At 40.9% G+C, this 260,933-nt stretch overlaps 12 protein-coding genes across 12 annotated transcripts in view; 4 read left to right on the forward strand and 8 right to left on the reverse strand.

Annotated features, from left to right (window-relative positions):
* The first annotated feature begins 14,187 nt into the window (after positions 1-14,187).
* On the forward strand, positions 14,188-17,027 carry c2h19orf67 (chromosome 2 C19orf67 homolog). The gene is given in 8 exon segments (XM_070913479.1): positions 14,188-14,301; positions 14,303-14,383; positions 14,555-14,730; positions 14,857-15,007; positions 15,724-15,824; positions 16,184-16,378; positions 16,541-16,694; positions 16,887-17,027. Coding segments are annotated over 8 exon segments (1,113 nt in total).
* A 7,177-nt stretch (positions 17,028-24,204) lies between these two features.
* prr36a (proline rich 36a) lies at positions 24,205-50,740 on the reverse strand. The gene is made up of 5 exons (XM_070925398.1): positions 50,511-50,740; positions 35,747-36,413; positions 35,452-35,545; positions 27,839-28,017; positions 24,205-27,627 (listed from the first exon to the last, which is right to left on the reverse strand). The coding sequence occupies exons 2-5, from the start codon at positions 36,303-36,305 to the stop codon at positions 24,944-24,946; spliced, it is 3,516 nt and encodes a 1,171-aa protein (XP_070781499.1). The 5' UTR covers positions 36,306-36,413; positions 50,511-50,740; the 3' UTR covers positions 24,205-24,943.
* Positions 50,741-55,919: 5,179 nt separating this feature from the next.
* mcoln1a (mucolipin TRP cation channel 1a) lies at positions 55,920-64,683 on the reverse strand. Its single transcript, XM_070913935.1, has 13 exons — positions 64,421-64,683; positions 63,808-63,975; positions 62,005-62,161; positions 60,103-60,184; positions 59,746-59,842; positions 58,924-59,023; positions 58,482-58,588; positions 58,117-58,266; positions 57,841-57,942; positions 57,531-57,653; positions 56,869-57,075; positions 56,606-56,736; positions 55,920-56,030 (listed from the first exon to the last, which is right to left on the reverse strand). Exons 1-13 carry the CDS (start codon positions 64,577-64,579, stop codon positions 55,994-55,996), a joined length of 1,620 nt encoding a protein of 539 aa, XP_070770036.1. The 5' UTR covers positions 64,580-64,683; the 3' UTR covers positions 55,920-55,993.
* A 7,903-nt stretch (positions 64,684-72,586) lies between these two features.
* Positions 72,587-74,635, reverse strand: trappc5 (trafficking protein particle complex subunit 5). Its single transcript, XM_070913946.1, has 2 exons — positions 74,272-74,635; positions 72,587-72,916 (listed from the first exon to the last, which is right to left on the reverse strand). The coding sequence occupies exons 1-2, from the start codon at positions 74,539-74,541 to the stop codon at positions 72,620-72,622; spliced, it is 567 nt and encodes a 188-aa protein (XP_070770047.1). The 5' UTR covers positions 74,542-74,635; the 3' UTR covers positions 72,587-72,619.
* A 1,381-nt stretch (positions 74,636-76,016) lies between these two features.
* Positions 76,017-79,908, forward strand: LOC139296705 (N-acetylmuramoyl-L-alanine amidase-like). The gene is made up of 4 exons (XM_070919186.1): positions 76,017-76,089; positions 77,798-78,658; positions 79,000-79,210; positions 79,605-79,908. Exons 1-4 carry the CDS (start codon positions 76,017-76,019, stop codon positions 79,906-79,908), a joined length of 1,449 nt encoding a protein of 482 aa, XP_070775287.1.
* Positions 79,909-84,541: 4,633 nt separating this feature from the next.
* Positions 84,542-85,946, forward strand: LOC139290663 (lysozyme g-like). Its single transcript, XM_070912505.1, has 5 exons — positions 84,542-84,622; positions 84,959-85,036; positions 85,174-85,388; positions 85,478-85,628; positions 85,720-85,946. Exons 1-5 carry the CDS (start codon positions 84,619-84,621, stop codon positions 85,860-85,862), a joined length of 591 nt encoding a protein of 196 aa, XP_070768606.1. The 5' UTR covers positions 84,542-84,618; the 3' UTR covers positions 85,863-85,946.
* Positions 85,947-86,298: 352 nt separating this feature from the next.
* On the reverse strand, positions 86,299-89,384 carry LOC139294738 (zinc finger protein Gfi-1b-like). The gene is made up of 5 exons (XM_070916670.1): positions 89,123-89,384; positions 88,652-88,896; positions 88,020-88,145; positions 87,716-87,881; positions 86,299-86,822 (listed from the first exon to the last, which is right to left on the reverse strand). The coding sequence occupies exons 1-5, from the start codon at positions 89,382-89,384 to the stop codon at positions 86,644-86,646; spliced, it is 978 nt and encodes a 325-aa protein (XP_070772771.1). The 3' UTR covers positions 86,299-86,643.
* Positions 89,385-99,333: 9,949 nt separating this feature from the next.
* Positions 99,334-123,254, reverse strand: evi5l (ecotropic viral integration site 5 like). Its single transcript, XM_070916666.1, has 19 exons — positions 123,013-123,254; positions 119,031-119,220; positions 117,890-118,114; positions 116,739-116,813; positions 116,351-116,476; positions 116,038-116,181; positions 115,843-115,932; positions 115,074-115,171; positions 114,801-114,861; positions 114,592-114,645; positions 114,015-114,047; positions 112,983-113,123; positions 105,527-105,643; positions 104,758-104,898; positions 104,473-104,649; positions 103,912-104,058; positions 103,387-103,482; positions 103,161-103,256; positions 99,334-99,645 (listed from the first exon to the last, which is right to left on the reverse strand). The coding sequence occupies exons 1-19, from the start codon at positions 123,252-123,254 to the stop codon at positions 99,334-99,336; spliced, it is 2,565 nt and encodes an 854-aa protein (XP_070772767.1).
* A 14,529-nt stretch (positions 123,255-137,783) lies between these two features.
* On the forward strand, positions 137,784-144,182 carry LOC139294478 (ATP-dependent RNA helicase DDX39A). Its single transcript, XM_070916390.1, has 10 exons — positions 137,784-137,866; positions 138,808-139,015; positions 139,157-139,284; positions 140,303-140,579; positions 141,022-141,140; positions 142,598-142,729; positions 142,991-143,100; positions 143,316-143,460; positions 143,685-143,832; positions 143,969-144,182. The coding sequence occupies exons 2-10, from the start codon at positions 138,808-138,810 to the stop codon at positions 143,983-143,985; spliced, it is 1,284 nt and encodes a 427-aa protein (XP_070772491.1). The 5' UTR covers positions 137,784-137,866; the 3' UTR covers positions 143,986-144,182.
* A 1,322-nt stretch (positions 144,183-145,504) lies between these two features.
* LOC139296061 (CCN family member 1-like) lies at positions 145,505-150,524 on the reverse strand. Its single transcript, XM_070918348.1, has 6 exons — positions 150,474-150,524; positions 149,310-149,523; positions 148,282-148,529; positions 147,482-147,605; positions 146,779-146,960; positions 145,505-145,810 (listed from the first exon to the last, which is right to left on the reverse strand). The coding sequence occupies exons 1-6, from the start codon at positions 150,522-150,524 to the stop codon at positions 145,505-145,507; spliced, it is 1,125 nt and encodes a 374-aa protein (XP_070774449.1).
* A 16,465-nt stretch (positions 150,525-166,989) lies between these two features.
* LOC139290213 (dromaiocalcin-1-like) lies at positions 166,990-167,307 on the reverse strand. The gene has a single exon (XM_070911918.1). The coding sequence runs from the start codon at positions 167,305-167,307 to the stop codon at positions 166,990-166,992; it is 318 nt and encodes a 105-aa protein (XP_070768019.1).
* Positions 167,308-233,237: 65,930 nt separating this feature from the next.
* Positions 233,238-260,933, reverse strand: part of LOC139290223 (alpha-1,6-mannosylglycoprotein 6-beta-N-acetylglucosaminyltransferase B-like) — a 102,133-nt gene continuing 74,437 nt past the window's right edge. Inside the window, exons 9-18 of the mRNA XM_070911930.1 lie at positions 253,144-253,275; positions 244,839-244,972; positions 243,477-243,607; positions 242,629-242,634; positions 240,148-240,306; positions 239,757-239,903; positions 239,079-239,195; positions 235,905-235,979; positions 234,675-234,961; positions 233,238-233,439 (exon numbers count right to left, since the gene is read on the reverse strand). Of these exons, the coding sequence (XP_070768031.1) occupies positions 233,238-233,439; positions 234,675-234,961; positions 235,905-235,979; positions 239,079-239,195; positions 239,757-239,903; positions 240,148-240,306; positions 242,629-242,634; positions 243,477-243,607; positions 244,839-244,972; positions 253,144-253,275 (1,390 nt within the window). The remainder of the gene's footprint in view (positions 233,440-234,674; positions 234,962-235,904; positions 235,980-239,078; positions 239,196-239,756; positions 239,904-240,147; positions 240,307-242,628; positions 242,635-243,476; positions 243,608-244,838; positions 244,973-253,143; positions 253,276-260,933) is intronic.

Below are 260,933 nucleotides of genomic sequence, written 5' to 3' on the forward strand. Positions count from 1 at the left end.
TGTATAAATCACTAGGTAGAAAAACTATGACTTCATCCTGTTGCCAGCTGTTTCTATGACAGCACAGCCTCCAGGTAACACACCAGGAAACACCTGTCTCCTCCTTGTCCTCAGCTGTTTGTCTAACACTCCCTCTGCGTTCAGGCTTGCCGACATTCAAATGAGCAGGAGCTGAACGAAGGCAGGATGTCACACTGACTGAGTGTTAAATAACTGAAGTGATCCGTCTGGCTGCTATAAGACACCTCACAGTCCAGACATACAGTAAACTGAAGGTGGCGGAAACTCAAGATAAAGGCAAAATACAAACACAGAGGAAACGTCCAAAGTCACAAGAAGTTAGTGAGTTCTTGCTATGGCTTCACTTATTCACACTGCAAGTCAGTGGGAGTGAACATAAGAAACCATAACGCAGCACTTTATTGACTCTGCAAACATGTACTGTTCAAAGAAATTTGTTTTTGCAGCACCGCCTCAACCTGGAGAGGTCTGCAAATAACATGAATTTGGCAAGAAGTTAACATACAAATAGGAAAACTAACCGGTCTGTATCTCCGATTCTGTCTGACTGATGGACCTATGTCGCCTGCCACAGTGTTTGTACACTTCCAAAACAGTAAAAAACTGGAGTGGTGTAAACACATTTCCATTCTTTAACTGCATGGTTCAGCTTTTGATTCTTGTTCTTTCTGGTAAGAGAAACTCAACACATCCAGTATAATAATGATAACAACGATGCAATACTAATGGTAAATAAATAATGAAGGCTTTTTTACATTTTGAACTGATTTAATTCAAAGTGATTTGACTGTAACTCCACCCGGCCACAAAACCATCCAACCAACCATCCATCCATCCAGGCGTGAGTTTTCAGCCCGAGCCCGGGGAGCTCCCAGTAGGCCAAATGTTATCAGTGTAACTCGATCTCCAACCCATTTTAATGAGAGAGATTGTTTGTGGGGAGACTTTAATAACTCCCATAGCCTATTTATATCTTACAAGTCACACCCTCTGTGTATGACGCACAAACACAGGCACACACAAACCCAACACACATCAACTTTGACAAAGACGGTCTATACTGCTATGGGGATCTTATTAAAATCATGAGAGCAAATGTTTGCCTACTTTACTCAGTCACAACAAATGCGAAATACACATGTATTTTTATTTACCGGTTTACTTCAGTAATCATACTGTGATCTGCTGTGTTTATTATCTGCAGATGGTGATCCAACATGTATATAAAGTTTTGCCGAGTGTGGGAATACACCAACAGTCTTCAGCAATAAATATATTCACAGACCAGATTGATGATGAGACAGACAGTACTAATAACTTAGTGTGGAGTTATTCAGTAAGGTAACCATGTTTAGCCTGCAAGTGTGTGGCAGATTTGGCTGTAGGCCAGTTAAAAACAACCTCACTTAAAAGCAAAAGTCTTTCCTTCTAATTATCCCCAGTGGAGGACAGCTCTTGAGGTTCGACCATAGTCAAATGGGAAAACGAGAGAGGGCAGGAGAGTGAGAGGGTAGGAGGAGGAGGAGAGGAAAAGAGCAGCTGGTGCGTAGCCTGGACTGGAGGGAGGGAGAGATAGCGGGAGAGGATAGAAGAGAGAGGAGGGGCAAGATAACAGAAGGGCAACATGGCAGATCACTTCACACTCACGACTGTTGCTGCTGCAGAAACATTCATCAGAGGGAATTTGGTCCGGCTGCACTACAGAGGCCAGAAAATGTGACCGTAGAAAATGTAGAGGCCTCTCACGCAGCAGTGGAAGTAAGAAAAACTACAGTACTACACTGAGACACGACTAATGAAATTTTAGGTAGTCGCAGCATCTCTAACACCGATATAACACAGTACTACAGCGTATGGCAAGTGTTGGTGTGAATGTAAAACTCCCTTCAACACATCGTCACCGTAAAGATCAGCCAGCAAAGAAGTGCCAATCACTCAGCGACGGCGGCGGACGACGACTGGTGCTACCACTACAGGGATTGACGGGAGAAATTGCCGAGTTGCCCCTGGTAACTACATTTGGGCCATTGTAATCACTTCCTTGGTGAATTGCTCCTGCTGGCAAACACTTTTCATGTCAGAAACATTCTCTGTGTGCCTCTCACTCGGTGTAAAATGTTCTGCTTGAATGAGAGTGCCTTTGTCTCACTGATTTACAGTCCTGTACCTGTAAAATGTTCCTCTCTCTGTGTAGCTTGGTCACAAGATGCGTATTCTGATCGGTATTAGCCCCTAAAATCCAGTATCGGTCGGGCTCTAGTCTTTTATTCCCTATGCCATACAGGCACTGAACACAGAGTGACTACATCAGGGAACACTTGTTATCTTTGCTCTCTTGTATTATTTCTGTAACTTATCTGCTACTACCTGACCATTCGCATGATTGTATACTTTATATTCTATATGTTTTTAATGGTGTGCTGTGTTATGTGCATTGTATGTACCTTCGTTGTACTTTGGGAGAAGACAAAGAGAAATTTCCACTGATGTGGACAATAAAGTCAATCTAATCTACTCTAATTCTGTCATTAAGATTCTGGGTATAATTGCACAGGATCACTATTAGCTTAATTCTACACTAAAAGAAAACTGGCAACCAAAGCTGAAAGACGGTTTTCAGAAGGTGACTAGCTCTATACTTACTGGCTTAACACTCCTGACTTAAGCACGCTACATATGGTGTGACTTTGATTATCCTATGTATTCACTTCATTACAGATAATATGTGACGCAGCATTGTGCTGACACACATGTATGTGTCAGCACATGTATATGTATAAATCTGCCATGTGCAAGTTTCAAACTCCTTTTCAGTTTGACATTGTTGCTGCTTGTTTTCACCATTTGTTTACATTATATGCACCAATTTGTCATTTCAATTAGTCACCAAAACCCCCCCCCCCCAAAAAAAAAGTAGAGGCCACCACATCCTGACCCTAGCCACGCTACATTGTTAGGCCGCAGGACTTCTAAAAGAGGCAGACAGTTCTTTGGAGCACACAACATGGCACTGGGAAAATCCGCCATTAGTCTGTCATCTTTTTATATGGAGTCACTCACGACTACAGACCACATGTCTATGTCAAATCATGGCAAGTTTGCCCAGTTCACCAGGGGCTTTCTGTGGTAAAATGGACAGTGAGGTTGGTTTAACCTGGGAACGGAGGGCTGGGATATCATTTGGACTACTTTTGGACACCATCCTAATACCCTGCAAGGGAAAAAAAATGTATTAAAACTCCAAGATAAACTCCCCCCCCCCACCAGCCACATGAACTGACAGGGTCTACAGGCTGTAAAGTTATTTTCAGAACAGAAAAAAACTGAAATTATGGTTTATTAACTGTTACCTCAGACAGTAAAGTAACAAAGCCCAACAACCACATGCAGAATAAACCAGCAGTTGACTGGAGTCAAATTAGGGATGCAAAGTAACCTCAATGTGGTCAGATAAGATAATTTTGATGAGCTAACCTTTTAGTTTAATATGGAGGGGTCCCCTTGACTGCCTGATGATGCTTACACATATCAGCACTTGTGCTTTCTCGCTGCAGTGTGAGCTCTGGGGAACCATGCCCAGTTTATCCCATTAAGTTGGCCGATACTGCTTTGTTCACGGGCTGTTTACCAGCTGACCCCCTGCTGTGGGGGAAATTGCCATGCTTGAATCACCATGATGCGTGCAAAAGGATGAGAACATTGTACACTTAAGGGCTGGGAGGTGGTCAAAAATGAAAAGACTAGATTTAAGGTATGAAGGGGGAAAACTGTTTGACAGTTTATTGGCCAAATCAACACCCTATCAAAGCAATAACAATATAGTACACAAATACAGATGTAAATACACATAATTAATACCAAATCCCCATCAAAACATGCCATTTCCTGATTATTTCTCCAGTAAACTTGTCACCATCGCTCTAATATTGCATCATCTTATATGTCCTTAAATATCTTCTATTAGGGGAAGAAAGCATTACCCCAAAGTGAAAACCCCTCCCAGAGATTACAACATAATGCTCTCTGTTGATTTATTTCTACTAACAAAAAAAAACAACTTTGACATTTTAATGCAAAGACTGAAAGCAAGCGACAGCTCAGTGTTGGCTTTTGCATGCACAGTATTTTGGAGGCAGACTAAACAATTTAGTTCATTTGCTGGTCAAGCTGGTTCACTGGAGTAGCATCAAATGAGCTCGTCCTGGATGAACATCAGCTTGACTTTCAACTGCCGTCACCAAAAGCAACAATCTCTTGAATAAATTCTCCATCTTGTTAAGAAGGAACAATATAATTACACTTTAAATTGCTCTCTCTGCATTTCTAAGCTGTCAATTTATGTAACAATCCTGCAGCTCCAGAGATAGTTAACTCGGCTGAGTGGCTGTTTAAACAGCACGGCAGCACTGAGTGATGGGGCTGGGATCGATATATGCGGCCTGGGGGCCTCTGCCATAATGAGGAGGGGTCAAGGGTCGAGGTATGTCAGAGTGCAAGGCTGCTGGTGTTGACAAGCCATGTGAGAGGGAAAGTGAGGAATTGCTGTTGTTATATAATGAAACTTCAAAGACTAAAACATGGGAGCATCTGTGATCATCTCAGCCTCAGAGGATGGAAAACAGAGCAGAGCAGAGTGACCCACCCTGACCTACTTGCTTCCTGTACATCCTCCTGACCACTCCTGCTTTTTCCAGCCCTCTCAGTGCTCTCACAGAGAGCTGGTGGGGTTCACTGGCCATGGGTGATAGGTGATGTCATGACAATGTGTGAGCTCAGTGTTGCTGGCCTGTGTGTGTGTGTGTGTGTGTGTGTGTGTGTGTGTGTGTGTGTGTGTGTGTGTGTGTGTGTGTGTGTGCGTGCGCGCGTCTAGGGAGAAGGAGGGGTCCATCTGAAGCTGGAATGCAGGGGTACATCGCTATGAGGTCATGAGAATTAGGGGCTGTTTGCACAGAGGGAAGGCAAGATGTGAATGAGAGATAAAGAAACAGGACAAAATCCATGAAGAGAAACATCAGCTTACAACAGCTGCTGAGGCCAACTATGAAACACAAACACGGTTTAATTACACATGGGGTTTCAGTTTTGATGTAGAAAACGAAAAGCTCAAAACACCCTCCACCAAAAACAATCCAAACACCATTAACTAACTAACCACACTTGATATATGGAGCTTTACTACGCAGCCTGTAGGCTGGGCAGATGGGTGGTTGGGTTGGTTGGTTGGTAGGTAGGTTAGGGTGTGGTCACTAACATGCACCAGCCAGGATGAGGAAAATGAACTCACAGTGAACTGAATGTGATCTGGGCCGCTGCTGTCAGACAATACAACCTATTGTACTGCTGCGGCTGTAGAGCCTCATCATCAGCATAATGCCCTTTAGACCTCCCCTTCCCTCTACCCTCCACCCTCTGGGCCCAAGCAAAGCCTTACCCACATCTGAACTGCTCCCATCAGAGCAACAACGATCCAGCTACAACAGTGCTTTTCAAAATGGCCGAGTCAAAGGGAAAGATGTTTGGTCACTGTACAGGATCAAAAGTGAGTAGCCAACTATAAACCGTGTCTACAAACGTCCCCTTAAAAACAAAAGTTATGTGGTTGGCAAATCAATCCCACCATTAAAGGTTCATTCAGAAACTGTTCAGGAGCTTTTGGCTGTATCACATGATCTTCCTCAACACATGGAGTTGCCCAAGTGTCACGGAAATATGCATGTGTCAGTGTGACAATATGAAAGGGGTTGCTTGTAGTGATGAACCTACCGAGAACCATCACCTGAATCTGCAGCTCTGCTTGGCTTTACGGAGCATTATAACGAGTTTCAGCTCATTGTTTAGCTGTCCGGCCCACAACTTCACTGTTTTGGTTCACTCTCACCGCTGTCATGGCGTCGTTTTCGGCCACAGCAGGAAGCTGTGGTCAGCAAAGAAGTATCTTATCCCTGCAGTGGAAAATGGCCACTGACTGGGACACAGATGAGCTACTATAATAGCCCATCAGAGCACAGAAGCTTGACTGTGTCCAACACTTAGATGCAACAGATTGCTCCTACAGCATTAGTTATATAGAGAGCCTTTCTGGTCATCATCACGTGAGAATTAAAAAAAAAACGTCAGATGTATTTTGAAAGAAACAATCATGCTGCCTTTCAAAATGGTAGCCAGAAGTGAGAGCATGCCTATCTTGACTATATTGAGCCTCAAACTGGTTTCAATAGCTAACTGTGCTGGTAAGCAACTGGATGGTAAAGATAATTTTAACTTTATGTTCAGTAGCTTAAAAAAAAACATTACACAGTGTTGTATAAATGCTATAATTTCACACAACATAAAGCAGACAGTAGAGCCAATGAGGTAATGAACATATGTTACAAGCCTATAAATACAGCATTATTCATGTAAGAGATTGTATCATATGATAGGAAGTACACAGTCCCGTTAGACTGCATCGTTTTATTAAACTGACATGCCTGACATAATAAAAATGAATGAGAATATTAGCTCTCTATCCCCAGTTGCTCAACTGTTCCTTATTGTGGATTCTGTCTGCCTACATGGCCGCAGGGCAGCGCTGAGAAAAGCCTACTCTGTGCACATAGCTGTCTCCTTACGTCATGGTTAGGCTTATGGGAAGTATTCCTATGCATTCCCTGGAGTGTCTGACTCTGGATGTGTGTGTGTCAGTTGTTATATCTGTGCGTTTGTGAACATGAACATTTGTGCTCAAGTACATTTTGTGAAACCACTGGGGTGTGTCTCAGTTGTCTGGGCTTCTCCAGTGAACACACACACACACACACACACACACACACACACACACACACACACACACACACACACACACACACACACACACACACACACACACACACAGTGCAAAAACATGTCACACAAGCAAAAACTGCCACAGTCGCCTCAGTTTACTGTATAGAAAAGTGACGCATCCCCCCTCTATTCCATTCTTGTCTCCCCTCTAACCTTTATGAGGAAGTGTGACGCAGTTGGGTTCAGACTTCTATTGGGGCTGTTTAACATTGTCTTCCTGTGGGGGCAAACAAATGGCACGCCATGGGAAGGGTGTACAGCTCCACTGCCTGCCTCACATCTACAATGATGGAAGCTTAAAGGGGAACTCCACTGATTTTACACATCAAAGTAAGTTTACAGGTGTTGAGGGGCACTACTGCATATGTGACAAAAGTAGTATAAAAGGCGTTTGTGACTCCAGAGGGAGCCGAGCAAAGTCTGATAAATTGCTTGAAGTAATGTCACTGAGTCAGCGTCAGTTGGGTCTGAAGAAGTTTAAAAACATTTTAAAATCTGCAGTCGTGGAATTAGAAAGAAGTGAGCTTACCAGACCTCTGTAGCCTGCTCCTCATCTCTGCATGAGGCCAGCAGCTCAGGGCTACATTAGCTGCTACTACAGTTGCATTGTGGGTAATTGAGGCGCCAAGATTTGGAAGAATAAAAAATAATGACATCTCTGGTTCTGCTGCATCGATTTTGATCCTTTATTAAAAACTCAAATTAATATCTGAGTAACAGTCCCATTGGGCAGTCTCCTTTCTATAGACTCTGCTTGAAAATGTCACAGAATGGATACTATGGCTGTTCCTGAGCACACCAATATTAAGTTTGGATGTGAAAATGCACCCTTAGTCACATACTTAAGTCTCTCACCACACTTAGCCTGCTTAAAAATGTGGACACTCTTTCGAAAGTATTAGACTTTAAGGTCTGTTGTCCTTAAAAGCTATAAAAGGAGTCTGAATTGTTGTTACTACAGAGCAGGACACATAATATTCAGGTGCATCCGCACATAGGAAAAGCAAGGTAAGACTTGACACTTCCAGGACGAAGCAAAACATCCCATACATGTCCCAGCATCATCTTAACTCAGAACATATCAAGATTCAACTCATGGTTTAAAGATATCAAATAAAAAACTGATTCTTTGCTTTTGTTTCTGGACTAGTACGAAAGGCTCTGTGGACAGAAAGGGGAATAATGGTTTCCAGTGTTCTCAACCAACAGCCACTGAAAGCACCCTCTCGCCTCTTCCCGTGTCAAAGATCAAAGGGAAACCTTAAGCTCTGTCCATCCTTCTCTGCTTTCCTTCTTTCATTGACCATTCTTCTCTATTTGTCCAAAACAAAACACAAACAGCAACCTGGAAAAAACGACATGTCAGAACTGCTTTTTAACACCTGGGTACTCCCATTTGTCTGCTGATGATCGCAGTGCAGCAGTGTTTTTAAGAAAAAGATATCACCAGTGGTTCTTTTGGACTGCAGCAAAAACAATATTAGCGGGCTTCATGGTGCGAGTAGATTAACATTGTGAAGCTCCAGCCTCATTGGTTGATTCAAATATACAACTTTCAATCAATGACACATCTCCCAAACTGGTCATTGGAGCAGGCAAACTAATGAGGCATGGCCAAATTTAGTTGTATCCGTTTAGCATTTTCCCATATGAGGATTTCTGACACAGAGCCAGTGTAAAGGCACTATTACATCTGTTTAGTAACAACGCTGTCTAGCCTGGGAACATTAAGGCACCAAAGCTAGAATTAAACCTGGTTGAAGTGGCAAACTAAGTCAGCACAAAGCTTTTTAAAAGCAGCCAGATAACATGCTGCACTTAAGTAACATAATTAAACACTGACTGTGGATCATTTTACTGCCAACACGTGCTGGAGTTCATGACTTCCTGAAGCAAATTAAAAAGAAAAAAAAGGACTGATACAAGGAACAGTCAGTGGAGACAATGTCCATGTGTACACAGACATGTCAAAGATAAACATTTTTGTAATCATTAATTAGTCTGCAGATTATTTTCTTGTTCACTTATTAAAACAGCTGCAGATTAACTTTGTCGTCTAATCCCTTAATTGACTTAATTCTTTCAGCTCTAAAATGTTGAATTTCATACTGGAGTAAAGCCATGAACAAACCTGAGTCTTAAACTGCCCACAATCACTGATTTCCACCAACAATAAAATTTTTTTGTTTTTAGTCTGTCAGAAATGGACATCACGCCTTGCTCATTTATAATGCAATGGAAAGGAAAAGGCAGAATAAGGGTGAAATGGTTGATGGGGACGAAGTGGGCAAACAAGGACTGTTAAGTGTTTAGTCAGGAACTCGAACACACAAACACTAAGAGGGACACTGGTTGTAGATGTGAAATTTTCAGTCATCTGTCATTGCAACCGGCACTTTTTAAGTCGTATGTTCTTAGTCAGCTTAAAACTCATTCCCACTATTGTCCCACTTCTGCATTTTCACAAGCACCTGTTCCTCACTTGGCTATTTCTGAAAATAAGGTATATTAATGCTAACTTGTCTCCTGTTTCACTGCCTGCACTTCCTTCTCAATTGAATTACATCAGGGTTCAAACAAAAGTGCAAACAAGAACGTATGATTGCAGAACAAACAGGTGAGGCATATACACCTGCATGACAGCACTAGCACCTGTATTTGTAAACTATACACTTGCATGTCAGCTGACACTCGACACTTGCTTAGACTTAAATGTCAGTGTGTCTAGCTCTACAGGAACAATAGCTCACTAAGTTCAGTGGTATGAATTTCATAATGCTCGTCTGCCTCTTCATTTCCCCTCATGCTCTCATTCATAAGAATTTCAAAATAAATGTCATAGACATTTTACTTGATAGTATCACTCTAAGCTTAGTGACTCTTAAGAGCAAAGTAAAGATCTATTGCCGACAATCCTACATCTGGAAAATGAGGGTGCAAAGTAAGCGATGTTCTTGCTTGCTCCTCCTTGCTTATGAAGGTGTAATGCCTAATGGGAGTTGGGAATGGTGCGTGTGTAATGTGCGTTGCTTTATAACAAACACCACTGTTGTGACTACACGCACACACACACAACACTTTGAAGGCACGAAGCAACAGTTACACCAAGGGACATCATGGCAAATACAATGCAGTCCCACACCGAGCTGACCGAGCACTGCTGGAGCTTTCTGCACGAGCCCTCTCCAAACCAGAAAGTGTCCCATCTTACATTATTAACAAGCGACAAACTATCTGTTTCCAATTCCACTGAGTGGTTGGTGGTTTCAGGTAATGGGGTCTCAGGGCCACCAAAGGTCCTTGAGAAGCCTCCAGGGAGTCCCCCCCCCCAGCAAATCAGAACCATTTGACCCACCAAAACAGGCAGCCCTGTTAATGCATCTCATGGTAGTGCTTTCCTTAAGTTGTTTAAATCTGACCACCGCACAGTAATGTAATATTATATAGAGTTATATCTATATTCAAACCTGTTCCCTGATGGATTTTTATTTTATCCACTTGTATTTTATGTGTTTGAACCAGTGGTTCCCTAATTGGGGGTCGGGACACAAAATGAACAAAACAAGCTTTTGCTTGTGAACTACTTTGATCTCTACAGCCTATAAACATCTTTCAAGTCAAATCTGAGAAGGAAAAGTCCCTCTGGTTAAAATAATCACAACTAAAGCCTTGTGATGGAGGGTCACAAGTAGATTGTTTTATTTTAAGGGGTCACAAGCACAAAAAAAATGTTGGGAACCACTGGTTTAAAGTACATTTAGAGGGGGTGTTTGACATTAGAGGATCACCCAAGATCCTGCTCAAGACAAAAAGGTTGCAAGTCAATACAGACAAGTTAAATTAATCCATGCAAGGAGGTTGCAGGACATCCAACTTCATCAACTTACTTGAATAGAGTCGTTGGCCATCGTTGTCCCTGTTGCTCTGCTTTCAGTCAGTTTGCAGTCTCATAGACAACCTGTGCACGTGTGGGATTCGTACCTCACGCCAACGTTATTGTCTCCTTTCCAAGACAATCAAATGAAATGACACTTGAAAATGTACCGGCTATTTGTCCTGCGAGTGTTATCTCAACTTTATACAAACAGTCTGTATTGACACAAAGGCAAACAGTCAGGAGGTAATCCGCATTGTTGGCTTGCCTGGCCGCGCCTGAATTGATCCTCCCTATGTGTTTAACCAACGTTAGCCTTCTGTTCACAAAGATACAAAATGCGTTCACTGTCTGCACGTTTTTTTTGTAAAAGACAAATCATTCACATAAGAGCAACCAAACAAAACTATAAAGCTCCAGAGTCATTGTTCATCTTGCCATGCAACAGCTAGCAAGAGCCCCATAAAATCCACCGGCAGCGCTCCTCCGTCGAGTCCTGCTGAACCCGGGCGGTGGTAAAGTCACATCCACGGACAACATACAATGAAAGAGAGCGCCTTCTTCCCTCTCTTCTCCTCCCGGTAACATCCGTGAAATATGAACACGCCTCAGTCTCTCGTCTGTATCACATGCCACACACAAAAAAAAGCCGCCTGTCAGTCCTCCACAAGCCGCTCACACAGCCAAAGCGAGGGACAATAGGAAGCTAATCTGTCCTTTAATTATCCCGTTAGCTGAAGTCAAAAACGCGCAAACAAAAATGAACCGTTCTTCGTTACGGTAGACGGGATGGCTGAAGACGACATCTCGTCACGTTCAAACAGCGGGTAACTGACGGGAGAGGAGCACACACACCACTTGTACACTAGACCCTGCTGCGCGCTCCCGACGCTGCTGGCGATGCCGCCCGGGCGTTCATTGGTCAACGGCTGGGCGGCGGGGGCGCGCCCGGATGTATCACGTGACCTGCACTAGCTTTCCATGTCAACTGTAACTTCTAATGAACCAACTGTTGAATGTGCCAGACACTTAATGAGAGCAACACAGCGCTGCATTCACTAGTCGAGGCAGTACTACTTCATCCAATAGTAGTAATACCAAAGTACTCAAGTGAAAGTCCTGTATTCAAAACTGTATTTGAATAATACACAAGTATGATAATCCAAATGTACTTCAATTATCAAATTGTTAGTATAGCTAATCACGGTGGCTAATCAATGACTCGGCTGCCATTTGCAAAGTTATTCTAATCAGATGCATTAATCCAGAATATGTTTGTGTTTCAGTCGTTGATAAGAAAAAGAAAGTTATTATCTGCTGTTTTTTGTTATTCTTATCTTATTTCCTGTTTTAAACTGAACCAAATGCTAAGGCAGTCTGGTCCTGCAGTGATACATTTACAAGATTTTCCTGCATGACTTGTCAGTGAGATGTGTTGAGGGGACTGAAGATGCCTTCAAGAAAAAAAGTCAAGGATTTTGAAAGCATTTCATTTTTTTCATAGGCATCAAAAACCCAACCACAGATATATTTATACTGTACTTTAATTGTATTCCGGGCTTTTTTACATTGGTGATAGCAAATCCTCTCAATGAGCATGCATAAAAAAACATTTAAGTTAACCTTGGCTATGCGAGGCCTACCTGTTGCTGTCTTGTATTTTTAATTTCATTTTTCTTTCAAGTCTCAAGTCAGATCAAGTCTCACTGCAGTTAAGTCCAAGTCGCGTCTCAAGTCCTAACTTTTGTGGCGTAATCCTTTACTTTCATGGCCTGCTACTACAATAAAAAGTCACATGAATATGAACATGTATTTTATTCTTTTCTGCATTGTGGTCAATTTAAAAAAGAATGCCTCATTGTAAAAATAATACAAGTACAAAGCAAAAGAAATTGTGTGTTGAAAGCGTTCATTCATCTGACTTGCATGTTTTGTCAATAACAGATGCCCCAAAGCACACCCCAAGTTGATCTCAGTCAACAGAAACAGCCTGTGTGTGTTGGTGTGTGAGAGAGAGTAATAGAAAAAGAGAGGTGGAGAAAGAGAGACAAACTCATAATAGGGTTGTGTCATGTTGTGGTTGTGTGAGTGGGTGTCATCTGATAAAGAAGTTGAACTGGAACATATTTGCATAGCTGATTTGCATATTGAAAATTAGCTGCCTGAAAAAAAGGAAGGACACAGAGAGAGTAACCCTGACGCTCCAGAATACAAATTACATGTCCTACATGACATGAGAATCTGTACTGTCACAACTGACAATAAAATGAAACACAAACAGTCACTTACGGTCAGCACAGAGTACAAATGTATCCACACCTATTGATTCAGTCTGTGGATGTCAAGTGTTGAGAAAGTGTCCTGTCCTGTTGTCCTGATTACAGACTACATTTAAGTTTTGAAAAATGCAATTTTTAAATGAAACTTTGTAAAAAGGATAAGATATGTTACACAAACTATCTTTCGGTGTAGAGGATATAGTTGGTATTTTTCTGCTGAGCCTGTCATAACTTTAAGATTTTTCTTAAATGGTGTTACCTTCACACGTTTTAACGTACAAAACAAATGTTATGATAGTTTACATGGCTAACTAAAGATTTTGATCTTTGATCTGGACACCAGGGTATTAACATTTTATGTTTTACTTAATAGTTTCAGCTTGGTTTGTAGGAAATGTCCAAAAAAGGATTTGTACAACTGAAAGCACATATTAAAAGCTTGCCTTTTTTGACCAACACGAAAAGATGTACAATTTACAATGATGTAAAACAAAGAAAAGCAGCAAATCCTCACATTTGAGAAAAGACTTGAGCAAGTATACTACTCCATTATCAAAACGGTTTTGATAATTTTTCTGATTAGCTAGCTAATCGAAAAGCTAATCGTTTCAACTCTAATCTAAAAATAATTTCTTTTTATATTTTTTGTATTGAAGACCTCAAACAGAAGCAAAAATTACAATAAATAAATAGCCTACGGCTTTTCATTTTTTCTTTTTTGCTGAGACAAGGTGACCTTCGACCTTTCACACATGCAAGCTTCAACCAGAGAGCGCGTTGACTTGAAAAAAAGGTAACAGTTAGCTTAACCGCTAGCTAGGTAGCTAACTTAAAGGTTATCTCATCTGTTATTACAGCGTTATAATCAACAGACTGCAGCTTGGTCGGATATTTAATCATCTTGTGGATTAATTCGGCCGAAAACCTCAAAAGCTGACTACTATACAGCTGTTATCTCAGGTTGTTACTTTGCTAGAACTGGGGTGTGTTGCTAGCATCGCGACAGTTAGCTAGTTCGCTGGCATTAACGTTAATTAGCGAGAAGTTAAGAGTTAGCTAGCTAACAGTTGACTAACAGGTCATGCAGTGTATGACAGCTTTAAAATCAGTTAAGGTGGCGTTTTATTTTGAACAGGTTTCCTAAGAAATACTACTTACTTAAATACCAACTTATCTAGAGCAGAGAGCATGACAGATATTGAAGTTCAGGTTGAGGTCCAGCTCACGTCAAACTCACCGTCGGGACAACACGCGTTTGGGGACCTGCAGGAGGACAGTGAGGAGTCAGACTGCATGGAGACTCCAAAAAAAAAACGCACACGGAGGTCATATACTAACCCCCGCATGCTTAACGTTATATTACTTATATCACCACACATTTACTGTTAGTGAGGCAGCATTTGATGTTACAGCTTTTGCTAAAACAATCAAATAACCATGATGCTCCCATGCACCGCCACTTTAAATATATTTGGTAGTTATTTGTGTTTTGAAATGGTAGTATAAAGATAATGTTTCTCAGTTACTATGATGTACATTCATTTGTGCTTCAGAGGTGGAGAAGCCTCTGTCGTTGTTGGCTGACGTTGCTCTGGCGCCACCCTGTGGTGATCATTTGAGCTGCAGCTGTCTGGAGGTCCGAGGGATGGAGAGGAGCCTTCAGTTCATGCAGCTGCAGCTCCACTTCCTCATGAGCAAAGCAGATGATTTACAGGACTGTCTTGTCAATGGGTAGGGCCCTGGCTAGTCACAATGTGAACACAACAACTATGTTAACCTGGGAATTTCTAGTATTCCCATGTTTCTAGTATTCCCCAATTTCTAGTAATTTCTAGTATTATTGTGTGTTTTTTGCAGACAGGGTCATCTCGAGAGTGAGGCTCTTGCTGCTGCAGTGCCAAGTTTCCTGTACACCTGTGAGCCTTACTTTAACCACCTGGAATCCACAACTAGGAGCACCGTGTCCCAGCTCACCCCTCTGCCCTCTGACATCTACACAAGGGTAAATGTTTTGTTAAAGGTTCACCCAACTTACTTAAAGATATATTTTCTTACCAGTGGTATGTAGCCATGCTGGTAGCTGTTTTGGTTTTATTTGGTCAGGCTTTGGAACTACTTTCTACTGAAAGAAATTGTCTCTGTGAGGTCATTGGATTATCCAGAGTAACGGTGTTGCTGTTGACTTTATTTAACTGTTCTGCTCTGTGCACCACAAGCAAAATTCCATTGACCTCCATTGTATTGGAGTACAGCAGAATCAGATATTTCAAAACCTGTGCAAATGAAACCAAAACTCCTCGGCTTGACATCTAAGTGAGTAATTTAGTAAGAGGATGTTGAATGAGCGCTTCAAATAAATCATTCCTAGGCTGTGTTTTCAGACTTTTATCATTTTAAAAAATATTCCAAAGTGACCATGCTTCGGTCAACGTTGGTGGACGATGGACATATTGTTTTATTGTGATTAATTGTGTATATGTTTTTATTAGCCAGTGGATTTGGATAGCCAAGATTGACAAATGTCAGGAAATACTAGTTGTCACTGTCAATATAGACGCAGCTTCAATTTTAGTGTCGTTTTGTAGCTAGCATTTAAAATCCAGTTGTTGGAACAAATTTGAATGAGAAGGACGTTTGTGGTCACTGTATGAAAACATCAGTTTAACAGCTTCAAGTTGAATCTTAACTTCCGCTGTGTGTGTGTGTGTGTGTGTGTGTATGCAGCTGTTGGACTTCTCTCAGCAGCTGTGTGACAGGTTGGAGCAGCTGGTGTTGACCTACGCCAGCTACCATCTCCTCTGTTTGGACGAGGCCGAGCCTAACAGGTATGGTACGACGTGCCCTTTAGTAAAATTGTCCTAACTTAATGATCCTCTAAATGCTTTAATTCTCTGAATGTTTGAGCTTGTGTAAAGCTAGCATAGCTACAAACATTGATACTTTTATATACAGCCTAATTTTATAATAAGTAATAAAGTAATTCCTTTTTAAGTCAATAAAAAATATCTGCAGAAGACATCTCATATTACAAATGTTGGTTCTGCTATTTATATTGGTATTTTCTGTCTCCTTCTATTCTACTTTCTTCTTTTTTCCACCCGCTGAATCCTGTGACTGTTGCTGCTATATTCACATTTTCATATCGTCTCACTGTCTTAACTCTCCCGTTTGTTTTCATTCCCAGTGTGTCTCACTTCTGCATCGGTCAGAGTCAGCTCGGTCGACTGAAGGTGGCCGTGTTCCTCTACTGTAAGCCGGCGCCGTACCTGGCCCGGGTCAACACCGGCCTTTACAAACGCATGCGCTGGAACGTGGACAGACTCGGAGACGAGCAGACAGATGAAGAGCAGGGTGGAGAGAGTGAGGAGGACACAGAATAGTGAGTCTGGATGACGTCTCCACCCTCCATTCTTCTTTGTCTTCCTCTGTTTCTACATTTTTCATAGTAGATGAAACAAAAAATAACGTTCTTCATCCTGCGTTCCTGTTTTTCCTATGACATCTACTAACATACAACACTGTTGTTCATCTCAACATCCAGTTACTTCCTGTGCTACGAGGATATTCCCAACGCACACGCAGAGGCTGGCGGAGATAGCCAAGGTGTCTCTCGTGGTGACGTGGTGAGGATGTGGACCATTGGTCAGTGGGTGCAGGTGAACCCTGACCCCGACACGGAGGACATCGATGACTGGTATACCGATTTACTTCTATCGCTCCTTTGTAGATGATTCTACTTAAAGATTTTTACATGTTCAGTGGTCTCTGGGGGAAGTAAAATGTGTTAGATCTAACAAAAGCAAGACATTCCCCACATTAAATAGACAATTCTTGTTGAAAGTGTTTAACAGACCATGATCCATATCTCTGGTAACTCAACAGCAGTTGTTCCCGTTTGTTTCAGGATCATGTGTGATGTTCCTCAGGCCAACTATCACAGGCTGCTGTTCCTGGGCAGCGATGAGCCGTCCAGCTGCAGCGCTACAGACTACCTGCAGCAGCTGCTGTTACACCAGACAGCAGAGTGATGCAGGAGGAGTATGTGCGTAGTGGTGCATATGTGACATCTGTGTCTCTGGGACACACCAGTCTTAATGGTTGATAGAAGGATATGCAGCATGTGGACAGAGACTGGACCAATTCAGATCTCACAGGACAGTGCAGATAAATCCTTTAAGCTACTTATTTAGCAAATATGTGCCGCTGAGTTCAACGTTGAACATCTGGTTTCGTGTGCGTCTGGATGTCACAGTAGAAACAGTCACATCACATGACAGCAAAATGTGCCACTTTCAGTCAGACTGACGTGCTGCGTTCAAGACCTGTTGGTTTTTCCCCTTTCAAAGCTGAAGAGGCTTGTTTTCATTTTTTATTGTCGGTCAGGTTATGTAAAAATAATTTTATGCTGTATACTGTGATTAGTCTGTTTAACTCTGATGTTTGTTGCACGTTATTTTGTCACTTTATTCTGTTCAGCATCTTGATGTTGTAAGTTTTAAAATATTTTTAGGAGTTTGTAAATATTTTGTTTGAAATGTGTTTTTCAACAGTTTCCAAGTTTTTAAAGAGACGTTGGTTATGTTGTAAAGAAGTCCAAAAGAGTTATTTAAAAAAACATTTTATTTACATCAAACATTGTATTGAAATAATTACACACAATCACAGATTTCTGTCTTTCAGAAAGTTCAAATAAACAAGGAAACTTTACATTTTAAAACAAGCTGCCATGATTTGGGCTTCACAAGTGAGAATGCCCGTTCACTTCATTTCAACAGGTTCATCGAGCCGTTTAAAGTTAAGAGTTCACACAGGCCTCATCTCATTTTCAATAAATGAATATCAAAACATGAGACTTAACGTTGAGTTGTAGTGACAAATGAAATGTGTTCACTCATAGTTCAGTCCTGTGTTCAGTTTGACCTTGTAACTACTCAGCTCATCAGTTCTATTGACTGGACATAAAGAAGAAGGCGACAATTTACTTACAACAAAGAATAAAATCTAGCATTTACAACCAACATCCTTCATTCTCTATTCAATAAAAATCAATATTTGACTCTTAAAGGGCTACTATACTTCTAAATCTCTAAAGTACAAAAGGAAAAGGAGTTTCCCTTCATTACAGTGAGCAGTCTTTTGAAAGCAGATACACACAAACACTACACAGACGTGTTTAAGATAGCACATTTAAAAAGTCCAGCTTTGTCAAAAATATGCAGTGAGCATAACTGTGTCTGGCCTGGAAGTACGGGAATGCAAACATACATAAGCATGGACACCTGCTTGCTTTTCAGCTGCTACACATAGGCTTTGATAAAGGGGATTTTCTTTGCTGGAATCAACAGTGAGAAAGGGCGATCTGTCTATTAATTATTACAGTCGATTAATATTAAATCACTGGATGCAGATTCTCCTCAGTTTCATTCTTGACTCACTGCTTTCAATTCAGTTATTAAACACAGTTCAGCCTAAATGCTTTTTGACAGAGAGAGGCCAACAACTGATTAAATACAAAAAATAATTAGATTCATTTGGACAAATTTCCTGATCAACATTTCTGTGCTCTCCAGTTAGATTTACAGGGACAAAACTGTCAGAACTCAACTGAATTTCTGTCTCATCTTTAAACCTGTGACATTACAGAGAGGCTCAACATGACCGTCTTTAACACACACACACACACACACACACACACACACACACACACACACACACACACACACACACACACACACACACACACACACACACACACACACACACACACACACACACACACACACACACACACACACACACACACACACACACACACACACGTCCGTACCATAGCTCATCACAGTTTCAACAATAGTCAATACTCAGAATAACCCAATATCAAACCCTCCCAGCATTCCCTCCCTTTCAATAATCTTCCTCATAGCACACAATAAAGTGACTCCTGACCTTCACAGTAGTATCGGTTCAAGACTTAAGTCGTTGTTGGGGCGCCCTGGTAGCTCACCAGGTAGAGAACGTCACATAAGGCCCGCAGCGGCCCGGTCCCTTTGCTGCATGACATCCCCCTCTCTCTTGCCAGGCTGTCACTATCAAATAAAGGCAAAAGTGCCCAAAAATATCTTTAAAAAAAAAGAATTAGTCATCTTCTAATGTAAAATCTGTATCCTGGACCAGTGTAGACGGCCTTGTCTAATAACTGGCCATAGTCTGTGACTGAAATATATCATCTAAACTGCGAACATGAGAACCTGAGGAAGACTTCACCAGTGGAAAATAAAGTTCATACGGGGCTACAGAGCAGTGATGTTGAACATAAAAGACATTTTCTGCAAATCTTCAGCAGTGTTTCTTGTACTCTCAACACAATTCTTTGCACATAAGTAAAACGTCATCAGTGCCGGACTCCAGTGTTTCAAAGGGAAATGCTGCCACGTCGTACTGCCAAACAGCTCAGACTGACATCACGTGGTGAGAGTGAGAAAAACGGAATGATCCTCATCTCTCATCAATGCTTTCATTTGACCACAGTGGGCAAATAAATCATACCAAAGGTGTAAAAAAAGGACTTAACCTACCCAGCCAGTGTCTCCGTCTCCATAGGCCTCTATAATCAACACATTTGAATTGATCCCAATTAAAAGACGTAAAAAGAAGAATTGGATTAAGTGCAATCTAATAAATTTTATCACAATTCAGTAGATGACATCTCCAGTGTGTTGTCATTTTCAATTAAGGTGATGAGGATGTGTGTGTCAACATGTAGAAACAGTTAAAGCTTCAATTGAAAAAGGGGCAACAGGTGAGGAAACACAAAGTAACAACAACCAAATCTGTCATTCAGTTTACCTTCGATTGGTTTGGCACCGTCGGTGTGTGTGTGTGTAGATGTGGCCACCCGTGGCACAGAGATTTGGCATGAAGAAAAGTGTCCAGTTCCAACCCTGTTAGTCAGTAGCAGTGATGCATCATGGGATTCTCACATGGTTTCAGGTGTATGAGTTTAAGGGACTGAAATGTAATATTATAGTCTAGCAGTCAGTGTAAAGTTTACACTGGTGTAGGATGTCGAGTGTGAGGTGACAGAGGTGCTGAGTTTCACTGTGGTGTCGTGTTGCATTTGTCTACTTGAATTTCTGTGGTAATATCCAGGTTCTTTACTGGCAGCACAGGAGACTTTCTTGCCCTGAGGAGAGACTCTTAGGCAGCGACTTAGCTACCACTGAGGACACTGAGGTCACGTCCTTAGTAATCGTCTTGTTTGTTGTGAATTTGGGAGTTTTAGCAACCTGGAGGGAGTTTACATTCTACAATTGGGAGTATGAACATATTTCATTTTCACCCTTAAACTGCTCAATGCATCAATGTTAAATAAAAAGCTGTGCTTAAAGAGTTTGAAGTTAAAGTTTGTTTTGAAATCAGGAAATATCTGATTGAAGAATAAGTGAACAGGCCTAAACTAAAGACTGTTCTTCGTTAACATACAAATATGAGTGGCTTCACTGACTTCACAACTGACTGAACTCAAACATGACCTTAATCCAATCCTCAGCTTCGTATGACCAAAATCGAACCATTTACTTTGTTGGGGTGGTAGCCTGGGGGTAAGCACTACCTAAGAGTCCTAATTCAGGGCAAGAATGTGTTTTCTAAAACCCTTTTTGCATCAATAAACAATGTATATGCTTGGACAAACAACCAACAATTGAACTGTAGCACCATCAAGCATTGTATCTGTGTTGTAAGCGCTTGTTTTAACAGTACAGTTAGAAGTCCCAGTCTCTCTCAGGTGAATCTTTAGCAGTGGTTCCCAACATGTTTACCTTATGACCCCTTAAAACAACTATTTGTGCCTCCTTGTCACAGGTTGCATGTGTCTACAGGTTGTGACCAGATCAACTAAAGATCTAAGAAGTGATTATTGCTGCATTTGAATACTGTTTAAAGCCCTAATATGTAAATGTATTCAGTAGTTTAAAAGAATTCAGTAGTTAGTAGTAGATAAAACAATTAGAGCAAAGCCTGAAAAAATAAACCTATTGTGTAGCACAAATATGTTTTTTCTGCTCTTCCATCTGAGTCATCTTGTGACAGATTTATCTTGTGACCCTTGATGGATGGAACCGCTGATCTACAGCACCACAAGTTTATGGGTCTACCTACAGGGCTGGGCAACACATCAATGTCATTTGTTGTCCCTGTTTGTGATCCTATCATGGAATATTTTTTAAAATTTATTTTTACATATTTTGAGCTGTGAAACATCGTCTAATTCAACACTAGACGTTTTGGAAAAACTTAGGAATGACAGTTTAAAACCCTTTAACCTTCACTACAATGTGATGGACATCAACCAAGCGATCTTCCATTACAGATATTGTGCTGTAGATCAATGTCGAAGAATTTCTTCTTGTTATTGCAAATTTTTCACAATCGCCCAGCCCAGATATTTACTTTAAACAGACTCTACAGCTGTTCTACAGAAGTAAATATTAATTTGTGTGTATAGTAACAGCACAGTGGGCTGCTCTGTGTATATCACCCTGTTTGTTGTGCACCTCTTCCAGTCTTGAATTCCCTGTGTGCTTGTGCGTAAATAGACAGCAATTGTGTCATCTTCCCTGTATGAGTGTTGTTGATGTTTAACAGTACTGCAGATGTTGTATTTAAAGTGTCCCTCAGTGATGCGTCTCCAGCTCTACCACGGTCCACTCTCCCTGTGGGGAGCTCCCAGTGGCCTCTGGGGAGAAACTACTGACAGAGGTGACGGTGGCAGAGGGAGGAGTAAGTGGAGGCAGCAGACTGGGCCACAGGCTGCTCTCCAGGGGGCTCAGTGTGCCTCCTGCACCCCCTGGCAGCAGCAGCAGGGAGGAGCAGCCGTCTCTGTTCAGCAGGAGGGTCTGATTGATCAGCTGCTGGACTATGTCCACTTTCTTCCCCCAGTCCAGGTCCAGGGGTGGAGGCCTCTCGGGAGACTCAGGAGGGCAAGGGGAGGAGCTGTCTCCATCCTGGGAGGGGTTGCTGGGTGTTTGAGGGGAGTCTGGGAGAGGAGGGGGGGTCTCAGTGGACAGTGAAGAGTCTCGCTGTTTGTCTTCGTCTGATGTCATTCGTTCATAGTCATCATCCACCTCTTGATTTGTCGTCTCTTGTCTGGGCTCTTTCTCGTCTTTAGTGGGGCTGAGCTCTTTTATTCCCTCTTCTTCACCATCAGCCTCCTCTTCATCACTGTTCTCCAGGCCTTCATAGATGGTGCAGAGGCCAGAGGAAGGAGACAGCAGCACTGTCTGACCTTTATTAGATTGTTGCAGCTCTTGTTGCCACTGCATGATTTGCTGTCTTTGCTTCAGTTCCTGTTGTTGCTGCTGCAGCTGCAGTTCGAGGTCTCTTCTCTGCTTGAGCTCCTCCTCCTTCTTTGTCACCTCTGCCTGCTCTCGCATCTTCCTCTCCTCCTCCTCTTTATTCCTCTTTATTTCTTCTTCAGCTTCCTCTTTCTTCCTCCTCTGCTCCTCTTCCTCCCTTGTCTTCCTCTCCTGCTCTGCCTCCTCCAGTGGTCTGCTCTGCTGCTCCCTGCGTTGCTGCAGCTCCAGCAGCTGCCTCTGGTGTTGCTCCAGCCTGCGGAGCTGGGGGCTCAGCGCCTGCTGCCCGAGGCTCCTGGGTGGGAGGTCAGCACAGGTCAGCTTTGGCGGGGCGACGGCAGCGCTGAGAGGTTTGATGAGGTCACAGTAGGTTCTGGGGTGTGCCGGGTGATCGCGCCGGTGAGGGTGCGGTAGTGCAGTGAAGCCTGTGTGTGAGAGGAAGCGGGAAGGAAGATTACAGTAGCGTGAGGTTATAAAACAGGTCACAGGCAGCAGGACAGTGACAGCAGTGCAGTGTGAGTACAAGCAGAAGGGTGTAGAGAGAAAAGGGGGTGGCCTTCAGAGGCTCATACTTGCAGAAGGAATAGTGGAAGCATTGTGAAGCCAAGCCCAAAGGTCTGCCAGTAACTGACCAGCAATTATTTGTAGTTTTGTAATTTGAACAAGTGACAGTGGGACATTGTTTGTGCAGTAGTTGTGCAGCAGATACAGCCTGCCAAGTATTCAGAGGAGTAGAGCCACAGTATCTGTGTAAAAAACAGTGAACACACCAGAAAATAGTGACCCAAGGTGAGGTGACTGGGGGTGGTGGTTGGGGCAAAGGTAGAGAATTTTGTGCAGAGAGCAAATGTGTATACTTAACGGGATTTATTCCTACATGTAATCTTTTTAAAAAAAAAAAATTTTTGTGCAAAAAAAAATAATAAAAAGCAGCCAACTTCCTGTATATGCAATCACTATCAACTATGGTGAGGCATAAACAACCACAGAAAAGCTTATTGTGAGCTTAAACAGTCATCACCCGTGAATGGAGCTTTATAGTTAGTCAACCAGTGATCCATGCAAAAGCTCTCCATGCATTTATAGACATCAAGCATTACAAGAAAACTAAAATAATAGCTTGGCTTTAGAAGGAATCAATTAAAGGCTGGACATTACTCCAACAAACAAGTACATGAAGTCCTAGAGCCAAGCTATCTGGCTGACCCTGAACAAACCAACCCAAAAGTAATGCAATGAAAGTCAAGTCATTGTGCAACAGTGACATGCATAAGCATAAGTTAACATTAATACAGTGCTGTAGAACAGTGCAGCAAGAACGCTTAAAAAAAAAAAAAAAAAGGCAGTAGAAAAGAGCTAAAACAGCAACACACACCCACAGTGGACTGGAGGGAAATTAGAGCAGCAGGAGAATGAGCAGGTTTGGGTCCCTGAGGCTGGAGGATGAGATGTCAAACTTCTTGAGATGCCGAAGTTCGATCCGTGGACGAGGAAGTCTGGTGGCGTGCATGGTCAACTCATGGCAGATTTATTCCAGTTATGTGGTGTTTTCTTTCGTGTCCAGTTTTCAAAGGAAAGGCCACAACTTATGTATGACTGTCTGTGGAGTGTGTATGGCAAGAGTAAAGCAATGATAGGCTGTAGGCTACATGGCTGACTAAGGGGAAGTGTCAGCAATATAATGAGATGTATAGAGCCACTGGTGTAAAAAAACAAAACAGAACTGGACCTTGAAATGAACGCCAGTTGTGTTGGATGATTTGTCTTGCACACAGATCCATACACCAGAAGTATGCCTTACACTCCACTCCCAAGTGCCCATTTCAATAAAACTGTACAGTGAGAGGGTACATCATGGTAAAAATCTAATCTTTATTTAAAGTTTTAAGGTTCATTACTCCAAAAAGATGGATAAACACAAGAAAAAGCTGGGGTACAATTTAAAGTGCGAGAAGAGGATGATGAGGAGTGATTGGGGGATAGGGAAGATTGCCTGTATCGTATTTAGGAGAGCGAAATCAAAAACAGGAAAATACAATCAAAACTCATTGTCAGTTATTCATTTTTGTTCAGTAAAAAGTATTAGGATAAATACACATGAAAACATGTTAAACAGTTCATTCCACGTTTTTTCTTTTGTTATGCTTCATTTTCTTGTTTTCCCTCTTTAAGAGCTGTAAACAGACAAGTCAAATCCATGCCAGTTCAGGGCAACCACAGAATTCTGTGTTAAATAAAACAGAAACCAAAACCCAGACACGCTCACACATTAGCAGTAAATAGTAGTAGCTATTGCACATACAGGAATTTAAGCCATATACTCATCATGGAAATGTTATAATCAGAGGGAAGTGCCACTGCTGTCCTCTTTTTTTTTTTTTCTTTCTCTCTTTTCTTTATTTCGTCCCTTTTTTGCTCTCTGTTTTTGTTGTTTTTTTTTTGTTAAGTTTAACTTTGGTTACATCCACCCCCAGAGACTTCAGGACAAACACTGACGACAGGAACTACAACAGTGAGATATTGTGGGGAGGCTGGAACAGGGCCAGAGGGAGTTATGGGGTAATTACTTGGGCTGTTAGGGAGATGATGAACTATACATTACCTGCAAAAGAGTTCTCAGTCTTTTCACAGATAGCAGAATAGTAGGGAGGCTGGATGTCATCTGGGTTTTCCTCTGGTTGCTGCAAAGTGGTCAGAGTTGACAAAGTATCCAGGGCTTCCTCGGGCCCCGGCACTTCCTCCCTGATGTGCTCAGCAGACTCTGCTTCCTGCTTCCCGCATTCGATGTACTGCTGCTCTGCAAGGCATGGCTGGGTGTGAGGCTGCGGGATCAGACAGGGCTCCTTGGCCTCCTCAGGCAGCTCCTCCAGGGAGAAGATGCCAGGGCTCTTGATGCAGCTCTCCCCTGTGGACTGGGCGTTGGAGTTTGAAGCTGTGGTCATGGTGTCAAAGCCGTAAGACGCCAATGATGTAGCCGAAGGTGGGGTGGTGTCTTCACCTGCACCGCTCTCGTCCTCTCCCTCTTCCACAGTGGACAGGCAGCGCTGGGCTGGAGGCTGGCTGTCAAAAGTTATGTTACTGATGGCTGGACTCTCCAAGGAGTCATCCAACTGAGCTTCTCCCTCCGTGTCGCTAGCCTCATCTTCTGTTACCGAGGATGAAGAGGGATTGGAAGTGGGGGCAGTTGCGGGGCCTCCCAGGACTTCATCTGCAGGCAGGGTCTCTGCCTCTGCCTCTGCCTCCTCCTCTCCCTCCCTGTCTCCTCTCTCCAAGTGGATGCCCAGATCCTGGTAGTCCAGGTCAGGCTGTGGGGACAGCACTGTGGCTTGTGCATCTTGAGGCTGTAGCTTCCCGTCTCGGTTGTAGTCACCGAGTTCCTCAGGTGTGCTGGTCTCACTGCTCAGGGTGCTTGACAGAGACATTCCTGGGGCAGAGAGGGGAGCTGGGGCCAGGGTCTGCATTGGGGCTGGGCTGGACGGATCCATGTACATTTGGGCCTCTAGATTTTGAAGCTCATCCTTGACAGATGAATGGTGGGGAGCATCTTGGTTTTCAGGAACAAGAGGAGCAGAGCCTAGTTCTAGCCAGGCTTGGGCTTGGGTCTGAGTTGGGGTCTCAGAGTCTGCTTGCCAGGGGTCTGCCAAAGGGCTTGCTGCATTCGCCCCAGCCACCTGTACGGACTCAGAGACATGCTCAAGAACCTGTTGTGGCTGAAGAAGTTCTGCCCAGGGATCAGCGAAAGGGTTTGGTTGGTCCCACTGAGCAGCAGGGGCAGAAGGCAGCATGGGAGGGGGCGGTGGCGGCTGGGCCACTCTGTTCAAGTTGTCCAGCCTTTCATCCTCAGCAAAGTCATCTTCATCTGCATTGCCATAGCTTTCCAGCCCACTCTCTGTCACACCCTCACTAGCCATCTCTACATCTTCATCCTCCTCCTCATCATCCACATCATTGTCATGCCTGGGTCTCTGCGGTTCATCTGCCCGCTCCGAGCCCACATCCATGTCACATACCCGATCATCGTCATCGTCATCTTCGTCCTCATCAAAGTCATTAACTGGTATGTCAGGAACCTTCTCAAAGTCCGGGGAACCTGCTGAGGCTCCTTCCATGTCGATGGCTCCTTTCAGACTGCCGTCTCCCAGATCGTCCATGCTCTCTGTGCCCTCCAGGACACCCGGGGCACTCAACTCAGACGCACCCTGCTGGCTGCCGCTTACCTCCTCAGAGTCCAGCTCAGAGAGCAAGGCGCCACCAGCCCTCCAAGCAGATCCTCCTACTGGTCCAGCCGACCCAGGACGAGACTCCTCTGTGGGTTGCGTGGTTCCGCTCATTTCAGACACAGAAACCACCTGGCTTCCCTCCCTCTCCTCTTCATCCTCCTCCTCATTTAGATTGGTGGAAGACACTATTGGAGGGATGGCATTTGCTGCTGCTGCTGCTGCTGCTGGGAGGGCTTTAGATGTGGAGGGTGTTTGGTCTGTCAACAGGTAAACAGGCTCCTCAGACAGGTCTGGAGGGGAGGCCACTGGCGGTGTAGGCTCCGCTGGGGCAGGTGTCTGCTCCTGCATTGTTAGTAAGGGAGCACTGCTTTCTAGCTGCTCCTGTGGTGGAGATGTTTGTGGTAAGGTTGTCCTGATGGGGCTTTGTAGAGGAGAAGAGGCAGCTGCCTGGCTTTGAGCAGTCTCTTGAGGTACCACCTCTGATGTGGTATCCTGGGCCAAGACTGGGGGAGGGACCTCCTCTGGTGCAGAGGCAGCAAGGGATGATCCTTGTGATAAGGACACAATAGCTTCCGTTTGTGTTTCTGCTAGCACAGTTGCTGCTGTGGCAGCTGCTACCGCTACTATCGCTGCACCAGCAGCTGCCTGTGTTTCTACAGCACGTTTGTTAGTATTTGTAACCCCCATCTTCTTGTCAGCAGTGAAAGGTGAGACAGCCTGAGTGGGTTTGGTTCCACGTTTTGTCTGCAAGGTGCTGCCATTTGCAGGTTTGTTGGCTGGAGAGGCAGGTGGGGTTCGGCCAAGAGGCGGTTTGTTAAGGGCAGGGAACCAAACAGCAGCCACAGGTTTCTTTGTGGGCGTAGATTTCGCAGGCTGTTGAGTTTTGGCCTGTGACACCTTGGGGTCGGCTGCCTTCGCTGTTGCGGACCATTTGGAGGCCGGGTTTTGCTTTACGGGGGCTGTGGGTTTAGAGGATTCAGGTTTTTTGGTAGCAGTGGATGTTGTTGCTGTTGTAGGTTTCTTAGCCAATGCAGCAGAAGGTGGGCGACTGACATCTGGTGCAAAGAGACAAACCACAAACATCAATTCACCCAATTAAAAATGACACACTGACTATTGTGTCCAGTCCACAGAATCATAGGGTAGCTAAAATCAGGGATTAACTGTTAAACATAAACATATTTTGAAACATTCACATAAGATTTAACTGGGGCTAAAGTCAACCACTTCATGCGACTTTATTACAGACAAGGTATAACTTCTAACCTTTCTTAGCAGCAACAGTTTTGGGAGGCTGTGCTGCTGTGGTCCTGCCAGTAGAGGATGCTGTGGTCACTCTTGAAGCAGCGGTTTTGGCAGTTGCAGTGGTGGAGGGCTTGGTTGTAGCTGTGGTGGGCCTGGATGTGGTGGATGCAGGTCGAGATGTGGAAGGACCTGTAGCCGGCCTGGAGACAGAAAGACATGTTCAGCTGGCATACAAACACTGAAGAAAAAAATGTAATAACAAAAATAAGTTGTAGCTTAATTTTCAGGGTCCATTCACCATGTTGGCAAAACATGAAATCTGAAACTCTGCCTCTACATGCATTTACAGGCATAAATAAATTACCTTTCCTAACGTAAACCACAAAAGCAATTTCAACAATGGGAACCCATTAACACAGCAGCATCCATCTATTACCACACTGTAATGCCTCCTTCATTTGCCAGGCGACGACGGGGTGTAATGAGAAGGAAGAGGACAGGGAAAAAATAAAAATATGGACGGAGAATGGAAAGCTTGAAGAGGGAAAGAATGACAAAGAAAATAGGTAATGCAGAGGTAGAGGAGATGAGAACTGAGGCAACCAACAGTGAAAGGAACAGAGAGGGAACAAAGAGCTGAGGGTACCGAAGGAAAAAAAAATGAATGGTGAGGAGAATGAAAAGACAACAGAAAAAAGATTGAAGGTGACCAAAGAGCGAAGGGAAGGAAATTGAGGACAGTGAAAGAATATGGTTACAACGAGGAGGAAAGGGAGAGGATAGCTAAGAACACATACAGCAGATAGAAGGAGAGAAGAAGAAAAAAAAGTCTTAAAATCAATTTTGTATTAAGCTCCTGGTCGACTGCTCAGTCTGGAGTTCTTATGTGACACTGCACTAATCCAATCAATCAGTCCAACTGCAGCTACAACAAGCAAAAACTCCTTTCCCTGCCCTCCACTCTTCTTCCATTAGGCTCCCCTCCTAGACAAGCAAAATGATCCAACATGTGCTCTGCCCTCAGAACTGTGGACTACAGCCTACAACAGCTACAGTAAACTTCACATTATGTTGGCTCAAAAAAAAAAAAAAACCCACTACACTCCTGACACTCAACCCACAAGGCTTATAAAACAGCCACACCTGACTGAAGACCTGATGGTACTGCCAAATTTGAGACCTGACCCAGACAGACTCTCTATTTTTGTTTTATTTCATTTATTACCGACTGTTCACCAGGCTAACGCAAGCACTGGCTACACTCCCTCTCTTTCCCGCTCCCTATTATTAGGTATTGCGAATGCAAAATCTATTTGTTACACATGACAGGTATCGGCTCAGTTGACTGGCGCAGTCAGGGAGAGAAAGAGAAAATTATTAGAAAATCACATTTGAAAATAACCAAGAAGAACCCACCCAAACCCAAAGCTTTATGCAATGAAAAGGACCGAAGGAAAAACTTGACACTTTTGCCGCAACAGGTTTGAGTTGTTGAGCTGGTTAGAGTAAATAAAACAATGACATTTGACTTAAAATCTATTGTTTTCTGATTGAGTGTTTGGATCTGTGGCCACATATTTTTGCTTTTGCTTTACTAAACATGCCTTGATTCTTCCAGCAGTCTTTTATTTTCTCTATCATCTGCCCATATGAGAAACTTGGAAAGATGTAGTCTGCACTGGAAGAACACTGGAGGTTGCCAACTATTAAAATTAATAACCGATTTTTTCGTAGCATTAAGCAATGTAGCACATGTAATATAGTTGTAGGGGTCTTATGTTACAGAGGAAAGACTTGTTTGTGATATTATTCAATGTATTTCGGGGTCTTACTGAGAGCCACATGAAGGTCCTAAAACTGTCCTGCTCTCAGCAGCTCAAGTGAAGCAAACAATTATCAAGTATTTCCGCATGCCAACACCCTGTTGTAGAATTACATTTGTTAATCAGTGAAAGCTACTTGTATTGAGGACTGAAATGTACAGTGACAGCCATGCATCAGATGTACATGTGCAGTGATACGAGGAGCAGTAACCCACATAGAAATCTGAATGTTGCCCATGCTGTACTATACTGGGCTCTGTGAAATCTACACATAATACATTTGCCTTATCAGGCTCCAAGAATTTGGTGTAGTGTTTGCTGCAATGCTCTGCATCATTGACTAACCTACACACAACGTCTGTTGGTTAAATGAGCGTGTCGTCAGCTGCAGACAGCACTAGCACTCATTTCTACACTTGAAACCTGGTGTGGGAAAACAATGCAAAACCTCTGCACTGTAAATAATTTGACATCTGCTTCTAATAAAACACATTCACTTTAACAACAACAAGAGCTGCATAATCAAATGTAAGTGCCTTAAGGAACTTTGTGACCCCAACACCAATTACAACAATCTCCATTATGTCTTCTTTTAGACTTGGTCTGCTGATATGGTAGATGATGTAGACATGAACTGACAAAGACACACTGACTTTTGATGGCTTCCAGTGGAGTAGCATGCCTGCACACAGATGCCGCTCCCACATTACAATAACCATTACAATGACCATTTGTTTCCCTGAGATCAGACAACCGCTGCACAGACATGGACTCATGAGGATATTGTAATTGGCTGCTATCAGACAGAAGAAAGTGTGTCAGACACGGAGTACAGGGAACAGCACTGGCCTGAACTTTTGAGCAGGAAAACAATGACAGAATGGGGGGGGGGGGGGGGTAGAAAAAGGTGCATTAATTGAGACTGTTTTCATATGCAAGCAACATATGAATTGACAGGACCACTCAATTACAGCAGGAATCAAGGCAGACAAGATTGAGTGAATGACTTTCTCTAAAGGGGAGAGTGAGCGAGACTGAAGGATGAAATTAGACTGAGAGACAGAAATGAAGATAAGAGTTAAGGGGAGGTCACAGACACAATATAACCCCAAACCCTCCCTCCATTGTTTTATGATGAGTCATAACTCAAAAGTTTGATCCAGAGGGACGGCACAGAGAAGAACAGAGAGACCCACTAATGCCTGTACTCCACTGCCTGTGGGTGGTGGCTCTGCTGTTGGTGTATTATTATTACTACATTATATTTCTTGCCAACATAGGGTTGAAATCAATACAAATCACAGTCCAAAAGGGAGGATGAGAGGCACTACACGGCCATCTACGGGATTTTAATGACCAAGCACGAGGTTTCTTAAGGGCAAAGGTCAGCACACGGTCAAGTCACTGATACACTTTATGGCTTGCTTTACAGTCAATATTCACAAATGTTTACGACAGCTGCAAACAACAAGGCCATGGTATTAAATGATAAATAATGATAAATGATCTCACTTATATAGCGCTTTTCAACCTTCACAGTTCCCAAAGCGCTTTACAGCTAAGTCTCATTCACCCATTCACTCACACATTCACACACCAATGGCGACCGAGCTGCCATGCAAGGTGCTGGTCTCCATCGGGAGCAACTTAGGGTTCAGTGTCTTGCTCAAGGACACTTCGACATGACGGGGGCAGCCGGGGATCGAACCCCCAACCCGCTCTAACCAGCTTCACCTCCCGTGCGACAGTGCTAACCACTGCGCCACCATGCCGCCCATAACTATATATTAACTACATATTAACATACTGAGTAACTGAGTAACATCTGTTTGGCCAAAAATCAAAGCGTAAATATGAGCCGGGAGTGGCGTGGGGGGTGTTGAAGCCACACCTACTCCATCCATTCATCCATGACTCCCTCTTCTTGTTCCTTCCTAAAAAAACAGCTGGGAGGCTGGACTCCCTTAGCATACCCGCTCCTGTAGATTAAATTATTCTGTTTTAATCAAGCCCAAGGGAAAGGAGAGGGCTCGGCCTGGAGGTGCACTTTATCCCTGATGCAGTAAGCTCATCCTACAAATAAAATGCAGTTACACATTCTTCTGTCCTCGTCCTCGCCCCCCCCATCACTTCAAGGGCCCCCTCCAAGACAACAAATGGAAATTGAGCACCCTAACAATACCCTGTTTGGCTTGTAGGCTTTCCAAAACCAGCTGCTTTACCTCTTCCTCGGAGACGCACACATTCTTTGGGTTTGTGTGGGCCTACAGTTATCTCCTTGACAATGGGAAGTGGAGGCCTGAATCAGGTCAGTGGAGAGTTTAGATGAAGTGTTGCAGCCTAGCAATAGCAGACAGTGTTGGCTCTTAGGCCCTAGGCACCCACTGTCAGCTGTGATAGATGCCATGGGCCTTTTCTGTTAGGACAGTAATCCTGCTCCCTGCCAAGAGTGTCGGGAAGAAATGACAGTTTTATCTCCAATGGGACGACACAGAAGTAATCGGGAGACGAAGCAGAGAGAGAGAAATGAATGAGAAGAAATTGTTGAGCAATGCCAAGCCATTCATCGAAATGCCAATGCAATGGTTTTGGGTGTTATTTTGATAAATTCTCCATTACAGCCCATTTAGTTTTTGAATAATGAGGGAATATTCTGTAGTTGAGACCAAAAATAAAATAAAAAACCATCCACCAGCAATTCTGTCCATTCCCAATGGTGACCCTTTGAATATTAATCATCTTACACAGATGGTTCAGCACTGTGAAGGCATAATCTCTGTCCTTCTCATGTTACACAACTACACTAAATGATGAATGAATTAGAAATACAGATGGAAGTTGGGCTGTAAGGAGGGCTTGAGGAGATCCTGGCCAAAAGCCCAGCGCTGTACATGCACAGACGGCAGAAAAAAGGGATGAGAGGGAAGAGAAGGGAGATTGAGAGAGGGGGGGGAGGGGGGGGACAAAGACTGATTGCTAAGTCAGTGCAAGGACACCATAACCCATCATTGGAAGGGAGCAGAGCAAAGCAGGTGCCAGATTTGAAAACATGTGGCTTCTTACTCCAGTTATCAAGGGTTCTCATCGACTACTAGGACAGAGGCATCCTCCTGTCATTCAGATTGTGCGTTCACACATGCATGTGTGTCTTAGTTACATATTGTAACTAAGAAACACAGAAATAAAACACACAGCTCAAACAGCCCTGCCACATTATACTGTGTGTGCAGCACAGATCCAGCATTTTCCTGCCTTTCTATCAAATCTTATTTCCACCTTCGCCAAGCACAAATCCTATTTCCAGGAGCTCATAGTTGAACACGAATCCCCAAATCTTATTTGCCCTTCACAAATGAAGCTCTGGTAAAAAGTAAAAATCGTTTTTTTAAAAACCGAGATGTTTTCATGCCTCCCTTTGGGCCAATTAACATTAATACTTAATGAGAGGGGCTGGTCTTTACTTTGGCCACAGGCAGTGTGTGCTACTACACTCAGCAGCATGTTGCCCTTACAGTAGGCCTTATTGTCTATGCCGTTTACCTCATTTGGACTACATGAAAGACATTTACCTGCAGGTACTTGACTTGAAAAATATTAATGTGTGTTTGGTTATCTCAGCAATATGAGAAACAATATGTCAGGGCTGGAATTACAAGGAGGAGGCTATGCCACCATTGTGATGCAGATAAATAATCTCATTAGGTAGTTTTCCAAATCCTTTAACACCATTTAATTCTGTTGCATGTCTTGTTATAGATTGTTAGTGCTATCATTCAGTATCATGACTAATGCAAGCCACCGCTTGAGCTGAGGGAAGGTCTGTTTGTGTTTCTGTCCTACTCTGCCAGAGAGCCAGCACGAACACCAATAATGACTGAAAAGCACACCACTTCTACACAAAGGATTTGACACGCTACTGACTTTGCCATCACGCGCAGGTGGCACGAAATGCAACACGCACTGTCTGTCACAAGGGCAGACACCTGCTGCTGTTTTCTGTTGTCCCCTCTGTGTCTCAAGCAGAGAGGCGGCTGCCTGGGGAACAAGCCAGGGAACGGTCACATAACGATGATGTGCTACTGTAATCAGACTCCTAACACTTGAAATGCCTCATCTGATTAATTCAGGAGGACGAGCTTCTCCATGTACACACCCTTTCTCACACACACAGACAAACACACACACGCACAGAAGGGAACATCAAGAGCAACCACTCCTCGCTTGACCCCATATGTAGTATGTAATAAATACAACATAAAACTGATTGTGGTCACTCTTGAAAAATCCGTCATAGAAAACAATCAAAATCCGTAATCTATCAAGCAAAAACTACAACCATTCTCTGGTTCCAGCTTCTCCAATGAGCAGTTTTGCTGCTTTTCTCTGTCTTATATAACTGTAAACTAGGAATGTTTTGTCCGACCAGTAGTCCAAAAAGATACGCCTTCACCTTGGACCCTAGGAGCTTGGGATGGGCATTTTAACCTTTTTTTTTATTTTATAGACTGAACAATAAGTCGTTTCATAGAATAGGGGGGAAAAACGTAACAGAAATGACTGTTAGTTTTGGCCCAAGCATTGTCTTCTGTGTAAAATAGGAAACAACTATATATACACAATAGAAAGAGTTAACTGTTTTAAACAAACAGGCGTTTATTCTATTTCGTATAGCAAAGAAAGACTGCCCCTGTGCTGCTTCAGAAAACAGAATGACGCAGCACATTATGTCTTTATTCAATAAGATCATTAAGTGGGAAGACAAGTGGACAGAGAATCTAATCAGGCCTCTCAGTACAGAACTCTACATCCGGTGGAAAGATGTTGGATTGGTTTATTATGGATATGACAGTCGACAAACTCTAGAGACAGATCACTTCATTTACACAAATGCTTATTGCTCTAATCAACTTAATTGTACAAACATTTGAAGAAAAGTGTTTTGTACTGTATTGTTTTGCTACCAGCTGATTAATTTGATAATAATCTGTTACCAAACTATTCAGCTGGTAGCAAAGCCTGTATTTCACCTGGATATCTTGAAATCTCTTTCAAGTAAAAATAGTCTTCACTAACAAAAGCTTTCTTGTGAAATGGTAGTAAATGACCGGGTCAGCTGTGAAATTCTAGCCAAAGTGATAATTTGAGGGGAGCACTTTGAGCAAGTTTAGTCCAACTAGAGCACTCTCTATCCAAACCACCAGCTCAGTATGAGAGGGATTACGCTCCGAGTCAATAGCTCTCTGCCCTGGGGAGGTGGGGCTGGTTTCTGCCAGGGGGTCTGTTTGGGACAAAGCGGTAGTTCTTCAGTATCGATGCCTCTGTTAAGGCCCTCTGTCTCAGGTTATTTCTGCTAACATGACTCACACTTTTGAAGCGAAATCTGACTCAATAACGGCCCAAAGACCACAATGGACATAGTTCTCCACTGCTCTCTTTCAGGGCATCAAGATAAACAAAGTCATCCTCTCATCCAGTTGGAAAGGGGGGTTAAAAAAAAAGGGGGGAGAGAGAGAGAGAGAGAGAGAGAGAGAGAGAGAGAGAGAGAGAGAGAGAGAGAGAGAGAGAGAGAGAGAGAGAGAGAGAGAGAGAGAGAGAGAGAGAGAGAGAGAGAGAGGAGAGAGAGAGAGAGAGAGAGAGAGAGAGAGAGAGAGAGAGAGAGAGAGAGAGAGAGAGAGAGAGAGAGAGAGAGAGAGAGATTTCTCTCCCAACCACATAACTTTACAAAATGTCTGTTTGAGTGCTCCATGGACACAGCATCATTGACTGTTTATATTACTTTATCAACCCGCTGTTCATGAGAAGCATGCTTACCTGGTGGTCTTTGAAACGGCAGCAACGCCAGCTTTTGTTGTGGTCGAAGTGCTGGGTTTTGGGGCGGTGGACGCCGCTGGTCTGCTGGCAGTAGCTGTAAAAATAAATAAATAAATAAAAATAAAATGGAAGAACATGAGACTGCATTGAAAAGAAGATGTTCTGGCATATTTTGTCAAAGGCAGCAGAAAAGCTGCATGGAATATTTTCAGACACAACATGAAATGGGTGACATAAGTATTATCATTTCATAATATCATTTCAATTCGGTTTTATGTATCGCATTCAGATGTACCTGTGGTTTTGGGTCTAACAGTCTCAGCCACTGGTCTCTTCTTAGCAATGCCATTCACGGTTGTTGGTTTAGTACCATTTGTTACAGAGGTGGTGGTCCTGGCTGCTCCAATGGGCTTCTTGTCAGGCACTCTATTTTGGTTCTTGACCGTGGAGGAAACTGCTGCTACACCCATTGGCCTTTTAGGTACAGCCCCCGCTGCTGATGCTTTTGCTGTAGTTGTTGCTGCCGTTTTCTTGACCGAAACATTGTTAGAGGATTTCACATCATTCACCGTGCGGTGAGAGGCAGTACCTGGCCGTGAGTTGGATCCGGAGGCCCCTGCAAATTTGGCTGCGGGCTGTGTTTTAGTTGCAACAGCTTTTGGTTTGACTTTGGGGTCTGCTGCCACTGGCTTTCCATTGGCCTTCAGAGCAGCCTCGGATGCTGCATCATTTGCAGCTTCCTCTGGTTGAGATGGGGCTTGCTCGGATATGTTGTCCTGCGACGACGAGGGCTCTGCTACTGCTGCAGCTTCAGTGGGCTCCGTGGTTTCCATGGTAACCCCATCCGGTTTCATTCCCTCCTCCTAAAACAAAAAAGACGTGGACGCTGATGTTGCTGCTGTTGCTTTCAAGGTCCAGGGGCTCACACTCGTCTTGGCCAGTTCCTCTCACACTTTAATATCCTGCAGAAGAAAAATACAACAATATCACAAGGATGTTGATGATTTTCTTTTACTGCACACCTCCTCCTAAAGGCAGAGTTGAACCATACTGCACTACTCATAAAGTCATATGACAAACATGTCATTTTCAGCCAAAAGGAAATGCCATCTATGGTAAGGGGCCTCCAAGGAATTTGGGGGAGACTGAAAGAGAGGAAGTGAACAGTGGGAGATGCCAATAAATCTCTAGATCTTTCTCTAAACCAGACACTCTCCTCTACAGTGACACTATCCAACAGAACTACCATGATAATAAGGCCTCATAATGCCTCCCTGCAGCACCAAAATAGACTTAAGGAATTACTATTAAAATACCACAATAAAAGGAACTGTGGATTGTTTTAACTGCACATTTTATGTGGCACAAATATAAAAAAACTGATGACTTAATGGCTCCTAATGGCTTCCAGCATCTTGAAATTGAAAGGGAAAAATCTGTGGTTTGGAGCGCTGAGAGCCAAGAGAGGTCTCACAATCTCCTGACATGACACACAGCCCACAGAAGGCGAGGGAAAACCAGCCCCAAATGGCCCATTTGTTGGCCATTGTCTTCCTCTCTGTTGAGCAGATGCAGATGGTAATCGTCGTGTCATTCTGTGATCGCTTAAGAGAGATTTGTGTGCTGGGAGATTCCTTAATTGACAACACTAGTGGAAAATTTGAGATGAATGTAGAGTATAAGAGGCTGTGGAGAAGAACTGGAGAAAAGGCAGCGGAAGGGCGCAACGTATTTAGGTCTTTAACTCATTAACCTCAGTCAAGTTTTCTCTTGCTCTGGCTGGACAGAGCTCTTCTCGGATTGGTTCTGGGTTTACCCCCCTCCCCATTCCTTTGCCCCTCTGACCACAGTTGCTTCTCCCACCCCCTCCCAAGTACTCCTCTCCTTTTCCCAATAGCCACTTGTTCCCCTCTACTCCTTGGCCACATCCTCCCCTCCTCCCACTGCTAACAGATCTGTACCAGTAAAATGCTACACAGATGGTCTAGCCAGTAGAAGCTCTGTATGACCCAGGAAACAAGCTGCGCAAGAGATGGATTGAAGAGGAAATTAAAAAAGATTGAGATGGATAGAAAAAGAGCAAAGATCTACAAGAATATGACAAAGTAATGGAACAAAACAAAAGCTTTAAAAAAGAAGAGTAAAAGATTTATAAAAAATAAAATTGAAGGAACACAAGGACTGGTAGACAAACACATGTGGACATGTTAGACATACTATAAGGGCAAGGAAGGCAGGAGTAATAATATGAACAAACCATGACAGCAATTCAGAAAGAGAGCAGACTCTGCCCTTTCTGTCCAAACTAATGAAAAGGTCATGGCCCATACACGATGCATGATATGCAAGCCATTAAGCCAGATAACTAAAAACATCTTGGAAAAGCGACAAGTTCCAATGAGCAAAATTTTCCACAGACATCAGACTACTGACTGCACTTACACAGCCTCACACTGTAGAATAATCCGCAGTGACTATAAACGTTTGACTTTAGGATGGATAAAGTATCTGTGTTCATCTCCAACTGACATTTTAAAATTAAATCTTTTGGAGAAGCAGCACTCATTGTTGCCCAAAAGGTCCGGAAACATTTGTTTCTGTGCCACACATTAACATCTGAGGTAACACGATGCTGTGGCACTTTTACTTTTGTACTCATGTTTACAAGGTAAAAAAGTTCTCTGTAAGCCTCAACGTTTTGGTATCAATGCACTGGGGGTTAGCCATCAATCAAGACAAATGCATAAATGGATCATTTGTTGCCACTTGTGGAATAACTTGTTTGGCCAGTTTAGTGCTGATAACCACTGAATACACCTCCCAGCAGACGCCACACAAAAACACTACCCTTTGGTTCAGCCATGGAAAAGTTACGAGCTGGACTCAGCAGCACGAGTGAAAACTGCTTGAAGGCAGCCACTTTCTTTCGTTCTGGTTCTCCTCTGGTCTCTGTGGTTACAAATCTCTCACAGAGAGGAAGCTTAGTAGTAAAGAGTAACCTGCCTACCAAAACAATGTTTGGAGCGTCTCTCCTTTTGGAAAATATCAAGCCTTATGTGAGGGTCAATTAGCTAATGTACAGAGCCTTTGGGACAGTGTTGTTCGAATTAAATCCATTATCACCACTCCATTTATATGAACGGGAAGGTTTTGAATCCATTAGCAAATTGGGAGCCATACGAAGAGCAAATCTGTCTCTTCACCCCACTGATGAAGTTAGACCTGGCGAGGCAGAAAAGCACCTAGAAAAGGGGTTAGTGAGGTGGCTTCTTACCAGTCATTCTAGATTTTAATCTTGATGCATGTTTGTGTAAAAAAAAATGTTTACATCAGACCAAACTTGCTCTTTGAGGAAAGGTCAATGAAAGCCACCCAGTTTATTCAGACAGGAAGAGCAGTGAGACAAGGAATTGGACATGGCATGGCATAGTTTTGCCAGTCCAGCTACTAATGCCAGGGGCTTAGCAGATAGCAGAATGAATCACATTCCTCATGTGATGACCCCCTTCTGGGCAAGTAAAGGCATCATCTCTAACCAGCTGACGCCATGTGACGCAGCACAGAGAGGAAGTGAATGGATCATTAAAATCCCATCCTCACACACATGCACGGATAAGTGATGTTTTACTAAATTACAGCGAGACTGCTCGGCAGCGCTGGTGCTTGTTTTCATATCCATTAGGACACACTTGACACCAATACTATACACAATGTTGAGACTCTTCAAGCTGTTGACACCTAGCTGGGAACATGTTGAGTCAGAGCTCCAGATTTTATGCTCAGAAAAATGACTGCACAATAATACCAGCAGCATTTTTTAAAAAGATGAGCAGCCTCATGCATTTTGATGAAATACAAAAAAACCCTGTATTGTCTGTCTGCCATTCTCAGTCCACATTTGCATAACAAATCCTAGTTCACTGAAGATTTAAAAAACATATTCAGGACGCAGCATGTCTTCTTTCTAGCCGGCTCCACATGGCTAATATCACAATTAGCTCAATGTCCCTGGTGACAATAACAATGTGTTGCAAGTATCGTGATGAAGACAAAGGCCCAAAGGCTGAAAAAACTGCAGCAATGTATGTTTAGCACAAGCAGGAGAAGAGTGTGTTTATAAATGCAGCCATCACTTTGTAAGATTTTTAGAGGGAGTCTGTCTAGACGGAGGAAGAACTCCGTGGCCTCAGTGGTATTTACATTCCACTTCGTCTAATAAAGAAATATGGCCTTGTGTGTCATTAAATCTTACTCCTGACCTCTGTCTTGAGACGGTTTAATTGCATCTGTCGTACCCCATCTCTCAGTCTCTCGCTCTGCATGTCCAGACATTAGAAGCGGTGCCTGACAAAATGGGTCACTTTTAATACTGTGTCTAATACAAGCAGAGGGGGATTTAGCTGTGTTGAGAGCATGGCAGGGGTTTGGAATGCATTGTGCAGACTGCTGGAGGTGGTGGTGGTAGGGGGGTGGGGGTGTTGATACTGATGCTGGGGCTTAATGTCATCTGTAGATTTACCCCAGACTGCTGCCACAAAGCTGCAATTACAAAACAACAGAGAGACAAAATACATTAGGAGTGTAACAGATTGATTGTGTGTCTAAACTGTGGGTAAATTAGGGACATATTTCAGCCATTTCAAGGACTAATTTCCCTTATGGACCTTTTTGTATAAAAGCTGAATCCAAAAGTTGATCGACAGAAAAATAATCTACAAGTATTATGATAATCAATTACTTTTATTCAAATTCAACCGTTAGTCAGACAAAACAAGACATTCGAATACATCACTTTAGGCTCTGAGAAATTGAGACAGTGATTTAGACCAAATGATTAATAGGTTTATCGAGAAAATAGTCAGATTAGTTGATAATGAAAATAATCTTAAATTGCAGCCTTGTTTGCAAATTAAAACTAGCCACTCCAGTTGCCTGATGTTGAGTTTCTACTTTAAGATTCCTGCCAATGCTGCATCTGCTCCGAGATGATTAATGGCAGAAAGTGCATGCCTAAAGCAGCAGCGGTATCAAGAGCACATCCAACCCATCCACATTCCAGCTCTGCAGACTTCCTCAAGACTCCTCAGGGCTACGCAGTGACAGCTGGCTGTGTGTGTGTGTGTGCTTATGTGCATGTGTGTGACCGAGTAGGGAGTGAAAGGGTCATAGGGAGTCCAATGAATGCGTGTGCACTGTGTGTCCATGCATCAAATGGAGCAGTGTGTGAATGAGCTAAGAATGTGTAGGATGTATGATGTGAAACTGCCATTTTCACAAATACAGACAAAAAAAAAGGAAGTGAAAACTGGAATTTAGTGGCCCACCACTTCCTGCATTCTTTCAATTCCACAGACACACTTTGTTCATCTCTACATTCCTACTAGAACCGCACCTTTAGACGTTTAAAAACAAACTAAAGCTGGCCTGGTGAACTTGACCGTGGGTACATGTCAGGGAGTGTTCAGCAGACTTTGTAAGTACAGTGGAGTATGACAGTGTTTACAAATGAGATATGAGGCCCCGCTGTCCATTTGTTCACTAACTTTCCTCTGGTGTGTGTGTCCATGGGAGAAGCACGTACACAGGAAGAAAACACAGGTAGTATTCAGAGGCCGAGTGTGGACACAAGTGTATGTGGAAGAGGAAGGGGGCGGTCAGTTTATGCAGCAGAATGAAGAGCAAAACAAGAAGTTTTATCGTGACTGAACTCAAGGTTAGGAAAACCCCTTCCTTTCCCAGAGGAACAGACCAGATGCAGGAAAAACTGCTAACTTCCACTCCAAACTACTAGAACTACAACTACAAAAATATTCAACATTTACAGAACCAGTCTTCAATGACCAACAATCTAAAAAGTGAGTAGGTAAACTGACTGAGAAATTGGAGGCTGTGTGTTTGTAAAGGCCTGCTGCTTCATCTGACCATACAAGGCAGTCGTGCCGTTTCTGCTGTATCACCAAGTGAGTGTTTAGTTCACACACATACAGAGTGACAGAGAGGGGGAGAGAAAGAAGAGAAATTCAATCTGCTGTTAGAGCACACACACAGTCGTCTCAAAGCATGCTGACAGGAGAGGCACAGTAAATGTGAGCCACGGGTTTGTGAATATACAGATCTATAGAGCACATTGCTGAATAGTTGCCTCCATCTCTGCAGCTCTCTCTCTCGTCTCGACACAAAAACAAAGTAGATCATAAGTCCTTTGAAGGTAATTCACAAACAAGACCAAGAAAAGGGACATTTATTAATTTCAGTGTTTCCATCTTATTCCTTTCCTGAATAAGTGTGACTTTGTGCACTGGCTTAGATCAGCCACGAAAACTACCTTGTGACTTCTCCAGTGAGGACTAATGAAGTCAGGCATGTGTTGTACAATGGAGGTACAAGCTCTTGCAAGTTAAAAGCACAGCTAAGGGCGGGGATGCATCATTAAAAGTAGAAAATGCTGAACAAGAATTCACTGTGTGCAAAAGGGATGATAATGTAGTTTTATGAAGCTATGATAACCAAAGAAGGAAACAACATTGACACGTATTAACAAAGCCAGAGATGCAGCTTGGACATAAAATTCAGTGGGAATCTCTACCAAACTTACACCTACAGTCATCTTACTGCAACGATTTCGCTGAAATGGGATTCAGATCTGCTCTCCTTGCTACAAGACCTGACAGCACTCTCTGGCCATGCCACCCTATGTTGGTTTTTATTTACATTTCTCAAACTTAGCAAACAAGAAAAAGCTTTGTCGAGGAAACTGCCACTTTAGACCTGGTTTGGCTGAATGCATTTGCAACTAGTAATGTGTCTGGCCTTCATGGCACAGACAGTGGGCAAAATAAGTCTCTGTGCTTTAGGCTGACTGTGTGTGAAATACCCATCTTCTGCCCAACAGGGTGATCTAACATCTAATTTTAAAATGATGGTGAAAGCTTGTACCATGTTAGAAACAACCAATAAACATCAAGTCAATGAAGGATGATGTAGCATGTCAGACTGTGTCCGTGCAACACAGCCATTGGATTATTGACTTTTGGCACGTGTCCTGCTGGCTGTGAAGAGCACAGATGTGTTCAAATGGAAATTCCTTGTATGTATGAAAATTCTGAGGTCGAGGTCATAGTTTATCTAGACGTAATAAGACAAAAGAGTTTATTATGGAAGATTCTTTGTTACTCATCCAAGAGGATTCATCAGTTCGGAATGGATTTTTTTGTCCTGGTTTTGAGTCCTGCCTCTGCTGTGATCTAGAAAATGATACGACATGTGCTGTGTGTTTCAGGGACAGTCTGTTTCTCTCATGTTTTACCCGACATTACTCCCCCTGTTCTACCACATAGATGAGTAAGGAGACACTAGTATTCTTTCTGCTTTAACAATGTCTCACTAAACCACTGAAACACATAATGTGTGTACACCCCATCAATCCAGTCAAGATCACACAACAGCTCTTCCCAATTCAAGCTCATGTTTCTGGTGGAGGGGCAGTAAGAGCTACAGCGGGCCCTGGATCATCAGAGCATTAATCAATCGAAAGAAAAGTAGTTTTTTGATAATCAATAAAATAGTTTCAGTAATTTATCAAGCAAAAATGTAAAACGTTTGCTGATTCCAGTTTCTTAAATGTAAGGACTTGCTGCTTTTCTTTGTTGTTTATGATTTATGTCTTTGGGTTTTGGACTGTTGGTTGGACAAAAGAAGCAATTTGAAGGTGTGACTTTGGTCTCTGGGACATTGTGATGAACATTTTTCACAATGTTGACATTTTATACACTAAAAGATTCATAGATTACTCGTGACGATTGATTGATTATGAAAATAATCGTTAGTTGCAAGCCTAGTCAAATGATATACATTGACTTTTATATTTTTAAGTAATTCACAAAAACTCAAATCGCGAAGGGCTTACTACACTTTGAATCTGCATTAAAAAGTGACCTAGCATAAGTCTTCTATGTGGTTTGACCCAATTCTCCTGCCTATGCATCCATGGTGAACCTGTGTGCTTATTTATCACCGTTAGAAACCCACACTGTCCATTAAGAGTAATGTCACAGGTGTATTATCAAAACAGATGTGAAAAAGCAGTGAAATAGCCTATCCTTTTAAGAATAACCACTAGCCAAAACACTAGACACAATATAAAAAGATATGAATGAAAAAAGAAAGCCACTGAAACACACAACTATATAACCTGCTTTCCACTGACAATCATTCAGCTTTTGTTCTGATACAACAGGAGTGATGTGTTAAGGCCATATTGTGCCAAAGAAAAGGAAGAACTCCAACATTAATCATCAGTTTCCTTTTTCTGTTGTCAACATCCTGTATAGTGGATGATGATGAACATAAAAACATCATCCAAAGCCACAGTCCTGCTTAACATGTTCCCTCCCCCATCAAACAAACTCCCTGATGGAGGGGAAGGGTTGTGGCTGGGTAGGACTACTTTTTATTCATCCAGGGGTACTTTGCAGGAAAACCATTTGTCAAATAATAAAATACATTTTATACTCCCTCATATCAATGTTTGTATTTTATAATAAACCAATTTGAGCAGCTGTGGGTGGTGTAACCACAAAAATATATTGACAAGGATAGAAAAGTATAAAAGCCATGAAAACAGATGAACCCTTAACAAAGATGCATCATCCTACAGCTTTCAGAAGAGTGAGAGAGGCTCCTCACCTCTTGCAGAAAACTATCAAGAAGATGAATGGCACTTCAGGCACCTCGTTATCTGTAGACAAAGAACCACATTAACCCTCAATGATCTTGCCGACTGAATGGCTTCTCTTCACCTGTCCAAATAACAAGACTGTGTGCAAGTGTTGACAAGCCCTACATCACCATATTTCAAGACTGCATGCGCACTGACAAATGCTTGTCCTTAACAGGCTAATCTGTTGTCTACAAATTGCATTCTATTTGTCATGAATCCCTGTGTTACTCAGGACTAAAGCTGAGCACTACCAAAGTGAAACCTAGGGAATAAATATGATCTGCTCGAGCTACTAGCCATTTGTCTTTCAGTCTTTCAGCAATAGGGACAAAACAGGCAATGCTATAAGCAGGGGGGAAAAAAAAACACTTTCATCAAGGGGGGTTGGGCTTGACATTAAGCATGCAGCTTATTCTAATCAATTCCATACGGGACACTAACATGTGCTAAGTGACTGTAAGCTACTCAATAAGGCCATTAGGAGCAGGTGGTTAAGTGTGGCTACAAGTTAAATGGACTAAGCCAGTTAGCCTTTAAGGGAGTGGCAGTCAAAACGGGATGGACTAGCGGCTACTGGCAGCAGAGTGGTCGGAAAAGGGTGCAGGGAAATGGGTTACAATCTGTTCTAAACCTGGCAGGGTTTTCAAAAAGCACGGACCAGGCCCTGCTGCCAACCAGAACAGGCTGACAGTGGAGCGAGTAAAGTCAGTAGGGTGGTATCATCAACCAGGGAGGGAGTGCATGCATTTGTGCTCATGTAATGAGATCTGGACAGAAACAACAACAACAACAACAACAACCATGATCATCTTAAGTGTTTGCGTGAATAACTGAGTACAACATTAGGGTACTATGAGGGGGAGGGCGGCTAGACAAGCCATATTGTCTGCACTGCGCACCATGTAACCCTCAGACATGATGCCTAGGGGAGTGGGGGTGGGTTTTGAGTGGATTAACTTGTGCAATGGGACAGAGGACCAGCTGGCACGGGTAACTTCACCCAAAAGTACCCAGGGATATCAAATAGGCTGCAGAGTGTAAGACAGAAGGATGGACTGAATGCAAGTTCATTAAGGACTGCTAGTCTGTCACAGGTTAATCTTTACTCTCCATTCAGAGACTTACATCTGCAGCTGTAGTCCCATACAAGTCACTGCTACATCATGCCATTATAAAGTTACACATTACGTACTGTAAATACCAAAATAAAGAGTCAGTTTCAGGTCAGGCTTGCTTTTGCTCACTCTCACTTTTAGATCGGTAATTAAACAACATTTAACTGACTTCACTAACAATTTATTATTAATCATGATACACCTAATATAAAAAGAGAACATGGGGTAGAAGCAAGCAGGAAGGCTGAAGAAGGATTGCTAGAAATGGACGGAAAATAAAGGCAGGGGGGGGTAAAATGAAACCATGGCTATAAAAAAAGATTTAGACCAGGCATACTGCAGTATAAAACTCATTACAGTTTCCCGCCAAGGACCTTTGTCCCATGTTATCTCCTTCTCTTTTTCCATATTTCCTGGTTACTTTCCACTGTCAACTAACTAATAAAAAAGTAGAGATGGGGCTGGAGACAGCAAAACTGAAACACTAACCCATGTTCACATCATGTCATCATTTTTATGTTAAAAAATGTTCAGTAACTTACATCAACAGAAAGCCCCCAAAAAAGAACCAACTTAAGCAATTCTAGCAAGCATGGTCGGCTGTAGAGATGCCCGAGCTGCCATTAGTTTTGCCATATTAAAAGCAAACCAGCAGATACCTCTCCTGTGCACCAGCCAACAACAGGCAGGCAGATAGTCAATACATTGCTGGAGAGCCCGAGGGCCAGATCATTTACTATGCCTCTGACTGGGCAGGGTCAGCTGAGGCCAGATCGACAGTGATCCCACACCTCACTTGCCTGACTCTCTGACAGCCACACCCCTGAGCTGTGTGAAACACACACACACACAAAATAAACAATTACTGGATTGACTGTCTCATGCACACAATGAGGCAGAGCAAAAGGATGATAGCAGGATATGCCCAACACAAACAAAACAAACAAACACTTGGATTCACCTCAGACAGCCTTGGATCAATAACTAAAAAGATCAAAATATATAGCATTACTTCAGTGGGGACAGCTGCTGCACATGGAAAATAGGGCCAAGTTAAGACATCATCATCCAATATCAAATGAGTGACAGCCCTTTTATCTGCAGTTCTTTCTCGTATCACCTGCAAATATAACTGCACTTTGCAATGCTGCCATATGTACCACTATAAATACATCCAGCTCTGCAAAATACATCTTCGGGATGGCATTCAAGGCTACCAAAGTGAACTAACAAACAGACTATGAAAGTGCTGAACCACTCTTTCAATAATTACAGTGCACTGAGCCCAGCCTCACAGTCCCAGACAGACTGAGAGCCTAAAAATGCAGCGCCAGCGTCCACCACTTTATCCTAATGGGCAGAAGAGCACCAGCCTCCGAACCACAGTGACGAGAGTTACAGCACCACACAGCTGGACAGCCAAGAGTAACACGGGATATACACAACAAACCTGAAGGGTGGATGATGAAATACAGTTTAACCCTGAATGTCATCCTAAAACAGATGCAGTTGGGATTGAATTTCCTTGGGTGTGGGGCTGAGATTGACATTGGTTGCAGGCTGTAAAAGCAGCTGACTCCCAAGCAGATGCAAATGCTCTGCGCTGTGCAGGGATTGTGCTTTCCATTCAGCTGTACTGATTCTTGGTGAGTTCTCAGACAAGGGACGGGCTGAAAAGTGCCAAAGTCGCTGTGGTACAGATGATAGCCTTTACAGAGTCGTGTTCAGTACCATCTCATCTCATCTCTGGTTGGTCCAACATAAAACATTTAAATGTGTCAACTAATTTTTCATTTTTTTCCCTGACATTTTATAGACGGCTTTTATAAATGATTAATCAGTTAAATCGATAATGAAAATAACTAGTAGTGATAGTTACAGCCCTGAACCAAGCATTCACAAGTAAGCTAGAACTGCAACGATTAGTCAATCAACGGAAAATTTATCTGCAACTATTTTGATAATCGTTTAGTTATTTTTCAAGTAAAAACGCGGTTCCAGGTTCTACAATGTGAAAACCATCTGCTTTTCTTTGTCTTACACTATAGTAAATTGAATATTTATTGGTCGGCAGATCAATCGATTATGAACATTTCAGGCAATTGCATGCTTGGATCTCTATTGCTTGCATACAATTAAAGAGATAGAGACAGATCAGTTCAGATAATACTGAACTGACCTTCCTTTTTAGCTTTTATTACCCTCAGAGGTGAATGATTTTAGCTTTACAATCTGTTCCATAATGGACTATAAAAATACCAAAAGACTGATGCTTGTTGATAAGGCAGAGTGTAATTGATAGTACTTTGTTTCATTCTGTGGGATCATGGTGGAAAATACATCTGAACCTTTGACCCCGACATCCATAACTATCATAACCTCACAGCTGTTGCATTGATGCACCTGAATCCACACTAAGCTGAATAAGCAGCACAAATCAGTCCTTAGATGTATTAATCCAACAGTATATCACGCCATTTAACAGGGTGAGGCTGACACTACAAACAGCAGATAACTAGTTTTTGTTCACAGGCCTGTCATCTCAGATAAAATCTACATTTTGGCAGGCTGGCTGAGGTTGCTGAAATCCAACATAGCTTTACAAGCTTGAAAAACGCCTTTCGAGTAATTGAGCAGAAAGTATTCAAGGTTTTGAAGGTATTTCAGTGAAGACAGAAAAGGCATTTCACTCACTCAGTCACAGAGCTTCAGGCTTGATGTGTGGCATCCATTTTAAACAGTCACACTACTGCAAATGTCAACCACCTGCATTTCTCTCAGACTGCCTGAAATACACAACTGCAGTCTCCCCATTAGGCGCCACAGACCTGCCTGAGTCATAAAAGTGGGCAATTTGAAGTTCAGGGGCAAGTACATACCAAGACTGAAAGAGACAATAACTTGAACTTGTAGCAACTCAGTGAACCCACAGATAAAGAAAACGTTTTGTCATTTAACAAGTACAATCTCTTCATGATTTAACAGACAATTCCATGTCACAACTTCTAACAATTGTAGATAATTTAGTTTCTATACTACTGATCATTTTATGCATGTGACACAACTGTTAAGGAGTAAAAGTATGACAACTTTCTTTGCATAATGGTTGAAGTTTCCCCTTTTTCAAACCACTTTATACAATCCCTTGAGCCTTCTGAAGGTTATAGGATGCATTTAAATTAGATAACTATTTTGAGCTCCTCTCCTGGTTTACTTTGGCCGTTAGGAAGAGGAAAGGGAAACCAAGGTGTAGACAGCAGAAGTGGCTGTTCAGTATAAAATCTGTGTCCCAATTCAGAGGCTGGATCTGGCAAAGGATGTGGGTCTTTCACAGAACCTGAAGGCCAGGCAGAACCTGTTCCCACTCCTCTGGAAATAAGACGCCGAAGCCAACTGTTCATTTGGATAGACTAAACCTTAATTTTCTGTTTCATGTTTTTTTTTTTTTTTTAAATCATGCTTATATACTTAATTACCTTTCCTTATTTTATGAGAATTGCTATTAAACATGACTTTGAACACAGCCCATACAGCATCTAAAACATGAAATACTTCCCTTATTTGGTGCAGTAACAATGCTATAGGTCATTTCTGCTTTGTATCATCTTCATCAAAGGGTACCGTTTGTGGCAAAGGGAGAGGTTTCCAATTCACAAATGTTCAGAAGAAAAGTATTTTGTAATTTTGCTGTCATTCTTATTCACTGTGGTCACGATATTTCCCAACTTTATTTATTGACATGGCTCGGCTCAATGTGACATTAGACTATTGACCAGTGCACAGTGGATTGTGGGATACTGAGGGCCGCAGACAATACACTAGTCGAGTCTAAATTCAAATTCAAGCAAAAGACGTCTGCATCTCCGCGCCCTTCGAATGGGGCAGCATCAGGGACCCTGCAATGAGCTCTTGGAGTTTAGCCAGAAAGACAGGAAAGGCATGAGGGGGGAGGGAGAGAATGACCATGTGTGTGTTGTTCACACTTGGTTTCACATCCAGGTGATGATAAACTCCTCAGCAACAACTCACACACCCTGGCAGCAGTAGCACGATGATTTTCTTTGGGAGGAGACACACTCCCCGGTGCGTGTCTACATGTCAAATACCCCTTTTGAAGCCAAGGAGTGTCACTGCTCCCACACCCTAACCCTGCCCACCACACCCAGACAGCCCAAAACACACTGATTATGTAATGCAGACTCCGAGCCAAAACAGCATCCCTCTATCACAGAGATCTGCAGACCATGCCGTCTGATAGTCTGCCTCAGAGCGCTCCTTGTCCCTCCTTTTTCTCATGTGGCTCTGCCAAGTCAAGAATGAGATCACTACATGTGCATGGATGCAAATATGAAAACAGATGATGGATATCTTGGCAAGAAACAACTGAGAAGGCTGGAAGGACTTGTGTGTGCAGGCAAGAAATCCAGGGTGCAAACAACTTCAAAATGACTTTCATATCTTAGCAATATATCAGTAATGTATGAAATGCTGCTGATACAAAGGCATCTATAAAACACATCCTCAGGTCTTTTACATATCCAGTGCATGTGCAAGAGTCCCTACAGTCTTTAAAAAAGGCATGGGACGATTTGTATTCACCCAACTATCAGTGTCTAATATTTCCAACATTATCAAACTGTTCCTCGGGTTGTTCTGGCCCCTAGGTGGTCCCAGGACCCCACTTTTGGAGTCATTGTTTTGAGAGTGTTTTTTCAAGCCTCAAGTGGAGCTTTAATAATACCATTTGTCTCAGGGAAGAAACACGTTGAATTCTCCCTTGGTTTAGCAAAAGGCCCAGTTTAGCCTCACAGAACAATAGCGGTGTACGCTGGGGCAGCGTACTGAGAGAAACACATGAGGCCAGTCAATAAATTGGACCTGATAACAACTAATACCATGCCAGCTGACTCTTGTACCACTGCACACTCCGATAAATGGCGTTTCTGAGAGTAAAACATGCAGAAAACACCGCCCAACCGTTCTGCCGTGCCATGCTAGCGTTACACTTCCATCATCACAAACAGCCACGAACTGGTCATTCCACATTACAAAGAGGGCGTCTGGCTTCAAAACAAACCCTGCTTGGTGAATTCAAAAGACACGCCAAAAAGAGGGTGAGCTTCCTTAAGCAAAATAGTCTTTTTTTTTTTTAGGTACTTTGAGGTTAAAATAATACTAAGAAACGAGAAGGTGATGTAGCGTTACTTAAATAATTTTCTTCGTACCTTTCAACCGCTGACTCTGCTATTGAAGACTCCAGGAGAAAACAAACAGTCCCTCCCTTTCGGTCCAGCACTGAGGTAAAATGCACTAAAAATGTCGACAGAGCCGTAAATTGGAACCGGACTAACAATGGTGCCGCGCAGTCAGCTGCGAGCGTCCCTCTCCGTGTCCTTCCCTCCACGTTTGAGCAGCGGCTGGCGGCGGCAGGCTGCTTCCCTTCATGAAGGATGGACCCGGGTGGTGGGGGGAGTGACAGAGGAGTCCGGCAGCAGATTGAAGGCGAAACGTGGTGGTCATGAAAGAAAATGCAGATTAAATCCCGCGTGCGGTCCAATCAAAAGCGCGAGACTGGTGGTTATGCAAAACAGGAGTGACGTCAAATTCAAACCAAACTCGAGCTCTGTCCTGTGCGGCGGCGGCGGCGGCGGGGGGGGGGTCCGGGGCCACCTAGGGGTGCAAGGAAGAGTGTTCTGGCGAGTGAGGAGCAGCTTAATTTCATTGTTTAAATTAATTGTTTAAAAACTGACGACAGCGAGCGCTTATTCTAGATGTAATACAGCTTTGTTTTTATTATACCTTTCACAGATGAATTCTGCCCCTAAATAACTTAGTTCCATAAGAATCAGCAAAATATCCTCAAGCTCAATTGTCAAACAGGAAGCAAGTGAAAAGTGGCTACTCCAGCAATTTAGTTTTGCACTTCCGTAAAGTTGGAGGACTCACAAGAGACACAGCAAAGAATGGTAAAAATTTGAGAGGCAGTGATAACCTGATTTTTGTCCCTAGTATGGATCAAACTTCAAAAACACAGGAGCTTACATTTACCATAATGCAACTAACACCATTATTTCCTTTGACCCAGTAAATGCTTATGCATTTCTGCACCCAGTTTGTAACTGGGTGCAATTTTTAGTGTCCAAGCCTAAACTGAGATAACCTGGATATGCTGTATTTCTGTCTAAAGAATATATATTATATCCTGTCTACAGAAGACAGGATAACAAGTATAACAGTTTCACTAATCTCCAGCAGGGACTATATGTTATTATATGTTATATATAAATTATGTTCAGCAATAAAAAACATCTCAAATTGGGCTCATGGTGTCTTATCAAGTAGGAGGCAGAGGCATTATGCACAATGTGCTTTTACCATTTTATATTTAAAATTTAGATTTTAATTAAAATGTTTACAATGTTATTGTCCTTGTGTTTATAATTCAATTTCAACTTTATTATTATTACTTGGCTGGTAAAATCACATGGAACAGCAGCTCTACCATGTGAAACAACTTCCTCTACAGGTTAAGTGTGTGATTCTGTCTAATTCTGTACCAAGTGACAAAAAAGGTGGAGGAGCAATGCAATCTCATCAAACAAGAGTTCCCAAGAATCTCTATCTGGGGGATCTATGCATGAAAAGTTTAGCAGCTGTAGCTCCAACAAAGCACTGATACTCCATACACCTTGTATTTTTTTTTCCACCCACATGTTTATTCTCTCTTAAAATGAAATTTGAGACACCAAGTTGAATGAGTAAAATTCTTCCTTCTTCACACACAAAGGGTTTTCTGTTCCTGTTTCCCGAGATTTGGATAGTTGAGAGTATGCCTGAATAAAACAGATTCTTCCAGAGTGAAGAAAGTTTCGATAAAATGTACATAGTTCATTTTCTGTTCTTGTATTTTAGCACAGTGTCCACTTCCCTATGGTACAAACCCACAATAGCTGCCAGTTGAATGCTTTTTTTTTTAAATGTTGAGCTGCAGCTGCAGGCGCCACAATAGAAATCAATGAAAAGGGAGAAGACAGACAAAGACTATTGCAACTCACAGAGAGAGAAAGAGTGAATGGGTCAAGACATCTGACATTAACTGTTGTTTTTTTCTCTAATAAAACTCAGAGACGAGGAGAAAGAATGGAGACATCTAACAGAAAAAGCCTTCGGCAAAGAGAAATCTAAACCTCTGTGAGTGAAGCGAGGAATGAAGGCTCACCAGAAATCATCAACCGCGGACTCGTCAGTCTACACAATCTCAACGTGAGGAGTGAGAGTGTGTGAGTCACGTCTCAGCTCGGCCTCTCCATCCCTGCTCTTTACAGGACTCTGGCAGCTGTTTCATCAGCAGCCTGTCAGCCTTTCCAGTCGGCTAGGGGCCCTGTGCCAGAGCGAGGGGGAAAACCCAACACTCTCCCTAAAGTTTCACTAATTCTTCAACTTCAAACTTGTTGTTAGCGAGCAGTTTGGGTGTTAAAACGAATTTGCTGCTGTATCATTTAAAAACAAGTTTAAAAGCAGCAGGAAGCTGGCTCTGTGGTGTAGATCCACCAGAAGTATGTCAGTAAACCAACCATTTTAGGCTCCTTCTTTTATTTGACTAACCTAGGCACTAATGGCTGAAAAAGCTACCAAATCCCCTCACATCCTGCCCGTCCATTTCAGATTGCTTCGTAATGTTGTTACACAAGGGTGTGGCTCAGCGTAGGCTCTGGGTAAAGAAAAAAACTTTAACAGAATTAGGATGGACTGCTAATCTACAGAGCTTTCATACACAGACTTGGCTTCTTTTAAACCTGTTTCTTTAGTGTGGTCTGGTCACCCATCTGCCCAAACACCTTGTGGTGAAGACAGCTGCACACACCGCCCGTGGCACAAAACACACACTGCGAGGCACACAAACGGACAGACTGACACACCAAACACAAACTCAGGCGGCCGCAGATTCAGTGACTCATTATGTAAGATATAAGACAGGAAAAGGAAACTGCTGCAGCTGCAGGCCTGCATTTTTGATCAGAGATGCTTTGTTGATATAAAAGGCCCTGAACTTCAAACAGAGCGTAACAAGTAACTGGAGCACATTTCAATTTAAGATCAAACTGGCATCAACAAAGGACCACACCTGACATCAGCACACTGAAACTACAACTGAACCATTAGCGGCTTCTGGAGCAAGACATTCCCTTTGGGCTTTCTTTGTGCATCAAAAGTAAAAGTAGTCCAGCAAATACACACACACACATCCTGTATGAAAATGAGAGAAAATGAAAGAAACATTTTTCAACTACCTTTGCTTCCCTCTCACAGTCTGACATGAACCATCAAGGCACCGTTTGAGCAGTACATAATGTATGATGGTATTAGGTTAAGTGGGTGGAAGGCAGAGATGTGCTACATCAGCTGCCAAGTCTCGCTTGGAAAGCTCAATAACCAGGAAATGAGCTCATCATATCGGACTGCTCTGAAGAAAAGATCCAGAATTGTAATTTCCCCTCTGAACGCTCTGTGCTGCAGCGTCTCAACTAAAACATGCAGAGTTTTCACAGCAGCTGTGTTTGACTATGTGTTAGATTTATTTGCAAAAAACAATAATCATAGTTTCTTTTAGATGCTCCATGTGCCTTTTTTAAAATCTGCCCACAAAGTAGAAAAATAAACTTGTAGTCCTTTGGCACAGTGTTGCATGCAATCCATATACAGACACATGAACTCGCTCCCTCTTCTGACAATCCAGAGGAACTGCACCCCAAGTCAAGATACTGTAGATGAACTAAGATCATGATACAAAATGAAATAAAACTGTTTTATTATCGAAGATGATCCGGGAAAAATTTAATCAGTAGATTTGCAATATATATTATATATGACACCAGGTAGATAACTTCAGGACAACTCATGTCCCTTGTGTTTGCAGTGGTGAGTACAATTCAAGTGCAGATCATTGTATAAAACACATACCATCAAACTATAGGAAAGGTACATCTAGGTAATACTAATAATATATACATGCATGTCATACCATTTAAAGTTAAGGCCATGATAAATTTGGCACACGTTTGCCAAAGTCGATCCAAAGTCCAATAGCATATTTAGCTTCAATGTGACGCTGCTGGCTAATTAGACTAGAATATGAGATGACTGGGAAAACCCGCTACAGCTTGGACCAGAGATCACAGATCATCTCTCCTTTACAAAAAAAAACAAAAAAACACCTTCTGGAGTCCAAACTGTGAGACTCCTTTAGCTATTGTGCGTTTGATGCGGTACAAAGAAAAAGAAACTCAAGATCCAGTCACTGGGCTGCAGACATCATTAGGAAAACAACAAATGGACTAAAAGCAACATGATTCAGTATGACAGGACATTATTACAGAGCTACAATTATGTTTCTGCCTTCATTAAGCTGTCTTCTTGTTATCTAAACTAAACCCAGCTCCACGTTGTGAGGCAATTCAAGTAATTTTCTCTTAAAACAAGTCAGATACAGTTTGCAGACTGCCATCAGTGTTGTAAAGAGATAAAGAAAGGGGGCTAACATTTCTAACTTCTAAACAATAGATGAACTGTTTTGTTTCTTGACATACTTTGGCATCATTAAAGAAACAAGCATATGGGTCCGGAGAACAGCTTTCCTTGTTGCAACTAACCACAGGCAAAGTTGAGTGCTTCATTAGCGAACTATATTGATCATTACTCAGATAAATGCAACACATCACACAATCTACTACAGCAACCAAGTGCAACAATAAAAACACAACTATAGTATCCACATCTGAAGGCAACGTGATGCTTGTGCAGTAGAAGCGCAGCCAAAGAGACTGTTAGAAACTTTATACTGGTGTTGCAGCTCATGGGAGAGTAAACTAATCAATTCCACGCCTGAAACTTCATACTGTATGTCTGTTTGTGGTCCTCTGTGCCAATATTGTAATGGAAGCCATCTCCCTGATTGTCTAAAAAACACAAGACTTCTAAAAGGTGGATTTTCCTGTATGAATTTACATTTCCCATTGTGATTTGACTCTAGTGTCCTCTGGCAGGTGGTTTCTGGAGCAAAGAATGCATTTAAAGTGTAACATTATGGTATTTCAGAATAATGAGTAAGAAAAAATGATATGTTGTTGGATGCGTTTTGTGAGATGTACAAATGCCTCAATTTAAGAGCCCTGCCCTCAAGAGGTAACTTATTTTGAAATACTATAAAAGGAAAAACACAAAAATAAAAACGGCACCATGTACGCACTACTGCAGTTGTCATCATGGCACCTGTACCCACTTAGTACCTTGACAATAGGTCCCGTTCCTGGTTCAGCATTGTGCATCATTAAATACATAAGAAAAAAACACTGTTTTGTTTTAAAAAACCAACAAGGAACAAGAGAAATGTCTGTGCATTAGTTATCCATCATGCTGCCTGAGTCCTGTTCATACAGAGGAGAGGTCCAGTCCTGCATCAGCCTGCAGTTTCTTCTTCGTGGAGTCGAGGACAGGAAAAATAAGAGGTCTGATAAGAAGACTGTTGTTACACATTCCTTCTGCAGAGTGCTGGTCCAGCTGACGGTGGCTCCTCCTTCAGAGGAGTGCTGAGGGTTGACCCAGATACGGCGTATGTTGGTACAGAGACACTGGGTGTCAGGAGTGTGCAGCGTATCCCTGTGCTCAGCAGGGGGGGATAGTGAGGCTTCTGAGGTCACCAAGGTCAGCTTCAGTTCACCAGCAGGGCGTCCTCGTATGTCGTCGTTCTGGGGGAAATCAAAGACAGATGTAACGATTTTCTATAGTCATAATATTTTACACCATAAGCATATATTCTTATTTAGGGTGACATAATGATGGTATTTATATATATTTAGTATGTATCCATAGCACTCACTCTACCTCCAAATACATTTTTGTTTTTAATTATTTTTACACAAGGTCAAAGGGACAAAATACTCATGCACATCAACGAACAGAATAACAATACCACCAGCTTTATTTATATAAAATACATTTTAAAAATCTCACAATACTTACAAACCCATGTTGTCATGTGAAAAAAACATTTTTTGGGGGTGTTTAACATGCAACAAAGGCAGAATCAAACTGGAGACATTACAGTTACATGGTATCTGCCTTAACGAGTAGGACACCTGACACATTGTAACACATTGTGACAACAACTGTGGTTTGAGTCCTTTTCCTTTGCTGCTACTGTCTGTTATTGTGTTTGCAACATGTCAACAATTATTCAGTCCTCATCAATCGATCATCTGTTGTCACCACATGGAGATGATTGTTGTTGTTGTTGTTGATCTTGCCCCCCCCCCCCCCTCACCTGTCACAGCAGCAGAAGAAGGAGCACGGCGAAGTCTCCAGACCCCTGAACTTCCCAGAGTTTGGTGCGTCCGTACACTCTGCTATGAAGGCGTGCAGGTCTGTGATGTGGATGGGTTCTTGGGTTTGATGCTGTGGAAATCAACGAGTATACATTATTATTATTATTTATTCTATTTTAATCCTCTGTATTCTCCTGTTCAGTAGCTGTACCATTCTGGCAGTCAGGAAAACAGATATGACAACCTGATTTAAGTCAAGTACCTTAATGGTCTCGTAGGCTCCCGTGATGAGAGCGATAAACAGCGACAGCACCATGTAGATGAAGAGGGAGATGAAGGTGTACAGGTACACTTGGCTGAACAGCCACACCAGAGTACTGCTCTCCTGCATCTCCGAGAACGTCACGAACATGTCGTCCCCGTTAATGAGGGAGAACAGGCACTCTGACACCATGGACAGAGATCGGAACTGAGGGAGAGAAAACAGTAATCAAACCTCTGCTAACGTTAAGAAAATGAACTTGTTTATACGGCAAGTAAAGCTTTAAGTTACAGTAAACAAGGTTCTGAAAACTGTGCATAATACACCAACTCTGGACGTCTACTAGGGGAAGAGAGAGCCGACAGCTATGAGCAAGTCCAGTTTTCTGTGGTTTAAGTTTCAGAATCAGTCTGTGGTTGGAGAAGTGTCCACAAAGAGAGTTTCATGTGGGAACAGGGATTCATCACTGAGAGAGGGGACCAGTTGAAACCTGGTTGTGTGATTCAAGATAGGACCGCTGTATTTTCATATACTTAAAAAGAGAGCCATAAGATTTGCAAACCAAAATAATTAGTAATAATTAGTTAAGTTATTGCAAATTTAAGTGGATTTAGTGCACCAAATTATCACAACCCTGTCTACAAGAGTTGAAGTTTGTTCACCTTGACGTGGTATGGTCCCAGGACGATCCAGCCACAGAAACAGTAGCCCAGATAGATGACAGCCACGCAGCAGCAGAAACGAATCACATTGGGGAACGCTGCTCGAAGAGTCACGATTAGGATCTAAGGGAGGCAATGAGACATCACACAGATCACATTACAATGTGAGAGGGAGCAGAGAGACTACATTAACAGCATTTATTACATTACATAAATTACATCAACCCATTAAGAGGAGCATTTTCTCACCTTTTGACAAGTTATTAAATCCACAGGAACCTGCAACATTTTTAGTGTTTCTGTGACTTACATTGTACTTCTGGAAGAACGTGAGGTAGCGAATTACTCCAACCCACACCAAGAGTGTGGAGGTTCCCAACAGGATGCCACACAAGTCATACGAGGACATATTCTGTCAGGAGAGAAGAAAAGATACTTAATGGATACAGGCAGCACAACTGCTATGTTGATGATTAACTGGCTCACTGGCATCAGCTAAAAGCTTGTTGAATTCTGTGCGACTAACCGCGACGAAAAGCTATAGCAGATATTGTAACTTAAGGGGGTTTCCCTAAGCAGGACACACCTTCGACTCAATGCCAATTTTGATGACACTGCCAGTGATGGTGAGGATGTCGCTGACAATGAGGAGGATATACCAGCCATTGATGAACTCCATCCTGTCGGCCCAGCACACTTTACGGTCCAGACTCTCCCTAAAGAACTGCACAAACTCCTGATAAACCACCAGAGACAGACAGAGAGGAATTAGATGTAGTGAAGGGTTTATTAACAGGACATTCATATACAGTCAATAAATACAATTTAAAAATGATTACATCTTCAGTCTACCGACTCACATTTTCCCTTGATTTAAGCCTGACCATCCCAACCATTACTCTGCATGGACGAGTGCTTGTGCTGCTCTCATTCTGTTCGAACATTTCGTACCTGTTGCAGTATGATGCCTCGCAGTATGGAGCGTCCACACAGCAGCAGTGACAGCATGCACACCAAAGCCACAGCCACATCAAACGCTACCCGTGTGTAGTTCTCAGCTGGGGGTTTAAAGGGAGAAAGAAGAGCTGTTAGCAGTGTTTTAGTTACATATAGTGGTAGTACTAGTATTGTGACTGATAAGTACTGCTGGTGGTGTATAAATAACTGAAAGCAACTTTTAACATACATTTATTTTTTTTGTTCCTCAACACCTTTGCTAGCTTGCTGCTACTTTAGTGTCATCTTTCAGTTGCTTACTGTCTTCTGTTTTTCCTGAAATTCCCACGACACTTACTACTGCTGCAGCGTTTCTATGACTGCTGCGAGTCTTATGTTACTTGCGGTTCTCTCCTCTTTTCAAGAGTCACATCCACTCCCGCATCTGGGGTCTCACCGTGTCCAGAGACGCTCGGGTCTTTACACTCCTTTATGGACGCCTGGTTTTCTAACCGGATCTTCACCTTGCCGCTGTGAGCCTTGTTGTCCAGGACTATCTAGAGGAGAGACCACAAGCAGACAGTTCATATCCTTTGCAACTGTATACTGTAACTTTTATAATGAAATACAGATAGGGGTTTCATTGTTTAATGCAGCTACCATTGAACACGGAGGTCAGAATCAGAATCAGAATCAGAAATACTTAATTGATCCCCGGGGGGAAATTATACAAGGTCATGTCTTCTCTAATATTTCTCGAAATTTGAGGGGTTTAATGTCATGAACAGGAGCTTACATTATGCGGGTCTAAAATGTGTAAAGTACCCTTGTAAAATCAGCCCCAGGTGTTACATTATGAAAACCAGACTTGACATTTAATGAGTATCCTTCACCAAGGATAAATTGGATCAGTGTTGAATGTAGAATAGTGTTGGGACCTCTGGAGTCAGTCCCTTTCAGGTGAAGTAATTTTTACTGAACTTTTGACCACACGCCCAAATAACCAGAAACCTCTGTTCTTCATTATGATGACCAGAACAAAGATTGTGAAGACATGCCTCAACCAGGACATGTAGTTTTGTAATTTTCACATAACACTTTGTTGAGCTCAGCAGTTAAATAAACCAAACTTTATCATACACATAAATATCACTGCCCCTGGATACCTCAAGTATGAGTAAGCAGTGCTGGGAACTGAACCATCAACTCCTTGAGAACAAGGCAGCCTGTCTAACCAACCTGCCATCCACCTCTGGATGTCCTTGCCCTTATGGCTCACCGTTATGTAAAAAGTGTAGCAGTCTGGGATCTCATTGTTGATGATGGTCTGTATATTGATCGCCTTCAACTGGAACTCTATGGTCACATTAATGAACCTTGAAAAAAAGAAAAAACAGATGGTAACTGAGAGGGAAACAGACACAGATTGGGAGGCAGAAACAGACATTTCATGTTGCCAAAATGAAGTGACTTTGTTTTTCTACAGAAACCTGTGTTAGTGTTACATGCTTGAGTGTGCGTGTGCAGCAGAGATAAGTGGCATGTTGAACGTCATCATCAGATACTACAGAGATAAATCTCACCAACAGAGGCCAAACGAGGAGAAGCCGAAGCCATGTGAAAAATGAAGCCTTACTTGTGGAACTTGAGTGTAAAGTTCTTGTAGCTGCTGGTGAGCGGAGCTGGAGGGACCGACAGTGGGTTCACACCTACACACTCTGAAGATAGTGGAGAAAGGACAGAGAACAGCCATGTTGGGTAAATATTGGCATATACTGAAAAACTGAAGAGTTTCCTGACATTTTGCTGTTCCTCTACATAGTGAGTACAACTTAAACAAAACAAGTATGAAATCTTATCAGAGTTATTAGAAGTAGCAGATCACAAAGACGCATTTGACATACATGTGACATGAAGTGAAGAAAGATTTTAATATGAAGTTGTTTCCACTGTTCTTACTTCCTCTTAATTTAGTCAAATTTCACTCAAAAATGCATTGATTTGAGGAAGTAAGAAACTCTGAGGGGATGCAACACCCTCTCTCATTGGAATTGTGTGTATGACATAAATAACACATGAACATGAACAAAAATGCTGGTAACAAAGAGTAATCTGTAACACTTACAATACTTTAACATTTAGCATTTATAAGCAGAATATAAACATTTAATAAATGTTTTTTAACAGTAGATGTGAGGACATTCTAAGTCTTTATTGATGTACAGTAATTTTCAACAATTATTACATCTCCTATCACAACATATGTTATATTATTACAACTTCTACTATTACTATGTTGTCATTCATTATCTGTTTATACAGCAGCCTGCCCTCATGGGTGCCCACAGGAAGAGTTATAGTTGTTTTGACATATACATTAATAAACACCTATATCTGCTTACAACTGCATTATATATCATATTATAAAAAACATTAATTAAATGCTTACATACAGGGATGCTTAAAATATCAATACATGGACCTAAAAGGTGCAATCTATGGAAGCTCATTGCAGTTACCAAAGAAAAATACTTTTGACTTATTCTGTGACTAATCAGACTCTGTGACCTGATTAGGTGCAGTGGAAAATTGCTATATTGCTACTGTAAACGTATTTAATCACATTGTATTGCATGCGTGATTCATTTCAGATGCATGACTTATGACGTATCCATGAAGCATCCCATAATGTTTTTGCTGCTCCTGAAGGAACGCTGAGCACCTTCAAGCAGGTCAGCAGGAGTGTGCATGAAAAAAATCTCATAATTACAAGATACTTTTCTCGTAATGATGAGATCCTGATCTTGTAATTATGAGGCTGCATGTTATGACCTATCACTGTGTATTTCCACCTCATAATTTAAGTAGAATGTGATTTGAAAGGCAATACAAGACTCTGGGATTGTAACTGTTTATTTCCTGGAGTTATGGTTATTTTTAATTATTTAAAAAAAGCTCTGGTAGCTACTACTGTGAGAGCCAAAGTGCAGTCCTCAATCATTTCTCCTACTCAGATGTTTCCATTTGAAGTGATGAAAGAGGTTGTGTTGCTCCCTCAGGCAACAACTGTCACCCTGGATTGTCTGCAGATAATCGTATCTCTGCTTGACCTCTGACTATTTTAAACCAAATTATATGCAAACTATGCATGAACAAACCTCTTTAGGACAATCTATTATTCATGTAGTTCACCTCTGCAACACTATTTCCACTTTTTCACGTGTTTGTTTTTGTATAAAAGGGAAGCGGGTAGTTGTGTTTTTCAGTGACCTTGACCTTGAGTTATCATCTGTTATCTGCTCTGGTTAACATGCCGTGGAACAAACGCTCACGGTGCACTTTATGTGATGTGACAATTAAACCCCATTCAATTCTGGCAAAGATTGCAAAACTAAACCCATACAATGGTACATATCTCCATATACTCATTACAGCCCCACCATTAAATGTGAACTGTTCTTTCACAAAACTTCTGTTAGCAATGTTAGTGGAAATCACAGCAATATCTCCTTCACATTGTACAGTGTAGTTCATGTACCTGTGATGACGAGCGGGTCTATACTGAAGGTGTCATTGGCTGGGTCGATGCGTCCCTTCTTATAGTACTGCTGGCAGAGGGAGAGCGCACTGCCATTCACACCAACACCATAGACGTATGCATAGTGTCCCACGGTGGTCTCTGGTAAGGCCAGATACTGGGGAGAGGATGAGAGGAGAATAACTGAGTTGGAAATGTTTCAACTTGAGCGAAAAACTGTGTGTGTATCTTTATGATTCTACTTCATAAAACGTAAAGAGACAAGAGGAAAAAGGAGCGAGGGAGAGGAGGGACCGGTGGGAAATAACAGAAAGAGTTCAGTCAGAGGCTGAGCTGAACACAAACAGGAACACTCCCACACACGGTATGCGACAGCTTTTGGATAAATTGGTACAAACCTTTGCACATGCATATATCCTAATGTATATTTGGTGAACTCATGACTTTTCCACTGGCACCACAGCCACTATGAATTTTTGGTTCAAAGTGAAATGTCTCGACAACTATTGGATGGATTACCATGACATGAAAAGATAGGTAAAGATATTCATGTCCACCTCAGAATGAATTGTAATAACCTTGGTGGACTTTTCATCTAGCACCGTCATTAGTTTACAAATCTAATTTGTCAAGTACTTTTGTTTATAATCAAATACCTGCAAATGTAATGACATTCCCATCAGTCTCAGCTGTACTTTGTGTTTAGTACTAATTGGCAAATGTTAACATGCTAACATGCTAAACTTAGTTGGTAAACATTACCCCTGCTACACATCAGCATGTTAGCATTGTCATTGCGAGCATGTCAGCAAGCTGATGTTAGCATTTCACTCAAAGCCCCCCCCGTAGATTGTTATTAGTGTTGTTGATACTCCAAACCACTTGGTTGTGACATTCAAATACATTTGGCAGTAAAGACCCAGAAACAAGAAGTGAGCTGTATTTTTGGATTGCTTTGCCTGTTCATGATAAAAATTGCTTAAAAAAGGTACAAAACAAGTCAATGTACATGCTAGCTGTTTTTAATAATCCCTCTTTCTCCAGTAGCAGCCAAAGTAGTAGTCACATTTTTGCCAATTTAGACAACATTAACAAATGTAGTCAGGTCAATTTTTTTCGATGAAAGATTCTATTTTGTGCTTAACCAAAATGGTTTTTGTCAACTCAGCAACTGATTCAGTCCTAACTATTCAAGAAGATTTTCATAATCCAAACCATTAATCCAACAGCGGTGAGGCCCTCATATCACATATAGTATTGTATGGTATATACAAAGTAGAGCACAATCTTGATTATGTCACATTATGTCCCAGCTGCAAGCCAATAGGTGAGCAGAAAATTATAAATGGACACTGCATAATTTACATAAAATCATTTTTCTCACGATATCAGTTTCTTAGTGAGTGAATAGTTTTAACATCCTTGAGTTCTGTGAGGAACACTCGGAGTACTTATTGCAAACCATTTGGCTGTGAAGGTGTACTGTCACAGGTAGTAGCAATACTTACACCCGTTGTGATGAAAACTGATCAGTAGGTAGGAATATCTTCAGTGTACCTGTGTGCAGTTTATACTGTTTAATGTGCTTTTGTTTGGCCCCTGCAAACAGCTGTATTTAGCCAACTGTATCTTTATATTGCTTTGTTCAACGAGGATGTACATCAATTCTGTATGCAAAGTTTGTATTCATAATTTGAGGTGGGGAAATAATAAAATATTGATTATTTTTTATAAAATTAGAGCACTATTCTAAAAAGTGGTTTCATATATTGAAGCAGCTCTTCCGTTTTCTTCAGGGCTCACCTGATCCACGGCGTAGAAGATGTGGTCGTAGACGTCGTTCTGTGTGTAAACAGCAAAGGAGTCGTCTAAGGACTCATCGTAGTCTTTGAGGAAGAGGTGCTTAAAGGTCATGGTGTTCTCCTCCTTGAAGGTCACCACCACCTGGTTACTGAGGCCAAACAGCACCAACTGCAGCAAAGAGGGGAGGGTCAAAAGAAAAGGAGTGAGGGGAGAGTGAGACATCTCAGGAGGAGGAGTGGGGACAAAGATGAACCCTGAGGCTGTATGTTCCAGGTGCATCTCTGCAAACTGCATGCTTGTGTTTGAGAAATATGTTATAATTTATGGCTCGTCTATCTCATAATCAGAATGTTCTCTGTGTGTTTTTGCACATAAATCACTGACAGCTCTGATCCACAAAGTATAGATGAGTTGTGCACTAACAAATACAGTAAAAAAGAATGCCTTTATACATGTCTGACTGCAGAATGTATTCGGGTTTCACACAGTATCTCATATACTGTATGTCTGTAGATGATAATTGTTCTTAAAAAAATGAATTATTAATGTTATTAGTAATTTACAATGACATACATAGATTTACAATACAGGATTTAGATGTAACGTGATGTACCTGAGCTGTGACAATAATGATCTTGAGCAGCTGGAGGATCAGCTTATAAGGCTTGCGGCCCTTGGCGTGATATTTATCACAAGGGCTCATGAAGAAGTATTTCAACTTCCTGCGAATGGCCTCCTCCTCCTGATCAGCCCCGACCCAATGACCTGCCATCGCCGTGGGAACCCGATGGTTGTGATGGTTGTTGCCATGGCTGTTACTTGGATGGTCATGCTCCCCGCTGCTGTCTGTGGAGCCGTAGTGAGTCACCGAGGAGCATAGGCCTTCTCGTTCTGAAAGGAAAGAATAAGTATAAATCCTGTATGTGTCAACACTAAAGCCTGATCAATAAATCATTGTGCAGCATGCTGATGTTAGCATTTAGCTCAAAGCACTGCACACTCACAGAGCCGCTGCCGTGGCTTTAGTCTTGTTTATTTTATGTTAGTGGAGCTGGTCTTTAATATTGTTCAGTTTATGAGGCATGAATAAATGGAGACAGGTCACAAGGCTGTTAAGCTAAAGAATGTCAGGGCGAAGATAAATCAAATGTCCGTGGCAATTCAGTGATTAGGCAAAACTAGACGCCGAGCACCAGGACAAGAGTCCCCATTGTGCAGTGCAACAGATGTGACTCTAACAACTGGCTAAGGCGTAAAGCACCAACCACATGAATTGAGCCGTCTTCCAAAGTGACTTCACCTTCTACTAAATGACACTACTTCAAGTGACTGCATCCTGTCAGCACCACATGTGTGCACGAGCCTGAACAGTCGGCCTTCAGCTTTTTACCGCTTTCACCTCAGTGTCTTTGTCTCTCAGTGTGTATGGCTTTACTCCGCTCTGTCCCCTCTGGCACTTTGAATATGTGCTCAACTCGGCTACACATGTGATTCAACCCTTTTAACTCCAAAGCTACAAGGACTAATGGAAATATATGTTGCTGAGGGTTGTCCTCCAAAGTACAGAGCATAAAAAAGTATAAAAAGTATACAATATTTGATTTTTACAGTTGTATTTAGAGTGTTAATGACTTCTGAAAACACTGCTATGCTTCTTATCTTATTACATTTTGAGAGTCATACTCGTTCCCTTTAAATACAGAAAATAAACTGATGCCAATAAGTAACTATGGGTCTTACAGTAAGTGTAGACATGTATTTCAACCAGTGACAGTCAAAAGGAGAAATCTATTGTCCAAAAGAGTCTGTAACATGGCTGCTAGTTACTGCTGACATCAGTGTAGCAGATGACCAGCAGTAGGAGAAGTCAATCAGATTCCTGGGAAGATTAGGTAAGAGCGGACTAATCTTAGAAGTCTTAGAAGAGTTAGAACAGAAATTTAGGAGAGTATGTACGAGGTTACACGGAATATAAATCCACCACATGAATGCTTCTTGTTCTCAGGCCTCTGTTGAAGAAGAGATCTCAGTCTCAATGAGACTACCTGATTCAATAAAGTTTACGACGTGTGTTACTTAAGTGAAAGTAGCAACACCGCTCCATTAAAATAATTCTACATTCAAGATTTCACTTAAAATTACAAAAGTATTAACAGCAAAATGTATATAAAGTATTAAAATAAAAGTTTCTTGTTGGGCAGAATGGTCCATTTCAGAGGGTTTTATATATATATATCTATATATATATCTATATATATATATATAGATATATATATTAATGGAATACTATTACTGCATTTTAATGTTACAGCTGGTGGAGGTGGAGCACATTTTAATAATAATTTAACTTTATATACTGTTGGATAGTTTAATATATAGCACAGTATCATATGTTTTGTTGTTAAATATGAATCTGTAAAGTAGCTAGTAACTCCAGCTGTTATATAAATGTAGCGGAGTAAAAACTACAATATTTCCCACTGAAATGTCGCAGAGTTGCATTAAGTAGCATAAAATCGAAATACTCAAGTAAAAGTACCTGAAAATTGTACTTAAGTACAGTACTTTAGTAAATGTAATTAGTTACTTTCCACCACTGAACTTGTCATATCTTTGTAGGAAACGACCATTAAAGCCACAAATGGCAAAGTAGGCTAATCATGCTTAATACTTGTCACATGTTTTGTTGGGTTGGCACTAAACTCAAACTAGTCATGCTGGTTATAGGTGTCCATTCTGTATAAACATGTGATTGTAGGGCATTTGATTTCTATTCTTTACTTGACAGACATGAGAATACTTTTACTTTTTACCATGTCAAAGTCAATAAGTGCAAGGTCAGATGAACTGCTGAGTCAGGGTGAATCCAAACAGACACAATAAGTCAGCAGAGCAAACCACCAGCTTAGCAGAGTTTTCTAATGGAATGAGAAGTGAAACAGGGCAAAATACAGAACACCAGTGCTCATATTAGTCAGCACTAACTGTGTAAACAAGATGAAAGTTCAACAGAATGACACAGAAATTACACAGAAAGGGACTGGCATAACTCCAAATAATTCTTGTCACGCGTTGTTCTGTGGCACTGCAATCAAACAATGGTTTATTACTCAGTTTTATCTCTTGTCCTGTGTGTATTAAGACCAGTCTACCAATCTATTTGGGAGTGACTGCTGGTTCCAATCCTATGTTTTGAATTTGTTCATTTTTTCAAAGAACAAACAGAGGCTTATATTTAGAATATGATTAGTTGACAAAATGCTAATTTTCCATCTCTAAACTCCTCAACCATGTATCTGGATATGGCATTTAGCATTGCACTCCTATAACATTGTCAGACTCACTATGGACAGTTTTTAAGAAAGATCTTTGTCAAAACCTGGCACCTACAACACCACTCAATCAATCAATTGGTCGGACATTCGGTGAGTCATGCGAGTAGCGGCTAATGTAGCCTCGAGCCGCTTGCCTCAAGCAGAGATGAAGAGTAGGCTACAGAGGTCTGGTAAGATCACGTCTTTCTAATTCATCATCAGATTTTTTTCACTTTCAAGAGTCACAAAAGGCTTTATACAACTTAGTTCACGTGTGCAGTAGAACTCTCCAGCACCTGTAAACAGACTTTGAAGTGTAAAATGGGTGAAGTTCCCCTTTAAGTTTTATTCATGTGGAAAAAATAAAAATACAGTTGGGCCTTGAATAAAGCACAACATTAACTGTCCAGCTACACGTTTTACAGATCTTATCTTATGAGGCAATTGATTTATTAGTTTTACATGTTTAGCTGGTCACACCCTTTTATGGTTTAAGTCTCAAATTGAGTCTCAAGTCTTTACTTTGTTTTTTGTTCAATGCCTGTTAGCTTAGTCTACTGTGCAAGACTCACCTTCGGAAATAAGCTGCAACCTGAGGTTTTATGATAACCACAGGTGGTTGCCTATAGTAAACCAATATTACCATATTCATAGGGATCACTTTTCACATTATCCAACACCTGTTTCTAACCTGTGAGGGTGATATGAATAACATCCAAGTGAGCACTTGGCTTCAACAAAATTTGCAGAGACTGACAGTATCTCAATTAACTCTGCGACAAACGAGGAAGACGAGGTGCCCTGGCTTTGACAGGGGTTGCGTGCCTCGGTGAGAAGAATGAAAAACAGCAGAAAGAATCCAACCACTTCACATTTCATGCAGACAATAGGCTGGAGACCGAGTGCACACATATCTTTGATCAGAAGAGTGTGTCGATCGTCACGGCAGATAGCAATCAGACAAACAAAAGTGGGTGCAGGCCATTGACCGTGCCATCAGATTTGACACAAAGTGAATGAATCTGTGAAAGTATCTGGCTCTTCCGGTTCACGACCGCCTGTTGAGTCCTGGCACAAACACTAATGTAGCTACATGTCTGTCGATCAAAATCCTTACTGTAACTGGAAATCTGTCAACAACTTGGTATCTGTGCTTACATCAAGTCTGGCAGTCCACAGCAAGAGGCCACCCACGGGGTGAGCGTCCAAAACCTCCACTTTAATGGAGTTAGAGGAAATATCTTGAACAAAAAAAGATGACAGACTGATAACCATGTTCTGGGTTATTTGTCAGTGGGAGGTGATACTTTTTATGAACTGAAATGTATCCTTCTTTTGCAGCAATGTGTTAAACTTCACTTTACCATGAGCATTTGGTTCAGTTTTAACATAGGAGTTATTATCAGAGGAAGAAAAAAAGGCCTGATAATATGGCTTTAAATGATCAGTTTGCCCAAATTACTTATTACCCCTAATGTTAGTAGTTAGTGGAGATAGTTTTGGTTTTATGTACCGAGGTTTTGAGATATGCATCCTGCTGCCACCACAATACCATGGAGGTAAGCAAGGAGAAGAGTTCATAATTCTTAGTTACAAAGTAGTTCCAGTGCTCACAGTGAGGTCTGGGGATTGTGGCAGAAAAAAAAAGAAAAACAGATACCTCAAAAGCTCTGCATACAGCTCGATACCACTAGGGGTGGGGCAGAAAACAATCTTTTTATAATTTGGGCAAACTGATCCTTTAACTTACTGAACACATACTGTGTGTGATGCTACATAAAGCGGGCCTTAATCTGTATGTGTGGCTCATAGCTCCTGAAAGCAGACAAAATAATTGTTACTCAAAGTCTACTACTATCTTTTTTCAGAGCTCACAATCGCATCTTACAGTCTTAAAAGCTCTGGAAAAGGCTACCTGAATTAAGATCTTTCTCATGAAAATACTGTTTTCAAGGTCAAGAATGAACTTTCCGACTCAATTCAAAACTCACTCACAGTACAGAGGAACACTATGATCAGTGGAGCCATACAATCTGTCAAAAAACTGCTGAGTCAACCAAGCATTAGAGGAGCTTATGAAACGGTGTTGGAACCATTATTATGCATGACAGAGTCAGGCCATTTAGATGTGCTTGATTTAGTAGATTTGCTGAAAGGGGGGCTGGTGCAGCACCTGAGTCTTAACAGTCTCTTTTAGGCCAAAAAACCCCAAAGTCACTGCAACCTCTAAACTGGGGCAAGATGTAGTAGTTCCACAATCAGTACTAATGTTAAGTCAGCTGATTTAAAACTATCAATTAGTGTCATTAAAAAAATTCCATTTAAGAAGCTAGAAAAAGTGAAACTTTGGCATTGTCAAATGAAAAAAAAAATACTATTAATAATAATACATGTTCTGTCAATCAACTAATTAATTAGTCAACTAATCAGCTCAGCACTAATGTAGTCGCTTTCTATTCTGCCCCATTAATACAGAATAATTAATACAATATCTGTAGTTGAGCATAAACCTAACTACAGGTACTGTACTTTTGTAAACTCTTTGCAGGCTGACAAAGTCTTTAGAGGTACAATGATTTTTAGGAGAAAACAATAATTTAATAACTATCTCTAACTGTTATTTATTAGTTTGTACTGCTGTATGATAATCAAAAGGAGGCCATGTCTGACAGCCTTCATGTTATTGTATTCCAGTCACATCACTGCCTGAATGGTGCTGCCAAAGTTTCTGTATTAAGACGTGACTGGTGGAGAAGTGGAGATCAAAATACAGAGTCACAGCGAAAAAAACAGGATGGGAAAAACACACATGATGATGATGATGATGATGATGATGACTACCTCAGCTGCCCAGAAGATGACAGGGCCGAAATACAGTAACGGCTGGCTGTAATGTTGTGGATATTTCAACAACACAACTAAATTTTAGATACCAAGAGGTAGCTCTACAACTAGCTAAATCCCGGAGAGAAACAACAAAACAGTATATTAATAAGCAAAACAATCTCGAAAAATTAGTAACGGCCAAGTTAGCCAACGTTACACGTTAAACTTAAAAGTTAACGTTAACTAAATGTCGGCACTAGCTAACGTTACATTACCTGAATCCTGGGGTCCTGTCGCCGCCATGTAGTTAACCGTTTAAATAACAATAAATATGTAAATCATACAGCTAACGCTCAGAGTATCCAACTGTTTTTACTGTCCTAGTAACTGATTATAACTCTCACGGCACACAGCTGTCCAGGAACAGCAGCCGGACAGAGCTGCTCTGCTGATGCTAGTTCAGCTCCGACGCTCTTCCTGTCCCTCAGGTCACGTGCCTGACACCACGTGATCACGTTACTCACAGCTCTATGCTCAAGTGCCAGCGGATACACCACACGGACTTGAAGCAGATTTATAAATTGATCCCGTGCAAGGCATGACTTACAGCTGAACAACATTATTTTGTAAAAGTATCTTGTGTGGCCTGATATGTAAGCCTGCCCCAGCTGGCTTGTTCATTACTAATAAAAACTAATAATAATATTTCTGTTACACTGTGACAGAATCAGAATCAGAATCAGAAATACTTTATTGATCCCAGGGGTGATTCAAGTTTTCCCATGGTTTTGAGCTTTTTTCACAACTGCTCCAAAAAGAATTTAAATTTGGCCAAATCTGGTACATACAGTACCCTCAAGTTTATTCAACACCATATAAATTTAAATGACCGTAACACAGGGGTCATGAGTGTGACTCACTTAAGTAGTTGTACAAGTTGCTACCAGGTTATTCTTCAAGATTGAATGATTGTCTATCTTAATGTGTATTTACTGTATTCAATACAGATCCAAATGCAAATTAAAAACGTCTGGATATGTACTATTATTAAAATAACAAACCTAGAGAAAGCAACCTTGACAGAAGTGTAAACTGATCTATTATTTTTGCTTTTCCATATAAATGAGGTGCTGGAAATATTACAAACATTTTCCAACAGGCTTTAATTCAACACAGTTGCAATTTAAATTAATTTAAATTAAGTTCTATTAAGACAGCATTCACTACAGGGCTGTTGTGCTGGATTACATACAGGTCTTTGTTTTTCTGATTACTCATTGAAATACATACAAATTCATTTGACCTTTGCTACAATTACTTTCTGTCACAATCAATCAGGACAAACTGTGCAAACAAGTCTAGTGACTGTCAAATGTCAATAAAATTGTCATGATCTACTGAAGTTTAAATGGTAAAGACAAAACTAGTCCATTTCTTACAACTGACTTCAACTGTGTCATTAGTCTAATACCTTGCAATCGCAAATCTGTGGTACTCAGAAACAGGAGCAGAGTGAGAAGTCTGTATTTTTCTTCTCTTGGACAAATGACTCACCTTCCCTCCCTGCTTTCCCAACACTTAACTTTCCAGTTGCATCAGCCATTACGGTAAAACACCCATGATTTCTGAAAACATAACATTTAAATACTGTTATTCTCAGAGTTCAAGAACAAATATCTCTTCAAAATACATCCCTTCATGTATTTATTTACATTCTATCAAAGCAATGGAGAGGCATTAACATTATATTGCCCAATCACACATGCCAACCATAATGCTTTAATTTCAGGTGTAAAATGAGACTAGTAAAGCTGCCCCACCTTTGTGATTCATCCCTGTTAGACTGTGTTGTGCTGATCCCACAGTACAAACATGTGTCGACAGTCTGAGAGGGATACAGCTATTATCCCATCAGGCCTGTCAATACAGATGCAGTCACACGTTTTATCTGACTAATATGGTAACATGGGGAAATGGAAGATTTACGATCAGTTGTTTGGTTTGGAAATTGTTGGTGTCAGCCAAATACGCTGTACAAAAAAAACAAGAACCTCATCAGCAGCACAAGATTAAACAACTATTTCAGATAGCTAAACAAACACTTTAGTGTAACGTTTACATTCTGAATGTGCAAGTCGAGTCTCACTTTCCGCTGCAAAGTGCAAAGGAGTGGAATCAATAAATATGTCTGAGCAATAGATACCTTCAATACACTCAAAACAGTATACAGTATGTTCTTCTTTAGAGCTGAAATGATTAGTCCATTAATTGATTAGTTGAGTGAGGGAAAGTTAATTGACAATAATTTTGATGATTGACTACTTTTTTACGACAAAATTACAAAAAAAAGAGGTTCCAGCTTGTCAAATGTGATGATTTGCTACTTTTTTTTTTGTTTTCTATGAGAGTAAACCAAACCATTGATCAACCAATCAGGAAAATGATCTGCAAATTAATCAATAATGAAAATAATTGTTGGTTGCGGTTCTACTCTACTTTTCATTTTGCAGAGTAAGATCTCTTGAATCAGTGAATTTACAATCCACCATTCTTAAACTAAATTATTACACTTCCTTCACCAGAGTCTCCAGCTGTCTTACACACATTCCTGCAGTCAATTAACATCATACCTCCGCCCACACACCCTCTCAATCTCTCATCCAATCTCTCCCCTATCTGCCTTCCAGTGCTTTGTCTCTGGCGATCACCGCCTCATCAAACTTGATCATGAGCGTGGTGCCCTTGTGCCAGTGGACGGTGACCTTGGCGGGGAAGCCGCTGTGGGCGAGGATGGCCTCTACGATCCCTCCGGTGAAGGCTGCACAGTTCAAAGTGCTGTTCTCCTTAGGAACAGAGATGTACGTGTTGACCAGGGGCTCTTTTTCGATAATGTAGTAGGTCTTGTCATCGTCGTTGGCCTGCTCCAGCTTGTCTGCCTCCTTGCCGAACAAGGCTCTCCACACAGATACCTGTGGGGAACAAAGCAAATGACTGAGGAGGATGTAGGCAGCGGTGCACACTGGGATTATACTAACTAACTGTCATGTACTTATGTTTAATTTAATTCCCATTATTCAAATGTATTGAGATCACAGCTCTTCATTGATTGTATTATTGCACACTTAACTCTCATTTGACACTTGACTTAGGGCTATATTTTAATCAGTGCAAAGTCATAGGTCTTGTTTGCAAAATCTGCAGCTGGGGCCGAGTGTGTTTCTCTTTTTACAGTTAATTAGTATAATGGTGATAAAAAAAAGTAGATTAAACTGTTCATATGACCGAAATAATATGATTTGACTGCAGTTTTACTACTATTTGATGTTATAAATAAAAAATAAAGTTGTAAATGATGCATAGGATTGACGAGCCCCAGTAAAAAAGGTGGAATACAGACCTTATCATCATTATCTTTTAACAGCAGGGATCACATTTATCTCACAGCTTTATAGATTGTGTGCTGGATCTGTTTGCGTTTTTACTTCCATCTAACTTCACTTCCATTGGCGGGAATCATTGTTTCATCTTGTATGAAATACTCCGCTCCTGATACGATGGTGTTGCATGAATGACTCGCAATTCAGAACTCTGCCTCTTTCACATGAACAAGGTCATAGCTGTATTGATATACTTGTGAGACCAGTTATCCAGGATCACCAGTGTTAGGTTTAGTGCATCTTCCTGTTCATTGTTCTTGGAACTCTTCACATTTACAGAGGGAAGTACTGGAAACCAGAGACAAATTCCTTGTATGTGTCTGCTTTATGCTACTTTCTACTTCTACTCCAATACTGGTTTGAAGCAAATACTGTACACTTACTGTATACTTTTAGTACAATATTTATTTGACAACTTTAGTTACAAGTGACTTTACAGATTTAGATTATTAATACAAATACAAATCAAATAATAAAATATGATGTATTATTATGTGTTAAAATACCAGTATATCGAGTAATTAAAATGAACCCCACCAGCTGCAACATCAAAGTGATGTACACATTAATGCATCAATAATGACAATTCAATAATATAATATATATGATTCTAAAACGGGCCATTCTGCAAAATGAGTACTTTTACTTTTGGTACTTTAAGTACTTTTAAGAGTTTGAATGCAGGACTTTTATGTTTAAATACACTGTTGTAATTCTACTTTTACGTTAGTGAAGGATCTGAATACTTCTTCCACTACTGCCCCTCAAATGTTAGAATGGGAACCTGACCTAGTGCATGGTAGTGGCACTTCTCACACCACATCCACAAAACCCCACTGCAGTCTGCACGCACACACACGCACACACAGACTGAGGTGAGGGTGTACCTTGATGAACAGCAGTATGTTCAGTACTTTGGTCTCCCTCTTGCCGCTCTTCTCTCTCAGCACCAGCACGTCCAGCAGGCTGCCTCCCACCCGGTGACCCAGCGCGGCCAGACGAGCCTGCAGCTCGGACACAGAGTACACGCGGCTCTGGCAGTACTGCACCACCTCCGAAAACAGCAGGGCGAAGGCGCTCACACTCACCTCGGTTTTGGGTCGGCTCAGGGGCCGCTCCAAAATAGTAGACTTGCCTCGGGTGAAGCGAGCCTCCATTATAATTTAATTAACAGCTGCAGCGGTCCAAAGAGAGAGAGAGGTGACATTAGAGGCTGCTGTACTTCAGGCTAATAGGCTAATGCTAACCAGACCAAACTGCTGCAGCGAACAAGAACATAAAGCTTGTCAGGAATGTTTTTCATTTCAGCTTTCACAACAAGACAAACTACTATCACAATTCACATGCTGACGTACTGCACCTGCTTTTGTTGTCGTTTTGATTACTTCCTGTTCCGAGTGTAAACGTCACTTTGTCACGTGACACCGCAGATTTCTTGACATGCATTTCTCCACACCATGAATGTAATATAGGAACTACATACACATATCATGTATCTATGCACTCATTGGTTTGACTTAGTAAATTATGAAACACCAAGTCAAAATGTTTGACACGTAACTTTGACATGAGGAATAATTTAAAAAAAGACCTTTTCCCATTGTTGCATTGTTATAAAAATGTATTCATCGTTTTATCTTTGTGGGTTCATATAATCTTAACACAAATTCGCATTTAATGTTTTGTTTTTAAATTCTCTAATGACTTAAAATCTTCAGATTTATTAACCTTTATGTTGCCACAACCTATATGTATAAAGGCAATCATATCCAGAAATTGGGTTTTGAAATTAAAATCACTTGTAGTCTAGTGTCTCTATGAAAAGTGCGTGTGATCATTCATAAAACTGTGATCAGTGCATAAAATCACTAAGAAGGGAATACTGTTTTGATTCTGTGACAAACTATTGAATGAATGTATGTTTATGTATCCTGTTGGTGATAGTTTAACACCAGTTTTGTCGTGCCAGATTCACGGTTTAACAACACCTCGAATGATATAATACACCTCAAATCAGGACAACTCTTTTCCATATTTCCCCTGCATTACAAGTTCATGTAGTTGACTGCTGATGTGATCACCAGTGACTAAAATGTTTCCTGACCCTGGTGAGTACACAACAGTTGCACACACCACATGAGAAGGTAAAAATTAACCATAAATCAGCTTTATCTTTCACTTCACTTGTGTTTATTGAATGACACACTGTAAACAAAGGAAACTGAACATGGCTGTATAACATATGAGGAAAGAGTGACACCACCCGATATAATTAGAGAAAAGCACTTTTTTTGTAATCTGTGTAACAAACATTACGGGGCGCAGAGTTTGTTTTGCTCATGACACACTTTAACTTAATGTAGGCTGAATCAATATTTGGAGCCATGAGCGTACAAAGAGTACTCTTCCATATTGGGACACAACACTGCAGTCGTGCACATGCACAAATACACCTACACAACTTGTCTCAGAAGTTGTGGGGAGCACAACTGTGCTTTACTTTTGTGGAAAGCCTGCATGTTGAGAGTTATTGTAAAGTCTTTTGTTCATTTATCCTGGAGAAAGTCTAATTCTGTTTTTATTAGTTTAATATAAAATTGCTATTTTAGAGGCAACAAGCACGAGATGCAACATGACTTTGTTGGGACTGTCGTCTTTTGTTCTGGCTTCATCCTACTTCTTTACTGTTTACAGCAGGCCGGCAGGTAAGTTCAGTCATTCAAAATATGTAAACATTTGTGTTACCTTGAGTTAAATACTTCATTAGGCCACGTAGTTTCGTTTTGGTATGCTGATAAGGAATATTTTCTTTCTAGGCGACCTGTCATGTTGTAGTTCACTAATTCCCTGAAGTCTGTCATCTTTGAATATTGGTTTTTCTGAATATAAATAGACAAACAAACCGAACGGGACAAAGAGACAAAAAGACAAAAAATACAGGAGGGAGAAGATACCTGTTACATTATACACATTTATGGAGCTTTGTTCAGTTTTGAACATGAGACAGAAAAGGTTGAGTTCTTGAGCTATTTGAATGTTTTTCCATTACCTCCTCCGACAAGCATGGATGAGATGTTGGTAAAGTCATTTTCCATCAGAACAGAATCAGCTGTCACAAAAGCAGAGTAGAGATTGCCACAACTGCCTGCCATACAGGTGAAGGGACTGTATGAAAATAATTTGGAAGGTGGGGGTAGGGTTTGGGTTCAAAGAAGGAAGAAGGTTTTGACTTTTTGAGACCGTCTTTCAGCGACAAATGACAGTCGCCCAACATTTGTTTATATTCAATATATATATATATGACCAAACCCTCTGGCAGCCGTAGGAATTATGACTATTGTCTGACGGGACTAAAGGAGGAAACAGTGTGACGTTGTTACAGAGCGACAAAGTCTGCGTACAGAGGAGGTCGGCGTGGGTGGATGGATCAACAAAACTTCGGACTTTAACACGGGAGGCTGCTGTTTGTTTCCTGTTTCATACCAACAGTCAATGTTGGTTTCTTTTAACCATGACGATCGTTCCATAACCTCGCGTTTATTATTGTAACGACAATGTTGGTCCCCTAACCTTAACGAAGTAGTCATTTTATCCCAAACTACGATGTTTTCCTAACCTTAACCAGAAGTTATTTCAAACCAAATCATGATCTTTCCTTAAACCAAACTATAACACAATGGCGATACACTTATATGAGTTGTTCTCGAGGGCATGGACAAGTGACGTATTTTGTTGTTTAATTTGGAGGCCTCTTTGGGAAGGGCGTCATTAGCCTTCCCCTGTAAGATTCATCACGTAATCCTTTAGTTACGATTGACAGTCAAGCATCTGATGTCACGCATATCAGGTCACAGCATCGTATGATATAGTTAATATTTACTTTTTTATTATAATATGTGGGTATCAATGTTTAAACTTGGACACATAAACGTAAATGTTTATGCTTTACTTCAAAACAAATTGTAAAAACTTGTTTGTTCATTTTGAGATATTAGAAGGAGTTTTTTCAAAGTCAAAGGGAGGGTCCAAAGAGATATTAAAGACTATGGGGAGGGAATTGCTTTATTAAAAATCCAAACATAAGGTTCATTCCCTTTCTCCACCCAAATCATTTTCATACAGTCCCTAAATTAGCTGCAATCTGAATTTGGCCATCAAGGGGTCACTATCATTAACTGAGCCGCAGACATTTGGTCGGGTATTAAAACCATTAAAACCCTGTTTTACCGTCTTTTATGCTCCTCTCCCTTCTTTCTAAGATGACAGTTTTTGGTAAATTGTCTTGAATAATGAATAATGCCATTCAGGAGGGGCCACAGTACATTTGAAGTGAAAGAGTTCATTCACTGACTCATTATTGCACTACAATGTTCTTCCTTCACTTGTTTTGTTCCTTATTTGCGTTGTTGTCAGGTGTCCACCTGCGTAACATGGACAGCTTCATCCGAGCCGTGCAGCAGGTGGAAGACTCCAACCCCGGTCTGTCCCCCCTGGCCCTGGTCAGGGCCCTGAGGAGGACCGCCGGCCACGACGATGGGATGACCATCCATTTCTTGGGTGCATCATATAACCTCAGTGATGCTGAGGTCCTAGAGACAGCTATTCTCAATGCCTCATCCTTTAGCTTTTTTGACAAGGCCATCCACCACATTGTGACAGATTACGGAGAGGAACGAGGGGTGGTTCTTGCTCCAGATGGCACCACGGTAGCCCTAGCACCCTTACTGCTAGGAATCGAATCTGGACTGAAAGCCAAGATTGAGGGGACACCAGCTGTTGGGATCTTCCCTCTCACTTTAGGCAGGACACTGGGCCTGTCCTTCCTCAGCCTCCAGGACTTCCCAGCATCTTTTCGCATGGGGCCCAACGGGTGCTGGGACAATGTGGACCACCCTAAGGTGTTTAAGCTCATTCGGCCTGCCACTCTGGCCACTAATACTGTTATTAATGGGGGCATGGATGGAGCTATACTGGGCATGGACATCACCAAACTACCTGCATCAGAACAGCCGCCGGCCCTCAGTGAGATTTTGAAAGGCTACTATAGTTTTATTCTGCATGAGGGGCAGGGTCTTGATGCTGTGACCAGCCACATTAGCCCGAGGCGAAGGGAGATCTCTAGATCCATTCTTGAGCCACTTGATCTTCACAGCCAGGTGATGGAGACACTAGCACTAGTCTGGAAGTTGGAGAAGACACAATGGATTGCTTTGGACACTGGAGTGGGAAAGGCGGTGAAGGATGGATTGCAGGCATTTGTGCACAAGTACTGGGGTGAGCTATGAAATTATAAAAAAAGTGCACTTAAAAAATAGGGCTACAAATTATTTTCATCATCAGTTGAACTAATTGTCTTTTATTAACTGATTAATCATTTGGTCTGTAAAATGTTAGCAAAATGTCCATCACAAGTACCCAAAACCCATGGTGACTTTTTGAAATGTCTTGTTCTGTCTGACCAGTGGTCGAAAAACCAAAGATATTCAGTTTACTTTCATAGAAAATTGTGAAAACTGAAAGATATTCACATTTGAGAAGCTGGAACCTGTACATTTTTGCTGGAAAAAAAGGGTTATTTTCTGTCAATCAACCAATCAATCTCCTCCTCTCCTCAGACTGCCCTCAAATCATCCCTCGTTGTCAGTGGGGGGCAAGAGCCCACCGGGGTACACCTATCCCACTGTCCCTGCCCCTCCAATTTCTCTATGTTCACCACACCTATGAGCCTTCCTCACCCTGTTTATCCTTCCCAAACTGCTCTCGCAACATGAGATCCATGCAGCATTTCCACCAGGAAGATCGTGGTTGGAGTGACATCGGATACAGGTAACCAACCTTTAAAGGACTAGTTCTACATCATGGGAAATACGCTTATTTGCTTTCTTAGAGCTGTTTTTTTACAAACAGGCTAGCTGTTAGCCCCAGCTTCCAGTCTTTATGCTGAGCTAGGCTAATCACCTCTTGTCTCCAGCTCCAAGTCAAACTGTTGCTGTAAGGGAAGGTCATTCATATCCTGCTACTGTCAGTGGGAGTATTTCTAAGGATGTTGCTGATGCCCTTACATGTCTTTTAAGCATGTAAACATATACTGTTGAAAGTGTATCACACAAAACTAATTTGGCATTAATTCAGAATATCCAAGACATTATTTGTGTCTTAGCATCACCCTGCAAGTTTACTTCAGACCAGTTACTGTGCACTTCTATCTTTGTGCCCTCAGCTTTGTGGTGGGCTCTGACGGCTATGTCTATGAAGGCAGAGGTTGGACTCACCTCGGCACACACACCAGAGGGCACAATGACATCGGGTATGGCGTGTCAATCATTGGTAACTATACTGCCACCCTGCCATCTCGCTATGCCATGGACCTGTTGCGCCATCGTCTGGCTCAATGTGCAGTGGATGGAGGACGACTGGCTGCCAACTTCACCATCCACGGCCACAGACAGGCAGTGAACTACACTGCCTGCCCTGGAGACGCCTTCTTTTCAGAAATAAAGAGCTGGGAACACTTCAGGGAATGACAGGACCACCACTGCCAGTTTTGGATTCTTTAACATCATTAATGGATCTTCAGGGTATGATAACTGTCACTGCTGGCTGTTTCTTGATCTTACTTTTTGAAACAGTTTCACTGTATGAAATGGCTCTTGAGTGAATCCTCCAGACTCTGGACTAGTTTATCATTTTAATGTAGATGACTCAGTTCAAACCCACATCTTCCAGTGCAGGACTTGTTTAATTAATGTTGCTTTTAAAGATGGCCAACCAAAAGGATCTATGTGGTCATCATCACCTGTGGGGCACCAGTGGGTTTATTACTGAGACTTTAGAGCTCATTCAGGTTTGGGTCTCCTGAAAGGATCTTACGACTAAGATGAGTTTAGATCCAGTCTACATCGAAGGTACAAAGATCCTCAGGATGCCATGTACAGTGAGCCATCTCGATTTACCAACTGTTTAAAATCTGGAGTAACCCTTTTTCAGCAGAATTTTTAATCATGGTAAGCAGTATGAAACCTTTGTTATAGATAATGATAAACAAAAATAAGGAAATGTATTTCTGATCATGTTAATGGATTATGTATGTATATTGTCAGACATGTGTGGATATAAATACTAAGGGAGCTTCCCTATAGGAGTAAGACAAACTTTGCCAAGTCAGTGGGACAGAGATTAAAACACACAACAAAAACACTTCCAATTTTACGTTATTTTTATTTAACTGGAAACTGACTCTCCAAAAACAAAAGAATAAAGAGACTGGCCAACTGTAATAAATGTGTTCATATACAGCTGAAACAAACACACACAGATCTTTTTCTGCATTTGACAAACATTTTGCAACATTGGTGTTGATTCAAACTGTGCAGTGATTACTTTACTATTAACTTTACAAAGAAATTATGAACCTTATTGGCATCCTACATTTGTGATGTTTTTGTGAATGAATAACATTACATTCACAGAAGTCCAACTTGACCCCAAATGTTTCCTCGAATGTGTCAGCAGTCGTTCATAAGGTAAAATGTCTGACTTGTTAATTGCTAATTTTGTCATGACTTGACTATTTATCCAAACTACATTAATAAAAGGGAGTCTTTTAATGTTTTATATTCTAAACATACAATTATATATTGTTGTGCTGTAGAATACCACCATTTCTTGACAAAGGCTAAAGGCATTTTAGTGGCATTTTAGTAGTATTACTGTGAACCGTTGAGTAGAATCAATGCAGCTAATAAGGAAAGTAACATTAACCTGCAAATGAATGTGGTGGTAGACACCTGTCTGTGCGATATTAGTGTCCTCATTGAGGTAATTTGAAGACCATTAAATAACAACAAAAACATACAATCTAAAAGTATAAAACTCCAAACAAGTTGGTGCATAATTTCATTACAGAGTCTGCTATGTCTCCTCATAAATAGGAAAGACGGCAAGGCTTCAGTCAAAGCACACAGTAAACACTAGACTAAGTAAATAGGGCCCTTAAAACTACACACACACAACAAATAACATGGCAGAGCGGTAACATTCTTCAGAGATATCTGATGTAGCCAAAACCTCCTACCACAGCACTGCAGGATAGGGCCACAACTGAGTATCATTTTCTTAATTAATCAATTCATTGTTTGGTCAACAAAACTTAAATAGTTGGGTTTTGTCAGACCAAAACCCAAAGATATTCAGCTTATAATGATCTTCACACTTGATATGCTGGAACTGGGGAATAGTGGGCAGTTTTTAGTAGAAAAAAATTACAATTAATCAAATATCAAAATATTCCAAGTAGTATTTTTGTCCATCCACAAATTCATAGATTGCTTCAGCTCTAATAAAGGGGTGCAAGGTACTGGGAAAGCCAGAGAGTATGGAAGCAGCATTTAGATTTGTAGTTCCACTGATCAAAAATCACTGTTATAACAACCCATCAGACCACTCACCTTTTCCCATAATTTTGCACCTTAACGTGATCCACTTTCCCTCACACACTGACACTAAATGACCTGACCCGTGCTGCTATACCCAACAGACTGTTTACTTTGTAGAGTTCATCGTACGATAGGAAGACGCAGCAGATGAAGTGCAGGTATGAACTGAAACACACTTTGGACAAACAGTGAAACCTTCACGGTGAGGATGCTGAACCAGAGAACCTGCATGTGTGAGACATGAAGCCACATGAACACTAGTGGGGGGGGGGGGGGCATGTGGCTTCATAGGATGGACATTTGAGACATTCATGGTTTGATTACATATGATAGCATGGCGCAAAATAGAAAGTTGAAAAACCTTAATCAAATTACACAGCCCTTAACCCATCAAGTCTTTAGTTTTCAAGTAGTTTTACAGTTTTCATTAAGCCATTAAAGAGTTGGTTGGTTTTTCACTCATAAAATAAACCATCAAGCCTGCAGAAACACCAGCACAGACTGTCATTTTTAACCCCTGCTTCAGATGTGCATGGTAAGCCTTTACAGTGATTTCATTGACATCAGCGCCATCTGCAGGTCCCCAGTGATCAGTGTTTCACAACCAACCCGAGCTACCACAGAGGGTCATGTTGTCTTAAATTTGGATAAAATTTGATGACATGGAAAGGAGATCACACACATATTACACGTGTTGGTTTTTTAAGGCAGATTCTTATTATCTTTAGACTAAATACTTGAAACGAATAAAACTATTCACCATCAGAATTACATATGTGGAAGAACATGGACCTCATAGACCACAATGTATGAAGAATTTACAGAGAATATAAGTGAACAGTTAAATGTATGGCTGGATCAGATTAACCTGTTAGGGGTTTTGTTGTTGGGTCCCCATTGACCCCCCACCTATTGCCAAGTTCCCATTAAGTCTAGTGCACACAGCAGACTACACGTGGCAGCTTAGTCACCTTCCCAGAGACCAACCAGTGTACCTGTGCTGGAATAATATTAACTGGCCTCAGATTTTGTGTGTGTCAATTAATACATGAAATGGGACATTTTCTGAATGACTGTGTGGTAATTTGATTAAACGCATGAACATAAAGCTCTTCTAAAACACATGGCCACAACATTAGTTAATGATGCCTGAGTTGCAGTGGTGGAAAGTACATTTACTTAAGTACAAATTCGAGGAAGTAGTACTTTCATTGAATATTTAAATATCTTCCAAACTTTATAATTCTTCTACAAACATCTCAGAGGCAAATATTGTACTTTTTACTCCACTGCATTTGTCTGACAGTTTTAATTACTAGTTGCTTTTCAGTTTACAACCATTTTCTGCAGAATGAGTACTTTCTGACTTTTGATACATAAAGTACATTTTGCTGATAATACTTAAATACTTTTACTTCAGTAAGTTCTGAATGCAGGACTTTTACTTGTAGTGGAGTATTTTCACTGTGTGGTATTGCTACTTTTACTTAATAAAAGGATCAAAATACTTCCACCACTGCGTAGTTGACATTGTACCTTTAAACATTCACAATAAAACCAAATGATGTGCAACTAATTGAAACAGTGAACTTGGGGCCTCTAGAGGTCTGTGAATTAACACATAAAATGTGAAATCTTCACAGTATATGTCACAGGGTTTGGTTGGTGGCTGGTCAAACTTTTCTTAGGGCGGAGTTCTGTTTGGGGAATTTGGAGAAGGCAGAATCAGAAAGTGAAAACTGCGAAGGATGACACAAGCTTACATCACACAGATGAGGTGAAGGCTACTGATGTTTGTGCTGCATAGGGAAAGTAGAAGTTTGGCTGCGAGTTCAACTGCGGTCACAGATGTGCAGAACAAATGAGTCATGTGTGAGAGAGATAACAGCAGCTAATGGAAAACATCCGTTGCTTGTAAACTGTACCCAAAATATCTCCTGTTGTTGCCGCCTCGCTGTCTTTTTCTATGAATAAAGAGTCATGTGATGTGAAATATATGGAATATGTTTTTAAGCTTGTATAAACAGGCTTTGTATTTATTAATTTTTTGTCATTATCTATACCACTCAAGAATCAGGAGCTTCAGGAGTTAAAGGACCAAAACCAATTTGAAGTCTATTTATTGCTAACATTAGCTAATTAGCAGCTCAGTTTGTCTAAAACAGCTTGTTTCAGACAGAACGTGAACTGAGGGGCTGCATGAAGGGCCAGTATGAGATAAATACAGACTTTTTTAAAACTGTGATCATGCAGAGCTACTCTAGTGGAGTCCCAGAATAAAAAATATAGAGCTGAAATGAGCATAATATTGGACCTTTAAACCAAAGTATTGTATATATCAGACTGACAGCGGTCGCGCTCAAAACGTCTCCTTGGTGCAATAAATAAGTGAACACTGGAGCCCTGCAGCGTGTGAGCTGTTTATTTGTTTATTTTGTGATTTGCTAAATTTTGGCTCAACACCTCTCCTCTTTGGTTTGGATGTGCGTTGCATATAACAAGATGTAGACTTGTGTGCATTTTTATTTCAAAGTCTCAACAGTCCTGAAATGAAAGGGAATGAGTGAGCTGCTGACTGAGCGGAGCAGAATGAACGAGCGATCCCTGCACCTGTTACAGTCAACGAGGGCTATTTCTTGTAAATCAGCTGCTTTCACTGTGACAGTGAAACAGAAAGGAAACATGCCGATATAAATACGGCCATCCTGTACGCTTGCCCAAAGCGTGTACAGAGGGACACTGTGTTGCAGCTCTCGCATTCCAGTTTCAAAGAGACCAGCAGAAGTGGAAACAGGAAAGATGAGTGGGTGCTTGTGTTATTTTGCTGTTGATACAACTTAACTTTTCAGCTTTATATTTTTAAGGTCACCTGTAAACCTGTAATATTGTAACACAAGCCTAGACTGCATCTGTCTTTTAACCTTATTCTGTTTTAATTTGTATATTTGTAATAGTAGTATTCTGTAACTCCTGTAGTGCCACACATGCTATGTATGCGCACACACTTTACTGTGGCTCTTGTTTGTCAGGATGTGTGGGTTATGTAACTGTAAAGTCCCTTCGAGTCCTCGTGCCATGTTCTCATGTTGACGTGTATGTGTGTTGATGAAAGATAATCTCATAACCTGAACATTTGCAGGTTATGGAAACATCATGGGAGTTAAAACTACTGGTGCTTCACACCAAACAGCTCAGCAGGACAAGCTGGGATACTCAGGTAAACACTGTAGAAAAAGTAATCACGAAGCCTTCATCGTCTGCCTCCACAGTGTTTCTATATCTATAGACTGACAGGGAAATAGATGCACTTGTTGCACTGAGGCCGTGTTCCTGTTCTCTGATTTCTCTCTTAAGATGTGAGGGCATCACACACCATGGCACAGACAGATGCGGGCCGAATGGACAAATACAAGACTAAAATCAACAAAGTGGGAGATAAATATGACATTGATCCAGCTCTCATTGCTGCCATCATCTCCAGAGAGTCCAGGGCTGGAAATGCACTAAGTAATGGCTGGGGAGACTATGACTCAAGGAGAGGAGCGTATAACGCGTGGGGACTGATGCAGGTTGGAACAAATACTACTGTTTCACTCACGCCCTCTTAGCAGAGCCTCACATTACAATTCCAGCAGTGTTCATTTACTTTTTTCTGTAGGTTGATGTTAATCCAAATGGAGGTGGACACACTGCACAGGGCGCATGGGACAGTGAGGAACACCTCTGCCAAGGCACCAAGATCTTGGTTTATTTCATCAAACGGATCCAGAAAAAATTTCCTGGCTGGAGCAAAGACCAGCAGCTGAAAGGTTTGTTTTACTGAACCAGTAGACTCACACACGCACCAGCTCTACTCATATTTCAGTTTAGCTTCGTTCTCATTTATTTTTGTCTCTGCAGGAGGGATAGCAGCCTACAATATGGGGGATGGAAACGTCAATTCCTATGATAACGTGGATGAACACACAACAGGTGGAGACTACTCCAATGACGTTGTTGCCAGAGCTCAGTGGTACCAAAACGAAGGAGGTTTTAAAAGCTGAGGAATCTCTGAAAAAGGAAAACAATAAAAACATGTGTGCCCTGTGCCAAACTGTAAGCTAAATAAACATAATGCTAAGCAAAACCACAAATGACATCTCTGTTCATTGGGCTCGGCGGGAACTCTCGCTCTGATAATTTGCAGAAAAGTAAGGAGGGAAGTAATATTTACTGTAGCCTTGTGTACTTAACTGCTGTTGCGGCAGCGCCTGGATTTAGATCATTTACTTAACACTGATGCTGCATCACAATAACTCTAGCAAGTGAGAGATGTAATGAAGTCGTGTAGTGTCACCAGTCTGTGCCAAAGCTACAGTACATTCCTACAAAATGAAATCTGTGTACTGTAGAGTGAACATACATATTCAGCTGCACATAAACCTTCAAGTTCTGCCCTCACAGACTATGAAAAATCACAAATAATGATACACCGTCTTGTATATAAATATAAAACACTGTATTTAACATGAGGGCAACTCAGAATAGTAAATACTATTTGGATTTTTACAGCTGAACGGGTACAGATTCAAGTTAAACATGACTTCCAAGTTTTGCAAAGGGTCCTGAAATGATTACATTACTGCGTTGGAAAGCTGTGAGCAGGGTAAGAACAGCATCTTTCTTCCCCCAGTGTCCTAAAAGACAGTTAAATCTAAAATATAAACTACTACAGCTTTTTGGATGTAAGATTTGACAACAACACAGTCAGTAGCTTTCTGTCCTGAATGTGATTTCTGCTGGTTATTGGAAAAGGCTGAAGATGTTGGCTCGGTCGTGTCAGAGTCAGCGGTAGGTGCAGTGGTGCTCCTGGTGCTGCCGCAGGTCCACTTTGTGCTGGAAGCTGTAGAGGCAGCGGGGACAGCGGTAGGGCCGGTCGTCCATGTGTTTACGGCTGTGGGTAATGAGGTTGGAGCTCTGGCTGAATGCCTTCCCACATATCTGACAGACATGGGGCTTCTCCCCTGGCACACAAACACAGCACAAGGCATGTGAATACACAGGATGTTTAAACTGTATAGGTCTAACAGACACCGCTCTGACGGTTTGAAAGCCAATTATCCAATTTCTGACAAGAGGAATAGCACTTGAATGATTAAATCTACTGTATCACATTATCAAATTCAGTTACATATCATTCATACATCTTGAAATCACTTGTTTTGTCCAAACATTTCAAAACATGAGAACAAGATTGATATCACTCTTATATCTGCATGCTAAGTATGAAGTTACAGCCCGCAGCTGTCTGTACATCACATCTGTAATGCAGTGAAACGTTAAGACAAGAAATAGTTCAACACAAAATGTTTTTACACCTCGGTTTTTGTACAGATTAAACAAACAAGATTTAGCATTTCAAGCAAACTGATACATTGTAGGAGACATATATTTATGTATACCTTATGTATATACATACATATACAGTATATATGTATTCATACGTATGTATATACATACTGCATTCATACTGTATACGACTGTGGTGTCCCTATGTTCATAATGGCAGTAATGATCAATTTTTTAAATAACACAGAAAAATGGATTCCAGTATCTTTTTCACGTACTATGTGCACGAGTGAACGGCAGACGGTATGTGTTGAACAGTGCTGCTGACTAGGGTTATGAATGTCATGAAGATGTACTAAGAGTACTATAGAGGGACTGCTGTAGTGACAACATACAGTATAGTACAGTAGTACAGTACATGAAGTATTGTGGAGCAGATAATTCTGTGAATTTGAGTTTACATGCAAGGCTGGGATAGAAATTAGTGTTAGCAATTAGCACAAGTGATGAAGCTAGAAAATGAAACTGCCAAAACTAAAAACAGCCAAAGGGGGACACATAAACCCACCGGTGTGTATGAAAGTGTGTTTCTTCATGTCGGACTTCTGGTGGAACCGTTTGCCACAGTACTGGCAGGGGTAGGGCCGGGTGTCTGAATGTATGAGCAGATGAGTGGAGAGGGTGGAGGAGCGCTTGAACACTTTTCCACACACTGGACAGCCAAACGTCCTCTCCTACAACAACAGGCACTGGGGTTATGGATTCAGGAGTGTTCCACCTCAAATGTGCATGAAATTGATTATTTCAGTGCAAATTTTGTCCAAAGGCACAACAAGTTAATTCCACATAAAAAAAAGAAATGTGATGCTGACCTTGCCCCTGCATGGTGTCCGCTCAGTACCTGTCCTGCTGGACTTGATGTGTGCTGGTGACAGAGGCGCTCCTCTTCCATGACTCTTGCATATGTGAGTCCTCAAACTGGACACACATGAAAATATCTGCAAAGGCATGATGAACACAGTTTAAGTAATTTTAGACTTCAGGAGGAAGGAAAGTGGGAAATTCCCTGTACAAATAGCTGGGAAACCAATTAAAGATGTGAAAAAGTTTACATTAATTTCAATGTGTGCATGTTAGCATGCAGATGGTAGCACAGCCTCACAGTGTTGCTTAGTCTTGTTAGCTAACGGTTTACTTCATAATTTCTGTGGTATTTTAAGTAAGTGTTTTAAGTGCGGCATATGTTATTAAGTGGGTATAGCTAATGGATGGATGGATAATATAATATTAAATCTAAAATTGTTAGAACACGTTATATTGGGAACCACTGTTGTGCTACACTACGAGCTCATGAGTTAATAGAACTCGACTTGCTTCCCTTTTCACTTAAGCAAATTGCTTCAGAGCAAAAATAAATCATAATGTGGGACTGTGTCTTATTCCTTCAGAGTTGTTGTTGGTCTTTAAGACAAACGTAATTTAATGTAATGGAGGGATGCCATACTTTGCAACAGAGAGGACACTCTTGTCTCGGAGCACTGATCTTCGTGCTGCCACTGCTCCTGGTCTCCCTCAGGATCCGAGGGTGATGAGTAAAGTCTCCCAGTCCCACAGACGGTTTGTCTGGATATCCTGAGCTCACATAAGGTCCGGACCATACCGCTGGTGTGGGAGGGCGAGACTCCACTTGCTCAACGGGGCTGCAAGTATTTGAGTTGACAGGACTGCAGGGCTCAGCAGATCTCAAGTCTGAATACAAAGACAGACAGGTAAGGTTTTATTTTGACTGGCTTATATCATCAGAATAATTTTAATAGTTGTATAATGCCTCACAAAATTGTCAAACAACAAATAAACAAAAAAAATCTAATCTGTGTCTAATCTGTCTTCTCTCTTCTGTAAAGTCTTGCTTGACATAATGCTTATGATAAAGACCTATCCAAATAAACAAACTTGAAATAGATCTGTAACCCACCATAAACTCTGGGACTGAATGCCTGAAGGCGCCCACTTTCATCAGAGTGGTTGGCAGCCTGAAGGTCCTGCTGCAGTAATGTGACGGGCACTGCGTTATTATCTGGCGTTTCTGCTGTGGAGCACTTCAGGGGTGTATCCCAGGACCCCGTCTTTTGTCCTAGCTGGCTAAACGTTATCGGGGTCGATCCAGGGCTGGGGTTTCTTGCTGCGGGCCGAAGGTGGTGCAGCCCTCCTCGCTTCACCAAGAAAGAACGAGGCATCATTCACTCAGGAGGAAGATCTGCTCTACTCCCGAAATCAAAGTCATCTTGAGGATTAAAAAAATAAAATGAATGCCAGTGTTAGTGACTACACTCAAATGTACAGTTAGTTTTAATTTATTATTGATTGAACACAGTTTGGCATCTTCCTTATCTGAATCTTACTGGCTACATGTTTGTATAAGTTATGAAAACTTAACCAGTGGAAATGAGTCTTTCTCTGCAGCAGTCGTTTGTATATTCACTACATACCTGATGCACTGTAACCAAAGGCAAATACCAAAATGATGGACCAAAGGGTTACACAAGATATCTGTGTTGCCCAAAAGAGGGCAGCAGAACTGTACATTCAATAGTTTGTTTCCTGCTTGACTCGGTGTAAATACTGCATTATTATACACTCTATTTGTTGACACTGTTAAGCAGAGAAATAGTGGAATCATTCAAAACCTTTTGTGTTAACATGTTGATTACTGCAGCTAGTTCACATTTTGTTGTCACAGATGATTTAAGATTGCTTTCTTTGTGCCACCAAATAACATGTAAAGATATATAAAGACAATAAAAAAAAAAAGAGTTAAATAAAGAAACCCTTAAATATCTGATATACTTAAGTATTTGGGCCTTTTATTCAGACTGCATGTCAAGTTGAATCTTTGCCCTGTAAGACATTGTGTGCTCTAGACAAGGTTTTCTTCATGGATCTCTATGTGTTTTGCTCTGATCATTGTTGCAGAGGATCACTTGGCATTTAAGTCAGAGAGTTCACTTTTTGTCACATTCGACTCTTTTAGACTCAGATGCCTTTTTTTTGGCAGTGGCTTACTTGACACTGAAGGCCTGATTACTGCAGGCTCTCCCACCTTGGAAGCTTCTGTGAAGCTACATTCACACTGCAGGTGAAAGTCTGATCGAAACTGACATTTGGGATCTAAACCTGGTTTGTGACAGGTGTGACACAAAGAGTCATATCAGAATAGCAGCTATATCACTTAACAGCAACACATTTCATTACTCAGTGCTGGCATTAGAGCAGTGGAGGAGTTCAGTGGAGGACATTAAGGTGTTACACCACATAGCAAAAATACTAAAAGTGTTTAAAAGTATTTTAAAATGATAATGGTAAAACGATAGATAAAGAATCTGAAGACTTGATTAAAACAAGCTGCAGTAAGGTTTAGAAAAATAAATGAATTAGAGGCTTCATATTGCAGACACATCCCTATCTTCACCTACTTTCAGTAGAAACGATAGCATTAAAGCATCTCTCCATGAGAGGACAGATTGCTCACTTTTACAATATAACGGTGGACAGTTCCCTGGTCTCTTCTTCAGAAAATAAAAGGCTTACATGATGTGAGGACATCTGTTCAAACAATCAATAAACACTTGTTTTAAATGACACCAATACAAACGGATTATGAGATTGTATATAACACCAACCTTGTTAAATCGATTTAATGCCTGCACTCCAGTATCAAATGTGGAACAACGGCAGGCACGTTATGTCATCGTATACGGGACGGCCCGAGGTTTCTGAACAGAAGATATCCTGATGTTACAGATGTGAGGTTGTTGTACAGTGGTGGAAGAAGTACTGATGTTTTAAGTTAAGTAAAAGTACCAATACAACAATGTAAAAATGCTCCATTAAGTAGTCCTGCATTCAAAATTCTCGTGTGATAAATTATGGGATAGGAAAGAAGAAAAACAAAGCTCTGCTGCACAAATCTGCATCAGTATTTTGGGCTTTTCTCTAATATTTGCTTTCTTTGTGAAATAATGGACACTTTTACCTCTTTGAGCATCAAACAGTAATTTGAGGCAAACAACCCATGCACATGTGAAACGTGGCGCAGTGGTTAGCACTGTCGCATGGGAGGTAGAGTGGGTTGGGGATCCAATACGGCTCTCCCCGTCATGTCAAAGTGTCCTTAAGCAAGACACTGAACCCTGAGTTTCTCCCGATGGAGACCAGCACCTTGCATGGCAGCTCGGTCGCCATCGGTGTGTGAATGTGTGAGTGACACTTAACTGTAAAGCGCTTTGGGAACCGTGAAGGTTGACAGGCGCTATATAAGTGAGACCATTTAACTAGACACTGCTCTTTTGTAACGGATCACGAACCAAAAAGGTTGGAACCCATTGGTTTAATCTTTGACAATGCAGTGTATTTTTCATCATATGTTTTTTTTAATATAAAATCTTAATCTGAAAAGTAATTATTAATTACAGCTGTCGGATAAATGTAGTGGAGTGAAAAGAACAACATTTCTATGAATTGTAGTGGAGTAAAGTTGCATTACATGGAACTGCTCAAATACAGTACAATTACCTCAAAACTGTACTTAAGTACAGTACTTGAGTAAATGTACTTTGTTATTTTCCACCACTAGTATCCTGCATCCCCATAAGCTATGTATCCTTGAAATCTCAGAATGAAACCTAAGCAACACAGATAAGAAAATGACTACCATCTCTTTAATACAAGCAAAACACACCATAGCCCAGTTTTGGAAATCTGTTCACAGACCACCTCTGGCTCGATGGCCTGTTGCTCTCTCTCTCTTTAAAAACGTACATTTATGATGAAGGGACAACGCTTTTTTGTTTGTTTTCTTATATGCAATTTTTTTTTCATTATTTTTTCTATACTGATGTGGACGTAAAAAAAAGGTGCTATATAAAGTTTGACCTACTTTACCTTTGAGAAAACATTAAGATCTATTATGGACTTTTTTGAGGTGGAGAAATAAGCTTATTTTTCAGATCTCTTTTTTTGGTGTTGCAGTGTTGCTCTCTTTTTGCTTTATTTTTCTTCTGAACTGCTTTGTTAATAGCTCATAAAAAAAAATGTGTTTATGAACTCTGATATTCACTATAAGACAATGTGATAACTGAATGGTAAGTGTTATTTATAGCTATTTGTGCATTTGCTTGCTTTTCCCTCTTTATAATAACTGAAACAATCCACATGGCCACATAAAGACAAAAATAGGTGATTATCATCTGAATTCATAAAAAGTAGATTTGTTGAATATAGATAATTACTTCAACACAACTTGTTTTAGCCCACTCTTAATGTACCTAAAGGAAAACTCTACATTGGTCAAACAGCCCATGTTAAATCATGTTAAAAGGAATAAAATAAACTTACTAACACATTAAACAAACCAAACCAAAACTGTAGTAGCTCTCATTTAACCAGAAATATGGAGATAGTCCTCAGAAATAAATGTGCAAATACTCACCAGATTTTTACGAGATAAAAGTTTTAGTTGGATAAGACAATGTGCAGTCAGTGTGTCACATGTGAGGTCAGTCTGCTCTGAGAGTTGTTCGCTGCAGGTCTGCGTGATGAGAGTAAATAAGGACAAGGAAGTGTTTCAGCTCTGAGCTGACACTCCGACCACACTGCTTCCTCACACACAAACCCAAACACTGCACACTCGCAGCAGCACTAAATCTGTCCAGTTCTACTTTTTTAAAAGCCGTTTTTGGGGACGTTACAGTGGTGCACAAACTAAACCCAGCATCAGATTAATCTGGGGAAGACAGATAAAGCCGATGCGAGAGGAAGAGGGTGGACGATTGTGCTGAAAATTCTTCAGAAAGTGTTGACACATTCTGTTGACACAGTTGTGTTACATCATAGACCATTGAGGTCAAATTTAAAAGAAGCTGGCTGATGCAACAGCAGATTCCTTTCTATATTGAATGAAAATATACCTTACATTAATGAGAAAGAGACACAGCAAGAGGAAATGTAAATACATTTGTATGAGCGTGTAATAAATGTGAGAAACCTATGGAGGGATGGCAATGATGGGAAACTCGTTTCTGTCATTTCTTTTTAATCTAGTCAAATTTTGTTGCTTCTGTTGTGTGTTTTATTTCATATTCATCTTCTTCCTTAAAAAATGAGACCAGAAATATTGTAATATTTTCTTATTGTCAACAAATATCATAAAAAACATAAAATTAATTGATTCTACCAACAAGTAGTTCCTTATGAGCCAAAACCTGATGAAGCTTCTTCCTTTCTGCCGTAGAGCTCCACTGTTGTCCAACATCAACATGTTCCTTCAATACGATGAACAAGGGCACTGCAGCTTATTTTGAGTCAATCCCAAATACAAATTCAAATTACACAATTTCCCCCCGGGGATCAAAAAACTATTTCTGATTCTGATTCTGAAAATAGGTCACTAAATGTGTATCAATCTGCTGCTGAAAATAGTCCCCAACAAACACACTCTATACTTCTTTTTGAGTAATTTTTGCTACAAACTACACTGACCAACTGTTTTTCGACATTACTGAGCCTTTTAAAAGAATTACTATATAGACTATATATACAAACTACATATTCATGACATGATTGTTAGAAAAGCTTAAAACAAACAAATGGGCTGAGTTAGGGAGTCAGAAATCACGGAGAGATAGACTAACAGTTTGTTGGTTTTGAGCTTTTAATGGGATTTGTTTGACAATTAATAAAAATGCTCAATAAGGTCAATGAAATCTTCATTTTAAAGGTATTTTAGTGACATTAAAGCTTTGAAGGAAGACGTGACACTGGTTAATATTTGACATAATGGAGGACTTATTCATACTAAAGATTCAGTGACATCAAGAAATAACGATGGACTCATTCTAAAACTGCTGCTGTCTACAAACATCAACAACTTATTATTTCAAATGTGTTAACGCTTGAAAGAGGGAGAAGTGTAGAGAGCTGTCGAATTTGGGTGCTACGTATTAATCTAAAAATCAGAACATTTATTTTGATTTTTGATTCAATTATGCGAATCTAACCAATGCTTTGTAATTTGAGGTATATTGTGTAATAATTAAAAACCCCCATCACTCTGAAACAGCATTTTGATCCTGTCAGATGTGTCGACCCTACTTGATGTCACGTCTTTTACTTATCAGTCTAAGCAGTCATTTATTAGCAAGCTAACATTAGCTTTGTCAGTTGGTTCAGTTAGCTACACAACAATTACACCTGGCAGTTACTGGGTCCCACCTGTTTTAATGTAGTAATGCGTAGATCTCAATTTAGTAGCAGACCAATGCTATAAACCAAGCTAAATTTGAACTTATGAGGACCTGGTTACTGTAATCCATAAAATGCATGAACAAGTGTATCTGAAAAGCTTTGAGTAAAAACAATATTTAACACAATAAGACCTTTGCAAAGGTGCAATGTCAAAGTTTATTTTGTATCATTCATAGGATACAGAACACTGAAATGTATTTTTTCCCCATCATATTGGAATTTATATAATCTTTACTGTCATTTAATATATTTGATAACAACATCAGTTGAATTGCAAGACAGAAAGAGAGAGGATGGACAAGGTACCTGGGTATGATACAGCACATCAATCTGAGAAACCCTACACCAGACTAACCAGGATGAACACTGTCAGTTTTTTCTTACCGTCTGTGAGGAAAACTCACATAACACTTATTTCCCGCTTTAAATCAGGGAAAACGTGTGGATGTTCCAGTTTCAAGTTCAATCAAGATTCAAGTGAATCTGGAGGAACACAATGTGATCGTATTTCAATCCACACTTTATATTACATGGCTGTTAAATGAAGGGCTGTAGTGGCTGACTTGTCGATGAAACCCTCGTTAAACATACATGAAGTCTTTTAGCATAGTGTGTAAATCTACCTACTTTTATGGCACATTATGATGTTTAATCATTATCATCTCATGTAACGCTGTTAGCAGGAGAAACCAAAGTACTAATTATAAAAATAACATTAAGGATGAGCGCTAGTACCATATTCAAAAGTAATTTACAAACATATCAAAATGTTTCGTCACAGTAGATAGAGTTGTATTTAGACAGTGGTGAGAACAGAGCACCATCACTGAACAGCAGTGTACAGAAGTGTTGTGATGTGTTGAAGGACACTGAGCACTGATCTGGGTCCAGATTAGGGTTCACTTTGGAACAGAATATGAAACTCAGGCCTGAAATATTAGAGATATAATCCTTAAGATTTGCGTTGTGGTAGATCTGGCAACACCTATGGTTAGTGGAGGTGATGGCGAACGTGTTTTAAAATTACAGCTCCCAGAGATCAGTTTGAAACATGCTTTGAGTGGTTACTCTGTCACAAATGAAACAGTAGAAGAAGAAGAGCGACTTGTCCGTATGTTTGCAGCTCAGCCAAACAAATCATGATCTGAGAGGATTTATCGCTTCACAATGCTTTAATAAAGAAGACTAATGTTCAGGTTACCAGGTTACGCTCAAAAAGAAGTTGTTTGTACATGTGTTGTCCAACCACGTCTTAAGGAAAGCGTTTATAGCTGTTACTAACGGCCACACTTGGTGAAATACCATCATAAAGGGCGGAGACACGATATTGTTTAAATTATGTACGCATCAAAAGTGACAGAAATATAGGTGTGTCAAGAATGAATTTCAAAGGCAGCTTATTTTCTCACCTCTGCACAGCTGGCCAATCACGGCATGAGGTGGCTGTGAATGTCGGATTGTCGGTTTTAAAAAGTTACAGAAGTTGTTGGACACAGGCCCACAGGACGGTGTGGTGGTTTCCAAAAGCTATGCGTCAACCAATCCTAAGTATACTGGCACCTTAAAGTAGGCAGACAATGTTTTCAGACACTAATACTTAACTCATGATCCAGTGTTTCCTAAACCAATTTATGTCTTATAATAATCTTTTCCTGTAAATCATTTGAATCCCACATGGGAAAGACGGACACCACCAGTAACAATGAAAACTACAATATAGAGAGACAATAACAGACTGTAAATGCATTGAATAGCTATTGCCAGCCATGAATATGATCAAAAAGAAGGTTTTATGGGATGAAAATCTTAAGGATTATAACATTAAGTGAGAATTTCAGCCAGTTATGACCCAAAGTAAATGAATCTGAGGGTACAAATCTCATGCTCAACAGTGCCGATGCCAGTCTACACTCTGTATGTCCGAAGAACTAGAAGGAATTCAACTGAAACCATTTGTACAACACTCACTTGGTCTGACGATATCCAAACACTGATTTCAGTGTAGAGATTTCAGTTGTTACACCAAACAATGACCACTAAAAGGCTGTTATGTGCAACAGTATGGTGGGCAAACCAACATCCTCTTTAGCTCTTTGATGGCCATTACTGGATGATCCAATTTCCTTATTTCTGAGAAAACGTAATGATCTCCTTTACCATTCCTTCTCTTGTATTGCACTAAATAAAAATGTTAGTTAGTCGTGAAGCAGAAAGTGGGCCTTTAGAGAATTTGGAGAAAATATTCCAACATCAGTTTTAAGAATAATGAAGCACAATACAAAGACCAGATGGATAGCAAACGTCAAGGTCCCTCTGAAGAGCTGAATATAATAAGAAATGATCTCACCATGAGTCCAGTAAACACACAGCATATCTCGCTGCTTAATGTCATGAGCAGAAAGTTCCTCTTTCTCCATAGTGCAAAAAGCGGATCCCTGCTCTACATACGACACCCTGTTTGATAAACTATACACACTCACCATCTTCAGTAAGACTCGACTGACAGTGATACAACTTTAAATCTTATCTATATACCTTTGTTCCTCTTACACTGTATATTTCATATTTCTCCATACATTTTACACCCTTTTTTTTTCCCTACACAGAATATATTAATGTTTGATATGTAAAATATTTTCCATCCACACGCTCTCCAGTCATGACGACAGCCTTTTTGTTTGCATCCTTACAATATGAATTACTCCCTCCACCTTCATTGGCCCACATGCTGCAGTTCTAGCTGTCAAAAAGTGATATGAGCACATGAACCGGTGACTCCAGATCAGCGCTGTTACCTGGATTCCCTTTAGCTTGTATGTGACACTGATGATTAAAGGGATAGTTTGACATTTTGGGAAATGCACTTATTCCCTTGAGAGGACTGTTAAATGTGAAGCTACAGCGAAGAGATGGTTAGCTTAGCTTAGCATTAAGACTAGAAACGGGGCAAAACAGGTGGCCTAGCTCTGTCCAAAGGTTAAAAAACCTGCCTCTAAAACTCACTAATTAACATGTGTCTTGTTTTGGTTAAAGCAACAAAAAAACCCCGTAACTTTTGAAAGAGTAAATAACATTCCTACATAACATAACATAACAATTCTTCCTTTTACAAGTTAAAAGTTTAATAAATAAGCAATAAAATGCACCCTGTGGTCAATTCAACTCATTTGGTCTGGTATGACCAGTAGCTTATAATGTTAGCTCATGTTTGCAAACCTTAGCTAGATATTGCATTGTATCTGTATTTGTAATTGAGATTACGGAGTCGGTTCACAGACTTTATAACTCTTTTCTACTTCTTTTAGCATTTTAAATGTACTTAGTCCCGTTCAAAAACAGTGTAAAAACAGGTTTTCTTGACTGTACGCATGGAATAATCCAGCACATAACCCCCCCCCCCCCCAAGCTAAGGTAACAATCTCCTGCCTGTAGCTTCATATTTAATAGAGTGGTGAATGACGAATAAATGTATTTTCTAAAATGTTAAACTATTCCTTTAACTCACACATACTCAATGATAATGCTTGGCTTTGAAGGAAACCAAATTGTTCCCATCGTTGCTAAATGTTGAGAAGCTCCAGGGAGGAATCGAGTTAAACTGCTCAGTTTTCAGATTTGATCGGTCTGCACAGTAGTTGTCAACCTAATCTATGGCAGAGTTTACAGGAGGTGTTGTTGATGTTCACCTCACAAAGATAAAAAACAAACAAAAACAAAACAAAACAGAAAGAACAAAATGGAAGACGTAAATCAAAAATCATAGCAGCACATTTTCCGTCTCTGAAACACTCAGCGTCACAGTAAACCTGTAACAGACGACTAGTTGGCACAAAGGACGGTGTAGAAAGTTTGGCCTCTGTCGGTATCTCTACACTCCTATAGTTTCATATAGATATATAAAAAATTCAAAAAAATATCAAAATAAATTAAAACATATAAATAATTTAAAAACAAAACAAAAGATTTGGCAACATCGAGTTTCTCCCTTCCTTTTTTGTGGGTGATGGTGAATGTGTTTTGACATGAGCTGTTGTATTAACTCGCTTGCCTTCTTGTCGTCTGCAAGCCGCACACCCAGACAACACACATATTTAGTATGTTAAAATATTCATGATTGGTTTATGAATGCCGTCTTGTGATATCCCTAAAGTCTGCTGTGTACATTTGCCTATACTGCACCTTCTCATACTCATCACCTTTTATATTAACACTTGGTCTACTGAGAGGTAAATGGATGGCTGATACAGGTTTCTTTGTTTCTTGAGAGGCATAAAAAGGGATAAAGATGTATTTAACTGTGAACCAATCAGGAAGGAGAGTTATATAAGGATAGACAGAGCATAGAGTGTGTCAAGTGTCTATTACTCAGTTTATAGGGAGAGGGAAGAGTTGTTTTCTGTCTGTCTAGCGATGTTTCACTCCTCGTCGCAGTCACAGATTCAGGTCCAGTGGTCGATCTCGAGCAGCGAGCAGCAACAACAGTCTTGCTGGTCCAGTTTCAGTCCACTTTGTTTGTTTGTGTGTCATATGTTTTTGTTTGTGGATGGATATGTATTTTGGCGGACAGTTTCTGGCGCAGTTACACAAGGAGCAAGGAGAGAGGCTTTACATTACCTCTTGGTCAGGGAACACAGGATCGGACAGTGTGGGGAACAAGGTGATGGAGACGGTGACGGGAGCGGAGGGACGACGGGTAGTGATGATCAGAGGAGGTCCAATCAATGCCACTATGTCTGCATCAAGTTAAAGGTAAACACTGGAAAAGCCGAGGAGGACTGGATTGTATAATACAGTCCCAAATTCAGTAGCAGTCCTGTCCTGTTGAGCTCCAGTGTCTCTTTAGGTCAAAGAAATCCAATGAAACCTTCACACCTCCTGCAGGTCTCAGTTATCCAGCGCCTCGGCGCACACCATGCTGCCGTACAGCTGCTGTGGGTCCGGATGTGTCCGCACCCGCTCCTCTGCCTCGCTGTCCGTGCTGCCCTCGCTGTCGAGACGGGCAGACGGGTGACACGAGCCGGTCAGGGTGGGGTAAAGGGCATTGGCTGGCAGCGGGCTGGGGAGGAGGTCCTCGTCTGAGCTCAGGTAGTCGCCCTCGGCGGAGGCGGGGCTGGCCAGACAGAGATCCTGGTAGTTGGTACTTCCGCCTCCACCGCTGACCCTGGGGGCCGCCTTCTGCCCTCGCAACTGCCTGATCTGAATACAGAGAAGAAGGTTTTACTTAAATCGGCCCTACAGGAAAGTTTTGCATATATTTCAGAGGTATTTACAGTATTTCATCCTACTGAAAGCAGGAGGGCTGAGATTTTAAAGGCTGACGTTATTGTGTTAATTCTTGTCAGTAAATCCCAAGAAAAGACCCACCAACAATAAGATGGTCCGCCTCTGAATACTTTCTTCTTCCCCACCTGTCCTAGCCCATTCATTCCTACTGGAGATGTAAGTCCTTCAAAATGGATCACAAATATACAGCTCCAGTTTCTAAAACAGCTGGGCACTGCAGTTTTTTTAGCAAATGTTACTCAAACAGAAGCAAGCAGAGTATCTATTGGGGACTATTTTAAATGGTGGATAAATACACAGTTGGTGCTCTAACATGCGTGATCAACTCAAAATAAACTACAGTTCATTGTCATGTAACATGTCACCCAGTGCAACAGTGCGGCTAATTAATGCGTTTTTAATAGTCTTTGGACAACAATGGAGCTCTATGGCACAGAGGAATACGCTTTATCAGGATTTTTATTATGAATGTCATCATAATAAATACATGTTAAAATTGCAGACACAATCAAAAGTGTAAACCGATTTGATATCAATGAGGGAGAAATGGGCAGCTGAAGGCTTGTTAAAAATATTGATCCGGTGGTTTTATATCATTTCTGTTTTCTTCAAGTTGTCTATCATAAAGTTAACAAGAGGGAAAAGAAGGCCTTTAAGTGATGTAGTCTATAGTATTCATATTTCCAGCAAAACATCTGCACGGATGACGATGATATGATGACTGCAGACGCCATGTTTCCATAGAAACTCAAGAGTACAGCTGCATGCAGTGTACAGATCTTTGTGTTTGTTATCTTAAAAGTGCACTCCTTCCTCCCAGATCACAGCTGATGTTTTGAAACTCAACTAAAGTTCTCAGCTGAGTTTCAAAACATCATCAGTGAAATGCAAGAATTTCTGATATAATAGTACATACTTAAATAATAATAGACTATGGTTTAATAGTCTATAAATTGGTTTAAATCTGTTACAGGAGCCTTTGCAAAAGCATTAAATGTCAGGTGCTGGGAATTTCTTTTAGGTTTTTGGGTGTGAAAAAAAAAAAAAACCCCTGTGAAACCCACTGATCTGTATCCTGCTTACCATTTTAAGGTTGAGTAAATAGGGCAGTGGGGTCTTTACAGCTAAATCTGAGCACCAGAAGTCTCAAAAAATCGAACAAATTAGACAATAAATGTGTTTCCGTTCCATAGCTGCTGTCCAGCTCTCACATTACGTGGTTGCTCTTTGCCTGACAGAAAAGCTACCGCTACATATGCATGCTTTTGTCGTGTTAACCTTGCATGTACCACAGTGACTCATGACAAATCACAGAGGTTTTTGTTTCCCCCTGTCATCTCTGTCTCAACTCTATAGGACTGGGGGGAGGGGGAAACCAGTGGTTAACCAATGGAAATGTTTTGACTGTCTGACTGCTCTTCAAGCTGCAGCAAAATAAAGAACTTTCGTCAGGCTTTTTTGGATTCATTTTCTATCATTTAGTTTTTGCAATATAAACAGGATGAATAGCCATGTCGAGCTGAATCACAATAAGTAATGTGTATAAATATGTGTGCAAGATCCTCTCAGATGCATTACGTAGAGTTTGTCATTATTCTACATCTGACTCAATCATGAGATCATCGACTATACTGAGATTTTTCTAAATTGTTCACTGCTTCCTCATTTGTACTCACGCAAGTTTCGGTCTCATTTATCAAACCACTGCTTTGATAAAAAAAGGTGGGGAGAGGACAAGAAAAAATGAGGAGAGGAGCGGTAAAGGGCAGGGCAGTCTCATCACACCCCCTCACTTTAAAGTTGAAACACTTGCCTCCTAGTCACGCACTGCCACTCTCTGAATGAACAACTGTTGGGTTTGGGTTTGGTGAGAACTTTGTGTCTCCAAAACAGGGCTGGAAAGATCTTCATAAACCTGAGAGGTCATTGAATTTTCTCAACCCACGAGTCCCCCTCCCCCCAGGTGAAATGAAAACATGAGTGAGTGAACAACTGTGTACAGAAGCTGCACAGCTGTGGGTTCAACTAAAATAGAAAAAAACCCAAAAAAAAACGTTCTGACTGTCACACACTTATTGCTTTGAAACTCACACAGTTTTAATAGAGTTAAAGCCAACTGAGAATAGAGCTGCTGGGGAGCAGCAGTGGTCTCTTATTACAAGAAAGACACAACTGTGAGTGAGTCAGAGTGTAAGCGGTGTGTCTGTTGTGAGGCTGCATGTAGATGAAAAGCTTCTTCTGTGGTGGTTAGCAAATGCAGGATATCTACCTTCAGTATCTACACTATACATGCACTGTGTGTCTGCGTAACCCGCCATTTAAAAGCACAACTCATCTGACGAAATCATACAGTAAGCAATATTATTAACTATACATTTGTCAGCTTTATTACTGCGAACGTAAGAAATCATAGGCACATAGATTATAAAATGTCATTAATCAGTGAAAGCAAACAAGAAACAATTGAAGGCTCTGAACTCCATTTTAAATAATCTGTCACTGGGTCAGATTTCACAAGAATCTGCAGGTGCTTTATGGCACGAAGGACCAGTTCCAGGCCACTAAATCTCTGCAAGCTGAAAGGTTTCATATAGAAGATTCAAATAGGTCTGGTGTTGTGCCTATTAACGTCTGTTTCCGCCGGTTGGAGAAACAAGCAAACAATCAGAGCTTAGAAAGTGGGATTAAGAACTACATAGCTAGCCAGCTACACTGATAATAAACTGTGACAGAAAGTGTGGATGAGATTGATGCTGCTCTTCAAGTTGTTTCCACTTCCAGACATGAAAAAATGACGTTAGCAGGAGAATACATCCCTTGCTACCGAACAAAAAAAACCCAAAACACCCTTCCCAACAAGACAACAGTTAACATGAACACAACGACTGGATGAATGATGTGAAATAAAATAATTTTGTTCCATTTATTGATTTGTCACTTGGCCTAAAAAATATCAGCCAATTGTGAAAAATCATCACAGTGTCCCAGAGTCAAATGTGACGTCTTCAAACTGCTTGTTTTGCCCAACCAACGGTCTTACATATTGAATTTACAAAATATATAAAACAAAGCAAATACATTTGAGAAGCTGGAATTGGGGAATACTGAAAAAATTAATTCTCTGTTGATCAGTATCAGTAAATCCACTTATCATTTCAGCTCTAGGAGGAACAGCGAAAGACTGATGGAAGACACACTGCTGACGTTTATTTTGTCTTCAGTAAAGAAAACAAACGTGCAGTGATGTCAGAGGGGGACATGAGGAGTAGTCCGACTGCTTCCTGTGCTGCAGCAGTGAAGTTGACACTCCCAAGTGGCGTTGTCATGGTGTCATGGAGTATCACAGTTCACAGTGTAATATTTATCTTTAAAATGCTACATGTGGTGCAGGTTTATTGCGTGTATGTATGTGTGCATGTGTGTCCAACCTCGTTCTTGAGTTCAGCAATCTGGTCCCGGAGCTGGTTGATGTACTGTCTGGAGTCTGAGTGGTTCAGCTGGCCCTGGATCAGCCCTTCCTCCTTCTGAAAAAACACATTTTGAGGCTACAGTCTCTTTATTGTTATGATACTGTTAAATAAATCATCTGCACACAGATGTAAACACACACACACACACACACACACACACACACACACACACACACACACACACCTGTATCTCGAGTTCAGCGATCTTCTGCCTGAGTTCAGCCACAGCAGCCATACTGTCTGCTTCTCTCAGTCGCACCGCCATCACCTCCTCTTTACTCTGCATGTGAGAGGGGAGAGGGAGGGGGTCCAAAGACAGACAGAGAGAGAGAGAGAGGAGAAGATATTTCCTGCTTAATAGCTGAACACTGTGGATGACAATGATATACTGGATTTCAATGATGGATAATGACGATGCATCATGAACGGTTTACGTCCTGCTCTGTCCTCCATCACTACATCTGTCCTTCTTTTCTGAATATGAATCCCAGAATTTATCGTCAGACTCATTTCATTTACTCCTCCCTTCTTCTTCCTTCACTGTCGTTCCCTCCCTCTTTTTATGCTCTTCCTTCCTCGTTGTTTTTTCCATCCAGTTATTGGTGTCTCTACTGTATATTCACATCTTTTATGTTTGCCTGTCTCCCTGTTATTTCTCTCCCCTCTCGCTGACTCCTTTTCTTTTTCTCTCTCTTCTCTCCTTCCAGACCTTGCAGTCGGACTCGGATTGCTTCCTTTTCATCTCGTTGAGTTGGGCCTGGAGAGCTTTGTTCTGATTGGCCAGCATCTGGAGCCGGTCCTGCAGGGCGGAGCGTTCCTGCTCGTTGCGACCGATCAGCTTGCTGTGGATCTGGTTCTAGAGTGAATGAAGTCCAATTTGAGAGGGTGAGTAGGGCTCCAACAAATTATAATTTTCATCATTAATAAATAGATTTTGTTTTTTATGAATCATTTAGCCTGTGAAATGGAAATAATGAAAACTCCCAGAGAGTAAGGTGACATCTTGAACAGTCCAATTGACAATGATACAGTGAATGTTTGGCATTATTGTTGTCAATTACTTTTCTGTTCATTTTCTTAGTGATTATTTGACAAATCGTTTAAGTACTAGAGAGGAGAAGGTTTTTCTCTCCATGTCATATCTATAAAATGCTTGAAAAAAATCAAACTACGCTGACCTTTATATCTATATCTGTGCATGTAAGAGAGGGACAGTGTGTATACCCTGTATAACTGACTGACAGTGTGTGCGTTGTAAGGTATGTCTGACCTGGCTCTCCAGCTGCAGGGCTTTGAGTTTGACCTCTCGGAGCTCAGCCTGAGCCTGGGCCTCCCTCAGTCTGACCGTCATCAGTTTGTCCTGCAGCTCGTTCATGGCGTTCTTCTTTGGGGATTCCTTCCAGTGGCCGCCTCCACCACCTGTGCTGCTGCCACGGGACATGTGATGCTGCAGAAACACAGAGTGCACACAGGTGAACTCACCTGCCGCCGCACAGATGGAGCACATGAACATGCACACACACAGACGCAGCAGCTGTTTGTGTGTATGTGTTACCTGCCAGCGCTGGTTGAGCTCAGTGACGGTGTCCTGCATCTCTCTGAATGAGCGCAGCGTCTCCAGCTCCCTCAACTTCATCTGCTTCACCTCCTCCTGAAGAGCTGCCATGTTGTTCTCATCAGGCAGGCAGGTGCTCCTCTGGAGGGACAAACATGCCATTTATACAGTTAAAAAAGACAAACTAGTCTACAGCCATGCTAGCGGCTCAGTGAGGCTGTACTTAGGCACAGGAGTGCTTTAAGCTAAATGCTAACATGCTAATGTTATGCAGGTATGACACCTGCCAAACACTGCCATGTTCAATCACCTTAATTTAGCGTCTTAGCATGCTAACATTTGCACTAAACACAACGTTCAGCTGAGGCTGATAATGTCATTAGTTTTGGACGTATTCGGTCATAAACCAAAGTATTGAACAAAATGTTGTTGTTGTTTTTTTAATTGAACCTGATGATGGAACTAGATGAAAAGTTAAGGAGTCAACAAAGTTATTACAATTCATCTAGAAGGTGAAAGTTTGTTGAGATATTTCAGCTTTAGCGTTCAGTTTTCTGTTCCAGTAAAATCATCATCAGGAGGTGTTGTGTCTCAACACCTTATGAAGTGAAACTGAAAGCTTGAAACCTCAAATATGCTTTCTTTCATTGTTTGGAATAACTTTACAGTACAATCATCAGCAAACAGATCATCTTTAACACATCGACAGTTTCACACGCCTGCTGTCTCTGTTCATCTTTCACACTTCAATGTGAGTCTGCTAGTTCACCTTCTCCAGGTCGAGGACCTTGTCTTGCATTTCCTTCATCGCTCCCAGCAGTTCGGCCTCGCGCAGTCTGGACTGCTCCAGCTGGGTCTGCAGATTGCTCACAAACGGCTCTGTGTACTGGAACAAACATCACTGGTGTTACACAGGTATATTGTATAACAGGGCAGTGGGGCTTGATACCAACTTGATCATTTGTTGATCAGCGCTCTTGAGATTGTGTTGGTATACGCACACCGGAGATATTAGTTGAACAGAGGAGCCTACGTGATGGAGTTAGTCATGACTAGGACTTCAGCTCAGCTAGGATTACCACAGTGCTGCACTGGGTGTGAATTCTGCCACAAGCTGCCGTTATAGTGTGGTCAGTGGTTAGGTTAGTGCACATGCGCAGACCGTGCATGCAGCCTGTTACAGTCGCTCCTGTCTGTTTTCTTTTTTTTTTCTTACTTTTTTCCTTTACCATAACTTCATAGTTGTGTAATTTACCCCCGGGGATGAATAAAGTGTTTCTGATTCTGATTTCTGTTATATGGCTTTCTCTTTCTGTTTCTTTTGTCTCTTCTGCTGAGAAATCTAACAGCAAACTGAGTGTTCACACACTGCATCCTGGCATGTCCAGTGTTTGTCCTTTTCTGAGGGCTAACATTGTCATCAAGAAGGAGAGAAAGTTTTCTGCACATCTTTACATTTGGGGAAGCCACAAAGGAAACAAGAGTTATTGCGTTATTATTCCTCATTTCTGCAACAAATAAATCAAGAGCATCAATTACAACATGGCGCTTTAACCCTTGATCATGATCATCTACAGCGAGTCTGAAAACTGTTCAAGGCTTTTAAACGATGTCAGTTGATTTTTATCATCTGTGACTGATGTTCCCAGTACTTAGTAAATGTCTGTATAGTAACTTCAAAGTAGCTGATCAACAAAGTGAAGTTGGTATCAAGCTTCACTCCTGCCCCACTGACTCAGAGTGTCAGAAAAGAGAAACTACTGTACATTTTTATGTCACCACGTCAAAGTAAAACGGGGCGTGAGAGCAGCAGAAAAACAGAGAGGGCTGAGTGGAAAAATACAAAAGCTTGAAATTGGTCAAGTACATAGCGTGCATAAAAGAGTCTCGATTTGTCATTTCAGGCTTCTCAGTCTTGGTTATCAAAGAGGACTGTGAGTGTCTGGAGGTGTGTGAACTCTGGTAGGTGATGGGTACAAGTAATCTGAGCTGGAATAAAAATCACTCGTCACAATGGCATCATTTAGAGCGCTCAGATCCCACATTTAAAAACCCAAATAATGAATCAGTGACGTGCAAGTAACATTTGCTTGATTCACATCTTTTGCTTGGTCTTCATTCCATGTGAAGGTTGAAAAGACAGAAGTACGATTTTTGTCACACATTGTATTCTCTCAGATGAGTGTGATTTGCTGATGTGAACCGTGTGAATTTTAACTGTGAATTTATTTTTGTCTAGGTTAGCAAAGTGCTATTTCTCTGAACCTCTTCTATATTACTAACATATTCAAACAGCTGCTAGTGTCTGTAGAAAAGTAACTTTTTGCTCTTCACATATTAGAAAAGGTGTGGTCTTATATTCCTAATTAATTTGTCCTCCAACAGCATCATATGTAGTGGCACCACAAGTTACATATAGGCAGAGAAGACTACTTTACATACCTCCATGTAAAAATACTCCATTACAAGTAAAAGTCCTGCATTCAAGTGTTACACAAGTATTATGTGTAAAATGTCATTTAAGTATCAACAATAAAAGTACTCAATGCATAATAACTGACCCCGTGAGTGTTATTAAATATTACAATTTTAGATTATCATTGCTGATGCATTCATATATAAGTACTATTTTACTGTTGTAGTTGGTCGAGGTAGAGCTATAGATTACATTATATACTGTTGGGTAGTTTAACCTATAACAATGCATCATATTTTATACATTTATTATAAAATATGTCTTGAATGTAAAATCTAAAGTTTGTTAAGTAATTAGTAACTCTGGATGTCAAAATAAAGGGTGTGGAGTGAAAAGTAAAATATTTCCCTCTGAATTGCAGTGGCGTAGAAGTACAAAATACATACTTGAGTAAATGTACTTATTTACATTCCACCACTGTAGGATGGATTATGGTTTATGAAACCAGCGACGGAAATTTAAAACATTGGTGATCAAATATTAAAAACAGTATAATGCAGTGTTTTCAACCTTTAAGGTCCATATGTATTTAGACAGCTGTAAGTTTCATATTGTTTCAGGTGACTATGGTGTTAAAGGGTGTTTTCTGGATGTAAACATCCTATAAATGAAGTGAGAGTAAGTACTATAACTTAATATTAAACCTAACAGATTGCAATGTATCAGTCTCGGGGTGCTGAGCTTTGCAGGGTTGGTTCATGAATAAATTACTCATTTCCTCTGAGCTTCATATGGAAACATGACTGTGTGAGTCGCCTCTTTGTTATCAAAAGAAACACAAATTAAAATGCAGGAAAGAAAAGATCAAAACCAAACTCAAACCAAATAAAAAATTAAATCTCTTATAGTTTGATTACAGTTTGGAGCAATAATTACCCAGAGCTGATTCTCACACACGCATGAATAAAATGTCCCGTTAGTGCTGGGGCTGCACAGCACTGAGCTGTCAGCCTGCATGTGTTGTTCCTGATGTGGGTGTGTTTAAATAATGACGGTGTGATTGTTTGACTAGTATGGAGGAAGCACAGAGTGGGTGAAATAAAATGCAGTAAAAGCAGGATGATAGGTGAGATTACACCATCAGTTACTGTAGAAATATATCAATATATTACACAGATGATATCAAACACTGAACATTGAAAGGTTCCCTGTGGAGTTTTGACCTCTAGTAACGCTACAGAGCAATACTTTTATGTGTGGGAACTTGTTTTGTTTGTTTTCGTGCACATTAATGCTGGTGACACAATGTAAATGGTGGATTTGATTTGATTTGATTCGATTATATGGATATGCAGGTGGTGATAATGCACCATGTAACACAGCGATGCGCCAAAAAAGGCAGAGAGGAAGAAGAACAACGCTGGTTAGTAAACATGGACGTAAACAATGCAGTTTTCAAACTTGAAAAATCAGCTTTGAGGACAGAAATGCATTCAACACTTTTGTTAAACGTGGTGGATTCACACACTATGTTTTGATGAGTAATGAACTTTGTTTATTTACAAGAAAACGCATTAAAGGTCAATGTAAAGTCACTGCACGCAAACTGAAACAAGCTCCGACAAAAATATTATAGGAAAATTTGAGGGGTCAAAGCAGTGCTCCTAAAATACATTATTTTATTCATTAATCACTTTCTTTACATATACTAACTTGTCCCTTAAACACAAACTGAAACAGCAGACTACAAAATGCACCCTTTTTATATTTCTCTAGTATTGGCTTCTCTGCACTGGCTCCCTGTAAAATCCAGAATAGAGTGTAAAATCCTTCTCCTGACCTACAAAGCTCTTACTGGTCAGGCACCATCATATCTTAAAGAGCTCATAGTACCCTATTACCCCACTAGAGCACTGCGCTCCCAGAATGCAGGGTTGCTTGTGGTTCCTAGAGTCTCCAAAAGCAGAACAGGAGCCAGAGCCTTCAGCTATCAAGCTCCTCTCCTGTGGAACCGGCTCCCAGTTTGGGTCCGGGAGGCAGACACACTCTCTACTTTTAAGAGGAGGCTTAAAACTTTGCTTTTTGATAACGCTTATAGTTAGGGCTGGCTCGGGCCTGCCTGGACCAGCCCCTAGTTATGCTGCTATAGGCCTAGACTGCTGGGGGACTTCCCATGATGCACTGAGCTTTCCTCCTCTCCCTCTCCATCTTTACACATTCATGTCCCTCCAATGTTACTAACTTTATATCTTCCCCGGAGCTTCTTTGTGCTTTGTCGTCTCGCAGGTTCCTGTGGATCGTGGTCCTGGTACACCTTGCTGCTGCCACCATGGGCCCGCTTGACTCTCATCACTACAGTTATTATGTTCAGTTGTAGTTCTGTTACTATTAAAGCTGTTATTGCTATTATTAATCTCAGCTATTATTACAGCTGTAACTACTATTATCAGTCATATTTCCATTATTATTTTTATAATTACAGCTGCTATGGCTACTGCTGGTGCTGCCATACATCTCTGTCTGTCTGTCTGTCTGTCTGTCTATACTCTCTGTCTGTCTGTCTGTCTGTCTCCCTCTCTCTCTCTCTCTCTCTCCAATCCAACCGGTCAAAGCAGATGGCCGCCCACCTAGAGTCTGGTTCTGCTCGAGGTTTCTGCCTCTTAAAAGGAAGTTTTTCCTTGCCACTGTCGCCAAAGTGCTTGCTCATGGTGGGAACTGTTGGGTCTCTGTAATAACATTATAAAGAGTTGGTCTACACCTGCTCTATTTGAGAAGTGTCATGAGATGACTTTTGTTGTGATTTGGCGCTATATAAATAAAACTGAATTGAAATGAATTTATTTTGTTTTTCTTTTAAACCCTCAAAGCAGAATCTTTGAAGACCACAGGTTGCTAATGGAGTCAGTTTCTCAAATCTACAAATCTGTGACAAACTGCATCCTAAATCATCTTACAACTCACTTGTTTAGCATTTTCTTGACGTGAAAACTTTGTGGTTTGTGCAGTTTGAGTCCATGTTGTGATCATCCTGTCAATCATCTCTTCTATTTTCTCATTGTTTTATATCCCTCTGTAAAGTGTATATAATACAATAATACATTTTATTTATAGAGCACTTTTAGAACACTCTTTACATGCTGTGTCTCAAACCTGATAAACCTGACCGGTCAGGGGAATCAAGAAGCTTTGATACAATCTGCATATTGAGCATTTCTGGTGTTCCTTGTAGGGTTGCAAAACGGATCTTATGTTTTGGAGGCTTGTGTTGCATACATTTCAACTTCTACAAAAGTTTCTCAAGACAGCCTGTGTTGTAATTAGTTCATTCAAGTCAAACACTGGCTGCTCTAAATCTGATAAGACTGACTGTGTGTTGTAAGATGACTTGACATCTTTAAGAAAAGGCAGAACCTTTCTTGGGCAAATGTGCAGATAATCTGTCAACATTATGTTTATTATTAAATGAATATCTCAACATTTTGGGAGAAGAATGACACCACTCTCATGTTTGTTTGTTAAATATGAACTTAGAGCCGACTAATTGTTAGCTGAGCTTAGCATAAAGGCTGGAAGGAGGGGGAAACAGCTAGCCTGGAACTGTCTGTTTGTTCACAGCAATTTGTACGGGGTTTATGTTTTATATAGATTAAACAAATAACATACAACGCGCTTGAAGGCTGCTTTTGTTACCTTTGGGCAGAGCCAGGCTAGCTGTTTCCACCTGTTTCCCGTCTCTATGCTAAGCTAAGTGGCTCTAGCTTTACATCTAGCAAACAGATATATCTAACAAAGCAAATAAGAGTATTTCCAAAAAAGTCAAAGTAGTCCTATAAGTTATTAAGACGGGTTTTGAAAATGGGTTTTGCCCTATTTTCTCTATTTTTACAAACACTTTCACACCATTAGTACTTTTTGGTTGTGTCTCTTTTACAACTTGGTATCAATTGAATCAGGAACTACATTTAAGATTTTGCACATAAAAGCAGCGTTTGAGTTTGAAAGCAGTTAACTATCTCTTGAAGTAATGAACCATTCGACGATTCAGCAGAGAAATGCAGATCAACTGCTTCTTCCCTGAGAGGAAATCTTACAACATGAATCCCTTGTTCAACATACAGTGCATCCGGAAAGTATTCACAGCGCTTCACTTTTTCCACATTTTGTTATGTTGCAGCCTTATACCAAAATGGATTAAATTCATTTTTTTCCTCAAAATTCTACACACAACACCCCATAATGACAACGTGAAAAAAGTTTTTTTGAGATTTTTGCAAATTTATTAAAAATAAAAAACCTGAGAAATCACATGTACATAAGTATTCACAGCCTTTGCTCAATACTTTGTTGATGCACCTTTGGCAGCAATTACAGCCTCAAGTCTTTTTGAATATGATGCCACAAGCTTGGCACACCTATCTTTGGGCAGTTTCACCCATTCCTCTTTGCAGCACCTTTCAAGCTCCATCAGGTTGGATGGGAAGCGTCGGTGCACAGCCATTTTCAGATCTCTCCAGAGATGTTCAATCGGATTCAAGTCTGGGCTCTGGCTGGGCCACTCAAGGACATTCACAGAGTTGTCCTGAAGCCACTCCTTTGATATCTTGGCTGTGTGCTTAGGGTCGTTGTCCTGCTGAAAGATAAACCGTCGCCCCAGTCTGAGGTCAAGAGCGCTCTGGAGCAGGTTTTCATCCGGGATGTCTCTGTACTTTGCTGCATTCATCTTTCCCTCTATCCTGACTAGTCTCCCAGTTCCTGCCGCTGAAAAACATCCCCACAGCATGATGCTGCCACCACCATGCTTCACTGTAGGGATGGTATTGGCCTGGTGATGAGCGGTGCCTGGTTTCCTCCAAACGTGACGCCTGGCATTCACACCAAAGAGTTCAATCTTTGTCTCATCAGACCAGAGAATTTTGTTTCTCATGGTCTGAGAGTCCTTCAGGTGCCTTTTGGCAAACTCCAGGCGGGCTGCTATGTGCCTTTTACTAAGGAGTGGCTTCCGTCTGGCCACTCTACCATACAGGCCTGATTGGTGGATTGCTGCAGAGATGGTTGTCCTTCTGGAAGGTTCTCCTCTCTCCACAGAGGAACTCTGGAGCTCTGACAGAGTGACCATCGGGTTCTTGGTCACCTCCCTGACTAAGGCCCTTCTCCCCCGATTACTCAGTTTAGATGGCCGGCCAGCTCTAGGAAGAGTCCTGGTGGTTCCGAACTTCTTCCACTTACGGATGATGGAGGCCACTGTGCTCATTGGGACCTTCAAAGCAGCAGAAATTTTTCTGTAACCTTCCCCAGATTTGTGCCTCGAGACAATCCTGTCTCGGAGGTCTACAGACAATTCCTTTGACTTCATGCTTGGTTTGTGCTCTGACATGCACTGTCAACTGTGGGACCTTATATAGACAGGTGTGTGCCTTTCCAAATCATGTCCAATCAACTGAATTTACCACAGGTGGACTCCAATTAAGCGGCAGAAACATCTCAAGGATGATCAGTGGAAACAGGATGCACCTGAGCTCAATTTTGAGCTTCATGGCAAAGGCTGAATACTTATGTACATGTGATTTCTTAGTTTTTTATTTTTAATAAATTTGCAAAAATTTCAAAAAAACTTTTTTCACATTGTCATTATGGGGTGTTGTGTGTAGAATTTTGAGGAAAAAAATTAATTTAATCCATTTTGGAATAAGGGTGTAACATAACAAAATGTGGAAAAAGTGAAGCGCCGTGAATACTTTCCGGATGCACTGTACATGTGGGAAAATGACATTGGAATTGGTTTGAGCACAGATTGTGGGTTGGTGTTTACCCTCTGTTGCTGCAGCTCTCTGATGGTGTCCTGTGCCTTCTCGAGGCTCTCGCTGGCTGTGTTGCACTGCTGCCTCACCACCGCCAGCTCCCGCTTGATCACGTAGTTCTCCTCTGCTTCCTGCGCCCTCGTCACCTGACCCTGGATCAGCAAGCCAAAGCAAAACGAGGGTGAAGATCAGCTGTGGAGTTTAAACTTTAAAATGCAGACTACATACCAATGTAGGGAAAAGGTTAATTCTGGGCATTGAGGGAATGCAACATTATTATGCTACATGGTGCATAGCAGATCTTTTTGGCCTTAAAGGAATCGTTTGGGAAATAGGCTTATTTGCTTTCTTGCAGAGGGCTGGCTGAGAAGATCATATCTTATATCTGTCCATTAAATACTAAAGCTACAGCCAGCAGCTGGTTAGCTTAGCTTAGCATAAAGATGGAAAACAAGGGAAACAGCTAGCCTGGCTCTGTCTGTTATTTGTGAACTTTAGAAGTGCTGCTATGTGAAATTTGTCACTGTTGAACAGAGCTGTTTCTCCCTCGTTTCCAGTCTATATGCTAAGCTAAGCTAAGCTAAGCGTCTCCTGGCGGTAGCCTCATATTTAGTGTACCGACATGAGAGTCTTCTTTTCTAACTCCCTGCAAGAAAGCAAATAAGTGCATTTCCCAAAATGTTGAACTGTATGGGATATTTCATTCACATTTTGGTAAACTACAAGTATTTATAATAATAAATTGTAATAGTTATATTAGTGATAATAATAAACGTTTACATGCCACATGCAAAGATTGTACAACTTCATATTATAATTTCCCTCGTGGATGAACCGCACATGCAATTAGGGATTAAAGAACAGTCTTGTGGACTGAACAGATATACAACATAAACAAAATTCTTTCATGCACTTTTGGCAGGTTACTGTTAAGAAGAGGAAGAGAAGCAGTGCAGGAGAGCAGAAAGAGGAGGAGGAGGAGGGAGGTGTGAGTAGGGCAGAGGACAGCGAGGTCAGTGGGAAAGTGGTTTCCAGTACTCTACCTGTATCAGTCTGTCTGCCAGAGCAGCACTCTCCTACAGTGCAGCAGTGAAGGAGAGGAACAACAGGATGAAAAAAAAAAAGAGATGAAGAGAGAGAAAGACAATGGGACACCAGGGAGGATAAACCACAGCAAAACCCAAGAGGAAATTCAAGGAAAAGAAAGAAACGGGATCACAGGTTGGGGAGTCAATCATTGGAAACAAATGTAAAGATGTTTGTGAAGAAGAAAGAGGCAGCAGTGAGATCACTCACAAGAAAAGTGTTTCAGAGAGGAAGATTAAAAACTGCAGTGTGTCTTAATATCAGAGTGTTGGAGCAGGGCAACCAACCGCAAGCATCCACATCCAACACACATACACACAGGACCAATAACAACAAGCTCCTCAGGAGAAGAAAAGCAACAACAGAGAATGAGCTCACAAATTGAAACTCACTGCATTGTCTCGTTACAGTGTTTAACCAGCTCTGATCAAAAAGTCCTGCGCTGAGCAATCTGGCTGTTTCGTCTCAATGATGCTGCACAAACTTGATTTATTTTAGCATTTAGATAAACTGGAATCAAAGCCCATCTCTTACCTTCTCCAGCGTCTCAATCCTCTGCTTCAGCAGCCTGTTTTCTGTGCGTAACCTCTGTGCAGATGAAGAGAGGGGAGAGAGGTACAGGACAGTTATCCTCCTAAACCCTGCTAAAAGTGTTTTTGTAATATTCACATCATGCACAAATTAATTGAATACACACACACACACACACACACACACACACACACACACACACACACACACACCTTGATCTCAATTTGTTCCTCCATTTCTTTGTTCTTGATTGTGGTATATTCTTTCTCAAGTCTGATAAAAAAAATAACACAGGATTATGCAATGTTAAATTAAATCATTTTTTAAGAACTTAATCTCGTGGTTGCTTCGTTGATTGGTTTTAACTATAACACTTAAAAAGCAAAAACCTCAGCATTAGTAAGACAGAATTACAAATCCTACTGGGTTACGTGAAGCCCGCCCAGAGTCTCATTAGTCGTTAGTGGAGTAAAAAGCGCTCTTACTTCTTCATCCTCTTGGGGTTGTATTTGACCTGGTAGGCCCTGAGGATCAGCTTGTCTGGGCAGCTGTCAAACTGGTGGGGGATCACCTTCTGGAAATGCTGGCAGAGCCGGAGGGAAACACACACAAGATTAGAGAGCTCAAGACAGACAAAGATGCTCATTCATATTCTATGAAGATGCAGGCAGACACATTTTAGAAGAGTGAAGAGGAGTGGCTAAGGCCCAACGCTGGCCTTGTTTCTGTAACAACGATGATTCTGATACACTTTGATTCATAGACGATAAAGTTTATATATTAATATATCAATACATTGAAAATTAAGTTACAGATATATTTATTTTGAGTTAAAACATCATCATTTCAGTAATTATATGTAGTTACTGCCCTATTTTATACTGCATATTACCCAATAGCAAGAGAGGAAAGAAACTGTAAAATGATGTATAAGTGAAAGAAATTCAACAACCTGAGCTACAACCTTTGATTATTTTCTTATTTTGTCTCTAATTAGAGATCAGAAACAATAAATATGAATCAACATCTAATTCACCGGTTTGGTGGGTTTCTACTGCATTACTGTGAACACCATCACATTTCATCGAATGTGCCCGTTTCTGTTTTGCATTAATGTGAGTGATGTAGATCAGTCATTCAGATCAGTAGTTCAGGAAGCTTGCGTGCAAAAGGGAAAGTGTGACGTGGAGCTTTCGACTCGTGTACATGAAACAAATTTTTGCAGCAAGCGGCAATAAAGCTGCCGCTGCTTACCTGCGACATGCCCTCCATGTCCAGCTGAATGAGGTCAGTCTGGTTGTACTGCAGGATGGCCAGGCCCACACGGAAGATAATCTCTAGGCCCTACACACAGGTCATATATTTCATTATGTGTGTTGAGCTGAAATGACAGATTAGTAGACCACATATACACAGTCTTAAAAACACATAACTCAAAATATTTCCTACCTCATACATGAAAATATCAAAGATGCGTGTGGCGACAGGCAGAGGGAGGAAGGTGAGGAAAAGGGTGAGGAACCAGGACGAAGCATACATGGATGTGTGGAAACTCTGGGACCGAAAATGGACGTTCAGCTCTGGAAGTTGCTCCTAAGATTAAAAAAAAAACAAGAGCATGTCTCTAAATTATAGTCAAAAGGACATATAAAGAGAACGTGATGTGCTGGAGATATGAATGAATGATTTGCTGCCCCTTTGTGGAGGAGTGTTACACTGCAAGCCTTGTGTTTGTTGATGGACTCTCCTGCTTCCTCTGTACCTGTAGCAGATACTCAAACTGGTAGATGCAGAGGCCCAGCTCGGCCATGCTGGGTTTGAACAGCTCCCTCAGACGGTACTCCTGCATCAGACGCACAAAAACACAAAAGGCCTCCTCTTCGGGCATCTGGGAGGAGGTGAGAAGGGGTGAGTAAAGTTCCCACATTAGGTATAAATTAGACATTTCTTATGTTGAACAGTTTATTATGCAGTGACTCCCATATCTCACTAATAACCTCTAGAGACAACTGCAATTTCTCAAAAACATAATTAACTGTTTTTGGTAGCAGTACTCAGAGGAATCTAGTGGGACTGATTACAGTGAACCTCAGGTGCTGTACTGGGACTTCCTCCTTATGGATCATTCTCTTGAAATATTTCACCATTACCTGCATAAGCAGTAGACCAACGATGAATGCGCTGCCTTGGCAGTAGCCCACCTCTCGATCCACCAGCGAGTACGCCTAAAAAACACACACACACACACACACACACACACACACACACACACACACACACACAGTATTTATAGAAAGCAGCAGAGATGACACCTGTAATCCTGACCGAACATTCAGACTGTGAGCAACAGCATCAACAAATCACCGGAGGTCCCTTCATTTCCTGCGCAGCTGAGCTACCAGGGAACTCGACTGATGTCTAGACGGCCAACAAGCTTGTTTCCATGGCTCTCATGAACAAAATCACATTAAGGAGGTGACACTACAAGTTCATTACAATTCAAATCTTTCCAGTTTGTTGCATCTTTTTCTGAAAGACTCCTGGAAGAAACGTTTCAAAATGGCAGTTGATTATTGTTACTTTTTGTCAGTAGTACTACAAAACACTTCTGGTTCCAGTTTCTCAAATGTGAAGATTTGCTGCTTTTCTTTGTTTTATATCACTGACTGTTGATCAGACAAAACAAGCATCACCTTGGACTAATAATTTCAGAAATTATTAACTTAGAAGATAACCAGTGGAGTTTAGTGCTATGGATACATTTATGAGGGGGTCCCGTTTGTTTTGTAATGTGCAGGTACGTGAACATGCGGGCAGAGTGATCCACATTCGTTGCTGATCGATAGTTGGTGGCGTCAACGCACAAAGAAACAAAGGCAGTGAAGAAGAAGACTGCAACATTTTTTTTTAAATACATCTTCAAGGCTTTATCTTTGCCTTTATTAGATAAGAAACAGTCAAGAGTTGACAGGAAATTAAGGAAAGACAAATTTCCATGGCAACATTGCCAGTATTTTGAAGGCCGCCAGGCCGCCTGATTGTTAACAATGTTAAGACACACCATCTCTACATCCAGTACAAGAGGAGCAGAACAATAACAGATTCACCTGATTACTCACAGTGTGAATGCATGCCAAATGACTATATAACATTTAACACTCTGTATCCACGGTCAAACACACATAACGTGCAAACAAAGACATTTACTCCAAAAGACACAAGTGTCACCTTTTCATAGAGGCTAAATATCAAGCCTGAGAAGTTCAGACCTTAAGGTGGTGTGAGATGCTGCAGTGCTCACCTTCATGACGTTGAAGAGGACTTCCTGCCCCAGGCTGTCCTGGCCTTTGAAGAACTCGTGCTCGGGGTAGGTGCGGGCGATGTCTCTGCGGATGAGCTTCTCGCAGGGGGACGACATCTTCAGCAGCTCAGAGTACTGGTTCTTCACCGGCATGTCAGTGGCGTTGCCCAGCAGCTGCCAGACGATGGCCCGGAAATGATGAGGGATGCCCTTTCTGATCAACTCCTGGAGGGCAGAGAGGGAGAGAGACATTAAAGAGGGTTAATATCTCGCTCCTTTATGCAGAGAGGGATGCAATTTTAAGCATCTCTAACTATCTCTTTAAGAGTAAAGAGCGGGTAGATGAGAGAGGAGGAATCCATTATGAAATGATGAATAGATATATTTACAAGGACAATTTAATATCATTTCATAATTAAAGCCACTCAGTACATTATGATGTATCAATTCTTCACCCACTCATATTTTTCATTAAAGCCAAACTCCACGTCATTTTTCTGTAGAGTTTGCAGGCAGCCAGTGCCATTTTGCTTGGTTTGTCTGCTCTCCCATTTCGCCCCTGACTCATTTTGCTGTCCCCTCTCTCATCCATCTTCTCTTCCCCTGGGTTTTCTCTTTTTGTCACAGAGGACGCAGACAGACTCGGAGAGAAAGAGGATGTAGAGACAGGGGTATTGGTGCAGTGCAACTAAAAGGTGTTTGGTGTCATTGTATAAAAACAAAAATAAAAATAAAAATTATATAAACACATGGCATCAGATCATGAAGGTTTTCTTCCACAAACTCTGTTCAGTTGTAGGGGAACGTCAACAAAAATAAACCCAGGGCTCTATGACACACACACATGCACACAGCTAAAAAGGACACACACTGTGACCTTGTGAATAAAAACAGACCAGTGACAAGTGAGTGTGGATATAGACGGCTTCTGAATGAAAGGTGCAATGAGTCAGGGATTTATGGGGACCTCTTTCTGTTTTGTCCCGTAAAGCGATCCAGTAAACTTCCTGTGAAACCAACAGTTGTATCCTCTAATCCTCTTACTGTTGTTCTTATTGTTAATTGCATTCAATGACTCATTCTTAGGAAACCGCTGCATTATAATCTTTAATTTTCCATCTCCAGGTCCCTGATCCCCCACCTTCAGGAGTTTGTCCTTCTTGCGTCTCCATTCCTCCCACTCGTTGACGATGCGGCCCCACAGGATCCAAGTGTCCTCCTCCAGGTGTGACAGGTTGGAGGAGGCCGAGGAGCTGGACACCAGTGAGGAGCCGCTGTTGCGCCGTGAACCGCTCATCGACCGCATGGACTTGGAATCAGCCTCCAGTAACCTGCAGGAAGAGACAGATTCCCAAATTATAATTGATTATTTCTGATGGAAAAGGTCCATGATTCCATGGCACAGCATGTTTGTCTTATACAGGATGGGACACACAGTGGAGAGTGACAGGGAAGCTAAGATGAGCATTAGGAGTCATCGGCAGGCAGATGTGACATTGAGGCAGACTGTGACATTGCGAGGATCAGAACAGTTTGTGGACAACCTTGCAGAGGCACCAGAAGCCTCAGGGCCGGTTACCTTAAACTACAGAATCAGAGGCCCATGAGGATATTACACACAGGGCTGACTGGCTGCGAACATTTTAAATAGACAAAAAAGAAACACTATGCCTTTTTTTGGGTGGAAGTTGACCAGTGAGTCAAACTGATAGAAAGCAATAAGATAATCTATCTTTTATATATTTCAAATGCCAAGCAGCCAAGCTATCTCAACCTAATAAATTACTATGCTGCCTTTATGAGCACAGAGTTGGATGTTGAGCATGCATAAACAATATAAACAAAAAGGTACTGTAAACCGAGGATAGTCTGTTGTTTTTTAGTTCATTGAAAATGTTGTAGAAAATGGACCATATCTCATATGCAGTAATACTTTGTTTTACATACAGTACAATAATCTGTGCATATTGTAAACAAGGAGGCTGGCAGAGTATCTGTGGGTCATATTTCCAGCAACACATCTTTATCCCAGTACGCCACATGTTTACATGTCTACATGACCGTGCAAAATTTTGGTTTGTATAGGAATAATAATAAAGTGTGTTTATCACTTTGGTCTTGAGATGAAAACATTAAAAAGTCTTGTGTTTCGTCACATATTCATGGATTGCTGTTATTTACAAAGTCAAAGGGTTTGGCTGGTTTATCTGAGTCAGAAAACCTTATGCTGTGTTTCACACAAATAATCAGTTAAAGAAATAGTTTGGCATTTTGGGAAAAAGCTAATTAAATTTTCTTTGCTGAGAGTTAGATGAAAAGATCAATACCACTTTCATGTCTGCATGGTAAATATGAAACTGCAGCCTATTAACTTAGCAAGTGAGTCACTGCTCCCAGACAAGAAGTAGTCCAGCAAATAACCCCTTGTAAAACCACAACTTGTTTTTACACCTCAGTTTTTGCATGGATTGAACAAACAAGATAAAATAAGTTAACTACTGAGCTGTACAGGTGCTCGTAGGCTGATTTTGTTACCTTTGGACAGAGCCCAACTTTCTGTTTTCCCCTGTTTCCAGTCTTCATGCTAAGCTAAGCTAACCAGCTGCTGGCTGTAGCTTCATATGTCATGTGCAGACATGAGAGAAGTTTCAATCTTCTCACCTAACTCTCGACAAGAAAGCAATATTTTTCCAAAATGTTGAACTATTTCTTTGGATGTTTTTTTTTTTATGTATTCCTCTGAGTCAGGGGCAGCAGGACAGCTGGAAGCAGAGATGATGTGATTAAAGAGGCTGCTGTTTGCCCCGAGGGTGTTGGGTTCAGTCCCACTTTGACCCAGAGTGTCTGATTCTTTTAAGTCACTTGACTTCTACGTCCTACACTTTGACTCCTCTGATGAAACATGTGATGGCTGGAGGAAGAACTGTACAGTATGTGGCTCCTTAAATATCACAGTGCTACTCCTTTTTCTTTTAAAAGTGGCTTACTGTCTGATGAGTCCCCGCTGAGGTTAATAAAGTCTAATAAAAACTAAATGTAGTTTAGTTTCTGCACTGGTGGGTCATGTCAGGTGAACATTTCCCACGGAGAATCTGTTGTGCTTAGTTGTGTGGGATTAAACCTTACCTAACACAGGGATTAAACCTCACCCATGAATGGAAAAGTCACTTTCTAAAACATGACTGTGAAACCAGGTGATGACATTTTCAGACATTATCACTGAAGAACAGATCCTGAACTGATTAAATAATGAGCTTCCTGAAAGAACAGACAGTAGCATCCAGGGTACATGTATGTGTTTTACATTCCAGTGAGAATTAAAGGTTATTTGGTTTAATGGCCGAGGCACTACTCTGATGGAGAGACACTGACAGCAGGAACAGATGACAGGAAGTCATGCTGGTAATGTGAATTTCAGAGTGTGTCAGATAACATTCTGAGATAAAGTGAAATCTTTGTAGTGTTGATTAAAAATACAATTGTACTTCACAGTTAACAATGTTTCCTGCAATATCACTGTAATGATATTGCAATGATAAATAGTGTATGATAAACACTGGATGAAATGGGATTGCTACTCTCAGGACACATTAATGCTCTTTTTTTTTAACCACTCCTTTTTGTTTTCAATACTAAGCGGCGACAGTGGCTAAATCCCTGTGTGATGAACTGTGTATCTGTCTGTGTTCATTTGGTGACCTAATCCTAGTCCTTCTGTTCGTCTTCTTCTTGAAATTTAAATGTTATAAAAAGAAACATTTTCCACAGACAAATACTATATACTGCCCAGCGTCCACTTTTTTTAAAACACTAACCTACATAGTCATTTTTTGTTATGAGCCCGTGTGTTTCTTGCAGATGTAGGGCATGCAGATTCGTGATTCTAGGTCAAATTGACATTGGCTTGTGGTAATTTTACACACATCCCTTTGCTCTGGACTGGGTGTTACACACCTTGAACAATGACAATGTTTCAACTCTCTGTGGACTTGAAAGGTGACTGTAAAACATTTGGTTTCATTGTTTAATCGAGCACAGCTGCTGCAGTCTGCTTGGATTCATGACGGTTATGTTGAAAAAAGTATCAAAACATCCATAGAAACTTTTTAAACCACTCCTGTTGCATAATTCACTTCTCTGCTATCCATCTGAAAGCTTGTTTCAAGTAGTTGTAGGGCTGACCACACTTCTTCAGTCTCAAAGTGATACTTGAACCCAAGTCGAACTTTTGAGTTTGAGAAGGTTAAGCCTCACAAATATACAGCAAGTTCTGATATTTTCATGCACTCTTGAAAATCAGGGAAATATTAATTTAGTTTGGCTTGCTTTGCTTTGCATGGCCAGTGAAGGAAAAAGACTTTCTTCAGCTCAGCATACTTCTGGGTGTTCGGCAATATTCTGTTTATTGATCAAGGTAATTTATTGAGGACGGTGATATCAGTGGTTGCTATGTACTGCACAACACTAAATGTTGTCTGTGTGGGATCACAACTCACACACTGTAACACTGTACAATTTCAGGAAGAAGAATAGCTACCTAGTTTGCTGATAACCGTTACCACTATCATCTTTTTACAAACGGCCCCTACAGATCTTATTTTTATCCCCTATCATGAAGTTATAATCATCTCCCATATTAGACCATCTCATTAATTACTTGCTGTTTTAACTCTACCTTCAACCCTAATTATTAGTTTTGTTCACGTAACATCTAACGTAGCTAGCGTAGTTAGTTAATGATGTGCTCCTTGGCCTTGTAAGTAACAATTGATTACTGTATGTATTGAGCTAATTAGCTAAACATGCTAACAACATCATATTCCGTTAAAGCTTATTTAGCTGATTGCTTGTGTTCTTGGATTTGGAAAAAGACATGACCCTCCAAACTCTTCAAATGGTTTCATCACGTGGAGAAACCAGAGCTGACAGGCCTGCTGCGTCTAGCTTCGGTTGCTAAGCTATGAATGGACAAGGGCAGGGGTTTAGCTAACAGTCAATTATTAGGGAGTATAAAACTTTACACACATCCAATCCCTCAGTTTTAATTGGTTAAACCTGCTCCTGTACAACTGTAACAACGTTAAGTTTTCACTCCAATAGTTACGATGAGCTACTGATCTCACCTGTTCTGCTCCTCCAGTTTGGCCAGCAGCTCCAGTTCATCAGGACTCAGGTTCTCGGAGTCTGCCGGGGATGCCGCTGGTGCTGACAGCACTGCATCATGGGAAGAGGAGTCTGGGCTGAGCACTGGGCTGCCTGTTGACGGGGGGTCTGGGTCCATGCCGGGAGGTGAAGAAGGGCACTCTAGCAGAGGGAGAGCCCCACTAGAGCCCTCTCTTTCTGGGCTGCCGCTGGGTATAGACATGACGGTGACGATGGAGTGGGATAGCTGAAGCAGTGTGGGTGTGGAAAAAGGGTCTTCCAGTCTCCCTCCTCAGTGAAACTGGCTGTCGCCTGATTGGCCACCTGGCTGGCCGTGGAGCCAATATGATCAGAGGTCTTCAAACCTGTCACGGATGCAGAAAAAGCTGAATGAATACGACTGACCAAAAAGAAGCAGCAGTTAACACGTCATCACCAAAACTACCGTACAAAATCTGTGGCTACACAGCATGATATGTCCGGCCTGGTATCTTTGGACTGTGACAAACAACAGTTGTCCTTATTGATTAATCAGTAGATTATTTATATTTTATTAATTGTTTAGTCTTTATAATCTCTAAAAATAGCTTTAGGTGGTGTGTTCAAATCTCTTATTTTGTCTGACCAGTTGTCTAAACCCAAAGATATTACATTTACAATGATGTAAAACAGAGAAACGTATCTGTGCTTGATCAATGACTTTAACAATGTATTGATTATTAAAAAAACTATTTTAATAATCTTTTCTTTAAAAATTAAAAGACTGGAGGTGGTCAGGGTTATTAAGCTAATTTTAACTAAAATCTGTAACTGCTGGACATCCAAAATACTTGACCACATACACATATTATTGAAAATTATAAGATTTTGTAATGGTTGAAAACTCCCTTTAATTCAATGGGATGAACTCGGTTTAACTTTGATTTGTGATTTTTAATAAATAATAGAACATATTGGTATCAAGATTACGCAGTGATGATTGTAGCAGTATTGTTTTGGTGAATGGCGCCCCACCACCAACAGACAAACATTAAACTAGTCAAACAAATGAAGGAGACATGTACAAACATCACAATCATTTTCAGTTTGAGCACTTATTTGAAAATTAGGAGGCGCAAAGACGTGAGATGTCATGTTTGGCTCAATGGACTGAACACAAGTAAACTGGTCATACTGGTCCGATCCAGCCCCTCCACACCCTGGCTCAAATAACTACTTTGAAGGAGTGGCCCTTAGTCACTGTAATGACATGAGCATCATGCCTCGTCACTGCAGACAGACTCTGCTGTCAGAGAGCTGTTTTTCTTCACACCGAGATGTCTCACACACAAACAATGTTGTTGATGTGACATAAAACTGTTGTGATCAATAGATTTGAAGGAACTGAGATATGAAAGAACAAACCTGTCAGTAGTGTTACACACATAATGACTTTATACACCATTCAATTAATACCAGGCTTTCAGAAGGACTCAGGTCAAACCGCGCGAGCGATTAATGTGCTTTAAGAAATAATAAATCAGTCAGATCATAAATAAATCAGATGAATGATTGAGTGAGTTCAGAGATAAGATAGGTGTCACAGTGCTTATAAAAAGCTGAAGCCACTGGCTAGAGACAGGACGGTTTGGGGAGCTTTTAATTGTCTCCCTTCTCATGTAAAAAAGTTTTTTCAGTCAGTGGAAAATGGATGCAACAGTACTGTTTGGGCTGAAGGCATCCTTATTCAATTGGTTTTTTTTTTATAAATGATAAAATAGTTGTGTGTGTGTGCTTGTGTCTTCCACATTTAATTAGTTAAGGGCATACAAGGGACAGGCATTTGTGTCTTGAGTGCAACATTTAACTTTCTAATATTAGACAGCACACCTAGACCCTGCCCTTTGTTTTCCCCTCATCATATTCATCTGTACAAGCACACGCAGAAGATAGGGTTAGAGCTGGATATTAAGAGACGGTGTGAAGATTTCACACATGCCAGAGGAAAACAAACATCCCAGAGCTTGGCTGCTGTGCTGCCGCTAAGTTACCAGAGAAGAAGAAAGGACAAAGATTCAACACACACACACACACACACACACACACACACACACACACACACTGTATACATATACAAACTCTGCTTATTTCCCTCTCAGAGGGGCAGCTGAGGAGGAGCTGCAATTGGTCAGTGGAGAAAATTAGGCAAAAAGGCCAAACTGCTGCTCTGTAACAGGGAGCGAAATGCGGAGACACAGCCCACTCCCCTGACTCTCCCTCCTTTGCATTATGGATGGCAGCTCTTTTACTGGGGGAGCCCAGTGGAAATGGACACACACACACACACACACACACACACACACACACACTGGAGTGATGGTCAGCTAATAATAACAACTCAGGAATAATACCTACAATATAATAAATACAGGGGCAGAAGACAGAAATCCCAGATAGAAAATACACAACATACACAGTAGCGTAGTCACAGTCAGCATACTCAACAACAACAAGAACAATATGGTGAATTGATCATCAAATACCGTATCAAATACAGTAGCCTGTGCAATAGTGTTTGAAGCATATGATGCAGACATATAACACAAGGGGCAGAAAAATAGCCTGCAGCAGAAGAGGATAGGAGAGGAGCATAATAACAGTCTGAAGAGGGAAAACACTGCATGGGAGAGAGACAAGGAGCACATTCATGCGCAGAAACCAGCCCAATCAAAAGAGCCATTAACAAGCCAATGAGACCAATCACATTTGTCATAGGGCTCGGTCAAAAGCCAAATCTGGAAGAACGTCCTTTTCATATCACAGTAACTGCACCAACATAAGCTAATTAATGAACAGATTTTTCCCAGATACAGTAGTTATTTACTCAAGTTAATCAGATAAAGCTAAACTGAATTTACTGCAACAATCACAGAGCCGACAATGACAGTCTGCCTTTCCTTGTAAGACTAAAATCATCTGACAGATGGGGGAGCCTCAGGCAGCGATGCATCTGCCTCGTCAGTCACATATTCACCCCAAATCCCAGCAGTGAGACTGAGGTGAAGCTCTATTATTGACAAAATGTAAAACTGTACTCAACATTTGTGGTGATGTTTTCACCTTCATCTCAATACTCAGAAACTCTTCCATGAGTGGATAGTAAAGCTGAATACAGCAGGCTCATGTTCACCAGGCTGGCCAGTCTGTGATACTTTAAAACAAAAGGCTCAAGAGAGAGAATCAATATAATGTTGATGAGACCGGCTCTCTCTGGACAGAGCCCTCAGGCACTGCTGCTTCATGACATCAAGAGTTTGGGCTTCAGAAAACTGTACAAATCTCCACCTGATTTTCATTTGGTCCGATCTGCTGAGTTTAAGTTTATGTTGAGGGGACTCCCTACTGTAGATCCACATTTGGATTTAGGCTGATTTTTGTCACAATCCATTCAGGAATTTGTGGTATTAATTTAAAAGAATTAATGCAAATTCTACCAATCTCTGCAATGGTTGAAAGAGCTGGCAAATTTGTCTCATCCTTGCAATATTTTGCAAAACAAAGGATCAAACTGCGTACATTAGATTACACTAATCATAGCACTTTAATCCAGATTAAATAAAATCAAACCTCTTTTCAGGCAACTGCCAAGCTGTGCATCACTCCCAACAAGTTGCCAAATCTGAGAAAACATTTTATCTCAGCTTACACCTTAACTTTAAAATCAATAACAGCCTCCCTCTAGCTGGTCACTTTATTTATGGAGCTTGTTGAAGATGGTACTACTTGAGCTGGGAGAAAAAAAAACAACCTGAGAGTTTGGATTTATGCCAAATTAAATAATAAGCCTGCCCACTTCTAGGCTAGCTACCTGCACGGACCACTGACTATTACAGGAATTCCCACCCAAGAGCTTGCAGCCATATTAAACCATTAACTGCTTATTAGCAAAATAGCCAATTGTATTTCAACTTTTTAGGCCACCACTAAAACGGAGATTCTGTTGGGATGGGAATCTGGATTTGTTAGTAAGGATGTCACCAGATTAAACTGATACCTGGTTGATGGGCACAAGTGCAATAAAAACATCTAAAGCATCAGTCTGTTAGCGACGACGGTACAAAAGAAGAGACACTTCGGAGACACTTCAGTGCTACAGATTCAGCTGTGTCACGGTGGTCAGACCACACTGTAAAAGGTGTGAGTCATGCAGGACTACAGCAGAGTGGGACTAAAGTCTCTCTCTCTCTCTCTCTCACACTCACACTCACACACACACACACACACACACACACACACACACACACACACACACACACACACACAGGTTAATGGAAGGACATTGTGAAGGTCTCTGACAAAGCAAAACAAGCCAGATTTCCTGAGCTTGGCTGTTGCTCTGTATATGACAGCAGGCTCGCTCTAATGTCATTGTGTACTTGGGAGAGAAACTGCAGAGGACTGAGAAATAAAGGTTTCACTGTCACCTAAGTATATGTGTGTGTGTTGTCATGTATGGGCACAGTTAGTGTGTATACACAGTTTTGTTTACGTTTAATCTCTTGTTGACTGATATTGCCATGCACAGCTATGGGATTGTGTGAAGTCTACGCCTGAACGCATCCTATCCGAGCTCTCACTGTCTACAGAAACAGACAGCGCCATTGTTTTGTTCCCTTCTCACACACACTCACACACACACACACACACACACACACACACACACACACACACACACACACACACACACACACACCACACACACACACACACACACACACTCCAGTTATTCAACATGAACCCACGTCCCCTTTGCCCCTCCATGCTTTTAATGTTGCGTCCTTGGTTTGCATGCAAACATTATGGTAGGATGTGTCTGATTTACAAAATACTTTTCATTGGTGCAAATAAGCTTTTCGCGGTCACCATCTGGGCTTGGTGATGTTGAGCCTGCCTGGGGCAATTAAAATAAGGAGGGTAAAAAGAAAGAAAGAAAGAGGCAAATATCCCCTTTGATCTCTTCACAACACCAACCAAGAACAGATGCATCCATATTTTCCTGTCTGCAACATAAGCAGAGACACATTACATGCTATCACAGACATTCTGAGGCGTGAATTATTTCCCCAGAGGCCCAAAAAACATTAGAAACACAAAAACGGGGAAACCCTGACCAGCATTTTATGAAAGAAACACACAAATCAGCAAATTTTTATAGGAATCCCGTCCTCGCTGATGTGTTACCCTCGTCTCCTCCCCCCTCAGCCTACATGTGTGTGTTGCCCTCAGGGCCTTCCAGCCCAGACATTACAGGCGACCTCTTCGTTAATCTGTAGCTGCTAACCTCGCTGTTGTTCCAACTCATGATCTCATGTTTGGTTACTGACACGTGGACTGTTCATTTCCACGCTATTCATCTACTGGACCAACTGTCCTTGTGACTGCTGTTGGGCACTATGTTGCTCAAAGCATCCCATTGTAAAAGAGAGATGTGTTTTTTTTCTGATATTGCTGCTCAAAGCTCTCTCCCTCGATCTTTTTAAAAGCCATGGTTGCAATCAGTATGACTCGATTAGCTAAAACCGATGGAATTAGTCCTCACTGCACTGATGCAGACATATTGACAAGTCTCCACATGTAGTGCGCAAGGGCAATGGTGTGGAAAGTAGATACAAATCAATTTGTGTATGATGAAAGCAGGCTTTTAAATGACCTAACAGCATCTGCCTGACTGTGGTGGAAAAATAACCAAGAACATCTACTCAAGTACTGCATTTACAATAAGTACAATTTTTAAATACTTTACATGAGTATTTCCATTTTAGGCGACTTTGTACTTCTACTTCACTACATTTCAGAGGGAAAGCAGGATGCGCTAGGCTTGGAGAATCATTAAGGATCCAAACCACCCGGATAACGGCCTTATTCTTTCTGCTGCGGTTGGCAAGAAGGTACCGGATACACCAGGCCAGCCCTGAGAGGCTCAGGAAGAGCTTCTACCCTCAGACCACGAGGATCCTAAATGAAGTCACAGCGTTAGACTTAGAGCATTTAAAAGACTATTTTACATTGTACTCCTGTAGCATTGTTGGACTCACGATGGACAATTTAAGAAAAAAAAAAGCTCTAAATTGATGCAGCAGAACCAAAGATATTCTCATTTTTATTCCTTTCTTCTTCCTTGTCAAAACCTAGTGCCTACATTACTCACAATGCAACTCGACCACTGACCAGTCGGGGATTCAGGTGTGTTATGCTAGTAGTAGCTAATGTAGCCTTGAACTGTTAGCCTCAAGCCGAGGCAAGGAGCTACAGAGGTCTGGTAAGCCCACTTCTTTCTGACTCCACACCTCCAGATTATTTTCATGTTCAAAGTTGTAGTCTTCAGACCCAACTGAAGATGACTCAAGTGACATCACCTGAGGTAATTTATCAGACACAAAATGCTTTATACAACTTTGTTCGCATATGCAGTAGTACTCCACAACAGCTGTAAACCAGCTTTGATGTGTAAAATCGGTGGAGTTCCCTTTAAGTTAAATTTTATATGCAGGACTTTTACTTGTTATGGAGTATTTTTCTATTGTTTTATATTGTACTTTTACTTTTTAAAATGATCAGAGTACTTCTTCCTCCATTGCTGCCAGTAATTCTACAGTGAATGTGACTGTGTGCTGATGGCACAGTGGTTGATGTTCATGGCTCTGTGTACTGGGAACAGCTACCTATTAACCCTGAGAACATCAGCCTTCCAGCGTCATCATTACAGTAACGACAGCAGCCTGTTCTTCAAACAGCCCTCATGCACCAACAGCACTGTATAGATTATTGAGATGTAATTGGTAACTCTCTTACGTTCCTGCCATGCAGCATGTTTTCCGGGATTTGTCCAATAGGAACTTAGTGTGACATTGAGCCTGAATGAGGAGGAGACATTGACGACAAATGTTTTTCCCCAAATCCACTGACCACATTCACTTTATATGACTAATGTTTTCCTGCTCTAAATTTAGTTAGTATGCCTCTCCAGATGATTTGGCTCCCATGAGAGCCACTGTGAGAGGAAATTGTCTAGAACTAGCCATCCCCGCAACCCATCAATTACTTGACTATTTTGCTCTTTTCTACCACTTAACGGTCAGTGCGTTAGTGCTTGTATTGCTCAGATTATTTAATATCTTATAGCTAAAAAATGCATGTCAAAACAGGCTGCAACATCTACTAATCACTCACTAATCTCAAAACTGGATTACATGAGCGTGCCATGGAGGGTAGCTGCTACAGACTGGGTGCTACCACAGGCACATAGCCACGGCTTAATGTGACGCTAAAGCAATGACTGACATTAGTTTTCCCGCTGCATTCATTTTTATTAACTTTTTGTTTCATACTTTCCCAGCGGCGCTGTCACAAACACTGATCACTAGCCGAGCTGCTGCTTAATCACCCGTTCTGATTACAAACATCTGTTGTTCGCCGTAGAAATGGAAGGAAACAGTCAAACACTACGAATCCACTTCTTAAAAATCTGATTCATTCGATGATTTTATTTTTTTTTGCAAGCTTGTTTTCAAAACAACCTTAAGTCTCCTGGGGAAATGAGGAAGCTAATCAAACTGTCCTGTTTGTGAGATGATCTGGGCATGTGTTCACAGAGAGCTTGGATCAGTTTGAATTTGAAACCAGAAAAATCTAAAGATGTAAAACACAATTTATGGTCTTCATTCATTCTGGCATCTATGAGTAGGAAAGCAATCCTCCTCTGTAAATAAACCAATCTGAAGACATTTCGGAGCCACCTAAAAAGCTTTTAATTTTCTTGCTGTTTACTCCAAAGCACCGGCGCGCACTGACGTCCCATTAGCTGACAGGACACATCATGTTACAGATTGATACAAAAGAACCATCATCAACAGCCCGATGTTACGACACGTTTCAAAACGCCTCGGTCTCTCACTCAGTGACACGTCTGTGTTGTTAATCATACTCCCACAGATTCACCCTGCAGTAAATCATTCCCTCGTGTTCATTTTTAAACAATAACAATGCCTTGACTTAGCAGATGAAATGCTCGCTACAGAGCGGCCGCACGTTTGTATCTGACTGCTTCAGAAATCATAGTAATTAAAGACATAAGCATGTTAGCAATGCTTATGAAACATTTGTCGTCACTGTTAAGTAATAGCCACTCAGTTTACCAAAGGACAGTGGTGGATTGTAACTTCGTACGTTTACTTAAGTAGTATATCCATTTCACGCCATTTCAGAAGGAAATATTGTATATTTACATTTATCTGATAGCTGCAGTTACTGGTTACTTTTCAGATTAAGATTATAAATAAAAAAAAACATTTGGTAATCTTATAAAATACAATGCATTGTTAAAGTTTAAACCAGTGGTTCCAAACCTTTTACATTGTGACCCCTTTAAAATTCAGTGTCTAGTTGGGGCTCGTTGTCACGTTTCAGATGTAAGGAGTACTTCTTCCTCCGCTGCCTAAAGAAACAAGGTTGGCAAGGACACCGATCAAATAACTATCGAAAGAGGTGAACGAACAGAAAAGAGGGAAATATTCATAGTTCCTCTGCAGCATTTATAATGCTGTGCATATTTCTGCCTCATTATCATAATTTGCATGTTGGTATAAATCCAACATGCAGCAGTCTGAAAACGAGATCACAATTCAGTCGGTGTAAAATCTGCAGGGCGACACAGATCCAGTTAAAAATCTGCGGCCTACCAGAACAATAGAGCAGAGAGAGGAGAGCTGTGCAGGAGCTGCAGTTGTAGTGAGCCTGAACCGCGGCAGCCAGGTCATCAAGCTGCTCTCTGTTTCCATGTGTCAGCAGAGGAGATGAAGTGCAGTGCCGAGCACACAGGCCAGGCCGGCTCCGAGACAGCCAACCAGCATGCCAGCCAGTGAGACGAGCATAAGCCGGGACACATGATACTGATATTTTCGTTTTAAAAATCAAACCTTTTAAACAGTAAAAACTTTACTTTGACCACCGTTTGTGTGGATGGGGCTGCTATTTAGCAAACACTGACACATTTGACGCAGATGAGAAAGAAAAGGCATGACCCTCCAACTGAGACGCTCAGTATTTTAGAGCTGAAAGTTGATTAATTGATCAAAAGAAAATTAATTGGCAACTATGTTGATTGAACTGGTTCCAGCTTCTCAAATGTGAATATTTTCTGGTATTCTGTGATAGTAAATTGGATATGATTGGGTTTTGGACCGCACAAAACAAGACATTTGAAGATGTCACGTTGGGCTTGACACGCTTAACTGAGAAAATAATTAGCAGATTAATCGATAGTTGTTTATCAAGGGACCAATCTAATGATTCATAGACTGTACCCAATTCAAACAGCCAGCCACCACTAGGAAAAACATCTCCATTTACCTCATCACTTCACAAAGATTACATTTAACACTATGAGGAAAAGTTTCAGTAACAATATGAGACTGAATCTTTTATCTTTGAGATACAGTAGCTGATGTGTTCAACATTGCCTTGAAGCTGTAAAAACCGAGTTGCATACAAATAAGATGTTGAGCATATGTAATAACAGCTCTCCCTGTGATAATGATTGCCTTCTGCAGTTACAAATGCAAGTCATAATGCTCTTCTTTGATTATTCATCTCAGGTTTTCTTGCTATATTAAGCCACCAGTGGAGTGGATCTGTTAGATCTCAGGAAAAAGGCATAGCTTCACCCTAATTTGCACAATCTATAAAAGGCTAATCTTGTTTTAGGCATGAGGGAAATCAATCGGTCCATCCTCGTTATGACCTGGACATGTGGCTCCTGTTTGTCCTCTTCTACAACCAAACACAGGAGCAGACAATAATAAACCTGGACAGCAGCAGGTAGGGACAGTACAGGGAAAAGGATGCAAGATGATATCCCTCCTCCTGTTCTTGCTGGAGGCTACACACACACAAGTGTACGCACAACTCACAGACTGTTTATCCTGACGATACTGTCCAGAGCCTATTAGCTTACCACTCTCTCACACGGAGGAATAATGTGGCAGCAGCAATGAGTGCAGAGGAAAAGGTTAGCTGGGATAAGCTGGGGTGTGCTCGCGTGTCACAAATGTTGTATGCAATCTTTTGTGTGCGCACATGTGATAGTGGGATCAGATAAAGAAGAAGTTTCGAGGCTGGGGCACTTAAAAACAAGGTCACCGGGATGTGAGAATCAAGATACCTGTTTCCTTCACGGTGAAATGTGTGAGATGCCTTTTGCATGGTGAGTGGATTTCGCAGATAAGCCCAAGAGTAATCTCACTGTATCTCATGCGATGATATGGTGAACCCATTACTCAGTGGTACATGTCCTTAGTCATGGGGCATTGAAGCCATAATTACAATCAACAGAGTAGGATAATTAATTCCTTGAATAGTCCCCCCCCTCCTGAAATAAAAGATAAGTGGCTGAGGGAGCTCTTCCATTTTGTGACTAGTCAGCGGTATCCTTAATTCTTCAACATCATATCCCAAAAACTATATCAGTTCTCTACTTTTTATTCCACTTGGGAGGTAAACATGATATGTGCCTGGCCTCGATTTAAAGCTTAGAGTCATTTAACTTAGTGGTTTCCAGTCCTGGCCCTCATGGTTTGGAGTAGTGCTGGTTTTCTCTCTTACAAGTCTATTTACCTATGAATCAACAGCCGGATTAACAGTCAAGACAGCACTGAAAACCGTTGATTTAAGTGACAATTTTAGCTAAGGGGACTATTGAATGGGCAGGTGTGGACTCAGTGTCTATGGTGTTCATCAAGGACAGTTCAACAAACATCTGGATGGAGACACACACAGGTGGACATAATAGCCACTTTGCCATCCATCCACTGTTGTTCCAGAAGAAAACAGCTCTTCATTAAAGACGACAATGACTCCTTCAATCCTTTGTCCTGCAGTTTCATACTTGAAGAGCCAGTAATCCTATTGACCGGGTTGTTTGGACATGACAGCTCATTATCCCGGCCTGCTGCTGCTGCTTGAAGATGTCTGAACAACAGGCCTACATGCTCTGCAGTCGACTCATGGATAAACATCTGTGGCCAAAATGACACATCACCCCCCCCTCTCTCTCTCTTTTCGGCACCAAATGTCCCGGCTACCCCACAACAACGCGATTGTGTAACGACGTTAAAAATGAGGACGGGACGCTGAGGAGAGACAATATTGTGGACATGGCACAGAGCAACATGCTATGCTTTAGCAATAAAAATGGTTTATAGGCTAATGAATGGGCCGTGTCTCCGCTGGCATGCTGTACAGTGGAATTTTACACTGAGATAAACGGAGCAGACGGATGAAGCTGCTGTTGACGGGACCAGGACCGACAGTGTTTTGCTATGTGGGCCTATGTTGCTATGTCAGTGTTCACGTTGAATTTATACAAACTAATAAGGTCGTGGGCCCGTCAATAGGCTCCTCGCGATAACATTGATATTCCATTTAAAAATAAACACCTTAAATACACGAATAAAAAAACCCCAAATGCTTACCTGGTCTTCTTTTCCATAATCAGAGCGGTGCGTTTATCGTCGCTCCCACACCAGTCCGTCGTAAATGTCAAACGTGTGTTATCGGCTAATTAAAATCTTAATAGACCACCGAGGACAAATACAGAGAGACCGTCCAACGCAGTGCCATCCTCCTGCCGCTGTTCAACCGGGAGGCAGCGCCGCGTCGCACAGCTGGTCGCGAGCCTCTGCACGCGGAGAGGCTCGTGTGTGTGCACTGAATTAGAGGAGAAAAACCTTTCCGTAGAGATCCGCTAAAATAACCATGACAGCCGCGCGATGTAGCCGATGGTTCAACAGGGATGTGATGTAAACGACAGCATCAATCATTACGAGTAAAGTCACACAGAATGGCTGGCGTCCTGTGCCTTCTGGTGAGCACGAGGAGGGGCGCACCAATGAGGTTGCAGAATGGCAGACGATTGGCATGTCACGAACCAATGGCCTGCCCAGACTGCGGGATCCCTTTGGAAGGACAACAAAGAGAGCCAATCACTGTAGAGTTTTATTCTGCGGGAAGGCGGGACCCGCAGGTGTCATACAGCGGTGTCGGCATAAACGGATTTATAGGAGTTTATCTGTGTATAGCAACTAAATTATTAATTATGTGACAAAGCATGTTATATGTAATAGTTAATAGTCAATCTCTGGTTATGTGATTGATTATACCAAAGCAACCAAATGTAATATTATCATAACTTCAAGCGCTTGTATTCGGCATTGCTATTTTCGGCTTTATTTCTTTTTTAAACAATGAAAGTCCTATTCTAACTGCATGCTAATTTTTATAGTCATGGATTTTGCCAACAGCCTAAATTAGAAGTACCTGTACTGTGTAAACTGACAGAATATGGACAGTCACTGGACAGTGGTGAAGGAAGGGAATGCTCTAATCCTTTAGTTAATACATTGTTGCTATACCACACTGAAAAAATACCTGCATGGAACATGTTACTGAAGTAAAACTACTAGTAGTATTATCAGCAAAATGTACTTTAAGTGTCAAAAGAAAAAATATATTACATATTAGATTAGATTGCATATTATTGCTGATTCATTGATATAAATAGTATATAGCGTTGGGAAGTTAAATCCATACAAATGCATCGTCATTTGTAAGATGATGTTTTGAATGTAAATCTTAATTTGAAAAGTAACTAGTAACTATATCTGTCAAATAAATGTAGTGGAGTAAAAAGAACGTTATATTAACGTACATCACCCCTGTCCCCCCTGCATTACATTAACGCGCCCACCCCCTACTGGACACTTTACCTGGACACTTTACTTTATTCTGGTCACTGCACTGTTTGTTATTTCACTTATTTTTATTTTTATTCTTATTTTACCTTTTATATTCTACTTATTTGTTATCGAAACAATAGCACCTTCAGACCATGGCAAATTCCTTGTAATGTATGTTACTTGGCAATAAACAGTTTCTGATTCTGATTCTGAGAACAATGTTTCTCTCTAAGTTGTAGTGAAGTAAAAGTGGTATGAAATAAAGTACAAGTAAAAATGTACATAGTTACATGAACAAGGTTGTCACACGTACCGTAATAATTGTCAAGATAACGCTGCAGATAACGTGCTGCTGTGGAAAAGCCAGAACTGCTCTCAAACTGAGATACAACAACAGGAGGCTGTAAAAGAGGAGGAACATGGTGGCCACAGAGCAGAAAGAGTGGACAGAACCCATCAATTGAGAAATGTTATCACTTAAGCAAACATACATGATGTTATGAAAATGTATTCAATAATAATCATGCCATTTTAGGAAGGTCACTTAGTTGTACTTAACAAGAGATACTCAATCAGCAACAGACAATAGAAAATATCTGGCTAGTAGTGAAACACTGATTTTGTATACTCTCTGCTTGGCCTTATATACAGTAGGCAATCAATGTGAACTGTCTTCTGTGATAAGTGAAACCCTCTCTGAGCTCTAAGGGAAGGGTTGTATGTAAAACCTCTGTGTAATGGCTGGTAACTCAAAAACTGTTAAATAAAATGTGTTGGACAAAATGATGAATGCTCGTCAGACTTAATACTGTTTGTACTTTGTGGCAAAGGGGTAGTGTGTTGCATCAGTGTTCCAAGGTTTAAAGCTCAGACTGGACATGGGTTTCAAATATCCCTTTTCATTTAGTGTCTTTTTCTCCAAACACATGTCAGGAATTGTTATAGAGCAGAAGAAACCCATGTATGTACCCATGTTGTCTTGTATTCCACAAGTATCCCAACATGTAGCAGTTTGGAAAGTCATTCTCATCTCCACTTTTTTAGAATTTGCCTGTATTTGAATTGTAAATGGGGGTTTGATCATTTGTCATTTGGTAAGCAAACATATTTTAATCCAGTTCCCAATGCTGATGCTTTTTACCATAGGCAGACCTTGAGGGATGTTCTCAGCCTTTGTACTGAGGCCCCATAGAACAAAACATGATCACATTTTCAATCAACACATTTAATGCCATCTGTCATCTGGCCAAATGTATTTACTTTATTGCCATCAAGTGGACAGATTGGATACTACAGCTCCCCAGACTCTTGGGCTATTGTGACAATCAAATGCTGCAAATGCTCAATGCTGTATGGAGGATATCAAACAGATACTTATAGATTGACAATTTCATATCTTACATGGCCATGGCACAATAATTATGATTCCTCTGTATAATACAGCCCACCATAAGACAAAAGGATCAAATAAATTACCTCAGACGAGAATGTTGTTTGTACTGTATCATAAAAACTGCAGGAACAATTTGGTTACTATAAACGTATTAAGATATAAAATATCTGCAGTAATAATAAGGCATAATAATATTTCATTAAATGACAGGCCTGACCCCTTTCCCTGACCTCTATGATTCTGACCAATCACAGCCTTGGAAAAGTGGACTGCGTTCCTTCTGAACAGGCGCTGATGTCGGAGGAATGATGCCTTCAGGTGTCATCACAAATAACGTAAATATGAATTACAGGCCCTTTCATCGATCGTGTTGTCAATTATGTATACATTTTATTTGCTGGAATACGTGACAGCATTACAACTCAAAGCACTGCCCCGCATGATAAGATGTATGAAATAAAACAACAGCATCCATTTTGTTGCTTTCGAGCAAAAACATCTTAGGACGTTCCAATCACAGCCATTGGTTCACGCCGCATCTAAAGGCTTAGGTTTTTGGAGGTGTTCTTGAACATATCATACGTGTGTGCTTCACTCACTGTGCCGTGAATATTTGCTAGCTCGCTTGTATTGCGCACATTGATATCGGCGGAACATAAATATCACCTCAAGGTAATGTTGCAGTGCCTTCGTACTTTTCACGCAATCCTTGCCAGCATGTAGATATATTTCGTTGTTATTAATGGTGAAATATTTTGAATACTTTGTCGCAGTTGCTAAAGTTGTGGCGGATTTGCTTCTGTAGCTAGCATGCTAGACGCATTAACATTAGCTTCGTATTGACTTACCAATTACCTTTAGCTGTCTAGTTATAGTGAGTAATTTTGTTTTTTTGACCATTAGCCCATTAAACAATGCTACATATATACAGGTTTGATGTTAGAGGAGTTAATAGCGTAGTTGTAGTGTTTGTTTAAAGTAATTTGTGAGTCCTGTTCAACTGTTAGCTGCTAGCTTGGTAACTAGCCGGTTTGGATGAATGAGAAGGAAGAGCCCATTGTTTGTGGGTATGCTGTCTCTGCCGGGTCACATCAGACGGCTATCAGTTGAGTCAGCGTAGTTGTAATGGCTTAACGGATCTCATTTATCATGTTGGTCGTTCAAGACTGTAAACACATAGGTCAGATTCTAGCTTCCCCCTCTCAAGAATTAATTCATCTTGATGTGAACCGCGGCTGCGGCCTGCTAACGTTAGCCAAATGATCATTGAACCGTGCTCCTAATTTATTTAATTTTCGATTTTCGGTTTCCGATGATTGTACCATCAAGCAAGTGTTAACATATTCTTCTGTTCATTCCCATAACACACAGGTAATTCCAATAATATCTTATTTATAGTGTTAGTCAAGTATGAATATATGTAACAACGACAACATGGCATTACTAGATATTAGAATGTTTCGGTTTACATTTATTTATCCAACAGTTATTACTTGAATTGTAAGCCCACCTGGCCTTCAGCTCAAACATGAGCTTGCACATTAAAGGGGGCTTTGACACAGTCTGTTGTTGTGAAAAATTATAAGACATAGATTTCCTGATTGTCCATACAGATGGCTGAGAACGACGTTGATAATGAACTTCTGGACTATGAGGAAGATGAGGAGCCACAGGGAGCCCCTGAAAGTGGGACTCCAGCAAACAAGAAGGAGGTGAAGGGATCCTATGTATCCATCCACAGCTCGGGCTTCAGAGACTTTCTCCTCAAACCAGAGCTGCTCCGTGCCATTGTCGACTGTGGTTTTGAGCATCCCTCAGAAGGTGAATAGCAGTTTTGGGTGTTTACAGCTCCACACAAACTGCTATTTGTTATGTTTTTATCATATCCTGATTTTATGAATTCATCATCAGGCCTCCTTGAAGTTTTCACTCACTCATAATTGCCATTTGTTTTATTTTCAGTGCAACATGAGTGTATTCCCCAAGCTATCCTGGGCATGGACATCCTGTGTCAGGCCAAGTCTGGTATGGGAAAGACAGCAGTGTTTGTACTGGCCACCCTGCAGCAGATAGAACCTGTGGATGGTCAGGTGAGTTGCTCAATATTTGTTTTTGCTTGTCTTTCATGTTTAAGAGTCATTATTCCTCTCCTATAGTTTTGTACACTGACTAGGTGGTGTTTACACTTATAGATAGGTAGATATCCATTCTGTGCTTAGTTCTCAGACCTAAGGCCTTGTGCATATTCACTCAACATAGCATAGAAACATTGAATTGGTGTAAAGAAATGCATATGCCATGTCCCTACACGAATCTGGTATTTGGGCACACAAACTTGATAGGAGTATGTGCTGCTCAAGTTTATGGAACCACGAGTACAGACATTTGAGAGAGACAGACTGAGTGGAGAGCAAAGCTTCAATACAACTGATTCACATTATTTCAATTTTTCTTTAGTTGGATTAGAAGATATTTAACCTATGAGTGTGCTGGATGGCAACGGCCTGTTTATCTGGTTCAAAAGTAGTAGCAGCAGCAGCAGCTTTTATTCATTCTGTGTCTGCCTCATTGTGTTGAAAACACATCTGACAGGTCTGTCTACAATAACAGAAGCCAAGTGCTCATAAGTAGGCTTGGTGGTATAGAATTTGATATATGCCCATTTAGTAATACCTCTCAATTTGTTTTGTTAGTGGAATTTTATTTTCTATTTTAATTTTTCCTTGTTTTATGCCCAACAGTAGATGGATGACAGGAAATGTGGAGAGGGAGAGAGATAGGCATGACATTCAACAAAGGTCCCTGGCTAAACGCAAAACTCGGCACCCTAATCCTAATAACAGGGTGCCCCTGAGATCTCCGTTTTAGTAACGAAGTATTAGTTAGTTAATTAAGTATTTAATTTTGTATAATTTAAATGATCATCAGGTATTATGAAGGACCTGTATGATATTATGATACATTTCTGGAATGTTCACAAGGTCCTGTTGAAAATCAGTGAAATCAAGGAGCAGTAAAACATGTTAGCTGGCTTTACAGAAGCACAAGATGCACTACATAAGGACCCTGCAGTTATTGAGACAAATGTCCTCATTCCCTGTATGCCAGGTGTCTGTCCTTGTAATGTGCCACACACGAGAGTTGGCCTTCCAGATCAGCAAGGAGTACGAGCGCTTCTCCAAGTACATGCCCACTGTCAAGGTGTCTGTGTTCTTCGGTGGCCTGGCCATCAAGAAGGATGAAGAAGTCCTGAAGAAGAACTGCCCTCACATTGTCGTAGGAACTCCAGGACGTACCCTGGCCCTCATCAACAACAAGACCCTCAACTTGAAGAACATAAAACACTTTGTGCTTGACGAGTGCGATAAGATGCTGGAGCAGCTGGGTGAGTAAGGGGAACAGTGTTTTATAGTGGACTGTTAAGAAATGAGTAGCTTTGGTGAAAGACTGTGGTCACTATGAAAGACAGGGGAGGCTTCCACTTGACTCAGGTATTGTTCTGTGAATTCATATCTCACTTATAATAGTGTCATGTCATCTTCTGTCACTGCTCATATCTTTACATTCTTCATAGCATTCTCCCTAATAAGCTGAAATACTGAATCCAAGTTAAAGAGCAGTCAGTGTGCATTTAATGTGAAAATGGGTTGTGAGTGATATAATTCCACAGTGCTCCAATAGTGAATGAAGTAATCTGCCATTTTGTTCTTAAAAAAACAAACCAAAAAAAATGATAACGAGCGAGGGTAAGTTTCACATTTTTTAAATATCAAATATAAAAAGACAATTCATGTCATTTTGGTGGTACTGTTATTTTTTCCCAACAGACATGCGACGTGATGTCCAGGAAATCTTTAGGCTGACACCCCATGAGAAGCAGGTTATGATGTTCAGTGCAACACTAAGCAAGGAGATCCGCCCTGTCTGCCGCAAGTTCATGCAGGATGTGAGTTATCATCAGGATTTACTGATGTTTCAAATTTAACTTAATGTGCTTCATTCAGTTTGTCTTGTTTGTTGTTGTTTTTTTTTAGATATTAAATGCAAACTGAGATTCTTTGACAATATGAATTTAATCCTATATATAAGCAATCTTTATGTTAATGAAAATTGATGCATCACCATGATATGGCCGAATAGATCTGTTTTCATTTGAAGAAATGGTTAAAGGCCTTGTTAGCCTTTCTACAACAGGAATATGGATTCATTCGCTAGCTGTTTTGCATAAGTTGACATTTTAATGTGTGAGGTAGCTGTAAATGGTAAATGATCTCACTTATATAGCGCTTTTCAACCTTCACGGTTCCCAAAGCGCTTTACAGCTAAGTCTCATTCACCCATTCACTCACACATTCACACACCAATGTCGACCGAGCTGCCATGCAAGGTGCTGGTCTCCATCGGGAGCAACTTAGGGTTCAGTGTCTTGCTCAAGGACACTTCGACATGATTGAACCCCCAACCCGCTCTAACCAGCTTCACCTCCCGTGCGACAGTGCTAACCACTGCGCCACCATGCCGCCCTAAATGTTAATTGGTTTCTCCTTATTTATGTATGTACACACTACTATAAACATTAGTTATGGTCAGTGGTTGCCTAAAAGTTAGAGAAGCGAGCTTGTGACCGGAAGGTTGCTGGTTTGATCCCTGTGAAGTGAATGAGCAAATTACCTTTCTCTCATTACCGCTGCTGAGGTGCCCTTGAACAAGGCCCTTAAGTCCCGTGGAGTTGATCAGCAAAGTAATCCTGGATAGATAAAGGTTAAAGAAATGGTTGTAGAAACATATTCACTGAGGTTACAGCCGTTTTAGCACATAATACTAGATGTCTTTTAATTAATTAATATATGTATTATTTTATCAATGTCCTATCCATAATTGCAGTTATTAAGAGTCACACGGCTATTCTTATGCATAATAATCAAATGAGGTAGTTCAGTGTTTGTTGTGATGCCCCTCTTAGCTTTGCCCACTTGTGGCTGTCAGTGTCATAAGTGGCCATATCAGAGGGGAAAAGTGATCCTCCCTGGCAGATTTGGCTTGGTCAGGACACTCAGTCCTCCTGGCTCTGCTGCAGTCCAGGAGAACAGATTCAATAAGACACCGTGCACAGTTCATTTGTCAAAACGTGGTGCAAGTTCAGAATTGTATGGAGTCGTATACCTGTCACATGTAGAGCTCAGAAAAACATGAACCACAGGGAACTTCAGATTCGATGACTTCTCTGACCAATTGGTTTTCTCATCAGTTTCAGTTATCAGTTCATTTGTGTTTTTTTTATGGTTCTTACCACACTGTTTGTGTGTATGCAACAGTTCTTGTTTTTATTTAATTTCTGATGTGGTCTGCAGAGGTGTGTTTGTGAGAGAGACTAATGTTTGGCTCCTCTCTCTTGCTGCGTAGCCCATGGAAGTGTTTGTGGATGACGAGACCAAGCTGACACTCCATGGTTTACAGCAATATTACTGCAAGTTGAAGGACAGTGAGAAGAACCGAAAGCTCTTTGACCTGCTCGATGTGCTCGAGTTCAACCAGGTATAGCTGGCCTTTATAAGATACTGAATCAGAATAAGTCATGTGCATAATTATTGTAGTATTTTAAATCTTTGTGAAAGGGTTTAATACTAAGAGATATACATTTGCAGCCTTGTTCTTCTGCTAGTCATTTTACTTTTTTTTCTCTCACTTGTCCTCTAGAGGGAGATATTTATGTTGATTTCAGCCTGTCTGTATCTCATTGATGTCTTTGCCATTCCCAGTGAAAATATGCAAGGCTTTTCTTTTGGTTCCTGTTAGGTGGTGATCTTTGTTAAGTCCGTGAATCGCTGTGTGGCTCTGTCCCACCTGCTGGTGGAGCAGAATTTCCCTGCCATCGCCATCCACAGGGGCATGGCGCAGGAGGAGCGGTAGGTTTCCTAATTTCACTGTACTGTAATTTGTTTTTAGGCTGAGTCACTACTTTAAGTTTTAACATTAAAATGAAAGTATTAAGTCTAATTAAAAGGTGAGAAATTCCCAGCCATATTTGTGTGGAAAATGAGATTGTTTGTTTGAGAGGGTTATGTGCTTAGTCTCCCTCACTTGGGAATGCCATCTTACTTATTCTCATCTGTCCCCCCAGGTTATCCCGGTACCAGCAGTTTAAAGACTTTCAGCGGCGGATCCTGGTTGCAACCAATCTGTTTGGTCGAGGCATGGACATTGAGCGAGTCAACATCGTCTTTAATTACGACATGCCGGAGGATTCTGACACATACCTTCACAGAGTCAGTCCAGCTATTATATAACTATGTTATCTTTGTTGGAGAGCTGCTTATTTTCATTTGCAAAACAAACAAACAAATCACATACAGGGGGCTGTAGCTTGTACCAACTTCACCAAAACACTGTCTGTAAAAAGGCACAGGAACCTGCCGTGTGAGTGTTTTATAATCAGTTAATTGTAATTAAAAATGCCAATAGAAATAAATAGTAATCGTTTTGACTTCAGGTGGCCCGTGCTGGCAGGTTTGGGACCAAAGGCCTGGCTGTCACCTTTGTGTCAGACGAGACAGACGCTAAGATCCTGAATGACGTCCAAGACCGCTTCGAGGTCAACGTAGCAGAGCTCCCAGAGGAGATAGATATCTCCTCCTACAGTAAGTTCTGTTGTTACTCACAAGCTGTCTCGCACTTGGCCAGATGATGGTTTGTGTATATGTATAAATATCACATCTTTCATTTGCCCCTCCTGTAATCTCACACCGTTTTTAATGTTCCTATTTGTCTTTGCAGTTGAACAGGCCAGATGATTCTGAAGCGTCTTTCCAGTGAAGATTGTGTTTCCCTTGGTGTTGCTGTATTTTGGTGGAGGGAAAAAAAACCCCTCACATTTATTAAGTCCCCCCTGCCACCATAAATAATGATAAAACTTTTTTTTATTTTATCAGGTCTTTGCGGGGTGCTTGTTTTAGTGTTTTCCTTGTTAAACATGGATATATTGTTTTGGTTGAAGAAATAAAGTTTTTATACCTTATTTAATGGTATTGAATTTAATTTTGCACATGTTTTTAAACATTTAAGTTTGTCGGATGTTACATTAAACATACAGTTACAGTACAACAGTAACCTATGAAGCAAACTACATTGTAATTTTACTTGTAGTTAATTATCCTCACAAGCAGATGGTGCTATAATCATAATTTGAAGACAGCCACTGTTTTCGCAAACACTTGGCAACTTTGAACTGCCAAGTTTGAAATTTTACAAGTTGAGTTAAAATAAAACCTTGCATGAAACTTGAGCTCAGCAGCCAGTTTTATCACATAGATGGACCAACAAACACTTGTGACAGCTACACTGTAGTGTCTTAATCCAGGAAAGTGTATAAATGTGACAATAATACAAACTTGGATCCAAATAAAATAACTAAATAAAATATTTACAGAATACAGTGTGATCCAAAATAAATTCTCAAATACAGGTTTGTGTAAGACATTTCTTGAAGCTGCATTAAATGCACAAAAAAGAAATCAGTTGGCATTGGTCCATATCTCGCTGAACGCTTGTCAGTTCCAGATAGCGTTCCTTATCATTTAACAGCCTGTCACATACAGGGGAACAGTGTCATTCATCGCTGTGTGTAAAGTTTTTTTTGTGTAAAAAACTTTAACATGGCTTGTCCTGTCAGCATGCCAAAAAAAACAATTAATAGTGTTTTTGTTCGTAACATGCTGTGCTGATTTGATATATTTTGAATTAAAAAAAGTCTTAATTTTCTACAAAGCCGCAAAAGCTCTTTTGCTTGTTGTCACGGAGTAGTCACAGTGCATTGTGGGATATGGAGTCGTCCACCATCATAGCATGTGCGGCTATTGTTGCAGGGGAGGTGATTCTTGTGCACTGCCGTCAGAGTTACAGTTCCTCAGTTTCAGTGCTAAACAAAGTGCTTTGTTGCTCGTTCTCCTCTCAGGCTGATCGCAGGGGGAAAAAAATCCTCCAAACCTGAACCAGCAATCAGTCCAGAGTGGCGGAAGTCCAGGGGCACTTCAGGGCTCTAATTTAGGTCCCACGTCTGTTTGAACAGGAGCAGGAGAGTGTACAATCCACTCCGGTCACACAATAATATTACAATAAGGGTTGCCTTTATGATTGTGTTTAAATCCGAGGCGGCCCTCCCTGCCTGCTGTTTGGCAGGTGGGTGCCTGTGGTCTTCACTCACTGGGAGCCAGATGAGAAAAAATGGCCCCTAGTCTTGAAGTGTCTTCCTTAAATCAAGAAAGTTGACCTCATCACATTAAAATAAAAAAATAAAAAACATCCTCCTCAGTACTAGTCTATGAACTTGTGTGTATCTCCATACATCCAGTGCTGCGGAGGGAGGGCCACTTCATTGAGGTGGCCGCAGTCATCGCTGCATTTACACGACTGGATGAACATGGCTGACCTCTGGAAACGCTCGCCATCCGGGCAGACAAAGGTCACGGGTACAGTGCGCGTGCGGCGTGGCGAGCAGCACCGGCCGTCTGAACACACGCCGCAGTAGTTTGGCCGGTAGAGGCGGACACTCACACATTCTCCGTAGGACAGGCGGGTGGGCTCTGGGGCTTTCTGGGCTGGGGAGCACTTCTTCCCTCTCTGTGGTTGGATGATAAAAGTAAACAGAGGAGTGTCATAGTCTGGATGAGAATGAGTGTTGTTCCTGACTTCAGTAGCAAAATTCACCAAAACAAGTGAAAAAGAAATCTAATAAGCTTTGACTTTTATCTACCCTGTCCTTTTACATAACAGCAGATTTAAGCGGTTTTGCACTCAAACTCATTAGCTTCACATTAAGAGGGCCACACTTCATCTTGTTATGCCAAAACAGAGATTGAGAGAGAGGGATTAGTTTTAGATTTAAGTGATTAATCTTAAAATAAAACATTTATTTTACATTTGAGTGTTAAACACACAGACACCTGTGATCATTCTTGGCCCTAGAACTTTTAACTCAGTGGAGCAGAGAAAAGAGCTCTTAGTGTGTGTCCAACATGGAGGATTAATATAGACACACCACTTCCCTGGACTCTGGGTACACAGACGGGGCCTAGCTATGGACAGTTGCTTGGCAGGAATGCCGGGGGTGGGGGACTATATTTAAAAAGGCGCCTGCCTGCCACCAAAACACCGCTGAGTAAATCAGCACTGCCCAGTTCCCACTAGATGTATGCAGAGCTTCCCGAAAGTACCGCTAAAATAATCTCTGTTCTTAAACTCGGGATAAAGATGGCTTTAGCACTAAGAGCCTATTTACTCAGGGCCAAAACATCTAATTTTTCATTCTTTGCAGCACAGATCGTTTTCAGCCTCTGCTTGTAAGTTCAAAGAGGGGAACAAGGAAGCAGAGCAAAAATGAGCAGGTATTGTTTTTCCCTGCGTTGTCAGACACAGACAGATAAGAGGTGACAAAATTCTTATTGATAAGTGTTATCACAAGGCGTTTAGGTTTCACTGTGCACAGATAAATTGGTGTGATAAGACGTTATCTTGGCAGTAATGTGGATATTCGACCTATGCTCTCCGTCTGTCGCCTTCTCCTTCAGTTCAAGTCAAGTTCACTTCACCTTGGCTAGGACACTCAGGCTGTGACATGGCCGTATGGTGCAGATTCTCGTCTCTCTCTCCAGCTTGCACTGAGGGTTCCTGTTGGTGATTCGAGACGAAACGCCCATCCCACAGCTGCGGGAGCACTGTGACCAGTCAGTAGTCTGGACTGGACACTTCCTGTCCTTCAGATGGTTCCACACTGAGGAGCGTTGGAGACATGACAGAGGGTGGAAGGCAGAAAAACAGAAAAATCACACATCAATTAGGCCAGTGGTTCCCAACCTGGGGGTCGGGACCCCATCAAGAGGTCACAAGATAAGAGGACGCATGCTGGCGTTAGCATTTAGCTCAAAGCACCGCCGTGCCTAAGTACAACCTCATAGAGCCACTCTGTTTGGGAACCACTAAATTAGACTATATAATGTGATTTTGCACATTAGCATTACCTGTTTCTATATATCAGTTTTAATAATTTCTTATGATTACTGTTACATCAATTACATTGGAAAATCCTACAATAAAATGTTTTAAAACAACAAAACTCATGCATGTTCAAATAAGACTGCATTCCGCATGGAACTTAGTGAAAATGTACCATTTGCATTTCATTTCAGGGTCAGAAAAATTCAGCACACAATTTAAAACGACTAACAAAACAAGAATGTGAGTCAGTTACTGATAATAAATAAATATTCCCCTCTCAGACTCTCTTTCCCTCACCAGGCAGGTGTTTGTAGCCATGTTCACTCTCCCAGCCGCTGGACTTGACGTCTGTAAGCTCATTGTCCGGCTCATTTTCAGGCTGGTGCTGAGGTCTGGGCAGGTGTTGTTGTGGTGGAGGCACCTGCGATAAGAGGATGAGATGAGACAGGGCTGTTTGCTGGGGATCATCTGTGCCGCAGCCATGTCTGTCTTTTGTGTGTTTTCCAGTGTTGCTCACACCATGACGCCCTGATTATCAGGAGGTTACGTCACGGCAATTGGTCAGGGGAGAGACACTTTACTGCTCTCTACCTGCATGGATCTTTGTCATGATTTAAAGCACTTCTTGAACAGTATCTAGTCTGTGTGCGCAGGTACAGCCTCATCTATCACAAGGTGTAAGATTTACAATGAATTTTCAAAACTTTACGCACATTTTCACACAACTTCCAAAACCCTTCATTCAGAAACGGCTCTCATTTTTTTGTTGTGTTCATCATTAAATTGTTTTTGTTATTTTGTAAAGCAAAAATTCCATATTCTCTGGTTCTTCAAATAATAAGTGGAAATGCCATTTTAATTGGGGTACTGCTATTTATTTGATTAAAGAAATACATTTTAATGTTTTGTAATATTTTGTAGAAATTACATCCCAGTCACCTTTGTTTTCTATATCAAGAGAATACCACAGAGGCAGATGATGCATTTCACCTCCACCATTTGGTATTGCTAAACAAATTCCATAAAAATGTGTTTCCAATTTGTGCCTTTTTGTGAGTCACTGAGCGCGTCCTTTGTCATCACATGAAAAAACTAACCTGATGCTTAGGAGGGAGCCGCCAGGTGCCCTTATGGCAGTCCACACTGAAGCAGCACTGCCTGGGTATCCTGACCAGCCGTGGGTAGGGGCATGATGGAGAGGCCGGTGGCAGCTTGTTGTTACAGAGAGGAGCGCAGCCAACAGCGCCATCGATGCAGGTGCACTGGTGTTTACAGCCGGCGCGGAAGCTCTCGCCATTCTGGTAGATCCTGCCGTTGTACTCGCACGTGCGGCCCTCCGATTTTGCTGGAAAGACACATTTTGCTCAGCTGAAACAAAACATTTAATGACTCGCAAATTGAGTGTTGTTTGATGTACTACAGATTGGTCACATACACCATCTGGCTCAAGGGCAACAGGCAACACAATCCAAGGGTTAGGTATCTCAGAGATGCATCTCTCAGTTTCTACAGGACATGCTTTAAAGTCTAAAGGGATCAATTATTGATTCACCACATGGTCTTATTTCAACAGCTGGAATGAAACGAACGTTTCTCCTGACTTCACCAAAACACACACACACCAGTAGTACACAAAACTGCACAGGGGAGCACTAAGATCAAAAGGTCAGTGGAAATAAGGACACAGGAAGTGTCAGACTCCTTGTCTCCAAAGCACGGAAGAACCAGCTATTCATAGTTTGTGGGGCAGCACCGGCATGGTGCAGATGGAAAGTGTATTTTTATCTCTGAAACCCCCTGTCGCTGTCATAAAACATCTACTACTCATTAAAATACCCCCTGTCTTGTTCCCGGATATGCAAGGTTACATGTTGCTCAATCACTGAGTTGTGATGGCTTTGATTTTATGGAAAGGGTCATTTAACGTTTCTTGACATCTTTTGTACATTGCTGCACAGGTATCATGGCCTTTTGGCTTTTATAGCACATTCACAATGTTAATTCTGATATCTTGTCCATGCATAGTAATTCTCTGGGTTGAAATGAACAGGGGAGCTGTAAAAGGCAGCTATTTTCTAAGTGAGATTCCTTCCGTCCCAACATACATTGTTCCCTCCTCTCTCACCTCGACAGATGCCCCAGGCCATGGTCACATCGTTGCCGTAATTACACTCCAGCCCTTTGTGGTGGTCGCAAGGCCTCATGGGGCTGCAGTCCTGGTTAAGCTGCACAGCACACACCTTGCAGCACCCACATCCATCTGGCACAGTGCTAACTCCTGGAGGGCAAACCGGGGGCTCTACAGGGCACTCGCACACTGCTGGGCAGCTAGCTGTCACCTGGAGGGAGCAGAGAGAGAGATCACATCGTCAGACAGGAGTCAAGCAACACTTTCTACAGCTAAGAATAGAAAATTAACCCCAGAGCCTCAGAAATCTACAATGCAGTCACAATGCTAAACACAGAGAAAATTTCAGAGGAAGATTCAGACAGAAAATATCTGTATGGCAACCAGGGCCATACAAGCCATCATCAGGGGTGTTGAGTGCATTAGTTCCAGCTTTTCTTCCACCATCAAAGTGTGAGGAAGAGTTCTGGTACATTCATTTTTGATTCTGTATGATCTCTCAGGCTCCCCAGGGGTTTGTGACTGATTTTGAATTCTTCCACAGACAAAGCACTGCAGTACGCCTCCACAGTAAGTCAAGTCACTGCTGGCCAGTCAGCCCTGTGTGTCTAGACAGCTCAGAGTTTGTACCCAGTCCCCTGCTGGCTCATGGTTTGAGTCATCGCCCAGCACTAGAGCCAACTTGTTCCAGTTTTGTAGGAATTAACATGTCACTGTGCTTTAAAAAGAAGACATGAGTAGACATGCTGATTATCAGGCAACTTCAGAAAAACTGTATTCATTATTATTTGAGCAGTATTGGAGTGATAACCCCACCTAAACTCCATTCACCAAACTTTGTATTGTATCCACTTTTTATGCTGACAGAGATAAAGTCATATCAGTAATCACTGTTAATCTGATGTTGGCTTTATGAAGAATACGTCTTTGAAGATGAAACATGTCTGAAAGCTTTTCTAAAAATACCCTTGAGTTTTGTTTACACCAGGGGATGTTTATGCTGTTCATACCCTGGAGGTGAAAGTTGAATCACACTTTAACTCGCGACTACATCATCCATGACAGATAACACCTTAAACAAATTTTTAATAGATTTTCTGTAAACAGACTTTTGGCTCGCCCACAGCGACACGCGCTTCTGTCAGGAGAGAAACATCTTACCTGCGTGATGACGGCTGTTGTCAGTACAGTCAGGTAGATCAGAAATGCCATGATTAGCCTGTGACAAGTTGAAAAAAAAAAGAATACAAATAGAGATAAAATAGTATCTTCAATCTACAATCCACTGAACGATTGTTAGTCTAAAGTAGTTTGATGCTGAGTTTCAGTCTCTTTTCGGACCGTAGTCCTTATTTTTCCATCGGGTAAGTGTCTAAACTCCAATTTATACCCGCTGGTGAACCTCTGAGAGGCCCCGCCCCTCTCAATGCTTCTAACCAATCAGCGTTCTGGCAAAAGCTCATACATTCCAAATGGGCGTGGCATTCACCACGGGGGTAGTTTGCTGATTGGTGGGCGTATTTTGGAATGAAAGCAGCCATTCATAAAAATCGCAGGGCCGCTCTGTATTTATTTTATGGGTTAAAAATTAAAATGTAACAGCCGCTTTCAAGTCACACTTAGGCACATTCCTGCTTTTGTGGTCACCACTCTCCTAACACTAAGTAAATATATTCAGCTGGGCCAGACAGCATGGTAACATTAATAAGACCTCCACCTCTGGGAAAAAAAGAGGGGGGGGGGATTCCCTCTGTTTTTCCAGACCAATGTAGGTGCCAGGGCAGAAAATTAAAGTGGAGTGTATTAAGCAAACAGTAAGGTAATAGCAGTTGTCAGAGAGAGTGAACACGTTCCTCTTTGTCTGTGCTCGTCATAATCTGAGAAAATGTGTTTCCATAGTTTTAAAAGTACCTTTTGATTGTTTTGCTCTCCGAATGCTTCATCTTGAATTCAGGTGGGCTGGCTAACTCTGACTATTACTTCTAACCACATGGTGCTGACATGGGAATGATGAGGATATGATCACTGGGAAAGAATGGTCGAGTCCAGGGTGAAAGCAGGATTATTGTTTTAAGGGCAGCTCATATGAGGGTTGGTCTCCTCCCCCTCCCTCCTCTGTCTTCCTTTTCAACCACAAGTTTCAGCCACACCTGCCCTAACACAGAGGCCTCGTTTGATGAGAGGAACGTGATAGGCAGAGGTTTGAAAGTTAGATTCCTGCTATGAATGTCCATGTATTCATGCAAAGTTCTGGCTTAAAAAAGCCAAACATCTCACATGGGCTGTGGTGGCTTTAGGTGCTGGGAAATCTCTGTGCTGGTGAATTAGTTAAACCTAACTCTCATTCAGGAGGTAATGATCAATAACCCATACTGAGTTTCAGGCTTAAAAAATGTGATTCAGTTTTAAGTTTGTGTCAACCTGCACATCACTGGCGGACCCCACACAGTTGAAACTGAATTTACTTTTTAGCTATATTTGATGCAATTAATCTATGGTATTGTACATTGTCCCTGTTAGATAAACAATAAAAGTTTGCTCTATATTTCATATCCTGTTTTCCATACACACTTTTTAACTACTTATTTATACTATTTTCTGTATTGTACATACTTTGCTCTCTATTGTCCTTTGCCTACATTCGTTTTTTATAGTGTTTCTTATTTAAATAATGTCTTTTACATTATTGCTTGCATTATGCACAGTCTATGAAGATTGTCACACTGCACAAATAAATCTTTGAATGTGGAATCTAAATGAAAAAATATGATACAAAAAGTTATCACATCTTCCTTCAGAGGTGAGAGAATTCCATGACTTGTGCGACAGATGGACACCCTTCTTCTTCATCCCCCTTTTATATTGTGCCATGTGGCAAATGTTTGGTGTTCACAGTCCCTTGCCAAGCAATGCTCTTCAGTTTCAGAGTACAACTGCACGGCCCATGGCGATTTTGGCAGGTCTCATCAATGTCCTGATGCAGTTGCTACAACATGACCACTCCTAACAAGGGAGAGACAGATGAATATAAGTTACAGACGCAGTAAACATCCCCAGCTGTTTAGTCTTTCCTGTTCCTCCCCTAACTAAATCTTCACCAGCCTTTGCATATTTTGTGATTCACTTAGCTGATTTCAGTCCTCACAAACGCATGTTTCCCCTCACAAAAGCAAGGAGCCTTTAAATGTCATTCCTTAAGGTGGGATTCCTTCTTCAACCTGCCAACATACGGACAGAAAAACTTTGCCCAGGTGGAGAGGTGGTTGGGGAAGCACCTCTTAAAGGAATAGTTCAACATTTTTGGAATACATTTATTCACTTTCTTACTGAGAGTTACATGAGAAAATCAATACCACTCTCATGGTTCTGATGCTGATTCTGATTCTGATGTCTGTACAGTAATTATGAAGCTACAGCCAGCAGCTGGTTAGCTTAGCTATGACAGCAGTTGCCAGGGACTCCAGAAAGTCATTGCACCTGGCCAAAAACATCACACACCTAACTCACATAAAACCACAACTTGTTGTTTAACACTTAAGTTTTGTATGGATTAAACAAATGACATATAAAATGTTAATAAGTGAGCTTTAGAGGTGTGGGTAGATGGATTTTGTTACCTTTGGACAGAGCCAGGCTAGCTGTTTCCCGGTTTATGCTAAGCTAAGCTAATAATCTCCTGGCCCCAGCTTCATATTTAATGGACAAATATGAGAGAGGTATTGAACTTCTCATCTCAGTCTCATCAAGAAAGCAAATGAATGTAGAAAAAAGTTGAACTATTATTTTAATCACATGTAACCATACAATCTAAACTGACCTGTATCCAACCAGTATTTTCCTTTGCTGAATCTACTTTAGCTGGTTAGTCCTCTTTCACAACCAACATTCATCTCTGTTCTGCAGTTACCTGTGTGACTAGTGTTTCACTGAAAAACACATTCGAGCTTGTGGACTAGAGTCATGACTCTCAATTTAAAAAAAGGAAACCACCTCAGGAAGCTGTCAGTCATAGCTCTAATGGTGTGACCAAGGAGACAAAGTCATGGCCCATCTATTTTAATCCTCCGGTGGTCACGGTACAGGAGGAGTTCTGAAAGTCCTGTGACTGCTTCTGTTTTCAATTTCTCCACTGATGCTGAACGAGAGGGAACCAGAGGACGGAGATGTAAAACTAATCTTGTGTGATTACGTAGACCAGACCTTTTTTGTACGTGAGCAGGGAGAAGTTTTATGGTTATTTCTCTACTGTCTGCATTGTTTTAACAGGGTTTCAGACAATTATAAATTCTTACACACAGGCCAGTCTATCCTGGGAGATGTGAATAACTTTCCTCCAAGCTGAGATTCGAAGCAGAGTCTGAGTCACAGTCGGGGCAAATTTTCCCCTAATTTAATCAGGAAGTGTGCTATAGTTTTGCCAAAATAAGGTTCTTACAAATAATCATAGTTTTCAGCAATGGTAGAAGTATTCAGTTCCTTTACTTAAAGAAATACTAGACATTTTGGGAAATATGCATATTCGCTTTCTTGCTGAGAGTTAGATGAGAAGATCGATACCACTCATACATTATCTGTTATCAGCATGAAGATACAGCCAGCAGTTGGTTAGCTTAGCTTAGCATAAACACTTGAAACAGGGGAAACAGCTTGCCTGGCTCTGTCCAAAGGTAAGAACCTTTTAATCTTCACAAAAACAGTGTGAAATGTGGCGGTTTCCCCTGTTTCAAGTCTTTGTGCTAAACTAAGCTAAGCTAAGCCTTATATTTAACTGATAGATATGAGAGTGGAATAAATCTCCATCTAAGCTTATTTCCTATTCAAACTATTTCTTCAAGTTAAAGCATCAATCCTGCAATGATACTTATTAAATACTTAATTACAAGTAAAGGTTTTGCTATATGTGAAGTTGAAAAATAAAAACACTCGTCACCTTTTCAGAATGTTTTATTACTATATTAGATTATTATTACTGATTTATCAATATGTAAGTAATGTTGTAGTTTGGGCTAATTGTAATTACTTTATATACTGTTGGATAGTTTGATCATCATCATATTTCATAAGATGATGTTTTGTATGTAAAATCTTAATTGAAGTAACTAGTACAGCTGTCGAATAAATGTAGTTGAGCAAAAAGAACAATATTTCTCTCAGAAATATAGTGGAGAAGAAGTGTAGGAGGAAAATGGAAATACTTAAGTTAAGTACAGGTATCTCAAAATTGCTTGTATGTTATTGAGTACTTGAGTACATTATAAATAATTTATATTTTTTAAGTTTTGAATTAGGTGAACTGAGTGTGAATTAACCCCAGCCTTTGTGTAACTGACAATAACGAGATGCACTGAAGTATATGTGGATAGGATATGAAGATAGTAATCCAATACATAGACTAGAAAACAAAGTGATGTCAGAGGGACGAATGGTCTGATTTTGTGCTGTTTCTCTCACATGGCCTGTCACCTGAGAGGTGCACACTGGATGCAACACAATGCATCAGCATCAAGGGAGACAGCTTTATGAGAAAGGGCTGATGTAGGAAAACAGGAAACGTCCAGAGGAGAGAACGGTGAATAAAAGTAGGTAAGGGGGTAGTGAGAGCAAGAGAAGAAAGAAGAAAAGGCGGGGGGGAGACAGGTGTTTCATGGTAAGAGAGTTTATTTTTTCAAGGGGAGGAGTGAGCAAGTGCCCCGCTGCCTGGTCTGGTCTGCCCCGCTGGTGTTATGGCAGTCTGGCAGTATGGTATTTCACACAAAAACAGACTGCTGGTATTTCAGCCCATACCACTTTTAAGGTCACACGAACAAAATTACATGATACTAAGGTCACATGCTTTAAAATACATAAATACATATGGAGAGATGTAAAGAAATACATGTTACATAACATAATTCCAATGTAATTATCCAAATGGGAGCATGAAATCGAGACTTGTGGAGAAAAGTCATGTCCTGAAAGAAAAGGGAGGAGGAAAGACTGCAAGTGGTGGTGACAGGGTGATTAAACTGGAATCTCTGCTGCTACAGTGGAAAAAGTTAAGTGTGTGGGAACCTCTTTTATGTGTGTGTTGACCAAAAGGAGAAGGTGTGTGTGTGTGTGTGTGTGTGTGTGTGTGTTATTTAAAAAAAATAACAGACCAGAGGCCTGAGTATTGACTATACTTGACAGAGTGACAGAGTGAGTTTGTGTGCATGCGCCACACTCTGCACACCTCATATGATATCATAATGTGTAAAGGGATATGTGCTAAATCTGGCATTGACATATGGTTCCTGTGTTAATGAACTTTGCAGCTCAAACTCACAGAGCATCGTAAAGTTACATAAGAGAGCAGGACTCAGCTTTCTGGCCTGGCAAAGACTGAACTCAAATATGAGACAACTTCCATGGAGCAATATCTCCCCCTAGTGGAAGTTTCAGAAGAAAATAATGGATAAAACAAACCACATATACTTGTGCTATGAATAAGGTTAGAATAAGAATACACGAGCTGAAAACTGTTGCGATTAAGATGGAATCCTTTAATTTTGAGATTGAATCGTGTTGCTTTTCAAGACACAAAGTGTGCTTTTCCCTGGCAGAACATCAATCAGCCGCTTCACAGTAGCCTGTATAATCCAGACCTTCAGTGCACATTACATCACATACCTCTATTGTACTGTAAGGTGTCTGAAATGCATGGTATTACTTTACCATATTACGTACAGTTAATTTGGAGGTACTGTATACTCCTATTTTGTAAAATGGATGCTTTACTGTAATCACATCAGGATTTTTGCGGAACAGAGAGACGACCACCTAATGGAGGCAGAAGAAGGCTTTTCAGTAGAGCAAGAGATGGAAATCAACAGCCAACAATATCATTTGCTTGCGTGAGAGAGGAGGAGAGTCATTGAGGGTCAGGGAATATTCCAAGGCATTGATGCAGTCAGCATCTCAACAACTGACTGCATTCTTCAACTGAACAGGTCGAGGATGAAACAGGCCAGTCGTGTTCTCTGATAGAGTCACAGACCAGCACTTGGAATATGTGCAAGTATGGTTTTTCTTACTGTATCAAGTATTTGAGTATAGTTATGCATTACAGCAGTATATACTGTAGAACAGGATATATGATGGCCTACTTTTGTGTTTCAGAGTAGTCATTTACTGTACTGTGTTTCATCTCTTTTGTGGAGAATCTTTGATATTGATGCCAGAGACACTCCTCATGAACTCATCTCTGTTGATGGTGCAGGATTTTGTCAAAAGGAGGAGAAAGGGGAGGAACATAATTGGCCAGCGAGGAGGGAATGTGACCATGTGTGCCGCCATCAGCCACTGAGGGGTCCTCCACTGCCATGGTCCATACAACACCAAGCATCTGCTGGTTTTCCTCAATGGTCTGCAAGATAATGCATACTGACTAGACTAGAGGGAGCCAGCACAACCACAGCAGCCATGTCATTTGGGACAATGTCAGTTTCCACCGGGCTGCTCTAGTTTGTGAATTGTTCACAAACAACTCAAGCAACTCCAGCATCATCTTTCTACCTGCATATTCTCCCTTCCTAACCCTGTAGGGGAGTTTTTTTTAGCATGGTGGTGGATGGTCTATAACTGAGACCCCTACATCTGTGTTCAACATTTTGAAATTGTGTACATGTTGTATCTTTATATTGTGTTCATGATGTAAAGATGTTGTTGGAAGCGCCATTATTCATTGCAGTAATAGGTTTTTACGGTTGTGTTTTGAATTGATCTCACCAGTGTGTGTGTGTGTAATGGCTTTTTTGTAGTGTATTTAATGGCTTTTGTGTGATGTCTGAAGGCAAAGTTTGGTTTAGATGTAAGATTACATGGTTTTGAGTGGAGAGTTTGGTTTTGACATGGAAGTTTCTAAAGATGAGTGTGCAGTTGGCAATAAAAAAAACACTATCTTGCCGCACAGTGAAGGCTGTGATCTTTTCTTTAACCTCCACAAGATGGACCCAAACACTGCGATATAGAAAAAGGTACATGGCTCCAGGGCAGGATTTGATCCAATGTTTAGCACAAAGGTACTGAGCTGCGAAGTCAATATTGGCAGTTCAGAAACACAAAAGGCCAGAGGAGCACCATGAAACTTGCTGACAACTCACCACTGCTCAGTTTGCCTTTTTCCATGGCTCTGGTGTTAGAGACGGGAGCTTAGACCAGCGGTGGGCAACAATGAGCCACTGAAAGACCACAAGTTTTCACCCACATTTGAGAACCTGCCGAATATCATCCCTAGCCATTCTCGGGTTACAGGTCTACATGATTATGGTCATATCAGATGATGACTGCTGCACCACTTAAATGTCTTGTTGCTTTCATCTTTCACTTGTCCACCCTCACTGATATTTAATTAAACTCTTCTCAACAGACTGTGAGTAGGTGTTGGAGCTGAGGGATACTCTCTGCCTCTCTTTCTCCTCATCTTCGCTATTTCTATCAATCTTTTTCTCTCCCCCATTCCTAATTAATTTCTTTCACTAAACCTCTCTGACTCTGATCCCCTCCCTATTTTCCTCTTCTTTCTCCCTCTCTCTCCTGTCTTTCTCCAGATTGTGACAGCAGAGCGCAGCCACATTTGAACCTGGTTTTATTCGGTGCACGCTCTTGTCTCCCATCACCCATGGTCTCCTGATTAGACTGAACCCCCCTTAGCAGTCACTGGGGCTCACAGCAGCCGACTGACAGGGAAGGAAAAAGCTTTTCCCAGGCAGAGTAGCAGCACTGCCTGAAGACTTGTAAGCCAAATATCCTGCTCATATGGGAGGTGGGGATTACCCTTTGGCTAGCTGCTAGATCCTTCGTTTCCCATATGGGAGTATTGGATTTAAAAAGCACAAATGTGGAAGCTTGTTCCACACAAGGGCAGATGTATAGAGTATGTCAGAATTTTCGCCCTTGGTGCGTAATTTCTAGTAACATGAACATTTATAAAATTACACTGAAAAACAAATAATTTCATGTTGGTTGGAGACATACTGTATACTGACCTGCTGGCAATTGTGCTGCTCAGGCTGTTCAAGAAATGTTGTGCAGCCCCTCAGGTACCTTAAAGCTATGATTAGCCATTAACTTACCTGCCTCAAATATACAGTATGTAATGTATATAGGCTGTTTGGAATGTATTGTAACAAGAACAACAATTTTGAGTGGATCTTTAGACCACATGCTTTCAGTTTGCGCTCAAGTAGAGAATGTACTGTAAGCTGGTGGGAGTAGAAAATGTAGTGTAATATATAAACAGCTGAGGACCATCATTTATTCTCTTCACACATGACTGTGCGCCTGTTCTCCAACCTAACACCATCATTATGTTTTCAGATGACACAAAGTCGGCCTACAGGGAGGTTGTAAAGCACCTGTCAGAGTGGATTTCTAGTTACAACCTCTACATCAACAAGACCAAAGAGCTCCGTTATCTACATGAGTAACATCAAAGTCGACCTCGTCTCCAGCTTTAAGTTCCTAGGTGTTTACATCTTGTAGGACCTCACTTGCACGGTCCCTTAATACTCCTCTCTGCAGCAAAGTCACCAACGTCCTAAATACAGCCCCCCCCCTCGACTTTTGTTAGGGTTCTCTCTGCCATGCAGTGGGTTGTTAAGGCTGCCCAGCACACCATCAGTGCCAGGTATCAGCCATTCATGACAGCTACCGTAAACGTTGTCTAAGAAAAACGGTTTGACATTACAAACTGTTCACTGCTCTGCCCTCAGAGAGGCGATACACGTGTCTAATAGCCTGAACATCAGGGCTCAGAAACAACGTTTTTCATAAGGCTGCTGTTTGAACTCCTCCATCCTGAGAGCCAATGTAGGTCTGTTCGGTCCATCACTTTGGTCCAGACTGAAATAGCTCAACAACTAATTTTCATCTAGCGCCACCAGCAGGTTGACATGTTTGGATTAGAGTAAACTGTAATTTGTTATAGTAACTGTAATAACTTTAGTGCCATCACCAGGTGCAGTTTTCAATTTGTTTAGTACTTTGGTTTATGGATACCTGCAAAACTAATTTTCATCAACTTCAGCTTTGTGTGTTAATTAGCAAATATTAACATGCTAACATGGGAACATCCTGAACTAAGATGGTGAACATGGTAAATATTATACCTGTTAAAAATCAGTTATTGTGAGAATGTTAGCATTTAGCTCAAAGCTGCTGTGCAGCCTCACAGAGTCGCTACCATGGCTGTAGACTACTACATACTTGCACTACTCTGTATATGCAGTATGTCTGCAGTGCAAACAAATGTGCACTTTAATTGTCCTGCTCTTGAAATAATTCACTTTATCAACTTAACTAACTTTAACGTCATTCATTGTATTGTTTTTAAATTAGATTTAGCAAGTTGCACCATCTTGGAATGACATTATCTGTCCTTGTATGCATGTTAAATTTATTGACAGTAAAGTTGAATTGAATTAAATTCCAAGCTTCTTCTCCTTAGTCATCTTCTTTTCCTCATTCCTGTACCCCCTTCTCTTTCTCCATTTGTCCCCAGTTATGCATCCCACCCTCCCCTGCTACTTCCCTCCTTTTCCCCTTTCTCATCCATCTCTTCCTTTCCACCTATTTTTCACATGCACACATCCTTTTCTCCCCACGGAGATGCACTACAAGCTGACAACGAATGCAACCTTCCATCAGCAGCGGATATCAACAACAGATATCTCAGTCTGCAACATTTACAGATAACCCACATCTTTCTCTGCCCCCCTACCTCCATCCTTTATTTCCCTCTCCTCTGTTTCCTCTTCCTCTGCTTGCTCCGACCCCGACGGAATGAGGGTCTTATGAAGATGAATGACGCCTCTCAGCTCCCTTACCCTTCTCCCATCTGCTTCCTTCACGGCTGCAGTTAGGAATTCCCTTGGAATTCTCCCATTCCTGAGAGTGTCTTGCCTGACAGATTCACAGCATCATTTTTTTGTCCACAAGGAACAGTGAAAAAAGGCCTACACATGGTTGGCTGGAGTACCTGAAGACATAAGGCAGCCATGATAGTGATTCAGAGGCTTGAAGCTAATCAGATTTCAATTACGGAGGAAATGAAGTGAAAATCTGAAGAGGCTATTTGATAATCAAGGTTATTGAATGTTTTTCTGGCTCTGCACCTCCGATATGACTTGGCATCTGAAGAGACAATCCAGTTCAAATCAGATATAACACGTTACTCTTTGATATTAGATAGGGTGCTTATTTTCTTTTTTTTAAGGGAATGATATGAGAAGATTGACACCATTCTCACATCTGTATGGTACATATTAGACTACAGCCAGCAGCCGGTTAGTTTAGCTTAGCACAAACCCTGGAAATAGGGTAAAAAAACAGCTTGCCTGGCTCAGTCCAAACCAGCACCTTTTAAGTTCATTAATAAACATGTCATATCTTGTTTGTTTAATCCTTACAAAGGCCAGTAACTTCCTGGAGTCTCCGCTGGTTGCCTGGCAGCTCAGTGAATTGCCATTTTTTACACTTCAGTTTCTGTAAGGAACAAATAAGATATAATGCGTTAACTAGTGAGCTTTAGAGGTGAAACAGCAAGGACCCTGGGAAAAAGACTGAACGACCACCTGAAACAGACAACATCAGCTGTCTGTGAACGCCAGAACAAAACCGGTCACAGCATCAGCTGGGAAGAGATCAAAGGTCATTGACCAGGAGTCGGAGACAGATCAATGAGGACATTCACATATTTGAACAGAAAGAGGGGTTACCGTCTCCACTTCATATACAGTTCAGGCACCTGTTATCACGTGATGGAAGTTCCATACCTAGGTTTCGGGATGAAACCTAAGCAAGCTCCCTTCACTGAAGAAGACCATGGTCAAAAGTTCCAAGAATAGCTAAGTAAGTAAACCTTGTGATTAGAACAGATGAATGATGGATAGATATGTTCTTTCATCTTCCATATATACAAACTGAATTATATAAGACCATGCACCATGTGTGTGTGAGTTCAGTTTAATGCTCAATTTGATACTTGAATGAATGGATAAAACAAAAAAAATGCCATGTTGTCAGTTCCCCTTTCCACATATTGAGCAGAAGGGCATGAATAAATCAAAGAATGAGCAAACTCCTTACAAGTCTGCAGTCATGAGCACTCGTGTGCATGTGAGGGTACGTAAGCAAATTTATGAGACAGAGAGGGAATGTTTAATTTAACATGAAGACAGAAAACAGCCTCAGAGGAAAAAACTCTACTTCACGCATCCGGGCACCTTGAGCTACTTACAGAGGCAGCAACCCTGAAGCCAAAAAATGTATCAAGGACACAGTGCAGCCTTTTTTTTGCTCACCAAAAAGTGATATTACATTCAGAGTCTCCACTTTTCATAATGAGGCAATACCTCATGGATAGCCTCTGTTACAACCAACGTGTCACACAGTGATGATCCAGCAGTCACTGGCGGGACAGTGTGATCAGTGGACATTAGGTTTAACTGACTTGAAGAATGCAAAGCTTTTCATTGTGTACAGATAAAGATAGATGCAAAAACAGAGAGACAGGTGTGGGTTTATCACTAGGTTCAACAAACAAAACACCCTCTTCTTTGTCTTTCTTCTAATCATCAGTGTAATATAGTAAAATGTTTTAATGGGAGCATTCTACAGTGTTGAAAGACCTTGGGAATAACACGCACACCTATAAACACACACAATGGCAGGTTCAGGCCTTGCACCAGCTATGGTGCAGAAGTGAAAGCCTGCAGATGACATAGGAATTGGAGAGGTAGCGTTGGGAATGAAGGCTAAGCTGGCCACCTTGGCACATTGAAATGTAAAATATTTTTCTTTTCCTTTTACTGAAATTGAAATGTGATAGGAATGAGGACATTTGTGAATAGATTCCTTTGATTTCCTTTGATGTGAAGAGCTGATGCTTAAAAGTAGTTCATAAAGTGACGATGTGCTTGGAGCAAAGTGTTTGATGAATACTTTTGTGCTTTTTGCAAAAAAAAAAAAAAACGTTTATAGGGAGAGAGAGAGTGTGTGTGTGTGTGCGATTATTGGGATGACAATGGGCTGAAAAGCACATTTTCTGTATGTCTCTAAGTGTAATAGAATTCAACACCATGAAATGTCTGAGAGGTGCATTTGATACAGCAGTTTGAGCTTGCAAAAAGCAAAAAAAGAACCAGTGCTGCACTGTTTGATCCCTATGTCAGGACCAGGTAGAGAGAGAGGAAAGAAATGTAAAACTCCTGGCAGCTCTTTTCTTTCTTTTGCTCCATGAAACGTAGATCTGTAGGAGGTAGACCAGAGGTGAATGCACACAAAAACTAAAGTAATAGCTGGGTGTTGACACAGAGAAGAAGAGCAGTGTGAGAAGCCCCCCCCCCCATTAGTTTTCTGTGAGGGCAGATGTTTCATCTGATTTCACATGTCTGAAATCAATGAAGATACTGCAGCACAGCATTGTCTGACAAATGCGGCCTTTCATGTTACCTTTTCTGTAATTTAATGGCAACCATAAAGACGCCATTTATTCAATTCAATTTTGTATGTGAAATACCATAGGTATTTTCCCTCAGTTACACACATTCACAGTTAAAAGCAACCCAGTACAACCACCGTCTGATTTGTTGCCCACAGAGTTATGGGTTAAGGGCCTTGCTCAAGGGCACCTCAGAGGTGGTAATGGACCAACCTGCCTGTTGATGAATGATGATTATCTTCTTTTAAGAACAAACTCATTATCTTAGCTTACATATTAGCCTTTTAATGTCATTATCACTGTAATCCTTACTGTTTTATCTTTAGGCTTTTGCCTGAGAGTGTGCTGCTGAGACTAAGAACAGGGGCCCCTGGCTATGCTGTCTGTGGTTTCAGAGGTGTTGACATGTGACCTGTGCATGGTCAAACATCTCTGGAGACTTGGAGATTGGTGGTTGCCATGGATGCATGTGACTCCCACACGACTGAGACACTTATATTTGTGTGCCGTCATGCAGCCACTGTTGTTTCAGTAAGTCCGCTATACCGTGGTGTGTTGAATGGTGAACAGTAATGGCTTTCAAATCATTAGAAGGAGCTTTCAGCATGCATGTGTCTGTGTTCACACAAACATCAGAAAAATACCCAGAGGGGAGTGTAGTGATGGCATGTTTTCTGTTTTGATGCTGTAATATTGATCTGCTGATGAATTCTGATGCCATCACATTGAGTGATGAGTGACATTTCAAAAAAGATTTTAGCTATCACAACACAGGGTGCTAAAGGGTGAGTTTTCCATCATCAAACTGAGTGTTTTTGTGGGAAATTGTGTGTGCATTACTTGTTCATACAATTTCAGAGGACCTCGATTGTTTCTTACAGCGAGGAATTTTAGAATGTCAATTTGATGAATTCACAAAATCCTGTCCTTTATTTCAGAGAAGAATATTTTGAGAGTGATCATCAGCGTTGCTTTTATCTTTACAACTTTGTGAAGGAAATATTCAATTCTCAATTTGACCTGAGCCTCACATTTAGGCAGAATATATCCTTATTTGTTCTTGTGAGTTTAAAAAGTTGAACAAATGTTTCCTCTTTGCAGTAGACTTCCCCTCAGTTTTTAAAAAATGTATTGTTTTGCTTTCAGAAAGGAGAAATTAGTGTTTCTTTAATGGAGCAAAGCCTACGAGATAGTTCAGGCAGACAACTTGATGTGATGTGACTCACTGCGATGCATTATAGACCAGACAGGCATTGTGTCATCAAGCGCCAAGGCCACACCCCCTGTGGGGGGAAAGAATCATGCTTTCATATAACGCGAGGAACTACTGCGAAGCTAGAAACTGTATTAATAACCAAAGCTTTCACACTGAGATTTAAGGCACAAGATGCATAAATATTCACTGTCAGTGCGGTTAATGGCTAAATGATGCTGGTAACAGTAACTACTGATGGAAAGCTGTAGAGTCATACAGTATAGCAGCACCAGTATGCATGACCCAAATGCAGACACAGACAATGGAATTAAGTAATCTCAGAAGGGGTTTATGGTAAGGATAAAGGGGAATGAGGATGGCCGGCAAGGCAGAAGGTTGAGAGATGATGGCAGAGCTGAGCTGGACAGGCAGACAAGGGTGTGAGCATAGCTGGCGGAGGACAAACTCTGGGATTTAGTAAGCAAGCAGGCAGGCAGGGGCACTGGAGGATAGTGATCCTGGAAGCACAAGGAAAACACAGTAAGCACAGGTAATGTAAACAACACGAGGAGTAACTCTGAATAAGCTATTGCAGAGCAGGCAACAGCGAGAGAGAGTGGGTGAAGAGCCAGGGTTGACATACTGCTGGGTTGATGGGTAGATGGACAGCAGGTGGCCAGGTTCAGCAGGTGTGCATAATCAGAAGAGATCCAGAAGAGTCGGGACTGCCAAGCCCACACCACAGACACACAGACCTGGACTGTATTCAAAACCACCTACTACATACTACTGACAAATGCAGTATGCAGTGCAGTATGCAGTACATACAGAATGCAGTACGAAACAGTCAGATTTATTTTACTGTATGCCCGGCCAGGCCTAGCCGGTTTCCGTTTTGGAAAGCGGAAGTAATAGTCACGCAGGTATTATGTCCCTGCCTTATGTAAGTCAGAACAAACTTTTAAATGAGGACTTGTAGATCTAATATGAGTGAAGATTCATTACAAATTTGTTCAGAAACAGATTTTGGTGAAATAAGTGAAGGTTTCAGTAACGTTAATGGCAATCCAATGCCAGCACTGTGGGACACAGTAGGGGAGGCAGACTGGTCCGATGCATACTGGAGATTTTTTCAAAATCAGTAGAACATGTGGGTGTTTTTGACATACTGCATATTTTGCTTTTGTTTGCATACTGCATACTACATGCTACATTTTGGCCAAATCAGTATGTGCTGTTAGTATAGTAGGCGGTATTGCATACAGCCACTGAGGGAGACAGACAGGTGCACAGGAGACATTGGCTGTATGCGAAACCGCCTGCTATTCTAGAGATTAAGTCTGTCAGCTGCTAATTTCTGCTTGTTTGGTATTATCAACCTACTGTATGTGCACTATACTTGCATCAGTATTAATCATAAATTAAGTTATATCTTGTGGTTGTTGTTTACCATGCATTATGAAATGCTGTCAACTAACGTAGTGGTAAAATATGAATACCCATGTTTGAGAGTTTTGGTTTTGTCAAAATTACATTTCCCTGAAATAATGGCTTCATGGGAAACTAGCTAAGTAGTATCATTGACATTTACCCCATGCTCTTTATAGTTAGCTACTTATTAAAGAAATATTGCTCTTTTACAAACAATACTATTTCTTGTAATGTCAGTGTCGCACTTTACCTGTCTTGTTTGATTCTTGTCCTGTAAGCAGCTGGCATAATTAAAAGATGAAAGTTTAGATTTGCCGGACTTGATTTTTGGTTTCTGCTACCATATTTGGAGACAGCTGTTTCCTGGCAGGCAGCCAGGCCCAGAGTGGCTGTGGTTTCCATTGTTGCTGTGGTGCTTGTGTCAGTGTATTTTTCTGCTGACATTATACTCTTGTAAAGTCATCAAGTGTTAGCAGCTGCCTACGTAAAACCTCTCCTTTCATGTGAATGACTACAGTTTTCTTTTGCTGTGTTTATGCACTCCAAATCCTGTAGAAACTCCAGTGTGAAGTCTAGCTTCATTAAAGGACAAGCATCCATAAAAATCACATGCTATTGTTGCTGTAAATTATTAGCTTTGATACTAGATAATACTATAGTTTTACTAGTACAGTATACTAAAAACTATACTATACTTAGTCTTTTTTTTCTATTTTTTGTCAATAAAAATGAATATGTCTAAAAGAAATGCCTGACTCAACTCCACACTGACCAGGGAATCTTTTTAAAAAGATCTTCAGCTCAATCATACGCACCACCAAATAACTATAACAAGCGTTACATCCCAACTTACTTTCTGGCCAGCCACTTTAAATCATGCAATTCCAATCATTTCTTTGCATTGTAAATTCATTTTCAAATAACCATATGTGAATATTTTTGTAGAATCAAGCCATAATGCTGTTTAGGAAGCCTTTTCTCATTAGTCTCTTTCTGTGACAATTTCTTGATTTCCTCTTCTCTTTTCATGATATTATTTGAGGTTTACATAATATTTAATCAATAATATTTTCCTGAAAAGGACTCCAGGGTAAATACAGTTACATTTAATATGAATATGCACAAACACAGCACACTGCGATTCATGATTTTTTAAAGATGTCCAACCTTTGTCCAAAAATGTTGACATTACATTCAGTATTTATCAGATGAGTAGAGTGAAAACATACATTTTGTTACATGTCAAAAATACTACTTGTGTAATAACATCTGAGAAGGTGTTGAGTGATTGCACAGAATATGGAAACCAAGCTAACGGGTGGTTGTTAAGAATACAAATGACACCTGCTGAAAGACAAGGCACAGGCACACAACAGTTTATAAGCCAAAACTCAAAAATCATCGAAAATACTCTCATAGCTCAGCCAGAGACAAATGAAGACACTGATATCTATTGTTTACTGTATTGGAGCTGTAGCAGGTTAAAGACTCTATTCTATACATTGCAGTTCCTTTCTTGTGATAGAAGTCAGAAACAGTGATAGATGTCATGCCATTTTAACTAATTTACCAGATATAATGTTCTGAACCTCTCATTTGCAGATGAAGTTGAGTTTCTTCTGGCAGTCCCAGCTCTCCCACTGTCCACTTTTGGTTAAAGCTCCACAGCGTTTCCACAATGGACACTGGTGGTCCTGATCTCCTCCTTGGAGCCAGGTCTGGAACACCAGAGGTTCACCGTCCACCCACAGCCAGCGGTCCTGCAAGTAACGCAGACCGATCCACACCCGCTCAGTGATGTGGTTGTGCTGGATCTTGCTTAGGACCTGAAACCTGTCCTTTGTAGAGGCCAGGCTGATGAGGTCAGTGAGAGTCTCTCTGCAGTGCTCCAGAGCCTCCTCCCAGGACATCGTCACCTGCGGCTTGGGAATATAGATGCAGTAAAAAGGCAAAAGATTTGTGTCTTTAAAATCATTCCATTTTCCATTAGACATGACATTTACACTGTTCTCGGTGTTGACAAAGTTATCTGGTTGTCCTACACCCCAGTTTTTGTATGTCATGTTTGCCCCTCCTGACCACTTCCAGGCAGAAAGGTTTTTGGTATCTTGGTGGAGACCAATCCATCCCCAGGTAATGTTTTGACTTACATCTGGTTTGACATCTGATAGGAACTTGTCTTGATCACTCTGGCTACCAATAAAGGAAAGATCAGTGTAGTGTTGTCTACAGTAAGCCACAGCATCAACCCATGTCTTATGTTCTTCAACAAAAAAATGTTTTCTTGTATTCCCCATAACAGCTGTACAAAGAAAAAACAAAAAGATGGTTTTCTCCATGATCGTTGCTCTGTCACTTAAGCTGAGATTGTTTTCTTCTCTTCTGGTTTTTTCTCTCTGATGGTGCCACTTAAGTCTCAGGGTTGTGAAGGATCTGAATTTGCATGTGCTTTGGTTCGTTTTCACAAGCAAAGCATCTTCATGGTAGACTTAACTCCAAAAGAGACATACAAATGACATATTCAGCAGAATAGTTAGGTAGTGAAATCAGGTAGTGAGAGTGTTGAGAGTGAACCAGATGCAGTTCATTTAGGAGAGACACATCCACGATAAAGATAAGAAATGTGAAAGTCTTACTTCTTATAGGATACTCCCCCGATGGAGACTAGACACTGGTGGTTGTGGTGAAAGGATGCTTAAGATCTGGATGTAATGAGGAGTGGTCTTCTGATGAGCTCATGTGATGACTGGAGGTGAATGGGGTGGAGGAGGCTCACAGCGATTCCACACTGAAATGACAGCAAGCGAGAGGAGGACAGATTTAAGTTTTGGCAGCAGCAATATAATTGGCTGATGGAGATTGCGGCAAAATCAGGCAAAATCTCTGTGGGTTCATCATACGAGCGACACCTTTCACATGCAGTACAAGAAGTCATGTTAATATAAAAATATTGATTACTGCCAGCCTTAAAGTGATTCTCCAGCTTAAATCTTTTGAATATCCAACACTTTGCCCCTATTCATTTGACACTATCTTACTTACTATTGTTGGCCTGACAAACCTGCTTCCGACCCATTCATTTGTCTGAATTCCTCGTTAATTTATTAGCTGATCTGCTACGTTGGACATTGTTTCAGCACTCCTTGTTCACGCTTTGCTTATTGACAAACGTCAGTTATCTAGTGCAAAATTATGTAGTGAGGGCAGGGTATGAATTAAAATTTTGAGGGAACAAATTATCAAAAAAATAACCCCTTATTCCTGCCAGACCAGGGGTCAGGGACACTCCTGCAGCTTCAATCAGCACACAGACAGATACCTATCTGTGTGTGGGCGTATGTCATTAGATTAGTGTCACTGATTTGGCACGTGTCAATTCCCACACTCTCATATGCACACAGCAACAAAATAACTCTATGACTAATTGATATGATTGAGGTAATTTAGTCAACTTAGGCCATGTCTACAAAATGGACACAAGTGGCCGTACTCATGGTTGTGACACGCACACAAGCACACGCACAATATATGACTATGTAAACAATTGTGCCCAGGACTCATTTGATTCAACACTGCTTCTGCTGCAGTTGTCTATGCCTGCTCCAGCTGAAGGACAGATCATCCTTTTTGAAATAGAATACAAGACATAAGATGTCAGTTTGCTTTATATGAAGGAGTGCATAAAGTGTTAATAGTACGTTTTATTATCAGTTTCTGTGCTGGCTATAAGGGTCCACATTTATTTTGCCAGGTTGTCCCAGTGGGTCTCTAAGTTCAAATCTGCTTTCAGGTTAAGAGACACAGACTGTTGAATGCTCCTATTGAGAGACAAGACAAGCTAAATATGAAGCTGGAGGTCAATGGAAGGTCAATACTTTTCTCATATGGACATATGGACAGTATGTGGGCGGTGTATGAGTCTGTAATATGTGGGTGTATGGTAGTGGGGTTACTGGGCTGTGCAGGCCTGGCTCAGGGGAAGGTTATCCATGACTGTGGACTATTTACCTGTAAGTCCATTCAATTGAAGGAACCCTTTGGAGTTTTTGACCTCTCGTTGGACTTTTAAGGGTATAGTAAGGAACTGCTATCAGCAAATTAAACTAATGGCCAAAGTTGCTGATTTGGGAAATGAGGCTGCGTCTGTACTCACAGATTCTGAGGTATTCTGCCACATCAGCATCAGCTGGTCGGCTTGGCTGACGCAATCTGGAAGTATCCCCTCATTGGTCAGTCAGCCTCTTGTTTGTATCCAAACGTACACACACCTGGCACAAAGGCTGTATAAGAGCTTGTTTTGTAAAAATGCTCAAATGCACGCCAGAGACAATGTGCCCCTCGTTGTGCACGCAGGTAGACTGACACCAGTATTGCCACAGTATTACAATATGTCTCGCTGTTAAATCATTCCTGTCAGTGTAATATAGAATGGAGGGAATAAGTTACATATCGGCACATATGTGTAGAGTGTACTAAGATAGCAGTTTCTTTTAGTCTGACAACACGAATTACAGGAAGCCATAATCAAATTGTTCCCACTGACTATGCTTTGCTCCATGTGCCATTGATTCTTGACAATAGAGCCCCAGAGGTCAAAGCATGGTGTGTAAATTAAGCGCTCTTGAGCTCATGGATCTGAAGGTTGACTCATAAGCACTTTTCTTCCTCTGCTCCGCTCTCAGTGCTGAGAGCCATAACAATGATTTCACGATGCTAATTGGGTTTAGCAGGTGAAATGATAATTGTATTCTGCGAGGACAGAAGTAAGAAGTGAAAAGGTCACTTTAAAAAAAGTAAGAGTAAAATGAACTAAATGATCTCTCTTTACCTCCTGTTTTTGATTTCTCATCTGCCTCCTCCCAAGTGTGGCACAGAAAAGATAATCAACTGCGAGGCAGGTGAGAGTGTGTACATTCATTATGTTTATTTATGAGTGTGTGTGTGTGTGTGTGTTTTAAGAGTGAGGGGGTCTAACCACTCTCCGGTCCCTGGGCCAACTGCATTATTCAGAAAAGAGATAAGAGGCTCCACACTCTGGACCTTTCTGACACTGCTTAACCTCAGCATAGCTATACAGCAAACACACACAAAGACATTCACACACACACACTCCACTCTCTACAGCGGCCATCTGATAGCCTACTGAATAACCTCCAAAGGCAAAACATCGCATGAAGGACAGGAGAACCCACAGGGATTCAGACTCTGGATGCTTTTCTCTTAAAGCTTATTGCTAATCCTACACTCAGTAACGGCAAGCCAAAAAACATTTTACGGGACACACACTGACAACTCAATTCAGAAAAGAGTAGTAAACTGATGATACAATAATGTACTGCACTGAACTGCTGGATATTTTAAAACATCACATCTTTACAGTTAGTTTATTACTTTATTACTGTTTTTATGTAATAATATTGACTTATTATGCAATAACTCTTCAGAACAGAAATCATATTATGAGCTCACTTAATACATTTTTAATCACCATCATCTGTCACATATATGTGTTATTACATGCCTTTGAAATAATACTCTCAGGGTAAAGGTGATTTTGTGACAGAATTTATTACATTAATAGGTTTTTTTTTAAGCCACTGGGAGAATTAGAGGCTGATATTAGTTAAGCTAGATTAATGGGAACTATTTGCACAGCATTTGTGGTATTAAAAAATTAGTAGGTCTGTGAACGTTGCATTAACTGTTTTCCCATTCCACGCTTTCTCCTGGGCACACCATTTTTGTGGTTCAAGGTTTCATTATAAAACCAAAAACGTAGTTCAAAAACAAATCAAAATGTAACGTATATCAACACTGAAGCTGTCCAGCTCGAATCTGTCTCATATTATGTGAACAAAACATTTAATAAACTTGTTAAAGGATGCGTCACAGGGAATCCCAGCATTACATTGAAGACTGGGGCTGAAGATCGAGAAAACCAGAATGAGCCAGAATATTATATGTTTCATTAAAATCAAAAAACGTGCCATTTATTCCCAATGAAGGGAAGACTGTACTGTACTGGCATACCACTTTTGCTACTTTTTTGGTAACATTAAATATATTTAGCATTTACTTGCAATTTTGTAGTAGATGATGGTGTAGTGTCTACTAAAAGTCACTGCCCATGTTACCAAGAAACACATAAAGAGAGAACATCTTTAGTGATCATCTCTCTGGGAGGCTTATGTTGTTAGGTATCGACCCATGGCGACGCCGTTACTTTCGTCAGGGTCAGAATGTGTGTAATTGCAGGTCCAGTTGAAGGTCAAGTGACTTTTTCTGTCCCAAAGGCTCCCCGGAGGTCAGATAAGCCTCACCTCATTAACAGGCAACTTCACACACACACACACACACACACACACACACACACTCCAAACCTCTAAAGCAGCCCTGATGAGCATCATTAGGCCCAATCAAAGCAAGTGATTAACCTCAGTCTGAAGCCACAGAGTAAGACAGAGAGAGACTTTAAAGGGTGACTTGTACATAAATAGCACTAATGAGCACAACAAAACTGGCAAATAGCAAACACTGGAAAACCTTTGTCAGATTCAAGGTGGACCCTCGGTCTACCACCTTGCTGCACAGCACGCTAGCTTGATTACAGCTGTGTGATACAGGATGTTAAGAGGAAATAAGTGAAGAAATCAGGGGTCACCAACTAGGATCAACTTCAAATAGTACTAATAGCAATTGTATGAAAGCACAATTGCATTGACCAAAGGAAAAGAAATGCAGATGTTTTCATGTAGATGTATTTTGTATTTATGACTTAACATCTCATCTCACACTTAACATCTCACATATGTGGGACAAATATCTTATAATATTATATTCTCCACAATAAGCGTGTTTACATTCTTTCATTCTGTCCAATCACAGCTCTTGTGGTTTCTATATGGTATCTTCGTAGCCACCATAGCCCCGAAGTGTAGTTACATTTTTGAGGAAGCACGCATCAGCCTTGGCTTTAGAGCCTTGGCACAGAGCCGCAGTAGATATGATGATACCCCTTAACGCAAAACTACGAATACAGCTTTAAGGTTGATAAAGCATTTGAGCTTGTGGGACTGTTATTTATAAGCTCACTGAATGATCCTTTTCTTGTTTTGCCTTTTAATTATGAGCCATAATCATTCAGCATGTACATCTGAGACGTCCTGTGCATCATTGTAGATGTAGTAAAACAGTACTTATTGCAGTTTTAAAATATACATAAAGAGCAATTACACAGATTGGAAATAATTACAGAAAAAATGTAGTCCAGTTTTACCACATATGAACAACTCACAGAAGGCGACAACCTTGCCACACTGTGAGCTCATGGCTCACATGCAAATGACTTCATTAAGATGGCATGTTGTGCCCTGCACTCACTCACATGAAACAGGTGATTAACTTAAGTAAGGCGTGACTTCTCAATGACACAGACCATGTTAAAGGCAGCAGGCTTAAATCCCCCCTGTCCTTACTCCGAGGTAATGTGTTCAGTCAGAGGAATTATTGATGATGAGTTGATTAATGTACATGCAAGCGTGGCTCAGGATTCAGATATATATGCATACATTATATATGTGACTAACGCAGGGCTCATCTCAGTACTTCCCCCTGGCTCATTTGTAATGATTAATCACACTTTGAGGGGTTGTGGGTAATTACCTTTGAAAATATTCATTTGCAAGGTCACAAGGTGTTCACTATATACTAAAAGCAACAAGGGTAATATATACAGTCCTTCACCCAATGGGAATAGATATCATATGTGTAATACGCTACATAAGGTTTTATGCTGTGAAGAAGTCTGAAATTATCTTTGAGCTGAAGTGACATAAAGAGATACGTAAGTATGCGAGAATATGTGACTGATTAAAAAAAAACATTTCTCATTGCCACAATAATTTTTCTCTTCCAGTAATCATCCTGTGCTACAGCTTCTCCAGCTGCGTAGCAGCATCAGAAGAAAATTCAAGCTGCATTTGCACCACACTAAAGTAAAGTTACTAAAGTAAGCTTTATGATATTTTGAAGCTTTTGTGTGAATCATCCTCTGGGAGGCTGTGACACTATGTGTTCAGTGGGGGCCTTGTGAAGACAGTAGAAATAGAACAGGACATGTTCCCTATACATTCATATAATGTATGGTTCACGCCCACCATGCACCTGCACATGCACACACATACTGTATATTCACAGGCATTCACTTGCACACAAAAACACACACAAGACACACTGCGTCCCTAGCTAGTCGCAAAACCCCTGCTGAATTTGAAGGATGACTGTAGTTTTCCCTTAAGAAAGCTGTAGCTTTGCTGCTTCTCCACCACCTGCTCCTCCACGGTGCTGTGGAGCCTTGGCAGAGACAGATAGCCCATCCAGATGTGTCATGATCTGGGTTATGTACAATACCTGCAGGCAGGCCCAACAGATTGTTTGTAATTCATAACTTGCATGTTGCTCGAGGCCTGATTCATAGGTTGTAGCTTGGGGACTGTATGTTCACCCTAAGGCCAAATTAAAGATCACTTTCATTAAAGTTTAATGTATCATATAATAGGATATCACCCAACGTGTTACGTTCTGTCTTGTCTCACCTGCTATATGTCGTTATATTAACAATTAAAAATAAAAATAAAAATAATAATATTTTTTATAAAAGTTATGTATTCATAACCCATTATTTTTATTCTCTGCAATCACTGACCTTCCTCTCATTTCTTTACCATTGTTAAAGGAAAAAAGCTAGTCCATAGCCACACTAACGGCCCGAGAGGCCGTAATGCTCATTATACACCGGAAAACACAAACGTTACATGAATGAAAAATGGAGAGATAATTTTGTTTTAGAATAGAGACATAAAAAAAAATAATCAATCAATAAAAATAATGCCTGTTTTCTTCTTGTATACTTCTCATATAGCCTAGGTGAAAAAACACTTTCATTGTGGAGGTATTTCTTATTTTAGTCAGCTGGGTGAAGACAGTTTGGTCAGCCACGGTTGTTGCTGCACAGCTGCTGAGAGGACTGCTGTTACTGAGGACATTGATGGTTGTACCGGTAGTCAGAGTCCATCTGCATTGGATCCGGAGACCCACACAGATGGCTGGGAGTGTAACAGGAGCCACATAGTCCAATTTAATAAGTCCAGTGAAATAGTCCATATTTTCACAGAAATCCAAGCGGGAGCAGGTAGGATGTGGGCTGAGGGTAAAGGTGAGTGAATGTGGGAGCTTGGAGGAAAAGTGTGAAGGAGAACTGAAGTTGTTGCTGAGCAGCAGTCGCCAACGACCCGTCACACAGCCTCCTCCTGCGCTGTGGCCTTCATCCCTCTGACTTCTTGCCATTCTTTCCCATCTTCATAGAGAGGAACTGCTGTTGAACATAACTCTCTTTCTCATGACCTTGGTGAAAACACTGATACACACACATTATAGCAGCGGGCAGCGGTGGCCCTCTACAAACCGTGGATATTGGCCTCTCTGTCATAGATTGCTTCATTTGTGGGTTTAGGTCAGTCGTTTATGGTCATGTTTCCTGTTTTATTTTGTTAATTTACTCTCCTCTTGTTTCGGTGTACTTCACCTCCTGTCTTTGGGTGTTTTCCCGCCTGTGTGATTGTCTTCACCTGTCCTGATTAGTTTCAACTGCCCCTTGTTATCTCCACCTGGCTCCTGTATTTAGTCTGTGTGTTTCCCTCTCCCCAGTGCCAGTTTGTTGTATGTTTTGGCTGTATGTTGTTGCTGTGTGTTACCTGTCTTGGCTCCCTGTTTCCCAGTGTTCTCTGTGTTTTTGGATTTTTGGATTTTTGGACTTTTGGATTGTTTTTGGATGCTGATTCTTACCTGTTCTTGTTTGATCTGTTTGCCTTTTTGGACTGCTTTCCCAGTTTTGACCACTGACCACAAATCCCCTGTACTGCATCTACTCTGCCTGTGTCAGCAATTGGGTCCTATTCCTCGTGTTCCTTGCTGCCCTGTACCACCAGCCGTGACACTCTCCCCACATCCTCAGCTTGAAAAGCTCCACTATTAACTTTTATGTTGTTATCAACATTAATCATTTGAACAGTTTTGTAAAAAAGCAATATGGATACAGCCTACGAGGAACATTGTCAAAAACTGAACCGTTTGACCCCAGACTTTCTGTTTTCATGAAGGTCTAGAAAAGGTAATACACTCTACATGCACTCCTTGTGTATAAACAATACACTATAATGAATGAATAACTTCAACTAAAAAAACAAAACAGTAGTGAATATTTTGCCATATACACTGCAATAAAACTACTTACTATACCCAACTACTCCCGTTATGAACATCATGTGGAAATATTATATTTTTAAAGTTTTAAGTAAGCCTATTCCCCCAAAGGAAAACTGTGAAAACTTTTGTAATAATGAGACAAACCATCATTGTTCTTATGGTTGTCTTGATTCTACTGGAACGTCTGAGCAGCATTGTGGGGAAGTTTAAAGTGAATAATAAACACAAAAGAACAAGAACCAACAATGCAATGAGAGGTGCTCATTTCCTGATAATCATCAGAGGACGTGAAGGTCAGAAAATGCCCCCAGATTTGCATAGAGGACATGAGATTTGCCTCTAAAATATGAAATCAGTGACACCCTTCCGCATCTCCTCTGTGTGTCCTGTTTGATAACTCCTGTAACTTCTCAAGAGTGAGCTTGAATATAACAAGTCAGACTGACCTTAACCTTAGCTTCTTGTTGCTTTTGTAAGGAGATTGACCTCTCCACAAAAGCAACAGGTTCCTTCTCATCCTTCTTGTTGGGCAAAACAAACTAGTTCATGTGATGTGTTGTAGGCAAAAGTACTTGTAGCTGATCCAAATGGCCAATGGCGAGGTGAAGAGGCTGCCGCCGTAGAGAGGGGCCAGACGTGATAATAGTTCAATGGGCACATGCTTTATGTCCTCGAAGGCGTTCATTGTGTTGCACTCGTTTGTACACAGGAAAAGGGACAGAGGTTGTTTTGTGAAGATTTTAAGAAGAGAGCTTGAGAGAGAGGGGTTGTTTAGCCTTGTTGAGTATTTGTTTAAGATTGTTACAAACTGTTAATGAGGTGTCTTGATTTCCTGGCTCTATTTTTTTTGGTATTTTCTGATGTACTACCCATGCACATATAGATAGACCTGGCCTGTCTTTTCTCTCCGCTCCTCCCCTCTGTGCTCCCTCCCCCTCTATTCTGTCCTCCTCCGATAGCCCTGCTTCTGTTAATCACTTCATACAGTAGTGCAGACATGTACACACACAGAGACACACACAAGGGCCTAGGAAGGGGAGTAATGAAGCTGGCTAAATGTTTTCAGCCGGGCTCTCCATCATGTCACCAAGGCGACCTTGGCTGGAGGTCAGCCCCGCTGGAGAGTCGCACTGAACAGAGACAGGAGGCACGAGTATCTGTGTATGAAAAGTACAAGAAAGTGCGAAAGGGACAGATGGTGTGTGTGTTTGTTTGTGAAAATAAGAACCAGTCTGTGTGTCTACTTTTGTGTGAGTGTTTTAAAGGCAGAGAGAAAATGGAGAAAAAAGGAGGGACAGTGATGGGATGAGATACAAACTGAAGCCAAATGAAAAAAGCTCAGAGGAAGAATAAGCGGATAAATGAAGAGGAAGTTAGAGAAATTGAAACAGTGTTGGATGATGAAAAACAGAACACAATAAAAATGACAATAATGACAAGAGATATAAAGCCTTGCGTTGTGTTTGCAGTGTGCGTCTGAGAAAGTAGGCTGACAATAGAGGGTGAAAGAGTCCATTAGACATTCAAATGACTCCATGTGGCTCTACCTTTTCCTATACAAACCATTCTCTCTTCCTTACTTTGCTGCTGAAGGTTCAGCTAAACAGCAACAAGGCTGAAGAATTTATAGCAGGAGGTCTGCGGGGGGGCCACTGCCGTCTTTAGATACTTAATATCTGCAGCCTCACCGCACTATCTTGATGTTCAAACTGTGAAGGTCTTTGCATTGTGAGATACAGTGTACTTGATGTTTTACCATGTGAATGCACCAGTATTACATCCCTCTTCCATCTCTACCTCTTATACAGGAAAGCACAAAGAGCTTTATAGCAGCCGCATTTTAAATTCAGTGCACATTCACATACTCCTGCTTTATAATTTGAGTTTTATAGGTTATATTTATTGTGTTGTTTATTTGAGTTGTTTTAATGGGGTACAAGACTCAGGCCTTTGACATCTCCTGCACGGTGTCGGTACTCATATTTATGACTGCTTCAGCCCTAATGTGAAGAAATAAACTTCTTTCGCCTCCAGCTTCTACCTATAAAAACACATCAAAAACATAAATTCAGCAATATAACTAACACATTTTAAAATAATATGTGTGCATTTTCAGCTCCAGGCTTGTAAACTACTACTTTAAATCTTCAGTTTCAGTGTTTGTACAATTAGCCAAAATGAATCACTGACTCCCTTTCAAGTGATGTTGCCAAAGTAGATAACCTGCTTTTTCTATGCTAAATTGTTAGCCTGACATTACAGGACCAATTCACAAATGCAAATTAGTCTGGAACCTCTCAGTTCATTTTTGATTTCCAAGGGCGCAGACCAAAATACCTCTGGACGTAATTGGAAAGATCTTCGACCAATCGAAGAAACGTGTGATGTTGTGCTGAGCGACAGAAAAATGTAAATAGGCTACAGTGTGCAAAGATGAGCTGTGTAACCAGTGTTGCCGTTTTTCCCATCAGAATTTGAAAATGGAGGAAAAGGATTGAAAAGGATTAGTCACTCTACTAAAATATGTTTTTGAACTTGTTAAAAGTACTTACTATTGGATCCTTTGTGCACCGGGGCCGCCGTACTGTACCAGCTCCACAGGGGCAGGATCTTGGACAGATGGAGGCACTGGATCAGGTTTCTGCCTGTCCTTTGAACCAAAGGACCAGTGCAGGGGAAGCACTTTGCTCAGGGTGTCCTTGGTCTTGCTGGGGGCTCACATGCTCACGCTGCGTCCCTGAAGACCCCTGATAAATGGCCTGTTCTCAAAACCCGATGACAGTTATGTAGAGAGGAACATTTAAATGCATACAATCAATAAGTAAATCAACCCAAATCCTGGGTGTGGCCTTTACTTTCAATCAAACAGGATTTATCAGTTTAGCAGCAGATAAAAGGAATCGGGAGCCGCCTTCTTCAACTGTTCTTATTAGCATCCAGTCTGTAGACTTCCAGCAGCGCTCCTCTGCACAATGCGCCCTACATTAGATAAATGGTTGTGATTGGCCCGACCCGGCCCAGGTCGGCTGGAAATCTGTCTGACGGGCGGGGGGGTTGGGGCAGGCACATCTGCCAGAGCAAATAAAACATAAGCTCGCAGATTCATCTGGTTCCAAGGCTACTAAATTGTTACTCTTTCCCCAGATAGAAAAAAAATCTACATATGAATGTTACACAATATAACTGAATAGTTTTATCTTCCGGAGATAGAAATTTCCTTCCTTTCCTAAAGAAAAACTTTGTTCCTCAGTATGCAGGGGGCTTAACATCCACCTCTCACCAAACACCAATAAAGCCTGTATACCAGCAGCAGCTTCAGCCCCAAGCCTAAATAAATTTCCCTTGATAGCCTCTGTCTCTCCCTAAACCAATAAATGTCCATCACTTTAAAGTTTCACTTCTTTCTCCCACTTTGTGTTTACGTTTGGACACATTCAAAAAGGAGGATGTTTAGTATCCACTTTGTATTAGTTTCTATAGGGAGTATATCTGTGTATCCAGCTGGGGTCGTGCTGTGTGCTTGAGCTGCAGTCTAGATTGGGAAAAGGTTATTAAAGGGAACTGCAGTTGAGAAGGTAGCTGTAGTATTTATTGTGGCTGGGGCGGGGTCATACAGAGCCTTCACTGGAAAGACTGGGACATGTTTCATAGCGGAATAAACTGTAATGACTTTGTCCTCTGAGGGGTGACCGTGAGAGAGCAGATGTGTTTAAAAGCCAGTGTGTTTGGGTGTGCAGATGCAGCGTAATACTTTTTCTGTGGGTGCGTACACACACACATATATACTGTATACCCAAACCACATAACATGCACTGTACCTTAAAACAAGACCCATGACTTTGGGTGCCATTTATCAAAAAAACTACTTAAGGCTCTTATTTTTAGACAACGTAGTTAAAAATATTCGCAGTTTTATTTGATAGAAAGTATACAATGGTATTACAGCTCAGTGTCTCAAGAAATTAAGTCCATGTCGGAGGGTTCTGCACCTCACAATTTATGTCCAATGCACTGTTCGGTGCCATTGTTGAAAGTAGCGTGCCCTTAATGTAGTGAGGATTGAAGAACTGTAAGGATGTGGAGGTCGACCTTTACTAAATCTTTTAGTTGCCTAACCTTGACCAAACCTTAACCAAAGTTTATCTTCCATAACCACAGTTATGGATGTAAAAAAAAAAAAACCCTGTACTTTATACTCAACCCCCTGTGGGTATATACATCATAATTTATTTGTTGATTATTGTTTGTATCAACTTGAATTAATCAAATGTGTTTATTTTATTTAATTTAACAAAATGTTATTTATTTGAGTAATTACTTAATTACTTAATTATTTAAATTCAGTTTATTTGATTTAATTTAATTTGCTGTAATTTAATTGACTTTAGTTAGTGTAATTAAATGTATTTGATTTAATCAATACAATTCATTTAATGTAATTTAATTTATTTGAAGTAATTTGCTTTAATTTATTTGATTAATTTTAATTAAATTGATTTAAGGCCTCCAGGACGCTTCCAGGTTTTTTATTTAGATTTTCTAACAGGATTGATAGACAAGAGCATCATAATTTTGATTCCAATTTTATTAAAAACACATGAATAATAAAGGATCTGTGTAACTCTGTGATTTAACAATAGTAATGACAACATGGTGGACGTTTTGATCTTGAAACACTCGGACTTTATCCTCCATCCTACAACAACGCAGTAAACCTCCAAGTAGAGTGTCCATGCTAAATTTGTATTTTCATGCCATTCCCCATTGTGCATTTCCTCAGCATAACTTCAGATGACATGTTGCCGTTGGCCCATCTGACCCCTGTTGTCCGTGAATTACATCATAACACATCTCTTACCTCTAATGGCTGAGCTGGCAGTGAGGGGAGAAAGTGTCATCCAGCTTGCAAAACATACTGTTAGTTCAACTTAAAATCACGCTGGCTGCTCTCAGTGTTTGAAGTCAGACAATGACAGTTTAATCCACAGTAGAGCTGACAGTGACTGCATATAAATATGGGAAAATGGGGTGGGCCGCAGTGCAATACAATAACTAATAATGTTTTATTTGATGTGATGAAATGCTTTCTACTGGATAAACCTGTGGTTTACATATGAAGAGTGTTGACATAGAAACATGAGACATACATCCATGAAGACCTGAGCACACTTATATTTAGCGAAAGAGTAGATATTAAGATACTAATCTGAGCAAAACATTTTACAGAAAAGGCCGATGTGACTTCATTATCATTATGCCTGTCACACTTGCATCACTCATTGGCCAAATTTTTTTTATGCCATCTAGGTCTTTCTTTGAAAGCAGAATTAGTTGTATTTTTGGCCACTTGGAGGCAGTGGAACAAGCTGTAAAGAAAACACTGATATATTATCATCGTATAAAGTTGTTATAGCAAGTGAAGTCTCATTTCTGGCCACATGATGAATGTAAGTTTAATATTCACTCTCCTTGTAGCTCTGTTTTCGGGCTCCACATACGCCTGAAGGAAAAATCTGTCTCTTTAGCTGCTAAATGCTCCACTATGTTCACCAGGTAGTTGCTAACTTTGTCTGTTGTTTGTTGCTTGGCAGGTATTGTACGGTGGGTTTTCAGACCTTTTTAAATGAAAAGGTCTGTGTGCTGCAGCTGGAAACAAAGTCAACCTTCCAATAACATTTGGTACCTCATTGGATGCTCCTGTTTCCCCAGACATCCGCTAAAAAGGAGTAAAAAGAGGAAAAAAGACTTTCACACTGGAGGAGCAGGTGGGCAGTACCATGGTGGCTTTATGAGTGCACCGATCACAGCTTAGCACAAACTCAGACAACCACTATCTTTCCGCTCTGATGCTTCAGCGGTACCTGTACCTACATTTACTAGCTATATGCTATTTTGAAGATGTGCCTGGGCGACATATATTACAGCAACACTAGTTAAATGTCAAGAATGGATTAAGGTGCGCGGGAGACCTCACAGTCTTTTCAACATCAGTACCACCACTGAGGACACTTAAGGACTCCTACGTCTGTTTAAAGGTAACATTAAAGGTTTACTGTGATAAGTAACTAGTATTGCAGTTAACTAACTGCCAGCAGTTAGTAATGCTAAACTGCTGTAGCTGGTAAAGTTGTCATATTATTGTCATAAGTTGTCCAGTGCCTAGGATCACCTCCAATGTCGATATTTAGGTTGTCGTGGTGGAGGAATCAATCTTCTGCTCCCAGGAACAACAGAAATGTCAAAATTTGGATCAATCATTAAAGACTATCTCCACAGCAGTGATTGGAAAATGTCAGTGTGGTGCATAGCAGAGCTCAACAGTGCCTCGCTCCTCTCTTTATTTCTGCAGAATGGTGTGGACATGACACTTGAGCACTATTACTTGGGAACAGATGGCTTTGTTGATGCATGAACTGGTCAAAGGACTGCTGCTGCATAGCAACATTATGATGAGCTAAAAGGGACCTTGGAGGCTGTGGAGTACATTGCCATAGTTTTACCCAACATCTGCCTCTCTGTCTGGCTGAGCTCATCACCCAGATGCACCGTGAGTGAAACATCCCACTGACAGAGCTCTTCAGGGAGATCTCTAAGCCTCTTGTACCTCTGCCTGCTGCTGGCACAGATTGTCATGATCTCCATAAAAGAGTAACTTATAAGTTCAGTGGTTTGTACATGTTAACGATGAATCCTTTATGTACGCCAAAGTCAGTCATGGAGTTCCACAAGGACCTGTGCTTGGACCAATACTATTCACCTTATATATACTTCCTTTAGGAGATATTATTAGAAAACACTCCATACATTTTCATTGCTATATTTATCGATCAAGCCAGAAGAACCTCATCATTTAGCCAAGCTCCAAGCATGCCTTAAGGACATCAAGACCTGGATGACCTGCAATCATCTGATGCTGAACTCGGACAAGACAGAAGTTATTGTTCTTGGCCCTGAAAACCTCAGAAACACAGTATCTAAGGATATTGTTACACTAGATGGCATTGCCCTGGCCTCCAGCACCACCGTGAGGAATCTCAGAGTCTTTGATCAGGACGTGTCCTTTAACTCTCACGTAAAACAAACTTCAAGGACCCCTTCTTTCACCTCCGTAACATTCCAAAAATCAGGAAGATCCTGTCTCAAACAGATGCAGAAAAATTAGTCCATGCATTTTGTCACGTCTAGGCTGGATTATTGCAATTCCTTATTATCAGGCTGTCCCAATAAGTCCCTGAGGACTCTCCAGCTGATCCAGAATGCTGCGGCACGTGTACTGACAGGAACCAGGGAAAGAGGTCATATTTCTCCTGTATTAGCTTCGCTGCACTGGCTCCCTGTAAAATCTAGAATAGAGTTTAAAATCCTTCTCCTGACCTACAAAGCTCTTACTGGTCAGGCACCATCATATCTTAAAGAGCTCATAGTACCCTATTACCCCACTAGAGCACTCCGCTCCCAGAATGCAGGGTTGCTTGTGGTTCCTAGAGTCTCCAAAAGCAGAACAGGAGCCAGAGCCTTCAGCTATCAAGCTCCTCTCCTGTGGAATCGGCTCCCAGTTTGGGTCCGGGAGGCAGACACACTCTCTACTTTTAAGAGTAGGCTTAAAACTTTACTTTTTGATAACGCTTATAGTTAGGGCTGGCTCAGGCCTGCCTGGACCACCCCTAGTTAGGAATGCCGCTATAGGCCTAGACTGCTGGGGGACTTACCATGATGCACCAAGCTTTCCCCCTCTCCCTCTCCATCTTTACACATTCATGTCCCTCCAATGCATGTTACTAACTTTATATCTTCCCCGGAGTTTCTTTGTGCTTTGTCGTCTTGCAGGTTCTTGTGGATCGTGGTCCTGGTACGCCTGGGTGCTGCCGCCATGGGCCTGCCTGATTCTCATCACTACAGTTATTATTTTTAGTTGTAGTTCTGTTACTATTAAAGCTGTTATTGCTATTATTAATTTCAGCTATTATTACAGCTGTAACTACTATTATCAGTCATATTTCCATTATTATTATAATTATAGCTGCTATGGCTACTGCTAGGGCTGCCATACATCTCTGCCTGTCTGCCTGTCTCTCTCTCTCTCTCAAACCCAACCAGTCAAAGCAGATGGCCGCCCACCTAGAGTCTGGTTCTGCTCGAGGTTTCTGCCTCTTAAAAGGAAGTTTTTCCTTGCCACTGTCGCCAAAGTGCTTGCTCGTGGTGGGAACTGTTGGGTCTCTGTAATAACATTATAAAGAGTCGGTCTCGACCTGCTCTATTTTTAAAGTGTCATGAGATTACATGCAGTTCAGTATGTTGACAAACTTGTTGCTGATCAGAAGGTAGAGATGGGCTAAATGTTTTTGTTTGATGGAAAGACTCATTGTAAATAATCTTCCCACCAGTTATTTCAACAGTTGTTTCTCCAATAATTTTCACAATCCTTTTCTCAATCATCTCCCTGTTTGTGGGTGGTGGTTGGTCCATAGTTGTTCACACAGTAGGTGATATTTGTATTATTTTGCTTACTAAATATTTCCATAATATTTTTGGAAATAGTTTGCAGGGATGTTTCCTCTAAAAGTTTACAATTATGTGACAGAAGAATTGGCCACCTTGAGCTGTCACCTGCTCGCTGGATATGAACATGTGTATCCATGAGGTATGTTTTTGTGTGTCTGTATACATCGTCAGGCCAGTGATATGTTTTTCATTTATGTAAATATCATCTGCAGCTCCCCCACTAAACTGTATGAAATCCCATGATTGTAGCGCCTGTGGGAAAGAAGTCCAGCCATGTTTATTGGGCTATCTGTTTTGGAAACTGAGAAAAAAAAGAAGTATGAAGTGATTATTCTGCTGAGTGAGTAGGTGGGTCAATCTGCCTGTATATATTTGTTCATGGGAAAAAAAACAAATTTTGTTTTTGTTTATTGATTTATTTGTTGCCTGTACTTAACTGGATAATGGGTTTGCAACTTGCACACTTAACAGAGCAGCCGTGCAGCAACCTGAAAATCGGAGATGTTTTTTTTTTCTTCTTAAAGGTACACAAATATTTGTTTGAATCTAATCCTTGTTCCTCATACTTCAATGTTTGACGTGTTAAAAACCATTACAATTCAGACACACAATGTTTTAGGTACTCCAGGGCCCATCTTTTTTTTTAGCAGTTACTTTTCTGTTAGTTACTTTTGTTAATGAATTAAAATGAGTCTCAATTATAAACACATTCTGATCAACTGGCTGTTTAGTAAATGCATGTTTTTGGTGTTGCTTTTAGTAATGTTACAGCATACAATGACATAAATGCAACGTAAATCCCCAATTTATAACCTTGGCTATCTCTGGGGTGACAAAACAAACGAACAAACAAATTACTAGCTAAAACTAATGCAGACTAATACAACAGTCCTGTAATAAATCCTACCTTCATGAATGTTAAGTTTTTGCTGAAACAGAGAGGTGTTGATTCAAGTGAATGATCATTTTGGAGGACGTAGTTTTTGGTGCTGTTGAATTGTATTGATTTATACTGACAGGTGTTTCTAATATTCTGTTCACCTCATTTATATCAATGAGAGGCTGTTGGTGTGTGGGCTCATACAGAATACAAATCTCTTTTTCACAGCAGACATTTTGACTTGTCATAGTAGGAAAGAGCACAGGTGTTACTAATAACATTAACGATGGCTCTGTTCCATTCAAGTGACCCAGTAAGTCATGACAGTGAGACAGTGAGGCAGCATGTACAACAGCAGGACCCTGAAACTGAAGCAGCTAAATGGAATTTATCATTACTGTTATTGTTAAAGCTGTGACATGTCAAAATGGCCCTTTAGAAATGGTATTATCAGTTATAAGTTTAATATTGGGAAACTTTTTCTTCTGTCAGCGATTCAATTGATTGGATATTTTTTGGTGGTCACAAGTGTGACCCATTGGGTCACCTTGAAATTTAAAAACTGAAACTCTTACATGTGCATTTCAACTATGTGTGTGAGTCATTTTCTTTGATTGTACTTTTTAAAATTATTACTATTGATACATTTTATCTGATCAATCCTATGTGTTTATTTTCAATCATTTTTCTTTCTTTTATTTGTTTTAACTTAATTAATTTCATTTTATTTTGATTATCCTTTTCAATTTTCCAATTATTTCAATTGTGTATTGTTGTGGTATTTTTGTTGTTTTTAGCCTCCTATATTGATTTCCACAGGCCTATTTTGCACACATGTTATCCTTTATCATATTTTTATGGGTTGAGTGTGTGGTGTCTACCACAAACACTAGTGCTTAGCTCTTTCTTATTTATTATTATTCAAATTTATATAGTTAATAAAATATATACATTATATGTTACACTGATGGGTGAAAAGAGGCATTTTAATTAATTCCTTCATCCAGATTCCAGACCAACAAAGTAAAAATCATCTGGTTTAGTGATCGTTTGTAAATAAAGTAATTAAACTTCATTATCTGCATCACTGTACTGATAAGTTACCATCAGCGCACATTTTCACCATAGAAACAGCTACTGCTACAACACACAGTAAGCTAGTTGAGTTAGTTGTAAGCTGTAAATTGTAAGTTAACTCTGAGCATAACTGCGACAAAAAGTGTCTTTTTTTTAATCCAATTTCTCAGGTGTAAGTGGTCGTGTCAGGCCGTATGACCTCCTCAGAAATGTGGAAGTTAAGATACAAACCCAGAAGAGGACCAAATGAGAAAACATAAGGTCAGTACTGTGTGGTGTGCATGTACGCATTTGCATGTGTGTGTTCAAAGATGAGAGACAGCAAAAGAGTGTTGCTTGCACGATATGATGGTGCGCTCTGTGTGTGTGTGATTCTGCTTTGTGTGTCCCCTGCCGACTTAAACTACAGAGGAAGGGAGTGTGTATGCTTAAACGTGTGTGTCTGTGTGTGTGTGTGTGTGTGTGTGTGTGTGTGTGTGTGTGTGTGTGCGCGTCTGCATGTGTGATCAGAGTTCGAAGGCTGGACAGCGTATCTGGATACGTTTCTGACTTAATCAGAGGGCCGCGTCCTGCAGAGAGCCCCGCTGCTTCATACTGAACATCAGAGGCAGTTGCTGTGGCGATCTGTCACCATGGGGACAGGTTTCTGCTCTGGGGTTCTGTAATGAAATGAATCTCTACCTCCGCCCTCCTCTCCCCCTTCTCTGGTTCTTATTCTCTCTCTTTCTTTGTTTCTCTGGAGTTCTGTAATGAAATGAATCTCTCTCTTCAGGATATGGGTCAGTCCGCCTCCTCCACCCCCCCACCCCTACCCCCTCTATACGATCTGGCTGAGATGGACTGCTCCATCACTGTCACAAGGTGCCCAGATTGGGTGCCAAAGCCACTAATAAAGACAAGAAACACATTACACTGCCTTATAAATACTTCTGCTTGGTTGAGCCTGTAGATGGACGTGTGGTTAGATGTGTGTGTGTGTGTGTGTGTGTGTGTGTGTGTGTGTATATACTGTAAATATGCTATGTACAGACTATAGCCCCAGGTAATTTAGCCCCTATAAAGGTAAAGACCTTGATGTGCTCACATGCTTACTCACACAAATATTCAACGTCCTACATTTAAGGTCTGAAAGAAAATAAAGAGAAAAAACAAACACAACTTAACACTTTCTCCTCAGGCTCAAGTCATAAATAACCATACCTTCCTTCAGTTTTTATAAACCTCAGAGTACTGCCATGAGAAAATACTGTAATAATGTTAATTGAACTAAGATGATGTTAGATTTGTGTGCTGTACTTGATAAGACTTTGTTGATCTCCAGAAAAGAAGTTCAAGTTTTACAGCAGCACAAGAGAAAGTCTAAATATGTAGAAAACAGATGAAGAATTACGCAAAATATCACAATGAAACATGAAATTACATTCAAAAGCCATACACTACATACATTACAACAGGCCAGTGGTTCTCTTTTTGGCCCCTTAATAAGAAGCTTTATCTCTCATCACAGGTTGCATGTCTAGTTGTGAGCAGTTCAGTCATTTGAATGTTTGTCTTTTCTGGCCTAAAGAGGTGAAAGTACAGTTTTACTAGGAAGAAGTTAGGTTTGGAGAAAAGTCTGAAAAATAAGCATAGTTTTGTTTAGCAGAGTGATCATCTTGTGACCCCTGAATAAATGTTTCCCATGTTCACACATCCATTATTTTTGCATTTTGTAAATAGCTCTGCAAATATACATGTGCAGAAATAATGAGTATGGTAGGGCAAACTCTAATATTGTGGCTTGTTAAGAATCATACTGTAGTGAAGTTGGGATGGGAAGGTGTCAGTGGTAGCCAAATAGTGGCCCGTGGGCCAAATCTGGCCCTCCAACAAAACTGTTTTTCCACCCAATGAAGTTTTCCCTTTCATGTATTTCATACGTTTTCACAAATCTACATGGAGCTAACAATGTAAATATCAGGCTTGTGTAAATACCAATAAACATGACAACAAATCTAATCAATGATTTGTGTCTTAAAAACAAAAAGGTAGGAGTCAACAACAACAACAACAAGAACAACATTAGGTATTTTTTCAACCATAAATCAACCATTTCTTATTTTCTATGATGTACTTTTAAAGAACTAGTATTTACGTAATGTAAAAACACCAAAGTAAAACAAAACAAAAACAATGATACTAAGTAATTGCATGTTTTTGTAATTGAGGCCCCCTGGCACACCTCAACCCATTTCTCTAAGTGACCAAAGTAAATACCGCCGTCAAAACTCTGGCTCTGACCTCTCCGCAGCACCTTAATTGCAGGTCAACGGGGGGGTTTTGACTTGACAAATTACAAGTCAACCTCTATTTACTTGATTAGTTTCTCCTACATGGGCAGGGTGCCACTTGGCTCTCTGAGGGTCCTGCTGCCACGATCCAAGTGATTACAGGAAATGGAGTTTGGGAGATGAAGTCACTCATGAACAAGTAGAGTTTAATCAGCAAACCAAGAGGAGATCACTAATTGTCGAGCTGCTTATCTATCAGAGCAGTTGTAAGTGACAGTTTTGTCTGATTGGACATCTGTGGGCTAAAGAGTTGTTACATTAACTCATTATGAGACTAACTGAAATCACAGCATGCTACTGTGTGTCTGAATAGTGGCTGTAAAAAGGCAAAAGTCTGCATCAGCTAAAATGCCTGTAACAGTATTTCTGAAAGGTCTTAAAGCTGAAAAAATACAACTTTGCAGGCACTGAGTTTATCACACATAATAAAATATACTGTCTGAGACTATCTGTGACCCTGTTAGTAAATGCCTCAAGGCCAGAATTAGAAAGCAGAGCATGTGGACTATATCAAGGCTGTCAAAGCTCTGCACACTCACTCAGGTGTTTTCAGTTATTCTGGCTGATTGCACCTCTCCTCAGTTTGAAGTTAGGTGGAGCCAGTTTACTGTCACTAAACTGCATTTACCTAAAAGTGTGAATTAGGTGCTGCAAAGCTAACAGGGGAGTCACAGCGCTGTCAATCAGTCTGTACTCACCGAAACAGTCCTGAGAAGAGGTCTAATCAGCCAAAATAGGTGGAAACGCCTGTGTGGGTGCAACATTGTGCATGGGCGTCAGCTTGTGAAGTTGTTCCTGTAGGCAGATTGGTGCCATTGTGGTGATTCCTAGTGTTTGTTTTGTGTCTCCTGGCTCTCTAGAAATATACAAGAGTGAGTCTATTTGTGACAGGGACGATGTGTCTGACTGTGGGGGTATATGCGCCTGAATGCATCAAAGAAGCTGAAGATACAGTATCCATTTCTGTGGTGGTTTTCATGAATAATTTTCACAACAGTGCAGAAAATAAACTGAGCCAAAGGCTAGACAGGCAGGGAGCAGCAAGAAAAAAGGAGAGGTGGGAGTAAATAAATTATCACTGGGAGAAAAAGGTGAGCCATCATTTGTTTACGATAGTCTCATGTCTACTCAAACGCATTAAGCTTCTTGGCTGTTTATTGTAAGATAGATGTCGATTTACATGTTGTAGCATGTAGCGAGCCTTGTCGTCTAATCAAACAAATACATTTAGTTAATGAGTGGTTACTGTTAGCCGAACCCTAACCCATGGAAACAGTTGACTTAGGTTTTTAATTTAATTAATAAGGACAAATAATAGAAAAGGCCTGATAATATGGAAAGAGTTGTTAAGATTTAACTTTGAGTGTAGACTCCCATCCGTTCTAAGCAACATTTATGTCATGCAACCTGTTTTGGAGCATTGGGTGTTGTTATCTTGTGTAACTAAGTTCAGTTATGGACTCATTGGTGAATGTTTTGTTTTTTCTGCTCCTCAAGGGTTCCTTGGCCTGGCTGAACCAGGCTTGCCAAGAGTTTTTTTTTTCATTTATTTTTTTTCTGCAGATGGGGCGCATTGACCGCCTTCCATCCTTTGTAGTGTTCAGTTACCTCATTTTCTTTTTCACGGTAGATACCTCAGCAGGTTGACAAACAGAGGTTGAAGAAAGTTCAGGACTTTGAAAAGTCAAGAGTTCAAGGGGGGTATCCGAATCTGGTTCCATTTTCCGTGTCGCAGACCTTCTGTCAAAATAGTTTATTCATCTCAACAACTCGCAGAAATTGTAGAGGGCAAGTTTTACCTGGAGTGTTTTGGCACCGCACTTGTTGTTGTCTATCAGCTGTAGCATGCTAGTTGGCTTAGCCAGGTTAGCCAAGCTCATGTACACAAATGAGAGACCAGAGCTGGAGGATCCTCCCATGACATTTAGATCCACTGTATGGGAGCATTACGGTTTCCTGGGTAGGCACAGCAAAAGATCGTGACATTTACGACAGCATCACATGAATGTGTCCATTAGTGGAACATTACATTCCAGTGTTTCTTATTTTGGTTCCTCAAATTTGTAAACAAAACTAATCAGCCTTTAAAATAATACAGTACCACTACATAAAGTACAGCCTCAAACTGTACTATAACACTGAGACAATGTACAAACAACTAAAGTAGAACATTTTAATGATGAATTTATTGCAGTGCTGCTGTATTGCATTGCATCATACAGGTGTTTCTCACTCATTGAATAAGCAGGATGAAGGATGTAATACTGTGCCAGGTGCTATATGCACACTTCTGATATCCTTTAACTCTTGTTCACGTCGTCTTTACCCTCCACTCCTTTGGCTGGCCAACGATATCACAACAGAGAGGCGGCGAGCAAATGACAAAGGGAAGCTAGCCGCCTCGGCACAGACAGGAAAGTCTATTTTTACCACGGCGACCTGCTCCCAGTGGTTGCCAAGACAACCAATGCGACATTGTTTGTTCAGATTTATAGAGACAAATTCATACCGATCCTGTAAAGGCAGAAGTATGTATGGCGTGCATTCCCACGAAGAGGGGAAAAGAAAGAAAAGAACCATTTTTCATGAATTTTATTTCTCCTGAAACACTCAAATGTTTATTTTTCCTCTCCTTCCTTTGGGCTCAAACTCCAGTATGAACATTTACTGGTAAGCAATATTGCACCTTTAAGTAACTCCTGTTTAATAAAGAACCATGTTTATCTATCTCTAAATTATTTCAATGTAAAGGTATGTGGCTTTCTATGAGTGACGTCTCCTAATTGAGCTGCACTGAATTGTTCCTGAGAACCACAGCACTGTGGTAAAAACTTCACGCTTCATGAAGATAGTTGTAGCCCTGCAGTGCAACCTGTTTCTGGTTACTGCATGGCAGTACCTCCCAGCCGGGGAGAGGCACCCTGCGTGGATCAGCACTGGAGGAGGAACTGAGTTCAGTAGTGAATTTATTTTCTAACATATCCCTTAATTTAGTCCTGCTTCCACATTGCAGATTTTACTCTTGTACAGTCTCAAGTATAGGTTATGTATCTTTACTGTGTATATATATATATATATATATATATATATATATATATATATATATGAATATGATAGGCCCTCTTGCTTTCTCTTTTATTATTATGTTTTAGTATAATTAGGCAAACTCATATTATATTAAAGTCTACTGAACTCAGTGCCCTGTCAATCTCAATTATACTACTCTGATGAGAGGAGGAGCCGATTTATTGGTAAAAAAGTAACCCAAATGATGAGAAAATGATGATCAGAAATCTGCCCAATTAAATTAAATGTAGCCCAATTGGGCGGAAACCTGATCTGGCAACACTGGCTAGACAGATGGATAAAATGTTGTTTGTCAAGAAATAGTTCCAGCACCTAAATCCCCCTAAAACCACACATGGAGCTCAAACTGCACTGCTATTCACATGTGAAACGCCTCGCTGTCCACAATCATCTACCTAACACAAACCTCCCAATTTGGTGGTCTATTTAAGCTGCTATTTCACATCTGTCCTTCTACTTGTCAGTGCCACTGCTGCCCTGCATATGTATTGCTGCCTGTTCTTTCAGCCCCACCACCACCCAGCATCCACCTGCAGGCTCCAGCTAGGGGGTTTAAGATATTTGCTCCTCACTTGGGCTTGCTGATAAGCTTTTTTCTCCTTACTTTTGGACAGAGCCAGGAAGGCTGTGTTTCCCCCGTCTCCAGTCTTTATGCTAAGCTAAGCTAATCACCTCCTGGCTCCAGCTCCATACTGAAAGGACCAAGATGAAAGTGGAATCCATCTTCTTATGCTTGAATTTGTACGGCTTGTTGTCCAACCGTGTGGAAAATCAAGTGTTTGTAGTTGTTCCGACCGGATGGCTGTCATGGAGAGATGAGAGATATTGTTTATATATGGGGACAATGGCGCACATTTTCAGACAGTCTTTTCTGGAAGCCATTCATAGTGTTGCACATGAAAAGTACAGAAATAGTTAGAATAGCAAATGAAAGAAGAGAGCCAGAGAGAGAAGTTCAAACCTGCTTACTTTCTCAGCTCAAAAAGTAAGAAGCACCGTAAGTTACAGAAATGGTGGAGGTAAAAGGGGAGCGACAGACAGTATAACGTGGGGGGGTTGTCATCAGTCTATGAGCCAGAATGTGGGTGGTGATATTGACTGGTGTTTCATTACCCTTGAATAGGCTATTGATCAGCCTGTTATGAAGCTTTGTGTACTTCTGTAAAGCACACAAACACACAAACACACTGTGCAGACAACAGGCTGTCTGTCGTAATGATTGATTGGCAGACACTTGGACATTTTTGTCTCTCTCTCCATCACTCTGACACACACACACACACACATACACAGATGCCCACACGCAAACACACAATCAAACTAGTGTACAAGATTCCTCCCACACAAACACTCCACTGCCTTTCTCTCTCAAATACACCCACACACATAAACACACACACACACACACACACACACACACACACACACACACAATACCTTCAGTCTCTCTCATCTGCAGCCTCCCATCACAATGCTATCTCTGCTCATTATGTCTCCTTTGTGTCCTTGCCCTACCGCCAAGAGCGATGGGGCCAAGGCTCCCATTGTTCCAGGCCCTGTCTATCAAGCCGCAATGCCGACTTATCAAAATGAACATTACCATAACACTGGACCTGCTGGCATCTCAGGTGCATAAAAAAAAGAGGAAATACCAAAGGTGAGCTGAGCAAAGACCACAATACAGCTCCACATAATGGTGTCTTGACATTTCCAGAGCGACAGGTAATACAGGGCTAATAGCTTTCTTTGTCTGTGAATGTGTATGTGTGTGTTTGTGTATTTGTATGTTTTTTTTTTTTTTACTGGTGTATGCTTGTGTGCACACAGAAAGGTTTGTATATGCACACATGCATATACAGATGTTCTGTCTAACTTTGTCGTACAAGGATTTACAGTAAGATAAGTCACTGGCTGATACAAGGACTCTCATTTCACTGATGCAAGAGAGGAGAATTGAAAGTATGCTAAACCCCGCCCCCAAACAGCCATTGTCCAATCATAGCTTAGCGACTGTAATTTGGCACTGCAAGTTTCTGATCCCTCCACATGTTGAAGTGGCGTTCACGGGGTTGTAGAGAGAGAGAGAGAGATACCCAGTATCCAAAGAGTTTGGATAGTATAGTGGTTTTTTTTTTGCCTTTTTTTTTTTTTAGCAAAGTGTGAGGAATCGATTAAACTGCTGTTTATTGTATTTGGGTAAATTAACATTAACAAGCCTTTTCTCCTCTAAAGTAAAATGTGAAACATACTGTTTGAAAATGCAAACATGCCAAACAAGGTTCTGAATTAAATAACATTACATTTAATCTTACATTTTTCCTTATCATGCTTATGATACCAGGACAAACAAACTTCACACTGCAATAGAAGAACAATGCTTCTTCATTTCTGTGTGATCTACGTGGATCACCAACAGGAACATGCAGCTTTAGCCACAGGCTTTTGGTTTGATATCATGTGTGTAGCCATCAAGTGCATATTTAAGAATCCTTTTACAAGATTCCCGTTTTAAAACAAGTCAGCTGGAAACATTAAAAAGTCAGTCAGAGACAGCGTTTTTCTACCAAAATTGTCATTTTAAACTGCATATGTGCCGTGAGAAAACAGAGCTACGGTAATGGAAGGGGGCGGGGCTTGCTAAACTGTCAGTTGAGGATCATCTTTAGGTTGGAGCTGGTTTTAAAACATGGCAGAGAAAAATGAGAGCTGACATGGAGGAAGTTTGCAGTGGCTGATGAAATAAGAGACACATGAGAGGGGATGGTTGCATGTCAGTGAGAGGATGCAGTGTACAGTAGATGTGTGTTCATCTATGACTTTATGTATGTGTTTGTCTGCACGGCTGTCAGTCAGCGTGTGTGTTGTTGCTGTTTTGAAATATTCATTGGTCTATTCCCCTCTATGCAAATCTGAGTGTATGCTGAATTTTTTTCCATTTCTCACACAAACTAACACTCACACAACAGTAGTGGTCACCCTACTGAGAATTCAAAGTCACTTCCATCCAGCCTTAGACAGGCCTGTGTGGTTTGCTCTGTCTCTGGCTTGACACCCCCCCTCCCCATGTCTGACTCCCATCTGGGTGTCTATCTCCTCCGTGGTGCTTCATTGTTAATCAGTCCCATTTACTCACTGCACTCAGCTCTTAGTGTTGGCTTCGTCTGTGAGGATCAGATGAAAGGGACCAGTGCAAACATGACTGAAATGATGGGGTATTTACATGCAAACAGTATACAGACATACTGTGTGAATATAACCACCTAGGGTTAGGGGTTAGGGTTACTGTGTACTGTAATACATTTAATAAATAAAATAAAAATTCCTTACACACTGTGCACACCTTTATGTCCAACTCTGTTCCCAAAATAAAGACGTGCAAAGTCATAGGAACCGACATGCAGCTTGGGCATATGCAAAACCATATGGAGGCAGAGGTGCATAAAGATAAACTGACACACACGGATGCACAAGGACCTGGACACGTACACACATACAGACGGACACTCACAAAAGTGCATCCCTGTGTGCCGGCACAGACACATGCACACACTGTGCCTGCAAAAAGGCGCAGAGGTACAAAGGCACACACAAGGGCATAGCATAACAATCCTCTTAAGTCTCCCCCTGTTGCCCTGAGCTGTGATCAGTATCCTCCACAGTCCACGGCCACCACACACATACACAGAGTCTGCAAGCGTCTCTCTCTCTCTCTCTTTAGGCAGAGCGATCACAGTGGAGGTCACACTCTCAAAATTTCAGGCTTTGCAGGGGGATGATAGTACAATTATGCACCCCTGCTTGTTGGCCAAACTCACCAGATACATACATTTCCATATTCATGCCTGTTATTTCCAGTTAAAAAGGTCATCTGCTCAGCAGCTATTTGCATAGCAGAGGGGTACACAGGGAGGTAAGCCTTAGATGAGTCACAGAAAACGTGCCAGGAGTGCTTTAGATGCCAGAAGTTTTTGTTATCCTCAAACTCTGAGGAAACTTGTCAAAATAGTTGTTGTTCCAAGAAGATGGCATTTACTGTCTTAGGTGAAGAACGTTGCAACTTTGTTTTGATATGCAGTGCAGTGAAGTTCACACTTCACAAGAGACAGTTCAGTTTGCACAGATCAAAATGAACTTGTTCACGCTCATAATTCACAATTTTGAATTTTGAACTAAGGTCACAGTCCCAAAAAATGAACTAGTTCACGTTAATTTCTTGTTTTTGTCTATTTCATTCTTTTTCAGTAGAAAAAGAATAAAATAGACCCCCATCCACCCCCAGCCCCCAATCATTGCCACTATCCACTTCCCAAACTAAATGTATTACTGTATACTACTATAGAATCAAGATTACTTTTAAAAGCCAAGAAAAAAACAATGTGAGTACATGTTTTACCACTTAAACAATGTATCATATTATGCAGAAAGTGGAAAAAAAGAGGTGCAGTAAAGGTATACAAAGGTATACTGTATACAACTCGATGTGTTGTTTCAAATTCGTTGCCGGTGTGGCTGACTCACTTGTGTCTTCAGACCCGGTGGACACAACCTGCAGCTGTGTTATTTCAGTTGCAGCCGGTTTCACTACCCAATGCCCGTAAGCAGTGCTCTCACGTTCAGTTGCAAACGGATACGTTCAGTTCACCATTTACCAACAATATAAGCGCGTTCAGTGAACGCCACTCTTTTTGTGCGTTCATGCACAACATTGTTGACATGTGCTATTTAAATAAATAACAACCATACAGTGTATACTATTATTAGTGTTATTACAACCTGACCGGTACTGTTTTTCAGGTCAACATCGAGTTCGATATAATATGATGATGATACCTTATATAAATATAAATGATGTGTCTGAGAGCATTTATTATTTTTATCTACAAAGGGGAAGTTTGGGAATCACTGCCTTAGCCAATATTTGTTTTTTAACATAAACAAACTACCACAGGATATTTTACAGCTGAAAATGGACTTTGATGGACAAACACTGTTTCTAAATTACTACAAATATGTCTTTGGCAATTCAATTTACTTATTGGCTGACATATATCAATATATTTGTGACAAGGTTATATCAGGCCTTAATTACTACATTCAAGTTATTCTAGTATTTGAGGGCAGTAGTACTATGTTTGATTCAGTTGTGACCTCTGATATGACTATCTGGAAAATCAAACTGTGATGTGTGTGCGGTCTGTCGGTGTGTAGTTCCATGAATGTAAGCATTTGTATGTATGTATGAAAGCAAACAGGAAAAAGAAATCTGGAGGCCACAAATGATAAAAGGACCACCCAGTAAATGAAAGAAGCTGAAGGAGGAAGATAAATAGAGAAAGAGAAGATAAGCGTGAAAGAGGCCTCCCACAGAGACCTCTGCAATGCCGGAGGGGAATCAGAACCCCGTTTTTGTTGAGCTGGCCTTTTCTCCTGCCTGAGACCTGCTGAATCCTTCCCAGAGCAACTCACACAGTGGCAAGCAAGCCTAAGTTAGATGCCTCACATTAAAACCCTGCAGAAAATTCCCTTTGTTTTTCACATATTCCGTTTTAATATTTCTTTCTTACAGCTGTCTTGTAAGACCTTGAAAGTACGCGCTAACATTGAAACTCCCTGATGGCTAATTTCATAACTTCAAGGATTAAAGCAAGAGTAAAAGATAAGCAAACAGTTATAATCACCTATCAGGAGACTGTGTTATTTGGATCAATAATCAAATTAATGAACCTGATTAGCATTGGCGGATTTTTTCCCCATTCAATTAATTATGCCGCTAGCAAAGTTCTCACTAGAGTAATTGGACAGCTTTAGTCAGTTTCCACACATAAATTATCATTTGAATTTAAAAGCTTGCTTTCAGGGCTCTTAAACGTTAAGTGTAGCTCCTCCATTAGACAAACTGGACTCATGCAAGACAGCAAAACTAGATTTTAGGAGCAGATTTGCTTTAATCATGAGGTCCATCAACATTACCATCCAGCCTCACGTCCTCTCACATTGCTATTTGTGCTCTTGTGTCCAACATGTTGCACAGCCAGCGATGGAAACTACTTACTGCACGATGTTCTCACAGCCAAGTTCAAAATCCACACCCCGTTTAATCACTATAGTCATTATCCAAAATGAAGACTCACCCAGCCAGCCAAAACTCCAGTCTGAGCTCCATTAGTCGGGCACCGCCAGCGCGTCCAGATGGCCATTGCCGGGCTCAGCCACCATGTGGCCAGCTTGGACTCATTGAGACAGAGTGGATCATTTCGCTATGCCTCTCTGCGGCTGTGCAAGTCAAACACAATCACACACATACAAACACACTTCATACACGGACGTGAGAACACAAACACTGTGACGAAGACAAATTGCAGATTGTATCAGGGTCACTTTTGTTTACAATCACAATTTCTGCGTCTTGCGTCCTACCAGTGAGGCAATATACAGGCGATAATAATCGCTCCGTTCAGTGATATGACAATATACAATGATGATATAAATCTGTGTATCATCTGAGATTTTGCCATACCATTTACACTGTGGTATCTATCCCTTTAATATCTTTTAATATCAGGCCATTGTGGGAAATGTTACAAGTCAATATCTTAATTTGTCAGGTATTTAATTCACTGGATTAACTAACAACATTTGTCTGACTTTGCCTGTTACTAAATAGATTTTTCCAGAAAACGTAGTCCACCATGATAAACATCCATATTGTGCTATAAGATCTGAAGTCTATACTGTGATAGATGATTTTATTCATATTGCTCACCCCAACTTCTCACCATCTAAATCACTGCTTTTTACTTATTCTTTAAGAAAAATGTTAATCAAAAAAAGGTATAAGATCCTGTAGAGTCCGACAAATACAAATATTGGTAGTTACAGTAAACCGTGAATGTGGAATAGTCCCTTTCCCTTTCAATGAAACATGTTTAAACTCAGCTATTCTTGCATCGTGGATGTTCGATTAGTTGCAAAAAATCTATTTACTTGTAGCTACTTACAAATCAAGTCCTCCAAATTAAACGACAAAATATGTTGTTTGTCCACATCCTCTGGAGCGACACATAAAAATATTGATCTGAAGTATCTGATCTGAAGCTCCTATCGGCATGACAACATAATTTGTCTGTGCCTTCCAAAACTGTCACAAAGCACTGTTGAAAAGTAAAACTGTTTATCATAGTTAAGTTTTGGTTAGGTTTAGGTACAAAAATGATGTGGTTAGGTTTATGGAAACATCGTGGTTTGGTTAGTTGATATTGAGGAAACGGGTTGGTGAATATTAGTTGCAAAATTAATTTACTAAAAATCCAGGGCATAAAATGGAGAATATATCTTCATATTTTGGTGACCCAGATGGACCTGTCTGATGTGACTCGCTGGCTGATGTAGAACCATCAGTCTTTTAACGACTTGTCCATTGAACCCATGTGGTGCGAACCACAGAGAGCTGAGTTGGAGGCTTTGATAAGCAATGAGACAGATTAAAAAGAGCTCACAGGGAGCCATTTGAAGGATGATGAGTTGTGTCAGGAATGTCGGCACTCTAAGAAATGTTCATCTCGTCCACATCCACAACCTCAAATGTGGAGGTTACTGAGTATGTAACGCCTACTAGTAAAGTCTGTGGACAGAGTGGATGAACAGAGCTGATGATTATGATGAAATCTGCAAGAATGTGATATTTTCTTTGGTTCTCTGAGCAACAATGATGGCATTTCAAAAGAAAACCCTGTATTTGCCATCACCATTAAAATGCACAGCATAAAGCCAAACTGACAACCGAATGCACAAAAGAACCACAGAAACCTCAAACATGACCGTCCAGTTCGACATTATTCCCTCTAGTTGTATTTTATGTTCCAGCAGTAAAACATATGAGCTGATTCACTTTGCAAGGTGTTTATTTGATCATATGGGGATTCTTTTATGCACTGTGTATATGTGTGTGTGTGTGTGAGTGTGTGAGTGTGTGTGAGGGCATAGACATGGATCTAATTAGGATTCAGACAGTTAATGGGCAGAGGCCTGATGGTGTGTGATTGCCTGGGTCTAATGTGCAGCAGACTCTTGGGGAACATCAGCCCTCTTGTACACACACACACTTTAGAAGAAAACTGCAGCGGCAGAGAAGCGTTCACCTTTTCCCTACTTCTACTTTTTTTCTCACACTTTTTGTTTTCCTCTACTTTTACGCAAAAACACTCACACCAACTTTTCCTCCCTTGCACACACACACACACACACACACACACACACACACACTGCCTAATGAATAATGGCTGAAGTGAGGGGCGCAGAGGTTATTCATTTACAAAGCACTTCCTATGCTTTTATCTCCCTGTAGGTGCGTCACTTTCTTGCTGAATGAATCCCAAGAGGGACAGAAAGGTAGAGATGGAGAATTTAATATGCATTATATATTGTATGCTGCTTATGTAAACACACACACACACTCTCTCTCTCTCTCTGTGCTGGTCCCCATTTGAGCTGCTCTGACAATCATCTCTGACTTAGTTTATTACATCAAGCCAGTACTTCTTTCTCCCTGTTCACTGCTACCCAGAACATAATGTAGACGAGGTCCAAAATCACTATGCGCACATGTCCAGTCCACTCACACACACATTAACATCTTTACTGTGTTAATGTGTCTGCATTAATGTGGTTGTTTATTGTTGTATGCTGTTAGCATGGAAGGATTCTATTACTGAGTTTGGTTAATGGCAGAGGTTCATAAAGACATTTAGATGCCATCTGGTTTGGCCAGAGTCCCACAATGCACTGCACTGCACAATGCCTTGTCTGCTAACTTAAAATACCGCCGACAGACTACGTAGACCACAGCTGCTGAATTTAAGGAGGATTCTTAAGCCCTGGTCACACCAGATAGAAGCACTGTGAAGTTCATTCACATGTCTGTGCAAAGTAGTTGGCAAACTGTCACTTAGCTGCTAGCTACAAGCTTGATGACATAGTGATTACTCAAAGGGGTATGTAGCTGATGAGCCAAAATGCTAGCTAGCCAGAACATACTGGTGGTGCCTACTTTTGGACAATATGTGGTACTAACTGTCTTTGAACAATGCAGCTGCCGCTGTAATTTCACAAACTGTTTTTTTTAGTCTCCTCAAGAAACGCAATTGCTGCAATGTGGACCGGGTCTGGGGATTGGAGCTAAAACCTATATTAACTACTTGTGCAGCTTAGACATTAAGGTTAATTAAGGTTGTTAATGTACAATTCCTACCTCAAGTTCAGATCTATACTTTAGGATGCTAACCCTTAAATGCTCTATTCCTATTCCTAGTCTATTCCTACAAACCTCAGGTCTTTAACATTAGACCTGACACTTTAAGAATAACAAATTCACAAAAATGAAATTCAAAATCAAATTCAATACTTCTCCGCTTAGCCTGTTATATTTCATGTTTATGTTTCATGTTCAAGACTTTTATAGCATCCATCAGCTTTTGGAAGTCGTGGCACCTCTTTCCTTTTCTCCACAACAGTTGAAGGCCAAGGTTCTGGCCTTCAACTTGTGATGCCAAGGTTGTGATGCTTGTGAGATCTTCTGGCTTCCCAAGTTTAAAATTTGGCCAGGAAAACTACTTGCTTAAGGTCGAGGCAGTCCTAACTTCTCTTGGGACCGCTGCTTGGATGGTATCTTGACCATTGTCACATTCAGAGCTCATGTTGTCCGAGCTCGCTTCATCATTCACTCCAGTTCTGCTTCTAAATGATCTGATGATTCATAAATGGCACAAAAACTAATTCCTCATCATTAGTAGCCTCAGATACATCTCCATGTTACTGTGACAGTAAGCTAATACAAACAAACTTTTTCATCATTGTGTCTGTGTTTGTTCACAGTAACAGTGAAACAACAGTGTCAGAGTCCAAACAGGAAAACCCAACATTACCCACCATTACAAGTTTTGAGTGCTAATGAAATGAATTAATTGGACAGGGTGTAATATAGTCCCAGGTTGCTAAAGACCAGAGGTATGCATATAAGGATTAAGGTTACTGATCCATTTTCATATAAATGCCAATTTGCAGCTCCATATGACTGACCACTATAAATTGAATCTTTGCATTTCACAAAAGACTCTGGCAATCGGGATGTGATGTGTTTACATTTGGGTTTGCTTGGAATGAATTCAGGAAAAAGTTAGTAGCATCAATAGCCATCATGACCGAACAGAAGAAGAAAACAGCGCCGGCGTTATTGACAAGTCGATTGACCTCTGGGAAGTACAAAAGCAGCAGCTAGAAGTTAACACCAAGAGGACTGTGGATAAATAAATGATTTATAGGATTACCAGAGTAAATGATGCAGCAGGGAAGTTTGCATCGAGGATGGGGAACAAAGAGCTTGTTAGCAGAGAGCGGAGTTGGGGTCATAACTTCCACATCTATTACAGAGTTACATGAAAGTATTAAAGGATGAACTGAGCCAGTAGAGGAGAAAACAATCTCTGCATCTCCCAAAATAAAGACAAATAAAGTTGTCAGGACACCAAATACTGACCTTCAGATGATTCGGATCACTGTGCTCTTTAATATAATAAGACACATTAATATGAATGTCTCTGCAGGTGGAGATCTTACCTGCCCTACCTTTTTGTTTTCTCATTTAAATACAATGCTGCAAAAACACTCCTGTCATTCAACTCATTAGCTTTCTCTGTGTCTAACTCTGCCAAACAAACATCATTTGCCAAGCTCTCTCTCTCTCTCTCTCTCTCTCTCTCTCTCTCTCTCTCTCTCTCACACACACACACACACCCACACACACCTTTTCCCTCCCGCGCGACCCTGCCTGCTGTGCCAATGTGTTGCTGTTCTAATTAAAGGCAAATTTCTGGTGGGGCACGGCGACTGAGGTCATAACACCGTCTGAGTGACAATAGATCTCAGATGGTGTTGTAGCACCATCAGTATGCCATGCAAAATTGCACTGCTGTTCCCCACAGAAACACAGACACCTATACTTATTAATAAAATTCCCCTGAGTGAGATGGGGGGGGGGGCGGGGGGGGGGGGGCTGTTTGTGTCTCCATAAGGTGTTTATAAGTTCACATAATTATTATATGTGTGTGTGTGTGTGTCTGGTGTTGCTACCCCCCCTACTGAGAAAATACCATTGTGCCCCCTCAGTAGAAAATATGTTGAATATGTCCTCCTTTTATGAAACCTGTCAATGGATCTGTCTCTTGTTATTTCCTATTTATTTTCAATATTTCTGTTTGTTAACAGAATAATTGTACGGGTGGAGGCGGCATTCATTGTACTACGCGTAGTGGCGTACCACAAAAGAAACAGAAGAAGATACTCCACACTCATGTGTGTATATGTGCACACACACCTTCCTGTAAAAAGCGGACTCGCCCGTCCGTCCGTGTGTTGATACGAATGTGTGAGTAGTTGTGTGTGTATGTGTCAAGAGTTATGTCACTCTCATTAACATGCTTCTCTATTAGAGCAAGATCTAACACATCAGTAACACCTGCATGGGAACTGGACAGGAAAAAAGCTAATTTGAAACTTTAACAGCCCTCCACCGTTAATTCATGTAGTGTAAGTGAGTTTAATATGGCATTTGGCAATTCTTTTCTGAGTAAAATACTTCTCCTCTGATCAGCCTGAATCAGTAAGTGCGGCTGCACCAGTGACAAGCATCCCATCCCTACTCATTTCAGATGCAGAGGATTTACCCTGTTTACTTGAAGATTAATTACACTCACTGTTTGAGCCTGTCTCCGCCTACTGCAAAATTATGAAAAATATGTCCTAGGATAAATAAGGGAGGGGTGGGATAGAAGAAATGTGTTTTCATATTAGATTTCTGCCCATTTGATATCAGTCTCTGACACTCAGCTCACAACTTGTGCCCCAGCTTGTGAAGTCACAGGGCCGATGTGAGGCTTTTGTTCCTCCCTCAGAAACGATGCAATATAAATATATAACGTTTGAATGTGCCTTGAATGTGCCATGGTCGGTGGGAAGACTGCAAGAATGATTATGCCTGACCAATGTATATAACATGAATACATCATTAGATTCATTTCTGGTGTTAGTGTGGACATTGGCAGGAAACAAGTCCAGCCAATATGTTGTCTATTAACCTCACATTGAGTGTCGCAGTCGACTTCTATCAAAAGTGCTGGCTTCAAACTCCATGCTAGTTTTTGTTTGATGTTGATAGACCAAGTAAAAACGGAGATAGGACAATATACATTTGATATAAAAATCATGCTTACGTGTATGCAAGATGGGATGGGGCCGATGTTGCATTTATTTAAATATCTTCGTCGTTTTTTTGTCACATGATGAAATGGAAAAAAATGCCAGAATCTGCTGACTATGCTCTACAGGCGGAACATTTTAGATCTGTAGCACTCTGTGTTATTGTTTACATAAACTGATTTGAAGAGCCAAATAGCTAAGAAGAAAAAAACGCCTATGGCTATACATGCTTTTTGTTGCTTTTTTTGACAGTAAAAAAACATAATTTTTCAAATCCAATGCTGATACAGTATGCCAAAGTGAAAAAATAATTGTCAGGTCATACAGGTGATGTTGTGCAGAAGAATAAGAAATCAAACATTGGCATGGCAAACATTTTTTGTGGTGCTCCAATGTTCCAATGACAGAAGATGATGGATGAGTGAAAGCGGCAGAGTGCTATGATTTGAAGCAGGAGCACTGGAAGATATAAAGTTCCTTCCATTACATGAGGACATTGTGTTGGGACACTTAGTAGGCAGACACAAACACGTCAGTACTGTCAGTACTCATGTCATATGAGACATGTGCACTGGTGCACAATGACAGTTACCTGATGTTTCCACGGACTGTTCAGCCTGTTTTAGATGTGATGGCCTGCTAACAAGCCAACATGTTGTACCGTGCTGCTTGTTATACAGCATTAAGCAGCAAAGGGCTTCACAGCAGTCTTGCTTTACAGAACAGGCTAACTCTGCTCTCTGTCTGTCCTTTGTCTCTTTCTGCCCATCTGTCTGACTAGCTGTCTTTCCACCGACCCCTTTTCTACATGAATCCTTCTAAGACCCCTATTGTTCGTGGTATAGCTGCTCCACGGTTTATGGTGTGGAATCGCAGTCATTTATAGCACTCTGGCTGTGCGTCACCTAAACTGGGACGCTTCTCAGCAGAGCTGCACAGAGAGATTAATCTGGTGGGTAGGAAAGGAAGAAGGGAGAGGAGAGTGGCTAAGTGCGGGAGGAGTGAATTGTCCCTCCAAGGACCCCAGCTGTGCACCTGTCTGCATGCTGAAGTGATTTATTTTGTGGAGGGATGATAATACTATAATATTATAGGGCAAAAAGACTCCACCATGTGACAATTCCTTGCTGAAAACAGTGAGATAGCAGCACCAGAGAGAACAACTGGTGAAGATAGCTACTGCCTTTTTACGACTAAATAGTACTTTAGATAACAAGCATTCTGCATCTTCAGTCACTTTCTGGCTCTGATTTTTTTGTAAACAAACAGAGGTGATGTTTACATTCAGTGTTTCTTCTCGTGTATCATTAAGGGCCTAAGAAACATGTTAAATGCATTAATGCATGAAACATTTGCAAAGCTGTTTTTAAAAAATACCACGTTTACTAGCTAACAGTCCTCTTCTTCACTGCCTTTGTTAACATATCACTTTGTGTCTTTGCGCATTACTTCCACCAACTGTCGATCAGCAGAATAGGATGTACCCGTGCAAACAAAATGGGGACCCACTCGTAAAAACATCGCCCCACAGCACTACTAGTGCTCCACTGGGTGCCATTAAGGGGCCAAATCCTTCAATTCTGCTTGAGTCCTTTGTTGGAGAGCAGTGGTGCTATTATCTTTCTACATGGCTAAATTGATGCTAGCTTTTGTAGTCTGCATCAGCCAATAGCAACAATTTCTATTTTTTTCTTCTGTCATGATGTACAGCGCCTCATCAGGTGTAGGACTCCACAGTTTGCGAACGCCATGTGCAGGCACAACCTTGAAATAAGTTGTGTTTACAGAGCAAAGGAAAAATAAAAGGCTTTCCTTCACTAATATTTCCTTGTGTTGACACGGGGCCACCTCGATTCAACATCAAAGCATCCTGCTTAGACACTCTGCAAAGTGCCCTTCCAGCACTGAGTCAGCGTTTGTTCTGTTAGCTATGTTTAAGTAAACTGAGGCGCTTCTGCACATTGTATAAAATACACTCATCTTACGAGGCATACATCTACGCACATACACTTTCGTCAGCATTTTGACACACGCAAACACAGAGAAACCCAAGCTGGCACAATGTTCCTCTCTCTGAAAAAAGAAGGCTACTGAGCTTTTGAACATAAGATCAGAGGACAAACTGGTGAATGCTGAAATGAAAAGATTAAAACACAACACATGCATTTTGTTCTGTAGGACAAAGATAAAACAGTTCCAGAGGATGTCTTCGTTTACAGTCGTTTATTATACACCAGAAGGCATAGAATGTATACTGTAGATGTAGTTAGTACAGTATACTTCAACCACCAAGGTCCAGGAGATCTTAAATGGACAAGAAGGAGCAGACAAGGCGGAGGGCGTCAAGGGTAGATGGAGGACAATTCTGGGCTCAAGTGATTTTTCACACTTCAGTGACTTTTGTCCTTCCCTTCATCGGGCTTCACTGCAGTTAAAAAGCTTTTTTCGTAGCTTGAGATGACATGAAATACAGCGTGTTTGTGTGTGTGTATGTGTGCGTGTCAGTGTCAGAGAGGAAAAAAGTAGCAGTACTATTTTCAGATCTCCTGGCTGTACAGATCAGTGTGTATCCAACTGTCCATAGGTATGTCAAAACACACTCAGTGCATCCCGTCACACATCTGCACCGACACACACACACACACACACACACACACACACACACACAGTGTCACTCACCTTACTCCCCCTCAATCAATCAACAGCACGCAGGTGATTGGGCGTCATCTCTTTCAGCCTGACTGTCTGTGATTTGCTCTAAGTGGACACTCAGCCTTGGTAACATCTGTGTTTACCTCGCTCACTCACAGCGGACGGACTGGCCTCTCTCTCTCCGCCTGCACTGAAAGGTCTCTTCAGAGGACGTGGCTGTAATCACTATGGAGCCCACACCTCATGGTCAGATGAAGCTGCAGGGTGCCACATGCTGTGTGTGTGTGATTGTGTGTGTGTGAATGTGGAGAGATGACACGATTGAAGCAATGCTGAAAGGGCTTTTAGTTAGGTTTTTACATGTTATACACAGCACATACCTCTTTCAACCAGTCACTAATGGAGGACACTGCTCTGTATCTGTTAGGGGATAAGAATAAAAAGCAGTATTTTTTCCACTGTATTTTGCATAGTGATGTATTATATCTTTATCAGTTGGGTCTTGGCTCCGCTTGTCTTATCATCTGGACTGTTTCTTATCACGGCGAGTGTTGCAGTATCAGTATCAGTGTGACAATGAGACTTTATTGTTTGTGTCAACTACGGGTCACCAGGAATTCAATCTGTGCCAGAGAATGATGTAATAGATGTTTAGCCAGTGTTGTTGCAGTTTTTAATGGTCCAATAGAGATCATAGATTGTTTAATATCACTTTATGTGTCCAAGGCAGACATGGAGAGTGCGACAACAACTACTGCAAGTCTTAACTGTCTTGATTGCTCCTTCCTTCAAGGCACCGCTACAGGACGCTTAAAACAAAGACAGTGAACTCTCTTTTATTTGTGTAGCTGTTGAAAGACTAAATCTTTTAATGTAACACAGAGACATCCACACCTGCACTCAGTCCTACTTTAATTAATGCTGTCGTATTGATCATGGGTCTTAATTTCACACTTTAAATCAAGATGGTTACTCTGCCACCAGCACTTATTTTTTATTGGGTGTTGTTTTCTGTTGCTAGTAGCAACCGCTACTGGCACAGTCCCATGACAGTTTCACATTAACTGACGTCCACCTTTTGTCAGGTCTGTGACCAAGTAAATATTGACAGGCATCTTTTATTACCAGCTGCGACAGCATGTGACCGTTATGTTTTCACCCTGTGTGTCATCATGGCACAATATGAATACTGTAGCGGGAACTACCACAGAAGTGGTTTTGAGTACTTTGCCAGGAGTTGTGTATGTCGTTCTGCAAACTTTGGCACAAAATTCGCAATAGCGTCACAACCGTACACCGGAAGTACAGAGGTAGGAAGGCCATTGCACCCCCCCCAACATTTGTTTTAAGTCATGGATCACTGTATCCCAGGTTCAATCATTCCCATCCTCTCTAAGACATATTTATTTCAACGCTAACACAGGTTAAAAGTTGTCCCTACGAGGGCGGTTAGGCATATAGAATAAATCTGGCGCACCTCACTTCTCTCATGTCATGTATTCCTTTGCACCAAACACTCTTTTGTTGATTTGTGATTTGTCTGTTTAGTTTTTCTGTGATTAGTGTACTGCCACTGTAAGTGCCATCACTAGCCATCTGAGGCTAATGTGTTTTTAATACAACAGCTGTTAGTTAACCGTTGAGCTACCTGTTGATGTTCCTTGGTTATTCTTTCACTGGTCATACTTATGTAACCCGCTCACTCAATTCTAATTTAGTTACAGAATTATCACAGCGTGACCCTTTACATCCGATAATCTCTTTGTATGGGAGGTGAATTGGTGAGGATGTACTAAAATTAAAAAGTAGGATGTGTCTACAGTTTTGGGCATATGACGCTCACTAGAGTGCTGAGAGGCCTCGTTAGCTTATTGTATAGCTATACTGTTATTTGTGAGCTTCAACTCACATGCATACACTTTACCAAATACTATAGCCTGTTTTATATGAATCACATTACTATGCAAACATGACTCCAATACCAAAAACCAAATAATTGAATGCCATAACACAAGAAATCTTTATTACAAGACCACCTTCAGAATGTCCTTCGGTCCAAAAAATAAAACGACCTTAATAATACCCAGGATTTTGTTATTCAGTTCATGGTACCATGTATTGTTGTCAAGCTTGTTGGAGCTCATTTGAAAATCCTCAAGGAAAATATTGTCTGTACTCACTCATTGTTCCTTGGAAACAGTTGGTAACAGTCAGCGAAGAGACCCGTCCTGAGGCTCTGTCCGTGTGCAAAAAAAGGCTTCTCTGGCAAGTTCTGAGCACCTCCGCTGAAGCGGCGTGTGTCAGCGTCCGAAGCACACTATGAATCAATAATTCATTCACAAGTGAATTTCCTTTCTTTTCAGAATCAGAATCACAAATACTTTATTGATCCCCGGGGGGACATTATACAGGTACAGGTGCTCCCTTTCAAGAGTAAAAAGTAGCATAAATTTAGAAATGAGAAGTATGTACAAAAATAAGATATAAAAAATATACACATTTACAAAATTTAAGTGAATAATAAAAGTAAAAAATATATAAAATAACAATGTATATGAATGTATTGCACTAACAATAAATGTCCACATCATTACAGTTCTCAATGTCCACACTCACTCAGAAACTTGAGGCAAAACTGGGCACTGTACTCTGTACAATGTATCTCAATAGTGACAGTGTACTTTGCAGTTTTTCCAACATCACAGGGATTTGTACAAAAATAAAACAGAAGAAACAAAAGTAACAGTAACATTGACAAGTTATAACATGTAAGTAATATATAAGGTACAAAAATAGAGTGCAAAATGATACTTAAATAAATGGATTTAAAAAGACTACCATAAATCTCCATATTAGTGCAAAAATGCTTACAACCCAGCAATAATTGAACCAGCCAATATTTTGTGATAAACTATATATTTGTTAAGTGAACTACATATCTTAGAAACAACATGTAAACACAATTAGTAAGGCACAACCCTTCCAGCGTGCTCCCTGAAACCTTGCTGCAGTGTTTTCCTGAATCCTTCACCTTTTCACTGTCATTCTCCTTAAACTTTAATATCTCCTGTGACATCGATATTCCAGCCTTGGCCACCATGGTCACAAATCCATTGACAAAGAAGGGAAATGGAAAAAGAAATTCTAAAAAAAATAAAATGTGGGGCTCCACTGAAGAGATTCTGTCTGAATGAAGGACAATCTGACAATTGAGGGGAATCAGAGAAGCACTGGCAGCCTTGAGGGAGACACAAGAGCGCCATCATACACAGTTGAGGGCTCTTAGGAGGACAAATCTGTACTTAATGGAATAACAAGAAAAAAAACCTGTATTCTTGCTGGATTTGCTGCAGAGTGAGCTCAAATTGTACTTTATTGTACAAATTGTAGTATTGTAGGAGAGAAGAGAGGAAAGGATATACGGTATGACAACTATGTTTACATAATTTAGGCCCCTTTTTTTTTAGGTTTTCCAGTCATGTTTTTGTAGTTTTATAAGGATCATATTTAATCTGTAGTTGCTAGTTTTATTTGCAACATAAAAAATAGACCTTTGATGGACGTTCAAACTATGACAGCTATGCACTCTGGTCCGTTCCCTTATATCCTATCCCTTTATACACCTGCCTCTTAGATACAGTGCCTTGTGGAAAGTAAACACACCATTAGCCTGGTTAGCAACCAAAGCCACAGAGGCAAGACAAGACAAAGTCATATCAAACCGTAGTAATTTAGACATATTCTTAAACATGCCTAGAATACATGCTGGACAATTAGTTTTTATTGCTTTTATATTTAACAGAATTTAAACAAAGTATAAAAAAAATATCCTTCAGATGATCACATTTGAAGCTCTTTGCTGAAAACAGCTGCATGCTGTGACCGGAAACGAGACTGAATCAAAAAATCAAATCAAAAAAAGTTTCTGGCTGTAAAATCAAAACAATGAACCGAAAGATGCTGAAACACTGATGCTGAGAGTTGAGGGGAATCAGGTAATAATACTCTGTGGGTTCATCACTATGAGTGGCCCCCTTTAACATTACACATAGTTATTTGACCATTTGTTAATAAAAAATATTGATTTGTGTCACTGAACCAAGTATTGCCCTTGTTTCACTTTTCCATTAACAGTTCCAATGATAATGAAGTCCTTATATAAGTGCCAAACATTTTCAACAATGGCTGCCTTACAAAGATTAATTGGTTCTGGAAATTCATATTAAGTCTGATGGTTTCATAGATCTCTTCATATGCCAATGACATTGAAATCTCTTGTGATTGAGCCATCTCATTCAAGTACCACACAATGTGAGCAAAATCTCTGAGTAGCTGTCTTTGGATGAATGTCCTCTTGTGAGGGCAGCAAGGTGCAACTATGCCTGGAGGCCTGTAACGTAGCTGTTAGCTGCAGTGCGCTGCTGTGCCACAGGGAGCTTCCTTGAAGTGCCAGGTGGTTGCCTGGATCCCAATGATCTGTTTCCACAGCTGTTACAGCAGTAAAGCTTTTCTGTAGCTGCTGGCCAACAATATCCCCTTCCCTGGAGCAGCAGAGGGGAGACAGGAGGTGTGTCCTGTAGCCAACATTTGTGATAGATGGCACTCTGATTCCTGTGTTGCTCATTGACTATCATCTCTACAGCAGCCAAAGAATTTCACCATTATTACCCATGTTATTTACAGTCATTGAGCCGCCATCACATGTGCTCTGTCAGGGCCAATTCTGAATTGGAGACCACAGCTTTGGTAATGGCCAAATACATCACACACCACACATACTAAGAGGAGAGGTTCAAATAAGCTACAGGGTGGAGGGAGGTGGGGGTGGGGGAGCACTGGGTGTTTGGAAGTGCCAGTTCAGCTTTCGGAGCAAGTCTGCCAACAGCTGTGACAGGATTTCTTCAGGATGTAGCAATTTAAGCAAACGTCAGTGTGTCAGAGGAGGACTCTGTCGATGTGTTTGTTGACTCACATGCAGACAAGTTGAATTATTTCCCCTTTTTTCTATGATTTCTAAGCAGATTTATGGACATTTATTCACAATGGATTCATGGACGTTGGAGATAATGGTATCCTCTGAATGTGTAAGCTGTACTGAATCTAAAAATATATGTATCATGGCTCTGTGTTCAGATTTGACTGAGTTATGAGTCAGAGAAGAAATAGCTTAAGTAGTTACCTTAATTGACGCTCCAATTGCTGACAGTGTTTTTAAACGGGCCAAATTAACGGGCCAAAGAACAATAACTAACTTCCAGTTGTTTCCAGAGCACCAGCATGTCCATTACACCTCATGCAGTATCTTTGCCCAATGTATCTCCCGATGTGTGGATGGGTGAATGAGAGGCAAATTGTTAAGCAATTTGTCCGTTAAAGTAGAAAAGTCCTATGTGAGTGCAGTCCATTTACCAGTCTCGGATCAGTGTAACCACACTTAGATAACAACATATGTTCCTGGTAAGGCAATAGATAAGCTACCAGACAGCCGGGTTTTGATTGACAGACAAAATGAACAGGAGTCATCTGCTGGTGAGTTAGAAATAAGTATTCAGTTCCGATTTAAGGAGCTTGTGACTTTTTGTTAAGGATTTGAAAATTGTATTCAGGGGAAACAACCCTACTGCAGGAGAAGTTAGCATGTCCAAAATAAGGACAGACGATTTAAGTAAAACTCAGTACAGCATCAAAAGAAAAACTTAAAGCAGTGAGATTTAGTCTGTGTATATGTCCAGGGGGAATGACAGTCCTCAGGCAAATGAGAAAACGAGGAGACAGTGCCAAGCATGTCAAAGACTGTGTAGTCAGTCAGAAAACTTCAGTAGAGGGAAAATACACATTGGGATTACAGCCACCACTCTGAAAAGATCAGCTAGGTGCATATAAAGGGAATCCAGGGTTCGATGTTTCTTGTGTGGCATCAGCTCTGCAGTCTTCTGATTATTTCCTGTCTCTGTCTCAGAAACCTCCAGGGACAGCAAAGTGCTGGGAGCAAAGAGTTGAGAATGTGAAGGATAATGTGATAGAAAATGAATGTCTCGGGTGGTTGCCTTTGTCTCTTAGGGAGTGACAGCATCCCAATATTGTTTTTCCACAACACCAGTCTAAACCCAAATTCTGCAAACAGAAGACAATTTTCCTCTAAATCTTGGGTGCTGTAAATGTCATCATGTTGTGATAAGTAATTCAGTGTAAATCACCTCTGCTCTTTTTTAGCTAAAAGAATTAGTAAAATTAAGTTACAGTACATTAGCTCCAAGCAGATTTGAACTGGATGTCTCATAATCATTTTGTATGCAAATAACTTCTTACAACGTTAAACAACAAGACGGAAAATGAGGCCTTTTGTTCCCTCAACAAGGCCTGTCAGGCAGCTGCCTACAAGGCTGCCAATCACAGGCCTTTTTCTAAAGAGATCTGACAGCAAGCGATGAGGAACCTGTACCACATCATAGGAACAGGCAACACCACAGATTTTCTTTTTATATTATAGTCATACTAGCAAAGCTGATAACTATACTTTTCAATTGATGTTGAAGGCAATCGATATACACATACTGAAATAAGTTTAAGTAGCAGTTAAAATGAACGTCCTGAAAACAGTTGAAATGTCAGTTGAAGTGTAAGTAATAAATTGAGATGGAAGTGTCCATTGAAGTGGAGTACCTGAAAGAAAAAACTGAAGAAAAATATATATCATGCAGTTATGTATAACCCTTAAAAAATGAATATTAAACAAAGGAGTCTGTGACTTTTGTTGGATGTATTTGAAAATGGTGTTCAGGGATTGAATACTTATTTTTCTCTAATGTGTTCAGAAAATGTTTGCTTCCCGTCATTCATGCAAATTCGACCGTTTGTGTTTATTAGCCTCAAACAGCCAATGCAGTGTACCTCACCAGAAACTCTGGTTCTCACTGGTATATCCTCTCTGACCTTTTTCCTCGCCTCTGTACATTTATGAAGCCCGGGGGAAACGCGCAAAGTTGTCACTCAAGGTGAAACATTTTCAACTCACGTGCACGTGTATTTGGATCAGTTTGCACTGCCCCGTCTTTCCATTCACTTTGTATGCAACTGCGCCACCACTAAAATTTGCTTTGTGCTCCGTCTGAACATACAGACAGAGCACAAAGACTGAGTCCTGAGTACTCCATGTCAATGTTGAACTCAGGGCCTGATAGCCATGAGTGTGTCCTTCAGTTTGTTGCTGGTTTGTTGCTGGTGATTGTGGCGTCCTCTGCGGCGTCTGTCAGCTTTTATGGGCTCATGCAGACCCTGTACATACTATCCAGGGCCATTCAACAGTTCTGACAGTGCAAGGTCACAAACATGTGTAGTGTGGCGCTGACAAAGCCATTAATTAAGATGGAGGCTGAGAGAGGGTGCCACAGAGCACAGGGTTAACAAGAAGCATCTGCCTGGAAATGGAAACATGGCCTTCTCTGTGTCACTGTTTGATGTCCTTTATCCCAAATCAACACAGTGACCAAAGCCTGCTGAGCCCAGAGGTTGTCAACTGAAACCTTGCGAGGAGAGCATAAAGGAGTGGAGGATTATCTGCGGCAGTACAGAGACACTGAGATACAAGCGAGATATCAGAAAGAGCTTCAGAAGGGAACTTTCCTGCCCTCACAGATGCTGCTCTTGTCACCTTAAAGCAAAGGCTTTCACACTCACAAAACCTCTCTGGCTCCTTTGAGATTTGAAGAAAAAAACACTGTACAGAGAGTGAAATCGGATGTGTGCTGACAAAGGTTGGAGAAAAAGAATGGATGATGTTGACGGCGAGGATCTGAACCTGCAGGTCAGGCTGCTGTTAGGAACTTCCCCCTCTGATGTCTCCACTCTCTCTGAGATACTTTTTTTTTTTTTAAAGCCTTCAGGGAAAATGTCACAGATCTGAGAGTAGTTCTGTGTCTGTTTCTCACACTCTCTGTGACAGTTGCTTCCGGTGAGAGAAGTTTTTTTATTTTTTTTATTTATCATTCTGAATCTTATTAAAACTTTCATCCAAGTCACTTGAGAGGCTGTCAGCACTGGCGTCTCCATTGAGGATAGAGTCAGAAAGCCACTGCGTATATAGAGTCTGTGATCAGATATGCAGAGGCCAAAGCTTTCAGGTTCAATTTCTGATCATCATCTTTAAACAGTCATGCAAACTATGCCAGACACAGTCTACAAACAGAAAAGACCACATAAAAGTGTTGTGGGAGCCTGAAATTTCGTAAATACACCGTTAGTGGAACTGTAAGGAATCTCTACTTGCTTTCAGGTAAATCATTTGTTGCACTGTAGGGGGTTCAGACTATCACCTGGAGTTTACACACAGTAATTATAGATGGAACAGAACAGAAACATCTCCCCATTCTGTCAATATACAAAGATGGCATCTCGATTTCATAGATATGACTGGCATTGAACACTAGGCAGCAACATGCACCATGCAAAAGGTGAAAATATTTCACACTGGGAACAAGCTATTGTTTTATGGTTTATGGAAAGCATGAAGGAAGGCTTACAGGAGGGAGGGCTGCAGTATCAATGTCCTCATTGCTTGCTCTCTGTGTGTTTGTAAATTTTACTTCGTAGTAAGTAAGTATAACTTTTAGATATATCACTTTGTTTTCCCACTTTCTCATATCATTTTGTTTAAATCTCAATAAGAAATGTATCACAAAAGAACAGAAATTGAATAAAATGAATGCTGCTTATGATGCTTAATGTTTGTTATCCTAATTGTGAATTAATGCAAATATGAGTGCACAGATGGCACACAATCTAAATAAATGAATACAAGGGATGAATATGAATCCTGCCACACACTTGTAAATACACACATAAATATATGCACATAGAAATGTAAACATGTTTCTATCTTCAGTTTGCAGGTTCAGTCCACTGCTGCTACAGACTACAGAGTGTGAAACTCAAAAAAGCATAAGATGATGAAGAAAGTATGATTTGAGCTTATGCGTTGTGGCATTATTCTCCACCATCTGTGCTGTTTGCTCGTGGTCACATTGCACTGTTTAACGTTCAGTGTTGACATTCATTACAGACATTTTTAATGAAGAAAATGCAAATTCAAAGCAACCAGCTGTCCCGCTTTTTACCGAGGCGGAGGGACTACAGTGAATATACTGTACAAATAAATAGCCTGAGGCTTTAATACATAAACTAGCTAATTAAACACTTGTGTTAATATCACCTACAATGAGTTTCATTAATGCTTGTATCAATTACAGTGATTCTGTGCCTAAAGCACTTACGAGGCAGGGTCACCTCAAAAGAATGTAAAATGTCAGCTTTGAATAAATGAAAATGAACAGGGACAGATTTTAGTCCTCAAACTGAAATAACTTGAATCAATAAAAATGTGACCTTGGGGGTTGGGCTAAAGAAATACATTTTGTTAAATGTTTTGCTTTCTTTTAAAGAGTTAGATGAGTATGTGCATTAAGTGCCAAGCTGGAGCCAGGCAGCAATTAATTTAGCTTAGCATAAAGACTGCACCTAGCTCTCTTTAAAGTTTGTAAATACGCTCACCAACACTTTAAAGGTCACTACATAGTACATACAATACATACGTGTTAATTAGTGAGCTTTAGATGTGCTGGGGGGAGTATTTTTAAAACTTTGGACAGAGCCAGGCTAGCTTTTTCCCCCTGCTTCCAGTCTTTATGCTAAGCTAAGCTAATCGCGTCCTGGCTCTAGTTCCATATTCAGCAGACATAAAAGTGGTATGAATTTCCAAAAGTTTAACTATTAAATGATTAGACAAAGACGGTGGTCATGGTTAGGTTTGGGGAAAGATTTTAACTAGATAAAAGACTGAGAGACAAGACACAAACCCTGGTCCCCGGAATCAACCTTAGACGCATTGTATGTCCAGCAATTCACTCCAACCACCTTCCTACTAGTTTTTGTGGTAATAAAAGAATGCTAATACTGTACCTTATAAACTTATATTTATATTGCACCTTTTCCACTGAACATAAACATACTGTATTTTGTTTAAACAATCAAGCAATGTTGTTTTTCTGGAGAGGACAGTCCCTCTTGGCACAAGACAATATAAACTTAGACCAGTAAGTCATCTGAGTGAATGACAAATGCTGTTGTTAGGACAGTTTCATCTTGTAGGTACAAGGAGCTGCATGTTGAAGAGAAAACATAATCTGTTTTGGGTCCAAGCGTTAACTAAACAGAGCAGAACTCAAAAGTAATAAGCAACGTTACTGCAACTTAACCACAAGGTGACCCCAAACAAATCACTGGGAAACTTTTACTAACATTGACATGAACAGTTCTGACACTTACTGTACATTATAATTTGTTTGTTCAGTTACACTGGCTATATACGTACACATACAATAATCAATATCTAAAAAGTTATCTCCTTTTGAAATGTAATAAATTATTGAATTTTGCACGATCCATTTGATATGTTGAAGTTTTTAACCATTTATTTTTTTTATTTCTTTTATAAAAACAGCTATAGAACAATAGAGCCAAACAAGATCTTAGTCCAGAATGGTGTTTAATGTTTCTGTCAGCTGGGAGAGGCATCGTCTCTCAGGACAAAGCTAATAGTAATAAAAGAACTTAATTGCTAGTTTTAACAGAGCAAAAGTGAAACACAGAAACTATAAACAACAGATTGGATTTCAGCAAAGCAAATTATCCTCAATTATCCCCTCAGAGTTTACTTACACTCAGATACTCTGAAAATGTTTCACTATTCTCCTGTATATACTTAAATGCCCTAGAGACTTTAATGCTGTACGCTAAGTAAATATATTTGGCATCATTCATATCGGCTTACTGTGTCCCCAATGGCAGTTTGTTGCCTCCAAGCAATCTCCTCACATCCATCTGTACTGTCATGTCGAGATGTATAGCTGGGCTATTTGTGGCCAATCCTGTCAACACAATCTTCAAAGTCCATCGCAGATCTCTTGGGGTTTTTTATGACCGTGCTTTTATTTTTAAGTTGAATTTACAATGCGTGTGGAAGGCAGATATGTACATTATTATGAGAGAGAGAGAGAGAGAGAGAGAGAGGGAATCAAAGAGATCCAAGAGTCCTTTTTCTGATCATAGATCATAACAAACCAAAGCTAATATATAAGTGTCTAGTGTGTGTGTTTGTTTTTCCGACCCGACTATATCTACCCTCTCCAACATAATCCACAATTTCTCTTTCCATGTTGCCGTGGGCTGATCAAAGCTACTTCGTGCTCTAGAAGAGTCCCCAGGGTCCACGCATGAATAATACCACACACACACAGACTCACACATAGCCACACACCCTCTGATTCATAATAATCCCAGCTATAATTAAAACCCACGTCTATTTTCTGAGCAGTACACACATGAAAACACGTCTCGCTGCAGTGTTTTATAAACCAGAGGTCAGCACGCAAAATAGGTCATGAACATGCTTTGAGTCTGCATGTAAAATTTCATTAAGAAGAACAAATTCTGAAACTAAAGTGTTCCCTGGGTAAGAACAAGCTGACGATTCACTTATGTTCTGAAATGTCCATTTCATGCAGTTTATAAATCCTCTTACTTTGTCAATCTGTGGTACTCACTGCACTCCAGTGATTAACTAGATGTTGGATTTTATATGTTTTTGGTAAACCCACTGTCCTGCCATGTCTACTGCAGTTAGTGATTTTCCACACTATCCCCAAGTGATTGTTACACATTAGCCCAAAATAGTGTCTCTGGAAAGAAGCCTCTGTGCTTTGATTCCAAGGGACACCAAAATTTCAACAGTTTTCATCAGTTCAAAATCTATTGTTAGCTGCAATGGGAATATCTAACACGACTAGATGTGAGAACGAAAAAAAATAATTTCTAAACAAATAATAACACTGTGTACTGTACCTGGGCACGGTTACACAGTGTTCACACTAATCAAACGAGCTGGACTTTTGGGTCAAATGTACTCTGATCCGGGACCGGGTCCCTGATGTGAAAGCCCCCTATAGCACCATGTGTCCTGACACAGGCGTGTTCAATTACATTTCTTTCAATTTAATTCAATTCAATTCAAAAGACAATGTTGCCAAAGCATGAAAATGAAATGTGTCCATATATATGGACAGTACACAATAACAGTAATATGAACATTAACAGAACATTAAGATTGATATATATTAATTATATAGTACTAATAGTAATAGTAAAGCCTGTGCATGTATTTGTGTGTGTGTGTGTGTGTGTGTGTGTGTGTGTGTGTGTGCTGATGAATGGTTTATGTTTAGGGAAGGATGAAGCAATATTGAAATGAATCCCCAGTTAACAGTAATGTTATGGATCATATGTAGGAACAGACACTCAGTAACCATCTCTCCAATTATATTTCAGCAGATCACATCATCATCATCATCATGCGTGCGTGCGTGTGCTATGTGTGTCTAGGTCATTCACTGTCCCCCAGGTTGTGGCATGAGGATACAGTATTTTTTTACTCTTTGAAATCTGAAATTACAGGGTTGAACTTGTCAAAGTACATGCTCCTTATTTCACTGAATGTTTCCCATTGTAGTAGGAAATGCATCTCTGTCTCAGCCTCACCTGTACAGTCATTCTGGCTGACATGACATCAGCAGCTGGTTTCATTTAAACATTCTGTTGCTAGTAGCAACCACTACCGGTACAGCTGTTGTTGCATCCACCATTTTGTTAGATCTGTTCAAGTAAACATTGACAAGCATCTTTTATCGACTCCCCAAATGCTCTTCTTAGAGACTTTTTTTAAAGGACAGCTGTTTTGTGATTGTTGATTTGTGATTTAGTAGAATTGCTAACTGCTAACCAAGCTAGCCACAATTCTAGCTGCCTGGAGCTAATGTGCCCCTAATACAACATTCTTAGTAACTATTGCTTTACTGTCGGATAACTTTTTACTCTTTTGGACTTAATGTGTAGGTTTACTAGATTAATTACTGAGCCTATAAAGATTTAATGTTCTGATCTGTTCTGATCTGTTACTGGTGAGACACAGCTAGTATATACTTAAGTAAATCCATTTTTTTTGTTTCTATAGGCCTTTTCATTTTTACAATAACTTTGGTTTCACTGTCATTGAATTTTCAAAACAGTTTTCACAGTTTTACAATTGCCTTTTACCTTTGTCTAAGTTGAAGATGGACAGAGCTAAGTTGGTATCAGAGACCACCAGACCACATCAACCAATAAAATAAATATGTAAGTTGTAAAGTGCAAGAACACAACCAGGAGAGTCAGGGAGGTGTCAGTCAACAACAGTGTGAAGACACCCACACCGTGAGAGGAGGTCTGATCAGGCAGATTAAGGGTGTAGGCCCTGCACACCCTCAAAGGTGTTTTCAGCTATTCTGGCTGATTAGACTTCTGCTCAGGCTGAGGTGAGATCACCAAACTCATGTACGTATGTAAAAGAGTGATAAAGATAACCCCTTCCTCGGTAGTAGATCCAGTATGATGTCAATGGGCTTTTTTTCCCCCCAGCAGACATTTTGACATGTCACAGCAGAAAAAGCACAGGCGTGAACAATAAACCGAATGATGGCTGAATTCCATTTAGCTGCTCCAGTGTCAGGGTCCCGGTATTGTGCATGCTGGCTCACTGTCACACTGTCAACCCAATACAATACAGCCATTGTTAAATGTTATTAGTAACACCTGTGGTTTTCCTACTATGACAAGTCAAAATGTCTGCTGGGAAAAAGGCCAATGAAGCTCAATCAAGGAGGTCTAATCAACCAAAAGAATTATAATCACCTGTGTAGATATACTTTTGATTTTGCAGAGCCGTTAATCTGTTTTGACTGGAATATTAGGGCAGTGAAAAAGCAAAAGGGACAAGCTCTCTGCCAATTTGCATTACGAGCGCTAATTCTCCAGGAAGTTTAAGGATAAAATAGACAAATATTTTATGCAAAAGTGGACAGAGCTGCCATTAACAGAATACAATATAAGACTCTTGATTTAAGTGAATGCAAATGCCTATTTGGGTTCCGTTGACCCTCATTAATGTTGTGTATCATTGCCTGTAGACTGTATTTGCATCAGGAAAGACAGTCTACAGTCTTTGAGAGAGGCAGCAGAGAGAGGAAGACGGAGGAATCAGAGACTATGATCTGAACAGGGTACTATTATATATATATATACATATATATAACTACAATGAATTAACTACAATGTGCTTCATGCTGGGAAGAAATAAACAATCACCAGTAACAGATCATAACAGATCAGAACGTTAAGTCTTTATGGGCTCATAAATGAATCTAGTAAACCTACACATTAAGTCCAAAAGAGTAAAAAGTTATCCGACAGTAATGCAACAGTTACTAAGAATGTTGTATTAGGGGCACATTAGCTCCAGGCAGAATGAATGAAACACAAGTTCACGTCCAGTCCTGCATGCTGAAGTCTGATCAGTACAACACAACATACGTTCTTGGTTTACTCTGGAATTTTTGGGTGAACACCTCAGTTTACTATTTTCTCCGCATGATAGCTCCCTGTAGGTAATTGCCACTTTCTGTCTTTGTGTCTTTCTTTATTGCTCACTTGCCGTCTGGCTTGTTTGCTCTCTTGTTATGTGATCTGGTCAGTGTGTGAAGTGACAGGCGTTCAGGGTTGATTCAGACCTCAGACAGGAAGCGTTGGATGAATGTTGAAAGACGCTCTCACTCCCGTCCTTTTCAAAGGGGCCTCTTCCTCCTCTCCTCAGCCCCCCCCGCTGAGCACTCTCACTGGGCAGAGAGAAGCTCAAGGCCTGCCTCTCTACCGGCTCTCAGGTCCTCCGCTGTCTTTCATCATCTTTTCTCTGTTTTTGCTTTTTTGTTTTTCTTTTAATCAGAATCAGAATCAGAATCAGAAATACTTTATTGATCCCCGGGGGGAAATTGTACAGTACCGGTGCTCCCATTCCAGAGTAGAAAAATAGCATAATTTAGAACTAAAGGTATGTACAAAATATAAAAATAAGAAATAGAAAATAAAAAATAAAAAATATACACATTTACAGTATTTAAGTGAAGTGAGGTAAAAAAAAAAAAAAAATATATATATATATATATATACAGTAACAATATATATATATATGTATGGATGTGTTGCACTGTAGTGTATAACTATATATGTATTGCACTATACATGTATTGCACTTAATTGTTCCCAACCAATTGTTCCCAGCTTTAAACAACATAAGAGGAAAGAGACAATTAGCAAATGATTTGTGTTGAATCCTCACTGGTGACTGATATGACATTGCGTTTTATTTTGAAATGTATTTGTTTTGATGCTTGTCAACCTGAGAGGGCACATTTAACACGTGGCAGGCGTCCTTTTCCTCAGACTGTGTTGTAACAAACAAATTAATGCATTAGTGCCATTAGCTGCAGAGACGTTTTGTACAAGGAAAAGCTTTGTGTTGAGTGTATTGCTCCTTTACTGCAGTGAGTGTTGTTTGTATGTACCACGCATCCGTTCATCAAGGGACACAATGGGGGGTAAATCTTCTTAAACCCAGTTTAACATTTTATGTGCTGAACAGTCTCTCTTCCTTTTGACTGACACAAACCTTAAACTCTGCTCTTTCCCTGCACTTCTTTACAGTTCACCTGTAGAAAGCTGCCATATTCTCCAGTAAACATCTTGAACCAAACTACTGTCTTGTTACTACTGTTGATTTTTAGATCAGGGCCCCCTCTACCAGACTGAAATAAAGACATTCAGAAGTCCAAGCAGTCTTCAACAGTACCTTAACAACACAAATGTAGTCACTGAAACTATGTTGAAAAAAGTAGTTATACGTAACTTAGATATCTAAAGAATTTACTTTTCAATAAAATGTAGTCTGATTTCAACATAGACGACTTTTCACCTGCAAATGATCTAATCTAAACTTCTTGGGCCCTGTAAACAAGTGGAAACCAAACTTAATTTAGAATTATGTAAATCAAATTTTTACCAACTACTGATGGCAGAAATGTCTTGCTTTGGATTTTCTGTTGACTTGAGCAGGATGTGACCAACAGAAGCTGCACTGTTAACCAAAGACAACATAACACGTTGTATTTTGTCAAGGAAAAGAGACATTCCCACATGCTGTATGTCATGTTGGTTATTTTAAAGCCCCTGATAGTAAACATTAATATGAAACAGAAAAGGCACACTTGTCAAAAAAAGAAATGAAAATGTATAGTTGGATACAACTTTACAAAATGTAATTGCCTCTTGTTTACAGTGGTGGTCTCTGAAATTATTTTCTCTCGTGCAAATGAATGGGAGTGATTGAGCCTGAGAGGTTTGAGAGGCTAAAAGGATTTAAATATCTGCATTGGTGATGTCTGATCTAGAGAGGTGTTACATGAACTCCAGGATTAACATTAAATGTCCATGAGATTTTCACGACAGCAGGCCCTATTTGTGCCACTATTTATGGTCAGCTTTTTTCTGCAATATCCATCCAATGTATTTACCTTACTCTCAATATAGCAGCTTTTATTGTTTGTGGCGGAGTCAGCCATTCTTGAGCTGGATTTAAATCACCTTCACCTGCACGAGTGGTTTTTGTCTTTTTCTTTAAGAGCCGATCAGTTTTAAATATTGCAGAGAGTCGTGGAATAAGAACAAACTGCCACAGTGTGCTGCTCACCTCCACCTTCTCAGCAAGCGAACCAACTTCACTGTGTTGTGTGGGGAAACTACTTGTGCCTCGTGCAGCATGACATCAGATCGCGGTTATAATTACGTTTGCCTGATCTTTATTTAAACAATGTGAGGTTGTTTGGTTGCAGACACACCAGTTGCTCTTCTGTTCAAAGTAGCTGCTTCAGAGAGTGTTAGCTCTTAAACCTGCTGTTACCATGGTAACCACAGGTGTTGCCAAGTCAATTTATGACGCTCTCAGCTCCCTGAGTGGGCCTTTATCAGTTTTAGGCGGCCTCACCTACGCCAGTTATAAAAGAGTTTGGAGGGAAGGAGGACAGGGGTAGAGATGCAGGGACGGTGGAGGAAGAGTTGGAAAGAGGAGAGTGGAAAAGAGAGGCGTAGTTGAGGAAGAAACATGGTTAGAGAGGAGATAACAGTGTTGCTGCAGGGAGGGTGGGCACAAAAGATGGTAGAAATGCATGCAAATAAGCACACACACACACACACACACACACACAGATCCTCAGGTGCTTTCTACTCTGCTTATTGTTGCACACCGCTTTGAGCCACACGCAGCCTGCCTTGTTATTTAATGCTGAAGGAAATAAGGAAAGAAAGGATGGGGGGGGGGGGGGGGGGGGGTTCGCTCCCTCTCTCACCCACTCACCTGGGGCATCTCTCATTGATTTGCTGCTCTTTTTGAGCGGCTCTTTTATTTACACACAACTTTATTTATTCAGGCTCACGTCGGTGCTCAGGAGGAGTCAGCCAATTACCTATGCATTATTGACGAGGACGCTGTCGACCTTTTGTGGCTCCGATCCCCACCTCTCCTCCTGCTCTTCCTTTTCTTCCTCTCTCCTTCTTCTCCCCTCTTCCCCTCTCCTCCCATTACATCCTCTCTTCCGTCTCCTTCTCTTTTATGTCTTTATTTTTCTACCCACCCCTTTCCTTTTCTAATTCCCTCATACCTTATCGCCTTCTCCTCCTTTTGTTTCCCTTGTTCCTTCATCTTTCTCTCCTCTTCTCTCTTTCCTGGTAGGTCTGGAGGTATTGTACTGCAAAACAATCCTTCTGTGTTGGAGATAAACAGTGATTCACACACACACACACACACACACACTACACATTTAGATTTTCCTATTGCTGTCAACCCTCAGCATACATGCATACATACATATATAAATACAGAGTGGTGCTTCATCACTACTGTCTCCCAGGTTTGAACCCTGCTAATCCTCAGTATTGGCACATTAGGGGAGATTTCTTTCCAGAGAGAGAGAGAGACTGAGATAGCAGCACATCTGAGGCGAACAGGAAACAGGCCCACTCCACCTTGATGTGAAAAGCCCAGCAGGGATCTGACCACATGACTAAAGGCGCTGGATCCATCCTCCTCCTCCTCCTCCTCCTCCTCCTCCTCCTCAGCTTCAAAAGGATGTCGACTTCATTAAAGAGATACGCCAGGAAACATGAGAAAGTACTACAAAGGGATGAGTGTTTGTTTTCGCATCTGTAGGCGAGCTCGCACTCACACACTCTCACACACACACACACACACACACACACACACACACACACACACAGAGACACATTCACAGAAAAGCTTCCTCTTACTTCTGCACATCAGCACGGTGGGTTATACAAAATTATTCATGTACATATAAACGAAAATGTAAATGCAAACACACGTACTGTTGTATAATACGAGGCTGAACGGGGACAGTGCAGTGTGTAAAAACCAGGGGGAGAGGTAATTAGAGTCACACATACTGTAGCAGCTACACTGTACAAACAAACAAAGAAAGTGTGTGTCAGCAAGACTGTTGCGCCAAAGGTTTGGCGGGCAAATTGGACCTCTGAGAGTCCTTAGAAAAATGACACACAAAACAAGAACAGAAGAGAGAGGTAGGAAAAAATGAGAGTTTGGATTTGGGTTGAAAGCTGACTTGTTTTTGTGTGTTTAAAGTGTGTGTGTGTGTGTGTGCGGATGTGAGTCGCTAGTGAATTTTTAAAGGACACGCTGTGTTCCTCAGAGAGTTGTAATGAGTGTGTGTGTCTGTGTGTATATACTGTATGTGCATGTCCGTGTGTGCAGGCGAGCGTGACCACACGTCCTCACGTTTTGTCAATCTTAAGCCGGTCGAACGGCAGGTTCTGACAAACACATTTCCTGTGAGTTATATATTTATTATCCTCATTGGCTCCGTAATTATTCAGCTGTGTACATCAATCTGTTCCTGTACTGATTAATTATTGTTTAAACAGCATAAATAATATGCTTGGATGTGGTTCTAATTCAAATTCTTTAACAGCTGACAGACCAAATAAGACTGATAATAAGCTCATTAATGCTGCTTTGTAGATACAGTCGCCCACACAACCTGGAAACACTGAAAACAGACACAAACAAAAATAGGACGGAAACACGCATGTGGACTTGGACAGACACATGAGTACATTTACTTCAGTACTTAAGTAAAATTTTGAGGCACCTGTACTTTGAGTATTTACATTTTCTGGTACCTCTAAAATATCATATTGTATTACATTTATCTTAAAGCTTGAGTTACTGTTACTTTGTAGATTACGATTGTACATTAGAAAAGGAAGAAGCCATTTTTAGGGACATATAACTCCTATAGCCATGAAATTTCAATGAGGCACAGACAAAACAGTGTACAACAGATCCAAATGATTGAAAGGCACAAGCAGATGTCATATTTTTGGGAAAAAAGTGCACAATGGCTGTTTTTTGGTGCCCTGCCAGTCCCGCAAAGTAAAAACATATGGGCATTTCCATACTTCTAGCTAAAAATACAGATTGATGTTATACAAAATTTCAGGGGCTCTAAAATAAACAAAATCTGATATATGGCAAGTATGGCAAGCCAAGGTTGCAATTTGTTGCCTTTTTGAGACGCCAAAATGGTTGATGTGGGTCTATATATGGGCTTTTTGTACGTACAGTTAAAAGTTCCATGTTGACTTCATGTTTAAATTTAACATATATATGTTAAATGAGACTTATTATGCCCAATAAACATAATAATACATGTTTTTTCCCCCCATCTTTACACTGAGCGGTAAATATCACTGTGATAAAATGGATAACTGATCCTAGCTGCTGCTGGAAATGTCTTTTTGTCATGTTTATCCAAGACAGAGAACAAATAAAGTGGCTGGCACTGACATTTAAATTCACTCATGACATGTTGTTTATTTGTTTCTTTTGCTTTACTTGCAAAAGTGTTTGGTTTACGTCTTTGTGTCTGGACGGAGCCTTCAGTCAAAATGAAGTGTGGAAACTCACAGCTAAAAAACATCCTGCTGGAATAATAGCCTGAAGGCATTTTGAGGACTATTTAGGCTCATGCTGTGCGGCGTATCTTCTCACTATCACACACACACACACACACACTGTCTGTGTCCTTCAGAGGCAAGTCAAGAGGGTTTTTGATGGGGGTCCGACAAAAACAGGAAATGCAGTTGTTGAAAATATTCCCCATCTGGTTCCTAGGCAGCCATGTGTGAAGTTTGAAAGTCACCCTGAGAGCAGATGAAGACTTTCAGAGAGAGATGGAAAGCTCTGAGTTTATAGGCTCAAATTAATATCTGAGGGTTATAATAAAAACTAAGCTCAGCCTTCAACAGTTCAGTTTCATGTGCCCACGTCTACAGTACGTGGTCCCTCACACGGACACGACCTGCAGATACTGAGACTACCAAGACCATAAACCTTGTCTCCTCTGATCTAATTTCAATTCATAGTTTACATCTATTGCCAGGCAGGAAGTAGTGTGAGGTTGATACAGTGCAGTTAAAAATGAAGGTTTGGAGGTCAGGGAGGTGCACGGCCATGTGGTGGTCTGTGTCCTGACACTTAAAGCCAGTGTTGATATTTTTTATGTTTAACCATGGCCACACAAATATGCTTATTATCCTCCTGCTCACTCTAAGAAACGACTGCACCCGGCCAATAAATAGTTTGGCACATAACTCACGTAAATACACCCTGACAAACAAGATATAACATGTGCATTAGTGAGCTGGTAGGCAGAGTTTGTTATCAGTGGTACAGAGTCGGGCTAGCTGTTTCCCTCCGTTTCCAGTCTTTCTGCTGAGCTAAGCTACCGTCTCCTGCTCCGTCTTCATAATGAACGGACTGATATGAAAAAGGGAACAGTTTTCTCATCTACCTCCAAGCGAATTTCCCAAAATGTTGACCTATTCCTTCAATCAAAAAGTCCCTAAACATAACCACACTTAATTTGAGTAATACTAGAGGAATAAACAAAAATATATACACATAAAAAAAAGCAGATATGAACTGAAGGTCTGATATCATAAAACATAATCCAGGGTTATTGTGTTTCCATCTAAACAGATTTAGCTACTGCAATACTCAGCTCTGGTGCGCAGCTGTTGATTCATACAAATAAATGAATTATGATGTGACATCATCACACATTATGCTCATAGATTTAATATTGGAACCTCTCCATTGGCTGCAGCCCGCTCCGATGTGCCGTGTTCATGGAGAGAAAGAACTGATTTTCTGCACGGGGCCTAAGTGCTTTTTTATGATCATTGTAAATATTTCACTCAAGAAGATGGATGAATTGCTGAGATGAAAAGTATTCATTGCAATTGGAATAGCCCCTGGTGTTAAATTGAAATCACAGTGAGCTGGTGAAAGGGGTGACATTCTTTTCCCATGCTACTGCAGGTCAATGAGGATTTGATGAATCTACTTTGGCATTCACACTTGTGATTTATTATTCATTGAATTCTACTTTAGTCACTGGGATTCAGACCGAGAGCGGCTCTGTTTCTCTAACACACACACACATACACGTATAATAGGTATGACATGCAGGTCATCGTTTAATAGTTAATCAAAAAGCTGCGTATTGATTTTACTGATGGCCTTCAATACTGTTGTGGTTAATCCAATCTGGCTTGAAAAAACAAATTTGTCAAACACAACTTTCTGCAACAAATACCAAACTGAAACTACTTTGTGAAGGTTTTTAAAACTAAACTTGGGCTGAATGTTGTGAAATAGAATTAATAATTAAAAGAGAAAAAACTATAAATAACAAAAATAGTCGTAATTCACCTGTTTTCATTGTAATATAAGCTGTCTCTGTTTGCACAGGGAAGAATACAACGTACCTGGAGGTTTCTGGAACAAAAGAGACAAGGAGGACAGAGATGTCCAAGATTCGGGATACCATGGAGGGACATGGAGCCGTAAATGGGGACTGACCTGGTCAAAACAGGACATCTGGTCACTGCAGAGCCACTGAATGTCTCAGGGAAACTAGTTTGAAGGATTCTCTGGATCGTACTTTCGTAAATATGATTTATGCTGGGTTCATTGGTAGCCATATATATGACAGGGGAAATGAAAGCCATGTTTGGAGGATGAGTGCATTTCAGTCAGAGACACTTAAGTCAAGAAATTGACCATTTATTGCAAATAAATAATAGATTTAGCTGAAAAGGCTCTCAAAGGATCCGAGTGCGACAAGGAGAGCTAATCCCCCAAAACGACAGAGCGACTGTGATCTGCCATCTGAGGATGCAACTCAATATTATTCATTGATTACCTAAATTGAGTGAATCTCTAGTGATCAGTTAAATAGCATGCATAAACAAATAGAAACCCCCCAAAACAACTTAAAACCACCAGGGGAAAATATGCCCAAGACATTAAACATGTCCATACAGAGTATTCAAATTAAAACTTTGCACATTAGCAACATGAAAAGCACTTGTCAGACACACCCCAAGGAATCAGCTCAACCGCTACATGAACCTAAAGCTGGGGTAGGCAGTTTTATTTTGGCATCATTGGGCAAAAAATACATAATAAGCTTTCAGTATATTGTAATTCAAGTGGTCTGAGATGAAACTAGACTTCTGCACCTCCTCATGGCTTTTGTTTTCAGGCTTCAGAAAATCTAGCCCGTGATTTTGGCCAATTACAGGTCGTTAAGGAGGGCGTTCCAATTGGCTTTTATCCCTGCCTCTACAATGCAGATGTGCATGCACGGCTGTTCAGAAGGAGATAGTCTGATACAATGGCGGGAAATATAGCAGGAAAAGTTGCCATGGCAATTGAAGGTAACTTTGTAGTTTTGTAAAAAGCAACCGGTTGAGCACGTGGACGTGTCCGTACTCGTCTGATGGGCGGGAACAGAGAGGGGAGAGCCGTATTTTCAAATTCTTGTGTTTGTTTTGCCTTTTCCAGAAAACTGCCTACCCCATTTTTAATCTTTTGATTAATACCAACGGAAAGGAATACAGAGATTCAGTCTCATAGCAAACTGAACAGACACACAGCACAACATCACCTGCGAGCATGCAGAACCACAAAAGCCAATAATTCATTGTCATCACAATTGTATCTGAACAGCAACAGCACAGCAGCAAAGGCAGCATCAATACAGCCATAGCTAGCTTGCTGGCATTGCCAAGCAAACACAAGCTATACTAAGGCAAAGCACGCAATGTTACTCTATTGATGAATGAAAGCACAAGCGGCACAGTAGCTTAGATACTTAGCTTCGACCCCGTGTCTGGTTATAATGTCCATGCTGTAGAGCTGCATGACTGTAATTGGAAGTTACTTGCCACACAGCTGTGAATGAGCCAATCATTGTGAAGCATGAACCTGATTTCCTGACATCAAACAGCATGTTTCTGCAATATCAGTGTATTTATATTTAGTCATTTCCTGTTTATACAGTAGTTCTCCTTGTTGCTGGCGTGGAACGGCATTCCCACAGTGAATTCAAAATGCCCACCTACACATGAGGGATTCACAGGAAACGATGCATGAATGTAATCTAGCATTACTATTTTGAGCTTTATCTCATCGGCATCAGCAGAATTTCCTACTGCTGCTACTTCACAATAAAAAGCATTCAACTGATGAAACACCAGGTGGCTTTTATTGTGAAACAGTCTCAGCAAGTGCCCCAAAACAACAAATGTTTATGTTGAAGTGTCAAAGCCCTTGAGCGGCCGTAGTGATTATGACGGGAGCAAAGCGGGAAGTCAGGTGACGTCGTTATAGAACAACAAAGAGGTGAGGGTGGATGAATGGATCAACAAAATATCAGACATTGATGCAGGAGATGGCTGTTCATTTCCCTTTTCAAACTGAAAGTCAATGTTTTTTTAAAAGCGTAACTATGATTGTTCCCTTAATCATGTGTTTATTATTGTAACCATGATGGCAAAGATCCTGTAGCTTAACAAAGTACTTATTTTAACCCAAACCATGATCTTTCGCAAAACCTAACCAAACATCAAACATGGCGTTGTCACGTCATAAAATAGTTGTATAGTAAGTAATAGTAATCATAAAATTGTTTTTCAACAACATCAATTCGTAACGGTTTTGGAAGGAACAGACTATTGATGTCGACCTGCTGGTAGGGCGTCAGAGGGCGTGGATATACGTCATATTTTCTCACTTAATTTGGAGGAGTTGTTGCAGAGAAGATAATGCTGACCGCAACCATTCATCAAAAACATGTTTAAATACAAGAAAACTGTTATTTTCTGCATTCTCTGACAATAGATACGTTTTGATTATTGCAGGAAGTAATGGAAGAAGAAGGAGTGGCCACAGTGAGCTGTTGAAGATGAAGGCAACAGGCTGCTCACCTTCAGCATGGTAACGAGTCACACCATCCATAACATTAAAGTCAGATCTCAGTTGCTCATGGCATGATGATCAAAGATCAATTATTTACTTTTTGTAAAGCAAGTATGCCTGTGCTGTAACTAGATACACCAGTTGCTCTTTTGTTGCATTTCTGACAAAGTAGCTGCCCCCAGAATTCTGGGACCTGTAGTATTAAACTGCTGTCACCACCAGTAACCACGGTTGTTGCCAAAACAACCAAGACTGCAGTGTTAAACCTGCAATAACTGATTTTTTTGTTCTCTTGGAGGCTGATATGATGAACTTGTTAGCAAACAGTTGCTTATTTACACATCCAGCAGTTAGAGCAACATTATCATTCATTTAGAGTCGTGTTTCTGGCCACCTGATGACTGTAAGTCCCATATTAAATCTCTTTTAGCTCTGTCTTTGGTCTCCAACAACTCCTGGGAAATATCTGGCTCTTTAGCTGCTAAATGCTTCATTGCTCCTATGTTCACGAGCGACTTGCTAACTGTGTCTGTCTGCTGTTTGGTGCAGAGCAGGTAGTGCACAGTGGGTTTTTAGTGCTTTTTCACTGAAAAAAAACTGCTGCTATGGCCAAAAATGACACTATGAGAACGGTGAGAGTGAACCAGAAAAGTAAAGCTGTGGGCCGGACAGCTAAACAATGAGCTGAAACTATAAAGCTCGAGCTGAGCCGAGCTGGAGGTTCAGCACTACCAACGAAACCTTCCACATTGTTTTCACATTGTCATTTTCATACATTGTTATCATAAAAATGTTGTTTATAGCTAAAAGTTAAAAGTTTTTGTGCCAAATTTATAGACCTACAAAATAAAACCACATTCAAAGCTTCTATTTTCAATAAGTTCCAATTTAAAAAAAAGCTTTTAACAGTTGCTAAAAAGGCTAAATACTATGCCTTTGCACTCTTGAAATGCATTTTCACTGAACCATAATCTAAACTGTTGCAGCTGTTCTGATTTTGCAGTTCACAGATGCTTAAACTGTTTTCAAACTGATATCAGTTTTTGATGTTCAAATTATTCCAGCATTTATTCTGTAATGAAGTATTGTAATTTCGTGCTGACAGTTTCTCTAAACCCGCCTCTTTATTATTTTTTTTAGCTTTCGTTATTTCCTGTGTTTCCCAGAATGCCGCTGGACAGCCCCCAGAGTAATGGACTTAGCTGTGACTGGGGTACGTCTGTTATTGGTATTGGTAGATACTGTTTTCTATCTTTAAAAAAGCACATTGTTGATTATCAGCAAAATACTGGACATTCAGCATCTGAAATCTGATTTCTCCCTCCCCCCTCTCTCACTCGCTCCCTCACTTCTTATCGACGGCTCTGACCGATGCTGGCTGGCGACTGCATGTGAAAAAGATCCAACGTTTCTCCCGACAGTCGGACGGATTGATCGAAATCCAGATGAATGCAACGGTGGGAGGATTGTGACAGATGGGTGTAGGAGCAAGAAGAGAAGAAACACTCGAGCTTAAAAGGATAGGAAGGAACTGAGTAAAAAACAGACGCAACATAAAACTCACCTCAACACTTTGATCCAATTGGATTTTTTTATTTTATGATTTTTTCCCCATCATAAAGCCCAGAGGACTCTTTAAAAATCCAGTTGAGAGCTCTAAAGGCTTATTTATTGAAAAATAATCTTGTACCCTTTATCTTTGTCCTCTGTACTCTCCCTCCTTTCTTTTCGTGACCAGAGATGATTGAATTGACCGATGTTGCCTCGGACTTGGGGTGCAGTCTGATAAATGACTCTGTCCATCATTGGAGGAGGGGAGAAATATCGAGGGAGATAACCTGGTTGTCCATCATCCTTTGTCCAAGTGCAGAGAGGAGATTGGATATTGACCCGAGGTTGCCTTCTTCAAGCCAAGATATTTGAAGACTCTGTCAAGGAATGACACTATAGTCCAATACTGAGTTTCTCTGCCATCACACTCTTCTTCAAGTGTATATTTTCCACCTTAAAACCCCCGTCGAGAAGCAGTTCCAAAAAAATTAAATGTTGTGTGATATCACTGGCCAACATCTTGTACAAACTATTATCCTGTAGTCGGAGGGTTAATGTGAAAGTGTGTTGGTGAGTTATAAGGCCTTTGCCCCTGGTAATGGTAATGACACCTGGTATCATTGGAGCCCTGTTCTACCTTACTGCTTTTTATCTCCAGGAAGTTACAGTATAACAGCTGTTATAACAACAACAGCCAACCAAAATCCTCACTTACAACCTGGCAGCTATTCAGGCCTCTTCAAATCCATGCATGCCTGTTCCTCATCATCCTACATTTTACCGTTTTGGGGGAAAGCTGCCTCTCTGCACCATCAGGTAATTTGTCACAGCTCTACACCCGTTCTGGCCTGCGGGTGGCCTTTTCCCCTGCCAATCTGTGTCTAATTCTTTTGTGTCTGTCCTTCACGTGCACCGTCATTGTAGACAGTCTCTGCACAGCGCCACCTGGCCATGGCGGAAGTCCCTGCAGGGGCAAAGACGTCTGTATTTGGGGGAGTGCCCTGCACAGCTGAAGAGGAGGGGTTCCCGCTGGAGGCCGCACTCCCGCCGCACCACAGAGAAGGCTGGGAGGATGTGGTTGATCTCGGAGTCTACCACCTCGCACTGCACCTCCAACCTAAGGGTTGAAACAGAGGGCAAGAGGTCTGTATGTACCCTAAAATAACAGTTCACTGGGTTTCATCACAGGGAAAATGTTCTTGGCGTGTTCTTCAAAGGATAACTTAGAAACTTAGAAAATACAGCTACAAAAGTTATTTTTAATTGAGACAAGTAACAGGAAAGTGGAATAGGCATAACCTCAAAATAAATGGAACACAGGAGACAGGAAAAGAGAGAGAGATTTCATCACTTTCATCACACAACGGATGCCAATTTATAAAGAGACTGAAGAAATTTTGTGGAGAAGCGACAAGGAAGTTGGAAAAACTGTGAGGCAGGTATGAGATGCCAGTGTGAGAAAGATAACTTGTGACAGAAAACAGAACTGAACTACGAGGAAGAGTAACAGAACAGAAACAAAGGAGAGCGGCACTGTAAACCGAGACAGACAGAAGAGAAGTAAACACAAAAGATACTTGGAGGATGAAACATGAGCAAAGAATAAGAGCTGAAAGCAGTCAGGAGGGGGAAGTTAGGAGGAGAGTCTCAAACACCGGCAGGCTTTCAGTCTCAGAGCTCCAGTAAAGGCAGCGTCTGAAACTTCAGTTTCTGGTCCAACTGCCTGCAGCTGGTACAGTAAACTAAATAAATACCTGGTGAGATTCAGCCTCACCTGTTCTCAGTGTCAACTAATATAAGAGAAGTTATCCATCCAGGCAGTGCAGAAATACATAGTGGGTTTAGATGCTATCACTTGTGTAGATGAAGTCTAACCACCAGGAGCCTTTTAGATACAGAGCCATTGTTTTTTTTTGTGCTGAAAGAGAAAAAAAATAACCCAAAATTGCTTGTTTTTTTTCCAATTTGTATTTATATTCCATGTAGACATGATTGACAGCGTTTTCACCACAGATGTTCTTCTTGAAGAAGAGCTGAGAAAGGGAGTACACCGGTATATAGAGAGGATTTGTCGAACCATCATCGTCATTATCATGATTTTGTGGGCAGGACAAATGTCCAAAGACTGTGACTGAGGAATTCAAATGTTACTGTATGAAAACATATCAACACATGACGTATTTAATGGTAGAAATTGAATCTCTTCTTGCTTCAGGGATCTGTCTCTGTGTAAACTGAAGGAGTGGTGTACATGGGTAAAGAAAGGTCGCTTGTTGGGACTAAACTTTCCATTAAAGTTTGGTTGACAGACAGCAAGTTTGTACGTATGGACATTACTTCAGGCTGACTTACCCACGCAGGGCCTCTTTGTTGTTGATGAAGCGGAAGTGAGCAGGCTCACAGATGAAACCAGTTGAATGGCACGCCTCCACACAGGACTGCCCCTCTTGAGATACAAGCAGCCTGAGGGAGCTGAGCGGAGGCCAGGCAGGCGGAGCCGTCACATTGGACGCCCAGCCAAGGGCTGTGGAATTGGGCAGGGGCACAAACAGAGGTCCTGTAGAGGTCCTGCTACCACCAGCAGACCCCTGCCTGGAGAGGTTGGCTGGAACGAAGGGAGGCTCTGTGGCACAGAAATCCTAGAGGGGAAAGATATGGTGGCATTAGTTGTGCAATCATATTGTTGTGGCAGACTGAGAATGTGTCTTTTATTATGTTTATAGGCTGAATAGTGATGCAGGTTAGGTTTTAAGACAATTTTAGGTAATTAATAAGTCTATTCACTGCTGGGTGGGTGTGCCTGTGGTTGGTGTGGCAGCGATTTAAAAAAAGTTCAACCCTCGTCAACTAATATGGCACCGGCGTAAGGGTTATTGGCCGGTTTATGAGGGCAGCAGCAGCAACTTCTCGCTGTCTGAAGATGCTAATTTAGCCAGCCTTAGCTGCTACAGCATGCCAGTGTATCATTATTACTAATGTATATGTGCTGACAAATACGTTTCCTTTCGTACAGTAGTGAATAAATTAAATAAAAACACTATATAAAGCACAAATGATGACCGACTGTAAGCACTGGTCTCAAGCCAAGAGTATAAATGCTGCAGTAGCAAATTTCTGTGTCGAAACCAGCTGCCAGTCAGGAGCAGACACAGGTTGCTGAGAGACTCTCTGCAGTTTGTCAGACATCTACTGTGGGATTATTAAAAAAAAGTCCTCCAGTCCTCCATCATCATCGTGCCCACATTCCTGCTCTTTCTCCTGACTCATCCCTCCTCATTAGTGTCAGTAGACCTTCTGCTTTAGAGCCCGAGGGCAGATATGTGGTTTGTAATGAGAGTTAGCATGTAGATTCATCACAGTCCACATACAAGGAGTACACTGGAGACACTGACACACACACACACACATGAGCAGAGATACACTGTGTTCTGGGTTTTGAATGCACACAATGATGAAATACTGAGCAGAGTGGGGAGTTTGAGAGTGTATGTATGAGAGAGAGAGACGAGTGACTAAAACAGAGAATCTCCGCATGTGTGTGTGTTTTGTACATTTGTGGGCTGGACATGGACTGAACCTCACCTGATGCTGTATGTAGGAATGCACTCTCTCCAGCATCCCCTCACAGGTGTACTCATAAGGCAGATACGGCTCAACCTGAAAATCACACACAGAAACAGTTCTTTCCTCATTATTATTTCCATATTATTTTGCACATATTAAAGAGTACTTTATTTAGCCGTTACTCCATTGTTCACACTAATTGCAATAAATTGTCTCTTCTCCTTGTTAATTTCAGCAGGATGAATGTTTCTATTGTCAGATTTCTGTGAGGCCTAATAACAGTGTGTCATTGCTTGGAAACTCATTAGGCTTTATTTGCATACCAATAGATCATCCCCTGCTGTGATGTGCCGGTTTTATAACTAAAGAACACTTTTGATTGGCCTAATTAGAGATGAGCTGGAAACACTATATATATATATATATATATATATTCTTTTGTGTTTTCTCGCTAATACCAACATGTTCAATACACGCTGACAAACTGTCTGACACAAAACTGGATGAAAAATGGCTGCCTGGATTAATACAAATCGAATTAGCCGATATACAAAACTGCTTTATGTTGTTGATATCAGCGTAAAAATGCTAATTAAAGCTCCATGAACGACTTAAAAGAAGTTACAAAAGTGTGCGAAAGACTTTTCTCCACGTTTAAAGGCTCGCACCAGACTTCAGAGAGATCGAAGTGGCATGTCTTTAGACCTGCCTTTGCAAATGATACACGACTCACTAAATTGCATTTCCAATCTGAAATCAAAGCAGTCTAATGTTCAACCATGTGTGAAATCAGACTTGGCCCATTTCAAGTGAAAACCACTGAGAAGCAAGTATGCAGGGACGATGCAATTTAAAAAGTTACGCACACTGCAAATCTGATCAAAGCCTTATGTTAATATACTTTGTAAGCTGGAGCAGAAAGTAAACACGTGGACAGGAGGGACCGACACACAACAATCTACTGTAACAGAGTTCCTGTGTTTCTTTCTGCTGCTTTCCTCGTTCAGCTTTACTGAAGGCAGATAGTAATTTACTGTAAGCAACTGCAGCAAAGATTGTGCATAGGTCTTCCACTACAAACAACAGGTCAGAGGGAAGGAGGGAGAAAGATTGAACTGAAAAATACAGAGACAGAGAGGAGGAACAGAGGAAGTGAAGGGAATAACAATCAAGGATGAGAAAGAAAGAAGGAAAAACACAAAGAAAGGGATGAAGAAAGGATTTATTGGAACATGAGGACTTGTCAGCCAGCCAGAGATTGCTTTGTCCTGCATGACTGAACATGAGCCTCTGCCACACACACACACACACACACACACACACACACACACACACACACACACACACACACACACACACACAGAATGGCTGTAATGTGCAGGCTCTGTGTGCCTGATCTGTGCAATTTCAGTGTCTCTCCAAATCTGGTTATGTTGTGTTTGGATAAATGCAAAGAGAGGAATATTAACTGTGTGTGTTTGCTGGGACATTGTGCCTCCAGTGAAGGGTGAACGGGTCCATCAGCTCTCTGACAGTGCAGACGGAGGCAGAGCAGTCAGCCAGTGCTGCTGAACTGTAGCTTGTCTGACAACACAGACACGACGCAGAGATGAGCGCACACACACACACACACACACACACGCACACACATACGCACACACACACACACACACACACACACACACACACACACACACACACACACACCACTACAGATATCACCTTTCCTCTAATCTCCATGCACACTGCTTCTAATCTGCTAAAGGCACAAACTATTACAGAACATTTAAAGGATCATTCAGACAGCTGTCTTCGTGCTGATCTCTCAGTGCTCTTCAAGCAGATGGGGACTGATGCTTTGTTGGAGCGTTACTGTGAAAGAAATAACGCCAAAGCCATATTTCCAAATTAATTCCACTCGTGTGATGACATTTGGCAACAGCATCATATGCAATGAGCATGATTTCTTAAGATGTAAATATCAGATCTAAAAATAACTTCAACTGGACAGCCAAGGTAAACACATCTCCTGTTAGCTTTGTGTTCGCAGTGACAAAAGGCACATTTCTTTCTGCAATATCCATGTGTGGGTGAACTGCTTGAGACAATGCTTACTCTACATAGTTGTTTGTACCTTCTATGTTTTTCAGGTTACATAGCCATGTGCAGAATAGTGATGTCTCATTCAAAGTGTCCATTTCATGCACTTGATGCACCTGCAATGTTAACCATTGTAAATATTACTTTGAGTTTGAGATATAAAAGGTTTTTGCTGTACTTATTTTAGAGTGCAAATGTGCCTGGTTGGCACATCAGTCTTCCATTTTAATGAGAACAGAAAGCTTTCGTAAACCATGCGGATGTTTAGTCGATCTGGGCCTCCAGACTCCCTCTCCATCTTTCTGTTTCTCTGTCTGTATGTTCATCTCTCTCTCTCTCTCTCTCTCTCTCTCTATTCTTTTCCAATTTTCTCCCCCTTTGTCGTACTTTCCAGAAAGATTTAATCTCCCACGTTTGACTCCTTAATTAACCTCTCTCCCACTCTTGGCTGTTCCTAGCATCCTCATATTCTCTATCAGCCCACATTTCCTGTGTGGAAAAGTTCACCACTCTGCAATATCAGACTGCTACCTACATACTGGCAAAGTCACTCTGGGAAAACTCCACTGTGGCAAAGCTACTGTGTCGTTGTATGAAAGTTTAAAAAAAACCCTTTATAAAGCTCACAGTGACAACAAGAGGTCCAGAACTTTCCATGAAGGCAAAGGAAAGCAAAAACCATAAACACTAGAAAACAGAACAAGGGCATCTATAAATCAAACCTCACTGAGTAAAAGAATAGAGTGGTTTATTACCACGACTGCATACATACTTTTTATTATTGTTTAGCTTCTTATTTCATGCCACATCAGGGAACTGACAGGGTTGTATCCTTCTCATCATATGAGAAGATTCTGGTTTGTAATACTGGACACAGTGAAAGATCAAAACATTTGTGCTTTTATGTTTTTTCTGTGGATACTATCCCCCAGTATTCGTATTCAAATCAACAAGGATGATTTCATGTGGTATCAACGCAAAACATCTGAGTGATGAGTGATTTGACTGAAGGAGAAAAGCTTTTCTATTTCAATTTAATGTCATTGCCTGACGGCTTAGCTGGAGAGACACAACGTAAAAGTGTAAGAGTACCTTGGTCCTCATGATTTCCCTGATGGCAGAGTCAAACTCCTGGGAGTTGTTGTAGTCCACTGTCATAACGTGAGGTCTGCCGATGTACTGCTCTGCATACGGGTGTTGGGAGGACACCTTCCCAAAAAACATATAGGGTATACAGTAAGAGCTCTATATGTCTAAAACAAATGTCTTAAACAGCCGTAAAGGGTCATTGTGGGGAGTCAGATCATCTTGCCCATTCTTAACTTTTCTTTAAAAGGATGAGGATGCTGTCATTAAATGATTGTATTAAATGCCTTTCATCAATGATTTACAATATGATTTTAAAATAAATGAAAATATTTATTATAAAACCTGGGGAATTTCTCGCAGGCTAGCATGTCAGCTATTCGTAGCATTTTTAAGATGTTCCTCTCAGGGCTATAAAGAACGCACTGAAGAATGTATTGCAAGAAAAGTTGTGTGCACAATCATTAGCAGCATCATAGATCTTGTTATTGTAGGAACGCCATGTTCCAGCCTCTTATCAAGCACTAACATGTGCTGTCTGCACCTACAGTTTGTGCCAGTTCTTTTAAAGGATCTAATGATGAATAAAGTTACTTGGCAACTTGGCGGGTAGAGAAAACCACAGTGGCCAAAATATTCTCATCAGTGACTGACGGTGGGGAGTAATGAACATAATGAGCTTACCTCTCTAGAAGTGGGCTTGCCTCTGAAAAACTCGTGATTGAGTGAGCTGTGAGGTGGGTGGAACTTGGGCTGCAGGAAGATGCAGCCATTGGCTATTGCTTCCAGAGGAGCTGGGCCTTCGTAGGGGAAACCGAAGCCAATGAAGAGCTAGAAAAACAAAATCGGAGCGTTAATTTGTAAATATGGTAACTAACTACAATGTGTTTTTATATCACTTATTGTAATGTATTGTGCGTGTGCCAAAATCAGTATCCGGGTGAGGAGAAGTAGGTAGTGTGACCCCACGAGAAAGACCGAACTGAAGCTGCAGACGAAGAGTCTGTGTGTCCAGCAGTGAGTTCAGCAGATACATTTAGTATGTATGTCGGTAATGTTTTCTTCAGTGACTTGCCTTGGCCTTGCGCAGCAGTTGCTGCAGCTCATGCTGGGGTAGCAGGCCGTGGTTCTTCACAAAGGCCGGGACCTCCGGGGGTCTCTGGGTCTCATAGTACACTGTGCCGTGGACCTCCATGTACCTGTGGAGAATCTGCAGGAAACCTTCCTTACCCTGCTGGGAGAGGAGGGGAAAAGGAAGGGTTGGGGCGATCGAGGGCATAGGGTGAAGAGAGGAGGGTGTTTGGAAAAACAGTGTGTCAGAAAAGAACTGCATAGAGAAGAATATGATTAAAGAATTTGTGCCCAAGTACAGTGTGCTGTGTTTGTTTTGTCTGTGATCTTTGTGTGAGCTGTCTGCTGTCTGTGTGCGTAGCTGTCAGCCTTTGGTGCCAGTATGTTTGTATGTTTTATATTTTTCAGGTCTTTTCCATAAAGATTTCTGGCCACAAAAAAATGCAACAGGAAACAGGAAAACTCCTCTCTTTTCCTCTTCCTTCACTTGGAAACAAAAAAACAATTTGCAATCAAGTCATTGTTTAGTAAGAAGTGGGACAGATACAACCTGGTTACTCTCAGCAGGTTAAACTGCTGTTCTCTCATCTCCTTCTCTTCATGATTACTTGTATTTTAATATAACTGAACTCAGCATTGAGTCGTTCTTAGTGACATTTGTCTGTTTCTATTGTCAGACAAGTGAATAAATAATACATGATACCTAATTCCTGTGCTGTGCATTGAGACAGCGATCAAATCTCTTTTTTATGCTCTCTGATAACATAATCATACAGAAAAAAATGTGGCCTAAGTGTGTATGGATGTGGCCTACGTATCTTTTATGTATTATGCCATCTACTGTGAGAGTGTGTTTTTTTGGTGGGTATGAGAGTCCTACCAAAAAAACAAGTCCTGTTGAAATTCAGAGTTGACTAGACTGACACAGCAGTAGGCTTACTTCTGTCCCTAATCCCTGAACTCGCATCTGTTGCTTACTGTTTTTATTTTTATTTTCAAGACACCTACTGGATACACATTGGATATATGTACCCTTCTTAATATATTACCTAGAGAGGGGCTTCCTTCCTCACAGAATCTGGTATTAAAAGTAAAAGAAAACAAACATTTTGAACAGAAAAATAAAATGTCATTGAACTCAGTGCAGCTTTCAGCAGATCACCTTTACAAAATGACTGTGCTGGGGCTTGTGTGGGTTGTGAGAGGTGCGATTAAAGCATTACTTGCTCTTACTCGCTCTTACTCATAGCTGTGCATTCATCTCTGCTTATTTTTCTACAGAATATTAGCCAGGGGGGCACACTTTCAAAGTAAAAGTTGAACATAATGATTGGGAGAACAAAAACCAACCAGCATCAGTTAACAACCAAAACTGAATTGTGCGAATGGAGCGTAACCCTGGGCCAGAGTATTGACTGGCCGTCCGGTGTTAAGCAGCTTACTGTATCCCTGTACTGTGGTGTGGCCCCCCCCCCCAGCCGTAATTGGAGGCTGTAGCGATCGATAGCTTCCTCTGTGAGGATTTTCCCAGCCAATTAGGAGATTAGCTCAAGCGCTAAGTGCAGCAGACAACATGAATTAGCAGAAGGAGAAACACAGGCGTGGAAGAGTACAGATTCCATAACCTGCAGCTATCTCTCTCTCTCTCTCTCTCTCTCTCTCTCTCTGTGTGTGTGTGTGTGTGACCAAGATAACTCTCTCATGTTGCATTGATTTAGGACTGCTGTTTTTTTTTTATCCCTAACCTAATTTCTTGTAATGGAAATTCAAGAAACCTGTTTATAGTAAATCAACATGTAACATGTACGATGACAAATAGAAAGCATATTTGCTGAGCTTCACTGTTGCTACGCCTTTATAGCTTTCTGTTCATGCCACATATGTTGCTTGTAAAAGGAAGCAGTGGCAGATTGACCACATGATATTCTTGTTCATTTTGGACACAATGGATGCTTGATTTCAGACAGAGGCAGACAAAAGCAGGCTTCTCATTTGTAGCTCACTCTGTGACGACATAATAGCTATAAATAATGTGGGAGTCACTTGAAAAGAGCAACATCGTCACTAGTGCTGCATTGGCCACATTAGCCAAGCTTTGTTCTCAAAAGTTTCAGTTATAAGACACTGAACTGTTGTGTTAGAACACAAAACATCCTTCAAAAGACTGGCTGCCCCACCAGTCCTTGTGCCTTCTGACAAGTAAGAGGATAAAAAGATAATCACTGTTGTACATAAAACTCTGGAGGAGCGACGGCTGTCCCTATGAATGCTGTGGTGCATTTGAGTGTACTTGTGAAATTGTGACAAGTAGATTCTCATAAATCACTTTTCTGGATCCAAACCCGACAATTGTTGTGTTTGTATTAATGCTTGTGTGTATTTCTTCACATGTTAACATCTCGGAGTAATTTGTGCCTTTTTGCACATGTGTAAGTCTGTGAGATGGACATAACAGGAATACGAGGTGAAAGTAACGGGCTCTTACCTGAAGCTAATGGGCATCCAGCGAAAGAAAGAAAGAAAAAGACAGGAACATAAAATCAGATAAAAATGTAGATAAACAATACAACAATGTGGAAAACAAGGAAGAGAGAGGAGACAAAAAATACACATTACTGTACATTTTCTGCCTTTTTATCAGGCTTTTGCAGCTCATGTATTGTACTCCCCATCTCTGTTCTGTGCTTGTATCTTTCACAAGCCACAACTATAAAGAAATCCAGTGAATTGTATAGACAGCCGGTGGAAAGTAATGGCAGCAAACAACATCTTTATAATCATTTTAACAATGGAGGCACAACTGTGCCCCTCTGCAGTACACGTAGGAACAAGCAGACAGCTTTTGAGAGGAAAATTGCCCGTAAATTAAAGCTGTACAATTGTGTATATAGAGCTGCATGAAGCTGAGCTGTAATGGTGCAAACAGCGGGGTGTGCAAAATGCTTTTTCTGTTAACACTGCAGTCTATCGTGGGGGGCATTGTTTGTGTGTTTGTGTGTGTGAGTCTGCATGTGTCAACGCTGAAACACACAGCTGTATGAAAAACTCAAATTTGAACCTGAACTCATCTCCTTCTTGAATTTAACAGAGCAACACACAGTGAAACCTTTCCAGGTATGTGTGTGTTAGTGAGAGGTTTCTAAGTATATGCATGCAGGTGTAAAACATGTGCATCCATGCATTACAAGTATGCATTTGCAAGGCTGTATACCGTACACATACAAGAATATGTGCATGAGCACATGATTACATTATTTTGTACATTTGAGCGTATATTTGTTATTATAGATATTAAATGCTTTCATTTCGTGCATGCGATTTGTTTGTCGGTACCTTCCACATGCTGGCCTCTTTCCCGTACACTACAGCCATGTTGTTGACTTTGTTCTGCTGGATGCTCCTCTTCTCTGTCTCGTTCAGCTCCTCCGAAACAAAGCCCATGAATGAGTTGTCTGGTGTGTGAGCTGAATGTGTGTGTGTGTGTGTGAGTAGAAAGGAAAGGCAGGGTAGTAAGTAAAGAGGGACAGAACAAACACACAAAGAGAGAACAAGAGACGGGGAGAAAGAAAGGTTCATTGTGAGTGAGAGACGGAGAGGAAAGACGGGAAAAGAGCACACGCTTGTTTGCTTCAGTTCAAAGGCCAAGTCAGAGTGATTATTGGCTCCCTAAGTATTATAAACAGTGATTGTCATGAAGCCAGCTGCTGTTGGCTGTGTGAGGCTGAGGTGGTTACTAAGATGTACTGAAATGGATTTCCAAATGACTGACTGACTTTAAGTTTACATTATTAAAACCAACTATATTCATGATTTCACAGCTATTAACTCTCATGGAGTTATTTCTCCACACCAACTATTTACTGCATCCTCACAGTTAATGCCAACTTTTATTTTCTGCAGCATACATTCTGATATATTGAATAAAAGTAATAAATTATGGCTCCTGCGGCTCTCTGACAAGAAGCAGTTGATAATGGTTGAGTCAGCCATAACAGCTTAGGACAGTGTGGAACGTGGGCGTCTACAGCAGGCCACATATTGACGTTATGATGATCCTGCTGTTGAGCGCCAACTATAGCTGAGAGGGCACGACACTGTTGAGAACTGGATATGAGAGCAGAAGAAGACTTAAGTAGTTGATGTTTCTGTCAGGAGCAGCGAGGAGACAGACAACAACGAGGGCTTGGAGAACAGCAGATCAGACATATTGTGGAGCGTGAAACAGAAAAAGAAAAGCAAAGAAATAAAGAACAGATTCAGCTTGAAGGGACGCAAGAAGCTGTGCTGGTGCTGAAAATAGCTGCGTTAGACACATTACTCCAAATTAATGTGAACATTCAGCCAGACCTGTCAAAGAAAGTGAAAACATTGATTGGGAGTCATTTTATCATTTTTAGAATGACTCTCAAAACTGATGACAGATCTGTGTGTGTGTGTGACAGTTAAGAGTTTTGACTTTCATGTTTTGAAGTTATGAAATACAAATGCTTGAATTGTTGAGTGTTAGAAGATATGAAGATATAAAAGTTTCAAAAAATGTTTGCGCATCCTATTTATAATGTGATGTGTAAATCAATATTATCAGTTCTGTGAAGCAACCATTCCTATACTGACAGTGTGTATAGTGAGTCACACAAGACGAAAAACCAATGATATTAAGATTTTTCAGAATTAGAGAAGTGGTTTTGTTCTTACGGAACATGGTCATGTACTGCCTGGCGTTGAGGTTCCAGTAGCCCCAGTTGGTCCGGTAGCCGTGCAGCGTTGCATACTCCTCATGATTGTAAGCCGGCTCCGTCCCAAACGTGTCAATGACTCGGATATGACATCTGTAAAGACACAGAAAGCAAAACAAAATGTTTTAAACCCCCTATTCTATAAGCAGTACAGCAAAATTATTTCTAACAGAAAATAACATTCTATAATGTTGTTTTAAGGCAGCTATAAGTGTTAATTCATGTATTTGTCATCATCTATAACTTGATTGATGACACTGATGATGTAACATAACGTTAATCAATCATAATGATCTGTCATCATGACTTTTGAACACATTTATAAACAGTTTTAAACCTGCTTGTGAATGATTTGTACATGTGTAAGAAGAGTTAATAAATATGGTATAACACTGTAAATGATATGTAACTACAGTTATGTTGTACTGTGTAATCAAGCATTCAATAACTGTTTTACAAACCAGGTGTGGATGTTTCAATATGGAGAGATACAGAATGTCCTTTTATTTGCTTGAAAGTACATTATAAAGTATTAGTTAGTGTTTATATTCCTGCTAAATTGGGTTTGGTAACATTAAGTCTTTTGTGTGACTTTCTCTATCTCATTTTCCATGAAGTTAGTTAATGATTTAAATTGTATTATACACATTTTCTTAGGTGCAGCTGAATAAATGAGAAAGTGTCATTTCTTTTCCGAGCTTGGTGATCTCAGACAAATCTGAGCTCTGCCACACTTGCAGGATACAGCACACGGAGGGTCGTCCCAGGTGCTGACTGAATTACACGCTAGGTTTGCGCAGATTGTGAGCACAAACTGAATGCAAAGCACAGCATAAATTTGTCTTGCACTTTCAAGTTAGTAAATCCTGGCTCTGTGTGGTATCCAGCAGTTTGGCCTGCAAGTTGTCAAGTGCGGTGTGGGTGGTTTGACATGAAAATGAAAGGAATAAAAAAAAAAAACGTTTAATCACTTTGAGGTTTAGAGGCTGAAGTTGCGATAGGGTGCTGATAGGGTGTCCAGGTGAACGCTTAGTGGCACAGCGCTGACGCACTGAGGCTGTGCATCAGTGCACACAATACAATCATAGAGACATATACTGTGCGCACACACACACACACACACACACACACACACACACACACACACACACACAGAAAGCTTACTATGCCCTTGTCTATACCAGTGAGTGTGTTCAATCTGGCCAGTCTGTGAGCTCAGGGGGATTAACAAGAGCTAAAGGTGGCAGAGTCCACTTCCTCAGCTCAGAGACTCTTTCCTGGAAGATATTGTAAGTGTGTGTGTGTGTGTGTGAGAGTGTGTGTGTGTGTGTATGTGAGAAAGAGCGAAAGGAAAATAAATTTTCTTATCAATAAAGTCTCTTAACAGTACACCACTGGCCTTGTAGCTGCACACAGGTATCTATTTTTACATGCTAACATTCTCATATATTTAGCCATCTTGACTAAATGACGTTCAGTGTATTTCACTGTAGCCACTTTCCCCCAAACCTTGCTTGTCCTTCATTTTAGTTAGCGGTTTTCAATATTTCCTGGAATTGAAACTGCAACAACGGGCCATGAAGTTGTTGCTTTCAAATAAATATGTACAAATTGACAAACATCTAATTAGAGATGGGTACAGGAATTGTTCTTTTGAGACTCTTAAAAGGACAGGCTGTTATTACATTGATACACTGGTATGGTAAAATGGTTAGATATCATTATGAATTGATTATTACAAAATGATTTGTCTTGTCTTCTTACTACATTGTGTTTGGACTGCGTCTTCATTATTAGATGCTTCTCCATCATTCTGAACAGAGTTGGCAGAAGTCTGGACACACATTGAATAATGTAAGGGGAAAATGTGTGTGATGAACTGTAAAAAGGTAACAATATTTGCACTGCAATGCAATATTTCAAACTTTTAAGGATATCTGTATGTTCTGCCTCTCCACAGATTACATTTTTAAGGCTCAAACTTTACAGTAAAAGCAGCAAAAGGCAGCAAGGCTATAAGCCATCAGCTGTCTCAGTCCCGTGACTTTCACGTCATAACAGGTTTGCAACAAATTCCTCACTCAAATACAGCATGTTTTATTGTTATTCTCTTTTATGGTCTATTGAAGTTGCTCACAGTGGAGAAATTGGTTTCCCTGTTCGATGATAGATTTCTTACTGTATACTTGTTGGATATTGGTGCAAATGGTGGTTGCACTTTGATTCTTATAAGCTGACAGCTATAAAAAAAAATATTATTACATTCTTTTATTATAGCTGCACTGGAAATATCTGGATGTGATGCCATGTTTTCTATATTTGAGGCACTCATCCCCTTGAATGAGCAACGTTCTCAACAGTGCTGAAGTGTTAACTCTGATTTTTTTTCTTTGTAGAACCACCAGTGTATTGCAAGTCTTGTGTATCACCCACTTACAAACAAGATAAAAATTGCTGGCTCTCTAACCTTCAATCTTCACAATTTGATTTCCTAGAACATGATTTAACTTTGCATTCAGGCATCTGTTGCACTTAAAGACAGGGTCCTTGGGTGAGTGCATAGATATTTTCAGGAGCTTTCATGCAGCAAACAAAAATATTCCTCCATTACAGATCATTACAGTCTTGTTTGACACAATGTGACACCCCAATCTTGTGTGACACTTCTCTGATATTTCTGTCAATGACTGCAGTGATATATCTCGGAAAGGAGCTTATAGAAACAGTCTTATCTGCAAGAGACAGTAAAAAAACCTGCACTTATCTGTGCAACCTTGTTTTGAGGTACTAAGGATGAGATTCTATGGAAAATGTTGTGTGTCTATTTGTAAGGGTCACAGAGAGCTGACAATGAATTATTAATAACAAATGTTAGTTTCACTTGTCTCTGCCCTGTCTCCCGCTCTCCCTCTCGCCAACCTGCACTATCACATATCGCCAGCTCTGAAACGGTGAAAATGTTTCTGCCCACAGATAAGAGGTCCCGAAGGGAGGGAAAAAAGAAGGAGTGGAAGAAGAGGGGATAAACGGAGGAGTAGCTGAGCTGAATATCTATCGGGAGATCAGAGTATGGGGCTAATCTTGGTTAAACGGCTGCTCAGCAAGGCTCAACAGTCCTCCGGGGTGAGGGAGAATATGGGAGGGTGGTGTGTTGTCATCCACAGTTTCAGCTTTAGCTATGGGGAGTAAGAAAAACCTGGATTTCACTGGACAACAACAGACACTTTAAACTTTAATTTTAAGCTGTATTTTGTTATTATGCTTTAGCTGGCCCAACAAACAGTTAAAGAATAAATGCAGCCATCCATCAGCGACATGCTGAACTCAGGCAGAATCTTACTTACATGTAGAAAAGAAGTCCGCAACCTGGGTGTCATTCTGGACTCCACCCTCTCATTTCAGTCACTCAAATCCATCACCAAATCTCCTGCCTGCCACCTCAAAAACATCTCCAGACTCCGGCCATCACTCACACACTCTGTGGCTGAGACCATCGTCCACGCCTTCATCACCTCCCGTCTGGATTATTACAATTGAGTCCTGTACGGGGTACCCAGCAAAGCCCTGGACAGGCTCCAGTATGTGCAGAACTCAGTTGCCAGGGTTCTCACTCGCACCAAGCCATGGCAGCACAACCCCCCCCACCCTCATCCACCTTCACTAGCTCCTACAAAATCCTCCTCCTCACCTACAAATGCCCCCCAGTACCTATCAGACCTATACCCAGTCCCAGAAACTGTGGTCCTCAGACACGGGACTCCTCATTACCCACCACATCAGCCTGCCTCCTTATGTGTAAAGCGTCCTTGGGTCCCCTGAAGGACGCTATAAAAATGCAAGCTATTATTATTATTATCATTATTATATAAAATGTGGATGCACACACTGATGGTTATCTGTATTCAATCACAGTTCCTCAGACCTGCTGGATATTTGGTTTGTGATACGAAAGCAAACAACTGGATAAACAACATACTTTCTACAGAATCTGCACATTTAGTCAAGTACTGTACTTAAGTACAATTTTCAAGGTACTTGTACATTTTATGCTACTTTATACTTCTACTCCACGACATGTTGGAGGTAAATATTGTAGTTTTTACTCCACTACATTTATTTCATGGTTTTAGTTACCAGTTACTTTGCAAATTTTGATTATTAATACAAAATATAAACCAATCAACTAATAAATTATGATATATTATTATAGGTTAACCTACCCAGCAGTATATAATCAAAATCAGCCCCACCTTTACCAGCGGCAACATTAAAGTGATGCCCACATTAATACATCAATAATGATAATTCAATAGTATAATATATATGATTCTGAAATGAGCCATTCTGCTCTAATAACTCTCTACTTGTTATGATATGCTGGTGCGTCACAGATGTAATCAGCACTCTTTAATAAGATGACTACATTAATGATCCCCATTTCAGTCACAGACACGTCAAGGAATTTACCATTTACAGCAAATGTTTTACAGTTAGATTTGGCGGAAAATGCTTTGCTGTTTGATGGAGCTCTCAAAGAATCTGAGGAGCAAACAGCATCCAGCAGAGAGAGCTAATCCCCCTTTAATAAACAAACATGAAGATTAAATCTTAGTTTAAATAACAATACCAAGAACAGAGCACATAAGGAAGAGGTTGGGGTGGTGGGGGGGATTTGCAGCAGCAAACAGCGTTGGCCTGACCATGAGTCAGCAGAGTATTAGTGAGAGGTGTCAGGTTATAATGGTCACGCTGTACACCTGTATGAATGTAAATGGACGTCAGTAGTCAGCTGGTAGCCGAGCGACTAATGAATGAGCCAGTGACTGTAAAGCATGATTTCATCATTTATCCTAAATGTCAGCAAGACAAAGGAGCTGATTGTGGACTTCACCAGGAAGCTGGACAGAAGCTTTGATTCCATTAGACTCAACTGGAGGTTTATATCACCGAGGATGAGGAGGTTAGGAAGGCACGCCAGAGACTTTAACAGTCTTTAACCGGACAATGCATCCATTGTATGTATAAGTATGCGTTGTCACACTATACATGTAGTATTAATATGCAGTGTACCTTTATTTTAGTGAGTCCTTTCTTTCAGTGCAGTGAAGTGAGCAATACTCTCTCTCCCATCCATCAGTTATCCTTCATCACTTTAGCAGACGCTTCGGCTTACTCACTATGCTACACCCGTTAGTCTGCCTTAGACCTTAGACTTTGTAAAGTAGTACTACTTGAGTATATTGTTGTTATCCTGAGGAATTTGAGCCACGGTAGTTTTAAAAATATATCATTTATGTCAGAGCAGTTGTTCAAGTGTTGTCAAGGGGTCTAGAAGTTGCTACCTGACTGATATAGAGTAGTTGTTCTTTCATAGTATGTGTTGAGACATTTTCCAACACCTTGAACAAATGAAACTCGTCAAAACTAATTATTAACAATCTGAAAGATGGTCATCAACATGCTGGATGCAAAATTTGTAACACAAAACTCAACTAAAAGCCAGATCATTCTTTGAAATTAGAAGAAACATTTGGAGTTTTGAAACAATTGAAACAAACTTGGAGATAAAGTAACAGTGATTCATTGTCGCCTGGGGCAGCAAACAGGACCCTCAATACATCAGTAACTGTGTTGTGGAGAATCATTATCTCACCTGGGAGAAGTCGTATGAGTTAAAGTGAGTAGAGAGCAAGCTGACAACTCTACCATAATCAAAACAAACAAACCTCTATGAAACTTGCTCTTTTGCTAGCTAAAATTAATTGTTAGTGATGTGTCCCCAAAGAGCCAGCAGGCTCCGGGGAAGTACAGGCAGGTCGTAGTCTTAGCAAGGCTTTTTTGTGTTTGTTTGTTTTTTTGCAGGCCTTCCTCTGGATATCTTCTCTGATCCGCCTCTATCAGAGCAGTGAATTCAACATTCAGAGGAAATCAATACGCTAGTCCTATTATGAGATGAGTGGATGGGATTTAAGACTATCAAACTATCGCCTTTCAGCATCTTTAACAGCAGCACATGTGCACTGATACACCCTCGCATGCACACACACACACACACACACACACACAGACATGCAAACACACAAACACAACAACACGCCAGACAGGACAGCACCGTGTTGCCCAGGCATAATAAATGAATGTGGATGTCGGTGGGAACATAAAACAAAAGTAATTAAAGGGAGCTGAAGGGCCCCGGAGCTCAGAGCAGTTGATTAATGATGCCTTTCAGCGCACAGGGCTCTACTAGACTGGTCTAACACCTGACGAGGCAAGAGAGACCATTGACCAGTCCTAAACCTCTGGGGGATAGTGGAATTGTTGGGTTAAGATAAATGGATGAAGAGGGAGAGCTTGATAGGTAAATACTGGAGAGGGTAAATATAAAAAGAAATGTTGTTTTCTTGCTTTATAGTAGATCACTAAAAATTATTGGCGTAACATATCATACGCCTCACTGTAAATTTGAGTGAATTTTTTAAAAAGCTCGTAGTGCGTTAACACATGTACACCTGAGCTCTCAGCAAAGAATTGAATGTCCTTCCTTGGCATTCGTCCTCATATATTTGAAATCACTGAAGCGCATTCTCTTGTGAAAGTGAGGATAGATGTTCCTCTTTCCATCTGTGTTGCTGAAACATTCATAGAATTCCTTCGCTGCAAGTTTCTGGGAGAACAAAAGACCGTCTCTTATAAACACTAAAAGTCACATTCTGTTAGGGAAAGCAGAAATCAAGACTCGACGCGGTAATGATGGAGCGGAGAACCGCTGACCTCAGCAAGCAATTAGGTGCAGACTGCTGTCTGAGTGGCATCTTGTCTGGGGGAATTGTGGGATTTTGTGTGTGTGTTTCTGTGAGAGACAAATCGTGAGAAACCTGTAATGCATTTCTCTCTCTCATAATTGGATTTTAAAAATACATGGAACGGCCCTTTATATGTGGTGTCAGGTGTGGTTCTCTCTTCCTCACACAACTTCACTGTTTCATCTCTTCCTTACTATTTCCTCTCTCTGTTTCACTTTCTTTTGGCTGCCGACTCACATATGCCCTCTCCTCTTTTATCTTTCATTGTTGCTTCTTTATGCTGGAGCAAGAACTAGGAAAGCAAAATGTCAATTGCTGCCATCACATACAGGGGGCAGACAAATATACCAATTTATTTGACTAGGAAAGATGAGAGAGGGAGAGAGGGGGGTGGCTGCAAGCTGTTTTTAAGGGGCTGGAGAGGACAAGGCTCAAGCTGGACATTCAATGTTATATGTTTCTGAGGAAACAAGACCTCTGAAGATAATATAGGCTTGTATTGCTTCGCTCTGCAGGGTTTTGCAGCTGATTTTTTTTCTTCAAATGCACTGTGGCACTTTAAATTCTTGTTTTGGGTATTACTTTACTGTTTTGTTGCCTCGGTCTCATGACTGTCATGGCCTACTTTCCAAGTTGTTCCATCTTTGTAGCAATGCCAAAAGCCATTAAGCGTACTTTTGTAACAGCACAAAAAACCTCTCAGCCCGTTTCTTTTTAACATCTCACTAATCTTTCTTCTTTCTCATGAGGCAGATGTCCTATGTTTTTTTTCCTGTCTTCCTGTCTCTTCTTCTTTCTGTGTTTAATCACTACCTTCCTGTTGACAGTGAGCCTCTGAGTGCATTAAAACAACGACTGCGGGGTGTGTGTGTGTGTGTGTGTGTGTGTGTGTGGAGGGGGGTTGTTGCTACATGTGTGCCAATGTGCATGCATGTTGAGTTTCAACATTTCATTTGCCTCCAATCTTGAACTACATGTGATATTTATTTTATTCTTGCTGTGAAGAGTATTGGTGCATGACAGGTGGTGCAGCGCCAGTTTGTGTTTGTGTGTTCGTATGTGTGTGTAGTGTGCTATGAAGTTGTTTCATTACATCAAAACATGCATAAATCAGGCATCTGACATATTGTGCATTTTGAGGACTTTAACTGGATGGAGATGAATGGTTAGAGGGAGACAGCGCATGTATATATGTGTGTGTGCACGGGTGTGTTTGAATTTAACAAGCTCAGTGAGTTACAGTCAGACATCTGGACAGAGACATGTACACCTTATTACCAGCAATAATGAATCCATAAACACATCCATAAACACAGCCAATAAACCTACGTGCCTCCCTGGAAACTTACTGACACACACACACACACACACACACACAAAAATATATTCAGGTAAAGCAGCACACACACATACAGTGAGAAAACGGAGCCACACACACAAACACAGTGCACATCCACTAACTTGTGTTTCTTGAGTGAGAGCCCCATGTGTTGCTTCATCTGCTGCAGGCCATGGTAGTCAGTGTAGATGAGGTCAAAGGGCAGCGGGCCAGTCAGTGGGCAACTGCCTCTGCCTGGGGGCACGCCAAGGAACCTACAACACACACACACACAAATAAAACACAGAGTTTAGACAAGCAGAGAAGCACGGCAGACAAAGACGAGAGAAGATTCACTCCAAAAATACTGTGAGCACACGGACTGCACTTCAGCCTGCCGAGCCACCAGAGCATCCAAGCATTCATTATTAACTTGGACAAAAACATTTTGGTTTTGTTACAGTAAGGAACGGTAAAGAGAAGGTGTACATACAGCAGGGTTGGCTGGGAGTCAAATACATTCACAGACACTGGGGGAGCTGAGGATGTCACCTTTTCCTTTTATTAGAAAAAGGTTTGAACTTATTTCTGTATATATTATTTCCCCCTTTATATGTAGTATATAATTACCAGTGGAAGGATAGTACTTTTATTTTTGTTTTATTCATCCATTTATATGAAAATATGTATCTTGAGAAGGTGGCATTTTTCTATTGGTTTACATGACACTACATCAAAATAACCAAAGAGGACACGAGTCAGCTTCTACCTGTCTATGCTGTATCCATGGTCATCAGTCAGCCAGAACTCTAATAATAGAGAGCTGAGTTCAGTCTAGCCACATACAGCAGCCAATTAGCAGGAGTGGAAGCCTACAGTTCACACCGTCATTAATTACTGCCGCTGTGCAGTAATCAGGTCTAGGCCGTTTCCACAGTATATTTCATTTAGATGTGGTGACATGGTTAGAGTTCTTCATTATAATATAGACCACAGAGGTGATACTGTAAGGGTTTTCTGGGAAATATTAATAAATATTCTGATTGGACTATATGGACTATTATGGACTACAGTAACCTGATAAGAATCCTGTTCTCCCTTTCTGTTGCTCTCACAATTATCACCCATTGCTGCTTTGAAAGATATAAAGTAGGCCAGTGTTCAACTTGCTAATGAATGTACAGTAAAATATTCTAAAAGGTTATATTATATATGCGTATTATGGCATTTATTATGACGCCACTATATACTGCACAGTTACTTTCTCTCAGCACCCCCTAACTTCTATTGTCTTCTGGCATAGGAATGCATTTAAACCTCACCCCATGGTATATAGGTTAATTGGCTTAGCTGGGTCCAAGTTTGATGCTTATTACATAGGTTTAATAATAACACAATATATCTAATTTTGTGTATTGTGTTTAGCCATACTAGCGGCATGGCTACACGTAATGGCAGTCTGTTGGTCAGTCCACCACTTTGGTCCACATATAAATAGTATAAGTGTTGCATGGATTGCCATGATTGCCATTTGTACAGACATTCCCCAGAGTCCCCAGAGGATGATCCCCTCAGACTTTGGTGATCCACTGAATTTTCCACTAGTGCTACCATGAGGATAGCATGTGTGGTTTTGAGTGAAATGTTTAGACAACTATTGGATGGATTGTCCTGAAATTTGGTTCAGACATTCATGTCCCCCTCGGGATGAATTGTCTAGTCAGGTCATCATCAGGTCAAAATTAAAATGTGTTCAATACTTGGATTTATGACCAAATACTTGCAAAACTAATGACACTCCCATAAATATCATATTTGCTAAACATCAGCATGTGTCACTGTGAACATGTTAGCAGACGTTAGCTTTTAGCTCAAACCCCTGCTGTGCCTAAGTCTCACAGAGCTGCCAGTGTGGCTATAGACTTAGTCTTGTTATATAGTGGCTTCTGGGTGGACAAGACAATTTTGCCAGCAAGAAGTGAGAGGAACACATTTGAAATTTAAGGGCTTAGATGTCTACAAATGTTATTAGATGTCAGTTGGAATCATCTGGAAAAGGGCTGAAGAGGGCTGAATTACTCATTCCCATCAGTAAAAAAACTAAGTGGTGAGTATGAGCAGTGATAGCTGAATAGACAAAGAGCACCAGCTACAGAGACTAAAATTCATCAGCAGAAAGAAATTCTGTTTGATTGACAGTTGATCTCTCAGAGGTGCAGATACCACAGCAGTGAGTTTTAGTGGAAAATATAGAAACCTTTTATTTTCAAAAGAATTGCACCACTTTAAATAACCAGAAGTATACATTTTTAAATGCATTTTAAATGCATGCCCCGATATCAAAGCCCCTTACGCCGGAGCTTTGAACAAAACCAAACCACAGTTGAGGGAACTTCTTGCATTGTGTGCCAAAATGACAAAGACCACCAGCATTTCCTTCAAAAATATTGGTTGCATGACAAAGTAACCCAACAAGGCGATGATGTGAAATAATCGAATGCCCATCACTGTTTACATCTCCCCTTGCTTCGGGAAAGAGTTTTTCATATCAAAGTTAAAAATCCAATTCCCTGGAGTGAAGCAAAAAAAAAAAAAAAATTGTGTTCTGACCGAAAGTTAAATTAAAAGTGTGTTTGTTGATCAGATAGGATCACATGGGTAATGCTGAGTTCAATCAAAGTCAAGCCAGGGGGCACCAGGGAGGCCTTTGGCAAAACATATTTCAAACAGGATGAAAAGAGCTGAATGTGTAATGACCTGACTGTTGTACTTTACAGCAGCAACAGCAGATGGTCAGTGGATGGAGAGAGAGAGAGAGAGAGAGAGAAAACAGAAAGAGATGAACTAATATGATGAGGTTGTGTGTGTGTGTGTGTCAGGCGCAACTGTATAAGTGCTTGTGTGTGTATAATCTATACTTACGGTGTTGAGAGATCCAAATGTCTGCCTGTCTGTCTATTGATACATACACTCCTACCACTTTCCAAAAGTCTACTTTGATTACAACAATACTCTCAAGACACACACACACCAGTACAAACCAAAGGAGAGAAGAAATATTGTGAGACAGTTTCACATCCTTGTTTGACTCAGTTCATTGATCGACTGAGGGCCTCTCTGTTACCGTGCCGACAGACCTGCTATTGGATATTTGACCTGTGAGTGGTCTGCTAGCTCTTACTTAGCTCTTATTTCTGTGACAGATGAGGCCGAAGGCTAATGGAGATTGTAATGCAATTTGTACCCCCAGTGAATTTCATCTCGCTATGCTAGTTTTACATTGGAGTCTTTTTGGCTGCACTGCTTATCCAAAGGGTCATTTGATAATGTTGCGAGGCAGCACTTACAGGAGCTCTGCTGGCAGCTGCTAACCACCAACAGACATCAGTGAAAATACACGGGTGAAAGAGTTTGATGTAATAACTGAAGTGAAAAATGTTGTACTACTGTTAACAAACAGCTGCAGCATGTGGTTTCACGGGGGTGTTTTTGTCTGGTGTACTAATATGAATGACTGTAATAAGTAACAATGAGACGAAATAATCTTAATGTCCTCTTACTGGCATTTTCTGCGGTTTTGAACTGCATCTCTTTGTCTTCACAAATAAAACATTGAGTAAGTGGCTCCTGAGATAAAAGGTTGTTAAAGGTAAGTCAAAATGATTATATTCCCAAGTTCCCAAGAATGAACTTTCAAGATCAAGTTGTAACACGTAGTAGGCCTAAGTTAGACAAATCAAGTGGGCATCTTCCAAAGTTGCAGTCTGTTTCAGATAGTAAAGTTTCAACTGTCAAGCCTCATATTAGCTTCAGCTTAAGTTTAGAATATATTTTTACACAAAACGAGAATTGTGGATTTTGTCCCCTATCTCTTACATTGGACTTGCTTTAGGAAGGGATTTCGTCACAGCCAGTATGAACAGGACGAACATCTGCAGTGACCGATAACTGTTTCAATGTACATGCATGCATGTACAGGCATGTGAGTATTGTATTAAGACAGACTTGAAAACTTGCAAACTGATCCTTTAAGTGACATTCAAAGTCCACGTTTCTTACATTTCGGCCAATGACGGGCGATGTAATCCTTCAGATTTTAAAATCCCAACCTAATGTTGCCTGTATCCAAGCATTTCAGAAGCTAGCCACCATCTGCGGTTTGAAGCCCTGTAACACATTATGGAATAGCATGATGGGATTTCAAGTGTGTACTCTCTGGAGTGTGGTGCCCCTCATTAGTTTTGCTTGCATTAGTGATTCAGTGGCTGCTTCCATCCTTATAGATAATGGAGAACTCTCATAGTTAAAGAGGCCTATTTGAAGAGTCCATTAAGTGAAAACCAATCATATTTCAGAGACGACAGGGAAAGCTTTCTACAGCATTATTTGAACAGATGTTGTATATAAAAATTTGCCTTAGGCCTAAGCTCAAACAATTGCTTTAGCTCACAGTTACATAGTATATAGCTGCACAGTTGTAGTTAACATCTACATCATATTCTGTCTTAATTAAATACCCCTAAAAAACCCAGAAAAGAAGCTTTGATTTAGGGATGTGGAGTTAAGGTGACAATCTGTGTTTGTGTTTATGTCAATGCATAATTACACATATTTTCAGTTTATTAATGCCCCAAGAATGAAAAATAACCGGACGACAGGTTGAGGCTATTAGCTTGGAGTTGTCATATCAATAATAGGTTATATTCATTTATCATACTAAATTAAATTCAGTGAGTGAAAAAGCTGTAATTCATAATGATCGCTATAACATCCTGGGTTATTTATTGAGGAAAACCAGCAATAACATAATATGTACAATTCATTTTCATTACGCAGCGCTCGAGCTCAGTCAGTGCTTTTGTTTGCCCACAGATGTCTATCTGTCTCCCCGGATGTCTGTCTGCCTGTCATAACAGAGAGAAGAGGGACAATGAGGCCAGTGAGAAAGGGTTCGCAGTAATGCCTATTGGGATTCAAAAGAACAAAAGCAAGAAAGAAAAGACAAAGACAGAAAATAAGAAGACAAAGAAAGAAGTAGAATTACCGCCCTGCGGTTGCATGCCTCCACCAACCAGTCAAGTGCAGTTTACATCCATGTCTCTCCAGACTTATATAAAATATGTAGTGAATACTTGGAAGAAACTGAATAAAAGGTATAAAGTTTTGGCTGAATGTAAGTTATCACCATATTGATGATACATATGTATGATTCCAGTGAATATACATTGTTGAACTGATTAATGATGATTATCATAGATGTATTGGCTAAACAGGTACACATGTACTTGATAACTATGTGAAGATGGATTCTTATAGAGTATAGCTACACAAAATGTGGTGCTTTTGTTTTCTCCTGGCATTTTTAGATGCAAAGCCTCTCTATGAGCTGTAGGTGAAACTCACTCACTCATTCAGAGGATCACAATTAGCTTAACGCGCTCCAACACGTTCTTTGCAGTCATGTGATGATTCCGATGATGCTCGAAATTCTCAGTGAGGCAGGAAGTGAAAGGCAGTGAAATGGACGAGATGGAGGAAAGCCAGTACGGTGCTATTTACTGTTTACTCGTGTGTGAAATCTGGAATCTGTCAATTCATTCTTAAATTATGGCTAAAAACCCATTTTGAGGTAACAATGACCTTTGACCTTTGAGTCAAAAGTGTCACCTATTCAGTGTGTCCGACCAACTGTGAAATATGGTCATCAATTCTTGAGTTATGGCCAAAAACATGTTTTGTGAGATCACAGTGGCTTTGATATATAATGAAACAGAAATAAAATAATAAAAACAGACTGTAATGTACCAACAGCTGAGTTGGTTCTTCATTTTTCATCAGCAGCCTGTTTCTCTCATTCTTTTCCTCTAATCCCTCTCTTTTGGCAGCTATTCAACCATAGCATATCAGCTAAGAGTGAAAATGATTTGTTCATTCTTTAGATAGTCTCATTTTTTCTCTCTTTTGTTAAGGCGCACCGAAGGACAATTTCGCTGATGAAACTACACTGAATACCTGACCTCTGGATGGTATATTTATACAAAGCTCAACTGACCCAGCTGTCCAGTAAATTCATCCTTTGATAGAGGTTGGTAGAGTATTAACAACCTGCTCACACCTTGTATCGGATAATTCAATGGCATTCAACTAAATTTAGATGTACAGCTAATTGGACACACTGTCCCTGTGTTAGAAACAGACAATGTCAGGCTTGTTACAAACAGTCAAACAAAAAACCTTTGTGGTTATGGTACAGTGAGGTAGCTGAGCCGAAAATTGTGCCATTACGCCAATAAAGGTCAAATATACTGAACTTGAGAGGGATAACAAATTAAAAAACATTTTCAGAGGTATCATCATGAAGACATATTCGGCCTTCCAAAGCTGTGGTTTTATATTCAGTCCTCAACAAGCTTTCAGATCGCTTCATACTTCAAACTTCGTAACACTTAAGTATCAACTCAAAACTGGACTTGCAGTTTGATACAGCTACATTTGCATTACTGGCACCGTTTGCTGCGTCTGTTTCCCAGGTTTAATGTGAAATTGTGGCTTTGAAGAAGTCGTCAAATGTCTATTTTAAAAATAGGTAACTGATAATTAAGATTGGATATTGGGAAAAAAACAAACACAAAGTCAGTTTACAAATAACAGCATTAAACCCAATACAAAAATTTGAATATATAACTCAAATCCAGTTGGGTTGTGGCTGAACTTTTAAAACAAAAAGAGCAGAGTCATACAGCTTATAGTGCGTATCAACATTATACTTATCAAAGCATTACTGTAAATGCATGAATGCTGACAAGCAGAAAAGATCCTATTCAGAGATTCAAAATAGACATCAGTAATACACACACACACACACACACACACACATACACACACACACTTAGGATGGCAGCCATCCCAGACACAATTCCAGTGCCATGCAGGGCCACACAGGAGTCCAATTACCCAAGGTTCTCTTGTCTCCTGGCTGGCATCTAGTCAACGAGCCCTCAGCATGAACACACAAATACACACAAACACGGGCAATGACGTGCCATGAGGATGGGTGGGGGGGTGGGGGGTGGGGGCAGGAGAGCAGCGTACCAATTAATGTTTCCTAATATCTATTTACTGTAAAGAGCATTCAGAATCTGTACAGCCAGTTTAGATAAACCACCGTTCATATGCAAACCAGCAGTCGTGCAGAATAACAGTGCTGCTCACGCATTTGTTGACGTTGCACCACAATCTGAAAGCAACATGGTCCAGCGCTCATGAAACATTTTCAAACGGGTTTCAATGTCCACTGCTGACAGAATAAATGCTGAAAATTGGAAATACAAGGACATCTGTAGGACGTGGCAAAAGCAGTTATTCCACTGCAATCATTAATCAAACTGAAGCGTTCTGGTTCAGGCTCTGATGGGAGGTGGTCGTTCACAGCTGTGATGCTCAGACCTCCAAATATAACGTGTTCATTAGAGCCGGACGATGTTTAAATATTATTGTTGATGATCACATCATGTTTGTTTGTGTTGATGTTTACAAAATGTTGATGTTCAAAATCATACCTGAAAGAATAACTAATTTTTATTTGAAATTAACAACATAACATAACAGCATACTGTCTGAAATGAGGTGTTTAACGTCAATTTGATTATTTTATTTGTGATTTTTTTTCACATTTACTACCTTTTGATAAACAGTAGTCTGATTTATACTATAATAGATATCAAATTCTCATTAGTATCATGATACTAATTTTAACCATATGAAACAGCCCTAATGTTCACTGTAAATCAGGACACAGTATATTAAATCCTGTGTTCACACACTTTGTATTTCAGACTGACATTCCTTCCTTCTCCGTCTAACAGCTTTCTCAGATTAAAAAAACTTTGAACTCTTTGCTCTTTCAGTTTATGAACGATCAATAGAATCTCAG

Source organism: Enoplosus armatus, chromosome 2, assembly GCF_043641665.1.
Source record: "Enoplosus armatus isolate fEnoArm2 chromosome 2, fEnoArm2.hap1, whole genome shotgun sequence".
Lineage (NCBI taxonomy): Eukaryota > Metazoa > Chordata > Actinopteri > Centrarchiformes > Enoplosidae > Enoplosus > Enoplosus armatus.

Excerpts from the sequence above, each read along its gene's own strand:
- mcoln1a (XM_070913935.1), bottom strand. The coding sequence starts at position 64,579 with ATGGCAGGTCATTGGGTCGGGGCTGATCAGGAGGAGGAGGCCATTCGC. Across the intron at positions 58,589-58,923 it reads CCCGAGCGTCTCTGGACACG|CTGAGAACTACACACGGGTA; the intron begins GTGAGACCCCAG and ends TTAAACCCCCAG. Across the intron at positions 57,654-57,840 it reads CGTTCTTCCAGAAGTACAAT|ATCCTAATCGTGACTCTTCG; the intron begins GTAAGTCACAGA and ends TGCCTCCCTTAG.
- LOC139294738 (XM_070916670.1), bottom strand. The coding sequence starts at position 89,384 with ATGCCTCGTTCTTTCTTGGTGAAGCGAGGAGGGCTGCACCACCTTCGG. Across the intron at positions 88,897-89,122 it reads ATTCAGTCCCAGAGTTTATG|ACTTGAGATCTGCTGAGCCC; the intron begins GTGGGTTACAGA and ends CTTTGTATTCAG. Across the intron at positions 88,146-88,651 it reads AGTGTCCTCTCTGTTGCAAA|ATATTTTCATGTGTGTCCAG; the intron begins GTATGGCATCCC and ends ATGCCTTTGCAG.
- LOC139296705 (XM_070919186.1), top strand. The coding sequence starts at position 76,017 with ATGACTTTGTTGGGACTGTCGTCTTTTGTTCTGGCTTCATCCTACTTC. Across the intron at positions 76,090-77,797 it reads TGTTTACAGCAGGCCGGCAG|GTGTCCACCTGCGTAACATG; the intron begins GTAAGTTCAGTC and ends CGTTGTTGTCAG. Across the intron at positions 78,659-78,999 it reads ATTTGTGCACAAGTACTGGG|ACTGCCCTCAAATCATCCCT; the intron begins GTGAGCTATGAA and ends TCCTCTCCTCAG.
- LOC139296061 (XM_070918348.1), bottom strand. The coding sequence starts at position 150,524 with ATGGCATTTCTGATCTACCTGACTGTACTGACAACAGCCGTCATCACG. Across the intron at positions 148,530-149,309 it reads GGCCTGGGGCATCTGTCGAG|CAAAATCGGAGGGCCGCACG; the intron begins GTGAGAGAGGAG and ends GTGTCTTTCCAG. Across the intron at positions 147,606-148,281 it reads GGCTCCCTCCTAAGCATCAG|GTGCCTCCACCACAACAACA; the intron begins GTTAGTTTTTTC and ends CTCTTATCGCAG.
- LOC139290663 (XM_070912505.1), top strand. Across the intron at positions 85,037-85,173 it reads GGACAAGCTGGGATACTCAG|ATGTGAGGGCATCACACACC; the intron begins GTAAACACTGTA and ends TTCTCTCTTAAG. Across the intron at positions 85,389-85,477 it reads ACGCGTGGGGACTGATGCAG|GTTGATGTTAATCCAAATGG; the intron begins GTTGGAACAAAT and ends TTTTTTCTGTAG.
- evi5l (XM_070916666.1), bottom strand. The coding sequence starts at position 123,254 with ATGTCTATACCCAGCGGCAGCCCAGAAAGAGAGGGCTCTAGTGGGGCT. Across the intron at positions 119,221-123,012 it reads AAACTGGAGGAGCAGAACAG|GTTACTGGAGGCTGATTCCA; the intron begins GTGAGATCAGTA and ends CTCTTCCTGCAG. Across the intron at positions 105,644-112,982 it reads GAGAGCTGCAGCAACAGAGG|TACACAGAGCCGTTTGTGAG; the intron begins GTAAACACCAAC and ends TGTTTGTTCCAG.
- trappc5 (XM_070913946.1), bottom strand. The coding sequence starts at position 74,541 with ATGGAGGCTCGCTTCACCCGAGGCAAGTCTACTATTTTGGAGCGGCCC. Across the intron at positions 72,917-74,271 it reads ACATACTGCTGTTCATCAAG|GTATCTGTGTGGAGAGCCTT; the intron begins GTACACCCTCAC and ends TGTTCCCCACAG.
- LOC139290213 (XM_070911918.1), bottom strand. The coding sequence starts at position 167,307 with ATGTCCTGGGAGGAGGCTCTGGAGCACTGCAGAGAGACTCTCACTGAC.
- prr36a (XM_070925398.1), bottom strand. The coding sequence starts at position 36,305 with ATGAAACCGGATGGGGTTACCATGGAAACCACGGAGCCCACTGAAGCT. Across the intron at positions 35,546-35,746 it reads TGTTAGACCCAAAACCACAG|CTACTGCCAGCAGACCAGCG; the intron begins GTACATCTGAAT and ends TTATTTTTACAG. Across the intron at positions 27,628-27,838 it reads AACTGTTGCTGCTAAGAAAG|ATGTCAGTCGCCCACCTTCT; the intron begins GTTAGAAGTTAT and ends TCTTTGCACCAG.
- LOC139294478 (XM_070916390.1), top strand. The coding sequence starts at position 138,808 with ATGGCTGAGAACGACGTTGATAATGAACTTCTGGACTATGAGGAAGAT. Across the intron at positions 139,016-139,156 it reads TTTTGAGCATCCCTCAGAAG|TGCAACATGAGTGTATTCCC; the intron begins GTGAATAGCAGT and ends TTTTATTTTCAG. Across the intron at positions 143,461-143,684 it reads CTGACACATACCTTCACAGA|GTGGCCCGTGCTGGCAGGTT; the intron begins GTCAGTCCAGCT and ends TTTTGACTTCAG.